The sequence below is a fragment of the Pinus tabuliformis genome, chromosome J (genome assembly GCF_031772625.1).
Source record: "Pinus tabuliformis cultivar Carrire ecotype Pingquan chromosome J, CPIR1, whole genome shotgun sequence".
In the NCBI taxonomy this organism is placed as follows: Eukaryota; Viridiplantae; Streptophyta; class Pinopsida; order Pinales; family Pinaceae; genus Pinus; species Pinus tabuliformis.
The window spans coordinates 1,637,984,879-1,638,273,236 of record NC_142295.1 but is presented as its reverse complement, the minus strand read 5'-3'; the positions used below and the strand labels follow the sequence as shown (position 1 = coordinate 1,638,273,236).

Sequence of the window (288,358 nt, the reverse complement as noted above, 5' to 3'; positions counted from 1 at the left end):
TGGAATATTTTGGACCACCGAAATTTTGGTTTTAAGAAAACATGAGGTGAGGGTACAACTCCCTCACCCTTCCGATCTCCATCCACCTTGCTTTGCTTGGATTCATGCCTTTGAGTCCCACTGAAGATACTCAACATCTCCATGCTTGGTAGTGCGAACCTTCCTATCCAAGATGGTATTTTCCTATAACTCAGTCATACATTCAAGTGAAAAATCATCTACAGTTGGACTTTTAGCATTTTCCTCTAGATCCATGACCATAGGAGGTTCATACAACTTCAAATTTTTAACTTTTATAACTAAATATATGTGCATGTATGGAGGCAAATTCAATAGGAATGCATTGTGCCCAATCTTTTCAACAATTTTAAAAGGACCATACCTTATAGGTTTCAACTTTTTACCTTCACCTTCCATCCTTTATTTGCTGATGTACAGCCATACTTTATCACCAACCTAGAAGTGATGATCTGCCAGATGCTTGTCATGGCGCATTTTGCAATTGGCCTAACTTTTCTCGAATTGATCTTGCATGGCTTCATGAATCTTTTTGATTATTTGAATGAACTTGATTGCTTTGTCGACATCTCCATGTCCATCCTCCTTAGATTCTTCACCAAACATGAAGTCCATTGGTGATTTTGGAAGGTACCCAAAATATGTCTCAAAAGGAGATCTACCTATAGAAGAACCTACACCAAAATGCCCTAAAACACGAGAAGAATGTGCTTCCCTGATCACATACACTCTTTCTCCCTATCAAGATGGTACAATAACCTTTCATGAGCATGATAATTCACTTCCTGTTAGGATATTCCGACACATAGGAAATAGTTAAGTATAACTTGGTCTAGTATAGTGTTAGGTAAAGTGTGTTTCTTTACTATGTACATTTTGTAAATTACAATCCGACGGTCACGATATGTAGTGATCTGACGGTTCATTCTCTCCTCAGTATTACCGACACTTGATCCGTGGCTTAACACCCAATTGGTCCATGATCTCTATTTAAAGAGCATGGAGGGTCATTTGTAGGTTAACTGTTCATGAGAGAAGCTTATGTAAAATTTCATTCTTTTATTAATAAATTGCCTGCAGTGGCCGCGTTGGCTCAGGCCGTGGACTGTTTCCCTCTTTGAGGGTTTTAACCACGTCAAAATACTGGTGTATTGATCTGTGATCTGTGTGTGAGCGGTTTCCTTTGGTGTTCTGTCTGAGGAACTTACCCTGTAAATTCCTACATGGTATCATAGCTATTTGAGGGCCGTGTCCGTTGGTGATCCAAATCTGAAGTTGGTAGAACTGCATCCGATTGTAATTTCCTAGATCTACTATTTCTGACTACTTTTGGGCCGAGAGGACTGCTCTATTGTGTTGGGAGCATCTGTTCCAGTGAGGAACCCCTTTCGTTTCACGCGAAAAGGTTTCCGGTAGCCGTAGCTATGTCATTTTTAAGATCTGGAGGTATATAATGTTTATTTGCAGTTTACAGTTATTTTCTCTCTGTTTATTTCGGTTTCGGTTTATTTAGATTTTTGTTTTTTTTTATTACTGGATCTATACCTTTCATTTCTGCGTATGCTCTTTGCCCCGCGACTTTGTGCGATCTGGGCAAATCAGAAACCGAAAGGAAGGATTTTTCTCATGCGTATGCTCTTTTCTACTGCTTCTTAGTGTGATCTCGGAAAATCAGAAACATTGAGGAAAATATTTAGTTTCTGGCTAAAGCTAACTTCGAGTCGCAAGGTTCGTTTTTTTTGTATGTCCGTGTTGGGTTTTGTGTTTTTTTTTTTGTAGGGAAAAAGAGCTTTCTCAAAGCAAGCAACCCAAAGCTTTTGTTTTGTAGGGAAAAAGAGCTTTCTCAAAGCAAGCAACCAAAAGCTTCAACCCACCCCCCCGCTCTCTCTCTCTTGAGTTCAAGTCTCCTTTTTGTGGGGCAGATTTTTCATTTCTGCACATTCCCGCACTTCGTCGGCATCTTCATCAAATTTTCTTCAAAAAGCCATAACTTCTTCATTCGGAAGCCGTTTTTTTTGAAACAGCCTAATTTTTCGAGATCTTTCCATTGGAACACTTAGTTTCAGCATCTATAGCTTCAGTTTCTATTAAAATGGAAAGTCCATGCCAAGTTATTCTTGATAGCACCAACTACTTCTAATGGTGGTCATACATTGTGGATTTACTTAGAAGTAAAGGTCTCTACAGAATAGCCTCAGGCCAAGAAACCAAACCGAAAGATGAAGATAAGGCAGCTAAATGGGAAAATAGGCAAGATCAAGCACGAGGGTTGATAGGAATGTCTATTTCTCTAGATCTTAGATTCCATATTGCAGAACTTGATACTCCTGAAGAAGCAATGAAACAGATCACTAAAGTTTTTGGAATTAAAAATGAACTTAAAGCCCATCAACTTGAAAATGAGTTGCTTACCTTGGACCCCAATAATATTTCTTGCATTGAAGATTTTTTGTCCAAGTTCAAGACCCTTAGACTTCTCTTGGAAGGTGTGAAGGTTAAGAAAGAAGATAGTAGCCTTATCTACTCCATTCTTACTAAGTTGGGACCAGCCTAAGTTGGGACAAGAGAAGCCTTCATTTCTCAAGGACAAGCCTACAAGTCCCCTTCCTTTGATTCCTTTTTTGATTCTTTAATAAGAGAACAAGAAAAACTCTTACACCTTGGTCTTCTTCATCTTGGAAACTCTTCTAAGAAAGCGTTAGCTGCCCAGCAGCAACCAAATTCAAAGAATCCTAAGAAGTTGTATCCTAAAAGGAATGGTCCTAAACCAAACAAGGGTCCTAAGCAATTTCAGCCTCAAAATGAAAAATCATTTCAACAAAATGATGAGACAAATAAAAACAAAGGGAAGAAGACTGATAGACATTGCAACTTTTGTAATTGAGATGGCCACTTAGAATCCAAATGCTTTAAGAAGATGGAAGCCTTGGAAGCAACAATGAAGAAGCATAATATCCATTTGGAGCACTCTTCAACTTCAACTTCATCTTCAGGAATGACACTTTTTGCATGTGGTTGTCAAGCATCTCGGTCTGGCTATGCACTAAATGTATCTTCTTCTTTTCATTCTCATGAGTGGCTCATTGATTCTGGAGCTTCTTATCACATGGCCAAAAACAAAGCCATGTTTTCTTCTTTAAATGATTGTAACACCAAAAATATATATTTTGGTGATGATAGATCTCTTAGTGTTGTAGGGAATGGAACTGTTCATATAGACAATGGTCAATTTAATGATGTATTATGTGTTCCAACCTTATCCTGCAACCTTCTATCTGTATATCAGATAACTCATTCAGGTGAAGGTAAAATCGTTGAATTTTCACCTCACGATGTTGTAATTAAGGACCTAAGAGATCCTAGACAGATTTTAGCTACTGGAATTGCTGATGATTCTATAAGGTTGTATAAGTTTCTCAACTTTGGGTCATCAAATCTTCCCTCAGTATTTGTTGCTCATAACGATGAAGTGAGCAAACTTTGGCATGAGCGATTTGGTCACTTAAACTATCGCTCCCTTCAGAATTTATGTAAAGAAAATATGGTTACAGGTCTTCCAATGGTATCTTGCATAGATGGTGTTTGTTCCGGATGTGTACTCGGAAAACATCATCGGGATAGTTTTGAAAAACGTGCCTCTTGGCACGCCTCAACCCCTTTACAACTCGTGCATAGTGATTTATGTGGTCCACTTCCAGTTGTTTCATTCTCTGGCTACAAGTATTTCTTAACTTTCATTGATGATTTCTCCAGACGCACTTGGGTATACTTCTTAAAACTCAAGAATGAAGTATTTAACATGTTCTTGGCCTTTAAGGCCTTTGTTGAAAAACGATATGGACATCAAATTCTTAAGCTAAGATCTGATAATGGCGGAGAATATGTTAACAACAAATTCATCAACTTTTGCACTGAGAATGGAATTCAAATGCAACATAATGTTCCATATACTCCACAACAAAATGGTGTAGCTGAAAGGAAGAATCACACCTTAAAGGAAATGGCTAATTGTATGCTTCAATATAAAGGACTTAGTCTTAATTATTGGGCAGAAGAAATTAACTGTGCAAATTAAATAATAAATCGCACTCCTACTAAGGTTTTAAAAGATATCACTCCAGAAGAAGCATGGAGCTCAATTAAACCAGATGTAAGTCACTTTCGTGTTTTTGGAAGTGAAGCATGGGCCCATATTCCAGATGAGAAACATAAAGCTTTAGAACCTAAGAGTGAAAAATGTATTTTTGTTGGATATTCTGAAGATGTCAAAGGATATAGACTTATTCCACTTAAGTCCAAGAATGTTATCATTAGAAGAGATGTAAAGTTTGCTGAAAATATATCAGCCTACGAGCCTAGTTCAGCGGATGTGCCACCTCTCCCTATCCACCTCTCCCTATCTCTTCTACTTTTGAAAATATTTCTTCTTTAGATGATGAAAGCGAGGATGAAAATCCTCCCCCACCTTCTTAGGATCCTCCTTCAACTCCTTAGCTTCCAAAATGGGTCCGTGCTACTCGGGATGCAGCAGGTGATCTTGCCGGTGATCCTACAGATCAGCGACGTACACGTTCTCAGTTTGATAAAGCCTCTTCTTTATTGGCTCAAGCTTCAGCGAATTATGATCCTGACACCTTTGCAGAAGCTTCAGGCCATCCAGATTGGGAAGCAGATATGAATGAAGAATATCATTCATTATTGGAAAATGATACATGGGATCTTGTTCCTCTACCAAAGGGACGAAAACTTGTTAGATGCAAATGGGTTTACAGAACCAAGTATGGACCAGATGGGAAAGTTGATAAACATAAAGCTCGTCTTGTTGCTAAGGGTTTTTCACAAGTTGAAGGCATTGACTACACTGAAACCTTCTCCCCTATTGCCAAAATGAACTCTATCCACCTTGTTCTTTCCCTTGTTGCCTCTTTCAAATGGGAAGTCAATCAAATGGATGTTAAATCTGCCTTCTTGCATGGGGACTTGCATGAAGAAATCTATATGGAACAACCTATTGGCTTTATACAAACAGACTCCAGCCTTGTATGTCGGCTTAAGAAATCCCTTTATGGTCTCAAGCAAGCTCCTTGAGCTTGGTATGCCAAAATGGATAACTTTCTTTTAGAAAATGGCTTTTCTAGGTGTCATTCTGATAATACTGTCTACACCAAGAAAGTGGGAATGTCTCTTATCATTCTTGTTCTTTATGTTGATGATCTTATCCTGACTGGTAGTGATCCCAACCTTATCAACCATGTGAAGTCCAGCCTTAAAAAGAAGTTTGAAATGATAGACTTAGGACACTTACATTATTTTATTGGTCTTCAAGTCTTGCAATCCAAGGAAGGTATTTCCCTTTCCCAGTCCAAGTATGCCTGTGATATTCTACGCCATTTTCACATGGAAGACTGTAAGCCAGCCCCTTCTCCCTTTCAGTCTGGAGTCAAAATTTCAGTCCCTTGTACTTCTCCTGAAGTTGATGCTACCTTATACCGTCAACTTGTAGGAAAACTTTTGTATCTAACCCATACTCGTCCTGACCTTTCCTTTGCTGTTGGCCTTGTTGCTCGGTTTATGCAAAACCCAAGTGAAAGTCATTGGAAAGTAGCTAAAAGAATAATTCGTTATGTTCGAGGTACATTTCAGTTTGGGATTCATTACAGTGCCGACGCATCTCCTCTATTGTTTGGTTTCACTGATTCCGATTGGGTTGGTGACCCTGATGATCAGAAGTTTACTGCAGGTTATGTGTTCACTCTTGGTTCAAGACCTGTTACATGGGCTTGCAAGAAACAAGGTTCCATTTCTCTTTCTTCAGCAGAAGCAGAGTATCGTGGTGCCGTAGAAGCTAGTAAGGAAGCCTTGTGGCTTCGTTAGATCCTGTCAGAGTTTGGCTTTCAGCAGCAACATCCGACTACACTTTGGTGTGATAATCAAAGTGCCATTCAACTATGAAAAGATCCAGTCCAACATCAGTGCAGCAAACACATTGAACTGCACATGCACTTCATCAGAAAGCTCATTCACGACCATGTTCTTGAAGTGAAATATTGTTCAACAGATGATCAAGTTGCAGACATCTTTACAAAGGCTCTCACAGAGGCGAAGTTCACTAAACTTCGATTTATGGTTGGAGTTCAGGAAGTTGTCACTAAGGGGGGATAGGCTCTAGTGCCTCCTTCCTTCTCCTATTGTGTCATATTTGTAAATCCTTCAATCCTATCCCAAGTTGTTCTTAAGGGGGGATGTTAGGATATTCCGACACATAGGAAATAGTTAAGTATAACTTGGTCTAGTATAGAGTTAGGTAAAGTGTGTTTCTTTACTATGTACATTTTGTAACTTACAATCCGACGGTCATGATATGTAGTGATCCGACGGTTCATTCTCTCCTCGGTATTACCGACACTTGATCCATGGCTTAACACCCGATTGGTCCATGATCTCTATTTAAAGAGCATTGAGGGTCATTTGTAGGTTAACTGTTCATGAGAGAAGCTTATGTAAAATTTGATTCTTTTATTAATAAATTGCCTGCAGTGGCCACGTTGGCTCAGGCCGTGGACTGTTTCCCTCTTTGAGGGTTTTAACCACGTCAAAATACTGGTGTATTGATCTGTGATCTGTGTGTGAGCGGTGTCCTTTGGTGTTCTGTCTGAGGAACTTACCCTGTAAATCCCTACACTTCTTCCACTTGAGCACGATGAGTCAGTGATTCATAAACATCCTTAAAATCAATATCTGCAACATATTGTTCTATATAACTTTCATGCGCTAAAGAACTGTTTTGCAAAATAACTGAAGCATTCAAAGAAGGTATTGATAAAATATCAACTACTTTATTGGTGGTACCTTTATTATAATTGATTACTAAGTGAAATTGATGCAAGAATCCCATCCATCTATAATGTCGAGACTGCTGCAACTTAGTTTGAGATTGAAGGTACTGAAGTGGCTAATGATCTGTATGAATCATTGTTTCTTTGCCCATTAAATAATGTTTCCATTTTTTAACACTGTCCACTAATGCATACAATTCTTTATCATAAGTTGGATAGTTAACTTTAGAAAATGTTTCTAAATGAAAGCACATAGGCTTTCCTTTTTGCAATAATACTGCACCCATTGCATACCCACTAGTATCAATTTCTATTCCAAATGGCTGTTGAAGGTCTGATAAAGCCAAGATTGGAGCTGTCACAATTTTCTGCTTTGAAGTATCAAATGATTTTTGTTTTTTTCCTCCCCACTGAAAGGACACTTTAAAACTTGTTAAATCATGAAGTGGTGATGCAATAAAAGAGAAATGAGAAATAAACTTCCTCCAATATTGAACTGCACCTAAGAAACTTCTAACTTCTGTCACATTTTGAGTTCTTGGACACTTAATGATTACATCAATTTTAAACGGATCTATTTTTAGTTGACCTCCTCCAAATCTAACCAAGGTATACTAAGTTTTTCCAAATTCACACTTAGAAAGTTTGAGATACAATTTATCTCTTTGAAACACATCAAAAACCTGTTTAACATGCTTTACATGTTCTTCCAAACTTGAACTGAAAATAAGAATATCATCCAAATAGACTATGACAAACTTATCAAGAAAAGGATGGAAAACATCATTCATCACTCTCATAAAAGTTCCTAGAGCATTACATAAACCAAACAACATAACTAACCATTAAAAAAGCCCTTGTCTAGTCTTAAATGCATTTTTCCATCTATCATTCTCTGCAATACGAATATGATGATAACCACTTCTTAAATATAGTTTTGTAAAGTAAACAATATTCTTTAACTGATCAATCAAATCATCGATTCTAGGAAGAGGATACCTGTTCTTAATGGTGATTTTATTTAAGGCTCTAAAATCAACACACATTCTCCAAGTTCCGTCTTTCTTAGGGACTAATATGATCGGTGATCCACATGGAGAAGCACTAGGTCGAATGAAGCCTTTATCAACTAATTCCTAATTTTTTTTCTTAATTTCTTCATTCTCTATGACTGACATATGATACATTCCAATATTTGGAAGAGGGGCATCATATTATAATCGAATCCCATGTTGTATTTCTCATTTTGGAGGTAAAATTTTTGGTTCTTTAAAGAATTCCTTATAATAATCTACTATTTCAACCAATTTGTCCTTAAACTGAGAATCACACCCTTGAAAAGCATCATACTTATCTTTAGGTTGTTCTTTAACAAACATGAGAACATACTTTTTACTTGAATTTATGAGCCTTTTCATTTGACTAACATTGATTAAATCCAAGCTTGTCTTAATTCTGTGTGCCTTGACAACATATTCAATTCCATCTTTAAAGAGATGATACTTATTCTCCTTTCTATGAAATATGGCATCTCGATCATAGAGATAAGGACTACCCAACACAACTCCACATATATCCAAAGGAATCACATCTAGCTCAACTTCATCAACAAAATTAGTTGTAATTGCAAACCTTAATTGACATTGTTTTGTGACTTGCATCTGAGTGTTTTCTTTCAACCATCCTAAAGGGTATGGTTTTGGATGATTTTTAGTTTCCAATCCCAATTTCCTTACTAGTTCCTCAGATATTAGATTTTCTTGTGATCCACTATCGAATAATGTATCTATCTTAGTGTGCTTCGAGATAATCCTGATACGAAACAATTCAACTCTTTTATTTTCTTCAATCACATCATTAGATTTTGAAGAAGATGCAGAACAAGTAGAACTAGAGCTAGATTCAAAAGGATTACTTGTCAGACCCATAGCGGTTATCTTCTTTTCATCACTGGAGTTGGATCCCAAATCTTGTTAGACAGTAGCATTAAGGAACTTCTTTGGCTTAAGTTCTGGATGAAGCTTCCAACACTTGGAGTCATCATGTCCAACCATATGACAATGATTACAAGTAGGCCTTTCTCCTTCTTTCTTAGCTATTGCCGATTTCTTCCCTTTCAACTTGCTCTTCCCTTTGCCTTCTTTGGATTCTTTTCTCTCTGAATGCGTGAATGGTTTCTTTGAAATGTTTGACTGAAAAGGTTTGCCACCCAATTTAATATGAATGGATTGTGCACACACTTCATCAAAGTCAGTTGGATAAAACATAAGCAATGTATGTCGCAAATAAGAATGCACACTTCCAATATACTTCAACAAGTATCTCGTGTGTTTAATGGAACATTAAGTGCTAGTGCCTTTTTCCTGCATTCCTGTGTAAACTCTTGCACACTCTGTTCTTTACCTTGCCTTAAATGCTACCAATCCATTACAACCTATTGCATATATCCTAAAGGATAGAATTTCTTTCTAAGAGCTTTAAAAAACTTAGACCATGAAGAGATAATTTTACCTTTATGCTTCAAATATGTTTGAGTTTTACTTTCCCACCAAATCAAAGATGTTCCCCCCATTCTAAGTGTAGCTAACTAAACTTTTGCAGATTCATCAATAATATTCTGAATTCTATAATACACCTAAAGTTTCTTTATCAAATTATCTAACTTTTCAGGATTCATTTCACCATCATATCTTGGCAATTCAAACTTAACATCAAGCTTCAAAAAATGAGATTTCTTTCTCTTCCTTTGTGAGAGAATCTGAACAAGAGTGATAAGAGAATAAGGAAGAAGAAGAAGAAGACGAATATGGAGCAGAAGGAGGTTCATTACCATCAATGTTTCCCTTGCCCTTTTTCACTTTCGTGCCTTTAGAAGACGAAGCTACATCTATAGTCTTCTTGTCTTCATAAAGTTCTGCAATCATCCTTTGCATATTAAGGAAAATCTACTGAAATTGCTCCTTACTCTTTGTCTCAAGAGCTTATCCTTCATTTGAACCTTCCATCTTTTGTGAGACTTTCATCTTTCCAATCTTTGGATTTATCTCTTCAAATTTCCCTTCTCCACGTCATTGTTGGAAATACTTAGAGGGGGGGTGAATCAGTGTTCCTTAGCAATTACCACTTTTAATTTTTTTTCAAAGCATTAGTTAATCTTCAATTATCATTAATGTTTATGAAGTAATAACAGTAAATGAAATAACACATTAGGCACAAGAATTTTAGGTGGGAAACCCCCTTCGGGTAAAAAACTACTGAACATTTTTCTAATAAATTCTTTAATCTTCAGCCTCAACTAAAATGAAAACAACAACTTCCTAGAATTCTAGAAAAGCATTCTTCTCCATCTCCCAATGGAGGGATGCCCCAACACCCTAGCGAGCCACATCTCGCCCTAACACCACCCTACCACCCTGAAGTGTTCACAGGCCCCAACCGGTAGGCGACTTCATACACCTACCTAGCATCTCCCTGCCACCCTATAATGACTAAAATAAGACAAGACTGTGGATTCCTAAACTAGGGACAACAATCCACGATACAATAAGATGTGCAATGATTTTTGTGTACTTGACCAAATACCCAATCACTCTATGACCTGCAACCCAACCATGATATCATCCCACCAATGACTCCTATACCTCCCAGCACTGCCTCTTTGACTCTAGGCAGAGTGAATCTTTCACAAATGACTCTTTTACAATATTTACAATGATGATTCTTTTACATATGACTCTTTTAAAATGAAGACTCTTTTATAAATGACTATTTTACAAATTTAAAATGATGACTCTTGGCCTTAACAATACTTCACTATATCTGGATGGCTGTCATGTCTTCAAGGATGTCCCACTGCAATGCTTCCTTTGATTTGATACTTATGATCTTGAATTCTTTCTTGATGTTGTACTTGAATCTTCTTCTACCTGCAAGCAAAATTTCCCTCGCGAAACCAGTCCCAAAACAAAACAAAATACCCTTCAACTTACCTTTGCCTACAAAACACATGTAAGTGCATAATAATGAATAAATACAAATTAAAATTACACTGCGTACCTGAAGTGTGCTTGTGATTTTTGTTGTTGACTTTTTGTAGCAATAGACAAAGACTCCCACTCTCGATATAGGCCTAGAATCTATGCAAGACTATATCCAAAACTGACCTAAATATATATACAATAAAAACTAATGACAAACCCTAGACTTGTGATGGACCAAGTTCTAAGTACAACAACAGAGACCATTCTATCAACTATAAAAAGAAAAGTAACATGAACTTACAACATCATATAGATTTAGCAGACTTGGTGTAGCATCAATAATTTGTAGCATCAAATGTGTAGTATCAAGAATGGGACATTCGAAATGTGGTATCAAAACTAACTGTGACATATAAAGAAATAGAGATATAACTGAGACCTTGTATATACTTACGTTGTCTTGCAAAAACATATGTCAGAGATGATACTCAAAATTCAAATGTAAACACTAATCATAAATACCTTGTTGTAGGAGACTTGCCCTTGTCTGCTGATGGTGGTCCTTACTGTAGTGATCCTTGCATGCTTTTTCTTGCGTTCTAGGAGCTCAATATTGAATCTGTTGTATCTATGTAATTCTAGATCTACAGGATCTGAAATCTCGTCCTATGGTAACCCTTTGAGTCCTTGTTCCAACCCCATAGGTCTGATCAATATTTGATTCTTCAAGAAAGAGTTATGCCCAATCTCCCACGATGACTTGATTATAGACTGGTTCAGTAGAGTGAACTTGTACGAAGTGTCATGTGTCACTGTTGCAACCTTCGGCCCTGAAAATGATACCAAATAAACTAAAATCCACCCTCTTTCTGTCACTATTTATGAAATTTGAATCCAATGCTTAGAGAGAGTTATGACGATTTTCCTAACGTAACCTGTTTGACATGGAAGTCGGGAGTGTGCAAAAACCCTAAATTCCTCATATCATATCTCCAAAAATATAGCGAAACAATATTTGAAAGTAAGTTACAAGGTTCATCAAGATTTCATATCAAATGGGTTTTAATTTCAGCTTCTGATGCTTCGTAGAAAATTTTTTAATAGAGAAAATTCCACGATGACCTGTTTGAAGCCACAAAATCCCTACTAGAGGAGGATATGAGGGTCACTATTTATATGAATGTCTTGAGTTGAGAAGGTCCTCAAAAAGTGAATGTTGGAGGGATTTTAGGGAAAAAAAACATTATTAATTATTGACTATTCAATGACCACAACCAATTATGAGTTCCATGCCATAACCCCATATGGTTTTAGCCCACTATATGGGGATACTAACTCCAAACACAAATATCTCTCAAACCGTGAAGAATTACGTGGCGTGCCATATATCAACGAAAACATATCGAAGATTAGAATCTGACTAGAATATCCTTGACTCAGAATAGATTAATTTTTCAAGTGAAAATGCCCATGCAATATCAGGGTAGCCCCTCGTGCTGCTTGGGTTGACATCAATGACAACCATTGATCAACAATCTCCCCCTTTGGCATTGATGGAAACACAAGTACTCCCCTTGCAATCATGATAGCTCTTCCTACTGCCTTCTCTCCCCCTGTTTCATCAAAGGCAAAGGGTAATTGCCCCTGAAAAACTGTTATCTTGCGGATGTGTACACACCTCCACTCCCCCTTTCTACTTATTTATATAAGAGAAATATTCTTATGAGAACTTGGGAGAATCCCAAGATTTTGGCAAAGATACTCAATTGCTTCACGAGGTAATGGTTTGGTAAATATGTAAACAATTTGTTCCTTTATGCCAACATATTCAAGCTTGATATTATTTTCGACGACCTTATCTCTAACGAAATGATATTTGATCGGAATGTGCTTTGTTTTGGAATGAATCACATGATTTTTGGAGATACTGATGGCACTAGTGTTATTACAGAAGATGGGAACAAGCTCATCAAACTTAACTTGAAGATCTTGCAAGGTTTTTTTCATCAAAATAACTTGAGTACAACAAGCTGCTGCCGCGATGTATTCTACTTCCGCTGTGGATAACGAGATTGAAGACTGCTTTTTACTTAACTATGAGACAAGGCAACCACCTAGGTAGAAGACTGATCCACTGGTACTCTTACGAATCATCAACACTTCCTGCCCAATCTGTATCTATATAAGCTCAAATCATTTCCTTTGGGATACCATAGACCATATTCCGTTGTACCCTTAAGGTATCGAATAATTCTTTTGACGCCAATAATATGAGATTCTTTTGGTGCTGCTTGGAATCATGCTAACTGCCCAATTGCCTGCATCACATCTGGCAGGGAGACTGTAACATATAGAAGACTACCAATCATGTATCTATACAACCTTTGGTCGACATTCGTTGACGAATCTTCTTGAAACCTGTTACCATGGGGGTAAGGATAGGCTTGTAATCTTCCATCTTGAATTTCTTGAGAATTTCCTTGATGTACTTCATTTGATATATGAATATTCCTTTATCCTACTGAGATATCTCGATAATCGTTAGATTGTCTTGATTATCTTGATCCACTTTCACATAGAGATTGCTTGTTAGCCCTTCCTTTCTTGAATCTGTAATACTTCAACTATTCTTCTCCCCCTGAATATGTAATGAAACTACCATCTTATTCAAAATACTTGTCTGCAAATCGTAGACTTGTGTCATATATTGTTGCAAGACTCCTCATCTTCAAATTTCTAGGAGTCGACAAGCTAAATTGTTCAGAATAGTGTGTCATTTAACGAAATGTCTTCACTCGAGTCATTAACTGAAGTAGTTGCTAATCCCTCACAATCCGTTACGAATCGTGAAAGCATAACTATTGGGACCTTATTTCCTTCTTGATTTTCTTTCTCATCTTGTACTTGTTCATCCTATACCTGTTTTCCTTTCCAAACCTTCTTATTCTCGTCGTCAAGCTTTTCATTCATGCTTGATTCCATATTGTTCCTGAAGTTACACGCTGTGTCCATAGTTATGACATTTGTAACATTCAGTTTTATTCATAGAAGATTCTGTCTGGTGTCCATCTGTTAGGTCCCTATAATATTAGTGATCCCCTCATTACTATTGTCGTTGTATCCCTTATTGTTATTATTGTGCCCCTATTGTCCCCATATTGTTATTATTGTGCCCCATAGAATCCCTCTATTGTTATTTTTGTTGCTTTATATTATTATTGTTAGGTCGGCTTGGTTATATTGTGACCCTGTAGACTCCTATATAGAAAGGAGGTTTTGTCATTTGAATCATCCAAGAATTGTTCATTTGTGTAATGTAAAGTAAAGGAGGTTTCCCCTTGAAGAGGCTTATTTCTAAGGTGTAGATCTATCTTTTCTATCTTTTTGTGAGCTGGTTTCATAACATTTGGTATCAGAGCTTTGGATTCTAGGGTTTCGGTACTCCAAATAGACCATCGTGCCATTTTCGCTAAAGCTTTTCTTCTGCGATGTTTCAAAAGCTAAAAAAAAAACCCATTTGGGCCAAAATAGTTCTGAACTTCGAGTCCAAATTGTAGAGCTTTTCTCACTATATTTGTGGAGATATGATCTAAGGAAGTTGGAATTTTTGCAGACTCCCGAATTACGTTCCAAACAGGTGACCTGGAAAAATCATCATAACTTTTGTTTTGAGCATCAGATTGAAATCTCGTAAGAAGTTTCAGAAATAGGATGGTCTCTAGTTTTATGTGTATCAGTTTCAGGTACTAAGGTCAAAACAGTGACACATGGCACGTCGTACAAGTTTGCTCTACTGAACTAATCTATAATCAGGTCACCGTGGGAGATTTGGCATAACTCTTCCTTAGAGAATCCAATTTTGATCAGACTAGTGGCATTGGAAAGAGGATGCAAAGGGCTACTGCAGGTCACAATTTCAAAACTGGGAGATCCAAAATTACAGAGGTACATCAGATTCAATATCGAGCTCCTACAAGTGAAAAAAGGTGTGTATTTTTTAAATTTTTGCATAAGCTTGGTTTGAAAAATTAGTTTGAAGGAATTCAAAGGGCATATTGAAGCATTATTATTGGTAATTGATGCCCCAAAGAAATAAAATGGGAACACCTAGTAAGCAACCTGAAATCTTTAGCATGACTCATGAAGAAGAGGAAGAAATGCAACATGATATATCAATATTACGAAACCAAGTGCAACAAATTTCACTCACACAAAAGGTAACAGAAAATAATATGGATGGTTTAAAGAAAGACGTAGAAGCTAAGATGGGTGGTTTAAATAAAGACGTAGACGCTAAGATGGACGACATGGAAACTAAAATGGACGACGTGGAAGCTAAGATGGATGGAATGGACGCTAAGATGGAAGCTAAGATGAATGGCATGGATGATAAGATGGAAGAATTGAAGATAAATTTGAATAAGTGGCTACAAGAAATGGTCACTAATGGTGAAAGGGTAGTAAAGGAAACTCATGATGAGAACAAAATAAATGTTAATCATGATTTCATAGACTCTAATGTTGGATTGAAGACCCACCATGTTCCAAAAATCGATATGAGGAAGTTTGATGGCAAAGATCCCAGAACATGGATACTACATATGGAGCAATTTTTCGATATCCATAATGTGCAAAACACATAAAAGGTACGTATTGAAACTTTATATTTGGAACCAAATCAGTTTGTATGGTATCGATGACTTTGCTCTCGTAAACAAATTGTCACTTGGGCAATTTTTACGGAAGAAATGATAGCAGATTATGAGGATACAAAAAGCAACACCTTTTTATGCAATTGATAAATCTCAAACAAAAGGGTTCAATGATGGAGCACATTGAGGACTTCCAAAAATTTAACATAAGGGTAAAAGATATTCCAAAGGAGCATAGGATTGATGTGTTCATAGGGACTTTAGAGGATAATATCCAACATGAGGTTCTCCTTTGGGAACCTGATTCATTAGAGAAGGCATTTAGGTTAGCAAGAAAAATGGAAAGCAAAATTATGGCAACCAGGAAGCCTACCACTCACAACTATAACGATCGAAGTGTTGCTGCCCTAGCCTTCCACAACCTACAAGGTTGACACCACAACAATTGGAAGAAAAAAGAGCAAAAGGGATTTGTTACAGTTGTGATAACAAATACACTAAAGGTCATAAGTGTGCTGAGAAGAAATTATTATACATAGATTGTGAAGAGGAGGAAGAAAAGGAACAAGAAATGTCAAAAGAAGAGGATATACTCCAGGAACAAACCCTAGATAAAGAAGAAATGAATCCGACCATATCTTGTAATGCATTGGTTGGAATTACCACTCCTCAAACTATCAAGATAGAAGGACATATCAAGAAGAAAAAGGTAATAGTGTTGATTGATTCGGGAAGTACCCATAATTTTATTCATTGTAAGATAGCAAAGGAATTGAATTGCTTCCTATATCTAGCACCAGAGTGTCAAGTGATGGTTGCAAGTGGAGGAACCATAAATTGCTTTGGAAAGTGCCATAATATCAAGTTATCCATGGGAGAATATGTCTTGAATAGCCCAATGCTCCATTCCAATGGGTGGTGCTGATGTTGTACTAGGATTCCAATGGCTACAATCCTTGGGTACAATAACTTTTAATTTTCAATAACTTTTCATGAAATTTTATGCAGAAGGAAAGGGAGTTGAATTAAGGGGTATTGCAGGGAAACCGGGAAAGATAATCAGCTCTAACGGTATGACAAAGCTTCTAAAGAAGGAACAACGAGGTGTAATTTCACAATTATGTTCACTAGAGGTTCCCACATTGAAATCATCTATTTCTCCAGATATCCAAAAAGTCTTGGACAATCATTCCAAGGTATTTGAGACTCCCAAAGGCCTCCCACCTATTTGTGATCATGATCACGCTATTCATTTGATTCCAAGAAGTGTTCCTCCAAATATCAGGCCGTACAGATATCCCTATGCCCAAAAGAATGAAATTGAACGTATGGTTGCAGAAATGCTAGAGGTTGGTATAATTCAACCTAGTCAAAGTTCTTTCTCTGCTCCAGTAGTATTAGTTCACAAGAAGGATGGATCATGGCGCATGTGTCTAGATTATGGGGAGCTCAACAAGCTCACTATTAAAGATAGATTTCCCATTCCTGTCATTGATGAATTATTGGATGAATTGCATGGATCAATTTACTTCACCAAGTTGGATCTTCGTTCAAGATATCATCAAATCAGAATGAAGACGGAAGACATTCCAGAAACAACGTTTATAACTCATCAGGGTCATTATGAATTTTTGGTCATGCCTTTTGGCCTTACTAATGCACCTTCTACATTTCAAGGTTTGATGAATTCCATTTTCAAACCCTTCCTTAGAAATTTTTTGTTAGTATTTTTTGATGATATACTAATCTACAACAAGTCTTGGAAGGATCATGTCCAACATGTTGACATAGTGCTCAAACTATTGGAGGAGAAACAATTATATGCAAAAATCTCCAAATGTTTCTTTGGAGTACAAAAGGTGGAATATCTGGGTCATATTGTATCTCATGAATGTGTTAAGGTAGACCCTAGAAAAATTAAAACCATTAAGGAATGGAAAATCCCCACATCCATAAAGCATCTACGAGGATTTCTCGGGTTGACAGGGTATTATCGCAAGTTTGTTACGAATTATGGGAGAATAGCAGTACCTCTAACAAAATTATTGAAGAAAGATGCATTTTCATGGACTCTAGAAGCAACGGAGGCATTTGAACATCTTAAAGAGGCAATGTGCCAAGCACCAGTATTAGCTACACCGGACTTCACAAAAACCTTTATTGTGGAATGTGATGCCTCATGAAATGGAATCAATGCTATTTTAATGCAAGAAGAAAGACCCATTGCTTTCGAAATTCGTCCAATCAAAGGAAAGTATTTACACAAAGCTATTTATGAGAAGGAAATGTTGGCAATATTACATGCACTTAAGAAATGGCAACCCTACCTAATGGGAAGACACTTCAAGGTAAAAATAGATCATGATAGTCTTAAATACTTTTTAGAACAAAGATTATTTTCAGAAGAGCAGCAAAAATGGGTCACAAAGATATTGGGTTGACTTTGAAATCATCTACAAAAAATGGAAGCAAAATGTTGTGGCAAATGCACTCTCAAGAAAGGATGAGGATGTGGAAGCATTTATTTGCGCTATTTCTATTATCCAACCAGATTGGATAAATGAAGCAAGGGATGAATGGAAGAATGACGAGGAAGTGTGGGAACTCATTCTAAAGATACAACAAGATCCCAATACATCTGATACATTTATCTGGAAAAATGATTTGTTATGGTACAAGGATCAGGTATACCTATGTAAGAATTCCCAAATCAAACAAAAGATTCTTAGGGAATTGCACACCTCTCCCTTAGGAGGGCACTCAGGATTTCTAAAAACCTACCACAAGGTTAAGAAAGATTTTTTTGGTATGGCCTTAAATCGGATATTCAAAAATTTGTGGCGGAATGTTTGGTTTGCCAACAAAATAAAGTTAAAACAATTAGGACTCCAGGACTATTACAACCTTTATCCATTCCAAGCCAACGTTGGGAGGAGGTTTCAATGGATTTTATCACAGGTTTACCCAAGTTCGAAGGAAAGAGTGTTATCATGGTGGTAGTGGATAGAATTACCAAGTATGCACAATTTTGTGCATTATCTCATCCATTTAAAGAGAGTACAGTTTCTATTGCATTTATGGAAACAATTCAAAAGCTACATGGAAACCCAAAGATTATTGTAAGTGACAGAGATCCCATTTTCACTGGAAATTTTCGGACATAATTATTTTCTTGTCTTAGTACTTAGTTAGCTCATAGCTCATCTTATCATCCTAAAACTGATGGGAAAACTGAGATAGTAAACAAATTTTTGGAAGGATATCTTCGTTGCTTTGTATCTAATAAACAGACACAATGGGTCAAATGGTTGCCTCTGGCTGAATGGCGGTAACACTTCCTTCCATACTGCAACAAAAATGACCCCATTTATGGCACTTTATGGATATCATCCACCATCCATCACATCATATTTAAGATAAAATTCTAAGATTCAAGTAGTGGAAGATCACATCGAGCATCAACAACAAGTTATCCAACTCTTAAAGGATAACCTCACCTTGGCACAGAATAGAATGAAACAACAGGTAGATCAACATCGCAGCGAAAGAAGTTTTGATGCAGGTGATTGGGTATTCCTACGGCTACAACCATATAAAAAAATGTCCCTCAATCAAGCTAAGAAGGATAAAAAATTGTCACCAAAGTATTATGGTCTGTACAAGGTGTTGCAAAAGATAGGTACTATGGCATACAAATTGGAGCTTCTTGCAGCTTCTCGAGTGCACCTAGTTTTCCATGTTTCATGCTTAAAGAAGGTTATAGGTGACAAGCTTCCAGTTCAGACAATATTGCTAGAACTTGATGAGGAAGGAAAAATCATATTGGAACCTAAAGCAATCAAAGAAACAAGAACTCGACAACTACGAAATAGATCAATTTCAGAGTATCTCATCAAGTGGAAGAACTTACCCGTTGAAGATTCCACATGGGAGGATGAGAATTTTATACAGAAGCATCCATAACTACTCAAGTGTTGAGGACAACACTTTTTTGAAGGAGAGGGGCATGTTAGGTTCCTATAATATTAGTGATCCCCCCATTACTATTGTCGTTGTATCCCTTATTGTTATTATTGTGCCCCTATTGTCCCCATATTGTTATTATTGTGCCCCATATAATCCCTCTATTGTTATTTTTGTGCCTTTATATTATTATTGTTAGGTCGGCTTGGTTATATTGTGACCCTGTAGACTCCTATATCTAGAAAGGAGGTTTTGTCATTTGAATCATCGAAGAATTTTTCATTTGTGTAATGTAAAGGAGGTTGCCCCCTCAAAGAGGCTTATTTCTAAGGCGTTGATCTATCTTTTCTATCTTTTTGTGAGCTGGTTTCATAACACTATCTCATGATCCTACAAATTTGCTTCTAGGATTCCGCTAATAATAGTTGTACCTGTCTAGAACTTCACAATCCCTAGCCATATGTCCGAAATTGTTACATTTGTAACATTTGACATCATCTCTCAAATGTTAAAATTTGTTGATATTATGCTGAGTTCTGGAATATATATTTCTGAAGGATCTCCTGGAATTATATTCATTCCAAACATACATGCGACATTATGTAGCTCTATGTCCAAACCTTCCACATGAATAACAATGACCATAGAAGATAGGTTGGTACTTGGGAGGAAATATTCTTCGAGGAATTGTCTTCCAATGTTCTTCTTGCGAGTCTTGATCTCTTGTTTTAGTTGAGAGATCTATTTGCTTGGTAGATTTTGCATATCCATTTTCTTTAATTGTCATAGAAGGACTCGACTTCTTTTCGAATTTTTCTTTGTAACTAAGACCAGTCTTGTCGTTGTATGATCATTTGTTGCTAATGAGTTCATCCAAAGTATTTGAACTGTTGTCGTAGTTTTGAATTTTTTTTCCATTTTTTACTTCCTTTTGTAGAACAACTATTTTAGCTTCCAATGCTTCTCTTTCCTTGTTGTTTTCCTTTAATTCTTTCTTGAGAGATTCTTCAATTCGATTGTATTCTTCAACCTTGATTTTAAGGTTGAGGACCTATTCTCTTTCTGTCTTCAATTCGTCTTCAAGAGTGTTGACATGCTTCTTCTCAACTTTGAGCTCTTTGATAACCCTAATCACTTCGTTTTGAAATTCAACCTTAATCATTTCTTCTTCTTCGTTAGGCGCCTCTTGGTTATTGTGCTTGGCCATAAACAATACTCTTCCGTTTAATTCTTCTTTGTTATCACTATCTTCTTCAGATGAGGAACTATCTTCTTTGGTGAAGAAACTTTTCTTAAACCATTTCTTCTTGCCTTGCTTGTTGAACTTCCTAGGACCTTTATTTCCATTCGTAACAACCTCATTTTCGTGAGGACATTTGGCTGCAAAAGGCCCAAACTCACCATAATCAAAACATATTAATGGAAGTATACCTTTGAGTTTTCCCATAACCGTTCTCATTTTTCACATGAAGTAGGCGAATTCTTTATCTGAGAGTTCTTCTTCCTCTTAGTCCTTTTCTTCATCCTTACAACTGCAAGTTTTTCCTTTCTGAGTCTGCTTGCCCTTACCATTATTCTTGAATGTGGAAAATTTTGTTTCTAAGTGAGATGTGCCATCCTCTTCTTCAATCCTCATTTCATACGCCGTAACAATTACATGCAATTCATCTGAGATTGGTTAGATTCGATCTATCTTCCAAGACAGATACCTTAGGGTTAAATCTTGTTGGCAAGGTTATGAGGATATTTCAGACAACAATTTTCATTTCAACAGGTTCTTTCAAACCTCCCAATGTATTTTTTGTTTCATCAATACACTGCAAGTATGCAACAATATCTTCATCTTCCCTCATTTTGAGTTGCTCAAATTTTGCCCTGAAAATTTGAAGCTTTGCTTCTTTCACCTTTGAGTCACCTGCATATATATTTTCAAGCTTGCCCCATACCTCTTTAGTATTTTTGAAACTCAATACCTTAAGATAAACAGATTCGATGAGCCCACTGATAATAAGATCTTTAGCCTTTACATCATATACATATTTTTCTTACCTGTTCATCCTGGGTCAGTGTGAAGCCTTTGTCAACGATTTCCCATACTTTGTATCCTTGTGCCAGCAAATGAACCTACATTCTTCCACTCCAAAGTGTATAATTATTTCCATTGTAACAAAGGAAATCTATTCTTAGTATACTCCGTGATGCCCTTCTAGTTGTTAGACTACTATTGAAGGAACCAAGCTCTGATACCAATTGTTGGAAACATCGAGAGGGGGGTGAATCATCATTCCTTAGCAATTAACACTTTTAATTAGTTAATCTTCAATTATTATTAATGTTTATGCATCAGTAACAGTAAATAAAAGAACATGGCAGGCACAAGAACTTTAGGTGGAAAACCCCCTCCGGGTCAAAAACCACCGAACACTTTGCTAATAAATTATTTAATCTTCAGCCCCAACAAAAATGAAAGAAACAACTTCCTAGAATTCTAGAGAAGCACTCTTTTCGAACTTGCACTGGAAGGATGCCCCAACACCCTGGTTTCTCCAGTAATCAACTGAATGGATGCCCCAAAACCCTAGCAAGCCACAACTCACCCTAGCACCCCCCTACCACCCTGAAGTGTTCACAGGCCCCAACCTGTAGGAAACTTCATACAATTGCCTAGCACCTCACTGCCACCTTATAATGGATGAAATAAGACAAGGTTGTGGATCCCAAACCATGGACAACAATCCACGATACAATAATATGTACAATGATTTTCGTGTACTTTACCAAATACCCAATCACTTTATGACCTGCAACCCAACCATGACATCATCCCAACAATGACTCCTATAACTCCCAACACTACCTCTTCGACTCTAGGCAGAATGACTCTTTCAAAAATGACTCTTTTACAATCTTTACAATGATGACTCTTCTATAAATGACTCTTTTACAACATTACAATGATGGCTCTTGGCCTTAGAAATACTTCATGATATCTGGATGGTTATCATGTCTTCAAGGATGTCCCGCTAAAATGCTTCCTTTGATTTGATACTTCTTCTCTTGAATTTTTTCTTGATGTTGTGTTTGAATCTTCTTCTACCTGGATGCAAAATTCGTTGGGCAAAACCAATCCCAAAACAAAACAAAATACCCTTCAACTTACCTCTGCCTACAAAACACATGTAAGTGCATAATAATGAATAAATACAAATCAAAATTACAATGCATACCTGAAATGTGCTTGTCACTTTTGTTGTTGACTTTTTGCAGTAGTAGACAAAGACTCCCACTCTTGAGATAGGCTTGGACTCTATGAAAGACTATATCTAAAACTAACCTAAAGATATATACAATAAAAACTAATGACAGACCCTAGACTTGTGATGGAACAAGTTCTAAGTACAACATTAAAGACCATTCTATCAACTATGACAAGACAAGTAACACGAAATTACAACATCATATATATTTATCAGACTTGGTGTAGCATCAAATGTGTCGTATCAAGAATAGGACATCCGAAATGTGGTATCAAAACTAATTGTGACATATAGAGACATAGAGATATAACCGAGACCCTGTATATACTTGCGTTGTCCTGCAAAAAATATGTTAGAGATGATACTTAAAATTTAATTGTAAACACTAATCATAGTTACCTTGTTGTAGGAGACTTACCCTTGAGTGTTGATGTGTGGTCCTTACTGCAGTGATCCTTGAATGCATGCTTTTTCTTTCCTTTTAGGAGCTCAAGATTGAATTTGTTGTATTTATGTAATTTCGGATCTCCAGGGTCTGAAATTTTATCCTGTGGTAGCCCTCTGAGTCCTCATTCCAACCCCACAGGTCTGATCAATATTGGATTCTTCAAGAAAGAGTTATTCCCAATCTCCCATGATGACTGGATTATAGACTCGTTCAGTAGAGTGAAATTGTATGAAGTGCCATGTGTCACTGTTGCGACCTTTGTCCCTATAAATGATACAAAAAAAAGTACAATCCATCCTCTTTTTGTCACTATTTACGAAATTTGAATCCAATGGTCATAGAGAAAGTTATGACAATTTTACCAACTTCTCCTGTTTGACATGGAATTCAGGAGCCTGCAAAAACCCTAACTTCCTCAGATCATATCTCCGAAAATATAGCAAACCAAGATCTGAATTTCAGTTATGAGGTTTATCAAGATTTTGGCTCAAATGGTTTTAATTTTAGCTTCTGTTTCTTCGCAGAAACAAATTTATAGCGACAATTCCACGATGACTTGTTTTAAGCCACAAAATCCCTAGTAGAGGAGGATATCAGGGTCACTATTTATATCAATGTCTTCAGTTGAGAGGGTCCCTAAACAAGTGAATGTTGGAGGGATTTTAGGAGCAAAAAAACATTATTAATTATTTACTATTCAATGACCACAACCAAATATTAGTGCCATGCCACAACCCCATAGGGTTTTAGCCCACTAATTGGGGTTACTAACTTCAAACACAAATATCTCTCAAACCGTGACAAATTACATGGCATGCCATATATCAACGGAAACATCTCGACGAGTGGAATCTATCTAGAATATACTTGACTCAAAATAGAGTAAGTTGTCAAGTCAAAATGCCCATGCAATATCGGGGTAGCCCCTGGTGCTGCTTAGGTTGACATCAATGACAACCACTGATCAACAGTCGCAACCTGGATCTAGTCAACATTAACATTGGCAAATATCCTGATTATACATGATCAACCTTGCCCTGATACCAAAATATGATCTGAAAACAACATAATTGGCTATTTGCACAATCTTCACCAAATATTAACTAAGGTTGTTTTTATGTGAATAAATGAGGAAAAATGATTTTTAAAGTGCCTTAAACATAAACTTGAAATCTGAAAACTAAGCATGAACAACAGAAATAAGAAGCAAACACATAATATTTGATGATGAAGTTCATGCCTGTTGGACTACATCTCTAGGTCCGCTTCCAATGGGTGTCTGTTGTATTGAAAATGCTCATAAAGTCTCTTTACATGAAATTTCACCATTATGGAATGTGCACACAGACAACAATGGCTACTATCAGAAGATAGGCCTCAACTTCAACTCTCCAATGCAACTTACAGATTTCAAAGAGGCCCAATATGTCCAAGTTATGCCTCAAAAGGAAATTTACACGCACAAATAATACAAGTTCCTAAGCTTCACAATACAACTCTCCTACCAAGGGCACAGTGGCAAACATTTTTATAGGCCCATGGGAGTTCCTGAGGTCAAACCCATGGGCCTCTCGGGATTTGGTGGTGGCAATACATAGTAAGTGTTTTAACAACATTGTAATATATGGAAAATTGTTTTGAAATAGCGCAACTATATAAAAAATATAGTTTTAAAAATTTATGAAATGGTCCGACGGATATGATCCTTCAACCATATATAAAATATGGTTCTAACCAAACATTAATGATCGACCGACGACAACATATATACCATATATAACCCTCGACAATGATAACCATAGTCTCCACATGCCATATGAACTTTGGATATGATATAACCATAATATATAGATCAATTCTGTGCCAATGGTGACATGTCATCTAATTTAAGCATTGGATCGTGGTAATATATGAATTAACTTTGGAATATGCACCAACTCTGCATTGGGAACTTTGTAGACTCTGCTAAGTGGTGGCGCCCAGCCCAAACGCCCCTTGCAATTATGTAATAAGTGATATGTTTCGGTATGTTGACAAATATGTATGGAATGTTTTATGCAATCGTTGGATGGTTGATTAAAACAATCAGTTGGATGGACACGCGTATGAAATGCACGGGTTATATTTGATGTTTGGTATGACAATTAGTGAGAAATTTAATACAGTCCTTGCCTGGTAATTCCCGCTCGTCTCTAGACTATTCTCCCGGTCTGCCTGCTCGTTGGGTCATTTTGCATTGTTGCTATGAGATTTTTTTGTTGCCGAGCTCTGCAAGTTGGGCTGCTGTGGTCACGCGTTGAACTAAGGTTCTGGTTGTCTGTCTCGGTGTGCCTGTGGTTTCTCGTTCCTCGGTTCGTGGCTTACCTTGTTCCACCAAGCAGTGGTCTGGTGGTTTTCTGTCAAATGTTGGTTTCTGCTCTGTTACAACATTCTCAGGTAGTGCATGCGAGTTTCAATAGTGGCATTCTTGTTCCAGTTGGCTTCTCCAGCGATGGTTCATCCTCAGGTTGGCACTATGGTTCCCCTTCGGCCTCCAGCTCAGTCTCCAGGTAATTCGTCCGGTCCCTATTTCACTTTCCAACTCCTCCTCTTTCAATTTTTAACTCGGCTCGCCCCTTGCTCGTTACAGTTGGTGGTTGCGGTTCTGGGATTGTTTTTCCTCGCTGCTACTGCAAGCTCTCAGGTAGGGTTACGTCCCTGGTTCGTCTTTTGTGCTTGTTTTATTTCCAGTCGATGCTTGTTCTGATTTTTGGGTGTGTGCTGTCTCTGCAGGTGTTGTGGGCTTCAACACGAGGGCTCGTCCAAGACTCTTCCGGCCCTATTCGGTAGGCTCTGTTACGATGTGTCTGTAGGCTCCTTGTTTAACTCTGTCAACCCAGGTCTTTATTTCCGTAGTCTGTATTTTGATAGGCCTTCAAACCCTCGCCTAGGGTTTCACCGTGCTTGCCTGGTGCTTGTCTTGCCGTCTGGGTTCGTCGAAATTGTAACCCTCCTCTAGGGTTTGCAAGCTATGGTCTTGTGTTTCGACAGTCCTCGGTACCCTGTTCAGTTGTCATGTTTTGTTGTTTGTAATTACTGAAAAAAAGGTTGGTCGACTTGAACCCTCTTCCGAGGTTGGAAAACTATGGTTTTGTACTTGTATGGCCTTCGATATATTGTTCGATTGTAGCTCTGTTGATGATTTATGGAAATGAAAAAGAAAAATGATATTTACGACGTGCGTTACATGAATGTGTTTACCTGAGTTTTCTGTGGCTCGTATGCTTCATTCCGTCACTGTAGCTGTTACTGGATATCATCGATTTGTGTAATTAAATTGTTTGGATTCGCTCTCCTGAACACTGTTGACGTGTTGTTCATAAAATAATGCTCTGGTTCATTTTTTTAGCCTGTAATGGACTCTGCTCGTGACTGCAGTTTCCGTCTCGTAACATGTGACCTCTTTTGCCTGGGACTGTGCTTAATGTAATTAAACAAATGTCTGTTTCTTAGATTAACGCAACCGAAAAGAATTGATTTACAGAACTTGTAGCTAATGGTTATTCATGCACAGATTATCTTTGGTCAGGTATCTTAACAATTGGAAATGACATACAGATGGACAACTGCTTGAAATTCTTTTGTTAATGTTTTCTTTTTATTAGAATGAGTGGTTTCCAACTGAACCCCTCTTTTGTCTTGCTCCTAACATTTATAGCTACTCTGTTTCAGTTAATGAAACTGTATTCCTGTTTTACAGTTGAGTTCTTTTTTAGTTACATGGTTATTAATTAGTTGCTTTATGCTACGACAATATTTGTCTTTCAGTACATGTCTTTTTTTTTTTTTTTTTTCCTGCTAAAACAAAAAGATAACCCGGACTTGCTAACAACAGACAGCACCAGATCCTAACTGTGTAATCGTATTTAACTAAGTGAGTAAATAAAATAACAATCCTACCTAATTTCCTGTTGACCATCATAAAAAACAACTCGTAAAAGTAAATTCACTATCCTTCGCTTGGTCAAAACTTCACCCGGTCATGGTGAGCTGGATGCTCCTGCATCACTAAGTTTTGAAAATGCCAATAACTTAAACATTGGGTTAGGTGGGGCCGCCGAATGTGGTGGGCTCCGCCAACCCTGCCCCCCATTGCCATATTAAATAAAACTTAAATACAATGTTTGCCCTATGTATTAATAAAGCAAAACCATGACCCATTGGTAAAGTTTTGTAATAGGACTGTAGTGGTCACAGGTTCGAGCTCGACCTTGCCAGTTTGACCTGTATACTGAGTTTGATTTTGACCTGTGCATTGGTTTCCATGTGTTTTGATGAGAGACTTCCACTCAGCCCGCAAAGGCCCATTTTTTTTTCCTGTTGGAGAAAAACTTCAGAACATGTTTTCTCCCTCATACAGAGACCATTTTACAAACCGAATATACCTCCAGAATCAGCGCGATGAGCTCTTCGACTTGGAGCTGGTTTCATGAGTATCTGAGACTGTAAAATTTTGAGCATTTCAAGGATCCTCCTGGATCAACTCATTTATTCACATGGTTAGACTCGTACATCGGACAATTGAGTGAATGAGATAGAAGACCCCAGATCTAGTTCCATCCATCTGGCTTGTGATTTCAGGATTATTGTGAGATTACAAAGCATGATGGATATGACCATACAAATATTCATCCAAGCATGTGTCCACTCTTTGCCACCAGTAAACAAACTTTCTGATCATTGTCCATGTAATGTTAGATTATATGTTGAGCATGGTATGCCTCCTTTAACAAAGATATCATGATGAAAATGTATTGTAACAGATCATTATCTCAACCAATTGTTCTTGATCCAGACCTTCCACAAGGTAAAGCACTTCAGTCATTAGTTTTCATTTTAGACTATGTACTTTACGGGGCAATCTGTTATAGGCCATTTTGTCACATTTGGTAAATAGGCCTACAAATTGGATCAATCAACACCTGTGAACATGTTGTCATCATCTGTTTACAAAGCCCTAAGCATGAACTTTCCAAAAAGTCATAGTTTCTGGGATTAATAACTCAAAATCAATGTTTTTCGCCCCAACACACCATGTCCCTTTAGCCACCTAAATTCAATGCTCATTTCTCTCTTCGGCAGCAACATTGATCAACATTTGTTTCTCCCTTCTACAGGTGCATTGATTCTAGAAAGTTAGGAAAATTAAGAAATATTATGAAGCTTTTACTTCTAGAAGCTTCCAAGGGTTGTTTTAACTATTTACCATAGATAAGAGCTCGAATCCTTTTTTTATCCTACCTTAGAGACTTAACCTCTTATCCCTTGAGCTCATCCTCACATAATATGTGGATATCAATCCCATAATGGTATATCCTAAACCACCATCATTATCCTATAAATTTACTGCCATCCATAGCATCAAGGTTGGATTTTGGAGATTGATTGTGCCATTATGCTGCTCCTTTAAACCTAAAAGAGTCATCATCTTCATGCATTAGGGTTGATATTGAGGTGTGCTTTGTGGCAAAGAAGGACAAGTCAACTTGGGGAGACTTCTACAAGATCAACTGCTATTTATTGTTGTAAACTCTCTCCTATTTCTATTAATACAAAGAGTATCTTGTTTTCCTATATGTGTTGTGTTATGTTTGCACTCATGTATTTCAATGCCTTGTTGATTCATTGAATAAAGATGTTAGATTATGCTACTTGGTTGTTGTAGATCCTTTTCTTGTTTCAGTCATGTGTGTAGGTTCTAATTATAACACTTGGAACTTACAAGTGAGGAGGAATGAGAAGCTTGTTACAGATTTGAGGTAAGTCTCTTTCCTGTCAGGCCAGGCAATAACTCCTCAAAGAAAAATTGATTCGTATATCTTATTCCTTTAGGTAGGTATTCATTATATACATGAGGGAGAGACTATTCACTTCATCTCCCGATGACTGTTCATATTACTTATTTATTTATTTACATTATATTCACCCAATCCTGATGATTAGGTGTCAACATTCCCCCCCTTAATCTGAAGGGATGTTGGTGAGTCCAAGCATCATTCTGAATTGTTCAAGCTTTTCTCTTCCAAGCGCTTTGGTGAAGATGTTTGCAAGTTGCTCATTAGTGGAACAATGACGGAGATGGATTGTTTTGGCCTCAACATGATGTCGAATCAGATGATATTTAGTATTAATGTGCTTTGTTTGATCATGGAACTTTGGGTTCTTGGCCAACTTTATTGCAGAGGTATTGTCAATCACGAGTGGAGTTGATTTTACTTGGTTTACCTGCAAATCTTCAAGAATTTTCCTGAGCCACACAATTTCTTTTGTTGCTTCAGCTGCTGCCACGTATTCTGCTTCTGTTGTGGAATCTGCTGGAACTGATTGTTTGCATGATCTCCAGGAGACAACTCCTGATCCAAGACTGATAGCATATCCTGAAGTAGATACCCCAGTTTCTTTGTCTCCATCGAAGTCTGAATCAGAGTATCCAATCAAGTTGAAGTCATCCACCTGTGTATACTTGATTCCAAAGTCTTGAGTTCCCTTCAAGTACCTTAGAACTCTTTTTGCCACAGACCAATGTCCCTCACAAGGATTTTGCATAAACCTGGAGGAGGATTCCAACAGCGAATGAAATGTCTGGTTTGGTAGTAGTTAGGTAGTTGAGACTTTCTACAAGCTGTCTATACTTTGTTGCATCCTCAAATTCTTTTCCTTCAATAGATGTGAGCTTTAAGTTTTGTTCCATTGGAGTAGTAAGAGGATTACATTCTGTCATAACAAACCTGTTCAATAGATCTCCAATGTATTTCTTTTGAGAAAGAAATATGGACTTCGGATGTTGGGTTACTTCAATACCAAGATAGTAATGAACATAGCCCAAATCAGTCATTTCAAAACTTTTCCCCAATTCCTTCTTTATGGATGCAATGTAGCTTTCATTGTTCCCTGTCATTAAAATACCATCTACATATACCACAATATATACAACTGTTTTGCCAACTTTCTTGACAAATAAAGTTGCATCATCAAGATCATAATGTTTAAAATTGAGTTTCAGAAGATGCTCAGTTAGTTTTTCATACCAGGCTCGCGGTGCTTGTTTGAGGCCATACAAGGACTTCACCAGTTTGCATACTTTATGTTCATGTCCTTTCACAGCAAATCCTTCAGGTTGGGACATAAAAACATTCTCTTTTAGATCTCCATTCAAGAAAGCAGTTTTTACATCCATTTGATGGACTTTCCAACCGTTCTGAGCTGCTAGGGCAAAGAGTGTCTGGATGGTAGCCCATTTTGTTGTGGGGGAAAAGTCTCCTCATAATCGACCCCTTCCTTTTGTGCAAAACCTTTTGCCACAAGCCTAGCTTTGTGCTTATCAAGTGAGCCATCAACTTTATACTTGTTCTTGTAGACCCACTTGCAGCCAATTGGTTTGATTCCTAATGGAGGATCAACCAGCTTCCAAGTGCCATCCTTCATGAGGGAATCATACTCCTTTTGCATCACTTCTTTCCATTCATTATGAGAAACAACTTCTTTGAAGGAAGTTGGTTCAAAATCTGTAGACAAGTTCAATTCACAATCATAAGAAACATCCATATCAACAGGTGAATTAGAGTCATCTACATCACCTCCATTTTGGCGGTTTGAATTTCTAGTTCCTATCTTTCCAACCTCATTAGGATGAACACTTTCAAGTGTCTTTGTCAGCCACTTTGGGGGACCTTTTTCAGATGGTCCAGGCTGCTCTACTGATTGAGTTGGGATTGAATCAAGATTGAGTCTCCCAATTCTGTCAATCACATCACTTAAAGCATCATCCATTGTTGGAGTTTCATGCAGGGGAGAGTGTTCTTCAGAAGAAGATTCCACATGTTGATCTAGTATAGGAATCCCCCCTTCAAGATGTGGAATCTGATTATCAAATTCTTGAAATGATTTTGCTTTTGCAAATCTGTCCAAGAGATCAAGTTTCCGCTCAACAACATTGTCAGTTTTGGATGATTCAATAAAAATTACATCTCTAGATACAACAAACTTTTTATTTACTTCATCATAGAGACGGTATGCTTTGGAGGTGTTTGAATACCCCAGGAAGATACACTTACGACTTCTAACACCAAGTTTGTTTCTATGTACCTTTGGTATCAAAGCATAACAGGTGGAACCAAAGACCCTGAGATGATTTACCGAAGGAACATGTCCATACAACATTTCATATGGAGTCTTGTTTCTCATAGCATCAGATGGACATCTATTCTTTATATATGCAACACATAGAACAACATCAGCCCAAAACATTATCTTTACATTTTTGAAGAAGAGCATGGATCGTACCATATTTAAGATTGTCCTATTCATTCTTTTAGCTACACCATTCTGTTGGGGATTATAAGGCACAATTGTTTGATGTTTGATCCCATGTTGGCGAAGATATTTTTCAAATTCATTTGATGTGTATTTTTTTCCATTATCAGTGCGAATAGACCCAATATGAGATTTTGCATCATTTTCAATCCATTTATGAAAATTCTGAATGTTTGAAAAGCATCAGATTTGTTCTTCAATAAATAAACCCAACACATTCTGGTATAGTCATCAATAAATGTCATCATATATTTATTTCCATTTGCAGAAGGAACAGGCGTTGGACCACATAAATCTGAATGAATGAGTTCAAGTTTTCTATGTGCTCTTGAATGTGAATCATGAAAAGACTGTTTGCTATGCTTTCCTAGAATGCAAGCATCACATTGCTTAAGTTTCCTAGGAATTGTAGGCAAACCAGCAACACCATTTTTCTTCAACAAGCGGAGGCTGTCATAGTTCATATGTCCAAATCTAGCATGCCATAATAAACTTGATGGAAGTGTACCTTCTTCATGATAATAATTGTATGAGAAATGTTGTGCACGAGCAGAGGTTCCTTGCAGCTTGAGAAGCCTTTATTCTTCTATTCCCCTCATGACAAGTGAGTGGTCAGATGTTTTTATTACCTCAAGCTTGCCATCAAACATATGAATGGAGTGACCTTGCTGGCGGATTGGGACCAAGGACAACAAGTTTCTCTTGATCTATGGGAGATATAGAACATGATGTAGAAGAAAGTCTGAAAGACCAGGCAATTTAAGCCTAATTGTACCAAGCCCTGATGGCTTGATTTTTGATTGGTCTGCAAAGTATGCTGCTCCATCAACATTGTCAGTAAATTCTTCAAAAAATCTTTTCTATGAGTCATGTCGCAGGTTGCTCCTGAATCAAGCAACCAATCATTTTTCCAAGAAGCAAGTGAAGCATTAAATAAATCTTCATTTACTCCAATATTACATTGTGCCACAACATGGTGAGTGGATTCAGGTGCTTTACCTTTGTTTGTATCATCAGTTTTACCTTTCTTTTGGTTTCTTTGCTGCTCAATTTTGTCCCATGGTAACTTGCATGTAGAGGAATCATGTGATCCATTTCTCTTGCAGCATATGCAGTGCAAATCTGCCTTTTCTCCTTGAGAGTGTCTGGCCCCCCTGCCTCTGAAATATCTTCCTCTTCCTCTTCGACCACCTCTTCCTCTTGAAGAATCTTGAGCAGGTTGCTTTTCTTTATGAGCAAGGCACACAACCTCTTCGGAAGATTCAGGGGTTGTTTTATTTCCAAAAGCTTTCTCTCTTTCAACAAACTTTTTCACAAGAGAGTCAAAGGTGATATCTTTGAGATTTCCATTTTCTTGTAATGACTCAAGATAATTGGAGTAAGTAGGGTAAAGTTCCTTGAGAAAAGCGATAAGAGGAATATCCAATTCAACCTTAGTGGATTTGATATCATGCATTATAGACTTTACTTCAGATGCAAGAGAAAGAGGATCATTATTTTGCAGTTCAAGAGTGAAGAGTTTAATCATGAGTTGAACAACTTCAAGTGCAGAATGTGAGTCATAGATTCCTTTCAGCTTTTGTAAGGCTTAAAAAGGAGTTGAAAATGGCGAAATATGGTGATTCACCTCTTCATTTACAGATGCTGTGGTTAATGCATAAGCTTTGCTGTTCTTGTTTTCCCAAATGACGAGCTCTTTGTCTGAGGTAGGCTGTTCTGGCTCTTTGTCTCTGTCTCCAACACACATTCCTTTCCACAACTCATTGAAAATGAGCATGTGTTTTATCATTCGGGACCACTTAGGATAGTTCTCTTTGCCAGTGAGAACTATTCCCACGATGGATATGATTGAATGCATATTGTAACAAAAAAACTTCTGTTGCAAAATTTTACTCTTAATGGGAAAAAATATACATCTGATATGATGGGACAGCAGATTCAAATGTCAATCCGCATTCATCTGGACAACGTTAAAGTATAGAATATGGCAGTGTTTAAACAACACATATATGGCAGCGTTAAACAAGATCACTCCATTGATACATGGGAGAGCGTACATTCAATGTACAACACAAATATCAATCTTCACCTATTACAGACCACAGTATTGCCAACAAAAGCGGAAAAAAATATATTCACTGTGTATACATCCAGAAAATCTCATCAACAACGAGAACAATCACAAAAAAAATACTGCTGTCAGAACACTGCATTACAACAACAACTATATATCATGGAGCGATACCAGATCTCTGCTTCTTGCTGGTCCGACCTGCTCGCTGGAATGGCTGGAAATTTAGTGAGCTCAATGCTAGCAGCACAAACACAGTGTCCCCTTAATACAACAAACACATCATGAATTTCCAACAGTTTACTACAAGAAAGAAAGAAACGTTTGCCGTATACAATGAAAACGTTTGACAAATAAATTCCCACTGCTACTGCTGGGACATGAACCAAACCAGGATCTCTCTCTCTCTCATGTGAGAGCCGAGAAAGTAGACTTTATAAAAAATGGAACAAGAAGTTCAGTTGATGAGCGTGAAGTGTATGATGGAGTAATATTGAAGACAAGCTTGTAATTTAGGAAATTGGAGTTGTGGACAATCAATCTAAAAGATAGGTCCGCGTTCAATATAATCCACCAGTGGGATACACTAAGACAACGTTCAATACACCAAAACAGTGTTCAATATACGCGGAAGCCAGTCACAGGTTCAACACGGGCAGTATGTAAAGGAAAGAGTACAGTATGTAATTGACAGTGTTCAACACGGGCAGCGTTCAAAACGCACCAGCGTACAACACACAACAACCCTTCAAAAAAATTTCACACAGCTGATTCATGCACGCAGATCCCAACAAAGGAACCTGATTCACGCATGGTTCTTCAACCTTCTAGTTTGTTCAATGGATGATTTTTCAACGGATGGTAGTGACTATAGAGTGGTAGCCACTGTGGAGAGGACAGAGAGTGCAGTAGACAATGGATAGAGAGCAGTGGGCAGTGGACAGAGAGCAGTAGGCAGAAGGGAGTTAGAACTATTTTGGGAGCTGGCTCTGATACCATGTCAGGCCAGGCAGTAACTCCTCAAAGAAAAATTGTTCGTATATCTTATTCCTTCAGGCAGGTCTTCATTATAGACATGAGGGAGAGACTGTTCAGTTCATCTCCCGATGACTGTTCATATTACTTATTTATTTATTTACATTATATTAACCCAATCCTGATGATTAGGTGTCAACATTTCCCATTCTCTAACTTCTCTAAGGAGAATTCTATATTCTTTGTTTTTTGTTGTTCTAGACTAGTCCACTAGGTTTAGGGAATTCATCTTTGTCCACAATCGTAAGTTATGCATAACAACATGAGAAAGCAATGAATGGTGTTGAAGGATTCCATGGCATGGATATATGCTTTGCACTATAATGGAGGCCCATGGATCTCAATGCACACCCTACAAATGTCAATATGACTCTCTAGAGTGTGTAATCACCCCTCCCACATTCACCCAATTTCACCAGTTGCCAGAGTAAACATGAGACAAATATTTTCTATGACATGAAATGACCTACTAGATCCACTTAAGGAAGTGGGGACAAAAAACTGACCACAAACTGACAACTCACCTCATCCCTCAAGGCTACAGGACACTCAAAGGCTAAAAAAGCACCCCCGGTGCCCAAACCCTGAGTTGGAATAATTTTTCTCTGCCCTGGGCCCACAAATGTACCCAAAACAAGGCATGTATGCAATTATAGGCCTCCAATCACACACAAAATGCTCCTTCCATGTAGTTATAGCCCAATTTCTCCAGTTATGAGCATGTGGTCTTGGGATCAGTGCTACCTTTTCAGGCTTGCCTCTAGACAACTGCCTAGAATTGCTTGAGACTTTATAGAATCATATTTAAGATGGAGACAATGCTAAACATCCAATCTCAACTCAAAAACTTTACCTAGAATGCCTAGGACATAACAGAAATTTCATCAAACACATGGAAAACATGTAAGCTACAGGTCATGAATGGATATCTAATCATAAAAGTATGAGATCCGTCTAAGAATCAGCGAGAAGGTCCCATTTCCTCTCCACATAGCTGCAACAACACTTATTACTCCATAGATTCATTAATCATTCATTTATTCATCAAAACATGTCAAGAGCCATAGATAGATGCCTCATATAACCAGAAAATAACCAACATAGAAACCATGATAACTCTGCCATAAAATCACCATCATATTAAATACATATGGTCATATATCACAATAAAAAATACCTCTTATTAAAATATGAAAATTCCGACCAAGTTAGGGACTTCCACCTACCACCCGACCATAGATTGGGCTGAACCAAATCTCTCTTTCATCTAATCATCCCCACGTTATATTCCAAGTCTGAATGTGGGATCTCATGGAATGAACCATGAAAAACCAAACAAGGGCTTCCAGAGGCCAAACCACATCAACCCTCAACCAGTGATTCCACTAACACAAACCAGATCAGTTTATACCCAAGTTGTCTAGAGCTCTAGAGAGTTTGTTCCAACCACGACTCTAGGAACTAATAACTCAACCCAAACCTTCTAGGGCTATAGATCATTTGCCCAACCTATATCTAGGGACTAGTAAATCAACCCACCAATGACTCAAGAGAATTTGTCCCAACCTAGGCTCCAGGACTAGTAACTCAACCTAAGCTGTTCCAGGGCTTCAAGAATGTTTGTTCCAACCAACAGATCCAGGAACTAGCAACTCAACCCACAATCATAAGGAACCTAAGCACCAATAAAAAATAAAAAGTGGGAAAAACTCACAACACCCTGGAAATCCAGGAAATGGAAAGCCAAATCTAAAACCACTGTCAATCCAGGAAATTCTCCATGCCAATGACATCACATAACCAAGAAGCCACATGCATGTACCATGCATGCCAAAAATATCAATGAAATCATACATGCAACCTATTACCTGTAAATAAATCTAGCTATATCTACTAATCCAATTGTTCCCTTGTTCTTTCCTACTTTCCTTTGCATTATTTCTCCAAATCCAATGAATACTAGAGTGTTCCAAGCATGCTCTAAGAATTCTCTAAGTATGAAAGAGTGAAAGAATGAGAGAATGGAAGAGAGATCCAACAAAAAACTATCAAAAGGCCATGAGTTGATCCTTAGAAACCTTTTATCATTGAGGCCTCTATTTTCTTCATTTTATTCCATTTTTCTTTCAATTTCCCTCTCATGCAAATATGTGACCTTTCATCTCCCTTTTCTCATATTTCCCTTTATTTCATCAATAAAATGCCAATTATTGCCTCTTTTCCTTTGCTAATGCCTTTGTCAATTTCCTTTTCCATAAATAAACTGAAAGTGACACCAACTAGAATGTTTTTCCCACCATTCAACTTGGAATATGTGTCCCATGACTTTGGTCTTATATTATTTTACATGGAAAATCAACTAGGGGCTATTATAAACCCCTCTCCCTTGGGGGAACACTGTCCCTAATGTAGTATGAGACCTATGACCAGCAAACCACTGAAAACAAAACATACTGACTATGGAGCTTTATAACTCAACTCATTGTAGTATTTACAATGACATCCTACTAAAAAAAAAACAACATATCGCTTACTGGAGATTTATAACACAACTCATTACGGTATTTACAATAAAAACCACATATATTTATGCACATTTTCTTTGACCAACAAATAATCATACTGTCTATGGAGCTTTATAACCACAACTTGATACAATATTTACAATAAAAGACACATATACTGTAACAACCCCGGTTTAAAAGTTCATGTAATAAAATTTAATAAGGGAAAAATAAGACCAAGGTCATAGGACACTTATTCGAAGATGAATGTTGGGTAAAATATCCTAGTGGGCATCACTTGTTGGGTTTATGGCCAAGGGGAGATTGATAAAGGCAATGGAAAAGGCTTTGAAAAGGAAAATAAGCATTAATTGGTATTTTATTTATGAAAATAAAGGAAATTAGGAGAAAATGGAGGTGAAATGTCACAAGTTGCATGTGAGGAGGAAAAAGAAGCAAAATAATGGAAAAATGAAGAAATTCGAGACATCAATAATAAAAATTCATCAGAGCATTAGTTGGTAGCCTTTTGTCAATTCATTTTTAGAATTGGTTTCAGAGAGGAGAGGAGCACCAAGAGGAGAAGGAAAAGAAAGCAAGAAAAGGAAGGACGAGGAAAACAAAGGAAAGCAAGGATCAAACAAGGAAAGGTTGGATTAAGGAACTTCAATAGGAATACTTGCAGGTAACTGATTGCATGTATGAATTCCTAGCTAGTTTCATTTCTATCGGTGGCATGGATTTTTCCGGGATTTGATAGTGGTTTTTAGCCTTGCCTTGGCATTTCTAGATAGCCATGGTGTGATGGCATTCTTTCTTGGTTGAGATTTGGATTTTCGGAAGGTTTTTGATCCGGGAGAGGTGGTCTCAGGAAAATACCAAGTGTTGGGTGTGGAGATGGTTTTCTCAGGGAAGCCATCAATAGGTGCGTGGAGATAGGAAAATAACTCAAGGGATGGTGAAGGAATTTTGAGGCATCCAAGCTTGAATTGGTTTTATGATCTTAGGACCAGTTTAGGTGAGACCATGGTATGGTGAGGGTGGAGGTGGTTTAACCTTTGGATTCCCTTGGTTGTTTATGGATTGTTTTATCCCATGAGGTCCCACATTCATGCTTGGAATATGGCACAGGGGTGATTGGCTTAAATAAAGATTTGGTTCAGCCCAATCTATGGTCGGGTGGTATGTGGAAGTCCCTTCCTTGGTTGGCTTTTGCATATGGTTAATAAGAGCTAAGTTCCTCTTGCTTTTGATGAGTAAATGTACTTGTTATTATGTGTCTTTAATGGTTGTTCTCTCATTGTTATTTATCTAGTTATAAGCATGGTTAATTAACAGATCTAACTATGGATCTTCACACATTTCCATTATGAATGTCTAGTTAATGAATGAAAGACCTAATTGGTGTTATGATAACTATTGTGAGAAGGAATTTTTCCTTCTTGTTTACCCTTAGATAAATTTTCAGATCCTTATGTTTAGATTTGCATTCATGACTTGTAGGTTGCATGCTTACCATATGTTTGATGGAATGTCAGTCCCGTTTGGGAGGATTTAAGTCAAGTATCAGTTCAATTTTGGGATTATAAGCCTTGCTCCTATGTCATTTGTAATTTCTGGAAGTTTCACTGAGTTCTGGGTAGAGGCCTGAGTCATAGCCCTAAAAAAGTGGCTCAAAATTCAGGGTGACTGGCATAGAACTGACTGGAAAAGTCCACAGTCACATGGAGGCAGGCTTATCAATGTGAATGGAGGGCTATAGTCACTTACATTCCTTGGAAAGGGAGTGGTTGGGGCTCTAGATTAGTGAAAAAGAGAGTTATCTTAGGGGTTGGACACTTGGAGGGGTTGGGTTGCTCTTGGAGGTCCTGTAGCACCTGAGGGAAGTCAGTAAGGTCTCAAGTTTTCAACTCCATTTCCTTAAGGTCATATAGGAGGTTGAGTCTTATCATAATGACCCTCAACTCATGTTTACCCCGGGAAAACCAGTGAAAGTGGGTAAATGTGGGAGGAGGAGGTTACAAGGTCATATCAGAGCGGGTTGCACTCTCTTTGGGTAAACACTGATGTTGTCATGGTTATGGTTTTCATGCACGGGGTTATGGTGTACAGTTGGTATGGTCATGCATGATGTTGTTATGTTGATGTGATTATGATTATATATGTATCACACTAATGTGGATTGACCTTGCATATGAGATAAGCCTCCCCTGAACATCAATGATGTATGGTTTTGATTTTAGTATCTATTTGGTTTATCTGTCATGGTACACCTAAATGAAGAAGAAAAGAAAATATGACGAGTAAAATGGTAGACTAAAATTCCGTCACAATCCCTATGGATTAGTTTGGCAGCAAGGAGGAGAGCATTCTCCTAGTATAGCAGACACATTGAGGAGTTTGAGGGCATATATCAGAAGTTACAAAGCGGACAATGAAAGGTCGGTTTATGCTCAAGAAAGACTTGCAAGGGCCTAGGAGAAGAAGGTATAGGTCAATGCAATGATTCTTCAAAGCTTGTCAGAATTGCAGAGACAGGGACACTTGAGGATCAGTCAAGAGTAGGAAGATAAAACTAATGTAGCCTATGGTAGCAGGTCTCATTCTAGATACAGGTTGGATAGAGGGGATATAGTCAAAGGTAGGATATCATTGGATACACCTGATAGGAGGACTGGTATGTATGAGCATCATTCTAATTCCTCATCCAAGAGACATTATCACCATCATCACTGTCATCATCCTTATAGAATGGGTGAGTACTTATCTAAGGAGTTCAAGAAATTCAATCCTCCTACATTCGAAGGAGAGATGAAGATGCCAGAAGATGTAGAGGTGTGGTTGCTTGGGATGAAAAAATTCTTTAGATTACACAGATATTCAGAGAACATGAAAGCCAAGATATCCACCTTCAGTCTCAAAGGGAAAGAAAATATTTGGTGGGAAGATGTGAAGAACGTTAAGGGAATTTAGGAAGAAGAGTTGATTTGGGATGAGTTTTAGAGACTCTTCAAGAAGAAGTACTTGTCGAAGAGGTACTATGATGATAGAGATAAGGAATTTTATGAGCTGCATATGGGTTCCATGACAGATGATGAGTATGCTAGTAGGTTCTAGAGTTGTTGACATATGTGCCTTATCTCAAGGATTAGAAGGATAAGATCTAAAAAACATTAGTGGGTTGCCAAAAACATATAGAGATCAGATTGAGTTTGATGAACCTAGATTATTAGAGGAGGCCATCTGGAAGTTGAAGCATTGTTATGAGCAGTCAAAGCAAAAAGTTGAGCCTAAGCGTGACTTGAAAGGAAATGAGAAAATAAAAGGGAAGTGGCCACCAAAGTGGGGAATACCTCAGGAAGTCGGTGAGAAATAAAATGTGGTTCCTTACAGGAAGTTCAATGTAGTTGAGAAGGGACACAGGTCCATTCCTAGAGAGCTACAAAACAGACATGATGGTAGGGGATCGTTACAATGTTGGATATGTAGCAAAGATCATCATAAGAAGGATTGTCCTTTGTACCAAGGTGGTATTCCTCATATTTGTATTGCTCAGGAGGCGCAGATAGTTGGGATGTTGGTCATAACATTCCTCATATTTGTGCAGTTGTGGACAATAAGCAGGAAGATCATCATGCATCCATTATTGAGATGGAAGGCAAGCTCTTTGGTCGAGTTGTTTCTATTTTGATTGATCCTAGATATAATTATAGTTATGTTAATCCTGACCTGATGGATAAGTGTGGCTTGAGAAAAGAAGTGCATGCATAGTCTTGGTTGGTGTAGTTGGCTACAGGTACTAAGAAGAGGGTTCATCATTGGATAAGAGCTTGTGCATTTGAGCTGAATGGTATGTCTACAACAATACATCTGAATATATTTCCATTGGGATCATATATTATTATTTTGGGCATGGATTTGTTATATCCTCATAGGACAAAAGTAGATTGTTATTATAAGGCTATTGAGTGCCTAGATGATAATGGGGAAAAGATAGTCTTGCAGGGAAAGAAGAAGCCTACATTAGTGAGGATGGTTACAACTATGCAGGATAAGCACAATTGTAGGAAAGGGTGTGTAATGTTTGCAGTCCATATTTCCAGTGAAAAGGGTAAGGATTCCAAGGATGCATAAATATTCAAGAGGTACCTTGTATTACAACAGTTTCAGGATGTGTTTCTAGCAGAGATTCCAGAGTTTCCTCCTCATAGATAAGTGGACTTTTCTATTGAGTTGGTACCAGGGGCATCACCAGCATCAAAAGTACCTTATAAGATGAGCATACTAGAGTTAGTAGAGTTGAAGTTGCATCTAAAGGAAATGCTTGATAAGGGATATATAAGGCCAAATGTATCGCCTTGGGGTGCACCAGTATTGTTCGTGAAAAAGAAGGATGGTACTCTCAGGTTGTGCATTGATTACAAGCAATTGAACAAGGTGACGATCAAGAACAGGTACCCATTGCTGAGGATTGATGACTTGTTTGATTAGTTGGATGGATCATGAATGTTCTTGAAGATTGATATGAGATTAGGATACCATCAGGTACACATCAAGGAAGAGGACATCTACAAGAATTCTTTCAGGACTAGGTATCGGCATTATGAGTTTGTTGTAGTTCCATTCAATTTGACTAATGATCCAAATACTTTTATGTGTTTGAGGAATAATGTGTTGCATCCTTATCTGGACAAGTTTGTTATTATATCATTGATGACATCTTGATATATTCTAAGAATGAGGAAGAGCATGCCGAATACTTAGCACCAATATTGAGATTGCTAAGGGAGTATCAATTGTATGCCAAGCTTAGCAAGTGCAACTTGTTTTACACATATGTACATTACTTGGGACATGCTGTCTCCAATGAAGGCATAACAGTGGATCAAGAAAATATAAGGGCTATCATGGAGTGGGAAACTCCTAAGAATATGGAAGAAGTCAGATAATTCATGGGATTAGCAAGTTACTATAGGAGGTTCATCAGGAAATTCTCACGCATTGCATATCCCATTACATCTTTGCAGAGAAAAGGGAAGAAATTTGAATGGACAAAGGAATGTGCAACAAGTTTTGAGCAGCTGAAGTAGTTTTTAACATATTCTCTAGTTCTTAAGATTGCAGATCCAGATAAAGAGTTCGTGGTGTGTACATATTCCTGCAAGAGAGAACTTGGTGGAGTCTTGATGCAAGAAGGATAAGTGGTATTCTATGGGTCTAGAAAAATGAATGAGCATGGGCAAAAATATATGACTCATGATCTTGAGTTGGAAGCGATTATCCATGCATTGAAGATGTGGAGACATTATCTTATTGGCATGAGGTTTGTATTGATGAGTGATCACAGTGGGCTCAAGAAGCTTATCTTAGGGGAGTTTCATGTCAAACCATATTCAAGTAACCCAGGATACCAAAAGACGTTGACAACAGTGAAGAAGTTCTACTGTTGGCCAAATCTGAAGAAGGAAGTGGCATATTTCGTGGCTAGATGTTTGGACTATCAGTAGGTGAAAGCAGAGTGTAAGCATCCAGGTGGATTGCTTCAACCAATTCCAATTCTAGAATGGAAATGGGAGGTCATTTCCATGGATTTCATTACAGGTCTTCCGAGGAAATCGAGGCAGCATGATTCTATCATGGTTGTGGTAGATAGGTTGAGCAAGGTAGCTCACTTCATTCTAATGAAGACTACTTATTCAACTAGTGAGGTGGCACAAGCCTTCATTAGGGAGATCGTAAGATTACATGGTGTCCCAAAGAAGATTGTGTCAGATAGGGATGCTAAGTTCACTTCCAAATTTTGGAAGGAGCTGTTTGCAGGTTTGGGACAGAGTTGGCCTTCAGTACAACTTATCATTATGTTGAGGCCTCAAATTTTTGTTGCTCCAACATGGGAGATAATCACCGGGTTCAGACCTTAAAGACAACTCCTTTTCCATTTTAAGTGGTGGCTCCGACTGGGGATGATAGGACCAATTTCCTAGTGTGGGTTTTAAAATGAAAGTGGGTGGTTTTCACGCGATCGCAGTAAGGATAGTGATAAATAAATGGCCTATTCTATCATGCAAATCTCTAGCTAACTTAATCTAATATAAACCCGGGTATTTCTGTGTGATATGTGATCTAAAAAGATATCTGTTTGACATGTGATAATAAAGATCAATCACACATAAAACATAAGTGATAATGTGTAAAGATAATTTCTTTGACTAAATAATTAGTCAAAGAAATGTATAAACTATATCGCATATATCTTATGATTATGTTTGAAAATAAACAATTTCAATTAGGCATCATACAGTAGTGCAATTAACGCATAACAGAAAGAACATATCTCATATACAATTCATGAAGATAAAGTGTTATAACTAATTAAACAAAAACAAAACTAATCATACAAGATAGAAGTACCATATGTGTGAAGTTCTGCTCATTTGAATAATGACATAGATAAGCTCCTTTCTTCAGATCAAATTATCTTCCAAGTATACAATAGTGCATCAACAAAGGAAAGTAGTCTGATATTTAAAAGAAACTACCATGTTCCATAATTTCATCAAGGCATTCACAAACTTACAGAAGTGCATTCTTTACAAATGTTTTTGATAAAATTCTGGACCCTTCTCTAAATGCATGAGAAGAGTATAAATACTATTCTAACTAATGTTCAAAAACAGATTATACAAAAATTTGAGGAGGTTCAAACAACCTTCCTCCTAACTAGTCAAATAACTCTAAAAGTAAAAGTGACTTGATGAGTAGAGGATATAATGATGACTTGCTGTCTGCCAGCTTTTCTTTTAAATTGCATATATTGGCCATTGGTTTCACTTGAGGAGGTGCCCCAAACTACGTTTTGGCCTGTTCTGCAAAAATATCATCTGTGAGAGCTGGCATAATCCATTGAGTTGAATGGAGTGAGCAGTTGAGGGTCATGATTTGGCTGCGTGGCTTGATAAGGTATTGCCAATACACCTCCCAGTCAATCTTTGCTAACTTTGTGATTGCTTCCCTTTGGATTTCCGTTCTTTCCTTCCAACTTTTATGCAAGTCATTTAAATTTGTCAGTATTTTCGGGTTACCTTCTTTCACCAGGTTGGTGGCATGCAAAGTGTGGTTTATTGATTTTACTATGTTCTTTGAAACCCCTTCTCCTCTTGCCACTGCTAATTCAACTTGCTTGATTCGCGCATCCCAATCTGTGAAGAGAATGTCCTTATGTGTCTCCTCAATTTTGGGCAGATTAGCTCTCCTTACTTCTTCTGTTTCTTTCCATTCAATGAATTCTGAGATCCTTGTATTTAGGTCATTAAATTCATTTCTTTGGTCAATCCCCTTATCCGTTAATTGATCATTGATGATTAGATAAGGAGCGATATGCGACATTCTTTGACAAAATTGCTCTTGTTGTTTTGATATGAGGGAATTTAGACCTAGTGCCTCTTTGATGAATTCATCGACAGTAGGGACATCTTCATATTTCACCATGGCTTTTTGCAATTCTTGAATTTGCATGTTCTTCGCAGAAATGTCTTCTTCATGGCTTATCTTTAACACTTCCATATTCTACTGCAATTGAGCGATTTGTTCAATAGCTCGCTGGTTCATAATTGATTTTTCAATTTGCAGTTGTTGCTCGAGTTGCGCTATCTTCTCTTCCTCCTCCCTTAACAAAATAGATATCTTCGTAGATTTATCCATGGCGACAGTTGCATATGCCCTTGTAAACTGCGACGATCTGGTCAAATTTTCAGCTGGATTGGAAGGAATATCCTTCCAGACTATGTCCATCAGGTCATTCACAGGTGGTATCTTGGGTGTCTCTACCCTCCTTCTTTTCCTCTATCTCCTTACTACAGCCATATGAAGTGGACTGTAGAACACATCTAAAGGAGGAATTTCAGTCACCTTTAGGACAAGTTCTGATGTGGGAAAAACATGAATGATTTTTGTTTGCTGCGAACTCGTCCCTTGCTCATCCATCGACTCAGACTCTATAATTTACGGGGTATGCAGAGGAGTGTGATATTCCGTGGTTTCCTGGGCAAATGTCATCTTAGGAGTGTCTTGTAGTTTTTTATTGAATTGGTCCCAATCCTGCTCCAAACTGCTGCTTTTGATCTCAGAACCGATATCTTTTGTCGGGTCACTTATGACCTGCTTTTCGGTTGACCTCCTGCTGGATTCCGCTATATTCTCGATCTCTTGGGCTTTCCCTGTGTCCACTTGAGACTCTATGCGAGAATTTGGTCCCTCGCTATTGACAATTACACTGGGTGTAGGTTTTTCCTCGGTTTTTAACAAATGCAATGGAATTATTTCGAGCCTTTTGTTTCTGAATTCCTAAAAGCTTTCAAAATCTTCAGGACTTAGATTTTCCCTTGCCCACTCGAATGCTTGTTCGAATGATTTAGTTGACTGTAAAAGGTCTTCAAAATTATTAGCCTCATGGTTAAAGGGCTTAATCTTCACCATAGTAGTAATATTATGTGCTATTTTGTTTGGATCAAATTGCCTTTTTGGCAGAGTATGGAGCCTGAGGCTCTCTAGGCTTAGTGATTCCTTGGTTGCATGGTTAAAATTTTCTAACGAAAAGGAACCACACCAAATGGGAAAATATGGCCACAATGACTTTTTGTTATCTTTTAGGGTCTTGGTCAAGCCTTTTCCCACAGTCTGGTGGGCTATTTCTCTTGCTAATAGTTTATTAGAGACATACAAAGGGAGGACATGCGGGTCCGTTGTACTACCAAAAACTCTAATGTATGTAAACCATTCTTCAACAAAATACCTACCTACTACGAGAAGATCTGTAGCGGCTTCTTTGGAAAACCTAGGAGATTTCTTATTAAAAATCAATTGATGCAATGGTAAAATAACAACATGGTATACTTTATAAAAATGGGGTATATAATGGGATTCCCAAATTTGTTTATGGATGAGATGGATAGGGTAGGGGTCCTGCAAAGTCCATTTCCAAACCATGATTGGAAATTTAGTGCAGAAACAGATGGCATCCATGATGTATGCACTGAAATAAAATGGAAAAAGGTTCTCTGTGGAGGAGGATCTCATCTGACGGTACTCGGAAATGGCAGTGGCTAGGTTATCAGATAGGGTAGTGGCCCAATTCATTATGTGGGAATTGACACAGGCATCAATTAAAGGAATCCATTCTATGGAAAACTTAGCATTATTAGGTAATCCATATAGCCTACATAACATAGCAGCTGCATAGTTGTAGGGGTTTTCTAAGGAGGCTATGGGATACATACCTGTTTTATCATATTTGAACTTGTTCTCCAGTACCCTCCAGCCCTGGATCATCTTGAAAGGTTCTTCATTTTTCTTTGCAAAGTTGGCCAGGTATGACTTATCATATATGTCTTGAGGGTCAGGTCTTCAACTTTGAATGACCCCATGAGCTCCATCCTCGAGTTCCTGAATTGCCTGTCTTCAATACTGAGATTTTCCACCACCCACCTAATCATATCAGTATATGGGAGTATTTTCGCTCTTGCTCCTATTCTGTGAAGGAAGGAACATGAAACATCTTTGAATTGGACTCTCGAAGGTTTTATTGAGTCAGTCGTTGCCTTTATGACAGTAATTTTGGGACGCTCATCTTCAAGCCTGTTGTATATGACTTCCCATGCTGTCACTCCCCCATCGGCACTGCAAATTGTATCAAAGAATATAGGCAACATTTCTGATAGCTTAGACTCTGTAATGCTCTGCTTTTTCTACTTTTGCATCACCTTTCACAATGACATGTCTTTTGAAGCTTGCCTGAAACAAAAGAGATATATCAACGCAGACGATATAGGGAAATTAAGGCTGAAAGCTCTTTGAAATGACTTTGAATCGTGGGAAGATTTCGAACGAGATATTCAATGTTAACTAGCCATAACTTGAAACATCATTACCTTTCCTTGGGCTGCTAAACATTAATTACCTTGTCAAACCACTCATTATTATATTAAAACACAGTAACTTCCCACACTTCATGCTTTATTCGTGCATCACAACTTTTAAATGTTGTAATATAGCGTTTCTTGGAGATAATGCGAAATGCGATTGCGAAAATCGCAATATCGCATTTCACAAATCGTTAAAGGATGACACAATGGCATGCATTATTTATTTGCGACTCTACAAAGTGCGATCGTGTGTTCTTAAGGCGTTCTGATCAGAATATCACAGCGGGGGGTTTCATTGCATATCACATTTCAGGATTTACTTAAAGATGTTTATAATTATCACATGGAAAACTGCAAATGCGATTTGCGATAAATATCCTAAGCTTGGGTTGTTTTCTAAGGGTTTCAAAGCAATACCTTAGAGTTAGGATTTATTTTTCAAAGACTAAAAAAATTAAAAATGGTCCCCATTTATATGTCAAATATCAACTATTATTCATATACATGGGAGGTTGTTACATAGTACAACAATTGGCCATTCACTTGGGAGAACCAACTATCTCTTATTGATCTTTTGAAATTTCTAATACTTTCAAAATAAGAAAATTTATAGGGATAATATTTACATGAGTTATAAACTAAACCATATTCCTTTGAAATCATAATCACTCACTCAATCTATTTATTCAACTACTTTACTCTCGTAGTGATAAAAATACAAATGTTTGCATCAACCAATTCTAAGATTTTAAAGAGATATAGCAAGTGTCTTCTACAAATTAGTTTTTTAGTTTTCTCATTTATCACAGATAGAGCCTCTGCTGTCAGTAGGCGTTCATAACCTAGATAGGGTTACCTTTTAACCAACAATGATTCATTGTCCCATCCGAAGCAATTTTCAAAATTCAAAATGCTATTAATTTGCTTTTTCTTTTTCTTTGGACATTGCTTTTCTTTTCATGTAATTTTCTTTTGAAATTTAAAAGACATTGTCTAGGCTTTGTAACCCAATAATGAAAATGCCATTCACAAATTGTAACTAAACTGAACAAGTTGGCTCTTGATGATACCCCTTGTCCTTTGATTGATTAGATCATTGGCTATTACCCTGTTCTGATATGTAGTTTTGGTAATATCAGTTTAATTATTCCCCAATGATCATGGTAAACAAGCTCGTAATGAGACTTATTATCTTTTAAGTTTTGTATATTTTAGAATTACACTATGAAAAAAGAAAATTTTATCTAATGGGGTGAATCATTGGTCCTTTTAAAGAGTTTTGGATGATAATGATAGAATTTTGAGATACCCATATGTAGAAAGTCCTTACTAAGTTAAATATTCTTTTCTTGACTGATAACAAGACATCTATACTTTATAAAGATAAGAGCTTGTTCATTAAACAAATGTTTTTAGCAAGGTAATTTTTTTTAAATAAATAAGGTTCATTTTGATACTCAAATGCTCTAATTATTTCTTTAACATTTCCTACTTATAGAAGCGAAAAATCAAAATATTATCAAAGATTTTATTTTGAGAAGCCAAAAGTAAATACTACATTAACATTTATTTTCCTAAGAATCTTAAAGCCAATATGATACAAAAATAGGAGAGGTTATCTTCTAGGAAAAGTATTTTTTCAGAATTTTCCCATTAACGGGCAAGGAATCCACTTTCCCTGACAAGTCTTGTAAAAGAAATGTTGATTGACCAATTTTCTCAATGATTTGGAATGGTCCAAGCCAAAGTCTTTGGAACTTGGCATGCTTACCTTTTTCTTCATGTGATTTGTCCCATTTCAAAACCAGATCACCTACTTCAAAACTTTTATGACTGGTAGAGGTTGTATCAAAAGAGGCTTTGACTAACTACTGATGATGGGAATGGGTAGCTTTAGCCTTTTCTCTTTCTACTTTGAGTTTAAGGATCTGAAATTGTCTTGTTTGAAGAGAAGAGGAAGGATTTTCATTGATAAATTGCACTAGGGCGAGAGATGGGATTGCTATGTTTGTGGGGAGAATTGCTTCTTTTCCATAAACTAAAGCAAAAGAAGAAGAACCGATTGAAGGCTTCTGTGTTATTCTATCTTCCCAAAGAGCAAATGTCAATGCTTTGTGCCAATTCCTATGATTTTGGTCTATATTCCTCTTGATGATTCTTATAAGGTTTTTGTTTTTTGATTTGGCTAATGCATTACCTTGTGGATAATATTTGGCTAAATACTTCAATTTGAAACCTTTTTTCAAAGAAAATTGTACCATAGTATTTCCAAAAAAATTAGATGCATTATCAAGCATTAAAGCTGTGGGTAGGCCAAACCTGGTGATTATGTAATGATCAATAAATTTTGTAATATTTTAGTCACCTTATACCTTAAAGCATCGAACATCTCTGAGGTGACTTACCTATTGGGACTCCTCCCATTGGTGAAAATCCATAAAGAGCAAGAGGTAGTAGCTATGGTGATAGTGGGAAACTACCTTGTTGTTATCACTTGGTCTAGTGATTGCCTTGTAAGGTACCTCTCCACAAGGTTTGTTATATTTTTCAGCAACATACGCCAATGTGAATAAAAAGGCTCCCAATTTGAATTAAATCCTCTTAAAAGTGGAGGTAATACTATTGAATACTATGTTTCATATTTTGCTTAACTCATAAATATGTGTAAATAAATCTTTGAGCTGAATACACGTAGACATTCTCTATGTTTTCGTAAATGTTGTAGTTGTTCTTTCTTTAGTACCCACTTTAAAAAGGCATATGTTTATCTCCTACTTATGTAAGTCATGTTTGTTTTTAAAAGGAGAGGTTTCCCTTTAATTAAGGATGCCCAAGAACTAGGTGTTCAATCTTATTCTAACTTTGTTTTTCCTTTAATAACATTGAGGGAGAGGATATGTGACAACATTCTATAGAGCTTGCTACTTTTATTTCGAACTTTGTAAATATCTACAGCGTGTTAATACAAAACACATGTTTCTAAAGAAAAAATTGGAAATTAGCTAATGCATAGAAAACTCAAGAATAAATCATGTTATTCCAATTATTCCAACACAATTACTCATTACATCATGCTCGAAAGTTACATAATTTGGCACTGGGCCCAAAGTTTAACCAAAGGCTTCACATTATGCCATAGGTGAGACGTGAACCCTATCAAAGGCTACATTAACACATCACTTTTGTTGGATTTTTGTAGCTAAGGTCAGTCTTCATAATTTGTCTTAGCCCTCCAAATAAAAGGAAGTGACAAATATGAATTGTATTTTAAAAGAAAGAAAATTTTAAATTTTAAATATTGCTACCAAATGTAAAGTCAACCCCAATCTATTCAAGTCATCCCAGTCCAAGGGACGTGTCCATTTAGACTCCTTTGATCACTATATAAAGGCCATTCGATCTCCTCCATTGGGAAGAATTTGAATCATGACAAGGATAAGCTTGAGGCATGATCTGAGGCAGAAAGAGGACAAAATCTAAGGCAAAGCTAGGAGGAATTTGAAGTGGAGTGAAATTTCAAGATGTTAGAGATTTCAGGAGGCCGAATTTGTCTCTATTTGACCGGGTTTCACCTAGGTTTGACTATTGTTCAATTTGATTTTTCTTTTTAACTAGGAAATCAAATTGTATCTCTTGTTGAAATGGTAAAATTCTATAAGAAAAATTTGTTGGGTTTTTCCCTTAGTTTGGGGTTTTCTAGGATAAATGTTTGTGTCTCTTGTGTTTGGTTGTCTCTAATGTCATTATTGTTTTACTATTGAAGATTTTCTTAGCTAATTACTTAATGATGGATGTGGTATAAGATGAATTGGTTTAAGAATCATTGAAAGTAATTATCAATTAAGAAATTCCATTAAAATCAAAATGGTATCAGAGCTTTGGTTAAAGAGCAGACAAAGAGACTCAAGGTTTGTTGTTCGTTTTGTCTTATGTGGTTTGACTAGAAACCCTAAACCCTCTTATGACTTATTTTGCATGACTAAGTAAGGGTTTCTAGTGAAATATTGTTGTAATTATTAACGTATCTGGTGCCATTACCTATATGGATGAGTTTTTAGAAGTATGGTAATTTCAATTTTAATCAAAGGATAAATCTTTGTTTGATCCACCAAGAAAGATCATCTTTGAGCCAGAGGGAGTTAAGAAGGGCATTGGAATGAACATGCACTAGCAATATTGTAATAGGGTTGCCTAAGCCAAAAAGGACAAATTGTCACCATGATAATTTTTTAAAGAAGATATTCAACCTTTAAAACACTGCTAAATCTGAAGTTGAGCTTTTGAGATCTCTTGTTGAGGCAAAATGCACTTGGGATACACTTGTTTCAAGTGTCATGAATTGTTTCGACGTTTTGATTGTTAGAATCTAAAGGAAAAGATGTTTTGATGTGTCGTGATGATCATACACAGGGGTCAAGTTCAGTTCTCGGGACATGATCAAATTTTTGTTGCTAGAATAAGGAGACCGAGTTACTTGGTTTGGAAGGACCAAGGATAATTGTCTAGTTTGTACTCCTCAGAGAACAAAATTTGTTGATGCCTTTTCCATGAAGGAAGTTTGGACCATTTGAAGATCATTTACTTATTGATGTTATGGAGGACAATGGAATGCCATACCCTCATTAGACTCTTCCTGCTTTATTGATAGCTAGAGTGCTATAATTGTTAATTTTAGGTATGTTCTATGCTTAGAGCAATTTATTTCAATTTTCACAGTTAGCTCAATATCTTTTCCAGATTAGCAATCACATAAGCATTAAAGTAAACTGCAGATAGAACATAAACATAAATCACAGAAGACAAGCCAAGACAAGAGGACACAAGATGTGGCGCTAACTAGGGACAAACCCCAATGTGGGGAAATCCTAGATCAATTCTTCTTATATGTTCTTCAATAGTTTAGCAGAGAGAGAGATAGTACATTTACAACAGAAGTCAACACTTTGACTTATTTAGATAAGAGCATAGATCATCTCTAAGAATATGATACATGAGATCAGTTGAAGACCTATTGCTTCAACTGATTCTCCAAGGTGACTCCACCTATCATTGTGTTGCACCTCGTCATCATGCTGCACCTCATCGTGCTGCACCATGTTGCGCCCATCATCACTACATTGCATCTCATCATGCTTCACCAATCATGATGGTACCCATCACTGTACTGCATCATGTGCCATTGTTGCACCATGTTGCCATACTGTCCTATGTGCTTGCTGCACCTTGCTTACCATACTGTCCCAATGTGCTTGCAATGCTATGCTTGCTTGTTGTACCTTTCTTGCTTGCTATCCCTTGCATGATTTTTTTCCCTTACATGCTTGATGTGTGTTGTTGTGATGGTGACTGGTTAGGGCACCTTAGACTACTGCCCTCAAACAATCACCCAAACAACCCTTAATCTCAGCAGCCTTCCCTAGTGTGAACCCTCTGCCTTCACGCTAAAGAGTAGGGAATAACATGACTCCAAAACTACCCACGTCGTCCCTTATTGTGGTAGTATGGCCTGCGGCCTACCACACAACCTTGTTGTAGCTTTATGGCTCACATATCAAACCCAAAATAGGCCTCCTCTACCTCGGCCCTCAAGGAAGGTACCTTGGCCCTTTCTAACAGCAATTCGGTCTTCATAAAATGTCCCTAAAACAACCCACATTGTTTTTTCCTTCTTGCTGGTTAAGGCAACCTAGGACTGCGGTTAGGGTCACTCTAAAACAATAGCTTGTGGCACTTGTTTGAACAACGACTAGGGCTTGTAGAGGCCTCCTCTAAATTGCGTTGTGGGAGTCTCCTTTACAACATTGAGGCTTCTCCTTCAAGACAACGTTAGGCCTCTTCTAGGACATCATTAGGCCTCTTCAAAATAGGCCTCTATACCCATGTTGTTCAACTCTCCTTTGTTGCAGCTAAGACTGAGTTCCCTTGCCTCTAGCAAGTTATGGTATGTCCTATGCTTATAACAGTTTACTTCTTTCTTATTATATTCCACAGATTAGCAATCACTTGTACATAAAGTAAAGTGCAGATAGAACATTAAACGATCGACAGAAAACAAGCCAAGATAAGGGACACAAGATGTGGCGGCTAGCTAGGGATAAACCCCACAATGTGCGGGGAAACCCTTTGATCAAATCTTTTTTATCTTCAATAATTCAGCAAAGAGAAATAGTACAATAAATCTGATTTATATCAACAGTAGCAAACCCTAGATCAACAGCGCCAGCATTAGCAGCGTCATCATCAAACTAGGGCAGACAATATCTCACAAATCGACCGTCGGATCGGCTTGATTCCACCACCAAAAGTTGCAGCTTTTAGAGGAGGTTCAAATGAACCTACAACGCAATGCAGATGAGGAGATATTCTAGTCCACGCAGGTCAAACTTCACTTCTGCAGTTGCAGCTTCAGTTTCAACAACTTCCTTCAAACTAGGGCAGTCGATATCTTGCAAATCGTCCGTCGGATTGACTTGATTCCACCACCAAAAGTTGTAGCTCTCAGAGGAGATCCAGATGGACCTATAACGTAGTTCAGATGAGATCTTCTAGTCCACACAGGTCAAACTTTACTTCTGCAGTTGCAGCTTCAGGTTCAACAGCTTCCGGCTTCACATGTGTGAGAGAGAGACCCTTTTCTACGTAGTAGAGAAGAGACTCTTTTCTGCGTAGTAAAGAGAGAGATGTGATGAGACAAGTGAGTCCAAATGAAGAAAAGTCCTCCTATATTTATACACAACGTTGGTGTTTGAATAGATGCGACTGTTGGGCTTCTGAGCCTACATGAGTTGTAGGTCGGCTTGATAATAATTCCATAATAAAAATAAATTCATATCTCCATGAATACTTATCGAAATCGAATGATCTTTATATCAATCCTATACCTCTCGACGAGAGGAATCTAATAAAAATATTATCAGCCATGAATAAGATGACCCACATGAAGTTTTGCCCTAGTTTCCAATTTTAACACTCCCTCTCAACTAGGGAGAACTTCATCTGTGATCTGTCTATCGGTCGTTACTATTCATCCATCAAATGCACTGCCCTGTACAGCCTGACCCTTGCCCTGCTCTGCTCTATTTTGCCTGTTCTGCTTTGTCTTGTTCTGCCCTATACTGATCTGTACTGTTCTGCTCTGCTCTTGCATCGTTCTGTTCTGCTTTGATTTTGTCTGGATTATGAAGAAGAAGAAATGATCGAGGATGTATCATACTGACTCAAAGTCAGTCTCAGAATATGTACCACTGGTCGCACCACTGGTCGCAGACCAGTCTCAACCAACCCGAAGTTAGCGTCATAGTGAGTACAACTCCACTGGTCCTAGACCAGTATCATCCTCCATTGACTCAAAGTCAGTGTCAGAGTGCGTACCACTGGTCCCAGACCAGTCTTAACCGACCCGAAGTCAGCTTCATAGTAAGTACCACTGCTACCACTGGTCCCAGACCAGTATCGCAGTCTCAGAGAGTGTACCACTGGTCCCAAACCAGTGTCAACCGACCCGAAGTCAGCGTCATAGTATGTACCACTCTCACTGGTCCCAGACCAGTACTGCACTGACATGAAGTCAATCTCAGAGTATGTACGAGTGGTCCTAGACCAGTCTCAATCGACCCAAAGTCAATGTCATAGTATGGTACAACTCCTACCACTAGTCCCAGACCAGTATCATTGATCCTAGACCAATGGAGGTCATCCTAGCGTAGGGAGTACGATAGATACAACGATGCGTCCATCGATACTAATAGGGTCCCTAACTTCATTTCCCTGCTTATTGATCAGATGAGAGGTACTTCCCATGAGTCCCAGACTGCATGGGTAGGATGCCTCGACAGGAGAACTAATCAATCCTGTCCTCACAGGAGAACACATCAATCCTGCTACAATCGCCATGGAGAACACATCAATCCAGGCCTCACAGGAGAACACATCAATCATGCTACAATCGCAATGGAGAACACATCAATCTAGGCCTCACAGGAGAACACATCAATCCTGCTACAATTGCCATGGAGAACACATCAATCCAGGTCTCACAGGAGAACACATCAATCCTGCTACAATCGCCATGGAGAACACATCAATCCAGGCCTCACAAGATAACACATCAATCCTACTACAATCGCCATGGAGAACACATCAATCCAGGCCTCACAGGAGAACACATCATCCTGCTACACAGGAGAGTGAATCATCATGTTCCACAAGAGAGCGAATCATCTTGTTCCAGTGCGCACCACCAGGAGAGGGTGAGTTACCCTGTGGTCGTATGTTGCTCCAGTAAGAACTGCAAGCCCTTAGAGTTCCCAGAGCTCAATGTATGCAACATGCAGGACCCTTGTACAAGGGTTTCTTGACGACTCCAAGTTGTTACACAGTAATTTGTCACCATTTGTCACCGTCCATGTTACCCCTTTCCCGCACTTTGGAGGACTCATTCCGGGACCTGTGAGAAGTGACATAACTTGAAAACACTTGCATTATGTTCCCCTAAGTATGGAATTCATATGCCCTGAAGACATCTCCTGCAGAATATCCTTAAAAAGTCCCATTTTTCCATTAGCGCGGATCCACAGTGTATTACCCGCGCCAATGGGGGAAATCCTCCAAAGAGGGCGCGCCAGTTAGCACTCTGTCTCAGAACTATACCCGCGCCAACCGAGTTTGGAAAAGCTTTTTAACAAACGCACGCCCGAAGGTTTTTTCCTTTCGACTCATGAAGCTTTTTAAGGATAATGCCAATCTCATGGATGTCGAGATTCATCGTATCTCCCTTTCCTCTATCCATAATAGCTTTTTGAGGATAATGCCAATCCCATGGATGTCTTGATTCATTGTATCTCCCTTTCCTCCATCTATAAAAGCTTTTTCTGTTGCCTTGGACAAGCTAGTTCGAGCATAGGGAGAATTATACTTTCAGAAGTCTAAGAGATTGCTGTAAGAGTCTTCTTTGCATTCATAATCAAAGAGAGAGAGGCTTGTTCCCAATCCCGACAAGCTTTGCAAGACATATGTAGCTGATCACCCAGCCAAAGGAGGATTTGACGTCAGAACTATGGTTGTATTCTTCTTTGTTGTTTATCAATAATAGATGACTATCATTATGGTTCCACTCTTGTTATTCATTGTAATAATGTTTGAGTTATATCTTTTCTGACTGATATATAATTGCATCTATTGGATTTTATGCTTGTATTTGTGTTGTTCTTTGCATGTGCAGGTGTCCATTCACGGAGATCGTGGGGATCGTGACCGGCCAGAGCAAAGGAATGAGAGCGGCGACTCTTCTACGAATATTACCGTTGGAATCCAAGTAGGCTCTCATCATCCACCTTTAATTTGCAATTAGGAACTTGCATGATAGCATTGTTTGATTGTTGCTAGACCCGATCTGGGCTAGTAGGGATTGCCTCTGTCTGCAGAGGAGATTTACCTCGTCAACAATTTGGCGACTCCATTGGGGAGTTAACTTATTGTTTGATTTGTAAACTTTAGACGGAGCCTGAAGTACGGCCAGATAGCCTTTGAAATGATATTGCTTTGCAATAGCAAAGTAGATCAAGCCCACTTCAGTCAATCTCCGGTTTGGTTTACGAAATAAACAACTTGGAGTTTGTCTTGTCTCTTTGGTTTCTCTTGTTTTGATTGCTTAGATAGCTTTCTGTGTTGGATCCTCTGTTGTCTCTTGCTTCTTGGTCTGTCTGAGTACTGCTGGCCTAGTCTTGGATTGCTTGTTTTTTATTTTACTATAGAAAACTTGATTGGCACTCTTTTTTGCATGACAGTCACGCCAATTGGCGCCACTTGTCAATGTACAGCCCGCGCTAATCCTCAATTGGCGCTACTTTTAGCCTGAAAGTCGCGCTAGCCCAGGGAAACTTTTAGAGTTTGCTTGTTTTGAGCCTTCCAAGCTTGGTCTTTGTGTCTGGATACTATCTTTCAATCACTTGAATGTGTTAGAGTCTTGTTTGATTGGTTTTTGGCCTTTACCCTTTGGGTGTTCGCTTTTTTCTACCGATTTCACATTTTAGCCCTAGGGCATCTAGTGGCTTTGTGCAATCAAGCCTTCCTTAGGAGTTTTGGTTTTCTGTTGGTCCAGTCAACTTTTTTGGTTACTCTCTTGCACTTGTTCAGTGATTGTTAAGCTTTTTATTGCGTTATTCGAGTGATTCACTTCTTTTTCACTTGGATTCCGCTTGGCTTCGTTTTGGGCTTAGATCACATAGCTCATTGAGGTCTTTGTGAATTTTCTTGGTTTGAAAGATTGTCTTGGTGTTTAAGGGACTTGATTGTGTTTTCGTTGAGTGAAATTTGTTTCTTTTACTCTTTGTTATTATCTCTCAAAATTTGTTTAGCGCATTTTGCCATCGAAAAGAAAACGAACAATCTCTTTTGCGTTGCATTAGTGAATGGAAATTAGAGCTTTTCGTTGTTGTTAACAATTAGTGACTTTAAAGAAAAGTTTCGTTTATTGCCATTAGCTGCATTAGAGTTATTGTTGATTGTTTTATGGTCATTTTGTTTGATTGAAAGATCTCAACTCTCTCGTAGTTAGTGTTCATCGAATGAAATGATACATTTTGGCATATAGCTTGCATTTAGGAAATTGTGAGAGATTACATACGGTAGGACCTGGAAACTGAAACCTAATCAAAGATCAACCGTAAAATGAACTGAATGAATCTAAAAACGCATTGGAACTTAACGCATACATCTAGAGGTCTAGGCTAGAGACATGTTCTGGCGTCGTTAAACCTAGTCACTGTTGTTTCACATTAAGGTTGGGTGATTCCTCCTTTTGTGACTCAATAGTGTTCTAGCATGGATTTGTGCTCCCACGTACCGTCGAGTATATGGGGAGACCCCACTAGGTTATCATCCTTTATCCACAGGAAGCCGTGTCTGCCGCCTTACAAGCCGTAACGCACTGAACACAACATTCGAGAAGATTGACTGCCGTACAGAAAGTCCTTGGTTTTCATATGATTGCCAAGGTGTATATGCAGTTTTACGGATTTGTTTGGTAAACCCTTTGCCTAGTTTCTCCAGAGTAGTCACTTTTGATCCTTTTCGGACTCCCTAAAAGAAAAGGCTCACCTGAGCATTTGTCACTTCGGGCTCACTAAACATTCGAAGGCGACTAGAGTCACCTTTTCGTCCTTTTCTCGACTCTTAAAACATGAAAAGGTCAAGTTCAGTTCCTTCGTCTTAAAATTTATTCGACTGCGATTCAAATTTACTCGGTTAGATCTTGTTTGCGTTAGCTTGAGTAGGCTTCTTTTTCGATGACAACCTTTCCGGGGTTCACCAACCCAGGGATCCCCTCTGACGGAAACCCTGGTCATTTCACTCCTTTTGGGAATGTTGGTGCTCCTTACATGGCAACGTTGTCCCTCCCAGGGTTAACTGTTGGGTTGCCTGTTTGGTTGTTCTCAACCTCTTTGGTCCCTGCCGTTTCAACTTCTGGTCAATCAGTCCCTCCACTTGAACAACATCATGTTGACTCTAAGGTGGACCTCTCCCCTTCTTCTCCTGTTTCTACGTCCTCATCTTCTACTTCACCTGGTGAGAGTCTAGACTCGAGTAACCAGGTGACTAAGAAGAAGAAGAAGTCTCCTAAGGGAGAGGCTAAAACTGCAGCTAGTCCCTCGAGTACACCTCCCATCGGGCCACCTTCTGCTCCTCTGCGGAAAGTCAAATTTCCTTGTAGATTATGCAAGGATGACCATCTTCTGCGCGATTGTCCTGGCATTCCCAGGGTCTTAGAAGTATGGTCTCACGATCCGGCCCGCCCCTCATCGTCCTCTGAAGCTCACGGCGATGCTACTCTATTAGCTGGAAATGGTAAGGGAAAAGGGAAGATTCGAATCCCTTGTAGACTTTGTGAAGGCAATCATCCCCTTCACCTTTGTCCGCTCATGGATAAAGCCTCTGTTGTCTTGGAAAGTCTTACAACTCCTTCACCCCAACTACCCGTTGGCTATCAACGTCTTTCTGCAGCCGCAGATCGTCCCCCTGTTGACAAAGAGATTGATTCAAATTCTTCTCGTGTCCAGGCCCCTCTTCCCGAACCTGGCTGTGCCAAGCCTGTTCCAGACCAACCATTGGTCGGAAAGAGTGTCGACTCGAGTTCACCACCCGTCAACCACTCTGTTTCGGAAGAGCATCATTCCCATGTTCTTCTCGTCTCCTTAGATTCTCCTGAGTTTGGAAATGATTCTCCTATCCCAGCTGCTCTCGAGAGTCCTGCTTCGGTCCCTTTAGAGCAGGGGGGCAATCATACGATTCCCCCACCAAGTAGTTCAGTCGTTTCCTTCGACTGGAGTCGTTTGACTACCTCCCGCCTTCCATCCCATGTGCCTTTCTGGGTCACGGTACACGCCTATAATAAGGCGATACCTGGCACTGTTTTGGATGAGGGTGCATCTGTTAGTCTTATGCCTGCCACTACTTGGCAATCTTTGGGTTCCCCACAGCTTGTGCCAGTCGCACCGAATCTGACGGCTTTTGACGGAGGAACTAGTCAACCATTAGGGATCCTTCCAAAGTTCCCTATTACTTTGGGAGGAAAAACCGTCTATATAGACGTATCGGTTACCCAAGGTGCTTTAGATTTCAGTCTTCTCCTTGGTCGTGACTATGTATATGCCATGGGGGCCCTGGTCTCTTCACTTTTCCGTGTGGTTTGATTTTCACACGATGGAAGGATAGTGACTATAGATCAATTATCGTTCATTCGTCCCTGGGTGCCTCCTGCGCAGTCGTCATCCCCTCCTGGTTTTCATCCACCAGTTGCATCTGCCCCACCACAGATCAACTACGTGGCCACTTATCCCGTGCCTGGATCCAGTGATGCCGCCATCGTGCATAGTGTCCTAGGGGCATTGGGTCCTGACTTCCGAGATATTACCCTTCCACCCGGAGTGGAACTCTTGGAAGCCCTGATTTCCTGTTCATTCTAATGAAGGTCTGGCGGAGCATAGTTCGTTTTCCTATGTCAAGCTCCTTAAAAAATGAAACTAGGTATGGCGGAGCATAGTTCGTTTTCCTATGTCAAGCTCCTTAAAAAATGAAACTAGGTTTGGCGGAGCATAGTTCGTTTTCCTATGTCACGCTCCTTAAAAAATGAAACTAGGTATGGCCGAGCATAGTTCTTGATCTTGTGTCAAGCTCATTAAAAAATGAAATAAGGGTTATGAGGATAGTTCTTTTCCTAGGTCAACCTCATTAAAAAATGAAACATCTCTCCCTTTCCAAATCGAGTCTTTTGATTAAGATATCGTAAAATACAAGTCGAGTCTTTCCTAGATCTCGAGAGTGAACCTTCATTCCATCCACTTTGTTGAATGCAATGAAGCTTGGGGGGCATGTACCTCGATTTGCGTTATTATGCTGGGGGCATGCGAACTGATAACAAGCATAGTTTTTCATTTCAAGCTTGTGTAAACATGAAACCAAATCTAAGCAGAGTTCTCCATGGTTCAAGCTTGTGTAAAAATGAACCCATACCTGATTTACATCTCGTGATTGCCTTTTATCTGCTAAATTCTGTTAGATGAGCCTTGGTTGTTTCATTCCATCGCCACCATCTCTTTGGTCGATCATATGCTTTCACTTGGTTGTTTATCCTTTCCTGAGGAACCGCAGCGATGAGTGGTTTTATTAGCCAACCTCTTGACCATTACATGTTTTGAGTAGTTCCACCATTGCCAGAACCGGTTGCTACCCTTTATACCACTCGTTCCTCTAGGACGAGTCTCCTTTAAGCTCTTTTCAGACTCGTAAAAGATGAAAAGATTGTCGAGTACTTTTCCCTTTTTGACTCGTTAAAGAGAATAAAAATGGAGGTCTACTTTCAGCTCTTTTCCGACCATTTAAAGACAAAAAGATCGCCGAGCTACCCCTCTTGACTCGTTAAATGTAAATAAGAGGCGGTCGTCTTTAAACTCTTTTCCGACCGTGTAAATATGAAAAGATCGTCGGGCCCTTGTCGTTTCAGGCTCGTTAATGGTTACGAAACGACGTGATATCGATCATTTTTTTTACTTTTTCAGGTCGACGTCACTAAATATGAAAAGTACTCCTCGATCGTAATGGTCGGGCGGTTCTTTCGAGCATTGTTTTATACTTTTTCGGGCTCGAGAGACACAACTTTACGAAAAAGGACACCCTTGGAGTTTTCTTTTCTGCTATCTTTTCAAACTCTCTAAACATGAAAAGACGCCGAGTTCTTCCTCTGTCAGACTCGTTAAAACTTGATGACATTGGAGTCCGTTGAGATGACGCTTTACAAGCATATGCTATCCCCGTCAAGCTTGTTAATAAAAATAACTGGGGTACTCGCCAGAAATGGTGGGGGAAAATGGAACCATAATTATTGTCGTGTTGGCAGTATGTCGCTCTTGAACATGGCACTTGTCTGCTTTCGTGTCTGGGTGGGGACATCTCATCTCGTTTTTCACTTGCCTCCGTGGATTTGGGTGATCCTGTTTGACCTCTCATTTGCTCATTGCCTCGTCACCATGACCTTTGATCCATTGATGTCAAATACTGCAAAGTCCATTGTCGTGCCGCCGATATGTTCAAGAGAAGTTGACCTCTGCAGAATAACAACCTCCCTCTGATAGCTCACATAATTATGATTCACCACAACATTCTTCCTCTGTCTCGTGTCGATGATGTGGGAAACACTATGGCCCACCTTCGATCAAGGTCACTTCCTGTCGACTTCAGCTCATTATCCAGGAAGCTGATCTAGAGACTCCCTTCCGGTGCCTTGGAGCCTGCATGCCTCAATGGCAGGTTCTTCGTGTTCAACGTGAGGTTTTCATCATTGGCCTCCGATTGAATGATTCTACGAGTGTTCGACGCCAGCTCACTGATTCGCACGCCGTAGATTGTACCTATAGTACCTTGAGGGCCATTGTCATTATTAGTGGTACCTCTCGCGTCTGTTAACAATTTTCATTATTGACTGGTAATCAGACGATGTTCATGCATGTTCGAATTCAACTCATGTATTCGCATGCTTGAACTTGTACTTTTGTTCGGGTCGAGATGGAGCGCAAGACCCTGGATTTTGTCTGTTAGAATCCAGGCTGCGATTTTATGGATTATTGTGATTATTACATGACTCATTCACTGGATGGCTGCGACCATGCCTGAGTCTATTCATCGATCCTCACCGGATGGCTGCGCCCATACCTTGGATCTAGATTATTATGTACTATGTTATGGATGGCTGCGCCCATACCACATATCATGTACTTGAGATATCAGTTGTACCTCTCTATGCAGATTCTCCAGCGGCAGCATTTTCAGTTGCATGTGTTTTTGTAAAGCATTTCACCCCTCTCTCTCTCGGGCCTCATGCTTTAGGGGGCATATGTTACACAATAATTTGTCACCATTTGTCACCGTCCCTGTTACCCCTTTCCCGCATTTTGGAGGACTCATTCCGGGACCTGTGAGAAATGACATAAATTGAAAACACTTGCATTATGTTCTCCTAAGTATGGACTTCATATGCCCTGAAGACATCTCCTGCAGAATATCCATAAAAGTCCCTTTTTTCCATTAGCACGGATCCACAGTGTATTACCCGTGCCAATGGGGGAAATCCTCCAAAGAGGGCGCGCCAGTTGGCGCTCTGTCTCAGAACTATACCCGCGCCAACCGAGTTTGGAAAAGTTTTTTAACAAACGCACGCCCGAAGGTTTTTTCCTTTCGACTCATGAAGCTTCTTAAGGATAATGCCAATCTCATGGATGTCGAGATTCATCGTATCTCCCTTTCCTCTATCCATAATAGCTTTTTGAGGATAATGCCAATCCCATGGATGTCTTGATTCATTGTATCTCCCTTTCCTCCATCTATAAAAACTTGTTCTGTTGCCTTGGACAAGCTAGTTCAAACATAGGGAGAAATATACTTTCAGAAGTCTAAGAGATTGTTGTAAGAGTCTTCTTTGCATTCATAATCAAAGAGAGAGAGGCTTGTTCCCAATCCCGACAAGCTTTGCAAGACATATGTAGCTGATCACCCAGCCAAAGGAGGATTTGACGTCAGAACTATGGTTGTATTCTTCTTTGTTGTTTATCAATAATAGATGACTATCATTATGGTTCCACTCTTGTTATTCATTGTAATAATGTTTGAGTTATATCTTTTCTGACCGATATATAATTGCATCTATTGGATTTTATGCTTGTATTTGTGTTGTTCTTTGCATGTGCAGGTGTCCATTCACGGAGATCGTGGGGATCGTGACCGGCCGGAGCAAAGGAACGAGAGCGGCGACTCTTCTACGAATATTAGCATTGGAATCCAAGTAGGCTCTCATCATCCACCTTTAATTTGCAATTAGGAACTTGCGTGATAGCATTGTTTGATTGTTGCTAGACCCGATCTGGGCTAGTAGGGATCGCCTCTGTCCGCAGAGGGGATTTACCTCGTCAACACAAGTCATTTGGGAAAATCACATATTAGATCTTTCCTTGGGGCTTTGACAAGGTGTATCGGCCTGTACATCATCTTAATGCGATGGAGCCTCCTTGCTCATCGACTTACCATATCCCAGATGATGTCTATCTGCTAGAGAAATCAACAAATACAGGATTCCTTAATAATCGAATCCCACCTCTGGTTGTTACAGAGAATCACAGTGGTATGTGTTCAAACAACTCACTGAAGAGCTTCCCCAACCAAGCAGCTTCATACGAGTTCATACTCGTAGTTATGTATCCGGTCTTGGCGGTGCTTATGGCAACCGACTTCTGCTTCTTGCTCATCTATCATATCGAAGCAGAATCCAAAGAGAAATAGCACTAAAAGTACTCCAGTGATCCTCCACACTACCTGCCTAATCAACATTTGAATAATCATGCAGTTTCATATTTCTGGCAGTGTATCTCAATCCATGAGCGATTGTTTCCTGAAGACATCTCAGAATATTCTTGGCACCAATTTAGTGAGGCTCAACCAAATATGAGCTCACAATGCTAACTGCAAAACATATGTTTGGACGGAGGTTCACCAAGAACATCAACGCGAATGAGTTTTTGAAACTCAGAGGCATTTCCCAAATCTGGTCCGACATCACTACCATATAACTTCTGAAAGTTAAGATCCTCGAGGTAGTCACAGGCTTGCAGTCCACCATACCAAATCTTTTCAGAATCTTCACCACATATTTTCCTTGAGATAGGAAAATTTCCCTTGGCTTCTGCCACACTTCAAGTCCTTGGTTCTTCATTTCAAATTCAGAAGCCAACTCCCTCTTACATTTGTGAATGAGAGGGTATGCCCCTGTTAGAAAGAGGTCATCCATGTATAGCACCAATCTGAGAGGTTTGTCATCTTCAACCTTAAATTAAAGGTTAGGATCGGCTTCACTCCTAGTGAATCCCAGCTTCATCAAGTAGCTATCGATCCTCTCATACCATGCTTGGGGTGCTTGCTTCAGCCCACAGAGAGCCTTCTTCAACCTGCATACATGAGATTTTCAATCATAAATCTCAAATCCTTCGGGTTGCTCCACATAGATCTCTTCTTTGATTGAACCGTGCAAGAACACGGTCTTGACATCCAACTGATGTAGGTTCCATCATTGTGAAGCCATAAGGGATATGATCAAGCGAATGGTCGTATATCTGGCAACAGGTGCAAATGTCATAGTCTATACCTTCCTTCTAGGAGAAACCACAAGCAACAAAACGAGCCTTATACTTTTTCGTACTTCCACGTGCTACATGCTTTATCTTGTAAAGCCATTTGGAAGTAACAACTGTCTTGTCTTGGGGTCTGGGAACTACTTCCCAGACATCATTCTTCATAATAGACTCATATTCTTCAGTCATAGCATCCTTCCATACTTGATGCTTGACGACATCTGAGAATAATGAAGGCTCATTTTGTATGATCGTGCTCATGATGGTCAGGTATCCCTGATACCTGTTAGGTTTCTTACTTTTACGAAAGGTTCCTCGGGGTGCAGCATGTCCTCCAGCATCATCAAGTATCCCCCTAAGCCATGAAGGCCTCTTCTTAGAAGAGAAACGCTCAGGTGGATAAATAGGATCATGGGTTCCTCCACATCAGGCATTGTTACATCATTTACCCATAGAGACGGCTTTCATAATCATACGGGTCTTCCTTTCCTCCACACCATTCTGCTCAGGAGTATGTGGTGTAGTAGTCTCCCTCTTAATGCCAGCCTTAGATATGCCTGAGTGAACCAACTGTAATATATCGGAGGTCTTGCTTTGGCTTGAGGGGAATGGTCCCCTTTTGAGCTTTCCTTCGACATATCCTAGACATACACCTTCTTTCTCTACTCGGAATTCAAGCATCCCTGTCACCATTTGTCTTATACCGAGTAGAGCTTTATAATGAAGGGGGGAAAACCTCCGATGCCAAAGTTCGGACTGAAGAGATGTGTCATAAGACATGATACCTAGTGGACTTCCATCGACCTGATATAATGAATCAACACGAAACCCAAGAGTAAAAGCATCTTTAACATTATTTTTCGATACACATACCTTGCCATCACTGAAGGTTACCTTGTAGCCTTTGTCTTCCATTGCCGAGATGGACACCAGGTTCTTTCGGAGGTCTGGTGCATTTAATACATCCTGGAATTTCTAGCCTTCTTGAATGGTTGTCCTCTTCCTTGATTCCCAGCTCTCCTCTTACCTTTGCTATTGAATTTGTCATTCATTTGATTGCCATCAGAGGGATTTTGATCATCGTCCCAGTGCGCGTCCTTTCTATCAGGGCACTCCCTTGCATAGTGACCTGCTTTATCGCAGATGTAACATCGTCCTTTTCTTCTACCCTTAGGTATAGCCTTTCCTTTTGATTTAGTCCCGGAATTATTTCTTTTCTTAGCATGAGAAGAAAAGGCAACAAGAGAACCTTTAGGCATGGGCATTTCTTGCTCTTCTTCCCTTGTTTCTTCTTGAATGTATCTAGCCATTAATTCCTCGAAACCAAGAATTACATTATTGCTCAAAAGAGTAGTCCTGAACACGTATCATATGGTAATCCTTCAAGAGTCGTGAGTGCCATTTCCCTATCAACAATAGTCTCCCCAATAGATAGGAGATCGTTTTTGATCTCGGTGATTCTTAAGAAGTATGCTTGCATACTCTTATCTTTACCCTTCTTGATTTCCCTCAGCTTATTTCTAAGAAAGAAAAATTGATTTGCATTATTAACCTTAAATAAACTCACCAGTCTATCGTAGATTTCCTTGGAGGTGTTCAGGTCAGATATGTAGACCACCAAGTGCTTGTCGATAGAGTCCTGGATGATCTTCTGTTTTGACTTCTCCGGTTTTCCATTTGTTCCATGCAGCAGCAGATGCATTTGATAGAGGCTCAACAATATTGCCTCTTACATAGTCCAACACTCCTTGATCTTCTAGGGTTAGATCGATAGACATCTTCCATTCGTGATAGTCAGCTTTCTCATGAAGCTTGCCTTTGGCAGAGTGTTGAGGACCCCATAGTTCTTTTAAGATAGCCTCGCCAATCTTCTCTTTGGTGATTGCTCTTGCTCTTGCTTGGGCTTTGTCTTCACCTTAGCTCTGATACCATGTTAAGTTTTGGTATGTTCTATGCTTATAACAATTTACTTCTTTTCTTATTATATTCCACAGATTAGCAATCACTTGTACATAAAGTAAAGTGCAGATAGAACATTAAACGATCGACAGAAAACAAGCCAAGACAAGAGACACAAGATGTGGCGGCTAGCCAAGGACAAACCCCACAATGTGTGGGGAAACCCTTTGATCAAATCTTCTTTTATCTTCAATAATTCAACAGCAAGAAATAGTACAATAAATCTGATTTATATCAGCAGTAGCAAACCCTAGATCAAAAGCATCAGCTTTAGCAGCTTCATCATCAAACTAGGGCAGACGATATCTCACAAACCAACCGTTGGATTGGCTTGATTCCACCACCAAAAGTTGTGGCTTTCAGAGGAGGTTCAGATGAACCTACAACGCAGTTCAGGTGAGGAGATCTTCTAGTCCACGCAGGTCAAACTTCACTTGTGCAGTTGCAGCTTTAGTTTCAGCAGCTTCCTTCAAACTAGGGTAGTCGATATCTTTCAAACCGTCTGTCGGATTGACTTGATTCCACCACCAAAAGTTGCGGCTTTCAAAGGAGATCCAGATGGACCTATAGCATAGTTCAGATGAATAGATCTTCTAGTCCACGCAGGTCAAACTTTACTTTTGCAGTTGCAGCTTCAGGTTCAACAACTTCCGGCGTCACATGTGTGAGAGAGAGACCATTTTCTGTGCAGTAGAGAAGAGACTCTTTTCTGCGCAGTAGAGAGAGAGATGTGATGAGATGAGTGAGTCCAAATGAGGAAAAGTCCTCCTGTATTTATACACAACGTTGGTGTTTGAATAGATGCGATCGTTGGGCTTCTAAGCCTACATGAGTTGTAGGTCGGCTTGATAATAATTCCATAATCAAAATAAATTCATATCTCCATGAATACTTATCGGAATCGGATGATATTTATATCAATCCTACACCTCTCGACGAGAGGAATCTAATAAAAATATTATCAGCCATGAATAAGATGACCCACATGAAGTTTTGCCCTGGTTTCCAATTTTAACAAGCTTAGGGCTATCTCCTTTACTACATGATTGTGCCTTCTTGGTTAGGGCAGATTGCGGCTAGACATCCTTTAGGACTGCAGCTAGGGCATCCTTTAGGACTATGGCTAGGGCATCCTCCTCCTAGATTTCTCTTCCACTAAAACCATAGACAAGTGGAGAGAAATCAAGATAGAAGTGTGTGTGAGAAATGGCTCTCAAGTCATCTCCTTTTATACTAAAACGTTGAGCACATGTAGTGTTTATTTGGTTGATGGCCTACTTTGACGAATTGTCTTATAACACAAATAAATTCATAACTCCATGAATACTTATCGGGATCAGATGATCTTTAGATCAATCCTACACCTCTCGGTGAGAGGGATCCAAGAAAAATATCAGCTGCCATAAATAAGATGACCCACATGGGTTTTGGCCCTAGTTGCCAATTTTAACACTTCCTCTCAATTAGGGAGAACTCTATCTATTGATCCATCTGCCATATTGTACTATCTTTGCCATCAGTGCCCTGCACTGCTCTGCTCTGTTGAGCTCTGTTCTGCTCTGCTAAGCTCTGCTCTACTCTGCTAAGCTCTGCTCTACTCTGCTAAGCTCTGTTGAACCATGAAGAAGAATAATTGATCGAGAATGTCTCATACCATTCTCTACTGACCCTGAGTCAGTTTTATTGATTTCAGATCAATATCACAAGAGAGTGTCTCAAACCACTCATACTGATCCTAGACCAATGGAGGTCATCCTAGCATAGGGAGTACGATAGATACAACGATGCGTCCATCAATAATACTACTATGGTCCCTAACCCCATTTCCTTGCTCATTAGCCAGATGAGAGGTACTTCCCATGAGTCCCAGATTGTGTGGGTAGGATGCCTCGACAAGAGAACCAATCATCTTGTCCCTAAGTTGCCTCAGGGTATCACAGGGGAAGGTTGAGCCATTCACCTTGTATACAACACACCATTAGGGGAGGGTGAGTCGCCCTATGGTCGCGTTTGCTCCAGTAGTACCCCAAGCTCCCCGAAGCTCCTAAAGCTCAATGCATGAAACATGCAGGACCCTCATAAGAAGGTCTCTCAATCACTCCAAGTCGTTTGGGAAAGTCACAGATTTGACCTTTCCCCAGGGCTTTGACAGAATGTTTGCGACCTGTATTTCAGTCTCAATGCGATAGAGCCTCCTCGCTCATCGATGTACCATATCCCAGATAAGGTAGTATCTGATGTCTATATACTAGATCAATCATAGAATACGAGATTGCTCAACAATCGAATCCCCCCTGGTTGACACAGAAGATCACGGTGGTCTCCATCATGTGTACAAACAACTCACTAAAGAGCTCCCGCAACCAGGCAGCTTCACACGAGGTCATACTAGTAGCTATGTATCCAGTCTCAATGGTGCTCAAAGAAATCGTCTTTTGCTTCCTACTTATCCAGGATATCGAGCAGAACCCAAAGATGATCAGCACTCAGAAGTTCTCTTGATATCCTCCACACTGCATTCCTAGTCAACATTTGAATAATCATGCAGCTTCACATTTCCAGTAGTGTATCTCAATTCATGAGAGATTGTGCCCTGAAGATATCTCAGAAGATTCTTGGCACCAATCCAGTGAGGCTCAACCATATATGAGCTCATCATGCTAACTGCAAAACATATGTCCAAACGGAAGTTCACCAAGAACATCAACGCGAATGAGTTTATGAAACTCAGAGGCATTTCCCAAATCTGGTCCGGCATCACTACCATATAACTTCTGAAAGTTAAGATCCTCGAGGTAGTCACGGGCTTGTAGTTTACCATTCCACATCTGGAATCTAACTCCCTCTTACTTCTGTAAATGAGAGGGTCTGCACCTGTCAGAAATAGGTCATCCTCAGAAGGTGCTAATATGAGAGGTCTATCATCCACAACCTTCGAGCAATGGTTTGAATCAGTTTCACTCCTAGTGAATCTCAGCTTCAACAGACAGCTATCAATCCTCTCATACTACGCCCGGGGTGTTTTGCTTCAAGCCATAGAAGGATTTCTTCCACTTGTATACATGAGATTCCCGATCATGAATCTCAAACTCCTCGGGTTGTTCCAAACATGTGGACCTGCTACATGAGGGGATGGTCCCCTTATAAGATTTTCCTTCATCACATCTCAAACATGTACCTTCATGCTCTTCTTGAATTTAGGCATCTTTGTCACCATCTGACTCACATTGGGTAGGGCCCCATAAGTAGACCTCCGGTGTTATAGATGAGATATGTCAATTGACATGATCCCCAATGGACCATCCTGCAACTTGATACAAATTGCCAACCCTAAACCCATGAGTAAAAGCATCTTTGAAAAAATTATTTTCAAACACGTACATATTCATCAACGAATGCCACCCTGAAACCTTTGAATTCCATTGCTGAAATGGACATCAGGTTCTTCTTGTGATCAGGTACGCAAAAGAGATCTTTGTAAATGAATCGAGTTACCCCCATTCAATTGAGGGGTAACATTCCCTACACCCTTTCCGGGATAGGTGGTATTGGCTCCAAGTATAATCCCTTGATTGTTTCCATCTCTACCAAATTAGAGAGATCACCCTTCTATCCGATGAAGTGCCTTGAAGCACTACAATCAATAAGCCAGATTCCCATAGAATCCGAAGGAGACAAGATAATGCTTCTTTATCTTATCATAAACAACATTTGATTCTTCATACCTGGGGTTCTTTGCTTTCTCTAAAGAGTCGATCGTTTCCTTAATGCCCTGCATTACCTGTCATTCCTATGATCATTGAAGATGTCCCTGGAATGATTGTTATCATCATCAAGCGATGTGTCCCTACCATTCAGACACTCCTTCGCATAATGGCCGACTCTTATTACAAACAAGGCATATGTCTTTCCTTCCACCCTTAGATTCAGACTTCCCATTGAAGTGATCTATAGGCCATCAGAAGCTTCCGCTGCGTCATTCTAGTAATGTTCTCTGCTTCGACTTCACCCTTGGTGAATTAGAAGAGGGATGAAAAACCCATTGAGTCTTTTGTCCTTTCCCAACTATATTCGGTGATTGCTCTTTCACTCTTGCTTTGGCTTTGTCTTCACCTCAACTCTGATACCATGTTAATTTTAGGTATGTTCTATGCCTAGAGAAATTTATTTCAATTTTCACAGTTAGCTCAATACCTTTTCCAGATTAGCAATCAAATAAGCATTAAAGTAAACTACAGATAGAACATAAACATAAATCGCAGAAGACAAGCCAAGAAAAGAGGACACAAGATGTGGCGCTAGCTAGGGACAAACCCCAATGTGGGGAAACCCTCGATCAATTCTTCTTATATGTTCTTCAATAGTTCAGCAAAGAGAGAGAGAGAGATAGTACATTTACAACAAAAGTCAACACTTTGACTTATCTAGATAAGAGGATAGATCATCTCTAAGAAGGTGATACATGAGAGCAGTTGAAGACCTGTTGCTTCAACTGATTCTCCAAGGTGACTCCTTCACCTATCATTGTGTTGCACCTCGTCATCATGTTGCACCTCACCGTGTTGCACCACGCTGCACCCATCATCACTATGATGCATCTCATCATGCTTCACCAATCATGACGGTACCCATCACTGTACTGCATCATGTGCCATTGTTGCACCATGTTGCCATACTGTCCTATGTGCTTGTTGTACCTTGCTTGCTTGTTGTCCCTTACATGCTTGTTGTACTTCTATTGTGATGGTGACTGGTTAAGGCACCTCAGACCACTGCAACAGCCCTCAAACAATCACCCAAACAACCCTTAATCTCAGCAGCCTTCCCTAGTGTGAACCCTCTGCCTTCACACTAAAGAGTAGGGCATAACATGACTCCAAAACTGCCCACGTTGTCCCTTGCTATGGTGGTATGGCCTGCGGCGTACCACAACCTTGTTATAGCTTTACGGCCCACATACCAAACCCAAAACAGGCCTCCTCTACCTCGGCCCTCAAGGAAGGTACCTTGGCCCTTTCTAACAGCAATTCGGTCTTCATAAAATGACCCTAAAACAACCCACATTGTTCTGTCCCTCTTGCTGGTTAGGGCAACCTAGGACTGCGATTAGGGTCACTCTAAAACACCAGCTTGTGGCACTTGTTTGGACAACAACTAGGGCTTGTAGAGGCCTCCTCTAAATTGTGTTGTGGGAGCCTCCTTTACAGTGTTGAGGCTTCTCCTTCAAGACACTGTTAGGCGTCTTCTAGGACAACGCTAGGCCTCTTCAAAACAAGCCTCTATACCCACGTTGTTCAGTACTCCTTTGTTGCGGATAAGATTGAGTTCCCTTGCCTCTAGCTTAGGGCTATCTCCTTTACTACATGAGTGTGCCTTCTTGGTTAGGGTAGACTGCAGCTAGACATCCTTTAGGACTACGGCTAGGGCATCCTTTAGGACTGCGACTAGGGCATCCTCCTCCTAGATTTCTCTTCCACTAAAACCCAAGACAAGTGGAGAGAAATCAAGATAGAAGTGTGTGTGAGAAATGACTCTCAAGTCATCTTCTTTTATACTAAAACGTTGAGCACATGTGGGGTTTATTTGGTCGCTGGACCGACCTTGGCGAATTGTCTTATAACACAAATAAATTCATAACTCCATGAATACTTATCGGAATCGGATGATCTTTAGATCAATCCTACACCTCTCGATGAGAGGGACCCAAGAAAAATATCAGTTGCCATAAATAAGATGACCCACATGGAGTTTGGCCCTAGTTTCCAATTTTAACAATAATGGACCACTAATTTTGATATATATTTTCTTGGACTGAATTAGGATGGAACATCCTTGATTGTTTGATGGCATGATGAATTTCATCACATATGCCGACGCATGAAAATTTCTATGGTTTTGAACATTTGGATATAGAAAGCATTTGTATATCAAAAATTTTATTGCAAGAGACTCAAAGTTTTGGATGTGATTACCCTAGGGTTTGTGAATAAAATCGTAGTTGGATCTAGACCGATGTTTCCGCTCTAACTCATAAGAAAGGAAAGCAACATGTTGATGATGAGGACAAAGATGATGCGTTTGCAGATGGATGATTTCTACAAGATGGCAAGGATCAAGAGGGTGTTGACAAATTCCTCTCAATCCTCAAAATATAAGTACCTTATATCTCTCTTCCTTGATTGTTATTATTGTTTTAGTTAGTCTTTTGCCTTTGCTCTTTTGTTGGGTTATAATCGTTCTTCCACGGGCCTCCTAGTGAGGATTGTAGGTACATTGTGAAGGTTGCCATGGGCTTTGGCAAGAGTTGGAAGCATTGGAAGAACAAAACAAAGTTTGTGGCAAGAGGATTCTCCCTAAAGTGGTTCGTGTTTGAGAGAAACACCAAAAAAAATAAAAATAAAAATAAAATTGTACTGACCAAAAGGGCTCCTAGTTCAGAAGAAGCAGGCAAGCCAACAAGTTTGAAGGATGTCATTGTGTCAAGATTTGTGGAAAGTTAGTGATGAATTCAAGGTGGATTTACAAGATCAAGCATTTGATGGTAGCATAGAGTGAGGTTTCTCTTAGGAAGAGAGAGAAGACAATACTTTAGTTGACATGTACACATTTATTGAAATGATTATTTTTGTTGCTTCTATTATAGATAAGAAATTACATCAAGTGGATGTGGAGACTACCTTCCTCAATGGGGCAATTGAGGAAGAGAAAGAAGTGTACATAGAGCTACCTCAAGACTTTGAGGTACATGAGGTATCAAGTCTACAAACTGAAGAAGAGACGTGTATGGACCTTGGGCATGACATTCTCAGAGTGATAGATATTTAATGAGTCCTGGTTGATCTTGTAATCTCAGGACTTATTTTCGATGAAGAGTAAAAGGACTCGCGTTTCAAAAGGAGCAACAGTGGCAGAAGAACTTACCACCATGGTAGAGAGTAGTCAAGACAAAGAGAATTAACTTCTAAGTTTGAGATGAAGGATCTTGGTTAGATGCATTACTTTTTGGGACTAGAAGTGTGGCAGAAGCCAGATGTGATCTTCCTTGGTCAAAAAGTAGGTAAATTGTTACAATCCTTCAAAGATTTGCATGATAGACAACAAGACCATGGCCATTCCCATGGTATCCAATTTGATGAAGCTAAGTGGCAAAGGGAGCAGCTTGGTTTGTCTCAACGGGATTTGTTTTAGCATTGGAATGGTTGAAAACAATTGTTGTGATAGATTCCATTTGGTCAATTTATAGTTGAGCCAAGGCATGTGGCACAACACGTGTTGAGGTAACAATATGGTACTAGTGATTGAGATATGTTTCATATGATAAAGTACAATAGTTGGATTTAGCAGATTAGATTGAATATATTGCAGTTTGTTTGGACAATTTTGAAGCAGGGCAGCTTCAATATTGTTTGATAAAGTTCAAGAAACGATCATGATGACAAGTCATAGCACATGGTATAAAATGAGCAATGAAGGTCCTATGTATTTCTATGTTTAAAGTTGGTTTCTCACATTCTCACTATCCCTGGATGAAGTTGGCGTACTTCAAAGACAAGCTTAGAGTGATTAATAATGTTTCCCTTTGTTAAAAGGAGTATTGATGTTGTAGCAGCAATGGGCAGAGATTACTCCCTTGGTCACAGGGTTTGACCTAAAAGCCATGGAGTTTGGCTGAGGAGATTTTCCCTATAAGCATCAAGGCTTGGATTGCTCTCTTAGGTCATGGAGTTTGACCAAGAAACCATGGTTTATGGTTGGAGAGATTGGCCCTATAAGCAAAAAGGCCTTGATTGCTCCCTTAGATCATGGGGTTTCACCTAGAAACCATGGTTTATGGTTGGAGAGATTGGCCATGCTAGCATCAAGGCCTGGATTGCTCCCCAGGTCAGTGGGGTTCTAACCATATTGTCATGAGGTTTGGCTAGTGGGTTGAGCTTGTGCCTTATAACATCAAGTAGGTATTTACCATTCAATGGCATGTGACAACATGTGGAAATGACATATGGGCCCCGCATTTCACCATGGGTCAAGTGGGGTTCCTGTCATGTCTCCAAGTGATGACTTGTTGACTTGGTGACCTTAGGACTAGTGGGTGACTAGTTCCTCCTTTGATGTTGATGCAAGGATGCTTTCCTCATGGTTTTGGTGTTGAACATGAGGTGGATGGATTCATCAACACAGCAAAGCTCATTCAACCTTTTCTTGGAATAAAGAAACTTTCAACAAGAGAACATCCAAGGAAGTCATTATGAATACCTCCCTAGCTAAAGGAGTGTTGGATTTTTGTACCTAAGGTCAGTCTTCATAATTTGTCTTAGCCCTCCAAATAAAAGGAAATGACAAATATGAATTATATTTCAAAAGAAAGAAAATTTTAATTTTGAATTTTGAATTTTGCCTCCAAATGTAAAGTCAGCCCCAATCTGTTCAAGTTAGCCCAGCCCAAGGGGTGTGTCCATTCAGGCTCCTTTGATCACTATATAAAGGTCATCTGACCTCCTCCATTGGGCAGAATTCCAATCACAACAAGCATAAGTTTGGGGCATGATATGAGGTAGAAATAGGACAAAATCTAAGGCAGAGCTACAACGACGAATCTGAAGCAAACCAAAATTTCAGGAGGCCGAAATGTCAAAAGGCCAAATTTGTCTTTGTTAGACCAGGGTTGACTTGGGTTTGAGTGTTGTTTAGTTTGACTTTGTTTTTGACTGGGAAATCATATTGTCTCTGTTGTTGAAATGGGTAAATTCTCTAAGAAAAGGTTGTTGGGTTTTTCCCAAGATAAATTTTTGTCTCATGTTTGGTTGTCTAATATCATTATTTTTTTACTGTTGAAGATTTGCTTGTATAATTACTTAATGATAAATTGGTTTAAGAATCAATGGATATAATTATCAATTGAGAAATTCCATAAAAATCAACTTTAACTAATTGACCAAACCATCATTAAAAATTTAAGTCACTAATACACACATTTGTTTGTATTATTGTCTTTGGGAATACACACATTCATTTTCCTATCCTTAAAACAAGTCATCTTAACGAATTCATTATTGTTTGTTTGACAACCCCCTTATGTTTAAGAATTATGACTATACAATTTAAAAGTCAATGTGTAGCATAAATGCTATAAATGTAGATATGTTCATCCAACAAATATTTAAATCCATTTAAGCGCACAAGTCCAAAATCTCTTTAATGCCTTTACAGTGTACCATCATTGAAACATCATTGAAACATAAACCATAGTGGAGGCCACATTAACACATCACTTTTAATAATTGACCAAACAACTATTAACAATTTAAGTAAATCATATACACACATATTCATTCTTATTACTATGTTTTACTAAAAACAAATCTTAGCAAATTCATTATTGTATTCCTGACAACCCCCTATCTCTAAAAAAGTTGGCTATAAAATTTCCAATTAATTTATTTTATATAAATTTATAAATACATATATACTCATCAAACAACCCTTTAAATCACTTTAAGCTTATTCTAAAATATGATATACGTTCTTTTATCCTCAACTCAATATATGGTTTATGCTAATAATTCCTAGTTAAATGTTAAATTTTCATATTGGACTTGAGGATAGAAAACGCATTCCTTCACAAATCTTCTTAATTGGTATGAAATTGTATATTGTGAAAACAAAATTCAAAAAATTACATTATTGGCTTTTCAAATATAACTCAAAAAATAGAGCTCAAGTCAAATTTAACTATAGATTTTGATGTAAATTATATTTTTAAAAAAATAGTGATTTAAAATAAAAAAGATCATATCTTATCATTTTCAAATCTTCTTCTTTCACAATAAGACATGCTTAATTTTTTTTACCAAAAAACTCTTTATAAAGAAACTTAAGAAATATTTCCTTACATTCATATTTAATAAATCCATTAGCATAGACTAATGCGTGCATTAGAGATGCAAACTAGGTAGCTATGAACACAGAAATAACCAAACATCCGCCAACAACAATAACAAACAATTAAACTAATCCCTTAAATTATAGGCTCTCAAACCTATCTCTTTTCATCTATATAAACAATAAATTCCAAGATCACTTAGAATCTAAGAATGGGAAGGAATGTTTTCTTGGTCTTATAAAAGACTTGCCATTACTACTTACCCATAGAAGTAATGATTCATCTGATTTCTACAAGAAAGCATCTGAAGAAAGCTATCAAATGCATGCAGCTAAACTAAAGAAGGTAATAAAGGAACCGAAAGCTTATACAAGGCTAAAACCATAACAAATAAAATGACGAAACTTTACAGAATAAATGTTATAAGTGGATGCTTTCCATTTTTGCAACGGCCTCGCTAGATTTCTGGGTTGTTTCTCTTTCCGCTCTCTTTTTCTTTTCTCTGCAAGTTCAGAACAGCAATATTAATTTGAATAAAGATTTAGGGAAGAGACTTGTAAATCCATTTAAATTGAAAATGGATCTAAAATTCAATCACAGGGAATGAGATTTCATATTTAAAAACTTCTTTTAAGGGAGACTTTGATGTAGGAAAGGAGTTTCATAGTAATAGTGCTTCAATTGCATCTTGTCAAATTGTAATTGACATTTCTAGTTCCATGGTTAATGGTGGATGCGAGATCTGTACACGTGGAATAACTGAATCAGACTGTCCTATCAAAGCATTTTTATCCAAAGGGTTTTAAGTAACCAAGGTGTCCAAATTCTTAAATTTACTTTTTAATGCAATTTGGGTCTTTTCTTCCAATGCAACAATGATTTTCAGATTCATATGAAAAATTCCAATCTAAGTAGCATGGATATCATTCTTGGGGATCAGATTCTTCGTACTCATACCCACATATTGGAAAACGCACCTGTACTCGTACCGTGATGTTCCAACCATACCCTGCAACAACTCCGTGTACTTTCGATGAATTCCGAGTATTACCTTGATTTCATGTATGTTGACACTGATTTTAGCATGGAAAAATATATTTTGATACCTAAAAAGTCCCAGTGACAGTAAGGTTGTGTTTACGATGGGTTAACAGGAAACCCTAAACAACAGTGTTGGCCCCTTTTAGACCGTTAAACCCTGATATCATGCTCAAGTTTGCATTTTCAGTTTAGCAATGTGAGCTTGGAAGAGATCAACCACAAAGAAGACAGAAAGTAGGGCATTATTCCTTGTTTATACTTCATGAAATTTGTGTGTTCTAACCAGTGGTTCCTCATTAAGCATCCTTCATCATTATTGGCATTCTTCACCCCCATGCATCCACATTTCAGTTTCTTCAAGTTTCAGACTTTATAGTTTCTCAATTCCACACCATGTCTGGAAACCCTAAACAACTGTGTTGGCTCCTTTTAGACCGTTAAACCCTGATATCATGCTCAAGTTTGCATTTTCAGTTTAGCAATGTGAGCTTGGAAGAGATCGACCACAAAGAAGAGAGAAAGTAGGGCATTATTCCTTGTTTATACTTCATGAAATTTGTGTTCTAGCCAGTGATTCCTCATTATTGGCATTCTTCACCCCCATGCATCCACATTTCAGTTTCTTCAAGTTTCAGACTTTATAGTTTCTCAATCCCACACCATGTCTGGAAAGGGAAGGATTGTCAATGTTCAATGCCTGGAAAGGGAGGGAATGTCAATGCTCAATGCCTCGAAAGGGAGGGAATGTCAATGTTCAATGTTGAATCATAAATATCAATTGACAAATGGTGAAAAATCGGAATGATTTGAAGCTAAAAAAAAAAAAAAAAATTATGATTTTCATCAATTTCGGTGGTTTTTTCCCACATATTGTTGTATATATAAAGTTTGATATATGTACTCGTGAGTCGTGACATACCCCATCTCCTGTTTCAACTAGTGTCATACTCTACTTGAATCAATTACCAAGTACCCGTACCGTGGCACGTTAGCTTCCGGTGCTCTTGGAGCTCCCATAACAAATAATTTGGAGCGTCAAAATACTGGAATCGTGCTAAAAAAAAATCCTGGACGTAGACCTCAGTAATATGATCAATTTCTTCTTCTGCAAAATTTTCTGTCGTCAGTATCCATAAAGCCGTTTCCTAGAGCCTTGGGAAACATGAAAAACTAAAAGTTTTTGGATTGGCCTGAAATTTCACCGTACAATATATCTTCATCTCAGAAGTATTTCTTTCTCCAGAAGACCCAAATTCAGCCTCCATACAGAATTGGAATGCATGCAAAAATCACAGTGCTCTGATCAGTCTGAATTTTCACCAGAAGATGGATAACATCACCTGGAGCAGTTTTTCTTTCTGCAGAAGGTCTAAGTTCATCGATATTACAGCATTTTTTAGTAGCTTGGGAGTCATACCAAAACATAAAAGTTGACAGATCAATCTGAAATTTTCCAAGCAGATACCCTTCTTTATTTCAGTATTTTTTTCATCTGGCCTAAGATGCAAATCCTTATGCATTTTGAGTTGTTGTTATTATTATTATTATTATTATTATAAGAAAGTCAGAAGAGAATACCAAAAAAAAGAAGTAAAGAGAAAAATTTACGAAAAAAAAGGAAAAAAAAACGACAGAAACTTGTATTGCCCATTTTAAAAGATCAAAATTTCTCTGGTATTCCGGGGCTAAAGAGTGGCCTGTTTTGTGGGGTCTAAAGTTGTATTCTATAAGACCTTGCAAAAAAAATCGTTGTTGGTTTTCTCTGGCCAAGTTAAAGATTTGGCCATGCCATGATTGGTTATATTGGAAGAAAAAGGAATACAATCCAATCCCGCACGTCCCAAGAGCAAGCATACCGCTTTTTGCTACTCATCACTAAATAAAAAACGTTTTGGGATAAGGCCAAAGGCCCCCATCAACTGGATTCAAGGATTCCAAGTGTGGGATGTGAATTAATTTGTTAAAGTGTCATGTGCTTCACCACTTTTCAAAGTTGAACATGTTTTAAAGATGGATGAACAACCCAAGTTGATCTATAACTTGGAATGCAATTTTGACAAAACTACGCAATCAACTGAAAAGATCCTCTGGCATAACACATCTAGTGATAAAAAGGTCGACATTGAAGGATTGCAGTACCATGCATGGGAACCATTTTAATATAAACTCATACCATTCTCACTCAATATGAGAACTTTAGCCATCCTACAAAAAAAAAAGTGAACACCACAACATGGTCCATACACCACTACAAGATGACAACTTGGAGGTCAAAAAGAAAAATGACAGGAATTATATATTCACCCTTGTTGCAAGCATGAAGAAAGGTTGAAACAAAAATCCAGTTTTCCTCCTACCAAAGATGAAGGAATTGATGAAAATCCAGTCTGGCAGCAAATCCAGAATCAAATTTAGAAGACGACAAAGAAGCCGCCAAACTTTCATTTACCACAACAGAAACCAAAAAGTGTCCATCACAGGTACTTCCTTGCTCTATGCCATCTACTACGAGACCTCCTTTGACTTCACATAGGGCATTTGTTGGAAATGTCAGTACAACCCTTGGCAGTTGTTGGAAATTTTCTAAGCTGGTGTCTCACCTCAGTAACTCTAATCATTGTAGTGCATTGTCTCTTAGTCGTCAAGCTTACATTTGTGCATAATGGACTTCTTCATTAGAAAGTTTTTCAGGAAAAATCTTTTCAAAGGAGTAAGTATATAATATATCTTCCTCAGAATGTTACTTATTCATTATTCAATAATGTACATGTGTTGAGATTGATAGCTTGAGAGGTACTCCAAACCCTAGGCTAGTGGGTTTGGACTGTGGAGGAATGGGCACACAAATGTGCTTTGTGGGCTTAGAACCCAAGCTTGGGGTTTTGCACCCAATGGTGTGGGGCCAAATCCATGAGGAGTTTCAATGGTTTGAACCTTGGAGATTGTGGTAGACCCTAAAAGGAATGAGGGGCTGCAAAGAACACCAAAATTGGGTTAGTAGAAATGGAGAAAATAATTTTTGAAGATTATGTGTGGGAAAAGTGGCACAAAAATCAGGTCAGCCTTGGTTTAGGACAGCCCTAGAAGAGGGCTAGTTGTGCCACCCATGAAACATATAAATAAAGGAACTCGTTTTGGTTAGAAGGGATCAACCCAAGTGCAAACATATCATATGTGAGAGCATCTGAAGTGAGGCAGCAACAGCTCAGGAGAGAGGACAAGGACATGGAGGTTTTGGGATTATTTTAGGTCTGTTCTATATCCATTGCAGGTCCGAGTGAATCAGAAGGCTGGCCGTGGAGTTTAAGGGCAATTCTGGGCATACTATTGGGTGATCTCCTTACCTGAACAGGGCCGAAGTTATTCTGATCTGCTACAGGTAGGACGGACCCTTGTTTAGGTGCTGAACCTTAGTTGGAACAGCTGGAAATAAGGCCGCAATACACTGGAGTAACAGCGCTGTCAGGAAAGATCCTGTGGAAGAGAGAATGCAGAGATTGGAGGCTGTTTTGAGGACTGGTTGAGGGCTGGTCTGGTGCCCTAACCAGGCCGAAAAACTTCAAGACAATTGTGCTCAGACCTAGTTGCAGACAGCTGGAAGAAGGTGCCCTTAATCAGAGGTAAATGCTCTCTAAGTTGATGGTTTGCTAGGAGGTTGACAGTCCTAGTTTGGACAGTGATTGAACATCCTTAGAGCACATTCATCATCAGTATTTGGACATGTGCCTAAGTCAAGAGGAGCAGCAGAAGGTTGCAGGGCAAGGTATGTCATCTTCTTGAGTTGATGATTTGCTAGTGGATGGTTACTGGAGCAGCCAAAAGAACAGGAGTTAGGAGGGATGTAGTGGCTTGCTCCAAGCCCTAAGTACAGATTTAAGAAGGACTTTGGGTCTGCTAGAAGAGGCAAAATTTGGTGAGCTCAGGACTGATTCTTGAAGGACGAAGAAAGGAGGTCAAGGGAGCAGATCACATCAGCCCAAGTTCATTGTTGGAGAAGGGTGTTTGACAGTGATAGGTGGCAGCCTCCATGCCCTAAGGAGTGTCTTCATCGGGCAGCACAGGAAGACACTAGTGGGAAGAAAGTCCCTAAGAGTTTTGTCCTTGAAGGACTAAGGAGCAGCTAGTTGGGCAAGAAGTCCCAAAGGAGCTGAGGAGCAGTAGTGGGCAGTTGAGAGTTGTTCACAAATGGAGTTGTGAACAACTTGATAGGAGTCTCAATGTGTTGATGCATTGAAGGATTAACGATCAGCTAGAGAGCAGTTGAAGCCGTGTTCAGTGACCTAATGGAGTTGGTTCATTGATAGAGGCAGGTTGGAGTTGCTGTAGATCGGGAGCCAAAGAACCAGGCAGGTGTGTTTAGGGTACGAACGAGGGAAGCTAAGAGAGCACACTACATCAGCCAAATGGTCAGTGTATCTTGTTTGGGCAGTTTGGTTGTCATAGTTGTTGACACCAAGTCCCAGTTGTAGTCTTGTATCAGTGGATGTATGAGGGCCATTATCCCTGGTACGGGAGCCCTAGACAGTTGTATTACAGTTTGTTAATATAATGAAGTTGGGTTATTGAAAATTGTAAAAAGTTGTCTATATTTGTGCACGCATTTATTTACTACTATTTATTGTTCCGTTGTGCAAAGTTATTTGTTGTGATACTTGGATTGGTAGCGTTAGTGGTTGTAAGATTCAAACCTAGACTCCAGTATCATGGAAAAACAACAACATGAGTGGGGCATATGGTATTATCCCTCACCTACTTCTCTTTAAGCTCGCTCTCTTATTAACACCTTCAATTCTTCTACCTGACACTCTTGTTGGTAATAAGGTTTTCCCTCTCCACGTGCCATCATGCATGTTCCCCTCCATATGTCATCATGAGGGAATGCATGTTCACCTCCTTCCCTCTTTATAAAGCTTGGCGTATGTACTTAAGGGATATCTTGAATATTGTTGTCTAGTACATAGAAGTTGCTCCCTTGAAGTGGCTTGAAGATTGCTCTTTCTCAAATATGGTTAATAATTAAAATGTTCCTTCATTGCATCTTGCTGACTTTCACTTGATATTTCCAGTTTCATGGTTAATTGGGGATTCAGGATATTTATGGTTAAGTATAATATCATGTCCCCATCACAGGATTGGATGCCATAATAATTGTTCCTTAAAGGCAGGTCTTTCTACATAAACAGCTTACTATCTCATACATCCTATGCCCTTAGAAGTGAATAAGATGCATGTATCGGCTAAGTAAATATGTGCCCGACCTTTGCCTTGCGTGAATGTATAGAAGAAAAGGCAGTAATAGAGTCTAAATATGGAGATCATATTTAAAAACAACTAGGATTAGGATTTTGATTTATGAAGTAGTATTTGCTATTTATAACTAGTTAACAATTAGGAAGCATCCCTAAAGAAAGGTCTCTCTATGCAAACAGTTTTGGATCCCAAAGATCACATGCCCTTAGACATGATAAAGATGCATCTCCATGTTATCTAAATATATCCTACAGTGTCTCTCTTGTGTGATTGCACATATGAAAGGATGGCAATAACTGAGTCTAAACATGGAGCCATAATAACAATTGGGATTAGCACTTCAATTTATAAAGTAGTAGTTATCGTTAATTGACAGCTGGCAGGTAGAAATTCTGGTTGCAGCTGGTTCCAACTGCTTGAGACTGCACAAAGGAAAGAATATTATAAAAGTCATTGGAGCAGCAGGTACCCTAGTGATAGATGCATAGCCTGTCCTTCAGCAAGGTGTAGCTATTATTATGAAATCAGATCTCTGATAAAAGTCTGTCTTTTGCTGTTACTATCCTATGATTCATACATGAGAGAGAAAGAGAGGGGGGGGGGGAGGGGGAGGGGGCGCGGGGGGGGGGGGGGGGGGGGAAGCGGGGTGTGGGGGTTGGATTTAGCTCATCATAGATTCATATGTTATTTCCTGCAAATGATGTTTTAAGCAGGAGACCTAGAAGCATAACATCATGTGTAGAATTGCAGATATAGCACACACAAATGCACATGCACACCACATATACATACAGCAATCAAGCAGACATCACTTTTTGTAGCCTTTAATGTAATTATCTAGCAGAAACATGCAATGAATCAACAAAAATAAAGCAATATGTGCTGTACCTTTCAACATATTCTTTCAAAAGCTCCTTTGACTGCACCAGTTTTGAAAGGATGTTTCTATAGATATCAAGGTCTCTGTCTACACCGGGCTTGCTTATATTTAAGGCTGCACATAACTGCCACACGGTGAAACTGGTTAGGGAAAGATTACCTTTACAAGGAAATGATGACAAAAAGTGCCGCTACAAGGTTTCCCCATTGAGCATAAAGTGTGATACATTAATAGCAAGATAGAGACTGGAAAACTTAAAATTTATTTTTAAGCCACCATTCATATATATATACATATATATATATATATATAAACTTAGAAGACCTGAACATACAACAAGGAATATAATAAAAGTAAAAATCGAAAGAACTATGACCACATTCTATAGAATAAAAATTGAACATAGAAAGGCACATCATTTTGAACAATGTTAGTAAATAAGCAGTAAAATAGAGAGAAAGTACCCGGCAGATAGTTTCTGGACCAACCAAAATACTACACAAGAATTCTTCTAGTAACTTGGAAACACAGGTTTTGATTTCACGGTAACTAGACAGATAACTACAAAGCCAATTTCAAGAGGTGGGAAAGCCTTCACTTACCTATCAGCTACACTCAGTATTTTATTTATCATAATTTGGTTTTCTACAAGCAAAATTCAAATCGATATGAAATACTGCTCAAGGGCAGCCTAATGTAAATGAACATTTGGTACTGTTAAAAACTATCAAAAGTTCCCCCTTAAAGCAAATGAGAAGCTGGGACTCCAAAACCTTCAATTCTCTAAAATAGCAAGTAGTCAAATAGAACAAAGACTTGACTTTTCTGCAAAACATAGCAACTTCAGAGGGTTTTCAATTTTCAGAAGCTTAAGGAAATGAAAGACAAGGGTAAGAGTTCATTAGCGAGATTCAACAAGCAAGAGCATGGTTGATGGTTTGCTAGGTTGCAGGACTTCATTTTACTGACAACAATCTTCAATAGCATCATGAGTGAAAGAAAGAGATACAGAATGATAATGCATTAAAGGTCCAAACTGTACATTTCACTTGCCTTAAAAGCACATTATAGAAATCAGAAATTTCAAAAGCTGCAGCATGGCTCCATAAAATTTATATGATTAAATGTATAATGTATTTCCCAACTTTGTTTGCATTAAGAACATTCTAATCCTATCTTGCCTATAAAAAGGAGTAGATCAACCTCTTTTAGTCGTTGATTGATGTTCTAAATGATAATTTTAAGCCTGAAAAATATCTTTGAAAGCTGCCAACATATTAGGGGATAAAACAACAGCACTAAAGGCTAGAAAAATGATTGAAACAGCAAAGAAAAGACTGACAAAGCAGCAGCAAATTGAGTTGGCAGCCTTGCAGAGGATAACAGAATTTGGCATGTTTTTCTTGCTTTCATCCACCAATAGTAAGGGTGAATTGATTCCCTTCGAATGAGCTTCTAGATAAGCAAATTTGAGAGATGAGGCAAGGGTTACAAAGTGTTCTCTCGGCAGTTTTGTAGCAGCAGAGAGCTCTTCATTTTTCCATCCTCAACTTTAGACCACTACCTCCACTGCAAGTAAGGAGGTCCATGGCAGCCTGTCACCTATGATTCACCGTAATGCAATTAATCTCTTGGAAAGTATGTGATTTGGTACAATTATGCTTTCTTCTAGTTCTTTGAACCTATTGAATGTCAATGATTAAGTTGTTTTGCAATGTTTTTGTTGAGATTTGCAACAAGAAATGCTAAAAATAGCACTGCTATAAATAGCCAGGCTATAAATAGCAGTTCAGCCATTGTGGATCTTAGCAACAATGGGTGAAAAGTGAAAGTGCTAAAAATAGCTTTTCTAAAAATAGCATTTCAGGATCCCTTCATATTTTAGTCAGTCCCTGGACTAAACATAGGAAGTAAAATTCGAATTTGATGTTAATAGCTGTTTGTAAATTGATTAATTAATTCATCTTGAGTTAATTAGTTAAGGAATTATGAACATGAAGTCTATGTGAGGACATACAACAGTTTCTCCTTTATTTGAGGGATCTATCCATCAGTTAAAGAGATAAGAGTGAGTTGTAATATTGAGTTGTAATTAGTTGGCTCAGTTAACTGAGTCAAGTCCAGTTAGATTAATTTAACCGGTTGTTAAATTAATGAGAGTTCAGTTAGTTAATGCTTGCATGCATGTAACTACTGTATTTCAGATAACTCAAGATTCACTCATGGATAAGTTGATAACTCATGCATGTCAGTTCAGTCAGAGACCCAGTTGAGATCAGATGGAGGGACAGTGTACTATCAGTTGCTAGGATATTCCTTGGTGAATATTCCTTGCATGCATAAGGAATATTATTCCTTGAGGATAGCGCAGTTGGACCTGAGGTTACAGTGAGTGATGAGGCCAATTCACACATGTGATATCATTGGATCCCAATCAAAACAACGCAAGGAAATAGGAGGTTTGGAGGAGCTTGAGGAAGACATATACTATGTCTATTCAGTCTGTGAGCTATATTGTTTGATTGCAGAGAGAGCAGGCTAGCTTGAGATTTGATTCTTTTTGTAACTTGAACAAGATTTCCACTTGTATGATAATACAGAGTGGGGTTTTAGGATGGTGCTTTCCCCAGTGATATATCTTCTGTGTTATGGTTGATTAATTCTCACTCTCAGTTATATTTGTTCATGCTTGATGTTGCTCATGTTCGATTAAGCTTCCACTAAATTGTTTGTAGAAGTAGATCAAGTGTTTTGCTTTAGTACATTGCATTACCAGGTGATCTACAGTGGGAATTTCTACATGGTATCGGAACAAAGGTGATCAAGGAAGAACAGTATACAAGTAGGAGAAGTTCGAAGTTTGGTTTCTAAATATTGAATTGAATTCTTATCACATCTATTTCACCGATGGCGTTTAGTGGTTTAAGACTCAAATATGCCCTTGATGGCAGTTGGAATTATATAGCCTGGAAGGATCGCATGGAGGCAGTATTAGAAGATAACAACCTAAAGGACTTCATTGATCAAGAAGTCCAAAAGCCGACTGATACTACTCAACTGGCGGAATGGAAAAAGTGTGTGGCTAGAGCAAGGAGAATCATCCTGGAGAGAGTTCGAGATCACATTGTCTCGAGCCTCCATGGGAAGGAGACTCCATTTTCGATGTGGAAAACATTGAAAGATCTTTATCAGAATAGCAGCAATCAGAGGAAGTTGGTGCTGAAAGATAAACTTCGAAAGATCAAGTGCGAAAAGGGTGACACAATCTCTATGTTCCTGAACAAGCTCACCACTTGCAGGGATGAGCTTGCAAGCGTAGGGGTCGTGACAGCTGATGATGACATGGTGAGTCTTGCACTCCTCGGTCTTCCTAAGAGCTGGCATAGCTACCAGGACTCGGTTAATGGAAGAGAGAAACTGCCAGATTGGGAACGACTTTGGTCGGATCTGATGCAGGAGGAGATAAGGCGAAGCACCAGGGATGGATCTTCATCAAAACAAGATGATGAAGAAAATCTAGCTTTAGCGAGTAAAGCTAAGAAAGGGAAAGGGAAGGCATCCCAATCCAAATCTTCTCATGGTGGGAAGAAGGTTGACAAGTCGAAGGTGCGATGCTTTCACTATCATGAAGTGGGCCATTATGCTATGAATTGTCCACAGAAGAAATCTAAGAATGGTTCCTCAAAGGGATCTGATGGTGATGCATTAGCTTCATAGTTTGAGCTAGATTTCTCGCTTATCGCATGCATGGTTTCATCCATGGTGGGATGTGTTTGGTACCTAGACAGTGGAGCTTCTTTCCACATGTCGGGTGACAAGAATCTTTTCAGTACATTGGAGGAGAAGGATCTCCAGATGCGGATCGAGATGGGCGATGATGGAAAGTACTGTGTCTCAGGTGAAGGTACAGTTGTGTTTCAGAGGGAGCATGGTGCTCCTCTCACCCTATCTGCTGTTAAGTATGTACCAAGTTTGAAAAAGAATCTTGTGTCTGTTGCTATGCTAGAAGATAAAGGCTATGATGTAGTCTTTAGTAAAGGAAAAGTTTTCTTGAGGCATATCGGCATTGGACAGACCAAGCGAATAGGGATTCGAGTAAAGAATCTCTACAAGCTGGAGGTAGATGACTGTGTTGCACTGAGTTCCAAAGCAGAGGTGGTGCAAAGCCAAGATGTTGGCGAGCTGTGGCATAGAAGACTGGGCCACTTGCATCACAGGGCCTTGAAGATCATGCAGCAAATTTCTACCGGCTTACCCAAGGGAAAACTGGAGCAAACAGATACATGCAAAGGATGCACCCTAGGTAAGTATGCAAAAGCTTCCTTTCAGGATCGGGATAGTAGAGCTGGAGCAATCCTGGAGCGAGTTCACTCAGATGTATGTGGACCATTCTCTATAGCCTCCACCGCTAAGAAAAGGTACTATGTTATTTTTATTGATGATTTTTCTCGTAGATGTTGGATCTACTTTATGCAAAAGAAGGATCAGACCTTCTTGAGGTTTTGTGACTATGTTGCAGGAAACGTGGGGCAGAAGGGCGTTTCCGTACGAAAATGGGTACGAAACGTTGAAACGCGTTTGGTACGGCCCTGAAACACGTTTCAAGGCCGTATGACCCACATTTCAGCATTTACTTGTGTTTTATTTTATTTTATTTGTTTTCTAATCTATTCTTATGTTAGCCTAGTGACTTCTAGTTGCTTCCAGATGCCTGTGTAAAGTTATAAAAGTGAACTTTTGCCCTAGTGTTGATATGCAGTTCATGGTAATTTTAAATTCTTAAAGTAAAAGTGATATTCTCCTTTATTTTTCATTTTCATCCTTTTACTTAAATTTTTAACATTACCATGAAATGACTCAGGATGTTTGAGAGTGGTTTCGCCCTCATTGGATTTCATATGGAGAAAGTAGAATTTTAGATCTCACTCAAAATCCAGCAGACTTATCTGTTTTTCAGGATTTCAGGATTGGGGGGATTGCAATGTTTCCATTGGATTTTATCATGTACTAGGGTATAGAACTTGTATTTAATCAAGAGAACCAAGCCCTCTATGCAGGGGAGACTCCCAATAATCAAGAGAATGTAGGGTACTAGGGTATGAAACTTGTATTTAATCAAGAGCATTAAGGTTGTTTGACTATGTAGGAGGAGACTCCCAATCAAGCACGAGACAAGAAATTAGAAATTTCTCGTGGCTGATTTTGGATATTTCTATTTTCATTATGTGATTATTCATGAGTAAGTGTGATGCAAATTTAGATACTTATAGTTTATGCATTGACAATTGACAGTTTTATCATAATGTAATAAATTAGAATGTATCATATATGCTTTATGATTGCACATATTTCTTAAATGTCATTATATATATATATATATATATATATATATATATATATATATATATTCGCGTTTCCCCGTTTCCAAAATTTGGGGAGGTCGCATTTCGTATCGCTTCCCGTTTCGGAAACTCGTACCCGTTTCCCCGTTTCGTGCAACCTTGTTTTGTGAGTTTAAATCGTTGGCAGAGAAAGAATCTGGAAAGAAAGTAAAAGCCTTGTGTAGCGACAATGGTGGAGAGTATGTTTCCTAGCAGTTTAAAGACTTCTATGCTGCAGAAGGAATTAAACGGGAACTGACGGCACCTCATAACCCACAACAGAATGGGGTGGCCGAAAGGAAGAACAGATCTATTGTGGGAGCAGCTCGAGCGATGTTGCATGACCAAAGCCTACCACTTCATCTGTGGGTTGAGGCATGCAATACAGCAGTGTACCTTCAAAACAGAAGTCCTCATCGTATTTTGGGGATGAAGACACCTATGGAGGCTTTTTCGGGGAAGCGACCAGATGTGAGTCACTTCCGCATCTTTGGATCACCAGTTTTCTGTCATGTGACCAAAGATGCTCAGAAGAAGCTAGACCCAACAGCTGAGTTGGAGATACTTGTGGGGTACACCGATACACCTCACAACTATTGTGTGTTTCTGCCTGCCTACGAGAAAAATCATCTATAAAAATAACATAGTACCTTTTCTTAGCGGTGGAGGCTATAGAGAATGGTCCACACACATCTGAGTGAACTCGCTCCAGGATTGCGAGTGTCACTTGAGAGGGAGCTCAAGTTGCATGGTGATGAGGAACTTTTAGTTCCAAAGGAGGAGGAGCATCCTGATGATGTGAATCAGCCACATGCAGAGGATCCAGTAGTGGAGACCACCACTCCTGGAGAGTCTTCCAGAGACGGGCGGAAATGCGCACGGGAAGCTGACAGATTGATGCTAGATGCGAGAGAGAATGTGGGGCAGCCATCCTCTCAGCGCAGACAAAGGAGATCTCCCGAGAGATACACTGGCTACATGGCCTTGGTTGGGGAGTGTGTAGCGACCGAACCTTCTTCTTTTCAGGAGGCAGTGCAGCAACTAGTCTGAGTTGATGCAATGGTAGAATAGTATGATTCTATCATACGGAACAGTGTGTGTGATGTTGTCCCTAGACCTGGGGACAAGTCAGTGGTTAGTTCCCGATGGCTTTACAAGGTAAAGCAGGCAGCTGATGGCAGTGTTGAGAAACACAAGGCAAGGTTTGTTGCCCGAGGTTTCTCACAGGTTGAGGGAATCGATTACGATGAGACCTTTGCTCCCGTAGCAAGGTACTCATCTATCAGATCGATGCTAGCTCTATCAGCTCAGATGGGTTGGAAGATCCATTAGATGGATGTGAAGACGACGTTCCTCAATGGGAAGATTGAGGAAGAGGTATACATTGAGCAGCCCGAAGGATTTGAGACCTTCGATCGTGAGTTGCATGTTTGCCGACTCAAGCGAGCACTATATGGGCTGAAGCAAGCACCCCGTGCTTGGTATACCAGGATCGACAGCTATTTCACCGGATTGGGCTTCACCAAGAGTGAAGTAGATGCGAACCTTTACCACATCATGGTAGAAGGTAAGCCATTGATTATTGTACTTTATGTCGATGATCTGATTTTGACAGGTGATGATCAGCTGATCAAATCTTGCAAGGAGGACCTTGCAAGAGAGTTTGAGATGAAGGACATGGGCCTCATGCACTACTTTCTAGGCATGGAAGTGTGGTAAAAAGATGGGGAAGTATTTGTGTCTCAAGGCAAGTATGCCAATGAGATACTCAGGCGCTTTCACATGGAGAAGTGCAAACCCATGCAGACTCCTCTAGCTGGGAACTGGAGGAAGGAGGATGCTACTTTAGGTGAGGTAGTAGCTGCTACTGTTTATCGGCAGCTGGTGGGTTCACTTATGTATTTGGTGAACACACGACCTAACTTATGCTTTGCGGTGAACTAGTTGAGTCAAGCTATGGTTCAGCCTACCAAGCTGTTTTGGAAGGCAACAAAGCATGTGTTGAGATATCTCAAAGGCACTACACAGTACAAATTATGGTACAGATGGATAGAGGGAGTGAAGCTGCAAGGCTTCACAGATGCGGATTGGGCTGGTAGTCCATTAGACCGGAAGGGCACTTCTGGAGGAATCTTCAACCTTGGTTCAGTTGCAGTTTCTTGGTATAGCAGGAAACAGAGATCCGTTGCACTTAGCTCGACAGAGGCTGAATACATGGCTGCCAGTCAGGCAGTATGCGAGGCCATTTGGATGCGGAAGATTCTAGTGGGATTGTTTAGTCAGATGATGGATCCTACAGTGATATACTGTGATAATCAAAGTTGCATAAAACTCTTTGAGAATCCAGTGTTTCATGACAGGTACAAGCATATAGATATCCGTTACCATCATCTACGAGACTATGTGGTCAAAAGGATCATGATGTTGCAATATGTTTCGACCGAGGAGCAAGATGCAGATATTTTGACTAAGGTATTGCCAAAATGCAAGTTCGACTTCCATAGAGACAGGATCGGGGTTACTGATAATCCCTTTCTTGTTCAGAGGGTGTGTTGAGATTTGCAACAATAAATGCTAAAAGTAGAAAATGCTAAAATAGCACTGCTATAAATAGCATGGCTATAAATAGCAATTCAACCATAGTGGATCTTAGCAACAATGGGTGAAAAGTGAATGTGCTAAAAATAGCTTTTCTAAAAATAGCATTTCAGGATCCCTTCTTATTTTAGTCAGTCCTTGGATTAAACATAGGAAGTAAAATTCGAATTTGATGTTAATAGTTGTTTGTAAATTGATTAATTAATTCATCTTGAATTAATTAGTTAAGGAATTATGAACATGAAGTCTATGTGAGGACATGCAACAGTTTCTCCTTTATTTGAGGGATTTATCCATCAGTTAAAGAGATAAGAGTGAGGTGTAATATTGAGTTGTAATTAGTTGGCTCAGTTAACTGAGTCAAGTCCAGTTAGATTAATTTAACAGGTTGTTAAATTAATGAGAGTTCAGTTAGTTAATGCTTGCATGCATGTAACTATTGTATTTCAGATAACTCAAGATTCACTCATGGATAACTCATGCATGTCAATTCAGTCAGAGACCCAGTTGAGATCAGATGGAAGGACAGTGTACTATCAGTTGCTAGGATATTCCTTAGTGAATATTCCTTGCATGCAGAAGGAATATTATTCCTTGAGGATTGCACAGTTGGACCTGAGGTTACAGTGAGTGTGATGAGGACAATTCACACGTGATATCATTGGACCCCAATCAAAAATGTGCAAGGAAATAGGAGGCTTGGAGGGGATTGAGGAAGACATATACAATGTCTATTCACTCTGTGAGTTGTATTGTTTGATTGCAGAGAGAGCAGGATAGCTTGAGAGTTGATTCTTTTTGTAACTTGAACAAGATTTCCAGTCATATATCTTATGGTTGATTACTTCTCATTCTCAGTTATATCTGTTCATGCTTGATGTTGCTCATGTTCGATTAAGCTTCCACTAAGTTGTTTGTAGAAGTAGATCAAGTGTTTTGCTTTAGTACATTGCATTACCAGGTGATCTACAATGGGAATTTCTATAGTTTTATTTGTTTTTGTTGTTGTATGTAGAGGAATCAGCAACGGGGTCAGGCTCATACTCGTTTGACACGGGGTCAATTCCGACTGCTGCCACTATACCTCAGGTGAACCCATGTGCACCCCAACGCACGGCCTACACGGCTAGTCAACTAGATTTGAACCTCAAACCGCATACTTCACAAAGACTTCATATCACGATGATTCCCAATCGAGCTGTCCCCTAGGGGCTATATTGTTTTGCAATGTTATGATAGTTTATAAAGTACTTTATTTAGCATCTTCTTCACCTAACATGCACATTCACTTTTCTCATGTCCATTAAATTCATGCTTACAACTATCTCTAGGATCTAATCTCAACCACTAAAATTTATTACTTAGAACTTACCCTTGCTCTTAATTGTTTATGAACAACCCAAGGAATCCCTTGTGTGCCGATTGTCTTGGAATTCATGCATATTTGTCAATTAGATGGTAGTGTACACCCTTTAGGGAGCCCCCCTAAAAAGCACCAATCTGAATGGAGAGGCATCTCATAGTGCAGGGCTAGATGGCCTATAATTACTAACCAGAGGATAGCGAAAGGGCAGTGAGGAGAAGTGTGAAATTTCCACAAATGCACCAACTGGAGTTTATTCTTCTAACTTATTAGCAATTTATTTGTTTATGGCAAATAACGAATAAATCACTAATGCATGCTTCACAATAAAACATTGTGGAATAAAATAGGAACTAAGAAATAGATGCACGCACAATAAAAATGACACCAAAATTTGTGGACTAAACGTCCCCAGAAAAAACCCGAAGGGAAAACCGGTGCAGTAGATGAGGGTTTACTTTTATTATGCAGCAATTTGAAAATTTTACAACTGGATGCCCAACTGGCAATCCTCCAGCAAATATAGATCACAACTGGCAAAATATACTAGAGATCTCAGATCTCCTCTACAAACCAACTCGGCCTCTATCCAGCCACTCGCACTCCCTGCTGGCTACTCGCACCTCTACCCAAAATGCACACTGGTGGCTTTGGATCCACTCGCATTGCTTGGAAACTAGCTCTAATTGAGTTGCCCTGCCTCCCTCTGTCACGCGAAACCACTTGCTTTGCATTCCAGCAATAGATCTAGCATTCAACTACTAATCTATGGCTCTTCCGACAACTCGAACTAGGGTTTCTAGCTAATCGCACTGCTTGTACAACCTCCTTTGTAGATGAATTTGACCTCCCTTTTCCTACCACTCTGGCACTGGAAAAATACTAGGAATCTCTCTTCCGGATCTCTACTCTGAAATCTCTGTTGCTCCCTCTTCCCGTGCTCTTCCCTGGCTCAAACTACGCCCTTGCTAAAGACTACAAACTGGGTAGCTCAATTTGCCTCTCACAATTGATCACTTTGATGTTATCGCCAAGCCCCTTCGACCTACTCTTATAATCTCTCGTTGGAGTCTCAACGGCCACGATTTAATCTCCATCAACGTCTAAGATCAATTAGACTTTATCAATAGAAGTCTCTAGAGCAATCTCGAACATCCTTAATTAATTATCTTTAATTTACCAGTTTTCTTAAGTTAGAATTATGAAATATTTTAATTATGGAAAATTAATTTAATTAAGATAATCCCCAAGCTTATCTCACGAAACCTTTTCTTGGTTCTGGGGATCTAGTGTTCCTTAGCCTCTCAGCACCATCTTAGACTATAGTTTAGAACACTTGTCCGATGATACCATATCCATCAAAAACTAAGAAGAATGTCAAAGTTTCTCTTGCTACACAAGTGAAAAAGGGTAAACTGAAGGATAAGCAGAACCAAGGTGGAGGAGCATCTCCACAAAGCAAGAAGGAAAAGGACAAAAGCAAAGCCAAATGCTTTGCTTGTCATAAGTTTGGGCATTTGCCAATCAGTGTCCTAACAAAACAAAGGGCAAGGTAAGACTATTATGGAAGCTACTACATAGATGGAGGAGATGGCAGAGAAGTTTCATAAAAAGTTCACCCTAGTATCTTGCCTTTCTGGAACTGTCACAAGAGGTGTCTAGTTCGTGGATAGTGGAGCATATCGTCACATGACAGGATAGCGGGACTTCTTCACCAGCATGACCAGTGTTGAGAAATCTACAGGGCAATAGTTAGGATAATTTCTCTTTACTTAATAATTGCTTGTGATATCTTTTTACCTTTTCTTACTTGTTAGCTTCTTCTCTTATTATTATGTTTGTTCTTATCATCAAACAACTACCAAAACAAGAAGAAGAATAGTACACAAGAACACAGGATATAGGCTGCAAGCCAAGGCCAAAAACTCTCCACCTGAGAGGAAAACTCGTAAATCTCTTCTCTTCTTATAGATTCTTCAATTGACGAATTCCAAGACCTCTAGACCAAGACCAATACCCTTCCAAGACCAAGTCCAGCCTCCTTGATGATGTGCTTCCTTTTGTCCAAGTCAAACCTAGTCAAATCTCTTCCAGCAGCACAACTTTGACCCCAACAACAGAATTTTGACCTCTATTGCAAGTCTCAAATTTTCGACCCTCCTAGCAGTAGTAGCTTCCACACGTGTGAGCTTATTTAGGGCTTGCAAGGCTTCTTCAGACTTTCGCTTGGCTTTTTCCTTCTTCTAGGGCTTGAGGATGACCTAATTCGACCTTCTTTTCCAAGTTTGATCCTATAGCAGAAAAACCCTAACCCAGCAACAGAAACCCTAGCTTCCTTTCTTCACACGTGTGAAGAGAGAGAGAGAAAATAGCCCAAACACTTAATCCTTGTCCTTCTCCTTCTTCGCTAGCCTCTTTCTTCTTCTCCTTCGCTTGCTTAATGAGAATGAATTGTATTCCTAGGAGGTCGAGTTCCCTCTTATATATAGGCTTCCAAGGTGGACAAAGATCCTCAAAATAGGTCGAATTCTTAGCTAGCAGGCCAACTTGGTCTTGAAGGGTATTTTGACACTTTTAATTACAAAAACAATTTTCATTACAAGTTACAACTTACAATGTGCCCAAGGGGGTATACAACTTATGACAATGACTCTTTTGACTTCTTGACCTAGGACAAACCCAAGAAGCACTCAATGGGTGTTTGACCTCTAAAATAAAAGACCTTGAGCATGAACCCCATGCTCCATAACTAGCAATAATAATTTTTCTTTCATTTTACAAAATACAAGAATGAAAAGTACATTTCATATTTATGAAGACCGAACTTAGTTACACATTTTTTAACAACCAAGGGGACCAAAGATGTAACTGTGGAGCTTGGTGACAAGGCCAAGTATGCAGTCAAGGGCACTAGGAGTATCAAGTTTCAAATGGACTCAAGTAGCATCATGGAGGTGAACTAAGTGCTATATGTACCGAGATTGGAGAAGAATCTCCTTTCAGTTTTAGCCATGGAAGACAAAAGATTGGAGGTCAAATTTATGGGACATGAAGTGGTTGTTGCGCCAAAGGGGACCACTTTCAGCAAGAAGCGGGTAATCAATAAGATGGAGAGAGATCTCTATTTGTTGCGAGGAAAGCTGGTGAAAATTCTCATCCATGAGAGTGACAGCCATAGCGAGATTTGGCATAGGAGGATGGGGCACCTACACTACAAAGCTCTTCCTATGGTTCAGAGGATGGTTACTAGTTTTCTAGAGATCTAAGTGGAGCAGGATGGAGCATGTAAAAGGTGTGCACTTGGCAAGTAGGCCAAGAATGCGTATCCTCATAGTGCAACCAGGTCTAAGGGTGTGCTAGACTTGGTGCATTATAATATTTGTGGTCCTATATCTGTAATGTTGATCACAGGATTGGAGAAGCTCATAGGGATGTGCGAGGATCTTGCTTCAGAATTCAACATAAAGGACATCAGCTTGATGCACTACTTTTTGGGATTGGATGCGTGGCAACAGCCAGGAAATATTTTCCTTGGGCAGGGCAAGTGTGCAATGGAGATCTTGAGGAGATCTAGGATGGAGGATTGCAAGCCTATGTCTACACCTAAGATCACTAACTTGAAGAAGTTGAGCGCTTCTAAAGATGAACTAGTGGATCCCACACTGTATAGGCAGTTGATATGCTCCTTAATGTATCTAGTCAACACTAGATCGAATATATGTTTTGCTATGAATACACACAACTAATTCATGGCAAAGCTGAGACAGGTTCATTGGAATTTGGGTGGCAGCAAAACATGTGCTGGGATACCTACGAGGGATAGTAGACTTTGGACAAAGATATGCCAGAGCTAGAGGAGTGGAGTTGCAGGGGTACACAGATTCTGACTGCGTAGAGAGTGTAGTGGACAGAAAGTCCACACCTGGATGTTGTTTCAACTTGGGATCAACCATGATCTCATGGTTCAGCAAGAAGCAGCAGTCAGGGGTACTCAGTTTAGTAGAGGCAGAGTACATGGTAGCGAGTGTGGCAAGTTTTGAGTCACAGTGGCTTCGCAAGATGCTTGCAGGATTATTTGATCGAGTTGTTGGAGGGCGTAGATCTTCTTGTTGGAGGCCGATTTCTTCAGAAAGATTTCATCTGGAGGCAAATTTCCTTGAGGTCGTTTTACCTAGGCCGATTTCATTCACAGGGAGTCGAGTTCCAAGTTCCAGATTGTATTTCTCCTTTCATCTTTGTGGTTTGAAACACCCGGATTTTCCAGATAATGAAATGACGAAGAATTGTTTGTGGGTTAAATAATTTTTTCAATCTATTATTGATCTCTCTGGTTCATTTCCGTTGCATATTTTCAATTCTAGAAGTTAAAGATACCAATGATTTTATTTTTTGGTGATTCAGTTATTATTTGGTTAAATAAATAATAACATTGGGGATAGATTAAATTGTCGTGTGAAATAAATTTGGTTGGTATTAGAAATTTAACAACCATAGGTGTAGTCATGGACTTGCAGTCCATCATACCGAATCTCCTCAAAATTTGAACAATGTACTTCCCTTTTCCAAGGAAGTGTTGATTTTGGGTAGCATCAGATGTGCTCGAGCCATGAAAATTGGTGGAGAGGCTAAAGCACATGAGATCTCCAAGACCCAGAAATCGTATTGGAAAATTCCATCCGGATGAGGAGTTATTAAATAATTAATATTTTTAATGAGTTCCTAAGTCTAAACTTAGGAAAATAAAAATATTAATGGGTATGAATCAAGATAAAGATGAGAAGCTTCTAAGACATGAAGATCAAGTCTATTTTAGTCTTAGCTATTGATGAGGGACTTAATCTCGGCCATTGATTCATCAACCAGAAAAGTATAAGAGGAGGCTTGAGGGTCAGTTGGAGATACACCAAGGGAGAACAGTCAGTTCGATTTCTGGAGCGAGGTTTGCTAAGAAATTCGAACTAGTGGTCTGGATTGTAGTGAGAGGCAATGAGTACATAGCAGAGAGGTAGGGATAGTGCCTGAGGACCAGTACAGAGATCAGAGAGGCAAACGTAGAGCCAATTAGGAAGATGCAAAGGCAGCTGGATTGCGCAATGACTAGAGGGCCTGCGTGGGTGACACAGAGAGGCCAAGTGCTGACGCAGAGGGTCTAGGAGCTGCGCAGAGGCTAGCTGGACTGATGCTGAGCCTAGGGGAAGCGTCGGAGGATTTTTGTGGTATTACTGCCGTGTGGTTATCTCTGTTGGGTAAGCCAGTTTGGCACCCTAGTTATACTCAAGAAAACTGATAAATAAAACCCTCCTCTGCTGCACCAATTTTCCCTCATTGGATTTTTCTGGGGACAATTGTCCAAAAATAACTGTGTTGATGTGTTTGATTCTTGTGCATGGTGTGATATCTGCAATAGAATTTATTTTAATATTTACTGAAGGGATATCGTAAATAACTTATTGGAAAATAAGTAGTAAAATAAATCAGTTGCTGTAGTAATAGAATTTTTGTTTAGAAATTTTCACATGGTATCAAAGCAAAGAATCGGAGACAAGAAGTGAAAATCAATTATGGGTCAAAATCATGATGTAGAGGCATCCACGTCAGGAGACTCGTGCAGATTTTTAGAAAATTGCGCAAGAGATAGAAATTTCGATTTTTCTATGTTGGCTTCCAGATTGGAAGAAGAAGTTGCTTGCATAACAAGCTCTGCATCATCAGAGGTATGGTATATAGATAGTGGAGCCTCTTAGCATATGACAGAAATCTGGGAATGTTTCTCAGATTATTAGGAGGAAAGAATGAATTTTCAGATCACCATGGGGAATAAGGAAAAGTGTACTCCAGTAGGGAAGGGTACCATAGTTTTTCAAATAGAAACAGGAGAGCGGTTCCGAGCTATCGATGTGTTGCATGTGCCAGGATTGGGGATGAACTTACTTTCCATACCACAATTTCAAAGTAAGGGCTATGATGTTTTCTTCATTAAGGAGAAAGTATACATCAAACACCCGAGTTGGAAAAAGAAAGTACAAATCGGAATCAGAAGTAACAGGTTGTACAGGTTGCAGCTAGAATCACCAATGGCACTGATAGGCAGTAATGGAGACAAGGATTTGAATGAACTATGGCACAGAAGGATGGGACATTTGCACCATGGGGCTCTGAGAATTCTCAGGAAAACTGTAACAGGAGTTCCAGATCTTAGTACAGAATGAGATGATGTATGCAAAGGATGTGCTCTGGGCAAGTATGCCAAAGCAGCGTTTCCTAGAAGTAAAAATAGGGCCAAGAGTGTACTAGGATTGATACACTCAGATATCTGTGGACCGATGTCCACAAAAGCTCTTAGTGGTGTCGAATACTTCGTCACCTTCATCGATGACCATTCTAAGAAAACTTGGATTTATTTTCTAAAAACCAAGGATGAGGTTTTCTGTTGATTCAAAGAGTTCAAGGTGGAAAATCTGACAAGAAATAAAATAAAAGTATTGTGCTCAGACAATGGTGGAGAATATATCGAGAAGGACATCACAGATTTTTGCACTAGGGAGGGCATCAGAAGAGAGTGGACAGCTCCTTACAATCCGGAGTAGAATGGACTAGCAGAAAGGAAGAACAGGGCTATCGTGGACGCAGCTAGGGCCATGATGTACGATCAGGATATGCCAAAATTCCTGTGGGCAAAAGCATGCAACACAGCAGTCTATGTCCATAATAGAACTCCTCATAGGGCATTGGGCAAGATTACTCTAGAGAAAGTCTTCACGGGGAAGACACCTGAAGTTAGTCATTTTAGGATATTTGGGATTTTATCATATTTCCGTATACCCGAGGAGAAAATCAAGAAGTTAGATCAAACTGCAGAGAAAGGATATCTAGTGCGATATAGTGAGAACGCTAAGGCACATAGAATCTATCTTCCAGGGAGCGGGAAGGTAGTAGTTTGACAAGATGTGAAGTTCATGGAAGATAGGGCCTTCAGAAAATCTCGAGAAATTCCTTCCGAGGAGCAGTCAAAAGATGAGCCGTTGGTCAAACCACTTCAACCAGCAAAGCCAATACCAGGAATTCTCCTTCAGAACAGGAGTAATCACAGGAAGAGGAGGAGCTAACAGATGCACCTATTACCAGGGGAAGAACAAGCCGGGAACTCCGACAGATTCTGCAAGATGCAGAAGATTTCATCATTGCACCCAAGAACAATAAAAGGGAGTGAAGACAACCAGATAGATATGAGGCCTTAGTAGCTCAGGATGGGGAACCTTCCAATTTTCAAGAGGCCGCTCAACATCAAGTTTGGATGGATGCGATGGTAGAGGAATACAGCTCTATAATGGTGAATGATGTCTGGGAAGTAGTGCCTAGGCCTCAGGACAGATCAGTGGTAGGTTCAAGATGGATCTACAAGATTAAGTACGTTGCAGATGGTAGTGCGGAAAAATGAAAAGCAAGGTTTTTCGTTAAGGGGTATGCTTAGAAGGAAGGAATAGACTACGAAGAGACCTTCGCCCCAGTAGCCAGGTATACATCTATTAGAACCATGATATCTATTGCAGCACAGATGGGATGGGAGATTCATCAGATGGATGTCAAAACGACATTCTTGAACGGGGTGATAGAAGAGGAAGTATACATTGAACAGCCAGAAGGCTTTGAGACACATGAGAAGAAGTCTCATGTATGCAGATTGAAGAAAGCCTTGTATGGGCTCAAACAGGGACATGGTCGAATTGATGGCTACTTGCAGAAGATGGGGTTCATCAAGAGTGATGCAAATCCAAATCTCTACTATCTGGTTGTAGAGAATGAGCCTCTAGTCCTAGTATTATATGTGGATGATCTCTTCCTAACAGGATCATCTAGGCTCATCGAGAACTTCAAAAAGAATCTAGCCACAGAGTTTGACATGAAGGATTTGGGACAGAGGCATTATTTTCGAGGGTTGGAAGTTTGGCAGCAGAAGGGTAAAATCTTCCTTGAACAAGGGAGATATGCTACAGAGATCCTGAAGAGATTCAGGATGCAGGACTGTAGGCCAATGGCTACTCCAATGATCACCAACTGGAAGAAAATTGATGCATCAGAAGACAAAGATGTTGATCCCACCTTATACAAGCAACTCATAGGGTCCCTGATGTATCTGGTCAATACCAGACCAGACATTTGTTACGCTGTCAACACCCTTAGTCAGTTCATGGTGGAACCGAAGAGGGCTCATTGGGCAACAGCCAAACATGTTCTCAGATATATATAGGGAACAGTTGATTATGGACTCTTGTACACCAGAAGTAATGATATCAAATTGAGTGGGTTTATTGATGCAGATTGGGCTGGAAGTTCAGTAGATCAGAAAAGTACCTCTGGGTATTGTTTCAACATTGGATCGAGGATGACCTCCTGGTGCAGTAGGAAACAGAAATCCGTAGCTCTGAGCTCAGCTGAAGTAGAATATATGGCCTCTAGCATAACTTCGTGCGAAGCCATATGGCTTAGAAAATTGTTTGTGAACCTATTCAAAAGAAGGATGGAAGCAACCAAAATCATGTGTGATAATCAGAGTTGCATCAAGCTCTCTGAGAATCCAGTATTTCATGATCGGTCAAAGCACATTGATATTCGGTGTCACTTTGTCAGAGACTGTGTCCAACGAGGAGTTGTACAGTTGAGCTACACTCCTACAAGGGAATAGGTGGCAAACATCCTTACCAAGGCTCTTGGAAGAACAAAATTTGTTTATTTTAGGGAAAAGAGGGGGATGATAAAGAATCCATTTCAGTAGCAGAAATGGATATGTGTCAGGTGTTGCAGTGCAATAGTTAGCAGTGTTATGGGCAGCATGATGCAACATTTGTGAGAAAGTCGCAGTGCAGATGAAGTGTTGAGAGGAAAGACCAGCAGCAACACAAATGCAGAGGGAGCTACAATGCAAATGCAGCATTGCAGAGGATGTTGGGTAGCAAGCCAAGTATCGGCACAGGTACCGGTGCCGGATAATTAGGGTAATGTTCAGTGGTAGAGCATTACTAGAGCACATTCCTCGTGAAGAGGGAGTGTTGATTTGGGGTAACATCGGATGTGCTCTAGCTATGAAAATTGGTGGAGAGGCTAAAGCACATGAGATCTTCAAGACCCAAAAATCGTTTTGGAAAATTCCATCTGGATGAGGAATTATTGAAATAATTAATATTTTTAATGAGTTCCTAAGTCTAAACTTAGAAAATAAAAATATTAATGGGTATTAATAAATATAAGAATGAGAAGCCTCTAAGAGACGAAGATCAAGTCTATTTTAATCTTAGCCATTGATGAGGGACTTAATCTCAGTCGTTGATTCATCAACCAAAAAAGTATAAGAGGAGGCTTGAGGGTTAGTTGGAGATACACCAAGGGAGACCAATCAGTTCGATTTCTGGAGCGGGGTTTGCTGAGAAATTTCAACTAGTAGTCTCGATTGCAGTGAGAGGTAGCGAGTACATAGCAAAGAGGCAGGGATAGTGCTTGAGGACCAACGCAGAGATCAAAGACGTAGATGCAAAGCCAATTAGGAAGACACAAAGGCAGCTGGATTACGCAATGACTGGAGGGCCTGCATGGGTGACATAGAGAGGCCAAGTGCTGACGCGGTGAGGCAATGTGCTAACGCAGAGGGTTTGGGAGTTGTGCAAAGGCTAGCTGGATTGACGTTGAGCCTAGGGTAAGTGCCAGAGATTTTTGTGGTATTACTACCATGTGGTTATCCCTATTGGGTAAGCCAGTTTGGCACCCTAGTTGTACTCACGAAAGCTGATTAATAAAACCCTCCTCCGCTGCACTAGTTTTCCTGCATTAGGTTTTTCCGGGGACAATTGTCCAAAAATAACTGTGTTGATGTGTTTGATTCTTGTGCATGTATTTGTTTCTGTATAATGGTGTGATATCTGCAGTAGAATTTATTTCAATATTTACTGAAGGGATTTCATAAATAACTTATTGAAAATAAGTACGTAAAATAAATCAGTTGTTGCAGTAATAGAATTTATGTTTAGAAATTTTCACAGGAAGATCTCTTCAGGGCTCTTCCACACCTCCAATCCCAAGAAATAGTGCTTCATGCAAAGATCCTTCATGTCAAACTCTGAGGCTAACTCCCTCTTGCACCCAACAATGAGCCCCTCTACTCGAGTAAGGAACAGATCATCCACATACAACACCAAGATCAAAGGATTATCATCAACAATCATGAAGTAAAGGTCAAGATCCGCAACACTCTTGGTGAAACCCAAGCTCATCAAGTATCCATCAATCCTAAAATACAAATCCTTCTTCAATCTACAAACATGGGACTCCTTCCCATGTACCTTGAAGCCCTGAGGTTGCTCTATGTACACTTTCTCATCAATCATACTACTAAGGAATGTGGTCTTTACATCCATCGGATGTACCTTCCAACCCATAGTTCAACCAAGAGAGACAATAGTTCTAATATAAATGTACTTAGCGACTGGAGCAAATGTCTTGTCATAGTCCATTTCCTCTTTCTGGGAGAACCCTTCTCACCACGAGCCTCGCCTTGTACTTCTCAATGTTGCCATCTGCTACATGTTTGATCATATAGATCCACTTGGAAGTCACCATTGACTTCCCTTCTAGTATCAAAACTATCACCCACACATCATTCTTCATGATGGACTGATACTCCATCATGGCATCCTTCCAAACCTGCTGGCCTATTGCCTCCTCATACTTGGAAGGCTTAGAATCAATGATGTTGCTCATCAAGGTTGTATAGCTCAAGAACCTCTGTGGTCGTTTACTCTCCCTGAAAGTACCTTTGGGAGTTGCATTTCCTTCTGCATCATGTAAAGTGTGAACAACATCTCTCGGTAGATCCACAGGATCTACTGGCTCTATTGACTCCTCCTGATAGTCTGAAGGATGAAAATCTAGAATAGATGGACATGTACCTGCATCCTTCGGAGCGTCTCGCTCCTCACTATCAATCTCCATATGAGACGCACATGACCAAACATTGTCATATGCCACGGTTTGGGCTGGATGTGTTAATAATTTGTACAATCTTCCCTCTCGAACACAAATCACTCTTGTTGAGTCTTTGCTCAAGCCCTTAGGCCATACAAGAACCTAACCATCCACAAATGCAACTCTATAACCTCTGTCCTCTAGTACTGAGATAGAGACCAAATGCTTCTTCAATCTTGGTACAAAACATACATCTCTCATGTGTAGTAAATCTTCGAACTCTAGCTAAAGCGATGTTGATCCAATTCCTTCCACTACATGGCATTATCCCCAAGTTCTACCTGTCACTCTGAATCCTCCTCCATCAAATTAGTGAGAGAATCTTGAAAACCTATAATGTGCCTAGAAGCACCATTGTATCTCAATCAAACATCACTATTATTGGTAATGGTGCTTGTAAGGGTGAAGGTAAAGAAAATTTCCTTTGACTTTTTATGAGGTGAATGCTCATCATCAACATCAACTACCAACACATGTTGCTTTCCCTTCCTTTCCCTCTCAGGACACTAGGATGCATAATGTCCAAAATCATGGCAATTGAAGCACTTGATCTTTGACATATCCTTCTTTTGTTGATTTGGAACTATAGGTCTTCTACCTATATTCTTCTTATCAAACTTCCCAAAATTTCTTTTCCTTTTCCTTTCCTTGCATGGGCTGCAAGAGCTTGAGTTTCTTCATCCTATGGATTCTGCAAGTTGTTCTTGGACAATAGTTTAGCCTCCTCTTGGACACAATCAGTCCATAGCTTATCAAACTTGGGCAGATTTTCTTGTGCACAAATTCCCTGAACAAATGGATCCCATGAGGAAGGGAATCCATTGAGAGTCACTATAACAAACTTTGTATCATCAATGTTATCTCCAATGGCTCTAAGTTCATCTCTCAATTGAGAGACTCTCATAAGATAGGAAACAACAAAATCTGATCTAGACATCATAACACTCTAAAGTTGATGCCTCAAGGTTAGCTTCCTGCTAGTGTTGCTACTCTCGTACAATCCCACCAAAGCATCATACACTTCTTTGGCAGTCTTCAAACCAGCAACATGAGGAATCAAGTGATCCTTTATGGAATCTATCAAGATTCTCTTAGCCTTGGCTTCATCCTTCTTATACTTTGCTTTCTCCTCAACAACCTCTAGCTTTGGAATGACTTTTTCCACATGATTTTAAGACTCATTTTCTTCCAACATAAGAAGTACCCTGGTCTTCTAGGATCTAAAATTGGTGGCACCATCCAACCTATCTTCAACTCTGAGACATGGTGCCATTTTGACAAGAGATCCAAAAACCAATCAAGTTGTTGAATACTTGGTTTCTAAGGCTGACTTCAATGGTTTCTATTTCAAAGCTCTGATACCATGTTGAATTTTCTACAAGATGTACAGTAGATACAATTTTCTGCCAGAAAATTATTTCCTAATGATTTTCCACACAGTATTTATGCCACTGCTAACATTGAATAATTACACTTCAGAAAATTTCAACAATAAGTGCAACAGAAAGAGTAAAGATCGTAGAACAACAACCAAGCACAGTAGAGAACAATTTTACCTTGGCAAACCCAACCTTGGGAGAAAACCTGACAACTTTTCTTTAGGAGAAATTATTCTTTAGCAAGGTTTACAAATCAATAATTTGTCTAGAAATTTGTGCCAATAATCCAAATCAAACACCCATCAAACTTGCTCAAAAATCTACTGGTCAATGCTAGTCAAACTAACCAAAATATCATAAATTCAATATTGGTCAACTCGACTTGGTCAAGCTACCTATGGTCAAAGTTTAGCCTTGCAGTCGACTGAGGTCAACTACAATCAACCTTGTGATTCTGCAATCAATAGTCTGCACATGTAGCCCTCCTACAGTTAGTAATTTGCAGTCAATCATTGGTCAAAATGAATGTTGCACGAAGCGGGGACAAAACGGGGACGTTTTTTGGAAGTGGGGCGCGGAAGCGTCATTTTCCAAAAATCTAGGAAGCGAAGCGTCTGCTATTTATATATATATATATATATATATATATATATATATATATATATTTATATTTATATTTATATTTATATTTATATTTCTTTGCATTTTTACTCAAAACAAACATCCCAAATACCAAATTAGTTGTAGAAGACATGAAAACATGCATATTTTTGCATAAATCAAGATAGATATAGCATCCATTGTACATTAATGATTAATTATTCGAGCATCAACCATCTAGAATCTATATTCTCCTGTTGTCTAGCCTTTGCCTCTACCTTAATTGTCTAGGGATATTAGTCAACATTGCCCAATTTTGATCAAACTACCTAATCCAAGACTTAAAATATGGTAAAAAAAGCTTAACATTCTTGATCGATGATTTTGACTTGATTGAAAGGTAATTTTTTGCTAAGGGCGTGACAAAGGAGTTCAACAATTAACACCGCCAACACTAGGGTACATATAGGGCTTGGTGCTCTTGATTAAATGCTAATCGCATACCTTCATACTTGATATAATCTAATGAAATGCCACAATCCCATTGATCTTGAATTCTTGAAAACTATTAAGTCTGCTGAATTTTGAATAGGATATGAAATTCTATTTTCTCCATATGAAGTCCAATGAGGCTGGAACCACTCTCAAACATCCTGAGTCATTTCATGGTAATGTTAAAAATTTAAGTAAAAGGATGAAAATGAAAAATAAAGGAAAATGTCACTTCTTAAACATTACCATGAGGGATGAATGGGGGCTTTATTCCCTTCATTCCTCAACCCTAACCCAAGGTGGACCCACCCCCAACAAGCAAACTCACCAAAAAAAAAAACTGATTTTTTTAGGCCGCGCGGTGCACTTTTCCGAAGCGCGTACGGAATTGTAGGGGAACCGTACGATTCGGCCTCCGAAGCGCGTACGGAATTGTAGGGGAACCGTACAATTCGGCCTCCGAAGCGCCGTACGAAACGCGCTTCGAAGATTCTAAAATGCGTTTCGGAAGGACGCTTCCGGAATTTCCAAGAAGCGTCATTATTAGTCCGAAACGTGTTTCAGAATTTCAGAACCGCGTTTCGGGAGGCGCTTCCTGGACGCATCCGTATGGACCGCGTTTCAGGTGTTAGATTCGACGGGGGACATTTCCTGCAACATTGGTCAAAATCGCTCAGTAGTCCAACTCGATCAATTATTGCGGTCAATTTAGCTAGTCAAACTTGTCTCGATTTTGGTCAAATCTTCTTCACATGTTCGACCAAGAGAGAGAGACGAAAGATAGAAAGATGATTTCCAAAATGGATTTCTTCTTGCTCTTCGTTTTTGGAGAAATGGGACATCACATCATCTATATATACTTGTCGAATGGTGCAAAAATAACCCAAGGGACACACCCCTTCATTGGTTGGGCCAACTTGTCGCTCCAAAAAATAAATTTATTTTAATTTTTCTTGGTCGAATTGAAGACCATTTAGCAAAGAGGGAATACCTCTTGATGCTACATAAAAAATCAACATTGATGAGCCTCCAAATGTTGAAATGGTGAGCTGGAAAGCTTGGGCATTGCATTATTTGACAATGTGCCCAAATGGACCCAGGATAACCCCAGGTTGGCCTTCACCCTATGTGACAGATGATACCTTGTTCTGGAGCCTAGATGAGGATATGTATCAACAACATAACTTGGGAGGACTAGCACATCCCTTTTTGATGCTCACACTTGTCGAAAGGTGCCACATCACCCCCACATGCATGAAAATGGTGACATAGGGCATGTTTTGGATGATGTCATGGTGCAGGAGGCCCCTGTTGGAGATGTATCCATGCATTTTGGGATTTTCATGGAGTAAGGAGCACTCTTGGACCCTTGTCCTAGTCCCTTAATGCATGTTGATCACTGGAGTGGCACTTGATGATTATATGAAGACTCCCAACCCAAAGATGATCCAGAGGACTCTTGTACCATCAGATATCATCAGTCAATAGAGTTTTTTAACTCTACTTCTATTTTTTCATCATCTTTCTTGTACCCAGATTCCACACCCTGCGAGGAATTGTAATAAGTGATATTAGTAATGATGAGTTTTGAGTCTGTAATAGGCCTAAGATGTTGGGACTCAATCAACAAACGAGTACACCTTGGAGTGTTTGTTTATCTGGTTCATTATCCCTTTCTTTTTTAGAAGTGAATAATTTTCTGGGTTTTTTCACTCACTTTTTACCCCGACGCTGGGGTGACGGTTTGAAAGTTGAACCCCTAACACATCTTAGTGTCTAGAGTTGATGTATATTACCATACTAGATCACACAAATAAATTCGTGGAATTTGGTTAGGTCTAGGTAGTTATTTTTTCATTTTTTAGCTTTTCTGCACTACGGAAATTGCTAATAAAATTGTATTTGTAATGTAATAAGTGATGTCTAGAGAAGTTGTATGGGGTATGATGAAATTTCTAAGTTTAACACCTCAGAATTCTTCCTGCATTATCTGGTTTATTTCACCTAGTTGTTTATTTCTTAACAAGTTATTTAACCATATAAATACTAAAAATAAACACAAATGCAGTCTCAACCATCTACAGATCATCAATTCAAAATAACAGACAAACACACAAGGGACACCATTATTTTTGGACAATCGTCCCCGGAAAAATCCAACTTGGGAAAACCGGTGCAGCAGTTATGACGGTTTTATTGTTAAGCAGCTTTCTTGAGTACAACTAGGGTGCCAAACTCGCTCACCCAACAGAGATATCTATCTCTCAGTAATACCTCTCTTCGAACGCAGATATTCAGCATGTTTGCTCCACGAAAATCTCTCCAACGCTTCTCTGAGGTTCTGTGTCAGCCCTCCTTGCCTATGCGTCACTCTGAAACCCCCTGCATCAGCCTTCTGCTGCTCTGCGCTAGCTCTCTGGCCTTCTGCATCACCCACGCAGGCCCTACTAACATCTGCGCAGTCACTATGGCCCTCTGCTGGCACTACGCAGCCTCCTCAATCTCTGTGCTAGTCCTTCGGCATTATCTCTGCCTCTCTGTTATGCACTCACTGCCCCTCGCTGTAACTCAAATCACTTGTTCGAATTTTCTCAGCCAACCCCGCTCCAGAAAATTCGAACTGACTGATCAATCTTGGTGTATCTCCAACTAACCCTCAAGCCTCCTCTTATACTTTTCTGTTGAGTCTTCAACGGCCAAGATTAAATCTCTAATAAACGGCTAAGATTAGATTTGGCTTGATCCATATCTTTTAGAAACTTCTCACTCAGTTTTATATTAATACCCATTAATATTTTTATTTTCCTATGTTTAGACTTAAAACCCATTAAAAATATTAATTATTTCAATATCTCTCTAACCGGGTGGAATTTCCCCAAACCATTTCTGGGTCTAGGAGATCTCATGTACTTTAGCCTCTCCACCAATTTTCATGGCTAGAGCACATCCGATGCTACCCCAAATCAACACCCATTCTTAGCGAAGAATGTGCTCTCTTAATGCTCCACCACTGAACATCACCCTTATCATCCGGCACCAGTACCCGTGCTGATGCTTGGCCTACTGCCCAACATCCTCTGCACTGCCGCACATGGCTCTGCCACTGCCACTGCTACATCTGTACTGCAGCTATCTCTGCATCTGTGTTGTTGCTGGTCCTTCCTCCCAACATTGCATCTGCACTGCAACTCTCTCTCATCATGTTGCATCGTGCTGCCCATAGCACTACCATTTCTACTACTACATTGCAACTAAGTTACTGAGAAGTAAGTAACTGATCTACCCAACTACTGACATCCTTGTCAGGCTAGAAGCCCCCTATTGCTGAAGCTACCTCTGTTTTTATCTTGTACTCCCTCTGTTGCCTGTGTGTTGCTGCAACATCTTTGTGCCTCTCGCACTGCTGCAACCATCTTTGTGCCTTTCTGCACTGCTGCAACCTCCTTTGTGCCTCTTGCACTGCTACATCCCTCACTGCGCTGTCAAAGACCACTGCACACTAGCACTACCTTGTTTCTCCATACGAATCTTGCTTCTACCGACATCCATCATCCTGCTACTGTCTCTTGGGGCTCCCGTAGCCGGATATGATCCAAGAGTTTGGGTACCTCAAGGATCCTGCCCCTATCTTCTGTAGTCATCCTAACTACAGTTCGATGTCACCCCACCTCTTCTCTAGAGGTGCATGAGCACTCATGGCACAGTCGTCATCTATCTAGACTTCTTTCTCCGCCTTTTCCGGAGTTGCCTTGGAGTCAAAAGCCTCTCCCTTATTCTTCTTCCTGGGACACTGGGTTGCATAATGACCCAGCTCAAGCACTTTATCTTGGAGATATCCTTCTTCTTTCTCTTCCCCTGTTGTCTCGCAAATGCCAGAGCCGCATCCTCCTCCTCCTCTTTCTTGATTCGACCTCCTTTGCTGCTACTTCCCGCCTTAGTCAGTCGTCTGATCTCTTCTTGGCAAAGAGCTGCCCACATCTCTTTCCATCATGGAAGATTAGCTCTGCCCAAAATGCTTTTGGCAAATGTCTCCCAATCCTCAGAGACTGCATTCAGGGCGATCCTCACCATGAACTCCTGATTCGGCGTGGCCCCTATGGAAGTAAGTTGGTCCTGAATCTCTTGCAACCTACTGAGGTATAGATCTATCTGCTCCTCCTTCTGCATCTGATACGACCGCAACTGATTCTCTAATAGCATCTTCCTCTGCACAGAAGTGCCCTGATAGAATGCCGTCAAGGTATCCCACATCTCCTTTGTCGTGTTCTTCTCGGCAATATGTTGAACTACATGATCCTTGACCCCATCAAGGATTATGCATTTTGCCTTGGCCATTGCATACTCGTACCTTTCATTATCAGTCAGGTCAACTAGAATAGCCACGGTTCTCAAGGCGAAGCCCTTAATGCGATGTTTATCTAGAACAGACAGGGTCCTGGCCTTCCAGATGACAAAGTTGGAAGCCCCATCCAACCTATCCTGATCCCTCAATCCGTTCATTGCCATCTCTGCTCTTCTCCTGGACTCCCTCTAAGTCTCAACTTCCCTTCTGGAAGTTCTCTCCTAGACTCCCTCTGAGTCTCAATTTCCCTCCTGGAAATCCTCCTGCCAACTGTCAAACTGCTCCTCTCCGATCCTCTATGCACCTGCAATATGGATCTAGATTTCTTGGCTAGAAATCCCTCAAGGCAGCGGCTCCCTCTACCTTGGTTCTGTCCCGTTAGGTACTGTTCTGCTTCGACAACAACAACACCCCACCAGTTTCCCAACCCACAATCTGCCCACAACTCCCTAGGTCCCAGCGGTTGAAGAAACTGAGCCTCTTATCTCTGTGCAATCCTAGCAAGGCTAAATCGCTCCTCTGGCTAACTACGTCAAGCCTACCTGACTGAGTAGGATGACGTGGCTCTTCGTGAGCCTCTTCTGCCTCTGCGCTGACCCTCTATTTGGCTCAAAATGATGCCTGCGTCACTCCTTCACTGCTGCCTTCTGCTTAGGAACAACTCTGTCTCTCGGGACAATTGTTTTTGCTAAAATTTTCTGATTTAGTTGGTGCCTTCAGCTCTCCTGTGATCTGCAACGCTTTGATACCATGTTGAAATTTCTAAGTTTAACACGTCATAAATCCTTCCTGCATTATCTGGTTTATTTCACCTACTTGTTTATTTCTTAACAAGTTATTTAACCATATAAATACTGAAAATAACCACAAATGCAGTCTCAATCATATACAGATCACCAACTTTAAATAACAGACAAACACACAAGGGACACCGTCATTTTTGGACATTCGTCCCCAGAAAAACCCAACTTAGGAAAATCAGTGCAGCAGTTCTGAGGGTTTTATTATTAAGCTGCTTTCTTGAGTACAACTAGGGTGCCAAACTGGCTCACCCAACAGAGATACCTCTCTTCGGAAGCAAATATTCAGCAAGTTTGCTCCACGAAAATATCTCCAACGCTTCTCTGAGGCTCTGCGTCAGCCCTCCTGGCCTCTGGATCACTCTGAAACCCCCTGCGTCAGCCTTCTGCTGCTCTACAATGGCTCTTTGGCCTTCTGTGTCACCCACGCAGGCCTTGCTAGCTTCTTCGCAATCACTCTGGCCCTCTTCATGGCTCCTGCTGGCACTGTTTAGCCTCCTCAATCTTTGCACTGGTCCTTTGATACTATCTCTACCTCTATGTTATGCACTCACTACCCCTCGCTATATCTCAGATCACTTGTTCGAATTTTCTCAGCAAACCCCGCTCCAGAAAATTCGAACTAACTGATCAATCTTGGTGCATCTCCAACTAACCCTCAAGCCTCCTCTTATACTTTTCTGTTGAGTCTTCAACGGCCGAGATTAAATCTCTAATCAACGGCTAAGATTAGATTTGGCTTGATCCATATCTTTTAGAACCTTCACACTCAGTTTTATATTAACACCCATTAATATTTTTATTTTCCTATGTTTAGACTTAGAACCCATTAAAAATATTAATTATTTTAATATCTCTCTAACCGGGTGGAATTTCCCCAAACCATTTCTGGGTCTTGGAGATCTCATGTACTTTAGCCTCTCCACCAATTTTCATGGCTAGAGCACATCCGATGCTACCCCAAATCAATACCCCCTCTTAGCGAAGAATGTGCTCTACTAATGCTCCACCACTGAACATCACCCTGATCATCCGGCACAGGTACCTGTGCTGATGCTTGGCCTACTGCCCAACATCCTCTGCACTGTCGCACATGGCTCTGCCACTGCCACTGCTACATCTGTACTGCAGCTCTCTCTGCATCCGTGTTGTTGCTGGTCCTTCCTCCCAACATTGCATCTGCATTGCAAGTCTCTCTCATCATGTTGCATCGTGCTGCCCATAGCACTACCATTTCTACTACTACACTGCAACTAAGTTACTGAGAAGTAAGTAACTGATCTACCCAACTACTGACATCCTTGTCAGGCTAGAAGCCCCCTATTGCTGAAGCTACCTCTATTTTTATCTTGTACTTCCTCTGTTGCCTGTGCGCTGCTGCAACATCTTTGTGCCTCTCGCACTGCTGCAACCATCTTTGTGCCTTTCTGCATTGCTGCACCTCCTTTGTGCCTCTTGCACTGCTACATCCCTCACTGCATTGTCAAAGACCACTGCACTCTAGCACTACTTTGTTGTTCCATATGAATCTTGCTTCTACCAACATCCATCATCCTGCTACTGTCTCTTGGGGCTCCCGTAGCCGGATATGATCCAAGAGTTTGGGTACCTCAAGGATCTTGCCCCTATCTTCTGTAGTCATCCTAACTACAGCTCGATGTCACCCCACCTCTTCTCTAGAGGTGCATGAGCACTCATGGCACAGTCGTCATCCATCTAGACTTCTTTCTCTGCCTTTTCCGGAGTTGCCTTGGAGTCAAAAGCCTCTCCCTTATTCTTCTTCCTGGGACACTGGGTTGCATAATGTCCCAGCTCAAGCACTTTATCTTGGAGATATCCTCCTTCTTTCTCTTTCCCTGTTGTCCCGCAAATGCCAGAGCTGCATCCTCCTCCTCCTCTTTCTTGATTCGACCTCCTTTGCTGCTACTTCTCGCCTTAGTCAGTTGTTTGATCTCTTCTTGGCAAAGAGCTGCCCACATCTCTTTCCATCCTGGAAGATTAGCTCTGCCCAAAATGCTTTGGGAAAATGTCTCCCAATCCTCAGAGACTGCATTCAGGGCGATCCTCACCATGAACTCCTGATCCGTCGTGGCCCCTGTGGAAGTATGTTGGTCCTGAATCTCTTGCAACCTACTGAGGTATAGATCTATTCGCTCCTCCTTCTGCATCTGATACGACCGCAACTGATTCTCTAATAGCATCTTCCTCTGCACAGAAGTGCCTTGATACAATGTCGTCAAGGTATCCCACATCTCCTTTGTCGTGTTCTTCTCGGCAATATGCTGAACTACATGATCTTTGACCCCATCAAGGATTATGCATTTTGCCTTGGCCATTGCATACTCGTACCTTTCATTATCAGTCAGGTCAACTTGAATAGCCACGGTTCTCAAGGCGAAGCCCCTAATGCAATGTTTATCCAGAACAAACAGGATCCTGGCCTTCCAGATGACAAAGTTGGAAGACCCATCCAACCTATCCAGATCCCTCAATCCATTCATTGCCATCTATGCTCTTCTCCTGGACTCCCTCTAAGTCTCAACTTCCCTTCTGGAAGTTCTCTCCTAGACTCCCTCTGAGTCTCAATTTCCCTCCTGGAAATCCTCCTGCCAACTGTCAAATTGCTCCTCTCCGATCCTCTATGCACCTGCAATATGGATCTAGATTTCTTGGCTAGAAATCCCTCAAGGCAGCGGCTCCCTCTACATTGGTTCTGTCCCGTTAGGTACTGTTCCGCTTCGACAACAACAACACCCCACCAGTGTCCCAACCCACAATCTACCCACAACTCCTTAGTTCCCAGCAGTTGAAGAAATTGAGCCTCTTATCTTTGTGCAATCCCAGCAAGGCTAAATCGCTCCTCTGGCTAACTACGTCAAGCCTACCTGACCGAGTACGATGACGTGGCTCTTCGTGAGCCTCTTCTGCCTCTGCGTTGACCATCTATTTGGCTCAAAATGATGACGCAGGCCCCCTGCATCACTCCTTCACTGCTGCCTTCTGCTTAGGAACAACTCTGTCTCTTGAGACAATTGTTTTTGCTACAAATTTTCTAATTTAGTTGGTGCCTTCAGCTCTCCTGTGATCTGCAACGCTCTGATACCATGTTGAAATTTCTAAGTTTAACACGTCAGAAATTCTTCCTGCATTATCTGGTTTATTTCACCTACTTGTTTATTTCTTAACAAGTTATTTAACCATATAAATACTGAAAATAAACACAAATGCAGTCTCAACCATCTACAGATCATCAACTGAAAATAACAGACAAACACACAAGGGACACCGTTATTTTTGGACATTCGTCCCCAGAAAAACCCAACTTAGGAAAATCAATGCAGCAGTTCTGAGGGTTTTATTATTAAGCTACTTTCTTGAGTACAACTAAGGTGCCAAACTGTCTCACCCAACAGAGATACCTCTCTTCGGAAGCAAATATTCAGCAAGTTGGTTCCACGAAAATATCTCCAACGCTTCTCTGAGGCTCTGCGTCAACCCTCCTGGCCTCTGCATCACTCTGAAACCCCATGCGTCAGCCTTCTGCTACTCTACAATGGCTCTTTGGCCTTCTGCGTCACCCACGCAGGCCTTGCTAGCCTCTTCGCAATCACTCTGGCCCTCTCCGTGGCTCCTGCTGGCACTGTGTAGCCTCCTCAATCTTTGCACTGGTCCTTCAACACTATCTCTACCTCTATGCTATGCACTCACTACCCCTCGCTATAGCTCAGATCACTTGTTCGAATTTTCTCAGCAAACCCCGCTCCAGAAAATATAACTGACTGATCAATCTTAGTGCATCTCCAACTGACCCTCAAGCCTCCTCTTATACTTTTCTGTTGAGTCTTCAAAGGCCAAGATTAAATCTCTAATCAACGGCTAAGATTAGATTTGGCTTGATCCATGTCTTTTAGAACATTCTCACCCAATGTTATATTAATACCCATTAATATTTTTATTTTCCAATGTTTAGACTTAGGAACCCATTAAAAATATTAATTATTTTAATATCTCTCTAACCGGGTGGAATTTCCCCAAACCATTTCTCGGCCCTGGATATCTAATGTGCTTTAGCCTCTCCACCAATTTTCATGGCTAGATCACATCTGATGCTACTCCAAATCAACATATGAGTAATACAATTTGCACCTCTCACCCTCAACTTTCTACTATGACACACTTTGAGGGGTTAAAAATGTGTTTTGAACCCTCAAACCCTATTTTTCCTAAGTTTAGTGGGAAATATGGCAATTAATTAAGCAAGAAATTAAATAAATGGAGAAAAATAAATATCCACACATGTTAAATGTTGTGGAAATGAAGTGAAAAATTATGGAAGAGTTAAAGTGAAGTCCCAGGGTGATGTGGACTCATAAAATCAAGGAAAGGACACGTGATCAAATAAAATCAAATTTCTGGCATTAAATGAGAAAATTTCTTACTTGAAAATTCGAATTTGTGAAGTTAATGCACATTTGGGAGGATTTGGGAGAATGTTTGGTGGAGATTTTTATGGGAGATTGTCCCCACATGCGTTAACATCCATCTACACTTGTCATTCCATCATAAAATTTGAATTTGGCACATAAGGGAAGAAGAAAATGATGTCCACTTGCCAGAATTCGGTTTTTACACTTGGCATTGGAGCTCCATTCAACAAATTTGAATTTCTCTTTGGGATTGTCACCTCATGCCACTTGTTTAATCTCTCTACTTTGGGATTGGCTCCAATGCCATTTGTCATTGTCATTCTACATTGAGATTCGCTCCCAACTCCCTATATAATGGAGCCATTGGCTCTCATATTGTATGATGTTATGAGTTATTGTACTTGGGAAAGCTCTGCTCTTATGTACACTTGTTCTCAATTGCAATAAAAGACTTTGGGGTTCATTCATGAGTTGTTCTTCTTTTGGAGTATGATGATTAGCTCACTATTGGTATAATTTCCTTTGCTCATGCTTTGATTTATTTTATTTCCATATGCTCTTGTAGATTTGTTAATGTAAAGTTATTTTGCATTGGCAATTGATTTAGGAGTATGCTCTAGGTGTGGAAATCTCTAGTTATTTTCCAATAAATTTCTAGAGTTTTCTTATCATTGTTTATTTGTTAAATCTATATGGGACTAATGTTTGATTGAAGTTTTGTAGAGGAAAATCTTGTTGGGATTCAAATATCAAGCGTGAAGGGAAGTCTTTGGAGAGACCAACCCACTCTTGACACATTCTCCAAAGAGCTCTCATTGGTTCTTTGAATTTCCATAGTTTTATCTTATAAAGTGGTTTTTTACGGAGATTTTCTTGGACATAGCTTAGGTACAAGCAAATACTTCTAAATTTAAATCTCTTTTAAAAAATTGTGCTTTCATTGATTTATTTAACTATTTAATTGTACATTATTTTGTATCATATTTGTTCATTTTATATGTAAAAATTTTTGTTTTCCCACCCCGGTTTTCAGTTTCACATTATTTCTCCCATATAGTTAAATGCCCTTTCCCATATCCATACATTCAACAACTGAAAAAATAAATTTTTGCTGAAAACACAAATTCTGGAAATTTTACAGAATGCTGGAAAATGCAGAAATAAAAATCAGCAAGTACAAACAGCCATTATAACACATTTAAACACAGAGATTTTTTGTCAATGTGACCCTGGAAAAACCCCCTAGAACTCTTGGGGAAAACCAGTTTGAGAGCTCTTCTTTATTTCTGGAAAATGCCTTTTACAGTGAGAAATATTCAGCAAAAATCAGTGAGCAAATTTACAACTTATCTCGATTTCTGAGCCTCACAACCCACTGGAAATTTCCAAACAACAACACAATTATGTACGGCTACTGTACGGACTGCGGTACGGACAGTACGAACAGACTGTACAGACCTCGATTTTTGTGCAGAAAATCAGCTGCCTCGATTTCTGTGCAAAATTCTGCCTTTTACTGTTTATTCATTCAGCGGTACGGATTTGCTTAACTGTTGCCTTGGTATGTGTGCCACGCTGCTGCCTCGGTATGTGTGTCAAGCTGCTGCGTTCTTCTCCTCCCTGTCCAGAAATCTCCCTTGCTCTCTTGCTCTCTCTCTCTCTCTCTACTCATGAAAGAAATGAATGATCTTTTCCTCATTTTCCTCCCTTAATCCAACCCTAAGTGACTTTTGGGTGATCCCCTAATCCAATGGCTGAAATAGATTGAGATCTAGGACTGAGATTAAATGCTCATTTAAATCTCACTTTCTATTTTTTAATTCATCCCACTTTAATAAAGACCCACTTAGTCATTTATTTCCAAAGTCACTTTTCCTTTCTAGTTTTTCATTGACTTTATAAAAGTCACTTTAAAATTAGACTTTAGTAACTTTATCACTTAAAGTCACTTTTAAATTAGATTTGACTTTATAAAAATTATAAAGTCACTTTAGGAGAAAAATTAAATTCTTTTGGACACTTTTCCCTAGGCCAAAGATCAAAGTCTTAGGGAACCACCTGTCCTCCGGTACCAAATTTCAACATTATATGCGTTCTACACTAATTTTGTCTTGGTTTTGTAGCCCATAGTTGGAGTTTTGACAAGTGCCTTGAGAAAAGACCATTGAAAACTCTATCTTTCTTGTAGGACCTCTCAAGCACCCAAGATCTATTCTAAGGAGGTCGTGGACACTAGAAGGAGCTGCAAAGAAGGCTAGACCGTGGGCCTTTGGGAGCTTGTAATTTTCTGATTTTAGAAGAACTTCATTGCCCTTTGAGGTTGCTATAGTTTGGAGGGATATTCTAGCTATTTTTAGCTCTCATCTTGTACAAATCTCCTTCATCTTTTGGGCATCCCTTTAAGAGGCTTTTACACCATTGTAATATCTTAATAAAAGATCTTTTTTTTTCTTGTGGGAGCTTGGGTTTACCCAAAGTATCCTTTCTCCTTGGATTTTGTGTGGGTAGATTAATTTTGGAATCTCATCTTATCTAACTTTCCTTTTTAGCTCATTCTGCATGCTCTAAAATTAACACAACCTCACCATTACATTTCAATTTCCAAGTTAAATTTTGTTACAAGTTTCATTTGATATTTTGAATTTCATTCAGTTTGCTTTGAAGTTTAAGTTGATATTTTGCTTTAGAGCAATTCATTTCTTACATGCAAGTATCTCAATTTGTGTAACAAGTTTAATTTAGTTGTCTAACATTTGCACTCTTTACAATTTGTCTCACTATAGGTTCATTTGTGGTTTTTCTCATTTACTTTCAAAGCATACTTTACAAGCAAGCATTCACTTTTTAGCTCATCTCATTTTCAATTGCTATAAGTTTATGGTTTGCGACATTTACTTGGAACAATTTACAATTCCATTTATTTCTGAAGCTTATATTTACATGTCTTGTACAAATTTGAGAGAAATTTTTCAAGCTACATCATTGTGAGCATTTCCATCTAGTTGAGGCAATTTCCTTTTTTGCAAAGCAAGCTTACTTGCATCACTTTAATTCACTTACAAAATAATTTCTTTTTCCAATCGAAGTTACAATTGCAATTTACTTTGAGCATTATCTCATTTCCATTAATTTGAAGCATTGCAAACTAAGTTACTGGAAACGGCTACCCTAACCCCCGAAACGGCGTTTTCCCGTTTCAGATACGGATCCGGGAACGAAACGCCGGAAAAACGCCAAAAAAACGTTTTGGTGCCGTTTTTTGTTTTTGGATACGGGACGTTTTTTTCAAATGGCGTTTTTGTAGAAAAAACGTGCTGTTTTAAAAATTTGAAAATGTTTTCTGAAATTATAAAACATATTTGGAAAAATTTTAAACGTTTTACAGCAAAAAAAAACTGTTTTGAGGTCCGCAAATACCACATCCATTTTTTCTGGCAGCCATATTCCATTATTGTATATCAAAAATTTTATCAGGGATCGCTTCTTAAACCGAATGAATGGTAATCTGGAAAATTTAATGGGCCGCCTTCACATTACAGCTAAGCACCTTGCCAATCCGCATCGTTTATGCAGCGGCCGAGTATGATAAATTGGACGGAACCATGTTAAAACAAGTTATGAGCTCGATATTTCATGGGTGGTCAGCTAAAGGGATTTTTTGATATAATTAATGCATCGAGCTTAGAAGGGGCCAAAAAGTATTTCAACGCTACATCTCTTTTCGTTGAACTCTGGTCTTTGAGGACGCGAATACAGGTTCAGTTTTCGGGTCCACGAAGATATGGTTTACAGGAGATGATTTAACCATGCGGTTGACCTGAGCGTTGTAGAGAGAGCCGTCCATATTATGGCGTTTTGGTCAACCTCATGATGGGGCCATCCCCATTATCTAGTATCAAGGGCATTGATGTGGCCACCAAGTCCATCTAATTTCTTCATGTTGTGTTTTGTGTAGGCTCTATTGATCTATTTCGCCCATTTAGGATACTTTTATAATTCTCTCAACATATGTTAGAATAAATAAAAATAATATTTTATTTTGTGAGGTAGGTTGAACTATTTATAGTTCTTTCCAACGTCTTGTAGAATAAATAAAAATAATAATTCATTTTGGACCTTAATGGCAATAAGCAAATCTTTTTCTGTCTGGAGAATCAGTGATTTGTTCTGGTGCAGATGTTTTTATAATACTATGCCATCATGTAGTTTTGATTAACGTGTGTTTGTTCCCGATGAAGTTCTTTCCAAGTTAGTAAATTCACTCTCTTGGTTTCCGATTGAGAAACCTCAAACCTGTTCTTGAAGTTATATAAAAAAAGTTAACTACTTGCCATTTTCTTGAAGTTTCATCAACCCTGTTTTACTGTTTTTGGATGTATTAATATATTATGCTTTTCTTTGAGGCACAATTCAAATTTTATCGATAATCGTTAATGATGTTGACAATGTTGAATGGTTATGGCATATGTTGAATTGATGATGATGAATCATGATAGATCATAGATGATAATCTAGATTCTGAAATATGAATGGTAATATGAAATTCTTATTTTTAAAATATATATATATATATATATATATGTGTGTGTGTGCCGTTTCCTGCTGTATCGTATCCAGATTGTTTGAAAATTTGCCGTATCCGTTTCAAACCCCGTACCCGTATCGGTTCCCGTATCCGTTTTCTGGTAACTTAGATTGCAAATCTCCTTGGGAAAACTTACTTGCATATCATTTACAAATTCTAGCATAGTTTGAGTTTTAACTCAATTAACCTCCACGCATTAGCTTGGTTGGTAGAAAGTATAGGGAAAAAGACTTTCTTGGAAATTTCTTCCATCTGGTACGAAGTAAGGTAAAAGCGTTGTAACCCTGCAATTATGAAGGTGGCTTGTCCCTTTGTAGGAACGAAGCCACACACTGGCTCGTAAGATTTAGGGGACTGGTAGCGTTAATGACACCTTTGTGCCCTCGCCCCCTCTTTCTTACAGTCATCCCAATTTTTACCCTTTGGTAAGAGCTCAAGAGGAGGACTTCTCATTTAGATTAGACATTTTAGATTAAAAATAACCAAGACTAATTGCATTCAAATCTAGTATAGGTGCATCTCATGCTAATACATCTTATGATTTCACTTGCAATTGTCCATTTTACTTGTCATTATTGAATATTTTATGTTGGCAAACATTGTTTCATTTTCCTTTTGCAAGATATCTCTATATGTTTTGATTTAGGTATTGATTATATTTTGAAAGCATTTTATATCTTGTATCGATTATCATGCTACCATATTTGTATCCATTTCAGGATTTCTTTGCTTTCATTTCTGAAAGAATTCTACTTTTGTTTTGAGAAAATGTATATTTCATTCATGTTGAGTAATTTATCTTAAGGCACTGGTTTTATGGTTTTATTATGTTAATGATTTTTTTGCTCATATCATATTTTGCTCATAATTCTTAAAAGTAATCCACTTTCACTTTAACATCTCTCCTAGACCCTCACATTTATTTTATCTTAGTTTTCCATGTTAGGGACCACCCCCCATAGCTAACCTAGGAGATAGCTTAAACGGAGAGAGGGGATTTATTGTGACATCCCCTTCTCTTAATTCCCTGCCACCAACCACACCTTGTGGGGTTGAAGGCTTTTCTCACTGACTTGTAGGTAGGTGTAGGCAACAGGGTCAACAATACCTTGTTGCTTATTTTGGAGGATGACATCATGGTGGAGACCATTTTTCTCCCACATGTGTGGCCTATTTTTGGCATTTTGTTGTGTTTTAGAGCTATTTCAAAGTCAGATTGTGACCTTTGACCTAGTTGAATGCTCAAGTAAACATTTTTTAGGGGTTTTGCTTGTAACTTTAGAAAATAAGGTTTGGTTACCCTCACATAAATAGAGGGAAGTCTTATTGACTTAATCATCATCATTCATCATTACACTTCTCTCTTTGTGGAAGTGTGCACTTTCTTTTTGTCTCTTTTCTACTGGACCACAACGTGATTCTATGGTGTGAATTGCTCTTGGAGAAGTATTTTTGGTCGAGGATGGTTTCTTGGGATTGATTGAAGAGATTGTTGTGAAAATTTTGTGATTTTGTTGATTATCTTATTTTGCATGCTATATTGTATGAATTAGGGTTTCTAAGTGTGCCATGGTCAAAATTACTATATTTATCTTGAAATCTTAATTCTCTATGCTATGACAAATTGTTTTCGTTAAATCCTTCAAGAGAAATCTCTTGAATTTAAAATCTCCCTAATAAAGGAAGTTGCTAGGGTTTGTAAGAAGAGGCTTTAGCCCTGTCACCCTCTTCATCGAAGTTGTCTCTGTTGAATTTGCCCTAGGTGACTCCATTGCCCATTTAGATCAAGTCACTAGTCCAAGCGTTAGTAATCAAAACCTCTTCTATAAATATATTCTATCTCCTCTCTTAATTTCTAGATATCTTAGCATTAAGGTTAGATTTTTTTGAAATATTGCTAAAATGTAATTCTATTTGGTGTGTTATTTCCCTTTTAGTAAGGATTGCATTAAATAATTGATAAAAGCAAAATCTAACATTTGTTGCATCATATAACCCTAATTCTAGGGTTGGTGGCGTTAGTAATCAAAACCTCTTCTATAAATATATTCTATCTCCTCTCTTAATTTCTAGATATCTAGCATTAAGGTTAGATTTTTTTGAAATATTGCTAAAATGTAATTCTATTTGGTGTGTTATTTCTCTTTTAGTAAGGATTGCATTAAATAATTGATAAAAGCAAAATCTAACATTTGTTGCATCATATAACCCTAATTCTAGGGTTGGTGTCTTCATTATATTGTTGTTTTATGCATGTTTCAGCCATAAAAACTCAATTGCCAACACTAAACCTTGCATATCTAATTGATAGTCTTGATCTTTTGTTGACTTATCATTATAAGGCTATTTCTTCTAGCTATTATATAACATTGCATGCCATATCATTGAAAATATATAACACCCTAACTTGTAACAGCTTTCTAATTGGTCTAATAGTAGAGTATTTAAACTTTGATAAAGAAGAATTTAACCCTCTTGGCTCCGCCAATAGCATATCCCAATTATTAGACATTTCTATCACCTTGATCCTTCCTTGTTGAACATCCCTTGTGGTTCAATATATGTTAATTTTAGGCAACAATGGTATGTTCTATGCTTTAGAGCAATTTTACTTCAATTTCTTTATTAGCCCAATATCAATATCTAGTTTAGCAATCACATCAACATGATAGTAAAATGCAGATAGAACATAAACATAAACAGTAGAATACAAGCCAAGACAAGAGGACACAAGATGTGGCACCAGCGAGGGAGAAACCCCAATGTGGGGAAACCCTTCATCAAATCTTCTTTTAGTCTTCAATAGTTCAGCAAAGAGAGATAGTACAGTTTACAAATCTGATAATTTATAATAGTAGCAAAAGAGCCCAACTAGAAAAGTCAACATTGGTCAACAGGCAGATTTGACCCTCAACAAATCAGTCAACCCCAGTCAACTTCGGCCTCCAAACAGCAAGGTAAAACAACCCTCAAAACAGTCAAATTCAACCCAGTCAAAGTTTGGTCAAAGAGCCCACCTGTGGTCAGCCCTAGCTACAGCCAACGTTGGTCAACAGTCAACGCTTAGCCTCGATTATTGTAACGACCCAGCTAAATTAATCCATTTTATAAAATTTTAAACTTTATAATAAAACCAATTATGAGGAAATTTAAACTATAAGTATGTTAAGTTTATATATACAAATTAAATTTAAAACATATATAAGTTTAAATTTTATAAAATATATAATTTAACCTTATAATATATATATATATTAAAATTTCAAAATATGTATTTTGAATTTTATAAAGTATATAAATATATATAACTTTGTATAAAGTAAAATGTTATAAAGTATATATATATATAACTTTGTATAAAGTAAAATGTTATAAGTAGAAATAAAACTTTATATATAATGTTATAAAGTATAAATAAAACTTTATATATAAGAATGTATAAAGTATATAAATTAAAACTTTGCAGATATATAAAAGTTTATATGCTACAAGGTTAATAAATCGATCCATGAAATAGTATGCGGTAACCTACCAGAACCATCTCTGAAACCATTAATGCGGCCAGGATAGGATAAGAGAGAATTGAATTGCATGCGGGAGGTGTCATGAGGGAGCAGGGCGGTGGCCGGAAGCAGGAGGGTGGCCACCGCCAAGACTGCCTATATATATCGCTATCCTGTACCGATGCAAGGGGAGAAAAATGGAGCAGTGAAACCAGAGGGGGAAAATGGAGCACTGAAACCAGAGGGGAAGAAATTGAGCAGTGAGAGAGATTTGCTACTGGCAGAGCTTTAGTTCGTCTGAGGTACTGGGCACGGGGGACAGTGGGCTTCTGTGAGAAGCTTGCTGGATTGAGTAGCCAGCTTCTACTCAATTAGGCTGGGCGGAATAGGTCTCCCTGGGTAATTGGAGCTCAACAGCAACGGTATCGACAGCTTCACAGGACCAGCTAGCAGTTCAGGTAAGTGCAAAAATTAAGTTTTAAGCTTCCTATTTTCCAGTTTATGAATATTTACATGTTTTCTGTATTTCGAATTTTGGGCATTACACATGGTATCAGAGCTTTGTTCAAACCCTGTTCGACCTTATGGGCCACAATTTGTTGTTCTCTGTATTTCCTTCACTGCCCTTTTCTGCAAATTTTTTTTTGTGTCCATTGTGAACCGTCATGGTGATACCTTGATGGGATGCGATCTCGTGATTTGGAAGAAGCATTAAAGCTTTATCTATCGCTGGCCATGGCCGTCTTCTGCTATTTGCGAGCACGCTCAATTCTGTTTTAGAGAATCTTTTGTATGTAATATAGCTTTTTCGAGAGATTTTTGCCGTCAAATTAGATCATAAAATTTATTTAAACCAAAAATTTTATAACACGGAAGGTTCTTCAAGAAGGCGAAGGCATATTCGAACAATGGTGCAATCTAAATAAAACCAGCGATTACCGCGTCATTGCAAGTTATGACTGCAATAATACGCAGACTATACCATAATCCTGGTGTGGGCAATGCATATTATGCAGTTATACCAGCCTGGTGGCGACAGAGACTTTAAAATCGAGAAAATTAAGTTGCAATTATTAAAAATGAAGCAGATAAACCCTTCGTAATTCCCGGGAAGAAATTGCCACGTAGGAACGCCGGCGGCACACAGCTTTGCGGCCAAAATATAAAAACAGCGTTCTCATTGAGTTTTATTACTTTGACCATGTGGCGTTTTTGCTGTCTGAGATCGATATATGGTTTCTTCACTACGCAGTGATGGCTTCAGCGAGGACGTTTCAAAAACGGACAGACGGCGCATAAAATGCGGTGGGAACACTTCTGGTTTGAATCGTGCGCCAGACGTTACGGTCAGGTGATGCCGCGCCCCGCGTAAGGCCGTTTTGTGTCTCGGGTCGGTTGAGTGATAGTAGTGGTTTTTGCTTGCCAGAACTTGGGTTCATTGAGCAGGAGAGGAACGGTTATCCGGGGGTCGACGTAAAGTTCTGAAATGAAGTTGTTTGATGAATGGAGGTCCTCTTGCCGCATTGGTTACTTTAGAGCCTATTTTCTTAAAAATAAATTCTTTTTAAAAAAACCCATTTTTATGGTGGAAACAAGTTAGGAAAATCGCCGCTACCAGGAATCAAACTCCGATATTCCATTCACACTTTCGTGAGTAAAAGTAAATTTCTTTTATTGGTGACCCTGTTATTTGAAAAGCCGGTAAACTTTTTCGCTTTTTCCGGGCAACTATTCCGGTTAATTTTGGCTGCGGGAAATTTTTGGAATATTAAGTTTAAGTGGGTTCATGTGGATTCTTGTGGGATCTCACGTTTCGAGATTAACGCTTCTCTATTTTGATTACTCCCTGCTGTCAACGGTTCATCGTGTTGAATGCATTATATGATTAATGTGCTATGGCGTTTGCTATGTTGGATAAAGCTGAAAAGGGGCTTCCTCTTGATTCTCTGTGGCCGCATCTTCTGTTGTCGTATCTTTAATTAGCTTCATTGGATGTTTCTGGGGAACCTTTCCTTGTGTTTTTATGTCTACTTATGACACTGATATTGAGCTAGGGCCGCAGTCGTTTTAAGGTTTTCCTAGCTGTTGTTTTCTTCTTTCTTTATTGTCATTTATATCTCTTGTATGTCAATAACATTTTAGCTCTATGAGTGTTTTAGACACTCCCACTGTCTAGTGATTTTAAATCTGTAGTCCCATTGATCTATAATTTGGTTATTTGTGAACATTAATAAAAATATATTATTTCTATAAAGTTATAAATTCTCAACTTCTAGTGTTTAGCCTATGCTATCACTGTTGTTCTTGATCTAGGACCACTTTTGTACTTGCTAGGACCTTCAACTAAGTAAACAAACTGGTAAAAGAGACTCAGGTATTTCATGTCAATATAATTTCAGATATTTGCTAAAGCTGGTTATTAGCTGCTTTATAACTGGCTATACGTTTAGTTCAATGGAAGGTCATTTTGCATGGGCTCTTATCCGGTTATAACAATATATTTAATAACAACCATAAGCATGATAAATTTTCTGAAGTGCTTTCGTATTCTTTTAATGGCCATGTTGCACTGGCTGTTACATTTGAACATACTAAAGATAGGTTAAGCAAGATAGCTTACAACAGTAACAAATTATCTTAAAGAACGTCAATATGTACCTTGACAAAAATGTGGAAAACTAATAAAATTTGGCGGAATTTATCCTTCATAATTGCCTTATGCTTAAACAGAATAATGGGAAACAGAGAAAGTGTAGAGGTTCATTCAAAAGTTATCTTAAATTGCATGCATGAAATGGTTCCAGGGAAGTCATTGGCATTATGTGCTTTTAATAGAGCTTCTGTATGCCAAATCCAGACTCATATTTGCAATTTGTGTTTTCTTCTTCTTTCTTAATATTGAAAGTAAACAATTATTATTATTACATAATGTAATAATGATGCTTTAGATTTTAATGTAAATACTGATTTTATTTTACATAGGCCTTTTAAGGATGTTAAATCCGTGGGGAACCATGGCATAGACCAGAAGTTAGAACATAAAGGAACAGTACAGTGAACCGCATAATACTAAATGGTCCAATGGATTTTGAAAGCCATGGCACATCTCAATGATCTTACTAATAAGGATCGTTGGGGGCTACAGAGGGGTTACACTCAAGCATCTGTCAAATACTTATAACAGAAGATGAACCTGAATGAATTTATTAGTAACTTAAGTCTTTCTACAATTGATCCTCTCACTATTTTCTATGTATAAAGGACAATATAGTTAGAATGAAAAGCGGCTAGTTTGCTTCCTCTTTAATTCACATTTAGTCAAAAAGGCCTAATCCGCAGATGCAATCTTGAGGTAACCTTCAGACAAGTACCGCTATCACTTTAGCATAGTCATCGTCTTCACTTTTGGCCAACTCTCTAAAGGCCAAGGACTATCCCTAAATATGTTATGAAGATCATTATCATATTTACTTATTCAAGAGAGCTCAAAACTTAGCAAGTAAATCTTAATGATGATAGTTATATGATGCAAAAGCTTACTTTATGAAATACAAATTAGCTAAATCCAGTATGAGATATAACCTTGATAGTAAAAGGATTCAACACCTCCAGAAATTTTAGATGTAATGTTTCATAGTAGTCAATTCCAGTGTTTATAAAACCATACATACATCAATTAGATCCAACTTCAGTACACTGATCTATAATTTTATGGATCTGTGAGTCAAATTTCATTTTATGATAAGGGTAATTTCCAGGATTTGAACAAGTGGTTAAAAGTTAAAAGTTAAAACCACTTGTTTAACATGTCCAATTGATGTGAAATTAAGCTCATTAAGTTGACTTGCAAATCTGATTTCCTATATGCAAATGTAAATCCTAGATTGGCCTAATTAACCGATAACTCCAGCGAAAGATATAAAATGAAGGTAACAACTAGGATTAATTACAATTAGTCTTTTATGAATGAAGAATAAATTCCAGAATTGTGATCCAAATGAAACAAGTCTAAGAAATGATTTCTAGCTATGCAAAATGACTAGACTTGAATTTGAAATTCAGTAAAAGATATTCAGGAATTTATGTTAGATTTTCATAAAAAAGAAAATAGTATTTTTTTTTAGATTTTGTATGATGATTGAAGGGAGAAACCAGTGCCAAATAAAATCTTAGGGCTAATGGGTCAATAACTATCTAAGAGGGCTTACTTTTCCCTATGTAGTTAGAGAAGGAAATGAGGCATGGAAGCTCAGTGGGTCCATCTTAATATTGTTGAAAAATATGCAGAAATTTCACAAGGTTGGGCTCCAAAGGATAGTCCTTCAACTTGGAACTTAAACATACCCTAGAATTGGAATTAACAGGCTTGCAACTGTTCCTCATATATATCATGCAAAGTAAATGTGAGGTAATCTAAGGACATTCTTACTTAATCACCTTTTCATTGCTCCCTGCTCTCCTCTTGCTCTATGAAGCTCTGCTACATATTCTTCAATTCCTATCAACTCGCATAATTAGACCTCTTGGATGTGTGAGGTCTAATAATCTTCTGTAGTTTAATGTCAGTGGATGGTTCTGAGGTAAATTTTCTGGAGTCATGCTACTTCAGTGGGTCACTGTGCAGCTGATGGATGTAGAGGATCTGAGGAATGTGTGTCACAGTCAGCATGGGATCTCAGGCTGGGCTAATGTTGTACTTGTTTCTAATTTTATTCCCCTGAGTGCATTTTCTGCTTATTTCAATATTGGTCGTGCACAATGGATCAGACAATGTGACATATAAATAACTCTAATAAATCTGAAGGAATTGCTTTCATCAGGGTACAGTTCTTTGGTGTTTCACTTAACAAGTTTGTTATTAAGTTAAGTGAGTCTGCGTAGAATACAATGATTAGAATTTAAAAAGCTAAATTTTTTTTTTTGATGGAATTCTATGAGACTAAAAGCGGAACTTCTTTGATGTGAGAATATATCTAAATTTAAGCATGTTTGCCTCATCCAAAACCTGTCGCTTTACAGATTGCTCTTGTTGATGTACCTGATCGCACTGCTTTGACTGATGCATGGAAAGTTTGGATGGAGGAGCACATAAATGCTATAGGTAAGGTTCCTCCTGGAAATGAATCTGGTAACACCATATGGGTAAAGAAGAGACAGACCAAGCCTGATCTTCGTCTTACACCTGGCCGGCATGTGCAACTGACAGTGACTTTGGAACAATTGATTGACAAATTGGTAAAGGAGAATGAGATAGTAGTATTTATTAAAGGTTCAAGAACGGCCCCACAGTGTGGATTTTCTCACAAAGTTTTGACAATATTGAATGAACACGGGTTAGATTATGAATCGGTTAATATTCTAGATGAAGATTACAACCCTGGTTTGAGGGAAACATTAAAAGTCTACAGTAGTTGGCCTACATTCCCTCAAGTGTTTATAAAGGGAGAGTTTGTAGGGGGTGCTGATATTCTAACAGAGATGGCAGAGAAAAGGGAGCTCCAAGAATGCCTTAAGAGTAAGAAATAGGGAGCTCAGATTTTCTTATAGAAGGGATGTAGGACAGAGGCAGATAAGTTGAGAATGATTATTATGGCTTACCTTTATTCAGCCAGCATGTTTAGCAATCATTTCTATTTTTTTAAGGTGCTAGAATTGAGTCCCTCGCTTCATTAGTTTGTCATTACTAGCGAATGAGTTTGACTGTTGACATTTTATTTGATTGTACGGGATTTACAAAAACATGTCACACAATCCTAAATAGACTACGATTTTATGAATTTACACTTTGCATCTTTCAAAACACCTTTTGCTTTTTCTCACATATATACTGATACAGATTAGGTTTCTCTGCTGGTTTCAAACATGTAAGTAACCTTTTGATTCAGACTGTTGATATGGAAGTTGGAAATTGATTTATCATTCTGTGGAGTTTCTTTATTTTAACTAATAAGAAATTCGTGCATGGAATTGCATGAGCTGATTAAATAAATGGTCGTTGGTAATAAACTCTATCATACATAGAGATACTTGAGGAAAAATGACATAGAAACATAATTTATTTACAGGTACATATTATACTTGATAAAATTAAATCAATGTTTGCATCTTGTAAAGAGTTTGACAAGTAAACTCTCAAGAGTTGGCCGGGGTAAAGTGGTTGCCATCTTTTCCTTCCTTCAGGCCATGCATTTACCTGGTGCATGCCAGAAAGACTGGTTTGGCAATGAGAAACCCAGCCCAAAAATTAATCAATTGTGAGAATCATAAGGCAGTACTACCTATTTCTTAAATCTGAGGATCCTAATACTTTCTGGCTTGAGTGCATTAACTTTTAAGCTTTGTTTCCAGGACCCTTGTGAATACAAGTGTCCAATACCTCAACAGAAGAATGAAGCGAAAGCTTAATTATTGACCTCAAAGGCAAAAGAGATGGTTTGACAGTGAAAGCAGTTATAGTGTAATTTTGCACTCCTAACTTTTGATAATTGATTAATACTGTCAACTCTGATCAGGAATGGGCGTTTTGGTTTATCTTATATATTCAGTCAGCTGTTGGAGACCAATATTCACTGCTTAAAATTCCCATGAAGAATGGAGCCAAAGCACATATGATTGAGAGTCAAAGGAAGTAGCACAGATGAAATGGTTTTACATATATTGTTATAGACTTAATTGTGCATTTGGTGCTCATTTTTAAGTATCGATTCTTGTTGATTGTTGAATGATTTTGGTAACACTCTTCCCTGGATGAATTTATATTTGTAATACCTTATAGCTATTGATCTTTGAAATTTTTAGGACATATTTGTTGATATGTATCCTGTCTATAATCGTTATTGGAATGCAACCGAAACATATCCTTCTCATCTCTGGCAACTTCCCAACCTCAGGTTTTCAAGGGGATGCGTGAAACATTTTACTCTGAATACAAGAGAACAATTAATGGCTTGATGAGGTAGCTAGAAGAGAAAGTTATGATGAGAGAAATATAGAAGCTCTCATTCTAAATTATCTTATCCATGTCAGTCTGGTAGATGAAGTTATTCCACATGCATAGGATGCATATTGTTGATTTTGGTAGCATACGATGTGCTCTAGCTCCGAAATTTTGTGGAGGGGCTAGAATACATAAGATCTCCCAGACCCATAAATCATTCGGAGAAATTCTACCCTGTTTAGGAGAATATTTTATGAAATAAACTGATACAATTATATATATGCTCTAATCCCTTAAGGGTACAAACACTAATGGAATAACCCTTTGGTGCGTGACACTTGAATAAATTGGGTTACATTTTCTTGATGACAAATATAATTCATCTTATAGTATGTCAATAGCATGGTCATAAAATATTCATAGTTACAACTTGCATGCATCTAGATGGTACTATGAAATAGGTCTTGGGTTGAATGACATTTAGCTCAGTATATATATGCATCAACCTATTCAAATGGGATGATAAGTATGACTTCTAGTTCTTAGGAAAGATCTGGAATATGGTGAGCTTCTGTAATTTCCAGATTTGTAAAGAAGAAATAAAATGAGTCGCCTAGGACTGCTAAGTACATCAGTGTTGAATGTGAATAAAAGGATTTCGTTACTTTAGAATTATAAATGTGTATGAGTCCTCTATAAACCCTATTTCAGTCAAAAAGCGTTTTGCATCAACCATTAAAGTATCGAAATCATAAACCAGAAACATTTCGAATGATTATAGATGAACGTGAAATTTTGTGACATAATATATGTTTAACTTCTGCTGGTACATGGATACCAAAACGATATATGTAGTTCATTTTATTAAATTATAGTTGTCGAAGGAAAGTTAAGACAGTTAAAGGATTTTACTTCTAATAGAAATTAAGATATTATAAATCGGTTTTGTTATTTTTACATGTCAATATGATCAATGGCATAGAAATCCGGAAGTGAATACATTTTAGATGGAAGTCAAAAGACATGCATAGAAAATGGTAAAAATATGTTATACTGTAGTATCATATGTGAATAAAACATGACTTATTTTGAATATGCTGATGCACGTTTTACGAATGCATGAGTGAGTGTATGATTGCAGATTCAAGTATCCAATTACCGGGATGACCACGTGATGACAGAACCTCAGATCAGTTAAAGCTCCAAGTGATTCTATGATAGGGTAGTAGCCCTAATTTTACTGGAGGGGTGGAGGTGTTACCCACCGTTTATCCTCCGAACCCTGGAGTCATGGGAGTACTGTGCGAGTCATGCTCCCCTAGACGTGTGATGATGACTGTCGGATGCCTACTGGGAATCAGGTCGGTATAGCCGACGCTGTTACCTTCGTGTTATGAATGGTTAGGTCAGTAAGATTGACGCCATGGCATACTCTAGTAGAGGACGGATAGGATGGGAGCAGAAGAGATTAGGGAGGATAGGATGATTTTGAATAGCTTGGGGACCTGGATAGAAAAGGTCCTGTCCATTAAGACCTTGACCTAAAACTCTAAACTTCGGGACGAAGTTCTCTGAAGGGGGGAAATATGTAACGACCCAGCTAAATTAATCCATTTTATAAAATTTTAAACTTTATAATAAAACCAATTATGAGGAAATTTAAACTATAAGTATGTTAAGTTTATATATACAAATTAAATTTAAAACATATATAAGTTTAAATTTTATAAAATATATAATTTAACCTTATAATATATATATATATTAAAATTTCAAAATATGTATTTTGAATTTTATAAAGTATATAAATATATATAACTTTGTATAAAGTAAAATGTTATAAAGTATATATATATATAACTTTGTATAAAGTAAAATGTTATAAGTAGAAATAAAACTTTATATATAATGTTATAAAGTATAAATAAAACTTTATATATAAGAATGTATAAAGTATATAAATTAAGACTTTGCAGATATATAAAAGTTTATATGCTACAAGGTTAATAAATCGATCCATGAAATAGTATGCGGTAACCTACCAGAACCATCTCTGAAACCATTAATGCGGCCAGGATAGGATAAGAGAGAATTGAATTGCATGCGGGAGGTGTCATGAGGGAGCAGGGCGGTGGCCGGAAGCAGGAGGGTGGCCACCGCCAAGACTGCCTATATATATCGCTATCCTGTACCGATGCAAGGGGAGAAAAATGGAGCAGTGAAACCAGAGGGGGAAAATGGAGCACTGAAACCAGAGGGGAAGAAATTGAGCAGTGAGAGAGATTTGCTACTGGCAGAGCTTTAGTTCGTCTGAGGTACTGGGCACGGGGGACAGTGGGCTTCTGTGAGAAGCTTGCTGGATTGAGTAGCCAGCTTCTACTCAATTAGGCTGGGCGGAATTGGTCTCCCTGGGTAATTGGAGCTCAACAGCAACGGTATCGACAGCTTCACAGGACCAGCTAGCAGTTCAGGTAAGTGCAAAAATTAAGTTTTAAGCTTCCTGTTTTCCAGTTTATGAATATTTACATGTTTTCTGTATTTCGAATTTTGGGCATTACAATTATTGTGCCCAGAAATGCAGCCTGCCCAAACGAGATAGCCCTCACAAAAACGCAGTCAAAATAGGTCAATACATGTTGGTCAACGCTTGGTCAAATTGTCCAGAAATCTGGTCTCCTAAAATTTTGACCTCTTGAAATTCCGCTCTCCTGAAATTTCGGCCCCCTGAAATTTCGGCCTCCTGAAATTTCGCTCTCCTAAAATTTCGAATGTGTGGAGAGAGAGAGGCCCAAAAATCAGTACCCAATCAATGAGGGGAGAGAGAGAGAGAAAAATGTGAAGATGAGTGTGTCCAAATCAGGGTGAGGCATCATGTATTTATAGCAAACGTTGAGGATGAATAGACATCACTATTGGGCTTTTGAGCCTACATGAATTTGCTGGCCGACCTTGACAATTTGTCCATAATCAAAATAAATTCATAACTTCATTTGTCCATGTCAGAATCGGATGATCACTAGATCAATCTTACACCTCTCAGAGAGAGGAATCTGAGAAAAATATCAACTGTCATAAATAAGATGACCCATGTGGAGTTTGGCCCTAGTTGCCAATTTAACACTCCCTCTCAACTAGGAAGAACTCCAATTACTAATCCATCTGCCAATTTGTACTATCTATGCCATCAATGCACTTCTTTGTACTGCTCTGCTCCGCTGAACTATGAAGAAGAAGAAGTGATCGAGAATGTATCATACCATTCTCTACTGACCCGAAGTCAGTCCCAAATAAAAGGAGAGTGTCTCATACCACTCTTACTGACCCGAAGTCAATTCCAAACAAAAGAGACTATCTCAAACCACTCTTACTGACCCGAAGTCAGTTCCATATGATCCCAAATCAATATCGATCATCCTAGCATAGGGAGTACGGTAGTACACGATGCGTCCATTGGTAATACTATGGTCCCTATCCTCATTTCCATACTCATTGGCCAGATGAGAGGTACTTTCGATGGGTCCCAAATTGCATGGGTGGGATGTCTCAGCAGGAGAAGGATGAACCACTCATCCTCCCTACATGTTGCCAATGGGTATCATAGGGGAAGGCTGAACCACTCACCCTATGGTTGCTCACCACTCCAAGTAGTACCCCAAGCCCCACGGAGCTCCCAGAGCTCAATGTCCATCTCATACAGGACCCTCATAAGAGGGTCTCTCCATGACTCCAAGTCGTTCTCGGAAGGTCAAAAATTTGACCTTCCCCAGGGGCTTTGTCAGAATATCGACGACCTGCTCATAAGTCCCAATGTGATGGAGCCTTATTGCTCCTCGTTGTACCATATCCCGGATAAAGTGATACCTAATATCTATATGCTTGGAGCGATCATGAAACACGGGATTCTCTGATAATCGGATCCCACTCTGGTTGTCGCAGAGGATCACAATGGTATCCAGCACATGTCCAAACAACTTACTGAAGACCTTCCCAAGCAGACAACTTCACAGGAGGCTATACTAGCAGTTATGTATTTGGCCTCGGTGTTGCTCAAGGCAACCGATTTCTGCTTCCTGCTCATCTAGGATATCGAAGCAGAACCCAAAGAAAAACAACATCTAAAGTGCTCTTGCGATCCACCACACTGCCAGCCCAATCAGCATCAAAATAACCATGCAGCCTCACATTTCCAATAGTGTATCTCAGTCCATGAGTGATTGTGCCCCGAAGATATCTCAGAAGATTCTTGGCAACAATCCAATGTATATGATGAGGCTCAACCATGTATTGGCTCAATGTGTTAACTGCAAAACAAATGTCTGGATAGGAGTTCACCAAGAACATCAGTGCTCCTATGAGTTAATGATACTCAGAAGCATTTCCCAATTCATGCCCAGCAGCACTACCACGTAACTTCTTAAAGTTAAGTTCCATCGAGGTAGTCACAAGCTTGCAGTCCACCATCTCAAATCTTTCCAATATCTTCACAACATATTTTCCTTGAGATAGGAAAATTTCACCTGGCTTTTGCCAGACCTCCAACCGTAGGAAGTAGTGCATCGGTCCTAGGTCCTTCATCTCAAATTCAGAAGCCAACACCCTCTTACATTTGTGAATGAGAGGGTCTGCACCTGTCAGAAAGAGGTCGTCCACATAAAGTACCAAAATGAGAGGTTTATCATTTTCAACCCTAAAGTAAAGGTTTGGATCGACTTCACTTCTAGTGAATCCTAGCTTGATCAGATAGCTATCGATCCTCTCATACCAAGCCCGAGGCACTTTATTCAATCCATAGAGAGCTTTCTTAACCATGCATACATGAGTTTCCCGATCATGAACCTCAAACCCCTCGGGTTGTTCCACATAGACTTCTTTGATTGAACCATGCAAGAAAGCGGTCTTGACATCCATCTGATGTAGGTTCCATCCTTGCGAGGCAACAAGGGCTATGATCGAGCGGATAGTAGTGTATCGGGCAACAAGTGCAATATCTCATCATAATCTACACCTTCCTTTTGAGAGAAGCCTCGAGCAACAACGTTGGCCTTGAACTTTTTTGCACTTCAATCAGCTCCATGCTTGATTTTGTAGAGCTACTTAGAGGTGACAACCAATTTGTCCTAGGGTCTAGGGACCACATCCCGGACATCATTCTTCATAATTGACTCATATTCTTCATTCATAACATACTTCCATACGTGTTGCTTCATGGATTCTTCGAATGATGAAGGCTAATTTTGAATGATAGTGCTCATGGCGGTCAAATATCCTTGATACCTGTTCGGCTTCTTGCTTTCACAGAAAGTCCCCCTTGGTGCAATGTGTCTCTCAACATCTTCGAGAGTCTCCCTAAGCCATGAGGGTCTCCTTTTGGAGGAGGAGGGCTCATGAGGAGGAGGATCAATAGGATCCATAAGTTCATCAACATCAGGCATCGTTTCGTCTTCTTTTGCACCCTGATTTTTGGTGTCAGCTTCTTTGTCCTTCCTTAGGATAGGAAGGTTGTTGATCTTCCTGAGGGCCATATCTTCATCGAAGGTGACATCATGACTTATCTCAACTTCCTTTTGACCAGCTACATAAATTCTATATTCGTTAGAATTTTCACTATAGCCCACAAAGATTCATTTCTTCCCAGATGCACCCAATTTGCTTCTTTTCTCTTTCGGCACATGAAAATATACGGGACTTCCAAAAATTCTAAAATGAGAGACATCGGGTTTCTTACCAGTGAACATTTCTTCGGGAGTCTTGGAGTCCAATGCTTGATGAGGGCATCGGTTTTGAACATACATGGCGATATTTGCAGCTTTAGCCCATAGGAACTTCAGGAGGCCTTGATCATGAAGCATGGCACGAACTGCTTCTACAACAGAGCGATTCTTCCTTTCAACCACAACATTCTGCTCAAGAATGTATGGCGTTGTAGTCTCCCTCTTAATGCCAGCTTCTCTGCAATAATCTTGGGTACTCAGTCCCATTATCAGTCCTCAATATCTTGATTTCTTCTCGGATTCGTTTTCGATCAAGGCTTTGAAGTGTCGAAACCAGGTGAACACTTCAAGTTCATCCTTCTTCTTCAAGAAGTAGATCCAAGTCTTGCAAGAATAATCATCCATAAAGGTGAGATAATATAAGTATCCTCCCAAAAATTTTATGGGCATCATACCAAATATATCAGAGAGGATCAAATGCAATATATCTGCGGTCTTGCTATTACTTGAGGGGAATGGTCGCCTTATAAGTTTTCCTTTGGCACAGCCCGGACATACACCTTCATGTTGTACTTTGAACTCAAGCATACCTGTCACCATCTGTCTCACATCGGGTAGGGCCTTATAATGAAGATGAGCAAACCTCTGGTGCCATAGTTCAGATTGTAGAGACGTGTAGCAAGACATGGCTCCCAATGGACTTCCTCCAACTTGATACAAAGTGTCAACCCTGAACCCAAAAGTAAAAGCATATTTAAAATTTCTTTTCCAAACACGCACCTTTCCATCGATGAATGCCACCTTGAATCCTTTGTCCTCCATGGTTGAAATGGACACCAGGTTCTTCTTGAGATTAGGTACATATAGTACTTCTTGCAAATGAATAGTGTTACCATGATTCAATTGAAGGGTAACATTCCCTACTCCCTTCACGGGATAGGTGGCATCGTCTCCAAGGATGAACTCCAAGTTTGTCTCCTTTTCTATCAGATTAGAGATGGCTTCCTTGTATCCGGTGAAGTGCCTTGACGTACCACTATCAATCAACCGATTTCCCAAAGCGTCTGGAGGAGAGGCAGTGGAGAGGGCCAATATAAGATAGTACTATTTTTGCTTATTGTTAGCAACATTTGATTCTTCATACCTGGAGTTCCTTGAAGTCTTGGAGGGTCGACCATTTCCTTGATCTCACGCATTCCTTTTTTTTTGCCATTGGACTTGCCATTCCTTTGATCGTTATTGTTGAAGTTGCCCCTGGAATGATTGTGATCATCATCATGCGATGTGTCCCTTCTATTTGGACACTCCCTTGCATAGTGGCCAAACTTATTGCAAACAAAGCACCAACCCTTCCTTCCTCCCTTAGATCTAGGTTTTCCATGGAAATGACCTTTAGACCCTGCATTATTTCTCCTTTTGGCATGAGCGAAGAATGCAGTGGGGTTGCTTCTAAGTTCTATTAGAAGGCATTTCTTGCTCCACCATTCTAGTTTCTTCTTGAATGCATCTTGACATCAATTCTTCAAATCCTGGAAGTCAATCATTGTTGAGGACGGTGGTTCTAAATACATACCACTCAGGTGTGAGTTCTCCAAGGGTGCTGAGAGTAAGTTCCCTATCAGGAATGACTTCTCCAATCAAGAGTAGATCATTCTTGATGTCAGTAATCCTCAAGAAATAGGATTGAATATCCTCGTCCTTGTCCTTCTTAATATCCTTCAACTTATTCTTGAGAAATAGAATTTGATTAGCATTACTAACCTTGAACATGTTGACCAACCTGTAGTAGATATCCTTGGAGGCCTTCAATTCAGAGATATAGGCCACCAGATGCTTGTCAATGGAATCCATGATAATTTTCTTCGCTTTGACTTCAACCCTATTGTACTTGGTCTTCACAGCAACCAATGCATTTGAAGGATGTTCAGGCATTTTACCCTGCACATAGTCCATCACTTCTTTTTCTTCCAAGGTCAAATAAAGAGACATCTTCCATCCATGATAGTCAGATTTATCATGGAGCTTGTCTTCAGTCGGGAAGTAGGATGAGGAACCCATTGAACCTTTTGTCCTTGTCCAAATGCCTTTCGTGATTTCTCTTTCACTCCTGCTTCGGCTTTGTCTTCACCTCAGCTCTAATACCATGTTAATTTTAGGCAACAATGGTATGTTTTATGCTTTAGAGCAATTTTACTTCAATTTCTTTATTAGCCCAATATCAATATCCAGTTTAGCAATCACATCAACATGATAGTAAAATGCAAATAGAACATAAACATAAACAATAGAAGACAAGCCAAGACAAGAGGACACAAGATGTGGCACCAACCAGGGACAAACCCCAATGTGAGGAAACCCTTGATCAAATCTTCTTTTTAGTCTTCAATAGTTCAACATAGAGAGATAGTACAATTTACAAATCTGATAATTTATAATCGCAGCAAAAGAGCCCTAACCAGAAAAGTCAACGCTGGTCAACAAGGCAGATTTGACCCTCAGCAAATCGGTCAACTTCGGCCTCCAAACAGCAAGATAAAACAACCCTCAAAACAGTGAAATTCAGCCCACCTGCAGTCACCCCTAGCTGTAGTCAACGTTGTTAAAAAGTCAACATTTAGCCTCAATTTTTGTGCCCAGAAATGCAACCTGCCCAAACAAAGATAGCCCTCACAAAAACACAATCAAAGGAGGTAAACGCTTGGTCAAACTATCCATAAATTTGGTATCCTGAAATTTCGGCCTCCTGAAATTTCACTCTCCTGAAATTTCAGACATGTGTAGAGAGAGAGGCCCAGAAATCCGTACCCAATCAATGAGGAGAGAGAGAGAAGTGTGAAGATGAGTGTGTCCAAATGAAGATGAGGCATCATGTATTTATAGCAAATGTTGAGGATGAATAGAAGTGACTACTGGGCTTCTGAGCCTACATGAGTTTGCTGGCCGACCTTGACAATTTGTCCATAATCAAAATAAATTCATAACTTCATTTGTACATGTCAGAATCGGATGATCTCTAGATCAATCCTACACCTCTCGGAGAGAGGAATCCAGGAAAAAGATCAGCTGTCATAAATAAGATGACCCGTGTGGAGTTTGGCCCCAGTTGCCAATTTTAACAATATACCACTAAATAGCTGGGCAAAGGCGGTTGAGGTGCCAATGGTGGCCAATCTCTTGTTGCCACAAGGTGTGGATCCACCAGTGAGGATTTGCACTAGGCCTGCTAGATTTTATGCTAATAGTACACATAGCCTAACGTGAAGAAATCTTTTACATGGAAACCCCCCGTGTGCAGTGATTCAGATTCGTTTGCGTGGGAAGACAATCGAGGTGATAGTGGTTAATCTTCACAGTTCCCATTGATTTGTCCAAAGTATAGACCTTACACATCTTGTGTGACAAATCAAGTGGTAACATACCCGAGTCATTGATACTTACATAGTTCAGACTTCCAATTTCAGAGCTAAGTCGGTCCTGAAATCCATTCAGCGTGAGTGCATTTCTATCAATTTCAATGACTCCCAATCATAGGTCACCCATTGATTTAAGTCAGTCCTTCCCCATAACTCAGGATATTGACTACTTAAAGTTTATACCACAGTTTCGATGATTTCAGCAGTTGGTTTGCCCCAACTATCTGAACATGAAACACTGACTTTGTATTGTTTTGTTTTGATACTAAAACAATGTATAAACATCCAACAAAGGGATTCAAACCAATGTTGCAATATCATTTCGGGGACTATATCATCAAGGGTCTGAAGAAACTTCAAAAACATCAAGGAAAATATTGGAAATTATTGGGAAATGTTGGCAAGCATATACTAGGGGCCTAAAAAACAAAAAAACTATCTGAGAAATCAGCAACCCGAAGAAAATCAGAAAACACTGGAACTATCAGGAGAAATCAAAGGTATTTGCAACATTGAAATTTTCAACCTGACACTATTGGATCAGCTTTTTGGGTATATAGGGTAAGGCTCCAAAAAAATCACGAGAAACTCTAAAAAAATAAAATGTGTATATTTCACCATATATTCTCATTTGAATGTTTTGACTCTCCCTAAGTTGCACAAAACTTGTTCTTAAGGGACTTGTTCACACATTAAAGGTGATGATAAATATTACTACAGTATCACTTGTTTAAGACAACATAACATATGGATTCACCAGTATAAACTTCAAGTATTTGTAATTGGATGTTTTATTGCTTTTATTTTTGATAATCACAATTCAGTATGGTAAAAATACCAATTCTTTTTCAGATTTCCTATATTTCTCCATATTCAAGGGTTCCTTATGTCCCCTAGCCTGTCATCCCTAAATTCATGGCATCTATCCAGCCATCCCCAAAATTCATCCCTGCATTCCATCATTCCCCCCGTTCCCAAACCATTGTGAACCATAAAAGGAAACCCCCACACTGTGAAGCTCACAAGAAATATATATCAAGTACAGATAACAGTAGAGAGATTCTGAATGAGCATACAAAAGCATTCACATTCATTATCATCCAAAAAATCTATTTACATTAAACCTAACAAGTATAGATCCTTGAGATTGAAAACTCTTATGCAGCGGAGCTCGCAACAAACCACATGCATTAATTGACACAATTTATAAGGTGTACATAAATTGTCCCATTAGCTAACAGCCTACACTTGACTGGCCGTAGCACATTAACATGAAGCCTGTTCTTGATATATGATTCACTATATGCTATTACACAAAGATGCATACATAGGACCTGCAACTTAACATATAACAAAGTTAAAAATTCAACAGCAAACGATGCTGTTAGAACTACAACACTTTAACATTATGAGGAAGATAGAACATTACAAGACAGACTGGAATCAAAACTTTATGTTAGATCATCATACTTGTGCAGCTAGGAGTGTATCAGCCTATACACCTTTTAGTTTTATAACTCGAAGAACAAAAAATTGGGTAGTTAGTTATATCTCAATATTAGTAATATGGATATTTTATTAGAGCAACAAGATAACTAAAGTGACGTTAAAAACACCAAAAAACCTGTCTTAAACCCTAGTTAGTCAATGCAATATCACCTTCTCCAGCACAACAGGATCTGTAGCATTTGCCCGTTCAAGTAGCCGGAACAATCCAATTGCAAAGAAGCGACTGTAGCTAAAATTTTTCTTTTCCCTCGCTCGTTCAGCAATGTCTTTCAATATTCCCTCAACCTCTCCATCTCTAGATTGAAATTCAACAATAGACTTTGCATCCTGTGAGCCAGCCCATTCTTCCAGCTTTTTGGCATCACTCCTGTAATGCTCATTCACTGAAATATGTCAAGAGTCAAGATATTGTTCCTTCAAAAGAATAGAATGCAAGTGAATTAGACATTCAAGTTTTCAACAGCTATATTTGAGAAATACACATTGTGAAAAATATACATCACAATCTTTGAGACAAACAACTAGAATCAGAGAATGAACAGGCTAACAAAACCAAGATGAATGTTAAGTTTTGACCTTCATATATCAAGAAGAAAACTGAATTTGCAATCAATAATCCTGTTTGTTTGTTTAAGAGAAGTACTAATTTTCTACTGGTCACCAACAAGTAGCGCCTAACACCACCCACAGCAAGACACATGAGTACCACAAAAGCACAGTACCACCAAGCACACGAGTGACCATTAGCAACTACCAATTACTACTGAAAGGCATCCACACTGAACTGTGAATGGTTGAAAGCAGTGTAGCCTAGGAACCCATTCCCATCCATGGAGGTTGAATCCCATGTGTTTTCCAATTTTCACAAACTTGGAGACTACAAGGAGAGGTTCCCATTTGGAAGCAGATGTCCCTGAAGACATGAGAGATAAGATAAAATAAAATAATTATATTAATCTCTAATAAATGACCACAAAAGTAGGTAAAAGGAGCTATCAGGTACAACAGTACCAATACAGAGTGGGAGTGTATAAGGCGGCTACTAAATAAAGCAAGATGTAAAAAGTAAAATAATGTTAAGGTACTACCCTATACTAAGAACTGAAAATTGAGCTCAGATAGTGAAAAATAGATGTGGGAGAAATGGACCCAGAATCTAGGATACATAAAGCACAAGCATATCAAGATCCACTAGTGGTCAATACCCTAACATCCAAGGCCAAAATTCAAATGGAGGAAACTCAGGATAGAATGTTATCTAAAAGATAAGTTGGCTCGTACACTGTGCTGCTTCTGGGATGATGTCAACCACCACTGAGACCTAGACGGCCTTCTCTAACTCCCATTTTGAAATTCGATCAGCAAAATCTCTAGGATCAGTGATTTTGAAATTTGGTAGCTCGGAAGGTATTTCCGATTGGAAAATCCCTTGGGGCTTTTAGGTTTGTTTGTTGGCGTTTTGCACCCAAGGAAAAGCATTTAATATTTAAATTTAATTATTGTTGGCTTAGGGTGTCAAGATGGCTCAGGTCGTCCAACAAGGTCAAATGTTAAAATTGGCAACTAGGGCCAAATTCCACCTTGGGACAGCTCATTTGATAGAGATGATGATTGCACTAAATTCCTCTTTTCGAGAGGACCAAAATTGATATAAAGATCATCCAATTTGGACAAGTAGAAGTGTGTTTTTGAATTTATGCCCACACACGTGCAAATTGTTCAAGTCAGCCACATCATCATGTAGGCTCATGAAACCCAATGGACGTGACTCTTCACCCTCAACAACTTGTATAAATACAAGTGCCCTCTCACCTCATTTGGCACCATCACACATATTTCTTCTCTCTCCTCCTCTTACTGGTTCGTACAACTATTGGGCAAATCTCTCTCTCACACGTGTGGCAGAAGGAAGAATTTTCTGGGCAAAAATTATATAAACCCTAAAATTGTGAATCAATTGGTGATTCCTGAGTCAAAATTTAATCGCAAAATTAGATTTCTTGGACAATAAACAATACGAAATAATTGATTTACAGTTAAACATTGGGGATTATACATTTATATCGTAATTCTTTGTTCAATCCCTATGGAATGATCAAGGTGACATTATTTTGGGATCACCCTAGATGGAAACACTAGGATCGTTTATCCTATATACGAAGAAGAAGATTTTAACATTTTCCTACATGAAGAAGAAAATAACACTCTGGGACGTTACGTTGAAGCCAGATTCAGTAACACCAGAAGACATACAAGATATCTCAAAAGTAATTTTTCAAGAAAGTAAAAAAGCAATACAAAATATGCAAAGGGAAGTTGACAAAATCACCGCTGACAAAAATGAAGAAGTTTCTCGACTTAAGGACCATAGTGAAAAATTACTAACACAAATTAAGAAGCTTAAGAAGGACAAGAAGTCATTGGAAATCAAGGCGCAACAACTTATTGAGAAGAAAGCCACGAAATCGTCAAATGAGGAAATTCAAGTTGAAGAGAAGGGAATCAATATTGATCCAGTGAATATCACAACTCAAGAAGAAGACAAGCCAATTGAAGAAAAGACACACTTGGATGTTGCAGTTCAGATGATGGACATTCCAAGTGAAGGTTTTGTAACCAACTCAACAACAACGTCATCTAAAGTAAATCAGGAATTTGCCAAACACATGATAAGAGAAAATAAATCACCAGTACTTCTTATCAACATCCGAACCACAAGAGCAGACATCCCAATCAGTATGCATATCTGTATCACTCAAAACAGAAACAACAAACTCATGTTCTGAAGAATAATAATGTCGGCACAATCCAGACTTACGATAGCAGATTATCCTAGCTATCAAGGAATTGCCAAGTTTCACAGAAGATTAATTTACAATGGTCTGGTGATTGATCCCTCCTGCAACAGTGTTGTTTATCACTTAGAGGATCCTATCATCGTGTATCAACAAAGATGGCAACTCCGAGAATTCTTAAAAGATATGAACAGATTACAAGATAAGAAACAGATGACACACCTTGTCAGCAATAAGCTTTGAGGACAAATCTTTTTGAAGAGGAAGGCAATGTTATGAATATAATTTATATTAAAATAATGTAAACATAATAATGATTAATTAGTGAACATTTACTAGTGATTAGTATCAAAGAGGCATGTCTCTAAAGACATGACTATTCATGAAAGGATGCCTTCCTAGGTATACATATGGGACCCTCAATTGTAATCACCATCATCTCAATTATATTCAAATATGCTTATATATAATTACTTGTCCTACAATGGATGTTTGTCTTCGAAGTGTTTTGAAGATCACTGTGAAGTACGAATTTTGTTCGTTACATTGGTATCAAAGCATTCTTCTAAGTATACGAAATTTGTTCGTAACATTATTAACCTCTCTTGTCGAACAAGGTAACACATGTACTTTCTAAATTCCATTTGGAAGGGCATGCCACTACGTAGTGTCCACTTTTTCCCCTAATTAGCAAGCTTATTTACTCAATTGCACTAATGATTGGTTGTACTAGAAGGTGAGGAGACGCATTGGATATTATACAGGATTGCAAGTGGGTTTCCATCTTGGACTTTGCCAGCCTATATGGGATCTGAGCTCTCCAAAGGGCCATGATGGCACTTGTAGGGTGAGCGTCGAGAGCCATGGGCCTCCACCACATCAAAGCATTGACTGCCACATCATGGGCTTCTTCAACACCACACATTGCTTGCTCGTGCCCTAGCCATACAGAGATGATGACGCACTTGGACCACGTTGCCTAGCCGTCCATACACTTGCACCCAGCACTTGGCAATTGATCCAAGGCCCAAGATCATATTCTTGCCCTCACGGATGGGGCATCGACTTGTTATTGAACCACTGAAGACCCATGAGACCATTCATTGTGCCCCATATCCACTTGGGAGCACTACAGGATGTTTGGCTTGGGAATCAAGGGGTTGTTGAAGAAAGTGTAACTAGGTTCGTTCTTCATAATGACATGATCTTTGTAAATGATTTAATAAAAGGAAATAAATTATTTTTGAATACATGGGTTTCATGAGCAAGAAGAGTCACTAGGTGAAAGACTTCTTCTTGATGTCTTTAGGATTTATTTATATGTCAAAAAGTCATGTCATGTGTATAGTATCAAAGAGGCATGTCTCTAAAGACATGACTATTCATGAAAGGATGCCTTCCTAGGTATACATATGGGACCCTCAATTGTAATCACCATCATCTCAATTGTATTCAAATATGCTTATATATAATTACTTGTCCTACAATGGATGTTTGTCTTCGAAGTGTTTTGAAGATCACTGTACGAACTTTGTTCGTTACATTGGTATCAGAGCATTCTTCTAAGTATACGAAATTTGTTCGTAACATTATTAACCTCTCTTGTCGAACAAGGTAACACATGTACTTTCTAAATTCCATTTGGAAGGGCATGCCACTACGAAGTGTCCACTTTTTCCCCTAATTAGCAAGCTTATTTACTCAATTCCACTAATGATTGGTTATACTGGAAGGTGAGGAGACACATTGGATATTATACAGGATTGCAAGTGGGTTTCCATCTTGGACTTTGCCAGCCTATATGGGATCTGAGCTCTCCAAAGGGCCATGATGGCACTTGTAGGGTGAGCGTCGAGAGCCATGGGCCTCCACCACATCAGAGCATTGATTGCCACATCATGGGCTTCTTCAACACCACACATTGCTTGCTCGTGCCCTAGCCATACAGAGATGATGACGCACTTGGACCACGTTGCCTAGCCGTCCATACACTTGCACCCAGCACTTGGCAGTTGATCCAAGGCCCAAGATCATATTCTTGCCCTCACGGATGGGGCATCGACTTGTTATTGAACCACTGAAGACCCATGAGACCATTCATTGTGCCCCATATCCACTTGGGAGCACTACAGGATGTTTGGCTTGGGAATCAAGGGGTTGTTGAAGAAAGTGTAACTAGGTTCGTTCTTCATAATGACATGATCTTTGTAAATGATTTAATAAAAGGAGATAAATTATTTTTGTATGCCTTGCTACATGGGTTCCATGAGCAAGAAGTGTCACTAGGTGAAAGACTTCTTCTTGATGTCTTTAGGATTTATTTATATGTCAAAAAGTCATGTCATGTGTATAGAAACTCTTCATGAGTTTATGTAAATGTAAACAAGTCCTCAAAGTTGTAAAGAAGCCCTCCAAAGACCAAGCATAATCCTCCTAAAAGTCTGCAAGCAAAAAAGAGAAAGAATTCTTCATGTCGGCTTCAATGTGAATCAGTGTTGTTAAAAGCGCAATTTAATCGCGCTTTTTTCAAAAACGCGCGCTTTTTTCCCTCTGGCGATTTAATCGCGCTTTTTATGGGAAAAAAGCGGCTCCTTTTTTATAGCGCTTTTTTCTGAAAAAAGTGCGCTTTTTTCGAAAAAAAAGCATGCTTTTTTCACAAAAAAGCTCGGGGGCGCGGGGCAGCGAGTTTTATAATGAAAATTTCATTTTTTTTTGGTTCATTTTCACTGTGGGCGCACGTAGGAGGAGGAGAAGGTGTTGGAGAGAGGAGCTGGAGGGTTTGTGAGGAAATCTAAGGGATTGTAGGACAAATTCAAGAGGAGACCACCAATTTCTCCATAAAAACGGTATGTAGATTAAATTTTTTTTGTTTTCCTTGTTTAAAAACATTGTTTTTCATTGTTTTTGGTTGGGAAACTTCATATGGGCACCATTTTCCTTTTGTTTTCATTGTTTTTAAAGAATTTTTTGTATTTTTTCATTGATTTGGGATGGGTAAATTGGTATGACTATGGGAACCAATTTTTTTTTTTTTCATTTTTTTTAAACATTGTTTATGTTTTTTCATTGTTTTTGGCATTTGCCATTTGGTTGGGTAACTTGGGTTTGGAACTTTGGATTCTGGAAATTTGTAACTAGTAATTTTGTAAATGCTAAATTGTAATCCTAAATTCCTATTTTCTAATCCTTGTTTTCCCATAGGTTTGCAAATTCAAAATTCAAAAACAAACATGCCAAGGAAATTGGATCCTTTCTGGGAATATGGTGAACCTAAAGCTCCGAATGATAGACAAAACTTGAATTGCAAGTTGTGTGCAAAGGACATACGCGGGGGGGTGTACAGGTTGAAGTTTCACCTTGCACAAATCCCTGGACATGATGTGGGGCCCTGTATAAATACAAATCCTGAACTTATCCAAAGAGCCATGAGAGCATTGGGAGAATTAGAGCACACTAGAGAGGCCAAAGAAGAACTCAAAAGGCAACTAAAAAGGTCAGCTGAAGGAAGTGGGCCAAGTGGCACTGGTTCTACTGCAGCATCAGTCAATCCGGTAGCTGCATCATCATTTTTTGTTCCTCGAACCACACCTGGTTCACAACCATCTATTGGTTCAATGCTAAAAAGAACTGAAAAAGAACAAGCTGACAGGTTGATGGCAAAATTTCTCCTCTGGACTGATATTCCTTTCAGCATTGTAAGGAATAATCCATTTTTCCAACCTACTGTTGATGCTATTGCCAGTGTTGGCCCGGGGTACAAAATCCCTTCTTATCATGATTTCAGAGGCCGGATTCTTCAAGATGAAAAGCGTGACTGCACCCAAAGATTGGAGGATTTTAGGGCATCATGGGCACAAACAGGATGCACTGTTATGTCAGATGGTTGGACTGACCAAAAGGGGAGAACCCTTATAAACTTCTTGGTTAGTTGTCCCAAGGGGACTATGTTTATCAAATCTGTTGATGCATCTCATCAAATCAAAGATGCAAGAACTTTATGTGATTTGCTGGATGTGTTTATTTTGGAGGTGGGTGAACAACATGTTGTCCAAGTCATAACGGACAATGCTGCAAATTATGTTGTTGCTGGTAGAGAGCTTATGGACAGGCATCCTACTTTATTTTGGACACCTTGTGCTGCCCATTGTATTGATTTGATGTTAGAGGACATAGGGAAAATTCCCTTTGTCAAAGATATTGTTGACTCATCAAAAAGCATCACAAAATTTATATATAATCATACATCTGTGCTTAGCTTGATGAGAAGATTCACCAACAACAAAGAGTTGGTGCGCCCCGCCATTACACGGTTTGCCACGAGTTTCATATCTCTTCAATCCCTCCTGAATTCTATGTGGGATTTGAAGAGAATGTTTCTTTTAGAGGAGTGGCGTGCTATGTCAATGAGCCGCAAACCAGAAGGAGAGGTCGTATGCAGACTAGTTTCATACCAGGAAGACTTCTGGGCGGTAGTGCAGGAGGTGTGCGCCGTTACTGAACCTTTGATAAAGGTTCTTCGGTTGGTTGATGGTGAGAAGCCCGCAATGGGCTATTTGTATGAAGCCATGGACAGGGCCAAAGAAGCCATTCGGGCCTACTATGATGATAAGGGAGATGATGGGTTTCAGAAACAACTCCTTCTATGGGGAGTGATTGATGAGCGATGGAACAACACACTCCATCGTCCCATTCATGCTGCTGGGCTTTTCCTGAACCCTGCATTTTCTTATGCATGTGGGTTTGATTTTGATGCTGAGATCATGGATGGATTCTTATCCTGTGTCCAGAAGATGGTGCGATCTCTAGAACAACGTATAGAGATCTCTAAATAAATTGAGACATATAAGATGGCAGGTGGCACATTTGGCTTTGAGATGGCTGTCACTGATAGGACGATTAAAATGCCAGGTATTTTTTAGTTTGTAACTTTGTTTCAAATTTCATTGTCTCTTCAAAATTTCAAATTCTATTTTTTTCTTATGTTTATTTAAAATTTTATTTGTAATTTTGTTGTAGATGCATGGTGGAAGATGTATGGTGGCAAAGTACCCCTTTTGCAAAAGCTTGCCGTACGCATCCTCAGCCAAACATGCAGCTCCTCAGGATGTGAGCGCAACTGGAGTGTATTTGAAAAAATACACAACAAGAAGCGCAACAGGTTAACACTTAAACATTTAAAATATTGCAAATTTCCAAATAAATTTTTGAATTCATTAAACAATATTTTTTTTATAATATTAATTATTAATTATTATTTCATGATCTTTGTACAGGTTGGAGTCCCAGCGCCTTAATGACATGGTCTATGTCTACTACAATCTTCGATTGTGGGTGAGGCAACTTGAGAGGACACCTGATGTGGATGCCATCTCATTGGATGGGATTGACACCACTGCTGCATGGAGGGTTGAGGCCGAGAGGCCTCTCATGGATTCTGCGGATAATTGGTTAGTGCAGGATGTCGTGGAGGGGGAGGAGGAGCAGGAGGAGGAGGTGACACCACCTACCCGGGCTACCACTAGGACTAGTAGAGGACGTGGTCTACCTCCTGTAGCTCATACTTCTAGTTCTTCAGCTTCTAGAGCACATCAGACTCCACTGCCATTTCCACCAGCACAGGCACCAGCATCTACATCTAGAGGGAAAGAGAAAGCTGTGACATTTTCTCGCAAGAGGGGCAGAGGAAATCAATAGGATTAGACTTTCATTTTATTGTATATGAGTCTATGACATTATGACATGATGAGATACATTATCATATTTTTTGTTGATATTTTGAGGCTGAGCTGGGACTCAGGAGTCAGGACTTACTATTCAGGACATGATTCAATGTTATGTGTGATTTTAGCGCTAGAAATGATATTAAACATCTTATATATTAATTTTTTTATCATATTTATGTGTCAATATATTTATTTTATGTTGTAGATGGTTTAGATATTAAAAAAAATGAAAAAAAATGAATATTTTTGTACCAAACGCTTTTTTCCCGCTTTTTTCCGCTTTTTTCCCGATTTTTCCGCTTCATTCCCGACGCCGATTTAATCCCGCTCGCGCTTTTCACAACATTGATATGAATTAAAATGCATAATTAAAAGTCATGTTGGCTTGGGCAATAGTCACATCCATTCACCCACTCAAGTCGGCTCAAATATAGTAGGCTCGCCACCATAAATACCCATGAAGGGTCAGCGCAAATCACAGAAGATATCTTGCAATTTATCTCTAAATTTCCGATTGATTAAGAGGCAGAAGATCCGCATTTCGGTGAGATAGATCTAGGGTTCAGATGCCTATTCGGATGCGTATAAGGAGCAGCAGAACTCGGGCTAGTATACTCTCCGCATAGCTATATTTGAAGGTGATGTCCTCGTATGGACAGAGCAGAAAAAGGTTGTGTGTGATCTGAGCTTTTAAATGATGAAGTGATGTCTCTGTCTCATTCTCAGCATACTTATCTTGGATCGATGAAGCAACAAAAACTTTCCATGAGGACGCAGTCACTACAGATGGACTATCCTCGGCATACACTTATATTACTGTCTTGGCTTCATGGAGATCACGCTTGATCCTAAAGATGTTGTCTCAATCTTGGCATACATATTACAGTCTCAGCATCATAAAAGGTAGTGACAAGGGTTACACTGATATTCTACAGGGATCAATGAAGAGGATCACGATGATCCCACAGTTGCGTATATCCCTCTTGTTGTGATATCAAATCACTCTCCTTGTTTTCATTCCAGTCAAACATAAGATATATCACAGTACTCTACTCGGTGATCACTACATTGTTGAATCACAGCCTTAACATATTAATAAGGAAGGATCTTTGTAAGATGTGCAGTTCTGTTCTGAGCATGGATAATCATGGATAATAATGTTGATATCTTTGTGACCTCATTGTTTCGATGGTACTACATCAATGATGATCCCATACGAAAGGAACAGAAAATGAAGATGCAACAGTAGTGGGATGACAGTGGTATGACAGCAGTAAGGATGATGATCACAATGAAGTCAAGAGATCTCAGTGACTGAAGATGTCAGTGATGCAACAGTGATGGGTTCAATGGTGCACCAATCATGATGATCTCAACAGTGTTAGAGGAAGAGAATTGATGTCTTGGTCTTGGAGGGGCAGATTGTGTCAAGGGTCATGGTCTTGGTATTCGTCAATGGAATCTCTATAAGAAGAATTTTGCGTGGGTTTTCCTCTCCAAGAGGGAGAGGTTTTGGCCATAGCAAAAAGCCAAATATTTGTGTTCTTGTCTCTTTTGTTTTGATAACAGTTTGATGAAGTAAACACACACTAATAATGCAAAGAAGATCAAGTTAAGATAAGATGTAAAAACACTTCACAAATTGTTATCATGCTTAAGAAGAATAGCTATAATTATGTGTGCCCTAGATTCTTCAACATGGTATCAGAGCGTTGGTTCAGCAGTCATGGAAAGGGGCAGAAAAGAGACATTCAGAGGTCAAGGCATCAAATTCGCTGAAGGATCTACAATGAAAAACAAGACCTAGATCTAACAAGCAGTGTACATCATCAAGTCTACAGCATGATTTATATGGACAACACTCGAAGAAGAATGAAGGTGTTCGTTGATAACACTAATTGATGGATCTCTACATCATGGCAAGCAACCTCGAGTCGATGCTGCAAAGGATCAGATATTCAAGTCAATTAATTTGAAGGCTTGAAGATAAGCTTCAAAAAGGATCCTATCTGGAGGAAGCATCAATACATCTACCTCAACAACAGCCAACATGATCAAGGTGAATATCTCATCTTCACATATCAAGTAAGTATCTTTTCATTCTATAATCAAGTTTGGTTCATTGACTTCATCATTGCAAGAAGATCTATGGGTTAGATGGATCATCAAAAGTTCTTGCAGTAGGATTGACAGAATCCTTATGAAGAAGTGAAGTCAATACATCAAGGTCTCCTTTGAAGTCATGAGAACTCTTAAGGTTCTATAAAGTAAGAAAGGAGACATAAGAAAGATACATGAAATACTAGAGGATATACTATCTGAAATACAGTAAAGAAGAATGAAGAAATATCTTCATGAGATCTCAGTTACGAGATTTGGGAAAAATGATGAGAAAATAAACATCATTGATATTGATATTGATAAGGTAACAAATGTCCATGGACAAGAAGTTTACCTCGATCAACAGTTTGTGGTCTCTATGTCAGATAGAGAAAGGTAAGTTGAAAGGACTCAACTATGTAACAAGACAGAACAACACTATGAGAAGATTATGGAAAAAGGTTCATATCATCTAAAGGATAGAGGAAGCTAAAGGGAAGAGGGAGTAGTAGATATCTAGTATGAGTAATATGGCATCCCTCTCAAAAAGGGTCCTATCAAAAGTCCTTGCAGATATGATCATGGTAAAAAGATGCATCATGGCATCATGAAAAACAAGAACTCGTATGAATCATAAAGGATATAGCTCTTGGGAATCTCATTGTACATTGAAGAAGTCATCCCGGACAAAGGAAACATTTGCCATGGGGGGCATACTAGATCATGAAGGATCTCTTATAGAAATCTCAGCGAAGGATCTTCTAGTCTAGGAAGGCAGCAAATGTTTCATTAGGATATCTAACTTATGGAAATCATGAGATGAAGGACTGATGACATGATGAAGCAAATCAAGGGATTGAAGATCCATTCAATCAAGAAAGCTGTTGAAAGTAGCCTGAAGGGAAAATAAGGTATGAATGCTTGTATTTGTATTTGATGTTGTAATTTCATGATATATGGTTGCAGGTAAAATGGATCAAGCATGATCAAAAGGGAAAGGATCTCCTCCTTTGAAAGGATGCAGAAAGACATAAGTCTAATTAGATGAAATCAACATAATATGTCCTCATATGAAGTATGAGGTAGTTGACTACAATTGAAGAACTTTGAGAGCTCCTGGGAATGAAAGATGTGAGGATGGAAGAAATCGTGAAGTATGCAACCTGGATGAAGGCAATCAACATCCAGAAGATCAGGAAGACTTGACTAAGAAATCTCCCGGAAATATGTGAAGACTCTGATAAAAGTCTGAAAAGATGAAGACCCTTGACAACAGATATTGTTGGGAGATATGTCAACACGTATGCAGTATGTTGATGCATACAAGAAGATGTCATTGATAGAAAGCCATCACCAAAAGGTAACATGTGATTTGTTTTGGTGTCTGACCTCTTGGAAAATTCTAGGGATTTGTGCAGGGCCAAGGTAAGGAGAGTTGTGAAGGATGCCACAATTATGTACCTTGTAAAGCACTGTTGAAGAAAAGGTGAAGATAGATGGCCTTATGAAGGAAGCCCCATACGCAAAGCCAAGGAGGATACTTTCCAGGAAAGAAGGAATGACATGACAGAGGAAAGTGATGGATGGTTGAACCCTACATATGAAGAAATTGATGACATCGAAGTCTTGGATCATCATTCAACTAGAAGACCCTATAAAGCATTGATGATAGAATCCTTGGGTAAGAGGGAGCTCTAAGAGGTTCCTATGAGTAAAGGAACTCGAGCAAGTTTCTGAGTGAAGAGAAACTTGGAACTCGTCCCTAGTTAAGAGGGAGAGTTAGAAACAACATTCTTGACTTCGGTTTGGAAGAAAGAATGGAGGATTTTGTAATCATCTGGCATTTGACACTCTTTGAGGATGTGGAAGGGCATCCAAGACAAGAGTGGGCAAGAGGACCGATATTCTTGAGGGTTGGGAACCCAAGATGAGAATAGTCCTAGTAGGGCATACTCGAAGAACACCCGGGTGGGTATGACCCTAAGAGAGACAATGATGATGTGTGTCTATCAGTCATTGGTCTCGCCAACATTGTGTGCTCTGATCTAAGTGAGAGATAGAGTTGTTAGTCAAGGCCTTGCTATATGAAACAATGTTGGTTGAAATGATGCTATAACAGATGGATTGCAAATCCGATTCTTCTTATGAGAAATTCTTCAGATTGAGAATGACCAAGTACCATTATGAATACCTCCCTAGTTAAGAGGGAGTGTTGAAGAAAGTGTAACTAGGTTTGGTCTTCATAATGACATGATCTTTGTAAACGATGTAATAAAAGGAAATAAATTATTTTTGTATGCCTTGCTACATGGGTTTCATGAGCAAGAAGTGTCACTAGGTGAAAGACTTCTTCTTGATGTCTTTAGGATTTATTTATATGTCAAAGAGTCATGTCATGTGTATAGAAACTCTTCATGAGTTTATGTAAATGTAAACAAGTCCCCAAAGTTGTAAAGAAGCCCTCCAAAGACCAAGCATAATTCTCATAGAAGTTTGCAAGCGAAAAAGAGAAAGAATTCTTTATGTCGGCTTTGGGCAATAGTCACATCCGTTCACCCACTCAAGTCGGCTCAAATATAGTAGGTTCACTACTATAAATACCCACGAAGGGTCAACGCAAATCACAGAATATATCTCGCAATTTGTCTCTGAATTTTCGGTTGATTAAGGAGCAAAAGATCCGCATTTCGGTGAGATAGATTTAGGGTTCAACTGCCTCCTCAGATGGGTATAAGGAGCAGCAAAACCCGGGCTAGTCTACTCTCGGCATAGCTATGATCTGAAGGTGATGTCCTCGGATGGATAGAGCAGAAAAAGGTTGCATGTGATCTGAGCATTTAAATGATGAAGTGATGTCTCTGTCTCATTCTCGGCATACCTATCTCGGATGGATGAAGCAACAGAAACTTCGGATGAGGACGTAGTCACTATGGATGGACTATCCTCGGCATACACTTATATTACTGTCTTGGCTTCATGGAGATCACGCTTGATCCTAAAGATGCTATCTCAATCTCGGCATACATATTACAGTCTCGACATCATAAAAGGTAGTGACAAGGGTTACATTGAAATTCTACAGGGATCAATGAAGAGGATCACGATGATCCCACAGTTGCGTATATCCCTCTCGTTGTGAATGATATCAGATCACTCTCCTTGTTGTCATTCCAGTCAAACGTAGGATATATCACAGTAGTCTACTCGGTGATCACTACATTGTTGAATCACAGCCTTAACATATTAATAAGGAAGGATCTTTGTAATATGTACAGTTCTGTTCCAAGCATGGATAATCATGGAATCATGATATTGATATCTCTGTGACCTCATTGTTTCGATGGTACTACATCAATGATGATCCCATATGAAAGGAATAGAAAATGAAGATGCAGCAGTAGTGGGATGACAGTGGTATGACAACAGTAAAGATGATGATCGCAATGAAGTAAAGAGATCTCAATGACTGAAGATCTTAGTGATGCAGCAGTGATGGGTTCAATGGCGCACCAATCATGATGATCTCAACAGTGTTAGAGGAAGAGGATTGATGTCTTGGTCTTGGAGGGGCAGATTGTGTCAAGGGTCATGGTCTTGGTATTCGTCAATGGAATCTCTATAAGAATAATTTTGTGTGGGTTTTCCTCTCCAAGAGGGAGAGGTTTTGGCCCTGGCAGAAAGCCAAATATTTGTGTTCTTGTCTCTTTTGTTTTGATAGCAGTTTGATGAAGTAAACACACACACTAATAATGCAAAGAAGATCAAGCTAAGATAAAATGTAAAAACACTTCACAAATTGTTATCATGCTTAAGAAGAATCACTATAATTATGCATGCCCTAGATTCTTCAACAAGGGCCACCCCCTTGATCATCATTTTTGGAGCCCTCCTCTTCATCATGGCACATTGAAGACTCATCTTGGCCTTCCAATGGCCCTTTGCACCATTATTTTATCATTTCGGCCTCATTAGGAAGGCTTATTTTACACATTTGAGCTATTTGGTGGGCTTGTCACCAAAGTTATTGTTATTTGCACATTAAAATAATTATTAGGGGCTTAATTAGGCTAATTAGACCATTCGAACTTGTGAGAGCCTCATTTTGTGACTCATCATTTCGGATTGGGATTTCTCTTGAAAAAGAATTCAGACTTGTAATTGATGGACAAAATTGGATGTTATTGATGCATTTTGATGTTTAGGATTTTCACTATCTTGTCTTGGAGATTCTATTTGCAAAATTGATGGATGGATATACTCGCATTATCTTGTAGGTGTTGTTTTGATGCTATATCTTTATATCATTACATGTCTAATGTATGGAATATCTTGTCATAATCTTGTATGTCCTCTAATTTAATGTGAATTCTTGAAATCACTGGGATTATTGAATTGTTGCATGCATTACTCATAAATAACGTGAATGAATGTTCCTAGAGGCTTGTTTGCCTACCGCATCCTCGAATTTGCATCCACCTTTATTAAACAAATTATAAACATCTATTATAGCCGAGTTGTTGCTTCTTAGGTTTAGCAAAAGTTGCATAGGTCTCCTTGATAGAGCGAAGTTCTTTCATCAAAGGAAATCTTGACTCCATTTCTCCCAACTGATAAGGCACTAGTCTTAATCCTAGGTGGTCAACCTAAAATCATTTTCCTTCATCCTTTCACAAATTTCTGGCCTAACCCTAGAAGGTCAACGAGGGCCTAGTCTGAATTGCTTTAAGGGGGGTCTTTTTGAAAGCGAATTGGTAGGCTACTGCGTTATAGTGTCTGTAATTTCACCTAATAATAATAAAAATAATAAATAGTAAATAATATAAAATAAAATTTAAAATGTAAGAAAATAATGATAAACAATAAAGAAAAGATAATAATAGTAAATAAATAATAAATAATGAAGAAAATATAATAATAATAAATAAATAAAATAATAAATAACAATACTAGAATTTAAGTATGGGGGTTTACGCAGTGCATTATATTAGATATCATTTTGGGATTCAACTGCGTTAAGTAAGTCATTCACGTATGACCATTTCCATGAGAGGTAGTCGTAACCAGTGTTGCACACATCGCGATCGGGATTTAATCGGCGCCGGGAAAAAAGCGGAAAAAATCGTTAAAATCGGGAAAAAATCGGAAAAAAGCGGGAAAAAATCGTTTGGCACAAAAATATTCATTTTTTTTCATTTTTTTTCAATTTTTTTAATATCTAAACCATCTACAACATAAAATAAATACATTGACACATAAATATGATAAAAAAACTAATATATAAGATGTTTAATATCATTTCTAGCGCTAAAATCACACATAACATTGAATCATGTCCTGAATAGTAAGTCCCAACTCAGCCTCAAAATATCAACAAAAAATATGATAATGTATCTCATCATGTCATAATGTCATATACAATAAAATGAAAGTCTAATCCTATTGATTTCCTCTGCCCCTCTTGCGAGAAAATGCCACAGCTTTCCCTTTCCCTCTAGATGTAGATGCTGGTGCCCGTGCAGGTGGAAATGGCAGTGGAGTCTGATGTGATCTAGACGTTGAAGAACTAGAAGTAGGAGCTATAGGAGGTAGACCACGTCCTCTACTGGTGGCAGGGGTAGCCCGGGCAGGTGGTGTCACCTGGAAACATTACAATCTCCCAATCCTGAAATCCTGAAAAACTGATAAGTCTGCTGGATTTTAAATGAAATCTAAAATTCTACTTTCTCCATATGAAATCCAATGAGGCTGGAACCACTCTCAAACATCCTGAGTCATTTCATGGTAATGTTAAAAATTTAAGTAAAAGGATGAAAATGAAGATTAAGGAGAATGTCACTTTTACTTTAAGAATTTAACATTACCATGAATAGCATATCCATACTAGGGCCTAGACTTGATCATTAAGCTACCCCACTCAAAAATTATTTGTTTCTTTCAAAAAACATTGCATGAAAAAACCCAAAAAAAGTTATAAAACTATGCTGTCCTGATCCCCCACGATTTTTTCGTTAAAAATCGCGCTTTTTTCGAAAAAATCGCGATTTTTTGAAAAAAGCGCGATTTTTTCAGTAAAAATCGGCAAAAAAAAAGTAGGCGATTTTTTCGTATAAAAATCGCGATTTGATCGGCAAGATGAAAAAATCGCGATTTTCCGATAAAATCGCGATTTTATCGCGATTTTAACAACACTGGTCGTAACTGACTAATTTCTCATGATTTTTGAATAGTTCACTTAGCACTCATTGCATCGGGTGATGCTCACAGGGGTGAAGAAGTGGGATTGAAACTAGTGAAATGAATCACATAGCATCAATCATCACTTCCGGGGCTTGCACCCGGTAACCAGGACTTCCCAGGAGGTCACCCATCCCAGATCTCCTCTGGCTCAAGCGCGCTTAACTATGGAGTTTTCCCCCACAATCAAGCCCACTTAGCTTGCTACCCCATTTGCAAAACCTTAGCAAGTAAAATTAAAAATAAGTAAAGTAAACAGTGAAAATAAGTATAAAAATAAGTAAAATTAACTATAAATAAATATAAATATAAATAAATAAGTAAAATTAACAAAAGTACAATAAAAGAAAAAAGAGTTAAATTAAGAAAACTATAAAAATAAGTAAAGTTATCAAAAAATAAAAATGAATAAAATAAGAAAGAAATATATTAAGAGAATTACTAAATTAAGTTAAAATAAAGAAATAAAAGTTGCATGTTGACACATGAAGTGTGTGTATGCGGTTCCTCTTCCAATGTTTGTTCTATTTAATAGACGGTGAAGAAGATGAGAGATCATTACATGATTCCATCATCCTTTCTCTTGGGAGAAAAGTGTTGTGAGACAAAAGATTCCCTGGTAGTAGTACGTTGATTGAAGGCTCAAGGGTGGCCAGTTGTAGCGAGATTTTGTGCAATTGAGCCTACGGTTGAGTGGAGAGTCGTCCCCAAAACTTTGTTGCGGTTAGCCGGATTCAAATAGTGTTCAACTCCGAAATCACATGTAAGGAATATCATCGCCACAAGTAAGTTGTCTCTGCTCATATTTCCGACATTTGATGTTAAATAGTTGATAAATTGCATATTGATTATAAATCGCATGATTAATCTAATTAGTTGCATATTCTAATGTCGGGGTTGTTAGATATGGTATCAGAGCTAAGTTCAGCGCTTGAGACCTATGAGCATTTTATGGTATAAAAATTCAATTATTTCTAGAATTTTCAATTATTACCAAAAATATTCCTTAAAATTATCATCAACTTCAAAATTCTTTCAACCACTTAAAAATAATTTACTAGATTTATGAATAACTTTCATTCTAATGAATCTATATATATATATATATATATATATATTAAAAAAAAAGTGAGAGGTAAAATTCTAAGTTACGAGGTGAGATTTTTTTTTATTCAATTTTTGTGTAACTTTATTAGAAAGGCCATGCGTTTTTTTTATCTCGAGCTCTCTAATATCTATTTTTTTTATACTCCGTTAAATTCGATCACGGCGGGACTCAAACATACAATCTTCGCTCCTACGAAATCACCTTTTGTCCAAAAGAAAATGAAGATTCCGCCTCCCTTGATCCTGATTTGATCTCTTGTTGTAATTACATAGAATAGATCTCTTGTAGAAAAAAAAATTTACAATTTCTTAGACAAATCTCCAATTAAAAAACTCAGAATAATTAACAATTTTGAATTAAATCTCCAACGGTGGACGTGGCTCTGATTAAAAGAACTTACAGATATAAAGATTTGTGGTTGAAAAAAAAAAAAATTGTATTGAACGTCCTGGAAAATCCAACGAAAATCAAACACAAGCAAGAATCCTCCAGCGGCTTGTGGCAAAACGGCCTCAAGATGGATTTAAATACAAGCATGTTGGGTGATCCCTAGGTGGGGTGATCCTGCAAGGACTCTTCCATAATATCTCATCGATCTACTTCGATTCATTGCCAGTGAAAGATGGAATCTTTTCCTCCAAGCCATACTCTTATTTTATCAATATTTCATCTACCAGGCTAAGTGGGTGCTTTGGTTTCACCTTTTACTTTTGACTTTCCATGGTAAGGGCAGATCTCTGATTGATAGTCAATGCGAGGAAAAAAAAAAAAAAATATATATATATATATATATAGAAACACTTATTATATTATTTATTTATCCATAATCTTTAACTAAGTTATTAATTAATTACGAGGGAATCCTATCTAAACAAGCGTAGTAGTGGAAGGACGGAGATGCAGCACCCATGGCCGCCCCTGCAACCCTCCGCCACAACCTGCAAGTCATCTCAGGTAAGCAGAATCAGAACATCGGTGCACGGGACAACACCTTGAGCTCCCATGAGGCAATATCGGCGGCATATCTCGGCCACGGTGGAAGGGAGGTACTGAACCAGGAGAAAATAAATGACACCGCAGCGTTTTTGCCAACAGTAAAGGGGGCCAGGACGAGCCATTCCCAGAACGCGCGGAGCAACGACAGGGGGGGAAGAAAGAAAGGGATCCTGGCCGCGGCAGGGTTTGGATCTGCAGGCTTTCTCTCCGGATCGATCGCTGAGGTCAATGAAGGGGGACTGCATGATGCAGATCTGCTCTCTCCCACAATGGATAGGCCCAAATATTGCAGATCCAGCCTGGATCTAATCGATCTGGCCAATAATCGAAAGAGAGGACAAGATCCAAAGGCCCTGGATCTTGGGGGTGAATGCTGCTGGAACAGGGAAGTACTAAGTTTCCCTGCCGGGACAGAACCCAATCGATTCCAAATCCTTGTCAGAACGCCCATGGGAAATACAATCTTGATTTGGACGCATGACACAGATAGGGCAATAGATCTGAAAAATAACATAGCAAACCAGATTGGCTATCCGGCAGGCGAGCAAAACCTAGTAACAGGGGGCAGATCGCTACAGGATCACAGAACCTTGAAGGAGTACAACATCAAGCCAGGATCAACTATCATTCTCAATATGAGACTGCGAGGGGGTGCAGCAACCAGCAAAACAACAGAAGGAGGCAGTGGATCCAAATCGAATCACAACCCAGCTCAGCACCAGCAATACAGAAGCGAAGGAGCGTCCTACAAGCATATTTTACAAAGTGGGAAAGCTCCTCCGTCAGTCCCAAAGCAGGCCAGAACAGAACCAAGCCCATACATAGTGGAACAACTACAGAAAATACCAGAACTAACAATCGACATAGCAGAAGCAGAAAAGGTATGTGACAGCTATGAAAAGCAAGCCATTATTTGCCGATTTAATGGGTTTTGGCCCAAACCCTTGGATCTGTTTCATTGGATATTCACAAATTGGTCTATGGACTGTGAGATCCACCTCTGTTCAAAAGGTTTTTTCATAGTAAAATTTCAGTCGATTGAAATCAAAGAGTTTGTGCTTCAGCAAGGACCGTGGTTTTGGGGCTCTTCGGGTCTCTTTACTACTCCATGGTTCCCGGAGTTTGACGCAAACACTTATGTTGTATCTCGGATGCCTGTATGGGTACGCCTTCATAACCTCCCCATCCATTTCTGGGACCAACAGATACTTGCATGTATAGGTAACTCCATAGGCAGATTTATCAAAATGGATACACAAAGAATTGAAGAAAGAATTTACACATTCGCACGCATATGTGTGGAAGTAGACCTTAGTAAAGGTTTACCGGGAAACATTAAACTGAAATACAAAGACCGTAGCTGGCTGCAGTCATTAGATTATGAAAATACAGCTTTCAGGTGTAGAATATGTCGGCAAACTGGACATTTGCAAAATGCATGCCCAGAATACAAAAAGAACAGTCGCAGAAAGAAGAAAACAGGTAACCATCAAAAAGGATGGAAATTCTCTTATACAGAATCAGACATGGAGGAAGATAATGAGGAGGAAGAACCAGTCCAGGATGAAAGCAACCAAACAGAAACTCAGAGGACAGCCCCACAAGAACCAATGGTATCACAATCGGGAAAGAACACAAATTCTTTGGAAATCAGTGGAACCAAAAGGCAGCACTCTCCAGAAGCCTCTGATTCAGACAAGGAAAATCCTCGACCCGGCGAAGATAATCCTCTTCAACTTGTTCCCATAATTCCATCCCAGGGAGAATGGCAAAAAGTTGAGAAGAAAAAGGGGAGAAAGACATGATTTCTCTTCCTTCTTGTAATCGCTGCGGTCTTTCCTCTTTTTTCTTGTTTAATTTTTTATTTTTTCTTTTAAGCATTCCAACTGGATGGGCACTGGTTCGAGCTTTCCTCAAGGAGGAGACGTGTATCTGTCCAGTGTTTCTCTCTACTTGTCTAGCTGGACGAGGCTTAGTCTCCTCTTCCAGCGAGCTCTATGACTCCAAATTATAGAGCAAATTGAATGTTGCGGCATATACTTGTAACTTTTTATCTTGGTAATAAAAAGTTCGCTTTTTTTCTTTGGAAAAAAAATCTTTAACTAAGTTACAATACTACTTAGTATTTGGAGTATTCCAATCATTGATAGAATTTAAACCATTTTATTTTAAATTAATGGACTCAATTTAACGTAATTTAATTTGCTACTCTTTCACCAAAAATGCACACCATATCTAAAATTGCTAATATAAGAAAAAAAAAATAATAATAATAATAATCTTCTTTTTTTTTTATTCTAGTTGAGCAAGATTTTCCCAATAATACAAACATTTTATTTGTTTAATTTTCTTATAAATTTTAATATTTTAATTATAGAAATTGAAGCTTACCACAATTATTTTTTTTCCTGGCATGATCCAGCATACCATAAATTTAAAATAGCCGAAATTAAAACGTGACGATGATTTAGCCGGCATACCCATTATTAGAATGTGTAACCCGAAAAATAAGGGATGAAAGTCCATAAAAATTCATGCCGGAATCGGTGTTGTGGTTCTGGTACAAACGATATGCATTCTTTGGTTTGCCTTTGTTAATTATATATCAACAACATCATTGTTGCTTTATTTTTAGGCTGCGGTTGCGTCTGCGGAGGTATTTGGTAGAACGTTGTGGCTGCGTCTACGGAGGAAGTATTAGGTTGCGGCTACGTTAGTTCTTCCGTCTCTGCATGAGCAGATCTGCGACTCCAGACCTGCTTCTATGTGGTGCTCTTCTTAAGCATTATTTCTTTCGGCATTCTCCATAACGATCACCGATCTCAGATCTGCAAAAATAGATCTATGAGCAAGTCCTCCTTTACGTGGGCATCTCCGGATCGAGTGGTTCATGAAGCGAAAGTCAGTGATTTATTTTTATCTGGAGCAGGATTTGATTTTGGATTTTTCCTACTAGGGTTTCTTGCAAATTAAAAGACTTATTAAGACTCTGTTGTTGGGTTCTAGATCTAATCTTCTACGGCTAGATCTGGATCTAGATCTAATCTTCTTTGAGGCTGGGTTCTAGATTTAATCTTCTGCGGCTAGATCTAGATCTAATCTTCTGCCTTATTTCTCTGCAGCTGGGTCTCGACTTTCTACGGGCAAATATGGCTCCCAGCTTCGCGAAAATAACTGTTGGCTCAGTTTCGTCCGCTCCTGGAGTGCAAGCTCCTACCCATATCGTCAGTGAAGCCCCAGCTCCGACTGTCCAGGTGGTCAAGGCCTCACTCGATGAGGCTTTGAAGTTTTCTGAAAGTGCCCTAATCTGCTGGTTCAATGGTTTTTGGCCGCGGTTCACAACTCTCCACAATTGGATCTCGGAGGTATGGAAGCCTGTCATTTCTGATGAAATTAATATCTACCCCTGTGCTAGGGGTTTCTTTATAGTAGATTTTGAAAATCCTGAAAAGCAGACAATGTATTCTAGATTTCGGCTCTTGGTTTTGGGAAAACTCAGGCCTATTCATGAAGCCATGGAACCCATCATTCAATCCCTCAACAGCAGTCATAACTTCAGCACCAGTTTGGGTGAGATAGCCAAGCCTACCCTTGCATCTCTGGAATATCTCCTTGCTAAAAGCCATTGGAAATGCAATTGGGAAGTTTTATTGCAGGTGCCCAGAAACAAAGGAATATGCCAAAACCACCTATGCACGCATCTGTGTGGAAATGGACTTCAGCACCGGATTCCCAACTGAAATAAACCTAACAAATAAAGACTATGTGTGGAACCAAAAACTCGATTACGAAAGTGTCCTCTTCAGATGTCAATCCTACTTTGAGACGGGCCATCTAGCCAAAAATTGCCCAAAAGCCTCCCAGAAAAATTCTACTAGAAAAAACCACCACAAATCTACATGGTGGGAAGAAGCACAAAAAGAACACTACATTGTCATCAAAGAAGAATACTCTAGAGAAAACTCTGAATCACAAGAAAGAAACAACTCTCAAGACAAGCAGGGAGAAAGCCCCGCCCAGCAACAAAAAAGTGAACTCGACAACCCCTCAAGCATCAACAGTTATGAGGATTCGAATACTGCACAAAATAAATCTTCATTTAACAGCAAAGCAGATCTCCTAGACCAAACTTCTTCTCTGTCTATCTTCAAGAGGACGAACACAATAGATCGCGAAGCTAAGACACCAATGTCCCAAGAACCAGAAGAGATGAAGGAGATGCAAGATACAGGAAGTTGGAAGACCATAGAGAAAAAAAAAAAAGCTACAACGTCAATCTCGCCAAGAAAGAAGAGGAGCCAGACAACTAAAAACTAAGAAAATTATAGGTCCGATAGACCAATTTGGTCTCAGTGGACGTTAACCACCATCATCATCATTATCATCATCATTTAAATATAATATTTAAGTTAAATTTTTTTGTATTAAGTATCATAAGTTACAGAGATAATAGTTCAAAAATATAATAGTTCAAATTGTTTTTGAAGGTGCTATTATTTATATTATTTTTAAATATCATGAAGTTATAATTTGAATTAAAAAAAAATTATTTAAAAAAAAGTTAAATCTTACAAAATCATATAATGGTGCAATTGATATGATTAATCTAATCTTGATTTTGTATTATTTGGACTTGTATTTCCTAGCTTATGTGGTGATTAAATTTTATGAATGCAAGCTAATATCCAAAATAATATACTTAGGTTATACTTTCCTCACAGGATAATTGTAACCAATGTTGTGAAAAGCGCGAGCGGGATTAAATCGGCGCAGGGAACGAATCGGAAAAAATCGGAAAAATCGGGAAAAAATCGGAAAAAAGCGGGAAAAAATCGTTTGGTACAAAAATATTCATTTTTTTTCATTTTTTTTCAATTTTTTTAATATCTAAACCATCTACAACATAAAATAAATACATTGACACATAAATATGATAAAAAAAACTAATATATAAGATGTTCAATATCATTTCTAGCGCTAAAATCACACATAACATTGAATCATGTGCTGAATAGTATGTCCTGACTCCTGAGTCCCAACTCAGCCTCAAAATATCAACAAAAAATATGATAATGTATCTCATCATGTCATAATGTCATATACAATAAAATGAGGTCTAATCCTATTGATTTCCTCTGCCCCTCTTGCGAGAAAATGCCACAGCTTTCCCTTTCCCTCTAGATGTAGATGCTGGTGCCTGTGCTGGTGGAGATGGCAGTGGAGTCTGATGTGCTCTAGAAGCTGAAGAACTAGAAGTAGGAGCTATAGGAGGTAGACCACGTCCTCTACTGGTGGCAGGGTAGCCCGAGCAGGTGGTGTCACCTGGAAACATTACAATCTCCCAATCCTGAAATCCTGAAAAACTGATAAGTCTGTTGGATTTTAAATGAAATCTAAAATTCTACTTTCTCCATATGAAATCCAATGACGCTGGAACCACTCTCAAACATCCTGAGCCATTTCATGGTAATGTTAAAAATTTAAGTAAAAGGATGAAAATGAAGATTAAGGAGAATGTCACTTTTACTTTAAGAATTTAACATTACCATGAATAGCATATCCATACTAGGGCCTAGACTTGATCATTAAGCTGCTCCACTCAAAAATTATTTGTTTCTTTCAAAAAAAATTGCATGAAAAAACCCAAATGACCAAATGAAAAACCAAAAAAAAATTATAAAATCGTGTTGTCCCTGCAACCCCGCGCTTTTTTCGGAAAAAAAAAAAAGCGCGCTTTTTTTAAAAAAGCACACTTTTTCGGAAAAAAAATCGGCGAAAAAAATAGCCGATTTTTTCGTGTAAAAAGCGCAATTAAATCGGCGCGGGGAAAAAGCACGATTTTTTCAAAAAAGCGCGATTTAATCGCGTTTTTCACAACATTGATTGTAACCAAATTATATGAGGAGTGAAAACTGTAAACAAGGTGGGGATATTTTTCTCAAACAAATTAGTACTTTGCTATTTTTGGAAGAGAGCAATAAGAGTAGAGGTATTTTTAACAAGTAGTATAATTACAACATTATGTTACGAATTTAATTACAATTTAGTTATTAATGTATGTGAGTTTTATTTTCACATTGGTAACCTTTAGTTGTAGAATGTGGTGTTTGAAGTTGAATTATTAATATTTTTTAAATTAAGGTTTTTTTTGTAGACGAGTTGAAATATTAATATATTCTTTTGGATATAAATCATTTTGTCAATTTTCTTTTCATAGGAAATGAAAATGAATAGCTTTTAATTTTACTTATTTTAATAATTTGGTTCATTTAAGAAATAAATAAATATTTTGTTACATCAACTTTTCTTAATTTTTTTTCCCATGGAAAAATTTGTAATTTCATTAGTGGGTAAGAAATTACATTTTGTAGATGCATATGCATATTCTGATATTTCTATCAACATAAAACAGATCCGAAGAAACATCAAAACCTACTACCAATGCCTCATCGGGGTAGTAGCCCAAGCAGAGTCAGGGAGGAGTCCAAAAATAAACCAAACAGCAATGTAAATATTATCTTGGTCCACGCAGGGAGATAATACCAAAAATATGTGCAGTGCCAATCATAATGGCCTTAACAGTTCATAACAGCGAAATAAATATGTACAATAATCTAAAAAAACTGTCCAAAAATTAGGCCAATATGTCCATAAAGGGTCTGTAATAGTACTGGTAACTTTCTCCACCATTATGTTCATTGATCATCCAAATGCCCTGCTCCCGGAGCGCGCCTTCTTTGGAAAGACGGTCAGCCTCTGTGTTCCACTCCCTGTAGATATGATTACATGTAAAGAAATCAAAATTGGAGATCAATCTTAATGCTTCATCTAGTATGTGTCTCAATGAAAAAGACCAGCAATAAGAATGCTTATTCAACCAATCGCAGACAATCTTAGAGTCACCGAACAGTTGAAGAGCATGGCAATTCTTCTCCAAAGCAAAACGGATGATATAATAGGCCGCTGAAAGTTCAGCAAAGTTATTTGTGCCCCCTCTCAATCCCATGGATAGACTGTATGAGTGCCTCTCAGATAGGTGTAGGATAGCCTCCCCCCCACAACCTTCCTCTTGTGCAGCCCCATCAAAATATGCCCAGGGACGGTTGGGATCAATCAATTCTTGTGAGATGATTTGGGCTCTAGCAATGGGCGGATCATCAGGGATGAGATCATAATCCGCTTTGATCAAGGCTGCAATGATAGTCCACCTAGGAGGGGAATTTTGAAATATAAGCTGATTGCGAGCAATCCAGACAGCCCAACAAAACAACAAGGGGAGGTTTCTCAGTTTGTGGGGAGTGACTGAGGAATACCAATTGTTCCAGGCATCGACCAGAGTGCCCGGATGCCAGTTACAATTTGATGGTATAGCGGATGTTACAAGATTCCATAAGTGGCGAATGGCTTGGCAGTTCAAGAAAATGTGGGAAGCAGATTCACCATCCTGTTTGCAAAAATGACACCAGTGTGGGCCAAAGAAGGATCGCTTCATCAGGTTATCCCCTGTTGGGATTTTATTTCTCAGAATGCACCACAATAATAATCTGGATCTTGGAGGCGCCTTGAGTTTCCAGAGGTGTTTCCACCACTTGTGTAGACTGGGGGCTTTCATGGATCCGCCAACACAATGTATCCCTCCTTTGGAGTGTATCTCCCTGATTTCGCCAGTGCCCAGATAATCTCATCATCACCCCTTGTCAATCGGATATGAGCCTCTAGGAGGGCTTGTATATAGTTCCTCCAATGTTGCTGCCATGGTGGAGGAATGTTGAGTTGGAGATCTATTTTCCAAGCCTGTTGAAGAAAAGAGGTGTTGTTCTCATCAGCAATGTGTGCAAGGTGAGTGATTTGTTGCTCCCTTAGGTGCAATAAGAGATCTGGAGGTAATCTATGTATATTCCCACAGCCAATCCACGGGTCAATACCAATGCGAACTCTATTCCCCGAATGAATTCTCCAGGTGATGCCAGCGCGGATGGGATCCAAAGCTTTCAGGACAACCTTCCAAATAATCGAAATACCGATGTAGAGTCTAGCCGGTCTTCTAATCCATTCCAGTACATGAGCAGGGGCGATATATTTCGAGTAGGCCACCCTTGTCCACAGACTGTCTGAAGCTACCAATTGCCAACCAAGCTTAGCTGCCAGGGCTGAGGAAAATTCATCAAGCTTTTTGAGTCCCCAACCACCCCATTTTTTTGGAAGTGTGAGTGCATCCCATTTTGCCCATGCATATATTCTTCCCGGCTAATTACCCCTCCATAAGAATCTACAGCAAAGATTTTGTATCCTCGACAAAATTCCCCGAGGAATCCAGGCTAGAGACATCCAATAAATTGGGGTCGCTTCCAGGACACTCTTGATGAGTGTCAATCGGCCTGCACGAGATAAGAATCTTAAGTACCATGTGCTTAGCCTTTTTTCCAACTTTACAATGAGCCAAGTCCAATCTGCAATCTTGTAACCTATCGGCTTTAACTTGTATCCCAAATATTTCAGCCCCTCCTCCAGAGCAATCAATGTAAAGTTAAATCTGTGGAGGGCATAATGAATTTCGTGCTGTGTGCAGGCTGCAACCGTCAATGTAGATTTTCCTTCAATCAACTTTTCTTAATTGTAAATGCATGAATTTATTTTCCATTCAAAAATATATGCATGCATGTTATAGAATAGCTAATGCAACCGTAAATTTACTCAAGCATGTCTTAATTTGAAGCTTACATTTAGTCATACATGAGGCATTTGGGTATGAAATTTTTCTTAGTGAGACTATTTGAACAAACCATGATATACGTGACGAAGGGAGCTTTGAACAAACATGGAAGAATTTTGAAACTTGCTAGTGGATATTATAAGTTGGAATATAATTTTGAGTAAATTATGGATAGAAAGGATATGATAGACTATGCCCCTCAGGTTGCTCATACCATGAAGGCAGGCATGGCTTTCATAGACCTAGAAAGAGGACATAAACTTGCGATCACAATATACACTGGAAGAAATTGAGAGGAAATAAGCAAGATCAACTTATGAAGGAACCCTTGATATTTTCCCTATAAAAAACCAATTTTCATAAATGAAGTAAGAAAATATTGGATTTAGCTTAGTAGACATGCGTTGATGAGTGCATGAGAAAACTAAGAGGTATATTAAGTTCATGATGGTATAGATGTAGAGCCCTGGCATGGACATTAAAAAGAGAGCATTAGATATGACTGTTATACAATCAATAATATGCAAAACTAGCCAAGGTAACCTAAGGAAGTAAAAAGGACAATAATTATTTAACCAAAATGTGGAAAAACATATAATAGTATAGTTCCCCTAAGTTAAGGAAGGGTAGCCCTTGTAACATTGACCAACTTGGAACGATGAGATGAACATAAAAGAGTTCTAGATAGATACTTAAGGTCATTAAGTGAAAGTGTCACAACAAGGGTAAGAAATCAATAAGAAGAGGTAGCCTATTTTTTGGAAGATTTTAGAAGTCATAACTTGGTACTCTAAAGTTATTATTCGAGGAAAAAAAAAACTTGGTGGAAAATGGTTGTGGAATCATATAATTATTTCCACATAAGAACATGATGAGAATCACTATAAGTTTGATTTAAGGATGATGCATATAAGGCAGGAAACATTGGCGATCAACTAATGAAGTTGAATAATAATGAAGGTCATTTTCAAGAGCTCTAAAAGGTATGATAATGTTGGATTAAGAAATGAATCCATAATAAAAAATGAACAATTGGATGAAAATAAATTATGTGATTAAAGGAATAGTAACAACATTTCCAAGTGTAACAATTTCATGCATTTACCAGAGGTGGAAAATAAACCATGATGATTCAAGGTGTGAAATCAAGGCCAATTTGATAATATTTTCATCTTTGAAGCTAGTAGACATGGAGCATTAGGAAATTAAGACTATTGGAGAAAATAAAAATATATCTATGAATATTCGGTATGAGGAAGTGAAGGAGTGATTCTATCAAGAAGAAAGTTATCTTAAGGATACAGATGAGTGGATTTATCAACATGATTGGTAACGATAAAAGTGATGAGCTATATAATTTAGAAGTATTCAGGTATGAAGTTGTGAGAACTTTCATTTGGTGACAAATGATAAGTGATAAAATAGGAAAATGTTTCAAGGATAACGATTGTTTAACTTTTGGAAAAAGAAATACGGTGTGTAGACTAATGAGAAAACACCGAGCATGAAGCCCAGGAAGAAATATAGTTGGAAATCCTATAATGAGGCTTTGAGAAGGATTACACATAAATTGACAAAAGAAGTGAGAATCAACTAATAAAGGGTGTACTTGAATAGATGTCACTCCAAGTGGAATGATGATCTATTGTTACTAACTTACTTCATATAAAATAACTTATTAGTGTAACATTAGTATTGGAAGAAGTTATTTCCAAACACAGCAGGCATACCAAATCTTTCATGGATGATAATGGTGGTAGTGGTTCCAATCATTTCAAATTCTAAACTAAAGATTTAACAAGTGATAATTAAAGTGGAAGAATCCCTAGTCCAACTTGAATATGAGTGAATCTACAATAAAAGAGATCAAGAGGGAACTTGATGGGATAAGAAAATATTTTAGATGAACAATGACAATTGTGTGAGTAATGGATAGATCACCAAGGGGACAACAAACCCTCAGGTAGGTGGATTAAGCATGACATAAGACTTAAAATAAGGATGACCAAGGGTATGTGTGCTATTTGGATAAGAAAACTATGTATAGTTTTCATGGAATTTTAACTTGATATTGATGATTTAAATGATTGTAGAAACGATAATATCTTAACAACGAATTTCTCTAAAATTTCTTTGGAGAAGGAAGAATATATGACGAGAGATTAAGACTCAAGATAATGAGGCTCATTTGAAATTTAACGGTGTACTTAGATGAGTATACCTATAACTTACTAATAGAAAGAACAAGAAATGATTATTGAAAAGTGATTGGTATCTTGATGAAAACATGACCCTAATAGTACTAACGAGAGAACATATATCCTAGATGGATGTTCAAACAAACAAAATTGATTTTTCTGATGAATCATGATAAGAATGTTTACAGTGTATTATTCTATATTTGATAAGTATGGAGATGATTCTCATATTGATGATGTTTCATGATATGATGGTATGAGAATAATGATGCACATGTGGTTCTTATTCATTTAGTTTGATATGATAATGATGTTGTATGTTCATGATGGATATGATATCCATAGGGATTATGATGTTACAATAAAATGTATATTGACATGTGGTTTATTTACTATGTGATGTCATGATATATCTTTGATACATATATGTTGATGTTATAACTTATGATGGTATTTCATAAGGTGAAGCATGTGGTAATTGCATGCAGATTTTATGACATACAAGAGTATGCAATATTTTTTACTATTCAGAATGTGGTGATTAACAATGGTGTTATGTTATCATGATGACATGCAAGAGTTGGCATGTCAATATTTTCTATGATACTATGATTTTAACTAATGCAGTGGTTGCATGTTGAGATGTGGTGACTGACAGAAACTCCACAAATGGGCCAAGAGGACCGATTTATTTGATGATCTTGTGGGAGCCCATACCTGCGAGGGAGAATATGTAACACCATATGGGTTGGGGACAAACTCAATCAACACTACATATGCCAGTGGTTCCTTTGTCTTGTATAGCTCTTGATGGATAGCTCTTGAGGGGCTATGGGACCATCTTGAGGAGGCCAAGTGCCTAATATTGTAGGCTAGGTGCTTAGTATTGGATTGGGATGCTGAAGTCTGGTGGGGGTGTAAGGACTTCGATGCCTGGGGTTGTGCGCCTTAGTAGTTGTGGAGGGAGTGGGCCAACCTTGCGAGATGCCCGGAGTCATTGAGTATCATACTGGATGCCTGCCTTGGGGCAGATGAGGTCTGAGTCAGGCATGAGCCTTGGGGCCAGCCTTGGACTAGGATACAGACCGGGGAGGCTTATGCCTGGTTCCAAAAGTGGGAAAAAGGACAAAGATTCCTTGAGATTTCCCGGGTGTTGTGAAAACTTTCAATGCCTGCTGGTTATACTAGTTTAGCAGAGGGTGTAGGGCAAACATGAAGTAATAAATAACTAAATAAATAAAATGTTAAATAATTCAACTTAACTTCGAGACGAAGTTCCTTAAAGAGGGGGAGTATGTAATGTCCCCTAATAATAATAAAAATAAAAATAATATAATATAATATTAAAATATAAGAAAATAAATGATAAACAATAAAGAAAAGATAATAATAGTAAATAAATAATAAATAATGAAGAAAATATAATAATAATAAATAAATAACAATACTAGAGTTCTAAATAAATATTAATAAAAATAAATTATAAAAATAGTAAAAATAAGTAAAGTTATCAAAAAGTAAAAATGAATAAAATAAGAAAAAACCATCTTAAGAGAATTACTAAATTAAGTTAAACTTAAAATAAAGAAATAAAAGCTGCATGTTGACACATGGAATGTGTGCATGCGGTTCTCCTTCCAATGTTTGCTCTATTTAATAGACGATGAAGAAGATGAGAGATCATTCCATGATTCCATCATCCTTTCTCTTGGGAGAAAAGTGTTGTGAGACAAAGAATTCCCTGGCAATAGTACGTTGATTGAGGGCTCGGGGGTGGCCAGTTGTAACAAGATTTTGTGCAATTGAGCCTACAGTTGGGTGGAAAATCGTCCCCAAAACTTTGTTGCGGTTAGCAGGATTCAAATAGTTTTCAACTCCGAAATCACAAGTAAGGAATATCATCGCCACAGGTAAGTTGTCTCTGCTCATATTTCCGAAATTCGATGTTAAATAGTTGATAAATTGCATATTGATTATAAATCGCATGATTAATCTAATTAGTTGCATGATTATAAATTGCATGATTAATCTATTAGCCCTCCAAATTTGAGGCAATTCCCATGGCTAGTTTGAGAGAAATCTCAAGCCCTAGCTCTAATATCGATTATACCCTTAAACTTCTTTGGTTAGCGGCATTCCCAAGGTCATTTGCTCTTGAAAACTCAAAGCAAGTTAATCATTTTTTTGGCCTTTCTCACCCTTGCTTGACCTAGCAATCACAATGAGAATCTTTCTCTTGCAATCATCGTGATCCCTAGGCCTTGCTTGGATATTTCCCTTGGTCTCTCTAAGGGTTTCAAATCCATATATGGTAATCATCTTACAAAGCCTTTAGAGAGGTCTTGTCTCTTTAGGAAGCCTTAGGTTTAAAGGTATCACTTGTAATTGAATAACCTTTCCTCCTAGGTCTAGGTCTCCTCATAGGCCTTTCTTGGAGAGCCATTAGCTTCTACTTGAAGCATTGAGCCATCATTTGAGTCTCTCCTTTGAATGGGCCTTGGAAATCACACCGTACCTTACCATTGGTCCTATCATTCAAGTGATTTCCCTTATATCGGGACTCCTCCCATCAGTGAAAGTCTGTAAAGAGCAAGGAACACTGACTAAGGTGACAGTGGGTCTTTGTCCCATAGTTATCATTTGGTCTAGTAGTTGTCCCTTAGGTACCCCTCCTAGGACCCCTGCTAGATTGAGTGGTAACAAGGTCTTCAGTCGTTTTCAGGAGTTTAAAGCTCTAGTGGAGAATTTGACAAGCAGGAAGGTGAAGGTTCTTCAGTCAAACAATGGAGGCAAGTACACAGGTAAATCCTTCGAGGCGTTCTGTACTAGGGAGGGGATCAAGAGAGAGTGGACGGTTCCTTACAACCCACAACAGAATGGGGTTGCTGAGAGGAAGAATTGTTCAATATCAGAGGCAGCGAGGGCCATGTTGTATGACTAGGATATGCCACGATACTTATGAGTAGAGGCATGCAATATTGCAGTATATATTTAAAACAGGGTCCCACACAAGGCGTTGGGAAAGATGACATGGAGGAAGCATTTATTGGGAAGAAGCCAGATGTTAGCCACTTCAGGATATTTGGCAGCGTAGCATATTGTCACATTCTAGGGGATACACATTCCAAGTTGGATCAAACTACAGAGAAGGGGTACTTTGTAAGTTTGTTGGGTACAGTGAGACTTCCAAGGCATATGGACAAAGAGGATTATTGTTAGGAGAGATGTTTGATTCATGGAGGACAAGGCATATAGGAGGTCCAAAAATTTGCCAACAACAGTTGATCAAAGTGACCAACCAGTCGAAGCTCGAAGGGTAGAACAGCAAGTTCAGGGACAGGAAAGTACGAGTACGGTTACCAGTAAAAGAACAAGCTTAGGTGCAGGTGTTCCTAAGAGTTCGTAGAGTATGGAGCAACAAAAGCAACAAATCTACAAGATGCATCAGGGGGATGTGGAAGTCCAAATTCCACCATCTACAGTTGCATGGAGGAGTCAAGAGGTTCAACAAACACTCAGGGATGCTCAATAGTTTGTGGGAGCTGCTAGGACGGGCAGTAGGGCGCAGAGACAACCAGAGAGGTACACTAGCTACATGGCATTAATCAGTCAATTAGTAGATAGTGATCCTTCCAACTATTAGGGGGACACACAATAGCAAGTGTGGCGAGATGCAATGCTTAGGGAGTACACCTTGATCATGCATAACGATATGTGGGACGTTGTGCCTAGACCGACATATAGGGTAGCGGTTGGATCACACTGGATCTTTAAGATCAAGAACGATGCAGATGGCAGCATCGAGAAATACAAGGTGAGGTTTGTGGCCAAGGGGTTCTCTCAGAAAGGGACAATAGACTACGAGGAGACATTTGCTCTTGTGGCAAAGTATACTTCTATACAAGCCATGATCTCATTAGCAGCACATATGGGATGGAAGATCCATTAGATGGATGTCAAGACAACGTTCCTTAATGGTGAGTTGGAAGAGGAGGTATACATAGAGCAACCAAAGGACTCTGTAGCACACAATAGTGAAACCCACGTGTGCAGGTTTGAAGAGAGCTTTGTACAAGCTCAAGCAGGCTCTCATGGTGTGGTATGAGCACATAAATAGATACTTGCAGGGAATGGGCTTCGTGAAGAGTGAGGTGGATGCAAAACCTCTACTACTTGGTGGTTGGGGGTGAGATTCTCATTCTTGTTCTATATGTGGACGACTTGTTTCTAACAAGTTCATTGGGGCTCATAGAGGAGTGCAAGAGGGACCTTGCAGCAGAGTTCGAGATGAAGGATTTGGGGCTCATGCACTACTTTCTAGGCATGGAGGTGTGGCAGACAGATGGGGAGATTTTCCTTGGGAAAGGGAAATACTGCATCGAGATCTTGAGGAGGTTCGAGATGGAGGATTGCAGAGCCATGTCTACACCCATGATAACCAATTGGAGGAAGGTAGATACATCCAAGGAGAAGGATGTGGACCCCACACTCTACAGGAAGTTGATTGGCTCTCTTATGTATTTGGTCAACACCAAGCCAAATATATCCTTTGCAATAGACTCTCTTAGTCAGTGCATGGTTGAACAGAAGAGGGTGCATTGGACAGTAGCGAAGCAGATGTTGTGTTATTTGCAAGGTACAATCAAGTATGAGATTAGATATACTTGAGGTGATGGTATCAGGTTGATAGGCTATACTGATGAAGACTATGCAGAAAGTACACTGGATAGGAAAAGCACTTCAGGGTGTTACTTTAGCATGGGATTGGGAGGTGTCTCTTTGTACAGCAGAAAGAAAAAGTCGGTGGCACTAAATTCTGCGGAAGCAGACTATATAGCAGCTAGCATGGAGACATGTGAGGCCATTTGGCTTCGGAAGTTGTTAGTAGCCTTGTTTGGCCAAAGGATAGAGACAACAATGATGCACTGTGACAATTAGAGTTGCATTAGGTTATCTGAGAATTTGATGTTTCATGACAGGTCTAAGCATATAGACATCAGGTATCATTTCATCAGGGATTGTGTACAGTGCAGGATAATTCAGCGATTGTATATACCTACAGATCAACAAGTAGCAGACATTCTGACAAAGGCTTTGGGGAAGGCAAGATTCATCTTCTTCAGAGATCAGATGTGCGTTGTGCAGAACACCTTCCTCACTAAGAGGGAGTGTCAGTTTGTGTAGCTCGGACAAGTGTTCGAGTCTCAAGTGGTGTCAATGAGGCTAAGAACACAAGAAGATTAATTATCTCTAAGCCCGGTTTATTTTATAAAGGGAAAATGTCTTAATTAGAATTAATTAGCCAGATTAATTATTTTCCTAAATCTAACTTAGGAAAAGTGATTAATTAATCAGGATTAATTGAGACAAATCGATTTTCCTCTAGTGACTTCTAGAAAAGTCATTTGATGGGGTCAAGAAGATCATAGCCATCGATTGAGATTAGATCGTGGTTGATTGATCAACAAGTGATTATAAGAGGAAATAGATGGGCATATGGAGAACACATTCGAGAGACAAATTTGCAGTGATAGCAAGGGCGCAGTGATAGTGTAGACGACACCAGCAGTTGAGATCAACAGTGATTAAAGATAGAGTTGTCGAAGAGATTTCTTCACAATGATTTCCAGAATCTCAATGATAGAGGGAGATCAATTTTATCTGTAGAGGCTGAGTTTCCACAGCAGTGCGAATTGAATCAGTGAGGTCAAGTTACCAAAGCAAGAGAATATTTGCCAAAGATATCGGTTTTCACAGGAGAAGTCGAGTTTGACATTAGAGATCGAATTTCTAGAGGAAGCAGAGTTAATTTCCAAGACAATGCAAGTTGCCAATAGAGGTCAGGTTTGCCAGGGCCGCCTGTGTGGATTAGTTCAGGGTTCCAGAGGAGGGATGAATTGAATTAGAGGGGCCGAGTTGATTCCAAGAGGTCAAATCGACTTGTAGAAGTGAAGAAAACAATTTTCCAAAGGTTTGCTAATTTACGGCAAACAATTGTAATAATTTTCAAATATAGAATTGTTGAAGCATAATAAAATACTCATATGTAGAGCTGGCTTTCTACACACTCGGGTTTTTCCAGGGACATTTGTCTAAAAATATCGATGTCTTTTATATTGTGTGCGTAATATTTTCTCAGTTCCTGTGATTTAATTTTCCATGAAGTTGCAGTAGTGTTTTATTTAGTATTTGTCGAATATAAATTGCAGAAGACAAATAATCTATTTCAGATAGGTGAATAATAACTAGCAACTACAACAGTATTAAAAACTTCATAGAGACCTCCTAGAGGTCCTTCCCTCCTCGAATCTGACATCCCGACTGATAATGACTCTCCTCTATCCTGGGATGTAGAGCATGTAGGCCTTTAAGACATCACTATAGCCCACAAAAATGCCCTTCTCTGATTAGGGCTCCAACTTAGTCCTCTTCTTTGTAGGAATGTGGTCACAAAATGGGTTGTCGAAGATGCACAGATGACTTACCTCCAGTCTCACTCCTGTAAACATCTCCTTAGGAGTCTTGTCCTCCAATACTCTGTGAGGACTCCTGTTTTGCAAATAAATAGTTGTATTGCAGGCCTCTACCCACAAAAACATAGGAAAGTCTTGATCATAGATCATTGCCTTCGTTGCTCCCACTATGGTTTTGTTCTTCCTTTTGGCAACCCCATTCTGTTGAGGGTTGTAAGGCATTGTGAGTTCCTTCTTGATCCTTGCCTCCCTGCAGAAATCCTGAAACTCATTAGAGGTATACTCGCCCCCATTATCAGATCTTAATACCTTAATCTTCTTCCCAGTTTGGTTCTCCACAAGAGCTTTGAACTCTTGAAACTGACTGAAGACCTCACCCTTGGTCTTCAAGAAGTAGATCCAAGTCTTCCTAGAATAGTCATATATGAATGTCGCAAAGTAGCTAGACCCTGTGATTGATTCCACTAACATAGGACCACATATATCTAAATGCACCAAGTCCAATATCCCCTTGGACCTGGTCTCATTGTGAGGAAATATTGCCTTGGCATGCTTGCCAAGGGCACACCCTTTACACACTCCCTCCTGCTCCACCCTGATCTCCAAAAAACCTATAACCATCCTCCGTAACATAGGAAGAGCCCTGTAGTGTAGGTGTCCCATCCTCTTGTGCCAAAGCTCACTTTGGCTATCACTCTCATGTAAAAGAGCCTTCACCAGTTGTCCTCTCAATAGATATAGGTCGTTCTCCCTGCTCCCAATTACTCACCTCTTGTTGGGATCATCTCCTTTCGGCCTAACAGCGACTTTGCCTCCCGTGAAGCTAACCTCTAGTCTTTTATCCTCCATGGCCAAACTAAAAGGAGATTCTTTTCCAACCTTGGTACAAACATTACTGAGTTCACCTCCATGATATTCCTTGAGTCCAGCTGAAACTCAATGTTGTCAATGCCCTCTATTGCATACTTGGTGTTGTCTCCAAGCTCCACATGTAGGTCTCTAAGCTCTTTAGCCATGTTGGAGAAAATATCTTCAGATCTCATCATGTGACAAGATACTCCACTATCCAAAAACCACACCCTTCTTGTAATAGTGCCAAAAAGGCATGACACCAAGGTAAAGTTCCTCTCGAACTTCTCCACCAACTCATCCATTTGTGTTGTCATTGTCGTAGATGTCTTTCCTTTGCCCTTCTTCCTATTTGGACATTGTCCGGCAAAGTGACCAAACATACAACACGCAAAGCATTTTACTTTGCTCATGTCCTTCTCCTTTTTACCTTGTAAAGATCCTCCTCCATCCTAGTTTTGCTTGGCCTTCCCCTTACCCTTCTTCACTTGCACAGCAAGAGCAAGTTCCTCACCCCACCACCACTCCTACGATGTCCACCAGTTATTGAACTCTCCTAGATTTCTTTCTAGATGAAGTCATTCCACAAGCGGCTCCAATCAAGAAGTTGTTTTTGAGCAAGAATTGCCTCCAAAAAGTTGGTACATTGCTTGGCGCATCACTTCAGAGCTACCTCCACTAGCTCTGAATCACTCACAGCTTCTCCCACAGCTAATAGCTCATCATGAGTTTGTTGCACCTAGAACCTAGAATTTTATGTTTAGAAAATCCAACAAATCATTCATTTTCAGAAGAATAGTGATCAACTCCTTCCATGGACTAAAATTAGCGGCCCCATCCAACTTGTCTTCATATCTCAAGCTCATTGATGCCATTGCACAAATCAAACTTGGCCACAAAACCCTAGCTACAAAATAAAAATTATGTTGCCAGAAAAATAAAACTTACTGATGTAAAACCCTTGTGCTATTGGATCTCTCCCTCTGAGTTTTTTAGCTCTCATACCATGTTAAATTTCCAAAACTAACCCAAATTTCTTTATACCTCAACAATTATTAATTCCCAAAAAATTATTAAATAAAATTCTGAAAATAAAATCACTGGTATTTAACTTCTAAGAAAATAATCTGCAACGGAAAAATAAAAGTAGAGACATCAATCACATCACAACAATAAGAATACACCCATACCAATTTTCCTTGACTAAAAATTCTTTGGAAAATCTAGACCTAGACCAATAGAGAAAGTACACAGAAAAATGCATTGTTGGAAACTGTAACTCTGCCCCACAAGGAAAATCATTGTAATGTCTCCAATTTTTGCATTGTCTTGTGATGACATTAAGAGGAGTCTACACAACTTATGTTAGCCAGGTCACAGGAGCTAGATTACAATATTGGTGGGCTCGGAAGGTTTTTAGGAGTTCTAAGGGGTCTGATTGAGATCACTTGCCATATTTCACCATCATGATCAGTTTCGCACGGTTTGCTCTTGGTTTCGTTGCATTCCAGCGATTCCCCTAAAATGGGTTATTAACAAGCATATTTTTATTAATTATGTTTAAGGTGTTGTTACAGGATGATTACTTGGAGAAACAACTCAGTGTAATAGCTCATTGGAATCGAGGTGAAAAGATCTACAAGGAAGAATGATAAAAAGGGGCTTTGGGTGGCTGGTGTGACCATGGAGGCGAATTAAGCATTTTTCGGGGTTAAAAGTGGCTTTAATTAGTTAATAAAAGTCACTTTATTAAATAAATAAAGGAAAAGTGTTTTTAATATTTAATTGGAGGGAAAAGATAAATGAGTTAGAAAAAGGGAAATGATGGGGTCTCTCCTCATTTTTTCACTTGCATTTTGAGAAAATGAGCTCTTGAGGAGTTTTGGAGGGAAGCTTAGGGTTTGAGAAACCCTAACCGCCATAGCTAGCTTCAGTGTTGAAACTAGACACCCTAGTTGGTTCCAAGAGTGAAATCACTCAGATTTCACCACTATGCTTTCATGGAGAAAATGATTTGCAAGAGATTTAAGCTAGAAGAGGTGTTCTCAATGGATTTCCTGACTTTGTATTTCTCATTTAACTTCTTCCAGGTTGAAGCCATGACTAGATATTGAAGCTTTGTTTCATTAGAAGAATACCATTTAAAGATTGAAGACTCCAAGCTCCAGGAAGGACAAATCCCATTGCTTTCAAGTCAAAGATCTTTCATAGTTTTGTGGGTAGATTTTTTGTGGACTAAGCAGAGGCCGAGTTTCCTTTTTGAAGGGGTCTACATTCATTTCATGGCTGGCTGAGTATATATACATTGGATGGGGGTCGAGTTTGAGTGTGGAAGTTGTGTTCCCAAGCTGGTGGGGCCGACTCTTTCCTTTGCTGTGTTCGATTGGACAGAGATAAGACGAATTGCCTAGCTAGTTGGACAAAGAGCAAAGAAATATAGTCATGTGTATAACATCAGTCCCTTAATTTTTCGTTTTCTGAGCCACGTGGAATTTTATAGAGCTGGTATATTGTTGTTATAAAGGAAAAGGTGTTGAAACTTTCCTTGCTGGAGATATCTCAGTGATTCGACTTCTTCAAGGACTGTCCAGCCTTTCATTTCACTCCAAGTTCCACTGTTTCACTGAGATCTGCCTTGCTGGAGTAAATACCAGGTTCAAATCTAAGTTTTTATGCTTTGTAACCTCTATACACATGAATGTGCACTCGTATATTTATTGTTATTACAATTTTGGGTTGTTTCCATTGAAGAAAAGTGCTTAATCTCTTGACATATGGTGTATATCAGTGGTGTATTTTTTTGTTCATGTGTTTTAAATATGATATATTTCTACTTGAAGACAAACATTTAGTTCTGGGTCAACTTTTTGGAGTTTTATTGAAAGAAAATGCACCTACAACAAATAGTAAACAAATTGTTTGAAGAAATACCTCACTGAAAACTCATTCAAAAACTCAGAAATTTCAAAGGAAATTGGAAGTATTTCAGATTGGTATTCTACAGTGGTATCAGAGCATGTTCTTAGACAGTTGTTGGGTTTAAAGGGTAGATTATAACAAGGGAAAAATGTTTCCAAGTCAAGAAGAACTGTTTGCTCAAAAATTTGAAGATTATGACAAAACAAAGGTGATAGAGGAAACCTGGGTGTCATTAAAAGCAGAAAATAAAAAAAGGAGTAGCAGATCCAAAGATGAAAAGGTAGCTAAGGACCAGGAAGTAAGGGTTGAAGGGAGCCCAAAGGAGAATAATAGTTCAAATGAAGATAGGAGAAAGGTATTAACTCATACAAAAGAGACAACTCCTGTAGTTGAAGGTGAAGACCATGACCAAACCCCCATGACAAATTGGGAAAAGCCATACCCGTTGAAGATGAAGCTAGCACAGATCCAACCCAATAGGTTAGTACACAAGGGTTTGGGATGAAGGAGAGTCAGAAATTGCTACGGAATGTTTGTCGTCACTTAGCGAGATTGTTGAGCTAGATGAGTACAAAGAAAATCACGAGGCTATGAAAGTTGATGATGATTCCCAAGAAGTGTGTAAAGATGATAACACATAGGTAGTTGACAGTGCAAAACCAGACCCATCAACTTGGAAAACCAATTGAAGATGAACACAAACAAGATTAGGGTAGCCACAAGGCGATATGATGATACACTGGTATTGGTGACAGATTATTGTTGGCGGACAGCAGTGACACATGATAGTCTGGGAGGAGAGCTTTCACTTGCAGATTTTCGAACTGCCAAAAAGTCATTGGTGGAGATGAAATCTAACTACCTACACCTCCTTTCAGATAAAAATCACCTACTCATGCTTGTTGAGATATATCTGCATCATGATGTGCTAGTAGGGAAAGATGAGGAAGTTGACAGGCTTACACTTCAACTTGAGACTACCCAGGAGTCCTTGAAGAGCACAAGAATCAAACTTGCAGGTTGAGCAGCGTTGTATGGGGTTGAGTTGTGGACACTCTTCAACCTCCATGGCAGACAGTCAGTTAACCATGGTGGCCATCACACAACAGGATGTTAGGGCCTAGGGGCACTCATGATTTGATAGAGGAGCCTCTTGTGATAGTTGAGCATGAGGAGCACCCAGATGAACAGGCACTTGCAAAGAGGTATATCCAAGAGATTCTTGATTATGCACCCATGGGATGTGGATACATATATTTCAAATGAAGATACATCCATATGGGATCCAGGTTCAGTTGACATCAGTGGAGTGGATAATGGAAGCCCAGGGTGGCATTAGGATCTAGGTTCAGTTGACATCAGTGGAGTGGATACTGGAAGCCTAGGCCGGCATTGGGATCCAAGTGGGGCTTTCCATCTTATACCAAAGGTGCAGGATGACTATGGCTTTGGTGGCATGGTTGACCCAGTGACCAAGCACACACATTCTTTAGGGGAGTCCCAGTCAGCACTAGTGGCCATTCAGTTCATGAGCAAACTCTAGGGGACGTCTTGGCACATCGTCAGTGTGTGGGGTCGTGGGCAGGAGTTACTTGTATGGGAGGGCATCGGTATGCCACCAAGCGAGGTACTTTATGGAGATGATGCACTTCCATTGATGTATCCGGCACAAAAGCCACCGACAATCGGCATAGTAGTGACATCCCCATTAGCATGTAAGGATTTGTTCCAATTGGGTCTACCAGGATAGATGACGAGATATGACTCACATCATGGTGGTTTCACTAGAAGAGTGGTAGATACATTAGCACATGTGAGATACCAGACGATAAAGGGTGGTACAACAGTAGGCAGTGGTATCCAATGGTGCACAGAGATATGCCATGGAGTGCAGGGATACGTGGTTGTATGCAGTATTGTATGATGTTGCACAGTAGGATTTTGGAGCATGGCCTCTAAAGAGATCTCTTGATAGGGACGCCATCCATACCATTGGGTTTAGCTTACCCAAGACCGATGAGGGCACAGATGAGCATCTCTTGATCATACCCCTAGGGACTCACACACCTATCTTTCCTCTGTATTACTTATAGTCACAAAGGATTTGGTTGTTGCTTTAATTCTCTCGTCATGAGTAGTGGGATGCAGGAGGTTCACTTGAGACAGTTGGATGGGACACATGGTGCATCAGGAGAGAGACTTCCCAGTTGTGTCATATGGTCAGAGCGCGAGTTGGTAGAGGCAGGATTGAGGATGGCCCGATCTACTGCAGACAAGCATAGGTTCCACCCCTAAGCTCACAATTAGGGAGGTGCATGACGCACTTTGGGCAAGACAATATGAGGCGGTCTATGAGCATGAGATACAACAAATGGTAAACCTCTCATACAAGAGGATGTTCAGACACCAGGTAGTATTGAGGTGCGTCAACAGATTTATCTGTGTGATCTGGCAAGTGCAGGGCAGCTTAACAGGCACCAAGTTGATCATTGATGCATGTTGTATCTTTGTTGAGTGTGCGCGGGGATCAAAAGGGAGGCACATATGGATTCCAACAGTTAGCAGTACTTCGTTGCAGCAGTTAGTTATGATCAGAGTGGCACAACAACAGCATGACAATCTTCGTTTGAGATCAACATGGGACCATGGCATTACAGGTCTTGATAGCTTAGCTACCATTATGGATGAGCTAGTCTTTACAGGGGAAGATCACTCAGATCTTTCATTGGACTTCAGTTTGATGCAGGACATTTCACTTCTAAGCGATTCGTTGATGGTATCAGAGGAGGAGGCAGTGATTAGTTCATGTGGGCAAGGACCGCATGGGATTGGTTTTCTGGTAAAGCATCTTCTTGAGGAATTGGTCGAAATTTCGCATTTTTGAGACACTCTACTTATTAGCAATATGCAGAGGGCCTCTTGTGTCCATTCCTTGTTGGGGAGTGAGTGGAACGAGAGATGCTCCACGATGATTAGGATGGTTTGGGATATTGGTATTCGCTTGGATCAGCTTGTGGAGCGAAAACATGTGATGACATTACTTGAGGACAAGCAATTTTGGGGAGGGGAAACTCTAATGTCCCCAATTTTTGCATTAACTTGTGATGAGATTAGGAGTCTCCAAAGCTTATGTCAGTCAGGTCACAGGAGCTGGATTACGTTATGGGTGGGCCCAAAGAGTTTTGAGGAGTTCTACATGGTCCGACTGAGATCGCTTGCCATATTTCACCATCATCATCAGTTCCGCACAATTCACTCTTGGTTCTGTTGCATTCTGGTGATTCCCATAAAACGAGGTTATTAACAGGCATATTTTAATTAATTATGTTTAAGGTGTTGTTTCGGGATGATTACTTGGAGAAACACTTTAGTGTAATAGCTCGTTGGAATCGGAGCGAAAAGATATATAAGGCAGAATGATAAAAATGGGCTTTAGGTGGTCGGTGTGACCATGGAGGCGAATTAAGCATTTTCCAGGGTTAAAAGTGGCTTTAATTACTTAATAAAAGTCACTTTATTAAATAAAGAAAGGAAAAGTGTTTTTAATATTTAATTGGAGGGAAAGGTAAATAAGTTATAAAAAGGGAAATGATGAGGCCTCTCTTCATTATTTCACTTGCATTTTGAGAAAATGAGCTCTTGAAGAGTTTGGGAGAGAAGCGTAAGGTTTGAAAAACCCTAGCCACCATAGTTAGCTTTGGTGTTGAAACTAGATACCCTAGTTGGTTCCAAGAGTGAAATCACTCAGATTTCACCAATGTGCTTTCATGGAGAAAATGATTTGCAAAAGATTTAAGCTATAAGAGGTGTTATTAGTTGATTTTTTGACTTTGTATTACTCATATAACTTCTTCCAGGTTGAAGCCATGACTACATATTGAAGCTTTGTTTCATTGGAAGAATACCCATTAAAGATTGAAGACTCCAAGCTCAAGGAAAGATGAATCCCGTTGCTTTCAAGGCAAAGATCTTTCATAGTTATGTGGGTCGATTTTTTGTGGACTGAATAGAGGCGAGTTTCCTTTTTGAAGGGGTTTGCATTCATTTTCGTGGTTGGCTGAGTATATATACACTGGATAGGGGTCGAGTTTGAGTGTGGAAGTTGTTTTCCCAAGCTGGTGGGGTTGAGTGCCAATATCTTTCCTTTGTTGGGTTCAATTGGACAGAGATAAGACGAGTTGCCTAGTTGGTTGAACACAGAGCAAAGAAATATACTCCTGTGTATAATATTAGTCCCTTAACTTCTCAATTTTTGAGTTGTGTGGAGTTTTATAGAGCTAGTATATTGTTGTTATAAGGAAAAAGGCATTGAAACTTTCTTTGTTAGAGATATCTCAATGGTTCAACTACTTCAAGGGACTGTCTAGCCTTTCATTTCACTCCATGTTATGTTAGAAAATGTAAAGTGGCAGCTTATTAGATCTTATTTTCTTTGACATTTATACTTGCTTGTGAATCTTAGTTATCTTCTTTATGTTCTTTTAGTTAGATCCGTTCATCAAACAATATCAAGAAGCAATAACAACAAAAGAGGACACAGATGTAGGCTCTCGGGCCAAGGCAAAACCCATCTAACGGGAAAACCCGAAAACTCTTATCTTCTTAGGATCTGCTTCAAATAAGATACAAAGACCCAATCCCTAGACAAAGTCCTTCTCCCAGTACCAAGTCAACCTTGCCTCAAGTCCTTCCTTGATTCTGCACCAAACTACTACACCTTGCAACTTCGACCTGCCAGCTACAATACTGCTACTCGACCTGCAACTTCGACCCTACGATTTCGGCCTTGTAGCTCTTGAAGAAACCCTAACTCAACCTCCTTTTGGGACCTTCCAAGAGCAAGACAACTCTTCCTAAGGTCAACGAGGTATAGCCAAAGTTTCATTCCTCCTAGCTACAAGATGATGCACTTCGTCCTACTATATCTCGGTCCTACAACTTCGGCCTCTTCCTGCAGCCCGGAAACCCTAGAATTCTGCACGTGTGAGAGAGATAGAGCCCAAAGACAAGATATTTCGTCCTCCCAGCTTCTTCTAGACCTTCGCTCTCCTTTTCTGCTTCTTCCCAGCTACAGATCGAACTCTTTCTTGATGATCGAACTTGTGAGTGAGAGTGTCTCCAAATGAAGTCAAACTGCTCTTTATATAGCCTTTTCAAGGGGTCGAATTCCCTCCTCTAGACCGACTTGAGGATCTCAGGGCCGACTTGTATTATTGGACATTCCAGGACTTTCTAGACTCAAAAATAATTCCTTTTACAATTACAAATTGCCCAGAAGGGTCTTATAAACATGATGTTGACTCCACTGGTTCACGATAATAAATCCTAAGACCTAACAAACCCTAGAAGCACGAAGAACATGCTTTTACCTAGAAGACCATCAATAATGAGCATGAAACCCATGCTTTAATAATAATATCTTTTCTTTTCTTTTTTCTTGTTTGTTACATAGGACATATTGAAATGAGTACAACAATTATGAAGACCAAAACTAGTTACATTTCTCAACAGGTTCCACTGTTTAATTGAGATCTGCCTTGCTGGAGTAAATAATGGGTTCAATTCTAAGTTTTTATGCCTTGTAACCTCTATATACATCAATGTTTGCTCATATATTCATTGTTGTTATAATTCTGGGTTGTTTCAATTAAAGAAAAGTGCTTAATCTCTTGACATATGATGTATATCAGTGGTGTATTTTTTTGTTGAAGTGTTTTATATATGATATATTGCTACTTGGAAACAAACGTTTCGTTCTCGGTCAACTTTTTGGAGTTTTATTGAAAGAAAATGCACCTACAACATATACTAAACAAACTATTTCAAGAAATACCTCACTGAAAACTCATTCAAAAACACATAAATTTTAAAGAAAATTGAAAGTATTTCAAATTGATATTCTACAATCAGCCCAAGGAATTCAGTACTAGAAAATCGACCTCCTAAAGAATTTGGCCCTATAGAAACTCAGCCTCTGGCACCAACAAATCGGCCCTCTCTTTTCATCCTCATATGAACATTGCGCACTCAAGGAAATCGGCCCACTGGATAAATTGGCCTCCTCTGCGCTTCAACTACTCGGCCTCTCCACTTTCTGAACTCAGTCTCCTAGAAATACTTCCGAAATTACCCTACACTCATCCTCCCTTCTCTTTATCTAGCAGAGCCTCTCTCTAGAGAAAATCACTTCCTTCCCTTGAGAAGATCGTTTTCTCAGTGTGTGTAGTTGTGTTGTGCCTTCACCTATTCATTAGGTTTCTTTTATAACTTCATTTAGCCAAATCCCTAAACCTAATCTGATAAGTGATTGACGACCAAGATCAGAACTCACCTCACTTGAGATCAACGGTTGAGATCATATCTAAGTCACTTTAATAATTTTATTATTTATCCTTAGTACTTTGGGTTAACAGTCCACAATAAATAATTGACTTTGATTGTTGTATTTTTCCTAAGTTAGACTTCGGAAAGAAGTCATAAATCACCTACTCCACCAAGCAAGCACCTAAAGAGGCAATCAACCATGTCTTACACGCTAAGACACCAAGCTCATGTAGAAGACCTTCCAAAGCTACCAAAAACTTCAACATGTACTTTTACATTAGCATTGTGTCTAGCGTGTAGAAGTGTCTGAAAGACACTCTCTAGATATTAACTTTATTTTTTATAAAGTTAAAGTAACTTTTATTTTATAATGGCTAAAAGGTGACTTAAGTTGGGTCAACGTAGCTTTATTATGGTGCGTGTCTTATTCTTGGTTGTCTTATGGTGGGTAGAACAATGGCGAGTGGAAAATTCACGAGTGAGAACCTGGTGTTGCCCATCTAACCATACGAGCAAGCAAGACCAGTCGTACCACACTTGAAATTGTGGGAATTTCACTAATGAAACCTGGCGTTGCCCATCCAGAGTCATACTAGCCGTACAACACTTGAAATCGTGAGAAATGACTCTGCATCTGGCTTTGGATCACGCTCACGAAGGTCAGAATATCACTCATCAGGATCTGCCGATCTCCTACCTGATAATCTCCACTAGCATGCAGGTAATTAATAATCAATTAGAAGTCAACTTTTCTTTCTTTAGGGAAAAACCTGGAATGTCAAAAAACCCTCCGCACGTAGGGCTGCTACTTGCTTCTTCTACTGGTTTCACAACTGGATCCACTAGATAAGATGCTACCCATGCCTTAGATGCTATTGTTGAACCGGTATCGGGGCCATAAACTTCAACTTATCATAGTAGTGGTTGAACCTCATTCGCTCAGCCCAGCTCCAAGACCTCAACCTCCTTTGCTATTTCAGGATCCTCGGCGTTAGCTTCTTGACCCTATGCTCGGGTCTTCGCCGCATCCCCAAATGGCAAAATTAGGCTATTTCTTAGGTCTACGCAAGTTCCCCAGCTTGGGCGTGTCAAGTAGCCATAAAATGCACGCAAATGCCCTTTTAGACGATATTCCACAGGGCTCTCGATGCATGCCTCTGGAAAACTACCAAGCTGGCTTATGAGCTTGCTATCGAGTCTTGTACGCCCGAAGTAAGGATGCATAAGCAGGCTTGACTGTTAAGGACCGGCAACGAGGCTCGACTGATAAGGAGAGGAGAGGAACTTTAGTTACTCGACCATAAGGGAGAGGAGAGGAACTTTAGTTACTCGACCATAAGGGAGAGGAGAGGACCAGTAGGGTGCGTAAGCACACTCGACTGTCAAGGCCGCCATCGACGGAGTCACTCACTCATTCCAATGGGTGAGGGTGCATAAGCACACTCGACTGTCAAGAAGAGGGGCTCGACTGATAAGGAGAGGATGCATAAGCAGGCTCGACTGTTAAGGCCGCCATCGGCTCGACTGTTAAGGACCGGCAACGGGGTTTGACTGATAAGGAGAGGAACTTTAGTTGCTCAACCATAAGCCCCCCCACCCAATAAGCAAACCCAAACCGGCAACGAGGCTCAACTAATAAGGAGAGGAGACGAACAACTCTCTTTTGGGGGAGGGCCCCCAAAAGAGAGGTCCGTTAGGGTGCGTAGCATGCTCGACTAATAAGGAGAGGTGCTTGACTGTTAAGGAGAGGGACGGAGTCACTCACTATTCCGATGGTGAGGGATTGCTGCCATTTACTCCATGAAACTTGGTAGATGAATTTTGCTACACCATGGGGAGTGGGTTCGTATGGTGCTAGTAGGTTGTGGAATGTAGAGAGACTACAAGATGGGGGTTACTCGGAGACTAGTGTGAGGGAGGAAATAGTTCTTAGGAGGGTGGCCATTTCAGAATGGTGGTGGACCATATATAATATCTTGGTAAGTCAGTTAGATAAGATAGTTTCACCCACTCAGGAAAGAACGTTTTCTTTATATGGAGGAAAGCACTTGAGCGAGGTTATGAAAAAACACTAGCAGTATAGGGTAGGCAAAAGCGTAGACATAAGTAGTGTGGTTTGAGCACCAGTAGATCTTGACAGTTAATCACTTTGGAGATATGGTTTTAGCCATTGTAAAGTTATAAAAGAAGATCTAAGAAAGTTTGGATTCTTTCACATTGGTTACAGAAGCTCTACATCACCACTCTTCATTATTTACATAATTGATAGCATCTTACATTACTGCATCCAAAGATTGACAAGGCAACCAGTGATTTGATAATGCCTATGGTTTACTCTCAGCCTCTTCATTCACATATCGTATGGATTCAAATATGCTTCTTTTCTAACTCTTGTTAGTTTTTGTAGCATTAAAGGTGTTCTAGTCTCGAAACTCTGTGGAGAGCTAAAACGCATGAGCTCTCCATACCCAGAAATTGTTTCTAAAAATTCCACTTAGAAGTGTCTCAATTAAATTATTAACCTATTTTTTAATATTTCTTAAGTCTAAACTTAGGAAATCTAGTTAATTAATCAGTATTAATTGAGATAAGGTGTGAATCATCTAGAAACTCACACAGATCAAAAAGGAATTAATATGGACCCTTGATTAAGCTTTAATCTTGGTCGTTGGAGGTCCAATAGAGGATTATAAGAAGACGTTGATGGGTAGATGGAGAAACACTTGTGAGAACCACAAAGAGTTTGATTTCCTTGGACAGTTCAATTTTCCTGAGAGCTAGCAGTGCTGGAGGAGTTCGAGCTTCAGTAGGGAAGCAGAGACAAAGAGGGGTAGAGACAGTGATCCGAAGGAAGTTTTCCAAATCTGGAGAGGCAGCAGCAAAAGGCCGAGTTATTCCCAGTGAGGCAGCAAAAAGCACTGCACAGTCAGCTTCAGAAGGCAATTCGATTTGGCTGTGGGAAGAATCAATTCCGCTTCTAGAGGCCTGGAAAGTCTTCTAGAAGGCTGGAGAATCATTTTCCTTAGCAGAGACAGGGAAAACGACTTGATCAAAGGCAGTTTCGGGCTAGACGTCTAAGGGTCTACGCAAGCATTGCACAGAGGGTTCAGGAGTACGAGTTTTTTGAGGCAAGGTTGTCTCAAGGTTGCTTATGGAGGGGAATTTCCCCTAGATAATCTTGGCCAGATTTTCTTGCTATGGATTGCCAGTTTTCAGGGATCCAGATTGTACTCAGAATTTCACTGTTGCATAATAGTAAAACCCTCAGTTGTTGCACTAGTTTTTCCAAGTTGGGTTTTTCAGGGGACTTTTGTCTAAAAATAATTGTTTTAATTTTATGTGTGTGCTAGCATTTCTCAGATTCTAGCGTTATTTTCTTCCGCAATTTATTTGTGAAGATTGCAATGTGAATTATTTGTTATTTGTCGTAGCAGATAAATTGTTAAATTATATTAACAATTTGAAAAATAATTTCCAATGGCTGTAATAGGATTTCAGTATTGAAATTTTCACATGGTATCAGAGCGTGATTGATCAGTCGAGAAGCTCAGAAGCAGAAGGAAAATTTCGTTGTTGAAAGGGAGCAGCAGGCCGCAATTTTCTGGTGTTGCGCAGCAACTAGCCAGGCAATTTGAATTGCTGGGCAACAATTCGGTTTTCAATTGCAGGGTGGTAGAAAATTCGATTTGCCCATAATAGTGATTCCAGTAGGAAGAGGGAGCAATAGCAACTCATATTTTCACTAAGAAGATTCCTTAGTTGGACGCAGAAGGGTTTTGCAGCAGTTTGCAGTAACAGAATCAACGTCGAGTGGAAGAGAAAAGCACACACAAGAGAAATTTCTCTCAAAGGGTTTCTAGCCAAGAAATCTAGTTTTCCCAGTTGTAGGTGGCAATAGTAGCTAGCAGGACTGCACATTCCAGAAGGGAGTACAAGTAGCAAAGCCGCAGTCGAGCAGAGGAAGAGGGAATTTCTAGACCAGATTCGAGATGGCCACAGGTGGGCTTAGAGATCAGGATAGGTTGGAAGGAGCCTCCAACTATGTCATCTAGAAGGCTAGGATGTTCTTCCTTTTAGATGAATATGACCTAAAAGCCTATGTGGACAATATTGTAGCAGTACCGCAGGATGCAGATCAGCTGAAGGAGTACAGAAAAGAAATGGCGAAGGTGAAGCGAATGATCTTGGATGGAGTTCGAGATCATATAGTCTCACATGTAGCTGGCAAAGGAACTACCAAGGAAAGTGGGATGCTCTCTACACGCTATATCAGAGTTCTTCTGAGCAGCGGAAGATGTTTCTCCAGGAGAAGCTGAGAAGCATAAGGATGCAAAAGGGTGAGAGCATAGATGGCTTCCTCACTAGGATTCAGGACATTCGTGATCAACTAGCAGTCGTTGGGGAGGTACCTCAACCCACAGAGCTTGTAATACTGGCACTAAAAAATGTCTCGAAGGATTGGCAGGTGTTTTTCCAAAGTATCTTGGGCATTGCCAAGATGGGACAAGATGTGGACTGATCTGCAGCAAGAGGAGTTGAAGTGTGCTCTATTGAAGAGTACCATTAGCAGAGGCTACAACAAGGGTGTGAAGAGTGAGAAGGAAGAGGAGAATGTGGCCCTAGCATCCAAGGGTCCCAGTCAGGGACAGGGGGAGAATAAGAAGAAGGACCTGTCAAAGGTCAAGTGCTTCAGATGTGGTGAGTTCGGTCACTACAACACGCAATGTCCTCTCAGGAAGAAGGACAACACAAAGAAGCAGGATCAGGCAGCAGTGTCCACTAAGATAAACAAGTTGTCCTCTAGACTGGAGGAAGAGTTTTCCATGTTTGCAGCCATACCTCCAGGAGAGAGGTGCGGCGATCTAGAGCTATAGTCTCAAAGAGTTGCATACCTTAGGTAGGGTCCTTGAGGTGTCCTCCTCATGGATCATTACCTTGCTATGGGGGGGCCACAGTATTCAGTAGCAGGATGGATCAGTGTCAGTGATGCAATCAAATTCCTATTAACAGTTGCAGACTAGTGGCTGTCAGATTTTGAGGAGCGCAGTGCAGTGTTGACAACAGAGCAAGTGGATCAGTGCAGAGTTGGCCGCAGTGCAGATTCTTCAGGAAACAGTGTAGAGGTTAGTAGCGGTCAGGACTTGTGTGACAGATGTATTACTAAACAAAGTTGATTCAATATTTTGGATGCTTCTCAATTGCAGTTGTTGCAGTTGTAGCAGCAACAAATGAGAGGGAGTTGCAGTGCAAATGCAAAGTTGGCAACAATTCAGCAAGTAGTACAAAAGCAACATCAAAGTTGCGCAGTGGTTGGTGGGCAATGGCCAGACATCAGCAGCGTGATAGAGGCTGGTACAGAAACAAGGTGTTGTGCCAGTATGTGCAACGCTAGAGAGAACACCTTCCTCACTAAGAGGAAGCGTTGTTTTTGTAGCATCGGAGGTGTTCTAGTCTCGAAACTTTGTGGATATTCTAAAACACATGACCTCTCCATAACCCAAAAATCATTTCTGGAAATTCCACCTAGAAGTGTCTCAATTAGATTATTAGCCTATTTTTTAATATTTCCTAAGTCTAAACTTGGGAAATCTGGTTAATTAATCAGTATTAATTGAGATAAGTGTGAATCATCTAGAAACTCACACAGATCGACAGGGAATTAGTCTAGGCCCTTGATTAAGTTTTAATCTTGGTCATTGGAGGCCCAACAAAGGATTATAAGAAGCAGTCGATGGGTAGATGGAGAACACACTTGTGAGAACCACAAAGAGTTCGATTTTTTTGGAAAGTTCGACTTTCCAGAGAGCTAGCAGTGTTGGAGGAGTTCAAGCTTTAATAGGGAAGCAGAGACAAAGAGGGGCACAAACCGTGATCCAGAGGAAGTTTTCCAGATCAGGAGAGGCGGCAGCAAGAGGCCAAGTTATTTCCAATGAGGCAGTGCAGAGGACTACGCAGTTAGCTTCAGAGGGCAATTCGATTTAGCTGTAGGAAAAATCAATTCAACTTCCAAAGGCTTGGAAAGTCTTCCAGAAGGCTAGAGAATCATTTTCCTTAGAAAAGACAGGCAAAATGACTTGATCAAAGGCAGTTCCAGGTTAGATGCATGTTATATAAAAATTAGTTAATTAGTAGTTATTAGGCAAAGGGCTTCCAGAGGCTTGGAAAGTCTTCCAGAAGGCCAGAGAATCACTTTCCTCAGCAAAGACAGGCAAAATGACTTGATCACAGGCAGTTCCAGGCTAGATGCATGTTATATAAAAATTAGTTAATTAGTAGTTATTAGGCAAAGGGCATGATCAAAGATCATGCCCATTCACCAAAGGCACCCCAAGCAGTATAAAGTCAGGGGCCTCCCACAAATTGTAATCATCTTCTATATGTTTAATAATAGAAATATGAATTTGTTGAATATCTAAGTTGTCTGTGCCATCTGGTATCAGAGCAGGTTTGCTCCTCGGTGCAAGTTTTTTGTTCTTTGCTTCGTCTACCCTGCTCCCATCCCACAGCATCCACGTGATTCCACCGTCGTACCCTTCGCGTTTGACTTTCGCCCTGACTTCTGTCCTCTATCGTCCCCGCTACACAAGTTGTTGCTACCCATTCTCTGTTGTGCCTCCCATCCGATAGCATTCTTCGTGCTTCTACCGCCATACCCTTGTTGTAGCAGCCGCACTACGCCAGACGTCTCTACACAAGCTCCTGTCAGTTCCGCCTCATCCACCTGCCCCTAACCACCTTGTCGAAAAAAAAATGCAGTCACAGCCATGGTCGTCAACCACCGTCTGGTCAACGACCACAGTCTGGTCAATTGCCCCCATCGTTGTCCGCCACATACGCCATCACCACCGTGTCGGTCAGTCAACAACGTGACCGGTCATTCAACCTATTTAATTTTTTTTATTTATATAACTATATAACTTATATATTATAAAGTTATTATTAAAAAAACAAAACATTTATGTTATAAATAATTTCAATATATAATTAAATTAATTAAAAAAATAAAAAATAAAAAATTAGTTCAAATTAAGGAAGAAAGTTGAAGCTGACAGACAAATATACACCCCCACAAACTCGTTCAATGTCGTCAATGACAAGGACCAATTTCAGCAAAAAAATTATTGATCTTGAGAATAGGATTATTAGCCATTCCAATGATTTTAACCAAAAATTAGTCGATCTCAAGAGTAAGGTTACTGGACATTCCAACGACATCAAGAAGCTTCAAGATACGACAAATCGGATAGAACAACAGCTCGGGCAACCATATCAAATCCGAAATGAATCATAATCAGGCAATGACAATGTTGACCGTTATGTGTGACAAGATGAAGATTACACCCGAACAACTATTCCAGGATGATGGAGGTAATCAACAGCACAATTCATCATATTCAACAAATTCAGCAGATTCTCATGAAAAAACTGAGTCTCCAAAAAATGCATCCACACACCATCAAGAAAATAGTAACGCGACTTTTCAAAATAAGCAGCTCTGGAATTCATTCACCAATCAATACCCTCTTTTCACTCCATCGTTAGTGACGTATCAACGAAGAGCAAAAATCAAGCTACCCAAGTTTGACGATAACGAAAAATGCAGCGTTGTGTGGCTGAATAAAGCAGAAGAATATTTCAAGATTTACGATATTGACAATGATAACGAAAGATTAGGTACGCTTCCATGAAAATGGAAGGCGAAGCATATAATTGGTATATGTGGTGGAAGAAGACAACACTCGCTATCAGTTGGAGAAAATTTAAGGATGCGTTCTTTAAAAGATTCCAAGGTATCAAGGAAGAAGAGTTCTTTTCAACATTCATCAAGTTGCGACAAAAAGGAGATGTGAATGAATACACTCGAGAATGGGGAACCTTAGCAACACGAGTACCTAGGTTATCAAAATCTTGTCTAATTCAATCACACATCTCCAGACTTAAAACTCATCTACGAGTAGAACTTGAACTTCATGAAATTACGTCGATAGAAGTAGCAAGACAAAAAGCAAAAGCTGCTGAAAAGAAATTTGAAAAGATACTATGGTCAAAACCGAAAAAAGTATATTCGTGACGAAGAATTACCCAATCTGTGAATACGGATAATACAAGATATGTTCCACCACATCTTCGTGAAGGCAAAAAATCTAACGTGGAAATGCAAAGGATGAAAGAAGGCAAGTGCAAACGTTGTGGCGAAAAGTGGGACCCTAAACATAGGTGTGCTAAAGGAAAAGAGACAAGGAACCTATATAATTGTGAAGCAACTAATGATTCAAACAGTGATGAATCAGACATAGAAGGAATAGAAGATGCCTCAGAATTCTCTCCAGAATTAGATGACGGAAGCATTCTGCAAGTGTCATTATCGGCTATGACAGGTATATCACAACCCCAGACTTTAAAATTAAAAGGACATATAAAGAAGAACAACGTAGTGGTTCTCATCGACTCCGGTAGCACCCACAATTTTTTAGACTCAACCATGGCAAACAGAGTCAACATTTTCACATTTCCCATGGCCAACATGAAGGTGATGGTAGCCGATGGTAAGAAGATTGAAAAGGTAGGGGAATGCCACAAGGTCAAATTGCAGATTCAAGACTTTAATTTAGAATCTTCGTTCTACATTGTACCATTAGGAGGAGTAGATGTGGTCTTAGGTATCCAATGGCTACGAACCCTAGGCACTTACTCTGCCAACCATCAAGAGAAGTTTATAAGCTTTAATTGGGAAGGTCAGAGGTACAAGTTATACGGATTCCAAGCACTACAAAATCAAATTGTGTCATCATCCCAGATGATGAAAATGATTCGAAAAGGAGCACCAGCTTATGTAGTACAATGTCACCAATTAGAAATGTTATCTGCAAAAGTGATCAGCAAAGAGTCACTAGAAGTAAAGGAGCTAATTCAGAAGCATGAAAAAGTATTCCAATACTTGCCCATGAAAATGCCTCCTAACAGGGAAATCAAGCATACAATATAAGTCAAAGCAGGATCAGACCCCATCAACATCAAATCATATTGATATCCACATCACCAAAAGACTGAAATTGAGAGATTAATCCAAGACCTTTTAACATGTGGGATCATCTCGAAAAGTATCTATATGTTGCTCCAGTGGTACTAGAAAGGAAGAAGGATGGATCATCCAGGCTATGCATTGATTATAGAGGATTAAACAAAATAACGATTAAAAACAAATTCCCAATTCCCTTTATCGATGAAATGTTGGATGAACTACATGGCGCAAAATATTTCTCAAAATTGGACTTAAGGTCAGGCTATTACAATATCAGAATCAGGTTGGACATACCAAAAACTATGTTCCAAACAGACGAAGGTCGATACGTATTTAAAGTAATGCCCTTTGGGTTAACCAATGCACCAACAACATTCCAAGCCACTATGAATGAGTTATTCCGTCCATATCTTAGGAAGTTTGTATTAGTATTCTTTGATGATATTTTAATTTACAGTAAAACTTGGAAGGAGCACCTACAACATCTGGATAAAGTTCTTACACAATTGGAAGAGCATCAGTTCTACGCCAAGAAATCCAAATGCACCTTTGGGAAGGAATAAGTAGAATATCTCGGACACATAATATCCCAGGAAGGAATAAAAGTGGACCCTAATAAAATCAAGGCTATAAAGGAATGGATCAAACCTGTTACTATATCCAAGCTAAGAGGGTTCTTAGGATTGACTGGATATTACCAAAGATTTATTAAAAACTATGCACATATAACTGCACCGCTAACAAACCTTTTAAAGAATAATTCATTTCAATGGAATGAGAAAGCAAGAAGGGGTTTTGCAAAATTGAAGGAAGTTATGTCTAACGCCTCGGTATTGGCAACTTCAGATTTCTCTAAACCATTTATCATTCAGTGTGATGCTTCCGGGTTCGATATAGGTGCAGTGTTAATGCAAGAAGGGCATCCAATATCTTTTGAAAGCAAGAAGCACAATAAACGAGAATGTCTTAGGTCCACATACAACACGAAATGCTCGCTATTATGCACGCATTGGCCAAGTGGAGACAATATCTTTTGGGAAGTAAGTTGTCCATTCAAATAAACCATAACAGTCTCTAGCACCTCCTTCAACAAAAACACTTTCCGAAGAACAACAAAAATGGATTGAAAAATTGTCGCCTTTGACATGGTGATACTACATAAAAAGAGAAAAGACAATGTAGTAGCAGATGCCCTATCCAGGAAGGACGAAGAACCAACATTACTTGTAGTCTCAGTTGTTGTTCCTGAATGCCTTAATGAGATTCGAAGTGAGTATGCCAAGGATCCAGAAATAACTGCGTTAATCAATAACCTTCCAAACAACTCAAAATTTGAATGGAAGAATGATATTCTATGGTACAAAGGAAGAATCTATCTGAATTCAAACTCCAAGTTTAAATCCAAGACACTCAAGGAGTCACATGATTCACTATCAGTCGGACATGTAGGATTTTTTAAAACTTACTACAATGCACGTCAATCATTCTTTTGGAAAGGGATGAGTCGCTATATTCAGAGATATGTAGCAGAATGTGACAAATGTCAAAGAAATAAAAGTGAAAATATTATGACACCTGGATTACTTCACCCCTTAAACATTCCAAATCAGAAATAGGAAGAAATATCAATGGACTTTATTGAGGGATTACCTGTATCTAAGGATAAGATTTTCGTACTAGTCGACAAACTCACCAATTATGCTCACTTTATTGCAATGAAGAAATCAAACTCAGCTAAACAAATCACTGAGAAATTTTGCAAAACTATTTATAAATTACACGGTTTTCTGAAAGTCATTGTGAGTGATAGAGATGCCAAATTTAAGGGTAATTTTTGGAAGGAATTGTTCAACCATATACGAACCTACCTAAATATGAGTTTCGCTTACCGCCCTCATACAGATGGACAAACGAAGGTTGTCAATAAATGTTTGGAAGCCGACCTACGTTGTTACGCTACAAAAAAACAAAATAAGTGGGTTTAGTGGTTGCATCTTGCTAAATGGTGGTATAATTCTACTTATCATACATCAGCAAAAATGACTCTATTCCAAGCTTTGTATGGGTACAAACCTCTGAAATGGAAGGATCTAGCGATTGTCCAGACAAATCTACCAACTGTTAAAAACCAACGAGAAGAAACCCAAAAAGTCATCCAAACCCTAAAAGAAAATTTAAATAATGCAAGAAACCGTATGAAGCAACAAGCTGACCAAAACAGAACCGAGAGAAAATTTGAAGTTGGAGAATGGGTATTTGTCAAGCCCCAACCATACAAACAGTTGTCCTTGAAAAAAAAGGAAAAAATAAATTGGCACTGAAGTTCTATGGACGATAACGGATCAACAAAAAGATTAGTCAAGTTGCATATGGTTTAAGCCTTCCGAATAAAAGTCGCATTCACGTCTTCCATGTATCCTGCCTTAAAAGGGCACTAGGCAACCATCAATCAGCACAAACAACGCTTCCATCCTTAGATGATGAAGGAATGGTCATTTTAGAACCAGAAGGTATCATATCCACCAAAGAAAAGAAGCTTCGATCTCGAGTAATCAAGAAATACTTGATCAAGTGGAAGGACTTACCAGAAGAAGAAGTTTCTTGGGAGACCAGAAGAAGAAGTTTCATTACGTATGCTTTGAGGACAAAGTATTTTTTGGGAGAAAGACAATGTTATATAAAAATTAGTTAATTAGTAGTTATTAGGCAAAGAGCATGACCAAAGATCATGCCCATTCACCAAGAGGCACCCCAGGCAGTCTAAAGCCAGGGGCCTCCCACAAATTGTAATCATCCTCTATATGTTTAATAATAAAAATATGAATTTGCTGAATATCTAAGTTGTTTGTGCCAATGCCTAAGGGTCTGCGCAAACACTGTGTAGAAGCCTGCGTAGAGGGTCCAGGAGGATGAGTTTTCCGAGGCAAAGTTCTGTCGGGGTTGCTTGTGGAGGAAGGGAATTTCCCTTAGATAATCTTGGCCAGATTTTCTTGTTGTGGATTGTCAGTTTTCAGGCATCCAGATTGTACTCAGAATTTCACTGCTGCATAATAAGCTGTTTCACCAGTTTTCTCAAGTTGGGTTTTTCTGGGGACTTTTGTCCAACAATAATTGTGTGAATTTGATGTGTGCGCTAGCATTTCTCAGTTTCCAGCACTATTTTCTTCCACAGCTTATTTGTGAAGATTGCAATGTGAATTATTTGTTATTTGACGTAGCAAATAAATTGTTAAATTAAATTAAGTAGTAGAAAAATAATTTCCAATTGCTGCAATAGGATTTCAGTATTGAAATTTTCACAACTCCTTGAGTTCAAGCTATTGTCTTCTATGTGCAATCATGCTGCAGGGATTTTGTTTGTCATTATTATGCACTTATTTTCAATTTTACTTTCACCTAGGGTGCATATTCTTTTCTACTTTTCCATCCAATTGCTGTTGCAATTTTGGTTAAGAAACTAATCTCAACCCTCCACAATTTAATTCATAGATTAATCACTGTTCCTGAGTTTCAGGGGCTCAGAGGGCAGCTTAAGTGTGCAAATTATTTCAGTTCCATATGCAGATTTTATAAACAGCAGACACACATCCTGGGGACACCACCCTGTAGCTGGAAAAGCACCAGGCTGAATGTAGAAGTATCTAATACTGACAGGAATAGATCACCCATAGTTGTCACACTGATCTGTTCGTCTTCTTAGGCAGATTTGAGCATTAACAAGAGTGCTCTCTGGAAGAGAAGCTGGAAGATAATCTGGACTGTGTACTATGCTGATACATTGACAAGATCACCTGCCCCTGAGTCCTGGGTAGTCTCACCTGAAGTGATAGAAGGCATGGGAAGTTCAGAAAATGGGGCACGTGGCACAATTCCACTTTCAGCATCACCTAAAGAAAAATCGTCTTCCCTTCCCTTTGTCTCAAAAATGAAATAAAGTTGGGAATCAGCATTGGTTCCGAGGCAAATTTTCCAGTGGAATATGCACAAGGGGAAGATGTGCACGTAGAGAAAATAAAATATATTTAGGAACTAGAATTACACTAGATCCTAGTTCTACAGAATTGGAATAAATGCAATTCTAAGTGGCACCCTTGAAAGATGAAAGTGAAATGTCAAAGACATCAGATGTCAGCCATAAGCAACATAGTTGGCACTGTTATTATTTCCCCCTTCTTATAGTGAAAGATATCACACCTGTACTGTTCAGGATCCTCTTTCAATGCATATATGTACGCTCTGAAGATTGCTTCGCGGTCACCATCACTGGGGTATCCATCCATAAGTTGGTCATAGACACTGACAAAACCTAGTGCAAATACTGCATCATACTGATATGTCCTCTTGTAACGCATCAGGTGTTGCTGTACTATTAACTCTTGTATAACATTGTTGTATATGCTGGGAATAGGCCTTTTATATGCTTTTATGAATGCTGACTTGGTATCTGCAACTGTAGGAATGTCTGCAAAGTTATAAAATGGTTGAATACATTAGCAACTAATATATTGTTTTTTGAATGCAAACAAAATATCAATAATTTCTTATGAAGAAATATGAGAAATTGTGTTAATGTCCACGAGTTAACAAAGGTAATTGATTAGATTAGGTATTGCATCATATAGAATACATCAACGAAGTGTATGAGGCATCCATAAGCATAACATAAAGAAAAGTTTATGTTTAGTAGTTTAAAGAATGTGTATATTCTATGTAAGTAATCAAGTGCATCACGTTCTCTCCAAATCTGCCAAAATTCAGGATCTGTTGTCTACTGGACATAGTCAAAGGGTGGTGTACAAGAGATAAAAGTAACATCCAAGATCTATGAGAGTTATTTCTACTAATGACTGTAATGGAGGTAATACTTAGGACATGATAGAATGGAATCGGAATGTTTTCTGGAAAAACTAGCTCCCTATTAGTTACTCACATCTAGCCCACACCTGAAAAGAATGAAAGAAAATATAACAAGCTTCACAGATGACCAAAAGCAAATGGGGGCTAGAAAAATATAGCATCGTGTGCAATGCACAAAGAGTGTGTAGGGCATCTCCAATTTAAGTAAATCACCTAAAACAAGGACAAACGTTATGTTGTAAAGGTAAATCCTATAATAAAAATATGAGGTAAATCAGTTCTGGATCATTTGGACTCTAGATATCCTCACAAACTTCTACATCCTCTCCCAAAACCTATTAAAGAATGTTATCTTCAGTATCTGAGGCCATGTTGCTATCTTTCTCAATCCTTTAAGGGTAACCTGATGCACGTTCATGAAACAAAGTACTCATGTAGCCCTAATAACCAAAGGAGTTAAGTTATCTCTTCTAGCATCCACCCCAACCTATCAAACAAATGTGTCAAGCTTGTAATAATGAAGCTATTGTTAGATTTATTGTATGTGGCTCTCTCACCTTCTAATAAATTTCCTAGAATGATACATTTATTATCTAATGTCTCTCGAAAAGATGGTCCTCTATACAAGCAATATTACCTCTCTCTAGTCTCATAATAGATAAGATAAGGTAACTTTATAAACGTCCAATGAATGACCACAAAAGTTGGTCAAAATATTAAATGTTCCCTAGGCTTTCCTATAAAATTAAGTTTACAAATACACATCTAGCAAGTAGCTAAAGGAGTTGTGTTAGGTAAACTTGACTTGGTGAAAGAGTCAAAGTTGCTCAATCAAATAGTGGTGGTTTCGAGCACATGGTTTTGCTTGCCCATGGTTTCATACCCATGGATTGCATGTAATAAGTCTTTAAAAGGCTTGGGAAGACTTCATTGTAATAGGCTAGGTGTTGGAAAAATTGTCATTGATGTCAAAGGGTAAATGTGCCAGCATTTGTTTGGTGATTTGCATGAGCCATGCACAAATCAAGTGAAATTGGTTACAAGGATCCTCTAGATTGGTAGCCCTTGTCACACCATTTCGTTTGATAGGTGGCACGCCTTGTGGGTGCTCATGGTTCGAGAGATATTATTTTTTTTTAAGGTTGATGCCCCAAAGTTGGGTTTAGCACCAACACTTTTGCCCTATGTTGCAGGAAACACCAAATTTAGTGGCGTACCAGTACCCGGGACAGCCCGAAACACCGAAACTTCATTGAAACTCTGCCGAAACGCCACCGGTCGTACCGTACAGCGTTTCGGGATTTCGAAACACTAGACGATACGGTCAACGATGTTTCGGCGGAGTTTCAGCCACAACAGGCCGAGTTTTAGCGACCAAAAAGAAAAATGGAAATTTTTTTGGGCCTTTTTCGCCATCTCAAGGAGTGGAAAGAGGGCGTGGGCTCCATCTAACACCAAAACACACTAATAAACTAATTTTTATGTGGTTGTTAGCTAAATTTAGTAAAAAAAATTACAAATGGAATTCTCTAGAAACCCTATGAGCCTCTTCTTTTCTTTTAAAAGACACTTCATTCACTCATTTCTCACACATTGTGGACCTCATAAAGAATGGGATGTGGATGCAGAATGTCCAAATTTAGAGCTCTCTTTCTGCTCTTGATATTTGTGCCAGTGGTGATGCAAGTGCAACTGGAAGCACTAGTAGAGTTGCCTCTTCTACTGAACAAGCATCTTGTTCTATCTTTGTTGATGAGGATGAGGATTTTTATTAGTAATGATATGTTAATATAGCCATGATTGTCTTTAGTTCACGTTTTATTTCAGTTTTAGCACATATAGGCTCAGATGTAAAAGCTAATTTTGGAGTCTTGAATGTAAAGCCTCATCTATAAAGGCTAATTTTGGATATTTGCATCATGTAATCATCTGTTGGAGTTAATATAAATTTGGATTTCCTTCTAAAATTCCTTTTATATATCTCATTAGTTCTTTTCTTGCAAAATAATGTGTTATAATTTATTTTATATATATATATACAATGTTTCGGTCACGTTTCAAGCAGTCGCCATTTCGGAAACTTCTAGACGTTTCGATGTTTCGTGCAACTTAGCTTTTGCCCCAAAGGTTAATGATCTTAAAACTTTATTGCTTCCCTAAAAGAAGATCAAAATTATATTTAGATAGGCCTACAATCATGTATCCTAATCTACCTTGAAAAGAGAATCTATGAAAGACAAAAAAACTTTGAAGTGCTCTAAGTCCCTTCTAAACAAGACAGCTCTCTTCCTTCAGGTCAACTCCTAACAAAGGTTCCCTTTGGAGAGTACAAGCTCATTAATTAACAGAACAGGATATTTTATTAATGATTGAATGATGATGTTACAAAGAAAGGCCCTGGCTTATATACTACCTCGAGTGCCTCTTGGTGAAAGGGCATGATCTTCTGATCGTGCCCTTTTGCCTGAATAATCTAAAATTACAAAAAAAAATTCTTTTTTACATAACATTGCCTTCCTCTCGAAAAGATGCTTTGTCCTCAAAGCATACATAATGATGGATGTTGTTGACAAAATGCTTTGTCTCTAAGGAAGCTTCTTCTTCTGGTAGGTCTTTCCACTTAATCAAGTATTCTTTAATTACTCGTGATCACAACTTCTTTTCCCTGTTGGAGATAATACCTTCTGGTTCTAAAATGATCTTCCCTTCATCACCCAATGTCGGAAGTGCTATTTGTGCCACTTGGTGTTTGCCAAGTTTTTTTTTAAGGCAAGATACATGATCTTAAAACTTTATTGCTGCCCTAAAAGAACATTAAAATTATATTTTAAATAGGCCTACATGTTGATTTGGGTAGCATCGGATGTGCTCTAGCCTTGATTTTGTTGGAGAGGCTAAGGCACATGAGATCTCCAAGACACAGAAATCGTTTGGAGAAATTCCACCCGGATGAGCAGTTATTAAAATAATTAATATTTTTAATGGGTTCCTAAGTCTAAACTTAGGAAAATAAAAAAATTAATGGGTATTAATAAAGATAAGGGTGAGAAGCTTCCAAGAGACGAGGATCAAGTCTGTTTTAATCTTAGTCATTGATTAGAGACTTAATCTCGGTCGTTGATTCATCAACTGGAAAAGTATAAGAGAAGACTTGAGGATCATTTGGAGACGCACCAACAGATACTTAGTATCCCAAGGAAAATTGATTCTCAAAGAGAAGGAGATCGATTTCAGACGGAGAGTTACAGGATGGAGGAAGAGGAGGGCAGCAGCAGCAGTCAGTGACTGAGGAGGAGGTGACGCAGGGGTATTGAGAGACAGCGCAGAGGCAGACGCAATCCAGGGGAGACACAGCCCTTATGCAACCTGACGCATAGGGATGCATAACCACGCAGAATGACGCAGAAGTGGGAGAAGGGTCTCTAGGGTGTCAGAAAGTTTCCAGGGGAAAGTCTCAGGTGTTTTCTCTCAGTTTCTCTGTAAAATCATTGCTCATAAAGCGATGGTTGCTGAAGATTAATAAAACCCTCATCTGTTGCACTGGTTTTCCCACATTGGGTTTTACCAAGGACAATTCTCAAAAAACAACTGTGTTGATGTGATTGGTTCTTGTGCATGTATATCGTTGTTATTTTCTCTGTATAATTATGTGATAACTACAGTAGAATTCATTTTAATGTTTGATGAAGGGATTTTGTAAATAACTTATTTTGAAGAATAAGTAGGTAAAATAAATCAATTGCTGCAGTGGAATTTCGGGTTAGAAATTTTCACATGGTATCAGAGCAGAGATCCGGCAACAGGAGAGAAGAATCGGCTATGGGTCAAGAGCATGATGCAGAGGCATCAACTCAAAGGGACTCACACAGATTTCCAGAAGAAAGCATGAGGGACATGGATCATGAATATTCTATGTTAGCTTCCAGACTCGAAGAAGAAGTCGCTTGCCTAGCAAGATCTGCCTCCTCTGAGGTTTGGTATATAGATAGTGGAGCTTCCTGGCATATGACAGAAATTCAAGAATGTTTTTCAAATTATCAAGAAGAAAGGATGAATTTTCAAATCACCATGGGAAATAAGGCAAAGTGTACCCCCGTAGGAAGAGGTATTGTAGTCTTTCAAACAGAAGCAGGAGAGCGGCTTCGAGCAACCAATGTGCTGCATGTGCCAAGATTGGGGATGAACTTACTCTTCGTATCTCAACTTCAAAACAAGGGCTATGACGTTTCTTGATTAAGGAGAAAGTTTACGTCAAACACCCGAGTTGGAAAAGGAAGGCCCAGATTGGAATCAGAAGTAACAAGTTGCATAGATTGCAGCTAGAATCTCCAATGGCACTGATAGGCAGCAATGGAGATAAAGATTTGAATGAACTATGGTACAGGAGGATGGGACACTTACACCATGGGGCTCTGAGAATTCTCAGGAAAACAGTATCAGGAGTTCTAGAATTAAGTACCGAACGAGATGATGTATGCAGAGGGTGCACTATAGGCAAGTATGCCAAAGCAGCGTTTCCCATAAGTAACAATAGAGCTCAGAGTGTTCTAGGATTGATACACTCAAACATCTGCAGACCTATGTCCACAAAAGCTCTTAGTGGTGCTAAATACATCATCACCTTCATCGATGACCATTCCCGGAAGACCTGGATATACTTTCTGAAAACCAAGGATGAGGTTTTTAGTCAATTCAAAGAGTTCAAGTCTCTAGTAGAGAATCTGACAGGAAAGAAGATAAAAGTGTTGGCTCAGATACGTTTACAAGGACTTCAACGATTTTTACGCTAGGGAAGGCATCAGAAGAGAGTGGACAGCTCCCTACAATCCGGAGCAGAATGGAGTAGTAGAAAGGAAAAACAGGACTATTTTGGAAGCAGCTAGGGCAATGTTGTATGATCAGGATATGCCCAAATTCCTATGGGCAAAAGCATTTAGCACGATAGTTTATGTCCAGAACAGGGCTCCACACAGGGCATTGGGCAAAATCACTCTAGAAAGGGTCTTCACCGGGAAGACACCTAAAGTCAGTCATTTCAGGATATTTGGGAGTTTGGTGTATTGCAGTATACCCGAAGAAAAGAGAAAGAAATTAGATCAAACTGATGAGAAAGGATATCTTGTGGGATATAGAGAAATGCTAAGGCATATAGAGTCTATCTTCCAAGGAGTAGGAAGGTAGTAGTTCGACGGGATGTAAAGTTCATTGAAGACAGAGCTTTCAGTAAATCCCGAGAAATGCATTCCAGTCAAAAGACGATCCGTTGGTTCAACCACTTCGACCAGCAGAAACTAGTACCAGCAATTCTCCTAAAGGCAAAGCTTCAGAACAGGAGGAATCTCAAGAAGAGGAAGAGTTGATAGATGTACCCACTACCAGTGGAAGAACGAGTCGGGAACTCCGACAGATTCTACAGGATGCAAAGGACTTCATTGGTGCACCCAGGAATGATAAAAGGGAGCGAAGATAGCCAGACAGATACCAGGCCTTAGTAGCTCAGGTTGGGGAACCCTCTAGTTTTCAGGAGGTCATTCAGCATCAAGTATGGGTAGATGCTATGGTGGAGGAATACAGTTCTATAATGGTCAATGATGTCTAGGAAGTGGTACCTAGGCCTCAGGACAGGTCAATGGTAGGTTCAAGATGGATCTACAAAGTCAAATATGTTGCAGACAACAATGTGGAGAAATACAAAGCCAGGTTTGTGGCTAAGGGGTATGCTCAAAAGGAAGGGATAGACTACGAAGAAACCTTCAACCCAGTAGCCAGGTATACTTCTATTAGAACCGTGATATCCCTTGCAGCACAGATCGGGTGGGAGATTCACCAGATGGATGTCAAGACGACGTTCTTGAACGGGGTGATTAAAGGAAAACTATACATTGAGAAGCCAGAGGGTTTTGAGACACATGAGAATAAATCTCATGTAAGCATATTAAAGAAAGCCTTGTATGGGCTTAAATAGGCACTTAGAGCATGGTACGGTTGAATTGATGGCTACTTGCAAAAGATGAGGTTCGTCAAGAGTGACGCATATCCTCATCTCTACTATCTTGTCGTAGAGAATGAGCCTATAATCCTGGTGTTATATGTGGATGATCTTTTCCTAACAGGATCATCCAGGCTCATCAAAGACTACAAGAAGAACCTAGCCACAAAATTCGACATGAAAGATTTGGGACAGACGCATTATTTCATGGGTTGGAAGTTTGGCAGCAGAAGCGTGAGATCTTCCTTGGACAAGGGAGATATGCTACAAAGACCTTAAAGAGATTCAGGAAGCAGGACTATAGACCTATTGCTACTCCAATGATCACCAACTGGAAGAAGTTTGATGCATCAAAAGATAAAGACGTTGATCCCACCTTGTACAGACAGCTTATAGGATCCCTGATGTATCCGATCAATACCAGGCTAGACATTTGTTACGCTGGCAACACCCTCAATTAGTTCATGGTGGAACCCAAGAGGGCGCACTGGGCAGCAGCCAAACATGTTCTCAGGTATATATAAGGAACAGTCGAGCATGGACTATTGAATACCCAAGGCAATGACATCAGGCTGAGTGGGTTCACTGACACAATTTGTGATGGAAGTTCAATAGATCGGAAATGTACAACTAGGTATTGTTTCAACAATGGATCAAGAATGACCTCCTAGTGTAGTAGAAAATAGAAATTCGTGGCTCTGAGCTCAGCTGAAGCAGAATATATGGCAACTAGCACAGCTTCGTGCGAAGCCATATGGCTTAGGAAATTGCTTGTGAATCTATTCAAGAGAAGGATGGAACTGACCAGGATTTTGTGTGATAATCACAATTGCATCAAGCTCTTTGAGAATCTAGTATTTCATGATCGATCGAAGCACATTGATATCAGGTGTCACTTTGTCAGAGACTATGTCCAATGAGGGGCAGTACAATTCAGGTACACTCCTACAAGAGAACAGGTGACAGACATCCTCACCAAGGCTCTAGGAAGAACAAAGTTTGATTATTTCAAGGAGAAGATGGGGATGGTGAAGAATCCATTTCAGTAACAGAAACAGATAAGTATCTAGGGTTGCAGTGCAGCAATAAGCAGTGGCAGTGCTATGGGCAGCATGATGCAACATGTTGAGAGGAAGCTGCAATACACATATAGCAGTGGCAGTGGCAGTGTCATGGGCAGCAGTACAAGAAGCAACAATGCAGTGGATGTGGCGCAACAGGCCAAGCATCAGCACAAACGACCGATGCGGAAGATCACTGTGATGCTTCTATGGTAAAACATTGCTAGAGCACATTCCTCGCTAAGAGGGAGTGTTGATTTTGGGTAGCATCGGATGTGCCCTAGCCTTGAAATTTGGTGGAGAGGCTACGGCACATGAGGTTTCCAAGACCCAGAAATCGTTTGGAGAAATTCCACCCGAATGAGGAGTTATTAAAATAATTAATATTTTTAATGGGTTCCTAAGTCTAAACTTAGGAAAATAAAAATATTAATGGGTATTAATAAAGATAAGGGTGAAAAGCTTCCAAGAGACGAGGATCAAGTCTATTTTAATCTTAGCCGTTGATTAGAGACTTAATCTCGGTCGTTGATTCATCAACAAGAAAAGTATAAGAGAAGACTTGAGGATCATTTGGAGACACACCAGCAGATACTCAGTATCCCAAGGAAAATCGATTCTCAAAGAGAAGAAGATCAATTTCAGAGGGAGAGTTGCAAGATGGAGGAAGAGGAGGGCATCAGCAGCAGTCAGTGACTGAGGAGGTGACGCAGGGGTATTGAGAGACAGTGCAGAGGGAGATGCAGTCCAACGGAGACGCAACCCTCACGCAGGCTGACGCATAGGGACGTATAACCACACAGAGTAACACAGAAGTGGGAGAAGGGTCTGCGGGGTCTCAAAAAATTTCCAGGGGAAAGTCTCATGTGTTTTCTCTCAGTTTCTCTGTAAAATCATTCTTTGTAAAGCGATTGTTGTTGAATATTAACAAAACCCTCATCTGTTGCACCGATTTTCCCACATTGGGTTTTTCCAGGGACAATTGTCCAAAAACAACTGTGTCGATGTGATTGGTTCTTATGCATGAATATTGTTGTTATTTCATCTGTGTAATTATGTGATAACTACAGTAGAATTTATTTTAATGTTTGCTGAATAACTTATTGTGAAGCATAAGTAGGTGAAATAAATCAGTTGTTGCAGTAGAATTTCGGGTTAAAAATTTTCACATGGTATCAGAGCAGAGATCCGGCAACAAGAGAGACGAATCAACTATGGGTCAGGAGCATGATGCAAAGGCATCAACTCAAAGGGACACACGTAGATTTCCAGATGAAAGCACGAGCGCCATGGATCACAATTATTATATTTTAGCTTCCAGACTGGAAGAAGTCGCTTACCTAGCAACCTCTACCTCCTCTAAGGTTTGGTATATAGATAGTGGAGCTTCCTTGCATATGACAGGAATTCGAGAATGTTTATCAAATTATCAAGAAGAAAGGATGAATTTTCAGATCACCATGGGAAATAAGGCAAAGTGTACCACCGTAAGAAGAGGTATTGTAGTCTTTCAAACCGAAGCAAGAGAGCGGCTTCGAGCAACCAATGTGTTGCATGTGCCAAGATTGCAAATGAACTTACTTTCTGTGTCTCAACTTCGAAACAAGGGCTATGACATTTTCTTGAATTAAGGAGAAAGTATATGTCAAACACCTGAGTTGGAAAAGGAAGGCCCAGATTGGAATCAAAAGTAACAAGTTGTATAGATTACAGCTAGAATCTCCAATGGCATTGATAGGCAGCAATGGAGATAAAGATTTGAATGAACTATGGCACGGGAGGATGGGACACTTACACCACGGGGCTCTGAGAATTCTCTGGAAAAAAGTATCAGGAGTTCCATAATTAAGTACCGAACGAGATGATGTATGCAGAGAGTGCGCTCTAGGCAAGTATGCCAAAGCAGCATTTCCCAGAAGTAACAATAGAGCTCAGAGTGTTCTAGGATTGATACAATAAAACATTTGCGGACCTATGTCCACAAAATCTCTTAGTGGTGCCAAATACTTCGTCACCTTCATGGATGACCATTCCACGAAGGCTTGGATATACTTTCTGAAAACCAAGGATGAGGTTTTTGGTCGATTCAAAGAGTTCAAGGCTCTAGTAGAGAATCTGACAGGAACGAAGATAAAAGTGTTGCGCTCAGACAATGGTGGAGAGTACGTTGACAAGGACTTCACCGATTTTTGCGCTAGGGAAGGCATCAGAAGAGAGTGGACAGCTCCCTACAATCCGGAGAAGAATGGAGTAGTAGAAAGGAAAAACAGGACTATTCTGGAAGCAGCTAGGGCAATGTTGTATGATCAGGATATGCCCAAATTCCTGTGGGCAGAAGCATTCAACACGGTAGTTTATGTCCAGAACAGGACTCCACATAGGGCATTGGGCAAAATCACTCCGGAAAGGGTCTTCACCAGGAAGACACCTAAAGTCAATCATTTCAAGATATTTGGGAGTTTGGCATATTGTCGTATACCCGAAGAAAAGAAAAAGAAATTAGAACAAACAGTTGAGAAAGGATATATTGTGGGATATAGAGAGAATGCTAAGGCATATAGAGTTTATCTTCCAGGGAGTAGGAAGGTAGTAGTTCGGCGAGATGTAAAGTTCATGGAGGACAGAGCTTTCAAGAAATCCCGAGAAATGCCTTCCGAGGAGCAGTCAAAAGACGATCCGTTGGTCCAACCACTTCGACCAGCAGAAACTAGTACCAACAATTCTCCTAAATGCAAAGCTTCAGAACAAGAAGAATCTCAAGAAGAGGAAGAGTTGATAGATGTACCCACTACTAGTGCAAGAACGAGTTGGGAACCCCGGCAGATTTTATAGGACGCAAAGGACTTCATTGGTGCACCCAGGAATGATAAAAGGGAGAGAAGACAGCTAGACAGATACCAGTCCTTAGTAGCTCAGTTTGGGGAACCCTCTAGTTTTCAAGAGGTCGTTTAGCATCAAGTATGGGTAGACGCTATGGTAGAGGAATAAAGTTCTATAATGGTCAATGATGTCTAGGAAGTGGTACCTAGGCCTCAAGACAGGTTAGAGGTAGGTTCAAGATGGATCTACAAAGTCAAATATGCTGCAGACAGCAGTGTGGAGAAATACAAAGCCAGGTTTGTGGCTAAGGGGTATGCTCAGAAGGAAGGGATAGATTGCGAAGAACCCTTTGCCCCAATAGCCAGGTATATTTCTATTAGAATCGTGATATCCCTTGCAACATAGATTGGGTGGGAGATTCATGAGATGGATGTCAATACGACATTCTTGAATGGGGTGATAAAACAAGAAGTATATATTGAACAGCCAAAGGGTTTTGAGACACATGACAATAAGTCTCATGCATGCAGATTAAAGAAAGCCTTTTATGGGCTTAAACAGGCACTTAGAGCATGGTACGGTTGAATTGATGGCTACTTGCAGAAGATGGGGTTCGTCAAGAGTGACGCAAATCCTAATGTCTACTATCTTGTCATAAAGAATGAGCCTCTAATCCTGGTGTTATATGTGTAGAAATTTCTGTTTTCCCACCCCGGTTTTCAGTTTCTCCTTATTTCTCCCATATAGTTAAATGCCCTTTCCCATAACCATACATTTAACAAGCTGAAAAAAATAAATTTGCTGAAAACACAAATTCTGGAAATTTTACAGAATGCTGGAAATTGCAGAATAAAAATCAGCAGTAATAAACAGCCATTAAAACACATTTAAACACTGAGATTTTTGGTCAATGTGACCCTGGAAAAACCCCCTACAACTCTTGGGGAAAACCAGTTTGAGAGCTCTTCTTTATTTCTGAAAATTGCCTTTTACAGTGAGAAATTTTCAGCAAAAAATCAGCAAGCAAATTTACAACTTAACTCTTTTTCCATGCTTCACAACAAACTGGAAATTACAACAAACAGGACAGCAATAAATGATGTACAGTCTCTGTTTTGTGTGCAGAAAAATCAGCAAATTGTTCCTCGATTTTTGTGCAAAAATCTGCCTTTCACTATGTGCTGAATCAGCTGTACAAATCTGCTCAACTGCTGCCTTGGAATGTGTGCCAAGCTGTTGTCTCCTTCTCCTCCCTGCTCAGAAATCTCTCTTGCTCTCTTGCTCTCCTTCTCCCAATCTGCTCATGAAAGAATGAATGACCTTTTCCTCCTTTTCCTCCTTTAATATAACTCCAAGTGACTTTTGGGTGATCCAAGTGACTTTTGGGTGATCTCTAAATCCAATGGCTGAAATAGATTTAGATCAATGGCTGAGATTAAATGCTCATTTAAATCTCACTTTCTATTTTTTAATTCACCCCACTTTAATAAAGACCCACTTAGTCATTTATTTCCAAAGTCACTTTTCCTTTCTAATTTTTCATTGACTTTATAAAAGTTACTTTAAAATTAGACTTAGTAACTTTATCACTTAAAGTCACTTTTAAATTAGATTTAACTTTATAAAATTATAAAGTCACTTTAGGAGAAAAATTAAATTCTTTTGGACACTTTTCCCTAGGCCAAATATCAAAGCCTAAGGAAACCACCTGTCCTCCGGTACCAAATTTCAACACTCCCTCTTACCGAGGAAGGTGTTCCTCACCACACCCATCTTGTCTCTGAAGTAGACATGCTTGCCTCGTGGTAAGGCTTTGGTAAGGATATCTGCAACCTGCTCATCAGTGGAAATATACTCAAGCTTCACAACTCCCTTCTGAACATAGTCTTTGATGAAATGATATCTGATCCCGATATGCTTTGACCTGTCATGAAATACTGGATTCTCCGTGAGTTTAATGCAACTCTGATTATCACAGTAAATCACTGAAGGTCTCAACGGCTGACCAAATAAGCCAAACAACATCTTGCGAAGCCAGATGGCCTCACAACTAGCTAGACTGGCTGCCATATACTCTGCTTCCGCTGAACTCAGTGCTACTGACTGCTGCTTCCGGCTGAACCATGACACTACTGCTGAACCCAACCCAAAACAACACCCTGAAGTGCTCTTCCTATCAGAAGCACAACCTGCCCAGTCAGAATCAGTGTACCCTGCCAATCTCACTCCATCTCCCTGCCTGTAGTCCAGACCATAATCCACTGTCCCCTGCAAGTACCGCAAAATGTGTTTTGCAGCCACCTAGTGAACCTTCCTAGGCTCACACATAAACTGACTCATCGTGTTGACTGCAAAACAGATATCTGGTCTAGTGTTGACCAAATACATCAAGGAACCAATCAGCTGCCTGTACAATGTGGGATCCACCAACTCGGAATCCGAAGCATGAAGCTTCTTCCAGTTGGTGATCATCGGTGTCGACATGGGTCTACAATCCTCCATGTGGAATCTGCTAAGGATGTCCACAATATACTTCCCCTGCCCCAGGAAGAAATGCCCCTCCTGCCACACCTCCAAACCCAAAAAGTAATGCATCAAGCCGATGTCCTTCATCTCAAACTCCGCCGCAAGATCTCTCTTGCAGTGCTCTATGAGTCTCTCTGCACCTGTAATGATCAAGTCATCCACATACAGCACCAGAATGAGAGGCTCCTCACCAATCACAATAAAGTAAAGGTTCGGATCTGCCTCTCTTTGTGAAACCGATCCCCTGCAAGTATGCATCTATCCTGGAGTACCAAGCTCTGGGAGCTTGCTTCAGGCCATAAAGGGCCTTCTTCAATCTGCACACATGGGACTCCTTCGCATGCACCTCAAAGCCCTGTGGCTGCTCAATGTACACCTCCTCCTGTATGAAGCCATTGAGAAATGCGGTCTTCACATCCATCTGGTGGATCTTCCAACCCATCTCTGCTGCTATCGATATAATGGAGCGGATCGAAGTATATCGAGCCACGGGAGCGAAGGTCTCCTCATAATCAACTCCCTCTACCTGGGAGAACCCTCTAGCCACAAACCTCGCTTTGAATTTCTCAATGCTGCCATCTGCAGCATGCTTTACCTTGTAAATCCATCTGGAAGTAACCATGGATTTGCCCTCAGGCCTCGGCACGACCTCCCAAACATCATTCTTCATGATAGAAGAATACTCCTCCTGCATGGCCTCTCTCCAGACCTGCTGGCTAGCTGCCTCCTCATAGCTAGAAGGCTCAGAGTCAAGGATGTTGGTAACCATCGCCATATAACTACAAAACCTCTCAGGTGGTCTACTCTCTCTGACCGGCCTCTTCGGCTCAGCAACAGATGTGGCATCTCTCAAGGTGTCCTGAAGCCACTTGGGCTTCCTCTTCCCTGAGCGCACTTCTCCCACTGGAGAATGAAACTCCTCCTCCTCATCATCATCAGTAGCCTGAACTCCTGACTGTCTGTCTGCTGTCCTCCTGCCTGCACCTGAACCTGTAGAAGCTGAGGTACCGTGTGAACTGTCCATCAGTGGACTCCCTAGTGAACTGCTCTGTGAACTGCTCTGCATGCTGCCCGGAGCACCACCCCTCTGGCTCGATGAGCCACTGCTCACTGACGGACCTGACATCCTCATAGATGTACCTCCTGATCCTTCTGATCCCTGCCCACTGGATCCCTGCGACTGACTCAACTGCTGCTGAGGGTCTGGCTGATCCAGATACTCTAACTCCCGTGACCTCCTAAAGGCCCTGTCCTCCTCGAACTTCACATCCCGTTGGACAACAACTCTCCTCTGTGCAGGAATGTAAATCCGAAAGGCCTTTGAGGTCTCACTGTAGCCCACAAAGATACCCTTCTCTGCGGTGGGCTCTAGTTTGGTCCTCTTCTCCTTGGGTATATAGGAGTATGTTATGCATCCAAAGATATGAAGATGACCAATATCAGGCTTCTTCCCAGAGAAAGCCTCCTCCGGAGTCATGTGCCCCAAGGCACGATGCGGACTCCTGTTCTGCAAGTAAACAGCTGTGTTGCAGGCTTCTGCCCACAAGAACAATGGCAACCCCTGATCATGTAACATGGCTTTGGCAGCCCCTATGATGGATCTGTTCTTCCTCTCTGCAACTCCGTTCTGCTGGGGGTTGTAAGGAACAGTGAACTCCCTCCTAATGCCTGCCTCCGCACAATAGTCAACAAACTCTCCAAGGGTGTACTCTCCTCCATTGTCCGACCTCAAGGACTTGATCTTTCGACCTGTCTGAGTCTCCACAAGAGCTCTGAACTCCTGAAACCGCTTGAAGACCTCACTCTTGGTCTTCAAAAAATAAATCCAGGTCCTCCTGGAGTGATCATCAATGAATAACACATAGTACTCATATCCACTCAAGGAAACATGAGACATCCGACCGCTCACATCGGAATGAATCAAATCAAGTATCCCCGTCGCTCTGCTGTCACTGCTGGGAAAAGGGGATTTGGCAAACTTGCCCATCACACAACCTCTGCAAGTATCAAAGTGATCAGTACTGAAATCTGACACACCTGTAGTGATCTCCTGCAATGTCCTCAAGGCTCCATGATACATATGTCCCATCCTGCGGTGCCAAATCTCACACAGCTCAAAACTGCTAGCTCTGCTGTCGGTACTACTGCTCAATGCCAAAAGGGGTTGGAATGCAAACTTGTACACCTTTGCATGGCGTACACCTATCACTCGAGATGAATCAGCTGGAGTGCCCCTGGGATACATCAACACCTGTCCTCCCCTGAACAGTACCTCATAATCTCTGTCCTCCAAAGCTGAGACGGATATGAGGTTCTTCCTCATCCCTGGCACATAAAGAACCTCTGACACCTTCAAGGGAGGTTTGGACTCCCTCTGAAATGTCATTGTCCCCACCCCGACTGCTCTAACAACTCTGTCATCACCGAGTACTACCTTGATATCAGTGCCACTCTCTGAAAGCTTTGAGAAGTACTCACGGACTCCTGTCATATGACGTGAAGCCCCACTGTCCACATACCAAATACCTGTAGATGCTCCGCTAATCGAGGGAAAAGCATGCTCCCTCTGAACCTGTGTGGCAGGTAATCCTGCAATAGAGGACTCACACGTAGTGAACGCAAACTCTCGGTCAAAACGACCAGCAAAGTCCTCAATCTCTGCTGAAGCTGCCACGTCCTGGTTCTTCCCCTTCTTCTTCTTCTTCTCCGGACACACAACTGCATAGTGTCCCATCTTTTGACAATTCCAACACTTCACCTTGGAATAGTCCTTCTGTGTGTTCCCCTGTTTACCTTTACCTTTGCCTTTGCCCCCACCACTGCTTGTGGAAGCCTGCGTCTTCCCTTTGCCTTTCTTGCCTCCTGCCACCAGTGCTACATCCTCATCCTGCTCAACTGGCTTGGCTGCCCCAAGCTGACCTTTCCTGATCTCTGTCTGAATGCAATCATCCCAAAACCTCTCCCATGTGGGAAGGGTCTCACGTGCACAAACCCCATCAGCAAAGTTCAACCATGAACGGGGGAGGCCATTCACTGCAATCCGCACCAACTCAGTGGGTGGAATGGCCTCTCCAATCACTGCCAACTCATCTCTCACATTAGTAATCTTTGTGAGATATCCAGCTGCACTATCAGTACCCATCTTAATGTTCTTCAGCTTCTCCTTCAGGACCATCTTCCGGTTCTCATTGGTACTCTGGTAGAGATTGGACAATGCTGTCCACATCTCATGGGCATTGCTCTTTCCTCTCACATGAGGAATGCAATGGTCTTTGATTCTGTCTAGAATCAGCCTCTTACCCTTATTGTTCTTCTTTTTATACTCAGCCAACTGAGTAACATCAGTGGGCACAACAACAGGGTTCTGTGCGGTATGCACCATGATATCTCAGACTTCTGCCTCCTCAAAGATACTCTGCATTCTCTCCTTCCAAACGCTGTAATTTATATGCCCATCCAGCCTATCCTCCACCCTCAATCCCAATGACATCCTGCTGTCCTAAAACTGAAAAATAGCACTGCTGTAGTAAAGATAAAACTGTTGTTTATGAAAAAATCAGCTTGCTGGAATTTTCTGAGTGAAAAATCAGCAACTGTAATTTTTCCTTTTGCTGTCCCAAACTGCCCTTCAGCACTCAACCTCTGATACCATGTAGAAATTTCTGTTTTCCCACCCCGGTTTTCAGTTTCTCCTTATTTCTCCCATATAGTTAAATGCCCTTTCCCATAACCATACATTTAACAAGCTGAAAAAAATAAATTTGCTGAAAACACAAATTCTGGAAATTTTACAGAATGCTGGAAATTGCAGAAATAAAAATCAGCGGTAATAAACAGCCATTAAAACACATTTAAACACTGAGATTTTTGGTCAATGTGACCCTGGAAAAACCCCCTACAACTCTTGGGGAAAACCAGTTTGAGAGCTCTTCTTTATTTCTGAAAATTTCCTTTTACAGTGAGAAATTTTCAGCAAAAAATCAACAAGCAAATTTACAACTTATCTCTTTTCCCATGCTTCACAACAAACTGGAAATTACAGCAAACAGGACAGCAATAAATGCTGTACGGTCTCCGTTTTGTGTGCAGAAAAATCAGCAAACTGCTCCTCGATTTTTGTGCAAAAATCTTCCTTTCACTATGTGCTGAATCAGCTGTACAAATCTGCTCAACTGCTGCCTTGGAATGTGTGCCAAGCTGCTGTCTCCTTCTCCTCCCTGCTCAAAAATCTCTCTTGCTCTCCTTCTCCCAATCTGCTCATGAAAGAATGAATGACCTTTTCCTCATTTTCCTCCTTTTCCTCCTTTAATATAACTCCAAGTGACTTTTGGGTGATCTCTAAATCCAATGGCTGAAATAGATTTAGATCAATGGCTGAGATTAAATGCTCATTTAAATCTCACTTTCTATTTTTTAATTCACCCCACTTTAATAAAGACCCACTTAGTCATTTATTTCCAAAGTCACTTTTCCTTTCTAATTTTTCATTGACTTTATAAAAGTTACTTTAAAATTAGACTTAGTAACTTTATCACTTAAAGTCACTTTTAAATTAGATTTAACTTTATAAAATTATAGTCACTTTAGGAGAAAAATTAAATTCTTTTGGACACTTTTCCCTAGGCCAAAGATCAAAGCCTAAGGGAACCACCTGTCCTCCGGTACCAAATTTCAACAATATGTGGATGGTCTTTTCATGACAAGAACCTAGCCACAGAATTCGACATGAAGGATTTGGGACAGATGCATTATTTCCTAGGGTTGGAAGTTTGGCAGCATAAGGGTAAGATCTTCCTTGGACAAGGGAGATATGCTATAGAGATCTTGAAGAGATTCAAGATGCAGAACTATAGACCTATGGCTACTCCAATGATCACCAATTGGAAGAAGATTGATGCATCAGAAGATAAAGATGTTGATCCCACCTTGTACAGACAACTTATAGGGTCCCTGATGTATCTGGTCAATACCAGGCCAGACATTTGTTACACTGTCAACACCCTCAGTCAGTTCATGGTGGAACCCAAGACGGTGCACTGGGCAGCAGCCAAACATGTTTTGAGGTATATACAAGGAACAGTCGAGCATGGACTATTGTATACCCAAGGCAATGACATCAGGCTAAGTAGGTTCACTGATGCAAATTGGGATGGAAGTTCAATAGATCGGAAAAGTACAACTAGGTATTGTTTCAACATTGGATCAAGAATGACCTCCTGGTGTAGTAGAAAACAGAAATCAGTGGCTCTGAGTTCACCTGAAGCAAGATATATGTCAGCTAGCACAGCTTCGTGCTAAGCCATATGGCTTAGGAAATTGCTTGTGAATCTATTCAAGAGAAGGAAGGAAGCAACCAGGGTTTTGTGTGATAATCACAGTTGCATCAAGCTCTCTAAGAATCCAGTATTTCATGATCGGTCGAAGCACATTGATATCAAGTGTCACTTTGTCAGAGGCTGTATCTAACGAGAGGCAGTACAATTGAGGTACACTCCTACAGGAGAACAGGTGGCAGGCATCCTCACCAAGGCTCTAGGAAGAACAAAGTTTGTTTATTGCAAGGAGAAGATGGGGATGGTGAAGAATCCATTTCAGTAGCAGGAATGGATAAGTATCGGGAGTTGCAGTGCAGCAGTAAGCAGTGGCAGTACTATGCGCAGCATGATGCAGCATGTTGAGAGGAAGCTGCAGTACAAATGTAACAGTGGTAGTGGCAGTGTCATGGGCAGCAGTACAAGAAGCAGTAGTGCAGTGGATGTGGGGTAGCAGGCCAAGCATCAGCACAGAGGACCGGTGCGGAGGATCACTGTAATGCTTCTATGGTGAAACATTGCTAGAGCGTATTCCTTGCTAAGAGGGAGTGTTGATTTTGAGTAGCATCAGATGTGCTCTAGCCTTGAAATTTGGTGGAGAGGCTAAGGCACATGAGATTTCCAAGACCCAGAAATCATTGGAGAAATTCCACCCGGATGAGGAGTTATTAAAATAATTAATATTTTTAATGGGTTCCTAAGTCTAAACTTAGGAAAATAAAAACATTAATGCGTATCAATAAAGATAAAGGTGAGAAGCTTCCAAGAGACAAGGATCAAGTCTGTTTTAATCTTAGCCATTGATTAGAGACTTAATCTTGGTCGTTGATTTATCAACAGGAAAAGTATAAGAGAAGACTTAAGGATCATTTGGAGACACACCAGCAGATACTCAGTATCCCAAGGAAAATCAATTCTCAAAGAGGAGATCGATTTCAGAGGGAGAGTTGCAAGGTGGAGGAAGAGGAGGGCATCAGCAGCAGTCAGTGACTGAGGAGGTGACGCAGAGGTATTGAGAGACAGTGCAAAGGGAGACGCAGTCCAAGGGAGACGCAGCCCTCAAGCAGGTTGACGCAGAGGGACTCATAACCATGCAGAGTGACGCAGAAGTGGGAGAAGGGTCTCCAAGGTGTCAGAAAGTCTCTAGGGGAAAGTCTCAGGTGTTTTCTCTCAGTTTCTCTGTAAAATCATTCCTTATAAAGCGATTGTTGCTTAAAATTAAAAAAAACCTCATTTGTTGCACTGATTTTCCCACATTAGGTTTTACCTGGGACAATTGTCCAAAAACAACTGTGTTGATGTGATTGGTTCTTGTGCATGTATATTGTTGTTATTTTCTCTTTGTAATTATGTGATAACTACAATAGAATTTATTTTAATGTTTGCTGAATGGATTTCGTAAATAACTTATTGTGAAGAATAAGTAGTTGAAATAAATCAGTTGTTGCAATAGAATTTTGGGTTAGAAATTTTCACATGGTATCAAAGCAGAGATACGACAACAGGAGAGACAAATCGACTATGGGTCAGGAGCATGATGCAAAGGCATCAACTCAAAGGGACTCACGCAGATTTCCAGAAGAAAGCACGAGGGACATGGATCACGATTATTCTATTTTAGCTTCCAGACTAGAAGAAGAAGTCGCTTGCCTAGCAAGCTCTGCCTCCTCTAAGGTTTGGTATATAGATAGTGGAGCTTCCTGGCATATGACAGGAATTCGAGAATGTTTTTCAAATTATCAGAAAGGAAGGATGAATTTTCAAATCACCATGGGAAATAAGGCAAAGTGTACCCCCGTTGGAAGAGGTACTTTAGTCTTTCCAGCCGAAGCAGGAGAGCAGCTTCGAGCAACCAATGTGCTGCAAGTGGTAGGATTAGGAATGAACTTACTCTTCGTATCACAACTTCAATACAAGGGCTATGACTTTTTCTTCATTAAGGAGAAAGTATATGTCAAACACTCGAGTTGGAAAAGGAAGGCCCAAATTGGAATCAGAAGTAACAATTTGTATAGATTATAGCTAGAATCTCCAATGGCACTGATAGGCAGCATTAGAGATAAAGATTTGAATGAACTATGGCATAGGAGGATGTGACACTTACACCATGGGGCTCTGAAAATTCTCAGGAAAACAGTGTCAGGAGTTCCAAAATTAAGTACCGAACAAGATGATGTATGCAAAGGGTGCGCTTTAGGAAAATATGCCAAAGCAGTGTTCCCCAGAAGTAACAATAGAGCTCATAGTGTTCTAGGATTGATACACTCAGACATTTGCAGACCTATGTCCACAAAAGCTCTTAGTGGTGCCAAATACTTCGTCACCTTCATTGATGACCATGCCAGGAAGACTTGGATATGCTTTCTGACGGATGAGATTTTTGGTCGATTCAAAGAGTTCAAGGCTCTAGTAGAGAATCTGACAGGAAAGAAGATAAGAGTGTTGCGCTCATACAATGGTGGAGAGTACATTGACAAAGACTTCGCCGATTTTTGCGCTAGGGAAGGCATCAGAAGAGAGTGCGCAACTCCCTACAATCCGGAGCAGAATGGAGTAGCAGAAAGGAAAAACAGGACTATTCTGGAAGCAGCTAGGGAAATGTTGTATGATCAAGATATGTGCAAATTCTTGTGGGCAGAAGCATGCAACACGGCAGTTTATGTCCAGAACAGGATTCCACACAAGGCATTGGGCAAAATCACTCCGGAAAGGGTCTTCACCGGGAAGACCCCTGAAGTCAGCCATTTTAGGATATTTGGGATTTTGACGCATTGCCATATACACGAAGAAAAGAGAAAGAAATTAGATCAAACTGTTGAGAAAGGATATCTTGTGGGATATAGAGAGAATGCCAAGGCATATAGAGTCTATCTTCCAGGGAGTAGGAAGGTAGTAGTTTGGCGGGATGTAAAGTTCATGGAAGACAAAGCTTTTAGGAAATCCCGAGAAACGCCTTCCGAGGACCATTCAAAAAACGATTCGTTGGTCCAACCACTTCGACCAACAGAAACTAGTACCAGCAATTCTCCTAAAGGAAAAGCTTCAAAACAGAAGGAATCTCAAGAAGAGGAAGAGTTGATAGACCCACTACCAGTGGAAGAACTTGTCAGGAACTCCGACAGATTCTACAGGATGTAGAGGACTTCATTGGTGCACCTAGGAATGATAAAAGGGAGTGAAGTCAGCAAGATAGATACCAGGCCTTAGTAGCTCAGGTTGGGGAACCCTCTAGTTTTCAGGAGGTTGTTTAGCGTCAAGTATGGGTAGATGCTATGGTGGAGGAATACAGTTCTATAATGGTCAATGATGTCTAGGAAGTGGTACCTAGGCCTTCGGATAGGTCAGTGGTAGGTTCGACATAGATCTACAAAGTCAAATATGCTGCAGATAGCAGTGTCAAGAAATACAAAGCCAGGTTTGTGGCTAAGGGGTATGCTCAGAAGGAAGGGATAGACTACGAAGAAACCCTCGCCCAGTAGCCAGGAATACTTCTATTAGAACCGTGATATCCCTTGCAGCACATATGGGGTGGGATATTCACCAAATGGATGTCAAGACGGCGTTCTTGAACGGGGTGATAGAAGAAGAAGTATACATTGAATAGCCAGAGGGTTTTGAGACACATGAGAAGAAATCTCATGTATGCAGATTAAAGAAAGTCAATTCGTCTCTTCGGCAACAGGAGAGACGAATTAGCTATGGGAGACAAATCGGTTATCACAATGATACATATTTATAATACACAGGAGTGACCCTTGGTTTCATATTCCAAGTGGTCCCTTGGACTCCCTTTCGTTGTTCAGCGTCCACACAAACCCTTAGAGGAGTAGATGTCCAACATTCTCCACCCTTAATCTGAAGGGTTATGTATGAGTCCAAGAAGAGCGTTGTAATACAAAATGTGCAAAAATACATGGCAGCATTAGACTGAATGTGATCTCTGAAATGTTGGTAGCAAGGGAGGTGGTTTAAGGATGACCACCAACACTGGAATGCTTAGTGCAATTCGGAGAACTCTTCTAGGTCTAGCAAGAAGCTGAGGTCTTCTGCTAGAGGAAGTGCTCTTGATATTTTGAAGAGGGGAACCTTCAACCATGAAAGGGAGGTCTCACCCCGCATAAAAGGGAGAACCTCAACCTAAAAAGGGAGGTCTCAACTTGTGATGGTTTAAGGATTACCACCAACTCTGGAATGCTTAATGCAATTCCTGGAACTCTTCCAAAACTGGCAAGAAGTTGAAGTCTTATGTTAGAGGAAGTGTCACCCATTCTTTGAAGAGGCATCACCAACTGAAGGCACGCTCAAGGGCGTCTTTGTCTATTGTTGCAACTCTGAATCTGGTATGGCAGGTTATGGCTCAGGCTCGCTTGATGTGGCTTTGAAGCTTGTAGTTCACTATCACTTCCCTCCTGTCAGATACAAGGTGATATGATGGAGAAAACTCAACTTCGAGATTGTTCAATACTCTAGGACAAGTTCTGACGTATGATTGAAATATCTTCTTGGTTGTTGAAGCCCATTGCCAAGAAGTGATCCATCCAAGATGAATCTTTGTTCTTGCAAGAGGCTTGGTTTTGAAGCATCTATTTGAAGAATGACTGGTTTTATGACAGTGCTTACATGGATAAAGATCAATACAGTGATCTTTCACATGGCCAACTCGGTCACAGTGTTGGCATTTAACAACTTTTGGCTGCGAATGTGGAGGAGCAGAATCTAGAACAGGTGAAGGTGCACTGTCATGAAGGAATCCAGCACTCCGAAACTGGATGGACTTTGAGTAATCTGGAATATGAAAGGACACGTCCTTGTCATATCCAAGACCAGTTCTATGCTTGGTGTGGACAAGCTCTTCCCAAGGTCTGATGACCGACTTGGGAAGTGCAGACTGAATTTCTGCATCTGCATGTACAACTGCTCCTGAGAGGGGCTCAATGATCTAATCAATTTATGATTGTTGATGGTAGTTTGTCTCAAACAAAGAATTGTCCTGAACAAAGACAAGTTCAAAGTCATGACTACACTTTTGTAACTCCTCTTGCTGTAGTTGTGATTCAAGCTGCAAAAAATCAATTTTGTCATGTGCATTTTGCAGACAGGTTTGAATGTCTCTGAGAATGGCTTTATCAATCATGATTGTACTATTGACAGTAGAATGTATTAAATTGTTTAGTAATTCCAACACTCCATCGGCCATTTTCCAATGATTTATATTGTTGAATGCAATTCCAAAATCAAATAAAAAGGTGCTCCACCATGCTACAAACTCAACAATTTAACAACATTGTGCGTAATAAATCATCCAATGCTAAAGCATATGCCATACCAGGACCCTTATCCAGCGCAATCAACATACCAGGACTTCAATGTAAATCAACATACACACCAACCATGAGCAGTAATGACTGGTTCTTAATATGACCTCAACGCATATAACAGCTAGACCCTAACATAATCTCAAACTCAGAAACTCAATGATTGACAACTCTTTCTTTCCATAGAATCCCATAAGTTCTTTGGATCTAAATCCATCCTTCAATAATCTAGTCAAAACCCTGTATAAATTATTGTGTCCTATGGAGAGAACCAATGAAAGGTTAAGCACGGTCTTTAACGTAAAACTGATTAACGCACTCCAAATCAGAAAATATAATAAAACAAAGAATCATCTGCAAATTTCTTCTTTTCTAAAGAAGCACGAAAATCAATGCAGCTCACAGGTGACAACGCACAGGTCACTGAAGGTTCACTGGTTTTGTAGCATATGTTGAGCACTTTCCAACATATATAAGAAGAACACAATCCTTAGCGCATATCAGATTTACATTGCATGGTTTCCAACATGTATTATAAAGCATATAACACTATACTATTCTTCAATACCATCACCATAATATACCATTCGACCTTCAAAAAAATGGAGCTACACGGAGACTAGATTTCAACGATATAAATGGTTGAGCGGTGTATATTTAGGCGGATATATAATATGCCTGTATAACGAATGAATGGATTGCACTTTCTGCTAGTCTTTTATAGCCCAGATCAGCAACAAGAAACCAGATGAATAAATACTAGCGGCTATCAATAGTAAACTTAATGCAGTTCAACCACCAGTTGATAGGCCGACTGCGTTACCTGTTTTTTTCTCTCAGCATCAGGAGTTTGGTTACTAGCGAGTTCGATTGGAGCAGAGTGCCTCTTAAAGCGAGGATGTAGTCATGATGTAGTCGCTCTTTCCTCGAATACGATGTCAAGGAGGCTCATTGATGTTAAGAAGGAAGTTACTTGCCTCCTCTTGGATCAAGGAAGAGATTGCGTAATGGAGTTCGATTAAGAGGAGATATCAATGTGCTATTACTTGGTGATCCATCCACCGCGAAATCACAGTTCCTTAAATTTGTTGAGAAGACAGCCTCAGTTGTTGTTTACACTTCTGGAAAAGGTTCATCTGTTGTTGCTCTAACAGCTTCCAGACGAATCAGCTATTCACAATGATTCATATTGATAATACTTAGGAATGACCCTTGGTTTCATATTCCAAGTGGTCCCTTGGACTCCCTTTGGTTGTTCAGCTTCCACACCAACCCTTGGAGGATTAGGTGTCCAACAATTTCATAAATAACTCATTGTGAAGAATAAGTGGGTGAAATAAATTAGTTGTTGCAGTAGAATTTCGGGTTAGAAATTTTCACATGGTATCAGAGCAGAGATCCAGCAACAGGAGAGAAGAATCGGCTATGGGTCAGGAGCATGATGCAGAGGCATCAACTCAAAGGGACTCATGCAAATTTCTAGAAGAAAGCACGAGGGACATGGATCACAATTATTCTATGTTAGCTTCCAGACTAGAAGAAGAAGTCGCTTGCTTAGCAAGCTCTGCCTCCTCTGAGGTTTGGTATATAGATAGTGGAGTTTCCTGGCATATGACAGGAATTTGAGAATGTTTTTCAAATTATCAAGAAGAAAGGATGAATTTTCAGATCACCATGGGAAATAAGGCAAAGTGTACCCCCATAGGAAGAGGTACTGTAGTCTTTCAAACCGAAGCAAGAGAGCGGCTTCGAGCAACCAATGTGTTGCATGTGCCAGGATTGGGGATGAACTTACTCTCCGTATCTCAACTTCAAAACAAGGGCTATGACGTTTTCTTCATTAAGGAGAAAGTATAACTCAAACACCCGAGTTGGAAAAGGAAGGCCCATATTGGAATCAAAAGTAACACGCTGTATAGATTACAGCTAGAATCTCTGATGGCACTGATAGGCAACAATGGAGATAAATATTTGAATGAACTATGGCATAGGAAGATGGGACACTTACACCATGGGGCTCTGAGAATTCTCAGGAACACTGTTTCAGGAATTCCAAAATTAAGTACCAAATGAGATGATGTATGCAGAGGGTGCGCTCTAGGAAAGTATGCCAAAGCAACATTTCCTAGAAGTAACAATAGAGCTCAAAGTGTTCTAGGATTGATATACTCAGACATCTGCGTACCTATGTCCACAAAAGCTCTTAGTGGTATCGTCACCTTCAGCAATGACCATTCTAGGAAGACTTGGATATACTTTCTGAAAACCAAGGATGAGGTTTTTGGTCGATTCAAAAAGTTCAAGGCTCTAGTAGAGAATCTAACAGGAAAGAAGATAAAAGTGTTGCACTCGGACAATGGTGGAGAATACATTAACAAGGACTTCACCGATTTTTGCGCTAGGGAAGGCATCAGAAGAGAGTGAACAGCTCCGTGCAATCCGGAGCAGAATGGAGTAGTAGAAAGGAAAAATAGGACTGTTGTGGAAGCAGCTAGGGAAATGTTGTATGATCAGGACATGCCCAAATTCCTATGGGCAGAAGCATGTAGCACGACAGTTTATTTCCAGAACAAGACTCCACACAGGGCATTGGGCAAATCACTTCGGAAAGGGATTTCACTAGGAAGACACCTAAAGTCAATCATTTTAGGATATTTGGAAGTTTGGCGTATTGTCGTATCTGAAGAAAAGAGAAAGAAATTAGATCAAACTGTTGAGGAAGGACATATTGTGGGATTTAGCGAGAATGTTAAGGCATATAGATTCTATCTTCCAGGGAATAGCAAGGTAGTAGTTCGGCGGGATTTAAAGTTCATGGAGGACAGAGCTTTCAGGAAATCCCAAGAAATGCCTTCCGAGGAGCAGTCAAAAGACGATCCGTTGGTCCAACCACTTCGACCAGCGGAAACTAGTACCAGCAGTTTTCCTAAAGGCAAAGCTTTAGAACAGGAGGAATCTCAGGAAGAGGAAGAGCTGATAGATGTACCCACTACCAGTGGAAGAACGACTCGGGAACTCCGACAGATTCTACGGGATGCAGAGGACTTTATTGGTGCACCCAGGAATTATAAAAGGAAGCGAAGACAACCAAAAGATACAAGGCCTTACCAGCTAAGGTTGGGGAACCCTCTAGTTTTCAAGAGGTCGTTCAGCATCACGTATGGGTAGATGCTATGGTGGAGGAATACAGTTCTATAATGGTCAATGATGTCTGGGAAGTGGTACCTAGGCCTCAGGACATGTCAATGGTAGGTTCGAGATGGATCTACAAAGTCAAATATGTTGCGGACAGCAGTGTGAAGAAATAAAAAGCCAGGTTTGTGGCTAAGGGGTATGCTCAGAAGGAAGGGATAGACTACGAAGAAACCTTCGCCCCAGTAGCCAGGTATACTTCTATTAGAACCGTGATATCCCTTGCAGCACAGATGGGGTGGGAGATTCACCAGATGGATTTCAAGACGGCCTTCTTGCAGCACAGATGGGGTGGGAGATTCACCAGATGGATGTCAAGACGGCGTTCTTGAACGGGGTGATAGAAGAAGAAGTATACATTGAACAGCCAGAGGGTTTTGAGACACATGAGAAGAAATCTCATGTATGCAGATTAAAGAAAGCCTTGTATGGGCTTAAACAGGCACCTAGAGCATGGTACGGTCGAAATTCGAATTGATGGCTACTTGCAGAAGATGGGTTTCATCAAGAGTGACGCGGATCTTAATCTCTACTATCTTGTCGTAGAGAATGAGCCTCTAATCCTGGTGTTATATGTGGATGATCTTTTCCTAACAGGATCATCCAGGTTGATCAAAGACTACAAGAAGAACCTCGCCACAGAATTCGACATGAAGGATTTGGGACAGATGCATTATTTCCTGGGGTTGGAAGTTTGGTAGCAGAAGGGTGAGATCTTCCTTGGACAAGGGAGATATGCTACAGAGATGTTGAAGAGATTCAGGATGCAGGACTATAGACCTATGGCTACTCCAATGATCGCCAACGGGAAGAAGATCGATGCATGAAAAGATAAAGACGTTGATCCCACCTTTTACAGACAACTTATAGGGTCCCTGATGTATCTGGTTAATACCACGCCAAACATTTGTTACACCGTCAACACCCTCAGTGAGTTCACAGTGGAACCCAAGAGGGCGCACTGGGCAACATCCAAATGTGTTATCAGGTGTATACAAGGAACAGTCGAGCATGGACTATTGTACAATGTACACCCAAGGCAATGACATCAGGCTGAGTGGGTTCACTGACGCAGATTGCGCTGGAAGTTTAGTAGATCGGAAAAGTACAACTAGGTACTATTTCAACATTGGATCAGGAATGAACTCTTGGTGTAGTAGAAAAAAGAAATATGTGGCTCTGAGCTCAGCTGAAGCAGAATATATGGCAGCTCGCACAGCTTCGTGTGAAGCCATATGGCTTAGGAAATTGCTTGTGAATCTATTTAGGAGAAGGATGGAAGCAACCAGGATTTTGTGTGATAATCACAGTTGTATCAAGCTCTCTGAGAATCCAGTATTTCATGATCATGAAAGCACATTGATATCAGGTGTCACTTTGTCAGAGACTGCGTCCAATGAGGGGCAGTACAGTTGAGGTACACTCCTACAGGAGAACAGGGGTCAAACATCCTCACCAAGGCTCCGGGAAGAACAAAGTTTGTTTATTTCAGGGAGAAGATGGGGATGGTGAAGAATCCATTTCAGTAGCAGAAATGGATAAGTATCGGGAGTTGCAGTAAAGTAGTTAGCAGTCGCAGTGCTATGGGCACCATGATGTAGCATGTTGAGAGGGTGTTGCAGTGGCAGTGGTTGTGTCATGGGCAGCAATACAGGAAGCAGCAGTGCAATGGATGTGGGGCAGCAAGCCAAGCATCAGCACAGAGGACCGATGCGGAGGATCAGTGTGATGCTTCTATGGTGAAACATTGCTAGAGCACATTCCTCGTTAAGAGGGAGTGTTGATTTTGGGTAGCATCGGATGTGCTCTAGCCTTGAAATTTGGTGGAGCTAAGGCACATGAGATCTCCAAGACCCAGATATCGTTTGGAGAAATTCCACCCAGATGAGGAGTTATTAAAATAATTAATATTTTTAATGGGTTCTTAAGTCTAAAGTTAGGAAAATAAAAATATTACTGGGTATTAATAAAGATAAGGGTGAGAAGCTTCCAAGAGACGAGGATCAAGTCTGTTTTAATCTTAGCCGTTGATCAAGAGTAAACTCTATAAATTCAAAATCTAAACTCTATAAATTTCTTGAAGTTCAAAATCTGATCCAAAAACACAAAAAGGTGTTCCAAGATCTTCCTATGAAGATTCCATTTGAAAGAGAAATCAAGCACGTGATCAAAGTCAAATTAGGGTCAAACCCTGTCAATATCAAGCCATATAGGTATCCACACCACCAAAAAACTGAAATTGAAAGATTAGTCCAAGATCTTTTAAAGTGTGGAATCATCACAAAAAGTAGAAGCCCATACGTTGCTCTAGTGGTTGATGGTTGGCAGAGTAAGTGCCTAAGGTTTGTAGCCATTGGATACCTAGGACCACATCCACTCCTCTTAATGGTACTATGTAGAACAGAGATTCCAGATTGTACTTTTGAATCTGTAATTTGAATTTATGGCATTTCCCTCCTTTTTCAATTTTCTTTCCGTCAGCTACCATCACTTTCATGTTGGGCATGGGACATGCGAAAATGTTGAACCTTTTCGCCATATTTGAGTCCAAAAAATTGTGGGGTGTTGCCAGTATCAATTAGGACCATTACATTGCTCTTTTTTATATGTCCTTTAACTTTAATGTTTGGGGCTGAGATATACTTGCCATGGCCGATAATGACACTTGCGGAATATTCTCGTTATCTGGTTTTGGAGAAAATTGTGGAGAACCTTCAACTTCTTCTATGTTTGATTCTTCACTGTCTGAATCATTGGTTACTTCAAATGTATACAGGTTCTTAGTCTCTTTTCCCTTAGCACATTTATGTTTAGGGTCCCATTTTTCGCCACAATGTTTGCACTTACCTTCTTTCATTCTTTGCATTTTCAAAATAGTTTTTTCTCCTTCACATCGTTGTGGCGGAACATACTTTGTATTATCTGCATTAACAGTCTAGGGAAATCTTCGTCTTGAATATACTCTTTCAACTTTTACCCATTTTATCTTTTCGAGCTTCCTTTCTACAGCTTTTGCTTTCTGTCTTGCTTCTTCTATGCAAGTGATGTCATGAACCCTAAGCGCAGCTTGGAGGTGTGGTTTAAGTCTTGTGATGTATGATTGAATAAGACGAGTCTCTGATAACCCAAGTACTCTTGTAGCTAGAGTTTCCCATTCTCATGTATTCGTCCACATCTCTTTTTTGTTGCAGCTAGGCAAGTCCTGCGAAGAACTCTTCTTCTTTGACACCTTGGAACCTCTCAAAGAATGCATTTTTTTAATTTCTTCCAACTGATAACATGTGTCGTTTTCATCCACCACATATACCAATTATATGCTTCGCCTTCCATTTGCATGGATGCATGCTTGATCTTTTCATCATGATTGTCAACACTGTAAATCTCGAAATATTCTTTTGCTTTATTGAACCATGCAACATTGTATTTCTTGTTACTGTCAAATTTGGAGAGCTCAAGTTTTGCTCTTCATTGATATGTCGCAACTGGTGGGGTGAAGAAAGGGTATTGATTCGAGATCTACATATTTGGGTATTGATTCCAGAGCTACATATTTTGAAAATTTGTGTTACTATTTTGTTGATTGGGCATGGAAGATTCTTTTGGAGACTCAGGGGTCTGATGTGAGTCTGATGAGTTTGATGCATCTGAAGAATCTAGATGTTGAGTAGCTTGATTATTCTGGGGTAGTTGATCAAGTGTAATTTTCAACTTTTCAAAAATACAATTCAACATCGCCATTGCTTGATTATGAGCTATTGATGCTACATTATGATTTCGATCCACCTTATTTGAAAGGATTGCATGATCCTTTTTAAATTCGTTATGATTATGCTCGAGTTGATTCTCTATTCTCTTTGTTGTATCCTGGAGCTCCTCAATTTTTTCGACATGTCTTATTTTTTTAACTATGTAGTAATTTTTTTTTAAATATATAAATATAAACTTTTTTTAATAATAGTATAGTATAATTAATTAATTATATAGTTATAATTATATAATGTAATTATAACATTATAATATATATAATATCAGTGTGGAAAAAGTCTGCAAAAAATCGCGATTTAATCCTAAAAATGCGATTTTTTAAACTAAACGATTTAATCCCCCGACTTTTTGGCGACTTTTTCAGAAAGGAAAAAATCGCGATTTAATCGGGAGTCGACCCAAAAAGTCGGCCTCCCTCCCAGGCCGCGGATAAAGAGGCTGCAAAGGCGAAAATGATATAATTTTCTGTTGTTTAATCTTAAGGCAGAGAGTGGAATCTTTCAAACATAGCCCTAGAAATTTGATGATAACGTTGTGCTGTGCAATTTGTTTTGTTGTTGAATCTTAATTTCAAGCATTATAGTTAGTTGGTGTTACTGAGAAAATTAATTGCTTAGTTGCTATATTCTGTTGAATGTTGAAACATATACGGCTATTATTGGTTTGCTCTTGCTGGATGTTATGTCTCCAAAACAATAGGGATCTATATGAGATGTGCAAAAAAATACAGAGAAGAGACATTAGCCAGAGGCTAAGCTGTCAGAAGGCTGCTATAAGAAACTGAGAAGACTATGAAAAAGAAGTGCATACCTACCTCGACGAGCATGATTGTGAGACATAAGAGCAAGAGGACAAGGAGTATCCAGACTAGCAAGCAAGGAAGTGTAAATAGTTAAAGAACATTCCCAAGAATCAACATTGTTATGATCATATTTTTTGTGGAAAATGTAGAAAAACATTGGTGATAAAATGAACTTTGAATGCAGACTGCAAGAGTGTAACATGCTTTTAGTGATCGAATTCACATGTAAAGAATGACATTGTAGTAAAACACTGAAAACACCTCTAAACTATGATTTCGACTCTGGATGTTAAAAAAAAAATTAAAAATGAATAATTTTGTGTTTTTTTTTTAATTTTGCCGACTTTTTGCCGACTTTTTCAAAAAATTCCTGACTTCAACGAGTTTTTCAACTTTTGGACCCTTGCCAAATTAATGTCGACTTTGACTTTTTCCACATTGATATATATATATATATATAATTTATCCAACAGATATGAAAAGTCGTGGCGGGGAACAGATGCGATTTAGCAGGGAAAACGGCAGGGATGTTGGGGAGCACGAGAGCAAAATGGACGGTAGCTGGCATGGGTCAACAAATGGTCGGGAAGGATGGCAAAAAATTAGTGAACAAGGGAACAGTGTTATAGCAAACAAGGGAACAGGTCGTCAAGGGATAGAAAGTGGTGAACATCGATGGCATGAGATGCAGTTGACAACGAAAGTCTTGGCGGTAGGGAGATTCGGGTGGCTCGGATAGTTGGATGGTCAGCGGAAAGTGGCGAAGAACCTAGAACGTGGAGTAATGACGGACGGTGTTAATGAGGTAATGCAGCAGTGCAGGGATGATGGAGTTATCTTCAGCGAACTGGGAGCGTGGTTGGCTCTGATTCCAAATGGAGCGTACAAGCTCATTAATTGATAGAACATGGATATTTATATATATTTATTAATGATTGAATGATGATGTTACATAGAAGGGCCCCTGGCTTATATAATGCCTCGAGTGCCTCCTGGCGAAAGGGCATGATCTTTTGATCGTGCCCTTTTGCCTAATTAATCTTTTGATCGTGCCCTTTTGCCTAATTAATCTTTTGATCGTGCCCTTTTGCCTAATTAATATAAAATTACAAAATTATTGACTTTTTTACATAACACCCTTTCAAATGAAATTACTCTTATCTGCTCAAGTCAACCCTAGTTAAGGGCTCCTCCAAAACACACATATATATCCAACTCGTGGAATCCAAATGAGCAAGAAAAGAGACATCGAATTAAGAACAAATCATTTGTTTGATAAACAGGTCGAACCCTAAAAGGATACATCTGAAGAAGGTCGAGCAAGCTTGGAGATTAGTTATCTGTTGTGGTGGAATGTTTTGATGTTGGCGCAAATTTTGATAAGTCTGGTAAGATTTCCTTCTCTTGTTTGAAGCATTACTAAACAGATTTTCATCGCAGAGAGATCGTAAATACATCACCCTAAATTATTACCGCAAAGAGATCATAAATACATCACCCTAAATTATTACCACAGAGAGATCATAAATACATCACCCTTGTAGCATCTCTAGAGAATCCTGGAGAAAGATTGAGCAAATCCAGAAGCCTTCTATAACGTATAACCTCAAAATTAAAAGCAACACACCCGATCCCATTCTCCTTATAGAAGTGGGTCTTTCCCCTATCGAGAGCCTAGCTATGACTAGGCTTCTGTTGTACAAGCACAAACTCAATAACATAGGAGACCATAAACTTCTTAAGCTAGCTTTAAATTCCAGCCAAAACCACCTAAGGCTCAAACGAGGTTGGTATAAAGACACCAGGGCCTGGTTAAACCATCAGGAGATCGACGAGAATGTTGCATTGCAAAACATTAAAAATATTGTTACTTCTAAGTTCAAAGAAAAAATGTGATGTGACAAAGACTTAGTAGCTAAAAGAAAATTAAGATATTATAAGGAGGTCATTAACCCCACCCTAGAAGATCAAAAGTATCTCTCTGTTTTAACTAGCTCAAAGAAGAAAATTAATATAGCCAAGATTAGAACGAACTCTCATGAACTCCATAGTGAAACAGGCCGTTGGACAGTTCCTAAAACGCCATGGATGGAAAGGTTCTGCCATCTCTGTGAGAATACGAACATCGAGGATGAAAATCACTTCCTCTTAGAGTGCCCCGCGTACAACCACATTAGATCTCAGTTTCAAAATCTTTGTTGCAATACTGACCTTCCTAGCCTTTTACGTTGTCAAAATTACAGTGAGCTCGAGAGGCTTCTCTCCAAGCTTTTTGAGCATAGGAATAAAATCTTAAATCAAACTAAATAATTCGTTTCTTTAGGTCCGATAGACCAAAGTTTGGTCTCAGTGGACGTTAACCATCATCATCACAATCCTGGGAGGCATACATTTGGACACCACCACTGCTTCTCAAGGCACATACCCTATCCAAATGTTCAGCAAGTATGTCCTTACAGAACTAATCTTATCTTGGATATCACCCATCCTCAAAGAATATCGATCCTTGGGACTATTCTTATCTTAGATACCCTATCCTCAAAGAGTATCAGTCCTAGGGACTACCCCTATCTTGGATACATTTCCTCAAGAAATATCGGTCCCAAATGCTTATCCAATCCACCATTCTCCCTACCAATGCCCTCATTAAGCTTACGGTTGTTAGTCCTGGCCATAGTTCATGACACATGGAGAATACAGTGTCCACTCTCACTTGCTCTCAACCAGGGAGGAAATCCTCACTCGCTCTCAACCAGGGAGGAAATCCTAACTCACTCTCAAACAGGGAGGAACAACCACAAGCCTAAGCTTGTCTCAGGAGTACTCGTCAAAGCATTGGCTACATGTTCTTTCGTGGAGATATGTTGTAGCTTCTTGGCTCCAATTTGCATCACATCATAACGATCTTCTACCTTCCTGTATTTTTGTCAATCTTCTTCTCATAGCTTTAATGTGACATCAAGTAGTTCATCAAACATCTTATGGAGCCAAACTTCTTCACAGTTGATCACACAAACCTTCACATCTTCTTCCTTTGTAATAGAATTATGCTTTCACGCTTTTTCAAGAAATTAAATCTGCTTCCAATCATCAGAAGTATTTCTATGATTCTATCATCATTAGTACTGTCAATCAATGTGTTCCTGGATCAAACCAATCACTTGTTGGTACAACGATATCAGAAATCTTCTACTTCTTGCCAAAGGATCTTGTCATTGATCATAAACTTTTCTGGATTTTCTGCCAAAATTCAAGTAATATTCATCGAGGATTTGACATCTTCCTCTTCCTAGTTGAGATAGGTAAACTTCTTGCCTTTTAAATCTTTCTTTCATGCTACCATCTAATTGACTTATTTTTTATGTATATTCTCTTCTCATCTTCGTGCTTTGCTACATCTTTCCAAAATCTTCTATCGGTAAGTCAAGCTTAGATAGATCTTGTCTTAATCTGCAACCTCTGTTCGAAGACTATGAAAGAACAAATTACAAAGTGTATAGACAAAATAGCAACAGTAATAACAAAATAAAGTAGGTATAGAATACTTATCCTTTTGAGGGGACTTGGCTCCCTCTTAATCTTGGACCTTTTCATCAATCCTTGTCCTCATATCAACATGATGTCATTCTTGTCATTCTCAAGAACTAGGTTTTTCTTTCTACAGTGGAAACAATTAGTTAAGGCTTCTATTTCTAGGATTTTCTAACCCAAACCATTGCTAGGGTTTACAAACCCAAGATACCAAAGGCTTGAAGACCTGCCATTACAAAGTTCTACAACCATACTAGAGAGTTAGTTGCAAAACCCTAGATTCTTCAAGGTCTTCAAGATCTGTCATGTTAGAAATTGCAAATTCTACAAGCATGCAAACCCTAGAAATGCAAGCTTTCTATGCAAGAGATGTAGTTCATTTCATTCCTAGGTTTTAGAAACCTAGTCTTGTATGCACGAAAAGACTTCAAATGCTAACAAGTCAATGCTCTTTGAAATATATCTATACTAGTACGCATATGCACTACTCTCCTTCAGGAGCATTAGATCATCATCTTAGCATACCTATCACTGACATATCACAAGTGAACAGGGATTCTATGTACCTTTTCAACCTTACCTGTCAACAGAGATTCGATCCTTTTGCAACAGAGATTATCATCTTCTTTCAACAGCAGTGCTTCAATTTTTCCGTCAACCAACTGATTCTCATATTTGTGCCACACATAAATTTAGCTATATATATATACATTTCTTGTCACAGTACTTGCATAAGGTTTTTATAAAGTTTCAGCCTTTAATTATGGAGATGATACACAGCTTCGGTCCCTTCACAGACTATATATTTCTGTTTCTCAATTTTTGTTTTGACTTCAGAGATGATCCTTTTCACTTTTCCTAAGTTGTCATGTACCAAAGGTGCCTCAATCTATTTACCGAATTTCTTTCGGCTGCTAACTTTGTTTTGGTTTCTTTCAAACTTCATATACAGGTCAGCTTCATTGATGAGATTTGTCCTTCTTCTATGCATGGAAAGTAACATAGAAGCTTCTTCATACTTGTGCTTCACATATCTGATCACAGCTCTTCCACAGAGTTCTCAAGGTCTTTCGTTTCTTCCTTCATAATGTCATCAATTTCTCTCAGGTCCTTGTGTACAGTGCCTCCGAGTTCACATTCCATGAAGAAGGCTCAGATATCATATAATAAGTATTGTTTGGTGTTATCATGGACATTGTTCCTGTAGCTCGCATCTTGGTCTCCTTGTAACTCGAATCATTAAAGATAATGTCCCTCTTACATCATAACAGACTTCCTCACTCGACTTCTATACTTCTAAAATTATTCATATTGATTTTCATGCTTGTTGCTTGCCTCATCGAGTTGTCAATTGCTTCAGATTGTTTTAGTGACTCTTAATAGTCTTTCTTTTACATCTTGTGCTACATAGATTATCATAGTTTTGGTTCCATCCATTAAGTACAGAGATGATTCACAGGATTTCGGCCTCTTATCACACAGACTTCCAGCCATCTACCTCAAGAACTAACCACAAACTTTGATACTTATCCACTGATACTAATCTCAATTGCACAGGTAATAGGATTCGAACCTTTCCCTACAAAATAATCTTGAATTCATGTGCCCAGACTTCATCTTTTTCTTGAAATATTCTTCGTGCCAAAGGGTAACATAATGCTTCAGACCTTAATACTTGTCACATAGATGATTTGAATACCATGGAAGGTTCGGACTTCTTGTCACAGGAGTAGAATATAGTCTTCTTGTTATGCTCCACATGATTTGGACCTTCAATACATTTCATGCACAAGTTTGGATACTTACAAGTCATAGTATTTCCTTTCAAGAGGATATAACACAATTCCTTAATTTGTCATCAAATTCGTTATGTCACAGAAATTAGTTATAAGGTCTCTGGCCTCGGCCTTTTATCAACAGGTCACTCGGATATTGAATTTCAGAGATATAATCTGATGTCATATAGTCACAGTAATTTTAAATGCCATAGCAAAACTATACTCTTGTAGCTGTCTTCAAGTCTTTCTTTGCATTGCTCACAAAATTCCACAAAGATGTAATACCTGGAGAAGCAGTATATTACAGACCTTTGCACAAAGTAATGTCTTGTCAAGGAAGGAGAAGTTGTTGTATGATGACATTTCCAGGAGCTTCCACCAATGTCCTCTAGAGGATGATGAAGATGATCTTTAAGCCTTCGTTGTTTTGTTTTGATGGAGAGAGATTACTGCTGCAAGATAGAGTCTTCAAATAAGCCAACAATGAGTGATCTTCAAGCTTCCCTTCTTTCACCTTAGCTTTGATACCGTGTTGAGTGTTAATTTTTCATCAAGAATTGTTCTATGCTGCAACTATTACTTCAACAATTTCCAATAGCATCCAAATTACAATTTCACTTCTTCAATTAGCCAATGACAGTAGAGCAATAGTAGATAGAACAATTATACAAATGCACAATGAAAGACAGCCAAGAGACAAGAGACACAATATTTGGTCAATGACCAGGGAAAAACCCCACAAGGGGGAAAACCCTTTGCAAATCTTCTTCTATTAGATTGTCTTCAAATGTTCAGCAGAGAGAGTACATCATCCAAGAGTCAAAGTCAAGCTTTGACTAGCCAATATCCAATATCCAATAATGTTAATATGCCAAGCAACTATCCAAATCAGAGACAAGAGAGAGAGATGAAGTCAACTAGAGTCAAATCTGATATTCCTACAAATCTGCCCAAGTCAACAGCAGTCAATTGTAACCAAAGAGTGCCCTAACCAGAAATAGGTCAACAGTCAAAGAAGTCTCCAAAAGAGCTCGGTCCTAGTTCAATTAATGCATCCTCCGTTGTTGATTGAAATGAGCCCAAAACAGTCCACTTCCAGGCAGTCAAACTTGGTCAACTTAGAGAGGTCACCTCAAGTCAAAGGTCTGCAATTAGGGCTGCAATCAAAGTGCCCAGATTGTCTCGGATTTTGTGCCAATAATTGTGGCCTGCTAGAACAGAGATACTCCACCTAAAACAGCAGTAAAATTATGTCAAATCCACCCAAGTCAACACTGGTCAACATCCCAGAACAGACCTGAAATCTGGCCAACCTGAAAGTGACACTTGTCCTTCGCACGTGTGAAAGATTCCCTGCAATTCTGAGTTGTACGAACCAATCAAATTAGGAGAGAGCAGAGATGTGTTGAATTGATGAGGTGCCAAATGAAGTTGAGGTCACTTGTATTTATGTGCAACTTGAGGGTTTCCATCTTTTCCTTGAGAGGTGCCATTAGACCCAAGGCTGACCTTGACGATTTTGAACTTGTGGACTTGACTTCAAAAATCCACTTTCCCTTATCCGAATTGAGTGATTCAAAAGTCAATTTTGATCCTCTCGGAAAGAGGAATTTAATGCAATGGTTGGAGGAATTAACACTCCCTCTCAGCTTGGGAGAAATTCCAACCATATCATGTGATCATCATATGTATCTCATCATCATGTCATGTACATCCCTGCTCATCTCTGCATGTCTCTGCTCATCTCATGTTGAACACTCTCAAATCTAAAGAAGAAGAAATGCTACAGGGGAGCTCCAGCTACCACCCTGACTCTATCACCATTAGGGAGACTGCTACGGCCCAGAATCATCATCATCATTATTGGGGAGCGATAGCTACACCCAGAACTAAAGACAATGGGCAAGATCAACCTACCCCAATGCGTAGGGATCACACTCTATCCCAAAGTCCCTGACAATAGGTGAGATCAACTTACCGGAGGTAAGGATCACACTCTACCCTATTGTCCTTGATCATCCATCTTAACCCTAAAGAGTCAGATGGTAGAACACTTGCATCCACCAACTTGGGCGAGATCCACCTATTGCAAGGGGTAGGGATCACACTCTATCCCAAGTCCCTCATCCCATTGGCCAGATGGGGAGGTTATCCCACAAAGTGGGTAGGATGCTAACTAGGGCATACTCTGACTAGGGGAGATCTCTAGTCTCTACACCCTATCAGTTAGAGGTCCCTCATCCCCAAGAGCTCATTAGCTCCATTCCTCACCCTGGGAGCTCAACCAGGGGGGAAGAGCATTGCTCAGTGTTCTTGATCAGCCCAGACCCTTATCCGAAAGGGTCATCTCAATCAATCCAAGCTGCTCTCTGAAGACCAAGAACTTCCCTTTCGACAAAGCCTTGGTGAGGATATTGGCTATCTGCTCATCTGTCGAAATGTGAAGGAGTCTCATGGCTCCTCTCTACACCATGTCTCGAATGTAATGATATATGATCTTTATATGCTTGGACTTGTCGTGGAACACAAGATTCTTTGACAAATGAATCCCACTCTTATTGTCGCAATAGATAATTGTTGTGTCCAAGACTTGCTCAAATAGCTCTCCAAAGAGCTTCCTCAACCAAATTGCCTCACAACTCGCCAGGTTGGCTGCAATATACTTAGCCTTAGCAGTGCTAAGGGCTATAGACTTCTACTTGCTACTCATACACGATATCATGGCAGATCCCAGATTAAAACAGCATCCGAAGGTACTGTTCCTGTCGACAACACTGCCAACCCAATCTGCATTTGTATATCCATGTAGTCTAACATCTCCAGTGGCATATCTCAGTCCAAGGTTGATAGTCCCATGTAGATATCTCAATATATGTTTGGCAGCGACCCAATGTACATGGTGAGGTTCTGTCATAAACTACCTCAAAGTGTTTACTGCGAATCATATGTCAAGGTGAGTGTTCACAAGAAACATCAGGGCACCAACCAGTTGTCTATACTCAGAAGGGTTTGCTAGGTCCGATCCGGCAACCTCTCCGCATAACTTCTTGAAATTCATCTCCATAAGGATAGGCAAGGACTTGCATTCTACCATGCAAAATCTCTCTAACAGTTTCACAACATATTTTCCTTGTGAAAGGAAAATCTCTCTCGGTCTTTGCCATACTTCTAGTCCCAAGAAATAGTGCATCAAACCAAGATCTTTCATCTCAAATTCAATATCCAACTCTCTCTTACATTCAAGAATGAGAGGGTCTACACCTATCAAGAATAAGTCATCAACATATAATACCAAAATGAGAGGCATACCTTGGACCACTTTGAAGTACAAGTTTGGATCGACACTGCTCCTTGTGAATCCCAACTTCATCAAGTAACTGTCAATGCAGGCATACCAGGCATAGGGGGCTTGCTTCAATCCATAAAGAGCTTTCTTCAATCGGCACACATGGGTCTTCCTATCATGAACTTCAAATCCTAGAGGTTGTTCAACATATACTTCTTCTTGGAGCAAACCATGTAAGAAGGCAGTCTTCACATCCATCTAGTGAAGAGTCCATCCCTGACTAGTTGCAAGTGCAACAATGGATCGAATGGTGGTGTAGCATGCAACTGGAGCAAATATATCATCATAATCTTCTCCCTCTTTTTGGGGGAACCCTCGGGCTACGAACCTTGCCTTGTATTTTTCGATGCTTCCATCAACCCCATGCTTGATTTGTAGAGCCATTTTGAAGTCACCACAGATTTCCCTTTTGGTCTCGGCACAACATCCCATACGTCGTTCTTCATAATAGACTCGTATTCTTTGACCATAGCATCCTTCCAGACTTGTTCTTTCACAACTTCTTCAGAGGTGGGAGGCTCGGCTTGAATCATATTACTCATTGCTACAACATATCCCTAGTACCTACATGCCTTCTTGCTCTCTATAAATGTTCCACGAGCAGCAGCATGTCTCTTAGCATCTTGAAGCGTGTCACAAAGCCATAGTGGCCTCTTCTTGGTAGGTGGATCATATGGAGGAGGATCAAAGGGGTCCATGGGCTCCATGGGATCATCAACAATATCTATCTCAAATTCAGGCACAGATGAACCTTCTAGAATATCGATATCATCACTCTTCTTCTTAGGAGGAGGAGGCAGAGGAAGGTCCCTTGCTTTTCCAAGGGCAGCGTCTTCATCAAACATTACATCCCTGCTAATTTCAATATTCCTTTGATCAAGAATATATATTCTAAATGCTTTAGAATCTTCACAATATAACAAGCATACCTTTTCTACGAGTGGCTTCTAGCTTGTGTCTTTTGACCTTCGGCACATGGAAATATACGAGGCAGCCAAATATACAGAGGTGACCAATGTCGGGCTTGACACCTGTGAATACTTCTTCGGGGGTCTTGTTGTCCAATGCTTGATGAGGCACCTTGTTTTGAACATATACCATTGTATTTGTTGCTTCTCCCCAAAGGAACTTCGACAGTTTTTTATCATGAAGCATGGCTCGAACAGCTTCTACAATAGACCAGTTCTTTCTCTCAGCCACTCCATTTTGTTTAGGATTGTAGGGCACAATAGTCTCCTTCTTGATACCTTCCTTCTTGCAAAAGTCAATGAATTCATTTGAGATGTATTCCCCACCGTTGTCGGACCTGGAGATTTTAATTTTCTTTCTTGTTCGATTTTCAACCAAAGTTTTGAACTCCTTGAAGAGGCCTCATCCTTATGCTTCAAATAATATATCTTGCCTTTCTTAAGAAATCATCAACGAAGGTAATGTAATATAGATGGCCACCAAGTGAGTGTACGAGCATCGGACCACATATATCAGAATGAATGAGATGGAGGATGTCTTTTGTCTTATTCTCACTAGAGGGGAATGGTCCCCTTGTCTTCTTTCCACTGGCACACCCTGGACATACTCCATCATGTTGAGCTTGAACATCAGGAATCCCAGAGACTAACTTCTTCAATTTCGGAAGTGCATCATAGTGAAGATGGGCTAGTCTTCGATGCCATAGCTCGCTTTGATGATTTGTATCATGGACCATTGCTAGAAGAGGTCTACTAGTGACTCTATAGAGTCCTTCAAATCTAGATCCCAATGTGAAAGCATCTCTCATAGGGGATCCAACAAGCCAAGTAAGTACTTTTCCTTTGATGAAAGCAATCCTCATTCCTTTGTCTTCCAAAGCAAATATGGATACCAAATTCTTCTTCAATCTCGACACATACATCACATCATGAAGCAAAACAAATTCCCCAAAGTCCAAGTGAAATTTGACAAACCCAAAGCCTTTGACAAGATGAGTGGAGTTATCTCCAAGAATAATCTTCAAACTTGACTCCCTCTCTACCAAATTAGAGAGAACTTCCTTATACCCAAAAAAATGATGAGAGTCCGCACTATCAACCAACCAACTATCCCAAGCATCCGAAGGAGAGGAACTAGAAAGAGAAAAAATAAGGATATATTCAGATTGATTAGCAACATTACTTTCATACCTGGAATTTCTTGACCTCTTTTGTGGACGATAACTTTCTTCTCGATCATCAGGCAAGTCTCTTCTGTCATTCCTTCTTCCATCTCTTCTATCATCTCTTCTATCATATGACCTGTTGTTGTTGTAGCCATGGTTATTGTTGTAGGACCTTGAAGTGTTTCTTCTTGGAGCATCTCTCTTCTCAGGGCAATCTCGAGCATAGTGACCTTTTCGATGACAATTGTAGCATTCGACATCTCTATCTCGTCTTCTTGAGTCCTTGGAGTCCTAGTTGGATTGAGGAGGTCTTCTTGCATTAGATGGCTTTCCCTTTCCTTTCTTCTTGTTCTTCTTCTTCCCTTGAGCAACGAAGGCAAAACAAATTCCCCAGAGCCCAAGTGAAATTTGACAGACCCAAAGCCTTTGACAGGATGAGTGGAGTTATCTCCAAGAATAATCTTCAAACTTGACTCCCTCTCTACTAAATTAGAGAGAACTTCCTTATACCTGGAGAAATGATGAGAGTCTGCATTATCAACCAACCAACTATCCCAAGCATCCGAAGGAGAGGAACTAGAAAGTGTAAAAATAAGGATATATTCAGATTGATTAGCAGCATTACTTTCATACCTAGAATTTCTTGACCTCTTTTGTGGACGATAACTTTCTTCACAATCATCAAGAGAGTCTCTTCTTTTTCTATCATTCCTTCTTCCATCTCTTCTATCATATGACATGTTGTTGTTGTAACCATGGTTATTGTTGTAGGACCTTGAAGTGTTTCTTCTTGGAGCATCTCTCTTCTCGAGGCAATCTCAAGCATAGTGTCCTTTTCGATGACAATTGTAGCATTCGACATCTCTATCTCGTCTTCTTGAGTCCTTGGAGTCTCGATTGGCTTGAGGAGGTCTTCTTGCATTAGATGGCTTTCCCTTTCCTTTCTTCTTGTTCTTCTTCCCTTGAGCAACGAAGGCAGTAGGCTCTCCTTCATCAATCAATCTTTCCTCTTGATTGCATAGAGCAAGTAGTTCATCAAAAGTAGGGATCCTTTCTTTATTGTTGATAGAAGTAATGAACATGTCCCATGATGAAGGAAGACCACTAAGGGCGGTCATCGCTAATTTCTTGTCAAGTACAATTTCTTGAGCAGTCCGGAGTCGATCCCTGATTCAAGTGATTCTCATGAAGAATGATTCTATAGTCGCTCCCTTGTGCATCTTAGACTCCTTGATTTGATTTTTCAAATCCATAATGTGGCTCAAATTGTTCACTTCATACATGCTCACAATCTTATCATACATTTCCTTGGATGTCTTCAATAAAGAAATATAAACAAGTAGATGATCTCTTAAGGAATCAATGATGACCTTCTTAGCTTTAATCTCACCTTTCTTGTACTTGGATTTGACAACTTGGGGAGCATTTTCCGGAGGTGCTGAAATCTTTCCTTCCACATATTCCATGACAGCATACTCCTCAAAGGTAACATTGATCCTGGTCTTCCACACTGCAAAGCCAAATGCTTCAATGAAATTTTCATTATCCTTAAGTATGAGGTAGACATTTTTTACCAGACCAAAAATTCCGCTGTTAGAAAATGGATGCTCTTGCTCTACGTCTATTGGGCTTGTCTTCACCTCAGCATTGATTCCATGTTAATTTTTCATCAAGAATTGTTCTATGTTGCAACTTACTTCAACAATTTCCAATAGCATCCAAATTACAATTTCACTTCTTCAATTAGCCAATGACAGTAGAGCAGTAGTAGATAGAACAATTATACAAATGCACATTGAAAGACAACCAAAAGACAAGAGACACAATATTTGGTCAATGACAAGGGAAAAAGTTAAAACCCCACAAGGAGGAAAACCCTTTGAAAATCTTCTTCTATTAGATTGTCTTCAAATGTTCAGCCAAGAGTACAACAAGCAAGAGTCAAAGTCAAGCTTTGACTAGCCAATATCCAAAATCCAATATCCAATAATGTTAATATGCCAAGCAACTATCCAAATCAGAGACTAGAGAGAGAGATGAAGTCAACTAGAGTCAAATCAGATCTTCCTGCAATCTGCCCAAGTCAACAGCAGTGAACTGTAACCAAAGTGTGCCCTAACCAGAAATAAGTCAGCAGTCAAAGAAGTCTCCAAAAGAGCTCGGTCCTGGTTCAATTAATGTGGCCTCCTTTGCTGATTGAAATGAGCCCAAAACAGTCCACTTACAGGAAGTCAAACTTGGTCAACTTAGAGAGGTCACCTGAAGTCAAAGGTCTGCAATTAGGGCTGCAATCAAAGTCCCCCGATTGTCTTGGATTTTGTGCCAATAGCTGCAGCCTGCTATAACAAAGATACTCCACCCAAAACAGCAGTAAAATCATGTAAAATCCAACCAAGTCAATGTTGGTTAGTGTCCCAAAACAGACCTGAAATTCGGCCAACCTGAAAATGACATTTGTCCTTTGCACGTGTGAAAGATTCCCTACAATTCTGAGTTGTAAAAACCAATCAAATGAGGAGAGAGAAGAGATGTGTTGACATGATGAGGTGCCAAATGAAATTGAGGTCACTTGTATTTATATGCCACTTGAGGGGTGCCATCTTGTCCTTGAGAGGTGCCATCAAGACCCAACGCCAACCTTGACAATTTTGAACTTGTGGGCTTAAATTCAAAAATCCACTTTCCCTTATCCCAATTGAGTGCTTCAAAAGTCAATTTTAGACCTCTCAGAAAGAGAAATTTAATGCAATGGTTGGAATTTGCACTGAGCTGCCAAATTAACATTGAGAAATCAAGATGCTTGAAGTTAGGGTAGATTTCTCTTAACTTGATAATTACTTGTAAATACTTTTTGGCTTCTTAATTAATTTAATGTTCTCTTCATCAAGCAATTACCAAAATGTACAAAAACATGAAGATCACAAGAGACAAAGAACACAAGAAATTAGGCTCCAAGCCAAGGCAAAGCCCCAAAAGGGGGAAAGCCCAAAAATCTTCTTCTTATAGAATCAGATCAAAGTGAGATGTCCAAGACCCAAGACCAAAACCAAGACTACCACAAAGACCCCAAATCAGCCCTCCTTCAAGTTTCTTCAACAAGTCAAAGTCAATAAAAGTCAACATTGGTCAAACATCTGAAATTTGGTCCATTCCTGAAATTTCGACCTCTGCAATTTCATCCCCCTGAAATTTCAAGCCTACAACACCATAGAATCTACCTCAGAAAACTCGCACGTGTGAGCAGAATTAGGGGCACAAGTCAGATTGTTTCTCTCCCCTTTGACTTTGTTCTCTCTCTCCTTTAACTTTTGCTTAAATTCTCCTTTCACAGAAATTGAAGTGATGATTGGTGAGCAAATGAGGTCAAATTGGCTTCTACTTATACATGTCCAGGGGGTCAAATGGGTGCCTCTTCAGGCTGACCTCTCCAGGAGGGACGACTTGCTCTGTGGAGGACAAAATTGAATTTTTTGACAGCTCCATGTACATCCCAATAAACCTACAGTACTGAGTAGTACCTAATGTGTCCTAATGTAGACTGCAGTGTTGATAAAGTCTTGGGCACAGGCATTCATTTTCTTACAAGAAGTCCAAATGAGACTTTGACTCAAATATATTTCTTTTGACTCAATAAACCCTATAGGCTATAAGCATGAAGAACATGCTTTGACTAATAAAAATAATAATGATAATAAAAAATTATTTTTCTTCTTTTTGCTTTTACATGAAATACATATTGATACAAGTATAATGATAATTATGAAGATCAAACATAATTACATTTCCAACATCCCCTTCTCTTTAGACAGCCTACCATAAACTCCTTCGCCACAAAAAGCATATATTTCTCTCCCAAAGGAGACGAGAGCTTCGTGAGGCCCTCCACTACTCCCCCAGGGCCTTTTGGTGTACCCTTTTGCCCAAGCATCGAACCATCCCCCTTGAATTGGATTCCATAACCATGTTTTCACATACTACCTCCCTATATGACATCCTCGGGCAACCTCCAATCCATTTTTCTTGCACCCCCCATGCCACCCTTTTTCAGAATTGGATGTCAAGAGGGCAGCCAGAGCTCTGAACTTTGTCAAAGTTGTTGACGAAGGCCTTCAAGCTAAATTCCTAAAGCATGGCAGTAAGCCACTTGAATCCTATGATCTATCTTGCCAATCTTTTTAACCAAGTGGTTTGCTCTAGTTTTCCTCCCACCTTGATCCAGGTGGATATTGGTGGCCACCCACCAATTCCACTTGGACCCCCACCATTGTTTCTTTCAGTTTTTCAGTTTCCTTAATTGTAGCACAGTTTACTATTTTTAGCAGTTTTTCGGGTCATAAAATTCCAGAGCCGTTTTGAGGCCCTAAACGACGTTTTTTTGGCAATCTACCGCCAGCGATTTGCTATTTAAAATCATATTTTTCGTCGAAGTCCTCAGAGAGATCTTTCCAACGGGTTATCATGCGCGTTAAACGGAGATAATATGACCAAGTCGTGACCCCGGGAAGTTGGTTGTCCAACTCACCCCAATGGGGCCCATAAACTCTTGGTGTTACATCTCCTTGGGTTAGGGTTTTGATTGTTTAGGGTTTGCTCTTATTGTTCAATAATAAAAAGGCCCTTGAGCCTCATTGTAACGCAGTTCAAAGGCATGTAGCCGCCACATCTCTTCTTAGAGATAAGCTACCATCGCCCGAACTAGTCTTATTTCCATTATATTTGTAAGCATATTTCAGTATTTGATATTAATGAAATGAAGTGTTATTTCTACTGCATCTTTGTATTTATGGTTATATCTGTAATTTGTTGCATTCCTGTTTAAATCCAAATCAGTGGTATTAGAGCGGTATGCTCTTTCTTTGTTTTTCTTTGCATGTCCCCAACAAGATCAGGATATAAGGAGTTAGGGCTTGAACTGGTCGAACCTTTGCAAGACCAACCTCGCAAATCCCGATGGCCTCCCATGGCGGACGAAAAGAAAGACGAGGGGGCAAGAGATCCTATCAAAATCTTGCTGGAGGAAGCCCTCGAGCAACAAATGAACGCGATGATGGACAACTTTGCCCAGATCCTTCAGCGGCTACCCAGGGGCGATGCATCTACTTCCGACAGCTACTCTGGAAGCGCCACACCCTTTAAGGTACAAGTTAACTTTGACATTCCCATATTTGAGGGTCAGATAGATGCAGACGTTGTAGATAAATGGTTAAATCTGCTAGAAGGATATTTTTCCGTTCATGATTTTTCCAACCAGGAAAAGATCACCTTTGCACTTCTCAAAGCAGCCCCCCACGTCAAGGACTGGTGGGAAACCTATTGTGAGCAAAAGGATGAAAGTACAAACTCACTGTTTTCAGCCACACCCACTTGGAACTCGTTCTGGGATGCCATCAAGGAGCAGTACTACCTTGTCAGGAGCTATGAGGATAAATACATAAAGTGGACAACGCTGCGACAGGGAAGGGACCAAGATGTGCCGGAGTTTACCAATGTTTTTCATACCCTTCGCACGAAGTTGGGTATCAAGGATTCTGAGAAGCATTTGGTTCTCAAGTACCTCGGCTGCCTGCACAAGTACATCCAGGACGAGATGGAATTCCTGGACATCTCCTCGCTCGGCACGGCATACCAATATGCGGTCAAGATCAAGCAAAAGTTTAAACAGAAGAAGCGAGACTTTGGATCTGTGAATCTGAAGCAAGGGAAAGGTGCCCCCAAACCGCAGAACAAAGGACAAAGCCAAGGCGAGGCGACCTAGGACAACCCACCAAAGCCGCAAGCAAAGAACAATGCCGCGAAGCCGAAGAAGGACACAGGAAAGTGGTGTGAGTTCCATAAGAGCTCCACTCACAACACAAGTGAGTGTCGGGCCAAGCAGTCACTGGTGGCCGAGCTAAAGGCTTCGGAATCAGATGCATGTTACGACTCTGAGTCAGAACTCGACAAGGGGAATGACAAAGGGAAGCAGATTATCGATGCGGAGCCCAACGCCACTGTTGCCACCACGAAGATCCAAAGGAGGAGGAGCGCCTCTTCCACTCTCAGATGTGGGTAAAGGGTTCCCCACTACAGTTCATTGTCGACAATGGGAGCCAAAAGAACTTCATTTCGGCAGAGGTCGTGAAGCGGTTGGGCTTACCGACCACAGCACATCCACAACCGTACACCATCGGTGGCTTCACCAAGGACGAGATCTTCGCGTGAGCCAGCAGTGTTGCCTTCCATACAACATCAAGCCCTTCACGGATGAGGTATTATGTGACGTTGCTCCCCTTGATGTTTGTGATGTATTATTAGGCCAACCATACTTATGGAAGCGACATGTTGTGTATGAGTCAAGGCCTCATGCTGTTATTGTTACTTTGGGAAATAAGTTGTACAGGATACTAGAGGTAGCACCGCCTACCACCATCTCTTTGGTTACTGCAAAACAATGCAGTAAGCTCATTTCCAAAACCGGGAAATTTGTTTTCCTGATGATACGCCCTCAGGGAAAGAAGAAGACGGTGGCCACGACCTCCAGACAGGGCCCCTCCGCACAGCAACAACAGATGGACAAGATCGTGGACAAGTACGAGGACATCTTCACCTCCCCCACAGGGGTGCCTCTGCACTATCAGGTCAAGCACTCCATCGATCTGACCCCAGGTGCGTCGCTGCCCAATGGACCAATCTATCGGCGCTCCGTTCTGGAGAACGACGAAATCAAGAGGTAGATTCAGGAGCTGTTGCAGAAAGGTCACATCGGTCCGAGTTCATCGCCCTACGGGAGCCCGATCGTGTTGGTACAGAAGAAGGATGGAACTTGGGGACTCTGTATTGCTTATCGAGCGCTGAACAAGATCACTGTCTAGAATAGGCAGTCGATCCCACGGATTGGTGACCTTCTAGACCAACTAAATGGGGCAAAATATTTCAGCAAGTTCAACTTGAAGTCCGACTATCGCCAGGTACCAATCGAACCCTCCGATGTGTGGAAGACTGCCTTCAAAGCCAAGGAAGGCCTTTTCGAATGGTTGGTTATGCCTTTTGGGTTGACGAATGCTCCTGCAACCTTCATGAGGCTAATGGATGACATCTTGCGACCATTCACCAACTCATTTGTAGTGGTATACTTGGATGACATCCTGATCTTTAGACAAAGTTGGGGAGAGCACCTCCACCACATCCAACAGGTTCTCCAAACACTGCGGCAACACAAGTTGTGTGCCAATTTGGAGAAATGCACTTTTGGCATGACCCAGGTTCAGTATCTGGGATACATTATTGATGAACAAGGGGTGCATGTGGATCCAGCCAAGATCCAAGTCATTCGGGATTGGCCAACCCTAACCACTCTGACAGAGCTCCGTAGCTTTCTGGGTCTTGCCAATTTCTACCGCAAGTTCGTGTTGGGATTCTCTCATATCACTTGGCCCTTGAGTCAAGTCACCAAGGGAAGAGCGAAAGCAAAATTCTTTTGGTCTAAATCTCAACAGAAAGCATTCGTAGAGTTGAAACATCGCCTCTGCTCTGCACCAATGCTCACTTTACCAGACTTGCAACAACCATTTGAGATCGAGACAGATGCCTCTGACTATGCTATTGGGGCAGTCCTTACTCAACAGGGGCATCCAGTGGCATATCATAGTGAGACACTTTCAGGGACAGTCCGGAAGTATCCCACTTATGACAAAGAGATGTATTCCATCGTGCAAGCTTGCCGACAATGGAAGCATTACATTTTGGGGAAGGAAACGGTCATCCACACAAACCACCAACCCCTGCAGTTCACACAGACACAAGGGAAGTTGTAGAATGATCACCATCAAAAGTGGTCCACATACCTGCAGCAGTTCCATTTGAATATCAAGTATAAGAAGGGTAGCACCAATAATGTTGCAGACTGCCTCAACCGACCACCGATCATGGCGTTAACCACCGTGCTCAACTCTTGTGGGCACGAGACTTCTGATTTGCCACTTCTCTACAAAAGCAACCCAAAGTTCATCACACATACCAGATGCTCTTGGAGGGTTAGCAAGTTCCAGATTTTCACCTCCAGGATGCCCTGCTATGCCACCTAGGACACCTTTGTGTTCCTTCAAGCGAGCAAGCCAAGATGATTTGGGAAGTGCACTACAGTCGGGCCGCTGGGCATTTCGGGGTCGAGAAAACAGTGGCAGTATTGCAGAAGTATTTCTACTGGCCGAATCTTCGATAGGATGTCGGGAAGTACATCAGATCCTGCACTGTCTGCGCCATTGCCAAACCGACCATCAAGAAGTAAGGCCTCTATACTCCGCTACCTACCCCTAGTCGACCTTGGGAATCCATCTCCATGGATTACATGTCGGGCCTTCCTTCTACTAAGCATGGAAATGACTGTGTTTTTGTGGTCATCGACAAGTTCTCGAAGATGGCCATTATGGCGGCCTGCAAGAAGAATATCACAGCAGAAGCCACTGCTAAACTCTTCTTTGAACAAGTATGGGTACACTTTGGGATCCCATAGTCTATCATCTCAGATCGGGTCAGCAGGTTCCTTAGTTTATTTTGGTCCAGTCTCTAGTTGATGCTGGACACCAAACTCACTAAGTCCATAGACTTCCATCCCCAAACTGATGGCTAGATAGAGGTTGTCAACAGGATGATTGTACACATTCTGTGCATGTACAACTCAATGCATGAGACAGGCCCTCCAGCCCTAGCTTAACAAAGGATATGGCTCTCTTGCCCTCATCGAGAGACAGTGCTTCTAGATTCAGTTTTAGAACATCTAATCCAAACTCCACCTCATGGACACAATTATTCAACCTATAGTTCTTTGGCTCCAAGATCTAGGGACCAAGTTTGATGCAGACAAATTTGAGTCCAAACCTTGCTTCTTAGATGCATCATATGATGCAAACGTACAGTTCCACAGCCTATTATCCAGGCAGAGTTCAAGGCCCATCCATTCCACCTTGAGGTCATCTTCCGCCTAGTCTCTTTCCTCCACAAAGTTAGATCTCTCCGAGACTCTGCAATGGGGAGAGATCGTTACCCCTACCTAGCACTTTGCTCCTCAAAAGCCCTCACTTCAAATCAATCAACAAATCGTGCTCGAGGGTCGTTCTCTAAGGGATCCTGACTCCTCCAATCTATGGCCATCTCCCCAGAGCGCCTCCCACCATTCAAATTCTCTCGTGATGCATCAAGCGATCTTCTGCCAACTAAATAGGTACTAAATCACTCCATCAAAGACGACATCTATCAGTTATACACTCATGTCACATGGATTTCACCTCCTATGGGCCATCGAAAATGTCTTTCTATTTGGAGCATTTCTTAGAGTTGCAGGATGGCCTCATCATTCGCCCCCCTTACTTACATCGACAATGGATGCACGCACTCAGGATACCCCTAGGGTAACTTCGTGTGGGCTCACATCATCTTAGAGTTGAGACTAACCATCATATTCCTCAATCGGATAGAATTTTCCAAGTGTGTCATCTACACGAGCCAGAGACTAAGTGGTACCTCATCTTCAAGTGCCCCGTTTACTATGAAACCAAAGGACATTTCCATTGTCTCTACAGGGATTCCAGGTTCTCCCTCTCTACTTTTTAAATTTTTTCCAATACCAGGACCAGAGATGCCTAGCCCTCTTTATCAGGGAGATCTTTACATATAGATCTCAACTCTTGCACACCTCAACTCAACTTCGGATTTCTAGAACTATTAACTCTTATTTCCACGTTGTTTCGTCTAATTGTAATAAGAAGCGGCGGGCAGAGTCTCAGTATGCAACAGATAGGAGAAGGGTGAGATCTCGAGATTCACCGCAATCCCCACCCTTTTACGAGACAGACAAGTATATTTGAGACCAGCCCGTAGATGCAATAACATGCTTCAGTCAACTTATCCTCAAAGAGTCAGAGGAAATGGTTCGAGACAGAGACAGCCCATGGCTCCTCCCACCCGCCAAACCTCCTCCCAGCCACACACAATAGACAGAGAATAATCATCAGCTTCTTCCTTTTAGCCTCAAATGTTAGGAGTAGCCCTCGCTCCTCTACCCCCCCCCCAGGATCATACAATTGGATTTCCTGACGGTTCTGGATGACCTAGATAGGGAGAGATTGCCTTGCTCGCCTCCCTCACCATTGACCATCAGATGTGGAAGATGTTGAACTCATTGGCCTCACCTTCAGCCCTCTTTTGCTTCTTTGGAGTTACACAATATAACCACAAATATACTTTGTATTTCTCATATTTTGTCATTTCATGCGATTTTATACATTCTCTAATTGTACCTTTATTTCATTTTAGTCTTATTTTATTCATATTTTCATATTTTTAGCTTTGGAGCTACAATGGAGTAGCATTTGCACTCCCACATGTCTTGTATTCTCACCGGATGTATCTTTTAGTCCCATTGACCTACTTTTGTGGTCACCCGATGACATTAATAAAATAAATTATCTTATCTTTTTGTTGTCCTCCGGTTAATGAGTTTTCCCATACGACGTTATTTCGAAGTGGGAGTGGGGAGCGACATTTTCAAAAGCTCCCAGTTTGGGAGCGAATCGGGAGCGAACTTTTATATAATATATATTTTTATATATTTTGATGCATATATGTCAACAAAAGCATGTAGAATGATGAATTAGATATAAAAAGCATAAAAACATGGATTACACCATATAACATCAATCATCTAAAAGTTATAATCTTCATCAACCACGTCCACAAGTTACAAGTTCTCATTTATATAACATGTAAGGGTGACATAACCAAACTAGCATAGAGTGGTATCCATCTCTAAACTTAAAATACATCAACAAATAGGCTCTAGATGGCCTCTAGCATGCAAAAAAATCATGCTACAACAAATAGCTACATATCATGAAAATCATTGTCTATCTTGGGATCTTTGTCATTAATATCACCCTCTAAGCAATTAACATAAGATAGAAAAAATGTAGCATGCCAAGTCAATATTTTGTTTGAGTGATGGGTACATTTTTAGTAGGGTCATGATAGAGGAGTTCGACAACCAATGTCACTAACATGAAGGTACAAAGAGGACTTGGTGCTCTTGATTAAATACTATTAAAATTGGCAACTAGGGCCAAACTCCATGTGGGTCATCTTATTAATGGAAGCTGATATTTTTCTTGGATCCCTCTCATCGAGAGGTGTAGGATTCATCTAAAGATAATCCGATTCCGATAAGTATTCATGGAGATATGAATTTATTTGTGTTATGGGACAATTCGTGAAGGTCAGCCAGCAACCAAATAAACCCCATTTGTGCTCAACGTTTTAGTATAAATAGAGGTGGCCTTTAAGTCATTTTCAACACACTTGGGATCTCTTCCTCTCTAGTTGTCTTTGGGTTTTAGTAGGAGGAGAGATCCTAAGGGATAACGCTGCCCTAATCCAAAGGGTAGACGCCAGAACTGTCGACACTGCCAGGAATAGCCGGAATTGCCGGAACTATCGGGAACTGCCAGAACTACGGGGAAAAGACGGCACTGCCAGAACTGCCGAGAATAGCCGAAATTGCCGGAACTGCCAGGAATTGCTGGAACTGTCGGAACTACTAGGAACTGCCAGAACTGCCGGGAATAGCCGGAATTGCCAGAACAGCCGAAATTGCCGAAACTGCCGGGAAGTGCCAAAACTACGAGGAAAAGCCAAAACTGTCGGAATTGCCAGGAATAGATGAAATTGCCGGAATTGCCGAAACTGTCAGAACTGCCGTAACTGCCGGGAACAGCCGGAACTGTCGGGAACTGTCGGAACAGCCAGAGCATCTATCTCCGAAGGAGAGCAGCATGCAAAGGGACAACAAGCAAGCAATGTGCAGCCAACACATAGGTCAGTGTGGCAACATGGTGCAACAATGGCACATAATGCAATACAGTGATGGGTACAGTCATGATTAATGAAGCGTGATGAGATGCAGCATAGTGACGATGAGTGCGGCATGGTGCAGCGTGGTGAGGTGCAGCATGATGACGAAATGCAGCACAATGATAGGTGAAGGAGTCACCTTGGAGAATCAGTTGAAGCAGCATGTCTTCAACTGATCTCATGTATCATCTTCTTAGAGATGATCTATGCTCTTATCTAGATAAGTCAAAGTGTTAACTTCTGTTGTAAACGTACTATCTCTCTCTCTCTCTGTTGAACTGTTGAAGAACATATAAGAAGAATTGATCAAGGGTTTCCCCACATTGGTGTTTGTCCCTGGCTAGCGCCACATCTTGTGCCCTTTTGTCTTGGCTTGTCTTCTGCGATTTATGTTTATGTTCTATCTGCAGTTTAATTTAATGCTGATGTGATTGCTAATCTAGAAAAGATATTGAGCTAACTATGAAAATTGAAATAAATTGCTCTAAGCATAGAACATACCCAAAATTAACATGGTATTAGAGTTGAGGTGAAGACAAAGCCCAAGCAAGAGCGAAAGAGAAATCAACGAAGACAGTTGGGAAAGGACAAAAGGATCAATGGGTTCCTCATCCCTCTTCAAATTCACCGAGGGTGAAGTTGAAGCAGAGAATATTATCAGAATGGCGCAGCAGAAGTTTCTGATGGCCTACCTAAAGATCACTTCTATGGGAAGTCCCGATCTAAGGATGTAAGGAAAGGCAGTTCGGCCATTATGCGGAGTGTCCGACTGGCAGGGACACATCACTTGATGATGATAACAATCATTCCAGGGACATCTTCAATGATCAGAGGAATGACAGGTAATGCAGGTCATCAAGGATACAGCCGACTCTTCAATGAAAGCAAGGAACCCCTGGTATGAAGAATCAAATGTTGTTTTTGATAAGATAAAGAAGCGTTATCTTGTATTAGCCCTCTCCTTCAGATTCTTTGGGAATCTAGCTTATTGATTGTAGTGCTTCAAGGCACTTCATCGGATAGTAGGGTGCACTCTCTAATTTGGTATAGATGGAAACAATCGTGGGATTATACTTGGAGCTGATGCCACCTATCCCGGAAAGGGTGTAGGGAATGTTACCCCTCAATTGAATGAGGATAACTCGATTCATTTACAAAATCTCTTTTATGTACCTGATCGCAAGAAGAACCTAGTGTCCATTTCGGCAATGGAAGTCAAAGCTTACAGGGTGGCACTCATCGATGGAAAGGTACGTGTTTGAAAATAAAATTTTCAAAGATGTTTTTGAGTTCGGGGTTGTATCAAGTTGCAAGAAGTCCACTGGGACCATGTCCATTGACACATAGCACCGGAGGTCTGTGAGTCAGATGGTGACAGGGATGCCTGAATTCAAAAAGAGCATGAAAGTATCGGTCTGAGATGTACCGAAGGAAAATCTTACAAGAGGACCATTCCCCTCATGTAGCAGGTCCACAGGTTTGGAACAACCCGAGGGGTTTGAGATTCATGATCAGGAATCTCACGTATGCATGTGGAAGAAAGCCCTCTACGGCTTGAAGCAAAATTCCCCAAGCGTAGTATGAGAGGATTGATAGCTGTTAGATGAAGCTGAGATTCACTAAGAGTGAAGTCGATCCAAACCATTGTTTGAAGGTTGTGGATGATAGACCTCCCATACCAGCACCTTCTGAGGACGACCTATTTCAAACAGGTGCAGACCCTCTCACTTGCAAAAGTAAGAGGGAGTTGGATTCCAGATGTGGAATGGTAAACTGCAAACCTATGACTACCTCGAGGATCTTAACTTTCACAAGTTATATGGTGATGATGGCGGACCAGATTGGGGAAATGACTCTGAGTTCCATAAACTCATTTGCATTGATGTTCTTGGTGAACTTCCGTCCAAACATATGTTTTGCAATTAGCATGGTGAGCTCATATTTGGTTGAGCCTCACTGGATCGGTGCTAAGAATCTTCTCAGATATCTTCAGGGCACAATCTCTCATGGATTGAGATACATTGCTGGAAATATGAAGTTGCATAATTATTCAAATGCTCACTGGGCAGGTAGTGTGGAGGATCACTAGAGCACTTCTCAGCGCTGGTTCTCTTTGGGTTCTGCTTTGATATCATGGATGAGCAGGAAGCAGAAGTCGGTTGCTATAAGCACCACCGAAACCGAATACATAGCTATGAGTATGATATCGTATGAAGCTGCCTAGTTGTGGAAGCTCTTCAGTGAGCTATTTGTACACATGATGAATACCACTGTGATTCTCTGTGACAACGAGAGGGGGGATTCGATTATTGAAGAATCTCGTATTCGATGATTGCTCCAGCAAATAGACATCAGATACTGCCTTATCTGGGATATGGTAAGTCGATGAGCGAGGAGGCTCCATCGCATTGAGACTGATGTACAGGTCGCAGACATTTTGTCAAAGCTTCGGGAAAGGTCAAATCTGTGACTTTGCCAAACGACTTGGAGTCATTGAGAGACCTTCTTATAAGGGTCCTGCATGTTGCACGCATTGAGCTCTGGGAGCTCTGGGAGGCTTGGGGTACTTACTGGAGCAACATACGACCACAGGGCGACTCACCCTCCCCTAGTGGTGCGCTATGTACAGGATGATAGGTTCAACCTTCCCCTGTGATACCCCGTGGCGACTGTGGAACGAGATGATTAGTTCTCCGGTGGCAACTGTGGAACAGGATGATTAGTTCTCCTGTGGGCCGGGATGATTAGTTCTCCCGTGGCAACTGTGGAACAGGATGATTAGTTCTCCTGTGGGCTGGGATGATTAGTTCTCCCGTGGCAACTATGGAACAGGATGATTAGTTCTCTTGTGGGCCGGGATGATTAATTCTCCCATGGCAACTGTGGAACAAGATGATTAGTTCTCCTATGGGCCGGGATGATTAGTTCTCCCGTGGAAACTGTGAAACAGGATGATTAGTTCTCCTATGGGCCGGGATGATTAGTTCTCTCGTGGCAACTGTGAAACAAGATGATTAGTTCTCCTGTGGGCCGGGATGATTAGTTCTCCCATGGCGACTGTGGGGCAGGATGATTCATTCTCCTGTGGACAGGATGATTAGTTCCCCTGTTGAGGCATCCTACCCATGCAGTCTGGGACTCATAGGAAGTACCTCTCATCTGATCAATGAGCAGGGAAATGGGGTTAGGGACCATAGTAGTACTATCGATGGACGCATCGTTGTATCTACTTACTGCCTATGCTAGGATGACCTCCATTGATCTGGGATCAATGCAATTGATCTGGGATCAGTGTGAGTGGTTTGAGACACTCTCTTGAGATATTGATTTGGGATCAATTAAACTAACTTTGGGTCAGTAAGAGTGATGTGACACACTCTCTTCAGATGAAACTGACTTCGGGTCAATAGAGAATGGTATTAGACATTCTCGATCAATTCTTCTTCTTCATGGTTCAGCAGAGCAGAGCAGTGCAGGGCACTAATGGCAGAGATAGTACAGTCGGACATATGGATCAGCAGATGGACTTTTCCCTAGTTGAGAGGGAGTGTTAAAATTGGCAACTAGGGACAAACTCCATGTGGGTCATCTTATTAATGGAAGCTAATATTTTTCTTGGATCCCTCTCATCGAGAGGTGTAGGATTGATCTAAAGATAATCCGATTCCGATAAGTATTCATGGAGATATGAATTTATTTGTGTTATGGGACAATTCGTCAAAGTCAGCCAGCAACCAAATAAACCCCACTTGTGCTCAACGTTTTAGTATAAATAGAGGTGGCCTTCAAGTCATTTTCAACACACTTGGGATCTCTTCCTCTCTACTTGTCTTTGGGTTTTAGTAGGAGGAGAGATCCTAAGGGATAACACTGCCGTAATCCAAAGGGTAGAAGCCAGAACTGTCGAAACTGCCAGGAATAGCCGGTATTGTCGGAACTGTCGGGAATAGCTAGAATTGCCGAAACTGTTGGGAACTGCGGGGAAAAGCCGGAACTGTCGGAACTACCAGGAATAGCCGAAATTGCCGGAACTGCGGGGAAATGCCAGAACTGATGGAACTGCCAGTAATTGTCGGAATTGCTGGAACTGTCGGAATTGTTGGAACTGTCGAGAACAGCTAGAATTGTCAGAACTGCCGGGAACTGCCGGAACTACTGGGAATAGCCGAAATTGCCAGAATTTGCCGGAACTATCGGGAACAGCCGAAATTGCCGGAAATGTCGGAACTGTCGAGAACTGCCAGAACTGCGAGGAAAAGTCAGAACTACCGGAACTGCCGAGAATAGCCGAAATTGCCGGAATTGCCGGAACTGCCAGAACAGCCGGAACTGCCGAGAACAGTAGGAACTGCCGGAACTGCCAGGAACATCCGGAATTGCCGGAACTGTCGGGAATAGCCGGAACTGCCGAAACTGTCGAGAACTGCTGGAACAGCCAGAGCATCTGTCTCCGAAGGAGAGCAGCATGCAAAGGGACAACAAGCAAGCAATGTGCAGCCAACACATAGTTCAGTATGGCAACATGGTACAACAATGGCACATAATGCAGTACAGTGATGGGTACAATCATGATTAATGAAGCGTGATGAGATGCAGCATAGTGATGATGGGTGCAGCATGGTGCAGCGCGGTGAGGTGCAACATGATGATGAAATGCAGCACAACGATAAGTGAAGGAGTCACCTTGGGGAATCCGTTGAAGCAACATGTCTTCAACTGATCTCATGTATCATCTTCATAGAGATGATCTATGCTCTTATCTAGATAAGTCAAAGTGTTGACTTCTGTTGCAAACGTACTATCTCTCTCTCTGCTAAACTATTGAAGAACATATAAGAAGAATTGATCAAGGGTTTCCCCACATTGGGGTTTGTCCCTGGCTAGCGCCACATCTTGTGTCCTCTTGTCTTGGCTTGTCTTCTGTGATTTATGTTTATGTTCTATCTGCAGTTCACTTTAGTGCTAATGTGATTGCTAATCTGGAAAAGATATTGAGCTAACTATGAAAATTGAAATAAATTGCTCTAAGCATAGAACATACCTAAAATTAACAAATACAAATCTCATACCCTAGTACATGACAAAATCCAATGGAAACATTTCAATCCCCCAATTCTGAAATCCTGAAAAATTGATAATTTTGTTGGATTTTGAGTGAGATCTGAAATTATACCTTTTCCATATGAAACTAAACATCCTGAGTCTTTTCATGGTAATGTTAAAAATTTAAATAAAAGATGAAAATGAAATATAAAGGAGAATGTCACTTTTACTTTAAGAATTTAACATTACCATGAATTACATATCAATAATAGGGCCATAAGCTTGAAAATTAGGCTGCCCTACTCAAAAAGTCTTGTTAATTTGAAAAAAAATTGCATTTGGAACATCTTTGTGACAAAAAATTTATGAAAAAACCAAGGATAATTTTTTTTGCGAGAGCATGACGGGAGAGAATTTTGGGAGCGTGCTCTAAGAGCAATTCGAAGGGGGGGAGCCGCTCCCCCACAACCATGTTTCCATATCTCCTTCTGGGTAAAATTATCCCATAACCGGCTCCAATCTGGAAGTTATTGACGAGTAAGAATCCCATCCACAAAACTGGACCAATGCTTTATGCACCCCTTTAGAGTAACTTTAACCAAGTCCAAATCATGCACAATTTCCCCAACAGTTGCAAGCTCATCATGAGCCTGTTAGACCCTCGTGAAATAAGATGTCATGGTCTCAGATCTATTCATTTTAATGTTGTTTAACTTCTCCCGCAACACCATTTTTTTGTTCTCATTTGTACTCTGATAAAGACTAGTCAAAGCTACCCACATTTGTCTTTCGATGTCCTTCCCTGATATGTAAGGAATTATATGACCCCTCACACCATCAAAAATTATGTATCTTGCTTTCATGTCTTTGAGCTTATGCTCTACTGCAAGATTTGGTTCTGAAGGAACCTGCATGTCTCTGCTTACTAGATCTCAGAGACCATTCATCTTCATTATCATGGTAATTCACTCCTTCCAAGCATTGAAATTTGATAGCCCATCTAACCAATCTTCATATCTCAAGCTACTTGATGATGCCATCTCCACAAATCGACCATGGCCACAAAACCTAGCTGCAAAATTTTAAGAAATAATTATGTTGCTGCAAAAAGAAAAAGTTGTTGCTGCAAACCCTCGTGATCTCTCTCTCAATCTTCTAGACTACTCTGATACCATGTTAAATTTCTAATACCAGCCAGATTTATTTTCTCACAGCAATTTAATTTTTATTTATTTACCCAAATAAATATTGAATCATCGAAAAATAAAATCACTGGTATTTTAAACTTCTAGAATTAAATATATGCAGCAGAAATAAACCAAAGAGATCACTCACACATTGCAAATATAAATCACCCAAAACAATTCTCTGTCATTTAATTATCTAGAAAATATGGGTTTTTCGACCAATAGAGATACAAGGAAAAATATAAAACCTTGGAACCTGTAACATGGCTCCCTCAAATCGAATTCGACAAAAGGTACTGGGCCTCTAGGAAATTAGCCTCCGGATGATATCGGCCTGGAGAACTTGACCCAAATACTCAGCCAGCAACTCGACCGACGTCCCCCTTGCATGCCACTGATGCGCACTAGGGAAAGCTTGGCCCTCCAGCGACTTGGCCTCCTCCAGATAAAATCAATCTCCCTTTGACAACTCAGCCCTGCAATCTCCTCTGACTCAGCCCTTCTGGATTTGCCCCAATCCACTTATACTTCTTCTCTGCGCACCTGGTCCATAGACTCACTCGCACTTAGAGAAAATCGTTCTCTCTGAATGATGACTCGCTCACACAACTTGTGTCTTCACCTCCTCACTAGGCTCCCTTTATAATCTACATTGGCTCCAAATCCCTAAACCCAATCTCCTCTCTAAAACCATCTTGGAGATCAACGATTGCAATTATTTCTAAGTCACTTAAAGAATTAAATTATTTATCCTTAGAAAATTACTCAATAGTCTACAATAGTTAATTTACTTTAATTATTGTACTTTTCCTAAGTTAGACTTAGAAAAAAAAAACATAAATCACTTACTCCACCTAGCAAGCACCTAGAAGAGGCAAATAATGTCTTCCACATGCTAAGTCACCAAGCATATGCAGAAGACCTTCTGAAGCTACCACTCACTTCAACAAGAGCATTGACCGAAGCATAGGTGGAGAGCTTTGAAGTAAAGCTATCTATGGATCATAATAGGGTTGTTGATTGGTAAGTTGACCACAGGGGAGAAAAATTTTCTCCTATGGGTCACCCACTTTTGCTGGATAACAGGTCACACCCCAAAATTCAATCCCCATATCGATATGCCACAGCCCACATGCCACTACAGATACCAACTAATTAAGGTACATGATATATTGATAATTAATACTAAAGACAAGGTTGTCTTCTTCAATCATTTCATTGTCCAAATCAACTCTCCTTGAGTGTGCTTTTGTGCTGGTATTGGTTGGCATTCAATTGCAGCCTGGTACGGTGGATTTCGGGTCTATAAACAGAGTTCAACACCTCTGTAACCCAGGTAAATTCTATGACTCGCACTCTGAAAAACGTAATCATTTACACGTCTTCAAATTCAGAATTCCTTTTGGCCCCCAAGGTTGCAGCTTGATTGGCGGCCATTGTGATATGATCTTTGTGAAAAATTGAGGTTTGAAGTTCGAATCCCCTGATTTATCGTGTGGGCCATGTACTGGGGCACGTATGGGTTCACCTAGAGGTTATAGTGGTAGCAGTCGAAATCAAACTCGAAATCGAACTCGTGTCACGTGAGTATGAGCCCGATCTAGTTATTGATTTCTCTATAAACAAAAAAATATATATTCAGAATCCTTTTTGACATTGGCAGGCCTCAGTGCATTAAATATTAGATATATTTAGCTGTAGCCTATAGGCTGTACGATTGGGATGGTCTTGGTTGAGAACCGTGCTAGAAATTTCATATTTTATAAAACAGATTAAAATCACCTCTAAGAGTGGGCAGGATGAAGGATTGTAATTTGTAACCATGGGAGCATTGTTCTTGCCATTACAACCTCTCATCTTCTTCACCGTCACCACCCACCTCAGCAAAGTTTTCCGTATTAAGCTGTTTGGTAACGGCACATTAGCATCAGCCTGCTTGAATTAATCATTCCTGGTCATGATTTGACAGTGTGTATTGGACCTTCCAATCGATATTAGTTACATGCACGTTTGGTTCCTCTGAAGCTGGTCTTTCTTGAGAGTCAACATTGCTAATGGCCCATTCTTAGGAAAAAAACGTTTTGTAACAGGGAATATAGAAACCCAAAATTTCAAAAAATTATAGTTTGCCAGGCTGGGTGCAAGGGGAATTCCAAAACTGCTGTGGATCAGGATCTGACAGGTGAGCACTCGCATGTCTGACTTGCAGAAACTCGGAACCGAGTTAAGTTGGCTCAACAGCAGGTTCAAGCAGAGTTTGACTCAGGAGTACTCTGTTATTTTTTCAACTACGCGTTTAAGACGTAGGTTTAAGGTTCCCAAAGACCTAAAAGATGTGGATGTTCACGACTACATTGCATAAAATGGGAAATAACAGCAAGCACTGATCAAACAACGGAAAGAAGATTGTGCGATCCGACATATCATGGCACCCTGCATTGTACAGGGATAGATAAGATAGATAAAATAACTTTATTAATGTTTCGCAGATAGCCACAAAAATAGGTATATGGGACTGAAATGGTACATCCAGTGCTGGGAGTAGCAAAGCGTCTCCTAAAACAGCCTATCACGGTTGTTTTTATTTTAGAGGGCAATATAGGGTTTCCAGAAAAGTGGTCACTGATTCGATTCTTCCAGATTCACATTGAGAACAGAGGCACGGATATAACCAGTCCCGATAACTCTAATCCAAATTAAAAGCATATTCATTTAAGCAAGGAAATTTCTAAATAGCGAAGTCAGGCATTACCAGAAGCCGTAACAGACATGCAGCATCGGGTCACAGATAGTGAAGAGGAAGCCTTTGGGAGTGATCGGCTGCTTATATTAACCGTAAACAGTAGTTGGTCGTGGCCAGTGATTGTTCGCCATCGAAGACTGCAAATAGTATTAGATGGGCGAATCCCCTGTAGCATTGTTGTCCTTTCTGTGAATCTCTGAAACCCAGTTGGGCAAACTGATGCCAGGGCCCCTGACATGTTCAATCTATATCAAAATTTCCTTTTATCACCCAAATATGTATCTCTGTTTGTTGTCAGATTGTCTCCAGTCCAATTAAATCAAATGTAGTAGTTCATTTCTGTGTAGAGTCACAGAGAGCTTGAGGTATAGAAGCAAGAAAGGTGTATCGATAGAAATTCAGTCTATCAATGAAATGCTTGGAGGAACGCTGATGCCCACAGGCTTATCCGATATGCTCTTATTGGCTCTCGCCATTTTTGGACTGACACGTGTATTAATAGAAATATCACTGCGGATGGAGGATTTAGACTTCCTAGGATTTAAATGACCTATAGTTGTATCTCGTCATGACCAAACTAGACCCCGCGTCCAATGTCCAAGTCTCCATGTCTCGTCACTCCTATACTTTTCAGATCTTTCAAAATATTGAAACACTTTGATTCAATGTACTTTGTGGCCATGGGAGGGCCACGTCTCTCCATGAGCTTGACATGTATGCTTTCATGGTCTTGTTTGTCTTGCCGTTAAGCTTATGAGGGTCGTTTATCTTTGTAGCTCGTTTGATTTTAATTCACCCCAGACAATTCTACATTGTAGTCATCAATGACTACATTAGTAGTCAATGTACTCATATACATTGTAATTATACTAGCTATTATTTTTAAAGATGTAAAGATATATCTGAGATATACAAGATGTTGAAAGATTATCTTGAAAAATTAAATCATTAAATATTAAAATTCTCATTTTTAAATGAGTGTAATTCAAATTGTAGTTTAAGTAAAACCCAAAAAATTATAAAGATAATAATATGATGTGGCAATTTAATATGAAATTTATTTTATTGCAGATATATCTTAAGAAATATAAGATGTTGAAAGATTATCTTGAAAAACTAAATATTAAAATTCTCATTTCTAAAAGAGTGTAACTCAAGTTTAAGTAAAATCTAAAAAACTTATAAAGATAATAATATGATGTGGCAATTTAATATGAAATGTATTTTATTTCAAATTATAATTTTTTTAATGTAATATTTATGCCACCTATATTAATTAAAATAAAAAGTCTATTAAATGAAAAAGTTAGTTGCGTTGAGATGCTCTCTCCAGCCCACTATGGTAGAGATGTTGTAATGTAATGTTTAACGTTTTAACTAAATCAAATTACAAAAAAAAAAAGATTGATGTAAAGCAATGTAAACATTTTTACTCAGTGAGAATATAAATAAAACAATATTAAAAATAAAAATGATCCATGGTATTGAAAGCTCATGGTATTCATGTGGAATATAACCTATTTAAAGGGAGAAATTAAACCAATTTAGATCCATTTTAACTATGGATCTATCAAAAGTTGAGAGATCAAATCTCTTGAGATACGAACCTCTTTTAAAGTGAAAAGAGATTTGATCCCTCTACGAGCTTGGCAGATGGATCTAGGGTATATATATATATATTCACTTGTATTTTGATATATAAAATATACTTTTTCAATGCAATAATCTTTAAAAAAAAAAAATATGCTTGGTGGGACTACATCTTCATTATGTCCAATATATCACCCCGATCAAGGCCGGAAATTGAACCAATGACTTCACATCAAAGAGTATCTTAACATAACACATGATAAGTCTGTCCAAGACCCTGTGGACAATAATCCAAAACATTTTATTTTGATATTATTCTATCAATTCTTATCTCATAGTTAAATCAGATTTTTTTTTTACTTTTACATTATTTTTGTAATACAACTGCTATATATATATATATGAAAAGTTCAATTTCTTATGCTATCTTGTTAAGTGAAACAGGGGCTGCTCCTATTGAAGGAATTGTTATGGTGTGAGTCATAAGGTATTTAAAAAAATTGAGCAAATGGAAGAGGGTAGATGGCCTAAGTTTGTCTTTAATGACATATTGTGCAACAGAAAAAAGACTTGGATGTAGCAAAATAACAAATGGTTTAGTAAATGAGGTATTTGCTTGAACACATGTCCCATAAATAGCAAAGAGATAAAAGCTTTTGTTATGGATAAGTTCCACAAGAGTACTTGGGATAAGGAGCTAGGAAGAAAGAAAAAGTATTATAATGAAGTGTTTAAGCCCACTCATAGTCATCAACCAAAAGCATACATAGATGCCAATATCTCTTGGAGAGCCAAAATTCTTATTTCCCAGTTAAGGACTAATTATCATCAACTCCGTTGTGAAATAGGGTGCTGGAAAGGCCAAAAGAAGTGTGGGAGGAAAGAGTATGCATATTTTGTTCTTCCGGAAAAGTGGAAATAGAAAAGCATTTCATTTTAGAATGTGAGGCATTCAAAGACAACAGGGAAAGTTATGTGTATATGATGGCAGCTAGGTTTTGGGATAATCTATTTAGCAAGGGGTTTGTTGAGAAGCTAGGAGCATTTATTGTGAGGCTTCACAGAAAAATGGTTGAATACATCAAGTAGATGAAGAAGCAATCTCTCTCATTGGCTATGTTTAGCCTCGTGGACATTAAAATAATCTTTCTTTCTTTCTTATATAATGGTGTAAGTTAAAAAACAAAAAACAAAAAAAACTTTATTAAAATTAATAATTAAAAATTTTATTTAATATATAAATATTTTGATTATAAATATATATATATATATATATATTATTGAAATTTTCAAAATTTTAAATTAATTATAAAAATATTAAATATATTTACCAATACAAATAAATTACTCTTATCCATGCTTAAATAACAATTTTTTTTTTAATTTAATACAATTATTTTTATTATTTTCTTTATTTAATATTTTATTTACACTTTCAATCAAAATTCGGGATCGAGATTGTAATGGGCAGAAATCGTCCAGCATAATTTTCATAACGGTGTACTTAAATTTTATGATTTGTTAAAAAAAATTGCCACATAATTTTTTTTGGATCATGATGTGGAAGATTTGCATTAATTAATAATGTTAAAGACCACACATGCCCTTCAATCACCAATATTATTATTATATTTCCATTACGCCTCGTCCACCTTGATCCTCTCCATCATTAATTCCCTTCAAATAACTTGTTACCACCTGCTCATTTAGTGTCATGTTTTATGGTACAAATGCTTGCTCGGTATTCATTGTTACGGTTTTGTCACTCAGCTATCTCTAAATCCTCCCAAATGGTCACGTTGTAATCTGCCTATTGTTCCCATCTTCGAACATGTTTGACATAAAATCCTCCCAAGTGGTCATGTTCTAGCCTGCCTATTGTTTCAATATTTGAACAGGTTTTTTAGTACATTCCTGAACTGGTTTTGTTTTTAATGTAAACGCGATTTTTTGGTTTGAATTATCAGCTTCCTTCTTTGTTCCTGCATGGGATTTCATACTTCAATTGATGGAGTTTCAAACCCAAAAGTTTGCACTACACTGGATGGAGTTTCAAACCCAAAAGTTTGTGCCTAATAAAATTGTTATTTTCTTAGAGTGGTTTTGAGGTTACTGAGTGGAGCATTGTAGACATGTCGGAGTACCAGAACTTGGTTTCAAATGTACATGCATGTTTGTTCTGAGCAGTGATTTATATGTTGACCCAGCGAGTACATTACCCTAATAAAGTAATTCAAGATCGTTGCATGTGTTAATTCTTGCTAATTTTAGCTAAAGGCAATCCTTGCTAATTTTGTTTGAAGGCAAGACTTACAATATAAGACCATCTATTCCCTGTATCATTTGCCATCTATTGCATCCTAGATGGCAGAATCTTCTACCTAGAAGAAAAGAAGTAACAATGAGGGCTACCTTGGAGCTTTGCCTAGGAAGAAGCTCAAGTCAGATCCCGACTTGAGATGGTGGAGAAGCTCAAGAAGTAAATAAGTTGTGGAAGATGGTGGATGAGGGGTTCCTACACTTCCGAGCATTCAAATTGGTTGATCATCGACAATGGATACGAATGTTGGATGCTCTTTGGATCCATGCCCGTTGCACCCGCCTGGTGCCACGTATGAGAGCTTTAGTTAGAAATATCTTCAAAGAGCACCGACGTGTGGAACGGAGTAGGGAAACTGGTGATCAATCTGATTTTGTTGACGTTGTCATTGAAAGGTGAAGATAAGCTAGATGAGGAAGATATGATCGTTGTTCTCTGGGTATGTATTTTCACACTCTGATCTCTATATTTTGCTTTAACATGCAACCAATTTTTTATGAATAAGGTGAGTTTGGTTCTTTATGTATGTAGGAGATTATTTTTCGTGGCACAGACACGACGGCTCTGCTTATAGAGTGGACCATGGTAGAACTGGTGCTGAATCTGGATGCCCAGAAGAAAGCTTAGCCAGAGTTGGACGCAGTAGTGGGGCAAGACTGCAGCGTGAAGGATTCAGATATCCCTAAGTTGCCCTACTTCCAGGCTGTGGTAAATGAGGCGTTGCAATTGCATCCACCTGGACCGCTCCTATCATGGGCCTCTTTCTACACTAAAGATGTCAACATGGGTGATGGAATGTGTGTTCCGGCGGGCACAACTGCCATGGTGAATATGTGGTCGATTACTCACGACCCCAACATTTGGAAATGACCTCATGAGTTTCGTCCGGAGAGGTTTGTGATGTCAGAAGGTTGGGAAGACATGGATGTAAGGGGCACCAATATGAGGCTTACGCCTTTTTGGTGTTGGGCGTCGTGTGTTCCCAGGGAAGGCTTTGGGCCTTGCCACTATTAACCTGTGGGTGGCTATGTTGCTCCATCATTTTCAATGGCTTCCTCATGCTGAACATTCGTTTGATTTGTCTGAGGTCCTTAAGATTTCATGCGAAATGGCTCATCCTCTTCGTTTTGTTCCGGTCATCCGGGTTCCTTTCACTAAATCCTCTATCTAGCTAATGCACCTCCTTTGTCCAGCTAATTGCACCTCCTGATATGTTTATGTTTATCAGTGTTATTAGGCACTATGCAATGTCATTCACTCTTAGCTCTCCGGTTATGCATTTCGATTATAAGTGGTACACTTTCTGAGGACCCATTGTCATATGTGACACTGAGCCTTTGTTTGGTTACTGTGATCGATAGAACTGTGGTCATTTTGGGTTTAAATGTTGTGCAGGTTGCACATTAAGGTTGTCAATGTGAGCACATTTCTGACAATAAATATGAGTTACAATAGATATTTTGTATTGTTGTTATTGAAAATTAAAAAAGACTAATAGATATTTTGTATTGTTGTTATTGAAAATTAAAAAAGACTATGTTAAATAATTTCATACCTTTCTCTGAACCATGTAGACTTTTCTTTTTTTCAAGAGATTGATCCAGAATGCAATTTCAAAATCTTGGTTCAAATACAATAGCTTTAGGATCTAAAATTACAACTGGATATAAGCTAAAATTGCAGCTACCCAGCTTCAGAGCATAACAATGCTTTAAAACCATGAAAAATACAAACGCATTTGAAGCCCTTTTCCCACGTTATGCAACTTATAGCAACACACATTTGGAGTCATATTTCTCAGCCATGTTTCGTTTTTCTCTCCCCAAGCTTGAATTACTTTATTGAGATCATTGTTGACCACACTGAACGTCTTCAACTTGGGGAGATTCAGATTAGATATATTTCCTGTAAGTGAATTCAAAGTTGTAAGACTCTTAAGATTGTTGCAAGATATGGGAATGTTGCCATTAAAACGATTGAAGGAGAGATCCAGCACATTCAATCCTACCAAAAAAAAAGATAGGCTCAACGACAGTGCCTTAGAACGCATGTTGGTTTGCAGGAAGAGGGGCTTGGAAGGTTCAGGTTTGCAAAAATTGGAGGCATTGACCCACTAACCCTATTAAGCCTCCGATTCAATATTTTCAGCTTTGTCAGAGTTCCAAGAGTGCCAAAAGGAATTTGCCCAGAAGGAAGGCATGATTTCAAGGGAACATATAAAATCTCTCCTTGCGCTCAAAGGTCAAGTGAGGATAGTCAAATCCATATAGTCATTGAAACCTATGGATCTTGGTCACCCATCGATGCAACATTCTTCAATCACTCTGTGCCTTTGTTTGTGAAGGGCAACGTGGTTCTCTCCATTTCACATCTCCCATAGAGTGTTTTTGTTGGGCATATGGTTCAAATTAGTCATTCCCATTCTATGCCAATCAGTCTAAGCACTATGTGCAGGCTCCCTAAAATACATTCCATCCACCAGTTCAACCAAACTCCGCATAAACCTTTAAGGCACAGGTTGAATGACCTGTTCGAATGACAGGCGAGAAAAAAGAAGCTTCAAATATGGATACAAGACTGATTATTACGATGGGCAGGCTCCTTTGTTTGCTTCTGTGAATTTAGGTTCGAGGAAGGCAAGATGTCTGCAAGCATGAGAATTTGTAACTTCGTACGGGCGCCTTCGCACTTATGGGTGAATTTCTTGACCTCGTCCCAGTTCCACTTGTCAGATTTTGGATGGCAAAGGAAGAAGAGAATAGACCTTTGGGATTGGTTGGGTTGAACAGTATTTGCCGAGCCAGGTCCATAGTGGTTAATAACTGAGATACATTAACACAACTATATTGATATAACATGCACAACTATTGAAAAATGCTTATAAACGTTGATAATATATATCTAATATTTACTTTTATTATTTATTTATTTATATTATTATTATTAATTAATTAATTAAATATAAATCTAATAGTTATTTTTATTTTTTATTTATATTATTAATATTAATTAATTAATTATATCATAATATTTAATTATATTTTATAATATTTTAATATAATAGTAATTCCAATATTTTTATTATAATGGTTAACTATTAAAAAATAATTGTCATTTTATTATTATTATATTGAAAATATTTTAAATTATTGTTATTAATTATTAATCAAAATTTAAAATATTTCTAATATAATAATAGTACTATAATATAATATAGTCTACAGGGTCTTGGACAGACGATGATTGGGTGCTCGCTTAAGGCACTCCTTGATGTGAAGTCACCAATTTAATTCCTCGCCACGATCAAGATGATATATTGGACATAATGAAGATGTAGTCACACTACGCTTACAATATCAAAATATATATATATATATATATATATATATATATATACAAAAAATAGCAATTATTGGTATTATTATTATATTAAAATAATATAAAATATAATTAAGTATTATGATTTAATTAATTAATTAATATTAATATTAATAAAAATAATAAACCGTAAAATAAACATTAAATTTTAATGATAAACCATGATTGACCATGAATGGCTTTGGTTGACGTTGATTAACCATGGTTGATTTACATATTGAGACAATCATTGTTAGAATGTGACATTAGGCCATGGTTGATCATGATTGGCCATGCTTGACTGTGCTTGATTTTCACATTAAGACAATCTTTATCACCATGTATTGTTGGAGCATGAATGACCATGGTTGATTATCATATTGAGACAAAAATTGTCACAAACCCAAGGGATAAATATTATAAACCTGAGGGACATAAATCGTAACACAAATATTATAAACCCTAAAATAAACATTAAACCCTAACATCACTATTTTAAACCTTAGGATAAGTATTATAAACCCAAGTGATTAATATTAAAAACCCAAGGGATTATAAACCCAAATGAATAACATTAAACTTTGGGATTAATATTAAGCTATAGGAATATAAAACCTAAGATTTATATTATAAACCATTGACTCAATATTAATCCCTAGGAATATAAATCGTACAAATTATATTAGAAACCCTAGGATCAATATTACAAACCCAATGGATTAGTAAACCCATTGGATTAATATTTAAAACCCAAGGGATTGTAAACCCAAAGGAATAACATTAAACCCTCGAAATATAAACCCTAAGGGAGTAACAAACCCAAGTGATTAATATTAAAACCCCAAGGGATTATGAACCCAAGGAAATAATATTAAACCCAAGGGATTAATATTATAAACCCAAGGTATATAAACCCTAAGATAAATAGTATAAACCCTAAAATAAACATGGTTGACAATGGTTGAATTTCATATTGAGACAATCCTTGTCACAATGTGATGTTGTACCATGGTTAACCATGTTTGACCATGATTGATTTCCATATCAAGACAATCTTTGTCACAATGCAACATTGGACCATGGTTGACCATGAATAATTTTCATATTGAGACAATCTTTATCACAATGCGATGTTAGACCACGGTTGACCATGATTGATTTTATAAAACATGGTTGACCATGATTAACCATGGTTGACTATGATTGATATTATAAAACCAAGGGTTTAATACTATAAACCCAAGGGAATAATATTAAACACTAATAAATAATATTAAACCCAAGGGAATAATATAAACCCTAAGATAAATATTATAAACCCTAAAATAAACATGGTTGACCTTGGTTGACCATGATTGATTTTTAGATTAAGACAATCTTTGTCACAATGCTCGAGCATGGTCAACCATAATTGATTTCATATCAAGAAAATTGTTGTCACAATGAGATGTTGGGCCATGGTTAACAATGGTTGATTTTCATGTGGAGACAATAATTATCACAAACCCAAGGGACATAAACCCTAAGATAAATATTATAAACCCTAAAATAAACTTCAAACCCTAACATCGATATTTTAAACCTTAGGATAAGTATTATAAACCCAAGGGATTAATAAACTCAAGTGATTAATATTAAAAACCCAAGGGATTATAAACACAAACGAATAACATTAAACCCTCGGATTAATATTAAACCATATGAATATAAACCCTAAGTTTTTTTGTTATAGACCCTTTGCTCAATATTAAACCCTAGGAATATAAACCATACAATTAATATTAGAAACCCAAGGATCAATATTACAAACCCAAGGATCAATATTACAAACCCAATGGATTAGTAAACCCATTGGATTAATTTTAAAAACTCAAGGGATTGTAAACCCATGCGAATAACATTAAACCCTAGGAATATAAACCCTAAGGGAATAATAAATCCAAGAGATTAATTCTAAAACCCCAAGTGATCCAGGTGGCTCTAGAGACACACATAGGACAAAGAGGGCTTATGGAATCTCGAAAATCAAAGTTATTAAAACACTTTCAAACTAGGACTAGAGCGTAGATCTTGTCGTCCTGATCACAGCGATGCGAACGGTTCGTCAATCCGAGCTCGTATGAGGGAGAACGAGCTAGTCAAAGTTTTGGTCAAAGTTGGGTTGTGGGCGAGGTTTAAGTGGCCTATAATTTGACCGACACCGGGGCATGAAACCTAGCTCCCAAAAGTGGTTGAAATTGTGGCCTCTTTAATTTGCCCACTATCCCTTATTTTCTAAAGATTTGAAAAACACCTCTAAGTTAAAAATTCAAAAAAAAAAAAAAAAATTATGAGGTGGCGGGCCATTACCCCTGCCACCTCCCTTCCCAACTACATTACCAAAAATCAAAAAAAGATTATGAGCCGACGGGCCATGACCCCTGTCAGCCCTCCCTCAACCCATCGCATAAAATCAAAATTAATTGGGCCAGTGGCCATGACCCCGCCAGACCCTCCTCCAACCTCCCGTTAACCATAATGACTATATATGGGGTGGGCGCGGGCCACCTCCGGTGGACCCAGCCCACACCCCAAAAACATATCACATTCTGTATTAATGGGTTGGCAGGGATCGAACCCACCCAGCCACGTGGCCGGCCCGCATCACGGGCGGCCCAACCATTAAACCATATAACAACCACAAAACACCAAACCTAAAACGTACACCAAAATGCACCCCTATTTTAGTATATGAGCTGTGGGAGTTACAGGGCGGGTCACCCAATGTGGACCTGACCCCCAAAACAAAATAAATACAGTTAAAAAAAAACGAAGATGGTTAAATATGGAGGGGTCGGGGTTTGACCACCTGACCTCCTCATTTAAATTTGGGATTTTTTAACCACAATGCCAAACAAGTTTTTTGTAAATTTTGCCCACCAAAACTTTTATAAACCTCATTTTTCAGTGCACCCACAAGCATGGAGGAGAAGAGGAGCGCGCATGGAAACCGAGGCAATTTTTAATTAATTTATCGCAGGTGGAACCATGATTGAGCAAAATTCTCAAGAGGGTGAAATTTTTACGGTGTCCAAATTGGACAAATTTTATGTCGATCCTACACCTATCGACAACACGAACTCGATGGCGCTGTCAGTTCCCTGATCTGAGCAGCAGATTTGTAGAGGACCCGGAGGAGGGAATCTTTAAGGAATCTAGAAGGAATCTAAAAGATTCCTTGAGCCCCAGATTTTCATTTTCTCCGAATTTAGAAATTTGACAGTCGATTTTGCACTATTCGATGCCACAAATCTGATGGTGCATTCAAACTTTCCATTTGCTCATTTCATTTTTCGGCCACTTTTCCAAGTGGAGTGCAGGTGTCAGCATTCATGTGTGAGTAGTCATTTCCATGCGATTTGACGCCGTGATATCGATGGTACGAACAACTTCAGCAGCTTGACATACTTTTCTTCAGATGGCCCTTGGATGTGAGGTATATGCAATGTATTCATGTACTTCTTTTGTTATGCATTGTGCTGCACAGATCCCTGTTTGATGTTTGATGAGGAATCTTGTTTCTTACTTGTTTTCATGATTCCTTCTTGACGTGATGCGGAATCATTTGTGGGATGTACTTGATGTCATGATTCGTTATGTTTTGTTTGAGATCCCTTTGTTGTATGTTGATGGGATACTCATGTGTTGCCATGTATGTTTGCATTGAGATCCCTTTTATGCCATGTTGGAGGGATGCTCATTATCATCATGCATGAGTTTATGTCATACTGATAGGAGTCCTTTTGACTAAGATTTCCTGTAGCGAAACATCTCTTGGAGCCAATCCTGCGTGAGGGCATTTTCCTTGTATGATAGCGACATCACCTCTTATGTACATCATCACTATTGACAACACTTAATGCAGCGGCCTACACCATCTTGACATCGAGGCCCGGAGACGTAGTCCCTCTTGGACGAACTCCGTTATCAACGACTTATGTTTTCATGTGTTGATGAATGTCATGTTCCTCTTCTTTATAGCATGCAGATATATTCATTTATGTTTTTTTTTAAATGCAATTTAACACATCACAGAAGTAAAAGGTCTTGGAAGGGTCCTTTATCACACCCGGACCCAGATCACCAAGGGATTATGAACCCAAGGAAATAATATTAAACCCAACGGATTAGTATTATAAGCCCAAGGTATATAAACCATAAGATAAATATTATAAACCCTAAAATGAACATGGTTTACCATGGTTGATTTTCATATTGTGATGCAGGAAAGTGTTCCCTCTGCGGACAGAGGCAACCCCTTTAGCCCTAGAGTGGGTCTAGTCACAGCAAGGACAAAACAACAATTGATTCCCTTAAATAGTCATCGTTGGAGGCCTACCTCAAACCGGTGGTTGATGAAGTTCTGTTGCGCTGCTCCAGCTTTCGTTTCCTTCTCCTTAGAGAGTAATTGACCTGAAACATGACCTCAAACAACACAAGACAACGACAAAGCACATAACCAGGAAACAACAATGATATATCTACTCACAAAGTCAAGAAGTCATGAGCTATCAAGTAAATTACATACAAGACATAGGAAATCATCATTGATTGTATTTATAATGAAACAAGAGTAAGCTTACAACTAGGTCTTGACGTCGTAAGCCTTCTCAGAGGGTCCAACCAGTGTGTTTCTCCAAGCATTCACTCTCAAAGATGGGTCTCCCAAATAGCAATACCTCTCTCTTTCTCTCATTCACAAGCTTTACACAAGATTAAGGGCACTCCACACCTTCTTGCAAACTATAAAGCAATCCCACACTTGTCACACTCACACCAACTATCTATCAAACTCAAAAACAGTAGCAGCACTATGCAACCAAAAGAACTAGCAGATGATAGCAATGGTGAGTGATTTTATAGGAGAAGGAGTCTCCATGAAATGAGGGAGAGGGAGCTTATCCTCAAGACAAGCAGCACGAAAGGCGGAACTACCATGCCAGAGGGAGGAGGGCGACCCAATCTGACCCAACAACTAGGTCCAGAGACATCCAGAAGGCCGACTGTTGAAACGAATTCGCCCAATCTGGATCGTCGCGAGTTTATAACTAAGATCTAGCGCTGACATCGCAAATAGGCAATGTAAGTAGTCAAAATGTCGCGAAAGATACCAAATAGACTCGCGGCGGAGCATGAAATCTGATCGTCGCGGGAATCAGATGTACTCCCGCGATGGAAGCGCGACTGTACTGATTATGACCGTTGTTCATCGCATGTATTTAGCTAATAGTCGTGACGAGGCAGAAAACTTAGGAAAAGTGGGTCAATTGGCAACATAAGAGAGCACTTGTCTAGTATGAGCATGTTTTACTGGATACATGACACAGTAGAAGGACTGGGGTGAAGGCAGTGACAAATTACTGTGTAACACATATTGAGACAATCCTTGTCACAATGTGACGTTGGACCATGGTTGGGCATGCTTGACCATGATTGATTTTTATATCGAGACAATCTTCAATGACACAATGCAACGTTGGACCATCGTTGACCATGGTTGATTTTCAAATTGAGACAATCTTTGTCACTGACGTTGGACCATGATTGACCATGATCGAAAATGGTTGACCATGATCGACGTGGTTTACCATGATTGAATTTATAAAACAATGGTTGACCATGATTGATATTATATGTAACACCTTCCTCCCATATCTACCCAAGAAACTGGCCACCTGAGGTAAACATGCGACGAGGGGCCACTATGATATGATTCGACATCATAAGTCACGTTAAGGAAGTGGAACCGATGGAAACACGCCATACAGACATTAATCATCAGCTACAGGACCTTCGGGAACCAATCCAATACTTTAGATAACTTACCTGTGGGTCCCACTGATCTGTTGGAAAACTTAAGCCTTAGTCGCTCCCATGTTATAGGCATGAGGGCAACCAAAAACCCAAAGTCGCTCTCACAGGCTTGCCTGCCAGCGACTAGAGACCAAAATTATCAGTGCTATTCCAGCGACTCCAGGATTTGAGCTACTTTTTCAGGCCAAGAGCCTAGGTCACTACCCATAATTAAACCATCTCTTCAAATCAATGAAATAACATGGAAATGGCAGTACTAAAGCAAATACTTGTTCAATACCTTGATTGGACCCCTAATAGACATGACAGACATTTCGTCAAACATTTTGAAAGTGTGTAATCTACATGTGTAATTAACAGTTCTGAGCATAAGGGTCTCATACTTAGTTGAGAATCGACAAGAACCATTGATGCCTCAACACATCAAATCCCATTCCGTCCATTAGGTCATAGATACATTGATCATTCAATTACAAGTAAAAAGATGATGAGAACCACACATGGTTGTTGTCATAAAACATGTAAATAACCAGCATAATAAGGACAAAATTATCCATGAAATCACAACCATATAAACCACATATAATCCATCATAATACTCATAGAATTACAAGGAGAAATAATATTTCATTAATGATGCAAATTCCAAACCCGGGATGGGACTTCCATGTTCCACTCGACCGTAGAATGGCTGAGCCAAATCTCTCTTCATCCATTCACCACCATGCCATGTTCCGCATGAATGTGGGATCTCATAGAACTCATCAATCAAAACTCATCCAGGGCTTCCAGAGGCCATCCACCTCAACCCATCAAACAGTGATTCCACCTCATGGTTATACATCACCAAAACCATCATCAGATTTCTCTCTATCCCAGCCATCCAGGGCTCTAGAGCGTTTGTCCAACTAAGGCTACGGGACTAGTAACTCAACCCACGGCTTTTACCGGGCTCTAGAGCATTTGTCCAACCAAGGCTACCAAACTAGCAACTCAACCCACCAAGGGCTCCAAAGTGTTTGTCCAACCCAGGCTACAGGACTAGTAACTCAACCCAAGTTGTTCCAGGGCTCCAAAGCGTTTGTCCAACCAAGGCTACGGGACTAATAACTCAACCCAAGCTAAGGAAACATGAGATCCAACCAAAAGCACAACAAGGAAATAAACCCACTATCACCATGGTTATCTAATAAATAGCGAGGCTAGGCAATCCATTATCAATCCCAACCATCCTCCATGCCAATGACAAATCACAACAAAAAAATCCACATGCATATGCCATGCATGCCAAAACTAGTGAAGGAAACATACATTCAACTCGGTACCTGCAAACAAATTTGATGTAGTTGTTGATCCCAATGCCCTCTTGTGCTTTCCTGCTTTTCTTTTGCCTTCTTGCTCCAAGAATCCAAGTATGCCACACCCTCCAAGAGTGCTCCAAGAAAACTTTGAGTCTCCAAGAGAATGAGAGAGAGATCCAACACTGAAATGACAAAAGGTTACCAACTCCTCAAAAGCCCTTTATGAATGAGGCCTCTATTTTCTTCATTTTCCATTATTTTCCTTCATTTTCCTCCTCACATGCAACCTTTGACCTTTCACCTCTCTTTTCTCCTAATTTCCATTATTTTCATAAATAAATGTGCCAAAAATACCATTTTTCCTTTCCAAAGTCTAAACCATTGCCTTTGCCAATTTTCTTAGCCATAACCGATCATAAGTGCTCCCCATCACTAGGATTATGCCCAAAATTCAGCTTGGAATAAGTGTCCCATCATCCGTGGTTATTATTTTGCCTTTATTTACTTTTATTATATGAAATTTTCACCAGGGTTGTTACAGAACCCTCCCCTTAGGGGAACATCGTCCTCGGTGTGCAACAACACCTATAACCACAAAACTAGTGTAGAAAAATATATAATGTCAATGGAGCTTAATAACTTAGCTCGATGCAGCATTTACAATGATCACCCTGCTGAAAAGAAAACCAACATAACAACATAATAACATGACATCATAACAACATACCACATAGTGGAGCTTTATAACACAGCGCGTCGCAGTATTTACATCCATATACATATGTACATAAATCAACGTCATCAAAACATATACCAAAACATATACCAAAGCATATACCAATACATCAAGCCAAAACTGCTTTGCCTCAACTGGCAAACAAGGAAGGATACTTAGCCCGCATCTGATCTGTTATCTCCCGTGTAGCTTCATCGAGCCCAAAGTGCTTCCACTGCACTTTAACTTGCTCGATTGCTTGGTTCTGGAGCATGAGCACCTTTTTCTGCAATATACACTGAGGCTCCAGCCGGAATTCTCCATCTGGTTCCACCTACAATACAGACCAATCAAACACATGATCAACATCCTTAACATACTTCTTAAGCAAAGATACATGGAACACATCGTGGACTTTCACTATTGGAGGCAGTGTAAGTTAATAGGTTACTAGTCCAATGCTCCCAATGGTGTTGAAGGGTCCACAAAACCGTGGTGCCAACTTGGCACATGATCCAATCTGCAAGTAGCTCTTCTTCGGTTTGATGCGCAAGTACACCTGTTCCCCAACCTGGAACTCCTTAAACAACTTGTTCCTAACTGTTGGGTCCCTATAATACTAGTGATTACCCCAATACTATTGTAGTTATACCCCTTATTAACATTGTTGTGCCCCTATTGCCCCCATATTGTTACTACTGTGCCCCATAGAATCCCTCTATTATTATTTTTGTGGCTTTATATTATTATTGTTAGGTCGGCTGGATTATATTGTGACTCCTTAGACTCCTATATATAGAAAGGAGGTTTTGTCATTTGAATCATCCAAGAATTGTTCATTTATGTAATGTAAAGGAGGTTTCCCCCTCGAAGAGGCTGAATTCTAAGGCGTTGATCTATCTTTTCTATCTTTTCTTGAGCTGGTTTCATAACATTTGGTATCAGAGCTTTGGATTCTAGGGTTTCGCTGCTCCAAACAGGTCATCGTGGCATTTTCGCTATAACTTTTTTTCTGTGACGTTTCAGAAGTCGCAAAAAAAAACCCATTTGAGAAGAAATTGCACTGAACCTTGGGTCCAAATTTCAGAGCTTTTGGCGCGATATTTGCGGAGATATGATCTGAGGAAGTTGGTCTTTTTGCAGACTCCTGAATTACATTCAAAACAGGTGACCTGGGGAAAATCGTCATAACTTTCTCTCTGGGGATCAGATTGAAATTTCGTAAGAAGGTACAGAAAGAGGACGGACTGTAGTTTCTTTTATGCATGTTTTAGATCCAAAGGTCGAAACAGTGACACATGGCACGTCGTACAAGTTCGCTCTACTGAACTAGTCTATAAGCAAGTCATTGTGGGAGATTTCACATAACTCTTCCTTGGAGAATCCAATTTGGGTCAGACTTGTGGCATTGGAAAGAGGACACAGAGGGCTACTACAGCTCACAAATTTAGAACTAGATGATTGGAAAGTACAGAGATACATCAGAGGCAATATCGAGCTCCTACAAAGTGAAAAAAGGTGTGTAGATTTTCTTAAATTTTTGCTTAAGCTTGGTTTGAAAATTTATTTTGAAGGAATTCAAAGGGCATAGTAGAGCATTATTATCGGTAACTGATGCCCCGAGGAAAGAAAATGCAAACACCTAGTAAGGAACCTGAAAGCTCTAGCATGACTCATGAAGAAGAGGAAGAAATGCAACATGATATATCAAAATTACAAGACCAAGTGCAACAATTGTCCCTTGCACAAAAAGGAACAGAATCTAAGATGGATGGTTTAAAGAAAGATGTAGAAGCTAAGATGGATGGTTTAAAGAAAGGTGTAGAAGCTAAGATGGAATGTTTAAAGAAAGGCGTAGAAGCTAAGATGATTGACGTGGAAGCTAAGATGGATGATTTGAAGATAGATTTGAAGACAGACATGGACGAATTGAAGATAAATATGAATAAGTTGCTACAAGAAATGGTCCCTAAGGGTGAAAGGGTACTAAAGGAAACTCATGATGAGAACAAAAGAAATGTTAATCATGATTCCATAGATGCTAATGTTGGATCGAAGACTCACCATATTCCAAAAATCGATATGAGGAAGTTTGATGGCAAGGATCCTGCCACATGGATATTACAGATGGAGCAATTCTTCGATCTCAATAATGTGCAAAACACACAAAAGGTACGTATGGCAACTTTATATTTGGAACCAAATCAGTTTGTATGGTATCAATGGCTTTGCTCTCGTAAACAATTTATCACTTGGGCAATTTTTACGGAAGAATTGATAGCACATTATGAGGATACAAAAAGCAACACTTTTTTTAGCCAATTGATAAGTCTCAAACAAAAGGGTTCAATAATGGAGCACATTGAGGAGTTCCAAAAATTGAACATAAGGGTAAAAGATATTCCAGAGGAGCATAGGATTGATGTGTTCATAGGGTCTTTAAAGGATAATATCCAACATGATGTTCGCCTTTGGGAACCTGATTCATTAGAGAAGGCATTCAGGTTAGCAAGAAAAATGGAAAGCAAAATTATGGCAACCAGGAAGCATACCACTCACAACTATAAAGACGGAAGTGTTGTTGCCCCTAGTCTTCCACAACCTATAAGGTTGACACCACAACAATTGGAAGAAAAAAGAGCAAAAGGGCTTTGTTACAGTTGTGATAGCAAATACACTAAAGGTCATAAGTGTGCTGAGAAGAAATTATTCTACATAGATTGTGAAGAGGAAGAAGAAAAGGAGCAAGAAAGGTCAAAAGAAGAGGATATACTCCAGGAACAAAGCCTAGATGAAGAACAAATAAATCCGACCATATCTTGTAATGCATTGGCGGGAATTACCACTCCTCAAACCATCAAGATAGAAGGACAAATCAAGAAGAAAAAGGTAATAGTGTTGATTGATTCAGGAAGCACCCACAATTTTATTCATTGTAGGGTAGCAAAAGAATTGAATTGCTTCCTATATCCAGCACCAGAGTGTCAAGTGATGATTGCAAATGGAGGAACAATAAATTGCTCTGGAAAGTGCCATAATATCAAGCTATCCATGGGAGAATATGTATTGACTAGCCCAATGCTTTCCATTCCAATGGGAGGTGCTGATGTTGTACTAGGAGTCCAATGGCTACAATCCTTGGGTACAATAGCTTTTAATTTTCAAGAACTTTTCATCAAATTTTCTCGGAAGGAAAGGAAGTTGAATTAAGGGGTATTGCAGGGAAACCAGGAAAGATAATCAGCTCTAATGGTATGACAAAGCTTCTAAAAAAGGAGCAAAGAGGTGTAATTGCACAATTATGTTCGCTAGATGTTTCCACATTGGAATCATCTATTTCTCCAGATCTCCAAAAAGTCCTGGACAATCATTCCAAGGTATTTGAGACTCCCAAAGGTCTCCCACCTATGCGTGATCATGATCATGCTATTCATCTGATTCCAGGAAGTGTTCCTCCAAACATCAGGCCGTACAGATATCCCTATGTCCAAAAGAGTGAAATTGAACGTATGGTTGCAGAAATGCTAGAGGCTGGTATAATTCAACCGAGTCAAAGTTCTTTCTCTGCTCCAGTAGTATTGGTGCACAAGAAGGATGGATCATGGCGCATGTGTCCGGATTATAGGGAGCTCAACAAGCTCACTATTAAAGATAAGTTCCCCATTCCTGTCATTGATGAATTACTGGATGAATTGCATGGATCAATTTACTTCACCAAGTTGGATCTTCGTTCAGGATATCATCAAATCAGAATGAAGATTGAAGACATTCCAAAAACAACATTTAGAACTCATGAGGGTCATTATGAATTTTTGGTCATGCCTTTTGGCCTTACCAATGCACCTTCAACATTTCAAGGTTTGATGAATTCAATTTTCAAACCATTCCTTAGAAAATTTGTGTTAGTATTTTTTGATGATATACTAATCTACAACAAGTCTTGGAAGGATCATGTTGAACATGTTGACAGGGTGCTACAACTATTGGAGGAGAAACAATTATATGCAAAAAGATCCAAATGTTTCTTTGGAGTCCAGGAGGTGGAATATTTGGGTCATATTGTATCTCATGAAGGAGTTAAGGTAGACCCTAGCAAAATTAAAGCCATTAAGGAATGGAAAATCCCCACATCCATAAAGCATCTGCGAGGATTTCTTGGGTTGACAGGGTATTATCGCAAGTTTGTTAAGAATTATGGGAGAATAGCAGCACCTCTAACAACATTATTGAAGAAAGATGCATTTTCATGGACTCCGAAGCAACAAAGGCCTTTGAACATCTTAAAGAGGCAATGTGCCAAGCACCGGTCTTAGCTACACCGGACTTCACAAAAACCTTTATTGTGGAATGTGATGCTTCAGGAAATGGAATTGGTGCTGTTCTAATGCAAGATGAAAGACCCATTGCTTTTGAAAGTCGTCCAATCAAGGGAAAGTTTTTAAGCAAAGCTATTTATGAGAAGGAAATGTTGGCAATACTCCATGCACTTAAGAAATGGCGACCCTACCTAATGGGAAGACACTTCAAGGTAAAAACGGATCATGATAGCCTTAAATACTTTTTAGAACAAAGATTATCCTCTGAAGAGCAACAAAAGTGGGTCACAAAGATGTTGGGTTATGACTTTGAAATCATCTACAAAAAAGGGAAGCAAAATGTGGTGGCAGATGCACTCTCAAGAAAGGATGAGGATGTGGAAGCATTGTTGTGTGCCATTTCTATTATCCAACCAGATTGGATAAACGAAGCAAGGGAGGAATGGAAGAATGACGAAGAAGTGTGGGCACTTATTCGAAAGCTACAACAAGATTCCAGTACGTTTGATACATTTAGCTGGCAAAATGATTCGTTATGGTACAAAGATCGCTTATACCTCTGTAAGAATTCCCAGCTAAAACAAAAGATTCTTATGGAATTGCACACTTCTCCCTTAGGAGGGCACTCAGGATTTTTAAAAACTTACCACAGGGTTAAGAAGGAATTTTTTTGGGATGGCCTTAAATCAGATATTCAAAAGTTTGTGGCGGAATGTTTGGTTTGCCAACAAAATAAAGTTGAAACAATTAAGACACCGGGTCTATTACAACCTTTATCCATTCCAAGCCAACGTTGGGAGGAGGTTTCAATGGATTTTATCACAGGTTTACCCAAGTCTGAGGGAAAGAGTGTCATCATGGTGGTAGTTGACAGACTTACCAAGTATGCACACTTTTGTGCATTATCACATCCATTTAAAGCCAGTACAGTTTCTACTGCATTTATGGAAACAATTCAAAAGCTACATGGAAACCCAAAGATTATTGTAAGTGACAGAGATCCCATTTTCACTGGAAATTTTTGGACAGAATTATTTTCTTGTCTTGGTACTCAGTTAGCTCATAGCTCATCTTATCATCCTCAATCTGATGGGCAAACTGAGATAGTAAACAAATGTTTGGAAGGATATCTTCGTTGCTTTGTATCTGATAAACAGACACAATGGGTCAAATGGTTGCCTCTGGCTGAATGGTGGTATAACACTTCCTTCCATACAGCAACAAAAATGACCCCATTTATGGCACTTTATGGGTATCAACCACCATCCATCACATCATATTTAAGAGAAAATTCTAAGGTTCAGGCAGTGGAACATCACATCGAACATCAACAACAAGTCCTCCAACTCTTAAAGGATAACCTCGTGTTGGCACAGAATAGAATGAAACAACAGGCAGATCAACATCGCAGTGAAAGAAGTTTTGATGTAGGTGATTGGGTATTCCTACGGCTACAACCATATAAGCAAATGTCCCTCAAGCAAGCTAAGAAGGATAATAAATTATCACCAAAGTATTATGGTCCGTACAAGGTGTTGCAAAAGATTGGTACTATGGCATACAAATTGGAGCTTCCTGCAGCTTCTCGATTGCACCCAGTTTTCCATGTTTCATGTTTAAAGAAGGTTATAGGCGACAAGCTCCCAGTTCAAACAATATTGCCAGAACTTGATGAGGAAGGAAAAATTATATTGGAACCGGAAGCAGTCACAGAAACAAGAACTCGACAGCTACGAAATCGATCAATTTCAGAGTATCTTATCAAGTGGAAGAACTTATCCGCTGAAGATTCCACATGGGAGGATGAGAATTTTATGCAGAAGTATCCAGAACTACTCAAGCGTTGAGGACAACACTTTTTTGAAGGAGAGGGGCATGTTGGGTCCCTATAATACTAGTGATTACCCCATTACTATTGTAGTTATACCCCTTATTAACATTGTTGTGCCCCTATTGCCCCCATATTGTTATTACTGTGCCCCATAGAATCCCTCTATTATTATTTTTGTGGCTTTATATTATTATTGTTAGGTCGGCTGGATTATATTGTGACTCCTTAGACTCCTATATATAGAAAGGAGGTTTTGTCATTTGAATCATCCAAGAATTGTTCATTTATGTAATGTAAAGGAGGTTGCCCCCTCGAAGAGGCTGAATTCTAAGGCGTTGATCTATCTTTTCTATCTTTTCTTGAGCTGGTTTCATAACACTAACTATATACTCTTTTTCCTATCATGTTCTACCTTTAGATTATCTTTTATCACATGCATTTCATGTTCCATGTTTGCCAACATATCTGGTCCAATCAACACCCTGTTAACCAGATCACTCCAACTGATAGGATTGTTACAACTCTACCCATAAAATGCCTCAAAAGGACTCATCCTCAATGATTCCTGATACCCATTATTATACGCGAACTTAACCACTGTAAGGTACTCTTCCCACTTTTGTTGTTGATGCATCGCATACATCCTCAACATGTCCTCCAATATCCTGTTGACCCTCTCTACCTATCCATCTGTTTGCAGATGAAAAGTCATGTTGAAGGCCAACTCTGTGCCCAAACCTGCAAAGAACTCCTTCCAAAACTTGGAATTGAACTTCACATCCCTATCAAACACAATATTCTTCAAAACACCATGCAATATGACCACATCTATGATGAATACTTGTGCTACATCGCTCGCTGAGAATGTAGGACTTAATCGGAATGAAGTGTGTAACCTTCATCAACCTGTCCACAATAAACATAACGGAATCATGTTGTCTCACTATCTTTGGCAACTCTGTGATGAAGTCCATGGAAATGATTTCCCATTTCCATTTTGGAATCGCAATCGGTTATAGCAGTCCACCTAAATGCTTACATTCTGCTTTCACTCGCTGACAATTAAAACATCTAGCCACAAACTCTGCCACATCCCTCTTCAGATTCGGCCAGTTGTAAAATATCTTCACTGCAGTTAATGTATTTTGATAACCTAGGTGAACTGAATATGGTTTCACATGAAACTCTTTCAAGATCATCTTCTTGAGCTCACTGTTATCCGTCACATATATCCTGTCTCTAAACTTGACCAATCTATATGCTATGAAACAATAATCCATATCCTGTGCATCTGCACCTGGACCTGTACCATCACTTGTTCCTATACCTATGCTCTGTCATAACCTGTGCACAATATCCATATATCTAACATCCTGTTGACCTTCCTGCAAGATCTTATCTTGTAGATCTGTCCCATAGGAGCTCATAATTGCTAAGTGATTTACCTATATCGGCCTGCTAAGAGCATCTGCCACTTGGCATTCATATTTGGTTGATCAAATAAATATCGCAAACCACTATGATCACTCATCAGTACAAACCTCCTACCAAGAAGATAGTGCCTCCACAGCTTCAATGCATGTATGATCACTGCTAACTCATGATCATGCATGGGATAGTTCAGCTTGTGCTCATTCAGTTTTTGCGACTCGTAGCATACCACCTGTCCATCCTGCATAAGGACTCCAACAAGTCCTCTCTTACAAGCATTTGTGCACACTACAAATTCTTTGTCTGGATCTACAATATTTAGCATTGGTGCATGTGTCAACAATTGCTTAAGATGCTCAAAACTAAACTCACACTCCTCTGTCCATTCAAACTTCTTTCCTTTCCACTGCAATGATGTAATAGAATAGGAAATCTACGAGAAGTTCCTGATGAACCTCCTATAGTATCTTGCCAACCCCATGAAAGATCTCACCTCATCCATGCTCTTAGGACCTACCCACTCCATGATGGCTCTTATATTTTCTGGATCTACTGCAATGCCTTCCTTGGAGACAACATGCCCTAAGTAGTGTACCTCTGTCTGAAAGAGATTACACTTGTTGAGTTTAGCATACAACTGATGCTCTCTCAACATCCTCAACACTGCTGCTAAGTGCTTGACATTCTCTTTCTCATTTTTAGAATATACCAGTATATCATCAATGAACACAATAACAAACTTATCCAAATATGGAAGCAATACACTATTCATCAAGCACATAAATGTAGTTGGAGCATTAGTTAAGCCAAATGGAACAACGACAAACTCATAATGCCCATACATACTCCTGAATGTGGTCTTGTAAATGTCCTCCTCTTTGATGCGTACTTGATGATATCCCGATCTCAAATCAATCTTCGAGAACACTATTGCTCCCTTCAGTTGATCAAATAAGTCATCAATCCTTGGTAATGGATACATGTTCTTGATGGTCACTTTATTCAACTGCCTATAATGCATAATCTGAGAGTACCATCTTTCTTCTTCACAAACAATATCGGTGCACCCCATGGTGATACACTTGGCCTAATGTATCCCTTGTCCAACATTTCCTTCGGCTGCAATTTTAACTCAACCAAC

The 288,358-nt window shown here is 39.5% G+C and overlaps 2 protein-coding genes, 1 long non-coding RNA gene and 1 pseudogene across 3 annotated transcripts; 2 read left to right on the top strand and 2 right to left on the bottom strand.

Annotated features, from left to right (window-relative positions):
• Positions 1 to 76,656: 76,656 nt before the first annotated feature.
• PSB29 (photosystem II reaction center PSB29 protein) lies at positions 76,657 to 264,994 on the bottom strand. The gene is made up of 5 exons (XM_089379847.1): positions 264,513 to 264,994; positions 201,417 to 201,684; positions 141,919 to 142,135; positions 83,724 to 83,839; positions 76,657 to 77,046 (listed from the first exon to the last, which is right to left on the bottom strand). Exons 1-5 carry the CDS (start codon positions 264,739 to 264,741, stop codon positions 76,965 to 76,967), a joined length of 912 nt encoding a protein of 303 aa, XP_089235973.1. The 5' UTR covers positions 264,742 to 264,994; the 3' UTR covers positions 76,657 to 76,964.
• On the bottom strand, positions 78,565 to 83,419 carry LOC149233795 (uncharacterized). Its single transcript, XR_016248248.1, has 2 exons — positions 78,793 to 83,419; positions 78,565 to 78,690 (listed from the first exon to the last, which is right to left on the bottom strand). It is a non-coding gene; the product is annotated as an uncharacterized LOC149233795 (long non-coding RNA).
• On the top strand, positions 129,198 to 130,442 carry LOC149233794 (monothiol glutaredoxin-S12, chloroplastic pseudogene; annotated as a pseudogene).
• Positions 149,587 to 150,408, top strand: LOC149233793 (uncharacterized). Its single transcript, XM_089376809.1, has 2 exons — positions 149,587 to 149,721; positions 149,837 to 150,408. The coding sequence occupies exons 1-2, from the start codon at positions 149,594 to 149,596 to the stop codon at positions 150,255 to 150,257; spliced, it is 549 nt and encodes a 182-aa protein (XP_089232935.1). The 5' UTR covers positions 149,587 to 149,593; the 3' UTR covers positions 150,258 to 150,408.
• Positions 264,995 to 288,358: the final 23,364 nt, after the last annotated feature.

Excerpts from the sequence above, each read along its gene's own strand:
- PSB29 (XM_089379847.1), bottom strand. The coding sequence starts at position 264,741 with ATGTCAGGGGCCCTGGCATCAGTTTGCCCAACTGGGTTTCAGAGATTC. Across the intron at positions 83,840-141,918 it reads ATCCTGTTGTGCTGGAGAAG|TTATGTGCAGCCTTAAATAT; the intron begins GTGATATTGCAT and ends ACCGTGTGGCAG. Across the intron at positions 77,047-83,723 it reads TTGAAAGAATATGTTGAAAG|AGAAAAGAAAAAGAGAGCGG; the intron begins GTACAGCACATA and ends CTGAACTTGCAG.
- LOC149233793 (XM_089376809.1), top strand. The coding sequence starts at position 149,594 with ATGTATGGTGGCAAAGTACCCCTTTTGCAAAAGCTTGCCGTACGCATC. Across the intron at positions 149,722-149,836 it reads CACAACAAGAAGCGCAACAG|GTTGGAGTCCCAGCGCCTTA; the intron begins GTTAACACTTAA and ends ATCTTTGTACAG.